The following is a 288,358-nucleotide window of genomic DNA, read 5'->3' on the forward strand; positions in this document are numbered from 1 at the left end:
GTGTCCCAGGTTCTTCTCTTTGTTGTTCATTTCGAGGTCCTGGTGCCATACTGTGTCGCTTAATAAATCTTGGGGGGTACCCATTCATTCGGCATATACGGAACAGGTGTTTTCTTTCTTCTGCCTTAGACTCCCTAGTGCTACAGTGCGATTGCACCCGATTCTGCTTACAGAATCATCAAGAAAGACCCCATGGTGACCTTGAAAAATAAAATCAATAAGCTACTTGACGGTTTTAAACGGTCAAAGAAACTTGATGAAGATACTTTAAGGAGAATACGGCCCAATGACTCGGCGCTCCCAAGGTTTTATGGGCTGCCAAAGATCCATAAGGAGGATATTCCACTTCGCCCTATCGTGTCGTTCAGGGGCACTCCCATTTCGGGGTTGGCGAAGTGGCTTAGTGATCGCATATCCTACCTGGTCGATGGCAGCCCTACTACAGTTAGATCTGCGGAGGAGTTCCTGGAGAGGATCAGGACCCTTAGGGTGGAGGAGGATGAGGTGATGGTCTCTTTTGACGTCACCTCACTCTTCACCTCCATCCCTCAAGACCTGGCCCTGAGAGTCTTAAGGGACAGATTAGAAAAACTAGGAAAAACTGGACACCGAGATTCTCTGCAACCGGGAGATCTAGCGCAACTCATCGAGCTATGCCTTACAACTTACTTCTCCTTTCAAGATAATATATACGAACAAGTCAAGGGCACACCGATGGGCTCCCCAATATCCAGCGTGGTGGCGGAAGCGGTTCTACAACAACTGGAACACGAGGCCATGACCCGTCAACAGCCCAAGTTCTGGGCACGGTATGTTGACGACACGTTTGCTGTCGTCAAACGCTGCCATCTGGCTGGCTTTATGGGAGTATTAAATTCAATATACCCGGACATTAAATTTACGATGGAGGAGGAGATCCGGGGCTCGATAGCCTTTTTGGACGTGTTAGTCCAACGTTCCCTAGATGGAACTCTTAACACCAGGGTCTATCGGAAGCCCACCCACACGGATCGCATCCTCCATTTCTATAGTAACCATCCGGCCTCCCATAAGGCCAGCTGCATTAAGACCCTGTTTAAACGGGTGCAATCGCACTGTAGCACTAGGGAGTCTAAGGCAGAAGAAAGAAAACACCTGTTCCGTATATGCCGAATGAATGGGTACCCCCCAAGATTTATTAAGCGACACAGTATGGCACCAGGACCTCGAAATGAACAACAAAGAGAAGAACCTGGGACACGAACCGTACGAGTGTCACTACCATACATCAACAACGTGTCAGAAGCCACTGCCAGAATCCTAGCACCCTATAACATACAGATAGCTCACAAACCTACCCAGACTCTACGAGCTAAAGTGATGCGCCCAAAGGACCAGCTTCCTACTGTCGAGAGGTCAGCTGTAGTATATAGAATCAACTGCACAGACTGTCAGAGCCATTATATAGGCGAGACCTCGAAAAGACTCAAGACTCGTTTACACGAGCACAAGCTGGCCATTAAACGAGGCGAGCAACATTCGCAGATCTGGGCCCATGTAGCGGAACACGGCCATCGCTTCGATTTTGAGAACGCACAAATTTTGGCCAATGATATGACAAAAAGAGGTCGCCTATTGAAAGAGGCATGGTTCTCAGGAACGGAATCTATCAATCGACGTGTGGATTTGTGCGCAGCGCACCAAGCTCTAAAAATATGGAGTACTGGTAATCGTACTGATATGGGGAGGGGACCCAATCAAAAAGCCGCCCTGACCTCCTCCCTACGTAATTACAGCAATGGAGTTTCCACTGACAGCTCCCCTCTCACGGATCAACAACAGACTGATTCCAGCAAGCAACTGCGGCTGAGTGCGCCACGACCCATAGAGAACGGACCATTGGTGGGACGGAATGGAGATGGAGTAGAGCCCGATGAACTGAAAGAAAAACGGAATACAACCAAGCTCAACCAAGATGACGAGACCGAGGACGAACCCCCCGTTGAGGATATTACCACACGCACCACACACACCATGACAACCCGGTCACAGTCGAGTAGAAGAATGCATCCCCCTCGGATACTCCCAACACCAAGTTGCGAGACAAAACAGCGATTGCAGTTAAAGGGGAGGAGCACTATATGGAGTGGGAACGGAGAATTGGGGATGAACGGCAGTAGTGCTCTCCAACAATGGACGGAACAACGAAGCACTGATAACGGAACAACGGCAAGAAACATCGCGACTGCGCGCAAGAGAGAGAGCGTGGAAATGAACAGCAAACCGCTCAGGAGAACCTACGGGAAAAAGGAGGGGAGGAGGAATAGCATGGGGGGGGACTATGAGCTTGTGTTACAATCCCGGGAGATAGGAAAACAGGATCAAAGCAGCCTTGGGGCATGTAGTGATATTGGAGGCAGTGTGGATAATTGCCTACCCCCGCTCACAAAGGGAAGTGATGTCTGGGATGGTGGAGGGGTTACGAATAGGGAAGGAAAAAGGACTTGGGCTTCCAACCCGTTAACAACTAACGAAGCAACATATGATCGAACTCAAACTAACCATGGAACGGAGATAGATGCTGACGTGGGGCGTATGCTTAGGACTCAGCCCGATCAGCTGGGGCCTATGACGCGCTCCAGGAGCCGGAAACAGGCATTAAACAACGGTATATAAGACTCCCCCGTAGTTTGCCTTTTAACCCTGACGATGTCAAATGTATTTGACGAAAGCTTGGTGGATTAAATTTCTATTTTTATAGATATTCTCTTGGTGATCGTTATTATTTGGACAATATGAATATTCCCAAGAGTCGCATTTTTGTTTTTATTTCTATATATGTATGTATGTATGTATGTAGGTCTTTGGTTGTTCGGGTTTTCTCCCGCGTAAAATTGGAAGTGTCTTGGCGACGTTTCGACGAAGTCCCATTCGTCATCTTCAGGCTGGTGTTTTCAGCTTCGAAGCACGAAGCTGAAAACACCAGCCTGAAGATGACGAATGGGACTTCGTCGAAACGTCGCCAAGACACTTCCAATTTTACGCGGGAGAAAACCCGAACAACCAAAGACCTACATACAAACACCCGCGAAAACCTCAGAAAACATATATATATATATATATATATATAATTAATATATATATTAAATATATATTAATATATATTATATATATATATATATATATATATATATATATATATATATTAAATATATATATTAAAATATATATGTACACACACACACACACACACACCTATAATAAAGATAAAAAAGGATATATGCAGTGTTATCTTCATTTTAGATATGAAAAGGGTTTTGCGGCTCCCGGTGTTTTGTTTTTGGTGGGAAACGGGTCCAAGTGGCTCTTTGAGTGTTTTGGGTTGCCTACCCCTGACCTATACCATCTCAGCCTTGGTCTGATCCAACAGAACTATTCTGGTATTATCACTGGACTTTAATTCTTTCTACAATGAATGTTACCATTTGGTTGGCACTGTTGCAGATCACCTTGATAGAGTGGTCACTTTTATGCAGCCCTATTAAGAGCCAACAGCAGCCACAAATCTTTCCAATAGTAACAGAAGTAGGCCAAGTCAAAAGAAAAATTCTTATTTTTTATAATGTAGTGAAGTCTGAATTACTTAATCAGCTCCTTATTCATTAAATGGATACATAGCCAAAGTAAGTTTATACTAGTTTTACAAATGGGATTCTATAAGATTCAAACAAAAAAGTCTTATTTTTGAGGATAGGAGCCATTTGCAGCTGTTTCAATGTTGCAGTTATTACTAGAGAAACAATTCCGATTTAGCATATATACAAGTGGTACCATACTTGAGGACCTCAAGATTACATTGTGTTCATTGAGACGATGATATCTTTAATAGTGAATTTGATACAAATAATAATGAAATGAAGCAAACAATCTACAGAATAAAAAAAGTTGAAGGTATTTATTTCATGAATTTATACTCTTATCTTAAGGCGACATCTCTAGCACTTTCTCCTCCACTTTTATATCCAAAATAACCCTGCGTTTTGAGTAGGTCAAGAGAATGTGACTGGCCCAAGGTCATTGGGCCAGTCACATTCTCTTGAGCCAATCACACGCGGGGTTATTTGGGATATAATGGGGTGGATTTGAGTCTAATGTCACAGACGACTCTTTTCTTTATGGCAGATGTGTGCAGCACTTTTAACTCTGAAAGATGCACAAGTGGCCAGATCAGAGGCAGTATCTATGCATCCACTTTTAATCCTTTTCTAAGCCAAAATCCATCTCTTGCACCCTCCCATTGCCCTCCTTGCTGGGAATTTGGTGCTCTGAGAAAAGGGGAGGCAGTTAGGATTTTTCCGACTGCCCCACCCGAGATCAATAGTGCAGATGAACCACTAGTTCTCAAGCTCTATATTTATTCCAATGGCAACAGGAAATCAGTAATTACAATTTTCTTCTAGCAGTTGGTTAGCTTGCTGGTAGGAAAAACAAGCAGAGAATCCTGGACTGCATTACCAGCCAGATTGGCTTCTAGCCCAAGATTGCTGACTTTTGCTTAACAGTAACTCCCCCACTCCCTACACTTCTGTATTATGTAAAAGCTAGCACCCCAACAAAAACCACATAAATAGTTTTTAATCTTCTATTAAAATTGAATCCTTTTCCCCTAAAGAAAGCCCATGTTTCTTCTGTGTCACAGTTGTGTCCAGCCATCTCTTATCCAGGTCTTCACCAAACCAGATCCTGTTGCAGCATAGCCTCACCCCTAGGGAAATTAAGGAACAAGCAGGTCTACAAAGACAGGTCTAATAATTAAATACTTTATTATATTGCAGAGAAATAATGAAAGAGTTCTCTCTATTTGATAGTGTTGCTTTCTGATAAAACTAGAGCTAAGCCAGGATTTTAATATTTTTTCAAAGTGGCTTCCAGTGAAAAATAACCAAGAGCCTTAAAAACTTAAAGATTCACACACTGATTGTCCCAACAATTCCTGTAGACAACAGTCCACATTAAAACTGGCAAAGTTTTCCCCATCCTCAGCCAGAGAGTGCCTGAAATAAGTTTGCATCAGTTGTATGAAGCAACAGATACTTCAATTATAGGTATACAGGAAGGGTGTTGTTTTTCTTCCTTTTGTTTTGTTTGGCGGAGGAGTCACTGTTTCCATATCCATCAGGTATGTGTCACTATAACCATCTGAAAAGATTTTGCATTTATAGATATCAGTCTGACTTTCCAGATGCAAATGTTTGATTTATGAGCATTAACAAACTTGAATTATTTCAGCATGCATTGTCCTTTTGCAGAAGGCTTACTCCTCTTCACTCATACGTTCCTCTATAAGGGGGGGGGAGGGAGTTTTGGAACTCCAGGATACCATTATGGCTTCCTACTTCTGTATGAAATGCAACAGCCTGGAGGTGAGATAGAGGAAAATAGTTTTTTAAGAACACAAATGTCAAAGTGCATTTGTACCACTAGCCAGCTCCAGGGTCTTAAAAAGTAAACATGATGTATATTGAAAACATACATCACCCATACATACTGCAGACAGGACATCAAAGTTGCAAATTATATGAAGAACAGGTTTAAAGATTGGAAGTCATATTATGGACACCCTTCTCTACTTAAGTAAAACTGCTTTGAGTTGAGTACAACTCCTCATAACAGTATGAATGCAGCCATGCATTTTTCTTAGCAATATTAGTCACATGACTGCACAATAGGCAGTCACCTGGTCCCAATTGGGGCACATAGCAACTGGCTCACATTTATGATGATTGTAGCATCCTTCAGTTTGCCACTCTGCCTTCTCCAACCCTCCAGGTACTAATACAGTTTCACCTACTGTAGATATAACCATAGATACAAATACAGACATATGCACACATCCTATCTTTCCTCCATATTTACTTGGGAATAAGATACGATGTTAAGCCTAAAGACATATATATTGTTGTACAGGTAGTCCTCGAGTTACCATTCCATTCTATTCCATTCGTAACTCAGAGATTCATACGAGTGAATCTCATACCTTGAATGCGATTCACTCCCAGCTTTCGCCCATGCATTTGCTAATTTAATGAGTGGATGAATGTGAGGCTCATTAAGTGAACATGATGTATCTCAGGGTGGGAAAGGCCATGGGGGGGCTAGTGATGGACCAGGCCACCCGCTTCAGACTACCCAAGCCCCCTCCCCACTGAGATACTTTATGCCTCCTCCCCTGGGGTCCCCATAATTGCTGCCCCACCCAATCCTGTCGCACTGGGTCACTTATCTTGTGAAAATCTGTCTCCAGTCTCTCTGTTTCTTTCTCTGCTCCTGGCAAGAGTAGAGGGACGCCTCTGAGGCCCAGAACGGACCTCTGGAAGCATGTGGCTGCTACCCACACCTTCGTTCTGAGCCTCGGAGGCCTGGAGGAGGCCTCTGAAGCCCAGAACAGACATTTGGAAACATGCAAAAGCCTCTCCTAGCTTCCGTTCTGAGCCTCGGAGGCCTGGAGGAGGCCTCTGACGCTCAGAACAGACCTCTGGAGGCCTGTGGAAGCATCCCCGGCCTCCTTCCCAGGCAACAGCGGCCAGAAAAGGCCTCAGATGCCCAGAATTTCCATTGCTAAGCAAGGTGGCTGATAAATGAGAGTGCTTCAATGGTCGTAAATGTGAAGACCAATTGTAAGTCATTTTTTTCAGTTCTGCTGTAACTTTAAGCAATTGCTAAACAAATGATTGTGAGTTGAGCACCACTTCATTCCTAAAACTAAATGTAACATGGACATCTTTTGACGCTTCCCATACTAATCTAAAGCCCTCTTACCAAAAGTTAAGACCCAGAATTTTTTCAATCTTGAAGCTTAAGTCTAAAGCGAAAGCCAGGATCTTTTGCATAGCTCTCTTATTAAGGATGCCTCAATACTGGAGGTTTTTAAGAACAGATTGGACAACCATTTGCCTGAAATGGTATAGGGTTCCCTGCCTGGGCAGGGGGTTGGACTAGAACAGGTAGGCAAATTCGGCTCTTTTATGACTCATGGACTTCAACTCCCAGAATTTCCAAGTCAGCTATGCTGACTCGGGAATTCTGGGAGTTGAAGTCCATGAGTCATAAAAGAGCCGAGGTTGCCTACCCCTGGACTAGAAGAACTTAAAGGTCCCTTCTAACTTTGTTATTTTGTCATTCAAGGGCTATCATATTTGGCTGCAAAACTCTAGGCAATGGCTAGATGACAATAATAATATATAGAAAAATACCTACTAGTCCCTTAGATTGTACAAATAGTTCTTGACTTACAATCATTTGTTTAATGACAATTCAAAGATACAAAAGCTGTGGCAAAAATGACTATATTTATACTGTACCATCACATCTGTAGTCATATGATCTCAATTCAGGCATGTAGCAACTGGCTCACATTTATGATGGTTGCAGTGTTTTGCAGTCACATGAATGCAATTTGTGGCCTTTTTTGCCAATTTCTGGCAAAGATGGCTAATTGCAGAAGTTAGATTCGCTTAATGGCTTTTCGATTTGCTTAATGACTTTTTAAACATTGATTTGACTCAACTTATAACTGCAGCAACCTATAACCCAATAGTGGCTGTAAGTCAAAGCCTATCTATATTCTAGGTAGAGAAGCCCTATTCCTCATTTTCCTAAACATTTTACTGTATTACAGAACAACAAAAGAGGTTCTAGTCCACCTCCCTCACTCCAGCGTGATTTATTACTACAAATAAATAAATACATTGAGAAATTATCAATATGATTGCAAAATGCAAGAAGAGAAAAGGAAATCACAAACTTTATTCTTGCTCTAATTCTTGCCTAATATGATTCCTTCTAGCTGTGTAGAAATGTCAATTCTCCCAACTTTCAGCCAACACAGATAAAGATCAACAGGTTAGGAAGGCATCAAGTTAGGAAAACAGATACAGATTCCAAGTTAGAATACAAATATAGGCTCTGTAGTCCAAGAAAATAAATCACTCCTGTTTATGAATCTGACCTAGAAGGCCTAATGATTTGACTTAACATAAGATAATTTTGTAGGTACAGACTAAGATTGATGTGTGATTATAGAGCTGAAAAATAGCAGAGTAATATTATGTTCAGTCACTTAAGCAGAATAAATGTTTATGTGTATGTGTGTGTATCTGTGCATGTACATACACACACACACACACACACACACACACTCACACACACACATCTCTCACCACTAATTAAAGCCTTGCTTGGAGAGATGATAAGCAACCTAACCGGCATGTGTTTATATGTTTGCTGGTTTTTTTTTTATAGATACAGAACTTACAGAGTAGCGTAAGAGTTTCATGGACTTTTACCACAGTTAGGTGAACAGGCCTAGATATTCACAGAAGTGAAAACTGCTTAAGAAGCAAGATTTTTTTTTTAAAAAAAGGTTTAAAATATAATGATGAACATGGAATCCTTCAGTAAAAAAAATATTATATCAATCTTATGACCCATGTTAAATCAATATAGCCTAAATTTCATTATTATATTTTTCCTTGAAGGTTCAACTGTGGACAAATTTACCAGGACCAGTAGAACCCTGTTTTTTTACCTGTAGTGAATTCAGGAATTTAAACTGATGAAATGGTTTCTTTGTGAACAGGATTCATATTTTATTGCTGAAAAGATGCAGGATACTTAAATTACACTATAATCAAGTTGTCAGAGAGGCTTAGAAGGCCTGCTAACCTAGATGCAGTCTATCACCTTTCACTGCAAAACAAGGACCTTATAATTCAGTATTTCATTTGATTTGTATGAAAAGACATTTTAGCCAAGTTTAAGGTGAGCTGCAGTAGGAGTATAAATGGTAATTATCTCAAGAAAGGTAAGTGATAATTCTAAGCCAGCACCAAATACAGTAATTCAAAACCAAACTATCAGAGAAATAAACATTTATTTTATTAGTAATTGCAATTACAAGGAAAAGATCTTGGATTTTTAGTGTCAACAGATTAAACAATGACTTTAGACTCAAAATCTAAGCAGTTTGGAGCTTGCTTAATTTTTGGATTGAAGAACCCTGGGAAATTTCAGGCTAGTAATCTAGACAGGAAATTGAAAAGAATCCTAGTGGAAAGCAAGAACAATTCACATGTAAGTACCATGTCCAGAAACTTTCCAAGGATGAGCTTGACTTAAGAGATACTTTATTTTTTCCTCTGCTTTACGAAATACAGGTAGTCCTCAACTTACAACCACAATTGAGCCCAAAATTTATGTTGCTAAGTGAGAAATTTTTTAAGTAAGTTTTGCCTCACTTTATGACTTTTCTTACCACATTTGTTTAGTGAACCACCACAGTTGTTAAATTAGTAACATGGTTGTTAAGTGAATCTGGTTTCCCCATTGGCTTTGCTTGTCGGAAGGTTGCAAAAAATGATCACATGACCCAGGAACATTGCAACCCGTCATAAATATGAATCAGTTATCAAACATCTGAATGTAAATCATGTGAACATGGGACTGCTGCAGTGGTTATAACTGTGAAAAATGGGCATAAGTCGCTTTTTCAGTGCATTGTAACTTCAAACTGTTGTAAATTGGGGATTATTTGTAATATGAATGTGCTACTCTAAGGCAGTATGAGGATTGCTTTAGACCAGCGGTTCTCAACCCGTGGATCGCAACCCCATTTGGGGTCGAACGACCATTTCACAGGGGTCGCCAAACAACGCAATCCGCCATTTTTTCTCCTTTTCTTTAGCTGTGCTACTCCCTCTTATTCTATTGGCTTTTGAAAGCCAATAGAATAGACTCTATTCAAAAGACTCTATTCTATTGGCATTCGAAAGCCAATAGAATCTATTGGTGTTCGAAAGCCAATAGAATAAACTCTCTTGAACAGAGTCTAATTCTATTGGCTTTCAAAAGCCAATAGGAATTGTCCAGGCTGTCTCTGCCCTGCTGAACCCGCCAAAAGTCTAGTCTGCAAACGGTGCTGCAAGTTGTCTGCAGCTAAGGCGAGCTTTCTGGACGTTTCCACCCCTCCCTGCTCAGCAACTACTAAATGTTAAGCAAAAGAGGGCCAGGGGGGGAGGTGGGAGACTGGTGGGTGCAGGGAGGGTTGCTGGCGTGCGTGGGGCCCGGCGGGTGCCTTACCTCCCTTGGGCTGGGCCAGCTGGTGGCCCAGCCGGTGCTCGGCCTGAGCTCTCGCTGCCACTTGCCAGCTATGCCTCTGCAGGTGCAGGGGGCGGCACCATGCATGTGCGGTGCTCCCGGGCTGAGGCGGTTGCTGGGCGACGGCCTGTGTGCACCTTTGGCCTGCCCAGCGTGCACTCCAGACGCAGGAGAGGAGGCGGAGCGTGCGTGCCTCCTCTTGCCCCGCCTGCAGGGAAATACAGGTAGTCCTCGACTTACGACTACATGGTTGGGGGTCATGGCATTAGGAAGATTGAGAACCACTGCTTTAGACAGCTTCCCAAAATTTATATTTTCCAATTTGGCAACTCAAAGAATTCTCATCAATGTCCATGTTGGCTGTGGATTTAAAATCCACATACTACAAATTTGTGACAGTTAGGAAACACCGCTATCGAATCTACTGAATAAGGAAACACAATGACATGGCTTTAAAAATCTATAGGGGAAAGATCTGGACAATTAAGCTAAAGTGAAAAGTCAAATGCTTAGTTTTTGATACAATGATTTACTGTTTATCGAAATATTTTAATTAATTTCATATAATGAGAGAAAGAAGAGAAAGAAATGAAATAAGAAATGTGTACTGCTTCCAAGTACTGAGCAACAATGAAGAGGGGAAATGGCCAAATTATTCAGACGATGCAGTAACACTACTTACTGGGACCAGAATTTCCATTGCTAAGCAAGGTGGCTGATAAATGAGGATGCTTCGGCGGTCATAAATGCAAGGACCACTTGTAAGTCACTTTTTTCAGTTCTGCTGTAACTTTAAGCAGTTGCTAAACAAATGATTGTGAGTTGAGTACCACTTCATTCCTAAAACTAAATGCAACATGGCATCAGAAGTTGAATGGATACCTTCTTTCAGGTATAGTTTTTAACACGTAGTTTCAGGAGATAACCTCCTTGATAAATAAAAAGTTTTGTTATCTTTAAAAGACAAAGACTGAACTTGGAGCAAAAAGTTGTCATATTTGAACTAGGAACTATCATTTTCCTAACAGCTCAGGTAAATAACTGGCAAGCTGTGAAAATTCAGAAGGAAGGAACAGAAGATTTTGCATTAATATTTAGGTTGTTTCTGTAGTAACAGAAAATGATACTGCATTAGACTTTTATTTTTCTTGGTATGCAGATACACCTTCTCCCTATCATGACTGTGTACAAAATAGTGCATAATTATAAATCCATATTTATCACAGATTTTATTAGGTTCATGAATATAACCTTAGAATCATTCAATAATATTTTTTCCTTTATAAGCTTAGAATTCTGTAAGATCCTGAGCTGAATGGCAAAAGAGCAGTTTCTAGAGGACCAACATGATCTTATCATCTTTTGTTCCTTGTTTTAGATTCCCCCCCCCCGTTAATTCATTTAACTAATGAAAACTAATCAAGAAAAGAACCCGCCGAAAATTAAGGAGAAATTGCCTAACAGTTAGAACAATTAACCAGTGGAATGACTTGCCTCCAGAAATTATGGATGTTCCAACACTGGAGGTTTTCAAGAAGAAATCAGACAACCGTTTGTCTGAAATGGTATAGAGTTTCCTACTTAAGCAAGGGGTTGGACTAGAATACCTTGAAGGTCCCTTCCAACTGTGTTATTCTGTTATTTGAAAACAGTTGTTTTATTAAGGAATTCCACCTTTCTTTCCTTTAACAGGGGATTGCTTTATGTTAACAGATGAAGTTCTTTAAAAAAAATCAATAAAATTTCATTTTCTTTATCTCTTATAGCAGACATGTCAAACACAAGGCCCAGGGGCCGGATGTGGCCCGCGAAATGGTTTCAGATGGCCCTAGAAGCCATCCTGGAAACAGTGAGGGAATGGCCCTGCTGCCTTGGCCCTGGCCCAGGCCAGCCGGGAACCAATGTACAATTTTGTGGTGGCCATCTTGGTACTTGTCCCGGTAGACCATGCTTTGGCACTTGCTCCGGTCCCACCCCCTTCTGCCACAGACCCTCAGATCTGTCCCACTCCTGTCCCCCAGGCTTCCATAGGCACTCTTGATGCGAATGATGTAGAACTGGCCACGCCCACCCAGTAGGCTGCACCTACTCCGGGCACACACCCCCAGCCCCCCCAGAGCAACTGCAATGCTGATGTGGCCCTCAGTGAAATTGAGTTTGACACCCCTGTCTTATAGGAATTGTCTATATCATTTCAAAACAGAGATAAAGAAATGCTGAATCTTTGTGTGTGACCACTAGGTGGAGATATGACCATTATTTCATTATTTCCATGTTTACACATTCATCAGTAAAGCAGTACAGACAGTGGGTGCCTTGTTATCTTTCATAGAAATTATGGGAAGGATGCCAGATAAGATGACATAGACAGATAGTGATAAAAAAGCTATACTAAGGCAGAAAGATTGCATCTGTACACCAGGGGAGATTACAGGTAAGATGATTTGAGACCTTTGAACTTTCATTCTATAGGCTTGGCCCTGTTGCTACAATAAGCATTTGTAAATATTAACATTTATATATTTTGCCTGAAGATATTTCCTTTTGTCTAAGACTGCCAAAAATTAATCCTGTGAGCAATGAATTCACCAGCTACATACCCCAAATTCCAAATTCAAGAACTAGAAATGTCTGTCACTCAGGTCTATTTGTATAAGATTATAATACATTTAACGCTTCATGGGAAAGGCACCTCAGTGGTTGCAACTTTGCAAAAGTAATCCCCTTTCTTCTCTCTGAAAATTAAGGTAAGAAAACTCATGCCAAATATCTAGAATCAATTGAATTTAGTTGACAGCCTAAGCGAAGTCAAGAAAATCTACATTGAGATGCTGGAGGTGAAAGCAAGTCTGAACAAAACCTGTTTTTCTTATGATGCTGATGTCCCTAAACAAAATACAGTCAAACATACAATCAAAACACTAAGATTTTAGCCAGATATGAAATTTAATCACATAACTGAGAAACCTATTTTCCTCAATAACACAACTTTCAATGCCTTCTTCTATTTTCAGTATCATCCTCTAAGATCCTATGATATAGTTGCCTTTTTGAAACCTATGTTCTAGTCTAGTGATATAATAATCACAGTAACAGAAAAATCACATTTACCCAGGAAGCAAACTCCACTGGCATTTTTTTCACAAAATTCAAATATAATCTTTATGTGCCTTGCGAAGTGCAAAAACAAGACTCTTGCTATTCACGAGTATACTATCAAAAGTTGTATTGACAATATTCAAAATACTCGTTACTTCTATCAATTGCAGCTTTTTTCAATTGACCCATTAGTCAATTTATTCAATTGAAACATTAGTCAAGGATGATGCATAAACTTATAGTCTTGCATTAAATAAACCAGAACATGCCTTAGGTTTATGCATGTCTGTGATGGCAAGGATGAGACTAAAAGCATCTTTTAACTTCCAAGTAACTACAAGTTTTCACTTACAAACCTGGGCTGCCACAAAGAAGAGGGAGTCAAGCTATTCTCTAAAGCAGTGATGGCGCACCTTTTAGAAACTGAGTGCCCAAACTGGAACCCAAAACCCACTTATGCATCATCGGGTGCCGGGTGGGTGTGGCCAATTGGGTGGGCATGGCTGCGGTGGTAACAGCAGACTGGGTGGGACTAAAAAGTTCAATCAATCCCAACTTTGCAAGATCTTTTTTTTTTCCGCGAGAAGTTGAAATTGACTGATTGATTGAATCTTTTTTTTTTTTTTGTACACGGCAGCAGAGGCCTAAATCGAAAAAGTTTTAGAAAACCTAGCTGAAGGCCTTGGACTAGGGCGATGGCATGCGTGCCCACAGAGAGGACTCTGAGTGCCGCCTCTGGCACCCGTGCCATAGGTTCGCCACCACTGCTCTAAAGCAACTGAAGGCAGGACAAGAAGCAATGGATGGAAACTAACCAAAGAGAGAAGCAACTTAGAACTAAGGAGAAATTTCCTGACAGTTAGAACAATTAATCAGTGGAACAACCTGCCTCCAGAAGCTGTGAATGCTCCAACACTGGAAGTTTTTAAGAAGAGACTGGACAGCCATTTGTCTGAAATGGTATAGGATTGGACTAGATGACCTCCAAGATCCTTTCCAAATTATTATTATTATGGATCATCGCACAGTCAGCCAGATGTTCAGACTGGATTTGGCATTTTGTCTACCTATCGAGTTCTTACCCAGGACCTGGGATAGGCAGATGTGGATGTTTGATGGTATTACAGGTATCGTCGCAGGATGGAAGCAGTTCCTAGTAAGGCCGCCGTTTGCAATTGACTAATAGCGAATTTGTCAATGCCAGTGGTGTTCAAGTGGTGCTCCAGTTGTTTTTGGATTGCACCCAAGGCGCCTATGACTATTGGTACTACCCTTGCTTGCTTTTGCCACAGTCTTTCTATTTCTATTTGTAGGTCTTTGTATTTTGTTATCTTCTCCAGTGCTTTCTCGTCTATTCTGCTGTCTCCAGGCACTGCCACGTCCACTATCCAGACTTTTTTGTCTTTCTTATCGACAATTGTTAAGTCTGGGGTGTTTTGTCGCAGGTGCTTGTCTGTTTGAATTCTGAAGTCCGAGAGCAGTTTAATTTTATCATTTTCTATGACTTTCTCTATTTTATGATCCCACCAGTTTTTGCTTACAGGCAAATGATATTTTTTTGCAGATCTTCCAATGCACCATTGTTGCTACTTTGTCATGCCGCTGCTTGTAGTATGTACAATCTTTTTGCTTACTATTATTATCATCATCATCATCATCATCATCATCATCATCATCATCATCATTATTATTATCTTTCTAAGCTAAGAAAATTCTGGAGATTTTTTTTTAAAAAATCTGATGTGTTAATGGCTCCTTCCAAATTTTTGTATTTATATCCTGACCTTTCTCTGATTCCTGGCTGACTTTGATCAACTATTTTCATTTCTATCTGCTTCAGTGAGGATTTCAGTTCTTTCACTACATATTAATAACTGAAACAGAAGAATCTGCTCTTCATTTAAAAACATCTTTTCCCACTTCTAAGCATGTAAGTACAGTATAGAAAATAAACATCTCAACAGGAAATGATGGCCTCGGTTCTTGAAAAATTCCAAAAGGATTAGGGAAAGGATGAACCAACGGTCTCACAACTTGCTTTAGAGAACTTTCCTCATTAAGTTCAGAAGAACATTCATTTGCTCTTTAATTTTATATTTTTATCATATACCACCACAAAAAGCAGTAAGTATAGATAAAAGGTAGAGCCATCTAGTGTTTCTAGGTGGTTGTATGGCTCATAAATTGATTAAATAAATAATTTATGACTTGAACAGACCATGGAGTAATTTTTTTAAAACATAATATGCAAATTATAAAGAGCAGAAGAACCAACTGTCTTTGTCATGTTCTTGGTGCTTTCTAAGCTTGGTGGTTTTCTTGCAGACATTTCATTACATTAGATTAATATCAATCAGGTGATGTTACCTATTTAGTAATAAATTGTCTGCAAGAAAACCACCAAGCTCAAAGAGCAACAAGGACACCACAGCTCAGTCATGAACTACAAATATTCTCTATTACCAACTGACTTTCTCAAAAAGTTGAAAACCACTGTACACTCAATACCTTCTCTTATGTGGAGGGTAACACAAGAAGAAAAATTCAAGACCAGTTTTAGGCCATATCTCTAAAAATATGAACAATATTTCAGATCTTACTATTGAAAGCTAATATTCAGCCAAGAAATGCATTGATTAGAAGACCAGAACTAGTTAGCAGCAATGGGTGAGTTTCATAAATTTGTTTACTCAGCTGTCAAACATTTTCTACAGAGCACCTTTTTTTTTTGTATTCTGGAAAATCTTTTTCCTGAATTTTATCCAACTCCCTAAATCTTCATTACTACTGAACCTAAACCATGCATGTGTCCCTCAAGGCAGACTGTATTCTTTCAAGTTTAATCAATTAAGAAAGATCAGAAAGCTGGCTTTAGAAAAGTTACATGTTTTCAAGAAATACCAAGTTGATGGATTCCTTTCCATAGAGAAAATTTATCTGAGATTCTTCCATGACCAAATAGGAATAAAGCATGGACAGAGAAAATGGGCAATCTCAAGGAACTTCAAATTAGAATTAAAAAAATGTAAAGAAAAGGAATCAACAAAGCAATAAGAAAAGAAAAGTTTGGCCTGTTAAAACTGGAAGAGAAAATTGAAATACAGGGTAGACCTCAACTTACACTCAAAATTAGGGCCAGAATGTTTACCATGAGTCACTGTGCTCATAAGCAGAGTCAGACCCAATTTTATCACCATTTTTCCCAGGTCATTAAGCACCAACTCATTCTTCCAAATGGGTATATTTTTCTGGAAATTGGCAAAAAAGGTCATAAATCATGATCCCATGACCACAGAACATTGTCAGCGCTCATAAATGTGAGCCAGCTGCCAAACACCCTAACTGTGATCACATGAACATGGGCAGAACAGTTGTATGTGTGAGGACTGGTAATAAGTACAAGGACTGGATTTTTTTCAGTAGTGTTGTAAACTTTGGATGTTAGCTAAACAAATGGCCGTAAACTGAGGATTTCCTGTAGCGCATGATCAGACTGTAATGCAACCAAATCTAGATTTTCAACTGTAAAAATTGTTCCAGGTTCAGAGGGAAGAAATAAATATTCATTTGATAGGCGCATAAATGATGTCTTTTTTGAATTACAGTAAAAGAAATGAAGTGGAGGTATATCTTTTCCCAGGAGGAGATATATCTTTTCTGAGACTTCCTTCAAGACAATATTAACTCTACTATGTCCTAGGAGCATTTAAATGAGTACCATATAGGCAGAAACCTGGGTAATAATTAAAGTATCATGATAATCTCTTTCCAGAATTCAGGTAAGACTAACATTATTAATATGAATTTACTCCATGCACTAGATCTAGTCTTAACATTTTAAACGTTGCCAGAAACACAGCCCTACCATAATTCTGACAGCTGCTGCTGAAATGATTTAGACCCACACAATACTCACCTTATCTGGAAAACAATGGAGATGTTTGTGGGAAAATTAATGTAAGATACAGGAATATTAATCCTCAGGCTATTAAGTCCAATATTATGCAACATAATTCATGAGTAGTCAGATTTCATAAGTTTTAATTTAAAAAGCCAGGCATTTACTCCCAATTTAGTATGTTCTGAATAGCAGGAGACATTTCCCATGTTAGAATTAATGTGGTTTTTCTAAAAGAAAAATAGAATAGTTGGAGAAATTCTGGTTGATCTTTATCATCCTTAAATACTTTCAAGATATGACAACATAGAGCACTCCAAAATTTGAATTACAGCTTCCATAATTGTAGTATGAAAAGCTAACATCCAAAGATTGTGAAACTGGCATTTAAGACATCAGAGTGGGACATCACATCACACAATTCAAACACATGGTTAAAATGAATAAGGACGGAAAGGTCCATCTGGATATAGATTCACCAACAACTTGTGGCTTGAATCACAATTCTTTCTTATTCAATGTACTTCTAGGAAAGTCAAATATCCTCTAATTAATGAGCAGAAAGCAAATAAATAATTCATACAACCTACAGTTCCAATGTATTATTCTTGACAGTCTCTTTTTTCACTAGCAGGATACAGCACTATCCAAGGGTACAATAAGCATTTCACGCAATAGCAAGATGCAGACAGGAGTTGTGACATACTTCAGCAAGACAGCTCAATAGCAATGAACATGGATGCAAATCCACCTTATTTAATGATGCAATTCTACTTATATCATTGGGATTTGGATTCAATAAACAATTGGCCCAATTCACTGAACATTTATTGTTTTCTTTAAAATCTAAAATCTAAATTTTACTTCTAAAATCCATGTTTTAGACTATTTAAATCTTCTAAGAGGGAGTCAAAACGTGAACCACAAACATTTCTAGTCCAGAACTGATTCTGTTCAAAACACAATCAATATCCAAATAAATAAATATAACAAGTCCAGAGTAGGATTTTTGTCTACTGAAGCATATCATCTGCTCAGTTCATAGGTGTAACTAAATACCCATTGAATTCTAAATTTATTTTTTGGGGCTTGTATTTGGTTCTACTTTGCTCAGGGCATTTCTATTTACTATAAATGCCAAAATGTTTACACAAATCTGTGCTATAGATTTTTGATTAACAGAGCTTTGTTTAAAGAAACTGAGGAAATAGGGGAGAAGAGAATAAGCACATATGTGCATGTAAAGAAAAAGCAAATAGAGGAAGAGAAATGCAAGGTAATCAGTGGCATATAACAAAAATACAAAATATAATCAAAGCTGAAAAAGTAGCTTCATACCATTTATCACATGGTTATTCATAAAGTATTGACTATAATTCAATGATAGATCATATTCTTTGAATGCAGATTATTGGATTCAATCTATGGCATATCCAGGTATAATTGGAAAAGATACTGTATCTGGCTCAAATCCAGTAAATAACTGCCAAGTGACAGCAAACAATCTTTCTGACTCTGGCCATTCCCAGAATGCGTCCCCAGAATTCACAATCAACAAGGCTTGATGATGGGTGCATGTTTTCACTCTTACATTCGAGACCAATTGCGAACGATCACAATGCTGGATAATATTAAAATCTATACAGATGCAGTTCTTTACCCCAGTTAAGATCTATCAGGGATGACTGAAGAAAGATGGAAACAGGAGCATTGCATTATGGTCACTGCAGATCATATTGACAAGTGCAAAATAGAGAGATGATACGATTCCTATAGAAAACTAATACTGTATAATTCAAAGTAAGGATCAGTAATGAATAAAATCCTAAACAGCTTAGGACCTATCTATCTATGGAAAGAGGAAGAGGAACTAGAGATCAAATTGCCAACATACGCTGAATCATGGAGAAAGCTAGGGAGTTCCAGAAAAACATCTACTTCTGCTTCATTGACTATGCTAAAGCTTTTGATTGTGTGGATCACAACAAACTATGGCAAGTTCTTAAAGAGATGGGAATACCAGACCATCTTATTTGTCTCTTGAGAAACCTATATGCAGGTCAAGAAGCAACAGTGAGAACTGGACACGGAACCACTGATTGGTTCAAAATTGGAAAAGGAGTCCGGCAAGGCTGTATACTGTCGCCCTGCCTATTTAACTTATATGCAGAGCACATCATGAGAAAGGCAGGCTAGATGAATCAAAAGTTGGAATTAAGATTGCCGGGAGAAATATCAACAACCTAAGATATGCAGATGATACCACTCTAATGGCAGAAAGTGAAGAGGAACTAAGGAGCCTCTTGATGCGGGTGAAGAAAGAGAGTGCAAAAGTTGGCTTGAAACTCAACATTAAGAAAACCAAAATCATGGCATCCGGCCCTCTCAATTCCTGGCAAATAGATGGGGAAGAAATGGAGGTAGTGACAGACTTTATTTTTCTGGGCTCAAAGATCACCTCAGATGGGGACTGCAGCCAAGAAATTAAAAGACGCTTGCTCCTGGGGAGGAAAGCTATGGCAAATCTAGACAGCATACTAAAAAGCAGAGACATCACCCTGCCCACAAAAGTGCATATAGTCCAGGCCATGGTTTTCCCAGGTGCAATGTATGGCTGTGAAAGTTGGACCATAAGAAAGGCTGAACGCAAAAGAATTGAGGCCTTTGAACTATGGTGCTGGAGAAGACTTCTGCGAGTCCCCTGGACTGCAAGGCGTTCAAACCGGTCAGTCCTAGAAGAGATCAACCCTGACTGCTCTTTAGAATGCCAGATCCTGAAGTTGAAACTCAAATACTTTGGCCACCTAATGAGAAGGAAGGACTCACTGGAGAAGGGCCTAATGCTGGGAAAGATTGAGGGCAATAGAAGAAAGGGACGACAGAGAATGAGATGGCTGGATGGAGTCACTGAAGCAGTAGGTGTGAACTTAAATGGACTCCAGAAGATGGTAGAGGACAAGAAGACCTGGAGGAACATTGTCCATGGGGTCGCGATGGGACGGACACGACTTCGCAATTAACAACAACAACATCTATGGAAATGTTTCTCAAGCTCGACAATTTTAAGATGTGTGGATTTCAGTTCTCAGAATTCCCCAGTGAGCATTAATTTGCCTTTTCAGAAGATAGCTCGGCTGCCAGAGATTCAACTATCTGCTATGCAGAATTTAAAATATCCTAGAAAGTTAATATAAACAGATTTCTTTAACAAGCTTTTAATCATAATTACAGTAATAGCAAAATTATTTAAAGCATGTTATTGATCTAAATAGCAATTTTATTAATGCAATAGATTTTTTTTACTAATATAAGCCACACAATCATTGTCAAGCAGATAGATATGAGTATAAATTGAATCAGTGAATCAATCAATGAATGAATCAATGAATCAATCAATGAAACAATTTTACAAATTGTGAAGCATTGCATTTGTATGAGGCTATTTGTGTTCATTTGTTAGGGTTTGTTTTAAAAAAATAAAACTATGTATTTGGAAAGAGTGGCTAGTTACATAGGGCTCACATTATTATTATTTTTAATTAAAGTTTATAATCTGTTAAATACATGGCAATAAATGTATTACTACATATTGACACAAAGACAAGCCCAAAGTGTTCCAAGTAATATGTGAAAATGAAACCTGGATTAATGGAAAGATAGAATGAAGAAAAATAAATGCCTTAGAGCAGTGGTTCTTAACCTTTTTAATGCTGCGACCCCCAACCGGTCGTAAGTCGAGGACTACTCAACCGGTCGTAAGTCGAGGACTACTCAACTGCAGCACCGTTTGCAGAATGGGACTTTTGGCGGGCTCAGCAGGGCAGAGACAGCCTGGACAATTCTATTGGCTTTCAAAAGCCAATAGAATAAAAGGGAGTAGCACAGCTAAGGAAAAGGGGGAAAAATGGCGGACTGCGTTGTTTGGTGACCCCCGTGAAATGGTCATTCGACCCCAAATGGGGTCCTGACCCACAGGTTGAGAACCACTGCCTTACAGTAATGATGCTAGAGAAAATTTGTGGAGAATACTTTGGATGACAAGTCATACAAACAATTCAGTACTAGATAGTGTAAAGCAGGGGTCTACAAACTTGGCCCCTTTATGACTTGTGGACTTCAACTCCCAGAATTCTGAAAGTTGAAGTCCACAAATCATAAAAGGGCCAAGTTTGAAGACCCCTGGTATATGGTAAAACCAAACTGCATTGCAATCATATTTAGAAAACCTAAAGGCAATCCAAAAAGAACTACAAAAGATAAAGGTAAAGGTAGAGTTATGTCCAACTCTAGGGGGCGATGCTTATCTGTTTCCTAGCTAAGGGAGCTAGTGTTCAAAGACACTTTCATGATCATGTGGCTAGCATGACTAGTGAATGGAGCACTGTTATGTTCCCACCAAAATGGTATCTATTTATCTACTTGGCATTTTCATGTTTTTGAACTACTAGATGGGCAGGATCTGAGGCAGGAACGGGAGTTCACCCTGTCGCACAGCACTCAGGTCTCGAACCTGTGCTGTCCAGCTGATAAACTCAGCGTCTTTAACCGTTAAGCCATTGCACCCCCTTCAATAATGAAGTTATTTTGGACCTGAAATGCAAAGACACAAAGACAAGAAGCAGCAGATGGAAACTAACCAAAGAACTAAAGAAAAATTTACTGACAGTTAGAACAATTAACCAGTGGAACAACCTGCCTCCAGAAGTTGTGAATGCTCCAACACTGCAAGTTTTTAAGAAGAGACTGGACAGCCATTTGTCTGAAACGGTACAGGGTTTCCTGCCTGAGCAGGGGGTTGGACTAGATGACCTACAAGGTCCCTTCCATTTTTTTATTATTGTTATTGTTGTTATTGTTATTATTATTATTGATGCTGTGTTGAAAAAGTTAAAGGCAATCAAAAAAGGTAGGTAAATACAGGTAGTCCTCAACATATGACCATAAATGAATTACAGTTAAGTCATGGTTAAGACCTGTTAAGCAGGTCACCATGTGATTACTCTCTATTTTATGACCTTACACAAATGTTATGGTTGTTATATAAGTCCATTTTCCCCAATGGACATGTTTTGCTCAGGACTAGAAGTAAATTCTGGAACACCCTCCCCCCCAAAATGCCCAAAATTGCAGACAGATGACCACAGGATACTGCAAATGACTGTAAATGAGAGCCACTGTGCCCAAAATGCGAATACATGACCATGGAGGGGGAAGCGCGGGCATCATCACTTAAAAACAGATTAAGTACTCTAGGGAGGTCCACTGTAACTTTGAACCATTGTTAAGCAACCGGTCATTAAGTGAGGAGTATCTGCATTATCCTTGGTGATATGAACTGGTGATATAAGCTTACAGGAAGTCAAAGGAACAATATTAACAGATAACCCTAACATCCAGTCACAAAGATTAAAAAATGTCCTGCAGTTAGATATTGAGGAGGATTATTTCTGAATTTTGGTAAAAATGAAAACTCCTACTGTGAATTCATTAATATTTAAAATATAGTTTTTCTGGTACTTTTTCTGAAAGATTTTTTTGAGTTTTACTGTTCTTTATATTAATAATAATAATAATAATAATAATAATAATAATAATAATAATAATAATGATGATGATGATGATGATGATGATGATGGTGTTTGAAGGGACCTTGGAGGTCATCTAGTCCAACCCTCTGCTCAGGCAGGAAACCCTATCTATACCTTTTGGGACAAATGGCTGCCCAGTTTCTTCTTAAAAACTTCCAGTGTTGGCGCATTCACCGCTTCTGGAGGCAGGTTGTTCCACTGGTTAATTGTTCTCACTGTCAAGAAGTTTCTCCTTAGTTCTAGGTTGCTTCTCTCTTTGGTTAGTTTCCACCTATTGCTTCTTGTCCTGCCTTCAGGCGCTTTGAAAAATAGCTTGACTCCCTCTTCTTTGTGGCAGCCCCTGAGATATTGGAACATGCTATCATATCCCCCGTCCTTCTCTTCGTTAAACTAAACATACCCAATTCCAGCAGCCCTTCCTTATATGTTTTAGCCTCCAGTCCCCTAATCATCTTTGTTGCTCTTCTCTGTACTCTTTCTAGAGTCTCAACATCTTTTTTACATTGTGGTGACCAAAACTGAAGGCAATATTCCAAGTGTGGCCTTACCAAGGCATTGTAAAGTGGTAAAATTTCTAAATTTCTTTTATGTTGTTGTAATTTTAGTCATGCTAAGCTTTTGGCATAAATTTTAACCTATTTCCTCTTGTAATTGTTGTAATGCTTTTTATCTCATTTCTTAAATAGTTATATTTGAAGAGTATTCAAACCAATTAGGAAATGCTGAGTGCTAAATGAAAAGTTTGTGCTGTTTCACAATAAAAAGTTTTGTACAACTATTTTCTGAATAAACTGGCTCATAACTATGTTGCCCAATGGACAAATACCAGCTGTTCACAAATGTAGTATCTTTCCCAATAAAATATCGTTGGTGAAATAGTCATGAGTGAGAGATTTCTACAATAGCCAAAGTTCACCCATAAAGTATTTCTTTCCAAAATACTTAGATCAGCGGTTCTCAACCTGTGGGTTGGGACCCCATTTGGGGTCGAACAACCATTTCACGGGGGTCGCCAAACAACGCAGTCTGCCATTTTTTCCCCCTTTTCCTTAGCTGTGCTACTCCCTTTTATTCTATTGGCTTTTGAAAGCCAATAGAATAGACTCTCTTGAATAGAGTTTAATTCTATTGGCTTTCAAAAGCCAATAGGAATTGTCCAGGCTGTCTCTGCCCTGCTGAGCCCGCCAAAAGTCCCATTCTGCAAATGGTGCTGTCTGGAAGTTTCCACCCCTCCCTTCTGAGCAACTACTAAAAGTGTAAGTAAAAGAGGGCCAGGGGTGGGAGGCCAGTGGGCGCAGGGAAGGTTGCTGGCACACGTGGGGCCCAGTGGGTGCCTTACCTCCCTTGGGCTGGGCCAGCTGGTGGCCCAGCTGGTGGTCGGCCTGCTCCGTCTCTGCCGCTTGCCAGCTACGCCTCAGCCGGCGCAGCAGGTGGCACCACGCATGCGCAGCGCTCCCGGGCAGGGAAAGTCCTCGACTTACGACCGTTTGGGTAATCCTCGACTTATGATCGTTTGGGTAGTCCTCGACTTACGACCGGTTGGACATTGCGGCATTAAAAAGGTTGAGAACCACTGACTTAGATAGATAATTCAATCAACATTTCTTGATTGAACAGAGATGTCATTTCACTGCAATAAGTAAATAATTACAATAAATTCCCTGGAGGCAATTTCAGAATATATTTAAAATGAAAAAAATACACAGAAGCTTAGGCCTGTGCTATAGACAGAAGAGGAAACAAGCTTTTGAATTATAAAGTACTACATGTTAAGTTCAGGTTGATGCTAAGTCTTTAGATCTTATTTAGGAGTCATAGGTCAAGACTCCCAAATAAGAAAGGAATAAAACTTAAAAGGCTGTTCCAAGTACAAGATGCATTTCATCCATAATAGGAAGCCAACTTAATTTAGTGGTTAAGGATCAGCTTAGAAACCAGGAGAGTTAAGAGTTCTAGTCCCACCTTGGGGATGAAAATCAGCTGAGCTGTTGTGATGAAAACAGTAGGAGGAAGGAGTATTTTTATGTTCACCATGAAGGGGGGGAGAGAGAGAGGGGGGGAGAGAGGGAGGGAGAGAGGGAGAGAGAGGGAGGGAGAGGGAGAGAGGGAGAGAGAGGGAGGGAGAGGGAGAGAGGGAGAGAGAGAGAGGGAGGGAGAGGGAGAGAGGGAGAGAAGGAGAGGGAGGGAGGGAGGGAGGGAGGGAGAGAGGGAGAGAGAGAGGGAGGGAGGGAGAGGGAGAGAGAGGGAGAGAGGGAGGGAGGGAGGGAGAGAGAGAGAGAGAGAGAGAACTACCAGCTCCAGCATGATTGAGCATATAGGTTAACAGTGCTACACAATCTCTTTTTTTATCAATTAACTGGGAAAGAATGATAGGAAAGATGATGCCAAAATCCTGGGAGTTTTGTTGCCAGACTAAAATGCCTCTCTTCCCCCAATATGAAACACTTCAGAAACTTTAATTCAATTAAGTTCAACTGTGTGTAAAAGAAAAGGCAGAAATATACTGTTCCAATAAAGAATATTTCTGGCTCAGGGTTTAACACTGGAATCCTTTGTGCTCCATAAGCTTGGCTGTTTGCTTGCAGACATTTTATTACCCAACCAAGTTAGCATCACTGATGATATTACCTGGCTGGGTAATAAAATGTCTGCAAGCAAACAACCAAACTCAGAGAATACTAAAGATTGCACATGACTTTACTGTGTCACACTATTTACATAATATGCTTCATCTAGTCAGCCTCCAACCCAGCCAAATTTGTTTACAGATAGTTTAAGCATTTCACAATTCAGAGTGTCTCAATATTTTGAATCTGAGACATGTTGAGGTTGAAATGTCTCATTCTGGAGCCCTTCCAAATTCAAAACAGACTTATTCTGAATTCAGAACTCCAGTTTCAAGCCCCGAAGATTCCAGAAAAGTAGTAACAACTCTTTTCAAACTCAGAATAATTGCTACTTAAAATAATATTAGGAGCATCCCACTTCCTCTGGTATGGTATTTAGCATACCATAAGCCAATGTACTAAGAATTGGCAAAATTTCATTACCTCACCAACCTCTTTTCCACAAGCAGACAGCAGAGATATAGTTCAGATAGTTATAGACAAGAGAAAGTATGTTTTAGACCTCAAACTTTTCATAATGCTTCATTATGAAAATGAAAAGCTTCATTTTCCTGCCACTGTGTATATTCACTCCTTAATTGGAGGACTGATTAAGATGGAATTTTGAAAAACATCCCACTGTTAACTGAGCTTAGCAAGGCAGAAGACTAAAAAGGGCAATTTGACATTTATGAAATCAAACAACTCTATCTAGATATGAATACCTCTCCTGCCTTATGGCTGACTGATTTATGGTTTTCACACAAGGTGCTAACCTCATTATTTACAAATAATTGCAAACAATACTGTATGAGCCAGGTTTTAATTTATGCAAAATTATCTGGCACCCATATGTCTCTCTTTACATCAGGGCTGAGTCTGATATGATTTCCAAGTATTTGTTCCAAGCAACCTCGGTGAAGAGAGTCAACTTTGAACAATATCAGGAGTTGATAGCTCAACATCTAGAACTCTAATCTTTGTCACTGCTGGAATAGAATGGAATGGAATGGAATGGAATGGAATAGAATAGAATAGAATAGAATAGAATAGAATAGAATAGAATAGAATAGAATAGAATAGAATAGAATTCTTTATTGGCCAAGTGTGAATGGACAGATAAGAAAAAGATGAAAAGGATAATAATAAAATAGTCATACTACATGGGTAAATATCCTTAAACGAACAGTAAGACAGTACTGTTATAAATAAGTGTTCAGCAGAGTCACTAAATATTGATTATAAAGATATCTAAGGATTAGCAGTTTCTTCTCAATTTCTCCTTTCTGATGTTTAGAGATTTCTTATTTATTGCATGGGACCAGACTCCATTCTGTTAAGAAATTGTTCGATTGCCTCTCATTGCATGACAATGTTAAAGGCATAATCTGTGCTGCCTGCTTTGTTATATTGAAGGCATGTGTTTGAAAAACAGGTGCTAATCAATTTCTATGAAGCTTTATATACTTCATTTAACTTCTTGTCTGCTTACCATTTCTCTTTAACCAGATGATTAAGTGTATTTTCTAAGTTGTTGGTTTTTGGAGTTTAGTCTGCCACTGTAATCTATTAAACACTATTAAATACTGCAATAGGTACTGCATTATAACATTACTCATTTGACAAATCATTTCTGATTGCCAAATCTTAGTACATACTCATTGTCAAAACTCTTCCAGAATAAGCTGTTTTAAAATTATTCTAGCAATTTATAAGCTTACTCTATCAGGAGCCGAATAAGTAATTAAATTGGTTGAAACAGAAATCAGAGCACCAACATAGCTGAAATTACATATGTGAAAGCAGCTGATGGGGCTACGCAGGAAAAAATTGTGAAACAGCTGGGATATGCAAAACACTTTTGGGCATGCCATAATCCAAAATAATGCTGCATGTTTAGAGGCACACACACCATGAAGCAAGGGTAACAAGCAGCCAACTCAAGCCTGGCGCATGTACTCCAGCTGTTCCTTCCTTCAGCCCATGCGCAAGTAGCTACAACAAGAGATTGTAAAACAAATCACTTAATCCTCCATATCAAAGAAAGCAGTTCAGTTACTAATACATGCAAGATTCCCCTTAAATTCATTTTGCTGAATATTAATTACCGGATACTTACTGATCCGAAATAACTGGACATACTTTAAAAAGACACAAAATAGAAAGTCTACATATCCAGTTTTGCATGTATAGGTATAAGCCTCAGCATTTGAAAAGCAGCAGCTGAATATTGTACCTTATGATGCAATGTGTAATACCTGGATCAGAAAAACCCAGCTTAATCTTCGTTTTGCCTAGAGATTTAAGTAATATATACGTATGATCCTATGAGCTGTCTTGAGGAAGGACAGGATAAAAATGCAATTTTAAAAAAATAGGACAAGGTCTCAGAAGAAGAATAGAGTTGTGAATGGATGGTAAGCGATCACTGGATTCAAGTGTCACATTTGCAAGCCACAGGATGCTATATCAAAAAAAAGGAAGGAAAAAAAATTTCCAACATCCTATTGTGGCGTAAAAGATATGTGAATCCAGCCATTTCATCAATGGAGAAGGATTTCCATTTTTAATTCATATTTGAATTTGAATAATATTTTAAGCATATCTATGTTGTTCCTGATCAGTGTACACACTGATTACTGCAAAATAATTTATAAATGCATGTCGCCCAATGGTGCATGGCATCTGATTTCTATAGGTAAAAACTCTGCATTCCCATCCATGTTTTTCTGGAATATTTCCTTTCCCAAGAACAGTAAAATTCCAAGATATTAAGACAGAAGTTCTCATTTTAATTACAAATAGAATCACTGTATATTCAACTTAAATAATCTATAGAATCTCCAGAATGTGTCTTTATTTCTGCATCTCAAAAAAAGAAATAAACTCAATACATTCTGTTTTGCTGCTAAAAGTTTTAGAAAAGATTGTTTTTCCAAAGAAAGTTTAAACACACTGTGAATTTTTTTCTTCCTGTTTAAATATAAACAGAATAGTCAAACACAATTTTTAAATCCATTCCATTTATAAACAGTAATACCTTTTTGTTAAAAACCAAAAGATTTAAGAATAGCTTTTTAGTAAAGCATCTTGATTGCACTATAGTTGTGACAGGAAAGAACAGAAATACTTGGGAGATTTGAGCGAAAAATGACTCTTGTTTGGAAAATATGTTAAGTTACAATTCCATAAAAGTAAACTCACCTTTTTGACATGAAATTTTAAAACAGTGGATTCTGAATTACTAATTCCATCCAGAATACCCTAGCAGGTATTAGAAGCTGGCATAAACTAAAACTATGTTTACAGAACGCTCTTAACCACTAGCCAATCACTTTTCCGTTTCTACACACTGGCTTAACAACCCATGTAGCTTCAGTTCTTGGTTTAGAATCTCATGGAAACTCACAATTCTATGTAAATTGTATAAACCATTATCAAAGTTACTTAAGTGAACTAGCTCTGCCTTACCTTGATCATACCATGATATTTTTTAGAAAAAATAAGATCTGCAGGAAGAAACTTAAGATTATAAATCAGTTGTTTGCTATCATTTCAAAAGCTGGGATCAGTGCATTAAAATGTATGAAGACCATAAAGTCTTTTTACAGTGCTCTAAGCCGTTCCTCTAGCACAAACTGCTTCATTTGCCCATCTCATTTAAATTTGCCAGACCAGAGTCACCAAATTCTGTTCACTGTATCTAACAGTGAGCTTTTAGAAATACAATGATGACTAGACAACCACCAGAAAACCAATAGCTTTATCTAATCCTTCACAGATTTTAGTTCTTTGCATGTTGCTCAGTAAGACATTTAAGAAATCTTACATCTTAGTCACTTACTTATAAGTACATCTTTCCCAATTACAATTAAATGTGTAGTTAAAACTGCATTTCCATCTATACGTGGGCAGCCAAATTAAGTAAACATTTAGCATGAATAAGATTGAAATGCTGATGATTAAAAACAATTAAGATCTTAGGGTAGATAGACTATTCTTAACTATGACATTTGTCACTTTCAGGCACTGCTTTTGGATGTTATTCAGCTTAGCTAGAACACTTTGCTTACAAAATAGTTTTGAACAATTCAGACTTCTACCCAGTCTATACTTAGCACCACAGTAATTGTAGAAGTTCAAACTGAAGTGATTCAAAACAAACAGGATATTAACATGGGGAAGAACGTAGTAACCTGACACCCAGATCTGTTCTACTCACAGCTAAACAACACCAGTACACACACACACATACACAAATCCCTAAGAAATGTTCACCAGTATCCAGCAGCAAAATATGAAACAAATGAAATATTGTGCACTGCAAATATTCTGCATAACTTATAGCAACATGTGTAAAAATATTTAGAAATATTTCCATTCATTTAACTTTACATGTTTCTCCTTTTCAATGAAGTGATCATGGTTTTCCGACCAAGGAGGATGATATAAATGTTCAGACATTAGTTAACATTATAGCTTGAAGATTAAGTCATGTACAATGAATGACATTAACCATGTGGCTTGCTTTTAGAAGATATTTACCAGAGCAGCAAGTTTTAACTGACAGTGTGATTAGTTATGATAAAAGTTATAGCAATTCACACTGTGAGTTTTTCCAATCCCAAACTTCTCATCAGATTCCAGGAAGATAAGGCTTAACATCTGGTGAATTCCCAAGGGGCTGCAGGCTTCTGTATACATGAGAAAAAATGGAAAGGGCTTTCATTGCAACTACTCTCACTGAAAATTACCTTTTAAGAAAGCCCAATAGATAGAGGGGCCCTTTGAAATGTATAAGAGAGCAAGTTTGATGTAGTGGTTAAGGCACAAGGCTAGAAACCAGGAGACTGTGAGTTCTAGTCCTGCCTTAAGGTATAAAGACAGCCCGATGACCTTGGGCCAGTTATTGTCTCTCAGTCCTAGAAAGGAGGCAATGGCAAAGTACTTCTGAAAAAACCTTGCCAAGAAAACTGCAGGGCCTAGTCCACACAGTTACCAGAAGTCAAAAACTGAAGACAAGTGGGCGTATGCACGCATGCACGTGCACACATACATATACAGTGTAAGATTATGCAGGGGTTTAGCCTCATCAGAAGTAAGAGTATACAGTAACTGTCCTCTGCTTTTGAACAATTTAGCAGGCCAATATACTTTAATCCTAGCAGAGTTTTATAGAGAAAGCCAACTAGTTTCCTAACTATTCTCTTCACCTACCAAGGTTGATTTTCTTCTTCCAAAAGGACTTTGGCCTGAAGATCAGACTGCAATTTCTAGCACGACTGCAGATTTTAATTTAACCCAGTGCTTCCCAAACTTGGCTAAATTACCCCCAATTGGGTAAAAATAGTCTTTGGATAACAACCCACAAGGGCACTGTCCAACTACAAGGAGAACATTTAAACAGACTTACATTGGGTAAAAAAGGGCTTCCTGATAAATGGTTTTGTGTAATATGAAGGAAAAGGTTTGGGAAGCTCTGGTTGCAGTTTTATCATTCCTTCATTTCATTCATCATTTGCACTGAAATCGTTGACGATTCTCAGTCATCCAGGTAAAGTTGTCTGGAAACTTCTTTTCCACTTGTGGTTTGCAGGGTTTCATTGCTTTCATCCAAATAGCTTCTTCAGATTACTTGGATCTATTTGCACTATTTGGATCTGTTTCCACTACTTGATGTATTTGCACTGAATGCTATCAGATCCACAAATGTGACCATATGAAGATCTGCAGCAAGAAAACACCAGTTTAGGTAAATACTTCCTAAGTTTTTTGTTTTTCAATATGTTTCTTTTTTCCTTCCTTCTTGAGTTATAAGGACATTTTAAGTGGATGGCTACGCATTTATGTCATTTGCTGCTCTGCTCACTTTTAAGACATGTCTGTCATGCCATAGGTAAATAAGAATATGGAAAGAGTTTGGAGTCTGCATTTATTGAAGAATTTGCTAATATGTGGACCATACATACAAAAATAACATTTGGATAGGCAACTACAGTAATGTATCAAAAACCCCTTTATTGTTGGCTTCCAGATGAAGATAAAACCCTTTTTTCACAGAATTTTTAACGGGCATTTATTCTTGTCACTATTATAGCTAAAAGAAATGAGAATCAGAAAAACATGTTTCTATATTGATCTGACTAATTCTTAGCCATGGAAAAAAACACAAGATAAGATTCACCTTTCAAAAAACACAGCTTCTTAGTTTGTATGTCTTTTATCAAACCAGCCATATTTTTAATTATAACAAAACAGATACCCTGAGTTTTGCCATATTCACTTCACTTCACTGGCTTTATTCCAAACAGGACAATGGTATTGTTGAACTGCAACTCCCAGCAGCCCCAGCCAACATGGTCAGTGATGAAAGAGGCTAAAAGATAGACTTTGGCCTTATTTGGAAGGCATCTCTGGTTGAGATTAAATCTTTTTATGGGACACCAGACTAAAAGTTATACTTCAAGGTTTTATCTCTGAATTTGGGGATTGTACTGTGCTTCTTTTATTTATGTTGTCTGCTATAAGAAATAGCATGGGCCTTAGGAAAGGCAGAATGAAAAACTTGCAAGTATCAGCCAAAGATATTTTACAGGTTATTTAAGGGAGGAAAGGGGATAAAGAGTGTGAATTTGATCCTTTAAAAAGTTTCTACTTACACCAAAAGAAACATTTCTGAAGTCCAACTGCTGTGCAGAACAGGCAAGCTGAAAATGTGTCAGGCTAAAGATTTTCCAACTCTGGTTTGTGCATTCTGCAGAATCAAAAACTATCTGGATTACATTTCTTTAGCAGCTGGCTGCATTTCTAAAACTTAAATCTGAAATATTCTGTACATCTGCCTATGTATACAATTTAAATAAACTGAATTCTAAAAATTTTAATCTATCCATGGCCAAAAATAACTAATGTTAAGTTAACCAAAGATTTGTTTAACATTTAGTATCCTTTTTCCTGAAAGTTAATCTCTTTCTCTTAACACTGCTATGTTCCTGAACATAAAATCAAATATACCCCTGCAGTTGAATAATAGAAAACATTACTATTATTCAAGACAGCCAGCTTGGAAAGCACTTTAAGTTTAAAACCTACCCAGTTGCAACTAACAGCTTACTTTATAAAAACCATAGTGTGCAAAATTTAAAGAGAGCCTCCTTAGATTCAATGACGGCAATCTCAAAGGACGCCTGGAGAAAAGCAAAAATTGAACAGGACTTAGTTTATATTTAAGATAATTGCTGAAATGAGAAAAACCCATTGAAAACATTCCAAAGCAGCAGATAAAAATATAAATAAACAGACTGAAGCATGTTTAACTTTCATCTGGCCTGTGCACAATGATGCAATGAATCATTTTAGGCTTTGGGTTGAATGGTTTTTATGGGGCCTTAGGCAGCAACATGTATTATTTACTTCAAAATGGAGAAAGGAGACAGCCTTGTTACCCTCACCATTTTCCCTCACCTTCTATTGCGCAGAAGGATGGATTTTTACGCTATTCCCCCCCCCCTTTGGACCCACTGATAAGCCTATTAAAAGGAGCTCGCTCCCTATCAAAACAAACAAAACTTGGCATCCCATGTGAGACTCGACACTGCGCTGTCAGCTGGCTTCCAAGAACATGTTGCTGTTACTTGGTTGACAGAAAGCCTGCAGCAAGACACAACAGAGCATTTAATGGAATTACCAGGGCTACAATCTTGAGCCCGGAGCACCTCTTTAGCCCAAAGCTGCTTCTCTGCAAGTGGGCGGATGTGCACTGTCCCCGGAAGCCAGGCAATTCATGCCCTGGAAACCAGCTTCGCTTCCAGCCTAGGAAGCTTTTCAACGGCAACCGGAGGAGATTCCACCACCTGGCAATGCATAATAGCTCACCGTGCCCCCCCCCCCACCAAGGGTGGGCTTCTCAATGGGCTTCGGTAGCCTCAACTCTGAGCGAACCACCTTCCTTCTTTCCCCAACGGTGCCTTACAAAACCGTCTTGACCTTTACCTTTGCCTCCCCTTCCCCCCAACCTCGCCTCTTGCACACAACCTGGCCTCTTCCTTCTCCTAAGGGGGAGAAGGCGAAGGAAAAAAAAGCGCAAGAAAGTCCGTGAGCCGGAAGAGCCACGTTACCTGTGTGCCCCCGGCTGCCAACCGAGCGCGGACGTCCGCCACCTGTCCTGCTCCAGCTCCCCTTGCGTCCCGATCCCAGCTGGCCAAAGACTGCAAGCGCGCGACTTCCCCAACAAAGGAGAAACTTCTGCGAACCGCGCGCGGCGGCGGAGGCTAAGCAGGCAAGGAGCGCGAGCAGCTGGCGGGGGCGGGAGGCGCGTGGGCGCCCAATGGGAAAGTTCGGCTGATGTAGGAGCCGTTGCTGCTGCCGGTGCTGCCGCCGACCTGGCCTGGCTGGAGGAGAAGCTGCTCCGACCGACCGACTGCCGGCAGCAGCAGCCCCGAACTGTCTGACCCCGAGGAGTGACTTCGCGCTGGGACGGAAGGGGAGGGCTGCCGTCTCCGCCGCACCCTTGTCCGCCACACAGCACAGCACAGAGCGCGGAGAGAGCTGGAAACGCTTCCTCCCGGTGGGGGCGGAGACCAGGGGCGCCCGGTCTCCCCCTTCCCGGGTCTGAATCAGGAAGAGAAAGAAAGGCGAGGCTGATCAGCTGCTACTCCGCCAGAGGGTTAATTTTATTGGGCAGCTCCCAGCTCTCGGGAGCGTCGGGAGAGAACAAAGGGTTGTTTTGGAGCATGTCAAGAGCGCTTTCCCAGTTAGTGAAAGTAGCTTTCTAACGCTGGGAGATTTTTTTTTCCCCCTAAGTCTTCTCAGGTAGATTCACCTCCGAAGCCCTTTGTTTAGGAATTACGCCTCAGGAAAAGAGGTCTTAAAAAGGCTTTAAGTTGGCTTGCTTAGCTGCTTTGAAAAAGTTCAGCAGGATCAGAATGGGTTAATATTTCTAAAGCAGGCATCCAGGAAATCCTAGGATTTCTTAATTTCCAGGAGGCTCTTAGGAATCCCAGAACTTGTGATGGCAAAGATGCTGCTGGACTATGACCAAGAAAATCCAGGATTGAATCTATCTCCAACCATGGAGTTACAGGGTGTGATTTGGAACCAGTCTTTCTGCATCATAGGACCAGATTTCTAGAGTGGTAAATCAACACATACATATTGTGATCAATTGTCAATTAAGGATTACCTGTATAATAATGTTCAACTATGAACAATAGCTGAGTTGAACTACTGTAACTCTTAATCTAACTTTTCCCAGTTCCAACTTTGGAAGAATTTAACTCTTATATGTGTTAAATCTGCATTATTTTGTAAAAACTGTTATTTTGTCCCTTGTATCCAAAGAAGTGTATCAATTCTGTACGTACAGTAAGCATATAACTTGGGGGTGGGGTAACTGGGTGGCCAAAAGACATGCTTAACTATATTTCCCAAACATTTATATACCATTCCAATCATATACTCTGGAATCACAATCCTAAATTTGGGCAGCTGAGGACCATATCTGTTACAGGGAATTGAACTAAAGCAATGTTTCTTGTTTTTGTTTAATTGTACTGTGTCTATTTTAGGATCTATCCTAGCATTCATTTGTTCCATATCTAAGAATAGTGGAAAACTGCAGACATGAGTAGACCCTGTCCCAAAAACAGATTTGATAACCTCAGATCCGTGTTGGGTTGTTAAGATTATTGCGCATAGGATAAACTACATATAAAAATTAAATCTAAGCCAACTCTGATCTTTAAGCCATTTGTTTCCTTTTAAACTGCTACATAAGAAGAGATTCAGCTATTGACCCTGCTCATCCTTTCCCAGCAAAGTTGGGCATCGAGGACAGGGTGTTCAGTTGGTAACCCATCCCACTGGCTACATTCATATGGTAATTGAACTTACTTATTGCACTTATCCACTGCCTTTTCTGAGGCCAGGCAGCACACATGGGAGTTACCATTCATTCAACAATCACCCTGGGTTGGGCTGAGAGTCACAGGCCCTATGGACAGGACCTGAATGAAAACATGAGTATAACTCCCTCCTACCAATCTCAACATCTTAACAATGGGCATATTTCAAATCTCTGCACATGTGATTAGTTTATTGGTTTATGGTCTAACTGAATAAATAATGGATAAGTGTGTCACTCAAGTATAACTGGTATTTCTTTTACTAGGCAATTAAAATATCTACCTTACTCCCAGTCTTTGATACCGTTAAAAATATTTTACTTGAGCATTAAATTACCTGAATTTAGCTATTTTTATTATATTAAACTATGCTGAACTTCCTTTGAGGAAGGAATCATTTTAGTTGCATTTAATATAATTATTATATTATCATGATACTGATTTAAAGGAGATGCAAATACTGTGGTAATCATTTGGTCAGAGGTTGATAGAATTCCAAAATAAGATGACATTCTTCAAGTTGAACATTGGGGCTATGTTCAAATGAACACTTTGATATATGCAAGTAGTAAAAAAATTAGGGTATTCCAGACAGGGTTATGCAATTCCATAAAGACTTCCAGGGAAGACAATTCCTTTGATATTAATACATTCATATACAATGTGTGTGTGTGTGTGTGTGTGTGTGTGTGTGTGTGTGTGTGTGTTTGTAATTGTACACACATAACGTATATATTAAGTATCCTCTTTAGGCTTCTCTGGGAGAGGCATTTTGGAAGGAAGGGGTCCTAGATAGATATGTAGATAGATGCCTTCAAGTCAGGGTTGACTGCCTGCACAAGCTCCTGCAGTTCTCAAGATTTCTTAAGTGGTTTGCCATTGCCCACTTCCTAGGGCTGAGAGAACGACTGAGCCAAGGTCAGCCGATTAGGTTTGTGCGTCAGGAAGGAACTCACACAGTTTCTTGGTTTCTAGCAGGATGCCTTAACCACTACATTAAACTGGCTCTTTCTTGTATATTTCTTTAACTGCTTTTCTCCAACTGTTTGTTTGTACTCTGGAGATCTAGAAGAGTGTGCATAATCAAGGCCCATTGTTAAAGCAATTCCATCTTATGGGATGTCAGAGATAGGCTCCTTCGTGACTTCCCCCTCCTCTGGAACAACACCCCCCACACACACACACAAATATACCCAGAGTCCACATGGCTGCCCCTTGTTGACTTTTAAGAAGGTCTTGGAGATTCTTCATCAGGTCTTGAGTCAATTTGAGACCCCACTTTTGAAATGGATGGGTGGTTAGATAGTGTTTGTAGTTGTTGATTCCCAGCATGGGTTGCCAAGATGTTTTGTTTTATTTTGTTTATGGCGATGTGTGCATTGTTGGGAGATTGAAAAAACAGGTTAGGACTAAATCATCATAGGGAAAGTCTGTCAAGCATGTCTAACCTTTTGGCCTAGGCTTCATATGAAGCATGTAATATAGTTAATATATGTATGTATAATAATGTTTAAAGTTTATGATCTTGTGGGGCTGTGTTACTACCCCTCCGGGGCTACATTGTGGTCCATAGGTTGAACACGCCTGATGTATTTGGTTGCTAGAAGTCAAAAATGACTTTATGGCACGTAATTAAAAAGATGGTATGCTACCTAGAATTGCAGTGGCTATTAAGCCGGTTTATAATTGATTAAATATACTAAATAAAATGGTTTTTTGTGGCAAAACCAAATGGAAAGAGGCCTTTGGTCTGCTGCATTCTATTCTACAAAGATGACCCTTCATTTGAGGGCTTGTCTCCTGCTAGATTGTCCAGGCCAAGCCCCAGAGGAAAGACCCAAAGGAGAACACAGTAGGACTGTGAAGCTGCCTATCCAGAATTAGCAAATGAATAACAGAGGTGTACATTTTATCTTGTCAGTGTGCAGCTAGGGATGAGAGATAGTGTGTTCTATTTAAACGACGTCGTAGAACAGAGGCCCTTTTTTGCATTTCTTATTCTCGGCATAAACATTGACAAATGTTATGCAAATTTACGAAGTACTTTTTCTGTGAGGGGGGAGGAGTTTCCTCCTTTTTACCCCCTTTCCTGCTGAGCATAAATGATCAGACTCGAATTGCATTCGTTTTCGTAAGGAGAGCTTGGAGGGCGAAGAACCACGAAACAAAGCACATTTCAGGCTGTTTCCTGAGAAGGGCGAGTTCCGTGTGAAGGGACGCCCTTGCAACATATTGCGAGTGAAAGCCTGTTGCAAAATCCACGTTCCAAAGTCGCTTTGAAAAGCGCCTCCTGACTCAGCGGCCACTATGCTCGCCCCAGACGCAAATCGCAAACTGACTAGCTAGCTTGTAGTCTAGAGCACGTTCAGATCATTGATTTGATTAAATCAGCCGTAGTGAAGCTACGGACCAGTGTGCCCGATTTCTAAGGGAAGTTTCCCGCCTTTCAAAACTAAAGCAACACGTTTGCAAATCGCAAAGGCGAGCGTTGAGAAAGAGGATCTTCTTTCGGCTTTCCGGAGAAGTAGTTGCTTTTGTTCCACCTCGATTTGGCCACTTACCTCTCCCAACCGGCAGCCCCGCAGAGTTATTAATGGCAAGGCGCGAGCCTCTCTTGGCCCTGCAGCTGCTCTCTGAAAGCGACAGCCTGGCAGCCGACCTGGTTCGCCGGCATCCGTGAAGCTGAGCGGCTGCCCGGCTTTTTCCTGCCCCTTACTCCATTTTAAAGGAACCGCGTCTTATTCTGCCTTTATGGTTCTTTTCCCGCACGGACAATGTGGAAGTTATGGACTGAATTCTACAGTGCTGTACTTTGCAGCGACCAGACCTCGTAAAATGCTAAAAGCTGCTGCAACATACGCTCAGAAGTCTTGCACTGTAAATACAGTATATTTCACAACACCCCCCAACGTCAATGGCTCAGTACAGGCTTGTCTGGGAAACTTCACACAATACATTTCACAACACAGTCTGTTGTTAAAACTCAGCCACGTTTGCTCTGTTCATGATCAGTGCTATGCAAACCCGGAAAATTGGTTTAATAGGGAAACAATAGTTCAGTTAGCCGTGGAGTAGCATCACAGTGAGTCAGTTTAATGTACATTTAAAAACAGCACTAGAAACAGATTGAGTTCTAGTCCTGACTTAAATGTGGATGCCAACTGAGTGACCTTAGGCCACTCCTGGCTCAGCAGGGGAAAGGCAAAGGCAAGGGCAAACCACTCCTTGCTAAGAAACTCTTGCCAACAAAAATGCAGGGACTTGTCCCCGCAGTCACCAGGTTTCAAGATGGAAGGCACCAAACCACAAAAAAGCTTAGGAACACAGTTGTAACCCCAGTCAGAATCTCTGCTATTTGTTTTAAAGCCTAGATATTTTCTGAATCTTTATAGAATATATTCAAATAGTATAAGATGCTGGAAGTTAAAAGCCTAATAGGCATAAGAATTGCTAGCTTAGCCTTCCTATACAGTATTGTCCAAGTTTGGGATTTGAGGACTTCTGAGTATGGATAATCCAGATTGTAGAAATGGCCAAAAACATTGCAAATCACAGTAATGTGCCTATAGGACGCTGACACTGGTCATCAATATGACCCAATTGCCAAGCCCCTGAAATGCAATCACTTAACTGCAGGAAGGGGGTACAAGAATCTTAACTCTGAGGACAGAGGATAAATACCTTTTTTGAACTCATTATTAAGCAGCCAGTCATAAGTTGAGGACTACTTGTATGCTGCCTATTGGTGCAACTCTAAATTTCTTATTCTGTAGACATATTAAAATTATCTCGAGGGAAAAAAAATCCTGAATTTTACCCAAATTGCTGCTGTTGGCTAAATTCTTCTTATCCGAAAGCCCTGTGGAAAAGAACAGGGCATAAGTCAAAAGGGTGGGCCAGTAGGTCCTCAGGCAGCAACTTGTTCTGAAATAAGGTTGATGCTAAAAATATCATTCTCCAGGTCTGCACATCTCTGATCTCTGGAATAGGCTTCTCCAGCATCTTCTCCCAGCTGGATGTCATCTCCTGTATAGATTCTACCTGAACAAGAAGACATTCCCAAAGGTGCCCAAGCCATGTAGGGCTTTCCAGGTCATCACTATTGCTTAATATGAGCTTGGAAGCTTATTGGGAACTAGCGTAGCTCCCACAAGATAGAAGTTATCTTGTTGAATTGGTTGGTGCTGGTCAGCACATGGGCAGTTCCATTTTGGACCAGGTTGCAGCTTCCAAACCATTTTCAGATACATCCCTGTGAAAAGTGAATTGCAATAGTGTCAAGCAGAATTTTTCAATTTTCCACTAGTGTCACTGGGGTTTTGGCAAGAAAGAGTGATTGAAAGCAGTAATGATTTTTGAACTTAGCACACTACACAGTGTTAATGTTTGTAGTTGTGGGAATTTTTATGTGCCATGACCTAACTACCAGACTGAGACTGCTTTGCTCTTTGTAAAACATGGATTGTGTAGGTTAGACGTGAATTATATTGTGAAGCTTTTGTATTTTGGCTTTTTCATTTAGCAGAAATTCCCTGAGATTTGTAAATTATTTCAAGGTTCATCCAGGATAAGGAAGTTGAGAAGGATGGTTTAAAACCTTTCCCCCCATGTTTTTATTAGCCAGAGGTCAACATGGCAAGACAGAAGAAAATGAGAAAAAAAATAAATTTAAATTAAAAATTAAAAGGAAAACTTTCCAAGTTTTTACATCAGTGTTTTTTTATTAAAAAGTTTTATAAAAATTTCAGTATACACCCCAAAACCCACCCACCCTAAAGCCCCCCACCCTAACCCCCCCTCCCTCCCCCAGTTCCCAGAGCTGAGTACAGGGTTACAAATATAATAATCAAATTCTAACTAACATTAACCAACTATATAAATAACCAAGTCCATAATGCGCTTTAACTCCCCTTTAACATAAGTATAAACAAATTAAAAATAAACATAATAATATAAACAAGTCAATATTATTAAACAATACAATATCCAAATTGTTAAACAATACTAATACTAAAAATAATAATAAAACTAATAGAAATTCAACTATAATCTATTATTAATAATAATACTCTAAAATTTACTCATAAACTAAATGGAACTTTTTAGTCCCATATTTATTCTGAATATAATCTATCCATCTTCTCCAAACCGAAATGTATCTTTCTTGTGAATGATCCTTCAAGTAAGCAGAAATTTTTGCTATTTCTGCTAAATTTGACACTTTAAGCGTCCATTCTTCTATAGTAGGCAAGCAATCCTTCTTCCAATATTGCCCTACCAATAACCTTGCAGCTGTTATCAAATTCAACATCAAGTCAATTTCTTTAGCATCACAATCTACAGTAACACCCAATAAAAATAATTGTGGGCTAAACTTTATCTTTCTCCTAAAAATCTTTTGAATGTTCCACCAAATCTTAATCCAAAAAGCTTTTATATTTCTACAAGTCCACCAGATATGAAAATAAGTAGCATCCAAGCTACCACATCTCCAACATTTGGGCTGTAAATTGGGATACATACAAGACAACTTTTTAGGATCTAGATGCCATCTATAAAACATTTTGTAAAAATTTTCTCTTAAATTTTGGGCCTGGGTAAATTTTACATTTCTAACCCAAATTACCTCCCATATATCCAATGGAATCGGTTCTTGAATATTTTGGGACCATACAATCTTTAACTAAATCCATTTCCGAATCCAATTCTATTAAAGCATTATAAATTCTCTTTATATGCGCTCGATTTTGATCTTTAATCTGTTTTACCAAATTTTCATCCATTAAGGTAATACCAACCTTTTGATCTAACTTCCACCTAACCAACAATTGATTATACTGAAACCAAGATTGTACAATATTTTCTTGCTTTAACTCAACTAATTGCCAATCATTCCCTACCAATCTAAGTAATTCTTTATAAGAAATCCTATCCAAATTCACACCCATAGATACCCCCTCTATCACGTGTCCAGGAAAGCCCAAATTGCTTTCTTTTTGCCCTTTCTCAATACTGTATTCCCCCATTTCTCTCTCTCTGTGTGTACACATCACAAAGAGGAATTAATGAAATGCATAAAGCTTAATGAATTCTAACTTTTATAGGTACAGTCATTTTACATGTTACCAGGTGGTGACCATTTATGGCAGAGGTCCATTCCAACAGCAAAAAATTGCCAGAGACATTGATGTTTAGTTGCAAACATAATGTTCAATGTGCATCAGATAAGGACCGATTTAAATCTAACAGCTGCCAATGATAAACATTGTGTTTATCAATGAAAGAACACTATGCCTCATCAGCCTAAACTTTTAAAGCTTATAATTCATGCACTATGCATATATCATATTAGTGAATGGCCCAAGATGAAGTTCCCTAAGGACATTTAATCAAAAGTGGAATCTTCTGACCATCTCCTTATGGCCATTCCAAAAGAGAAAGGGTGTACAAAGAATCCACTACTTTGATGCAGATCCTTAGACTGCAAACCATAGTTTATTGCCAACAGTGCAGTATCTTGCAACTGGAGAATGTTGAGGGCACAGACCTGTCTCCTTGGGAACTGCAACCATGGATTATGCTTAGGCAAACAATCCTCCCTACAGTCTGTTTTCTATTAATGCAAGTGTTTTTACCAATATCAGTGAAAGAGTCTCCTATCTATATGGATAGTCCTTGATTTATGATCAGTGGCTTAGGGACTGTTTGAAGTTATAGTTACCCCCCATACTTATGTGTTTTGAAGTTCTGACATTGAAGTTACATGACCACATTTTGGCATTCAAAAAAGGGCTCACATTAACGTTATTTGCAGCATTCTATGCTCAGGCTAAGCACAATTGAGAGCTCCGCCAGAAACTCTTGTTTACTTCCAATTCCTGGTGAAACCTGCCCCATATCATACTTAATGATTGCTATATTTGTTTAACGACTGCTGCAAAAAAAGGTCATAAAATCAGGTCTAGTCATAGGGTGACGTGCTTATGACCATTAGAACTAACAACTGTAATTTCCAGGCTCAATCACGGTCATACTTCCAGGACTACCTGTATCAATCTCAGCAATTTAAAGATCTTCAGACTCCAAGTTCCAGAATCCTCCAGCCAGGGGAAATCCTGGGAGTTAAAGTTCACACAATCAGAGGTTTTCTATTCAGTTTTTCCACTAATGTACATTGTTATTATTATACAGTTACAGTTACTGGAGGACAATGGACATTGTACTATAGCCAGACTTATCTGGAGAACATTACATTAAAAAATTAAATGTCAAAAATCACTTATTCCTATGGCTGAATTCAAAGTTTAGGGTGGATTCAAGCTGGAATGATAAATTATGCTTTCTTTAAACACAGAATATTAAATAAATTTGGCTGAGTACATACAAAGCATTAAACCATAAACACGCAATATACTAGACAATCACATTATGGCTTAGTGTGTCATATGTACATACCCCTTAACTTTCTTTTGACATTCTATGCCCATTCAAAGCCCATTCGCTTTGTATCCAGCATTTGTAGATGGTAAAAGAAGATATTTTCTTTCACTGAAAAGATTATTTTAGCTTAATATATGTACATTCTGAAATTGTTTAATCATCCTTCTCTCTCTTGAAAATGTCAAGAAGCTAAGTAGCCCGTATGGGCTTTTGTGGAGGTGGGAAAAGCTATAGGACCTATTCACCTTCAGAAGAGCAGATCTGGAAAGAGCAAACATCTGCTAATTAATTTATGAGTACCTGGAACTGGTCCAGGGATCGAACTAAACACCGGATTCACATTATAATTTTCCCCTTGAAAATCTCTACTGCAAAAGTGCATTATCTTGAAAGCCTTGTGTATAGTTTTGAAAGCTCTCTAAAAGTGTTAACAAATTGTAATGTTTGATGTGACAGAAGGAACCAATTTTCACATAGATACAGAGATGGATATGATAATTTTAACACTGAGTTTCTAAATTCTTTTTTAAAAAAAAAACTGGTTTAAAAATAAAACCAGTGGGGAAATATCCATTTTATGAAATTTTAGTCTATTCATAAGTCCTACTTTAAGAAGAAACACTGTTAAAAATCTTAATATGGGACAAAAAAAACCCCTACCATGTTATTACTCCCTCGACTGAATTTGAACTTATTACTCATTTGTAGCTTGCTGAGACTGGAGCATCACAAATATTTTCAAAATAATTCCTATTACAGCTTTTTCTTAACTTGCCTGAAGAAGATGTGGTTTATCAAAGCCCAGCATTCTTAGATTTCAGTTCAAGAGTATCAAATTTCAAGTTATTTGTATCTTCTATTTTTCATAGCAAAAAGGAAAATTCTAGATGTAAGTGTCAAACAGATCTTGTAGAGCAATTCAAACACCACAGTGAACCAATAAAAATAAATAATATACATGAATGGATCTCGATTTTCATAAACAGGAAATATGCGGAAGGGCAGATAAATCTTTATAAATCTGAAAAATGGTAGAATTTTTTGAGGGACCTTTCTGCAATAATATAAGACAGAGAAAACTGAAAAAAGGGTGAAGAATTAGGGAGGATGGAAGGATTTAAAGTGGTTCAGCAACAACCCTGTGCCCCAGGGGACAAGTTGCACAGTTCAGTTATTTAATTGTAAAACAGGAATGAATATCCTGCAGGCTTCAAACAATAGCTGGTCATGAACTTTCCTATGCGTTTTTGAGCCCCTGGCAACCATACCAAAGATTCCAGAGGATGGTTCCATATTCTGCAGTAAAAAATACAAACATGACAGTGTTGTTTTTCTTGTTTTTTTTAAATAAAAGGAGAAAACTTGACAAGAGACAGAAAGAGGGGGAAAAGAGAAATCTTGCCTCTACTAAAAATGTGATAAAAGCTGATAATCTACCTGGTGTCATCTGGTCGTATCATTGCTCCTACTCTCGCCAATAGGTGAACTTCTGACTTTAAGATTGGACTATATCCCAAAGCTTCTTGGATGAAAAGCAAAACTTCTTTAAGGAAAAAACAGAGAAAGTCCAGTTCTTTTTGAAAGACCTGAATGACTGAGAATTCCCATAGACATTTGACAATATCCATATAACCACTGAAGGATCTGTCACCATTATGACAAATAGGATAGACTTTCATACTGCTAGGGAACGAAAACGGGGAGAACATGGGAACCAGGCTGAATTTATTTTCTGAAAATGGAGAAGTTGATGGTGGTGTCCCATCTTCTAAGCAGATTAACTTGCGTCTCTGTGTTCTGTACTGTACACTCGAGAGATGTAGAGGCCATAAGATATCCATGCCTTCAGAATAGTCAAGATTCTTCCCAGCTGATTTGCTAACACATTGACTAAAAACATGTTCAATGTAGGATTGTTATTTGTTCTCAAAATAAAATCAAGATGTAGGGTGGCAAGAAGACCTATACTGAATTATAGGTAAGATTTTTCTAATGGCAGAAGTTAGAGCTGTATGGTATCTTTAAACAAATCTGCTAATATTGGATCACATTTGCTTGGACTGGTTTGTTAATTTTAGTTACTGATAATAATACTCTTGCAATAATTCCATATCCACTAACACGTCCTGGATAAAAATAGGAACACTCTATTCTCATATCAGAGATTATTGCCTCAGCAATGCAACCGAAATTATATACTGTCCTAAGCTAAGCTGTCCTTTGCTAACGTAAAAGATGAAGAGCTGGTTTGCTGTTTCGGCTGAAATGAAGATAATGCTAGAATATCCTCCTTGTTGGGCAAACTGTTATCAAAAGTTATAAATAAACCATTTCAGCATGTGAACTAACAGGCTGCAGACTCAAGACTATGTTAATGTTTGTGCATAAGCACCATATGAAATAATTCATTTATTATTCATATAAAGCATTTTGTGCTGCTTTTGAAGTCTAATGAAATCCTGTGGAACACTTTTCAAAACAAAGACAAAATTTAAGAACAAAGCAATCTCAAACCAGATGCTTTCTAACTGGATCAAACTAACAGAGCAAAATTATCAACATTAAAAAATGGAAAAAGCCTAAAGGAATCGGAAGGTTTTTAATGACTGCTCAAATGCTTTCTTGGTTTAGTTCTCTTCGAGAATTCCATAACAACGATGTAGCCACAAAAGATCTTATTTCTTTTGCTAATAGAACATATGATAGTTCTCCGCAAATGATTTCAAACATAAAATAGATTCATTTCATCTTGCCTATAAGCCTTTTAATACTTGGTTTGAGCTTGGAAACAAATTAGAAACCAGTCTGAGCTACTGGTACTCACTTGTAAGCTCCAAATGGTTTAGGCTAGATATTTAGAAGTCCACTTTCCTTGTATGAATTAGGAGGAAGTAGCAATTCAGTCCCAGTCAAATGTTAATTGCTAGAGAATCTGGAGATCCAAAGTATGACATTTGTATGCAATGGGCAGCACTGCAATATAATATCACCCTAATGCCAAAGTTAAGGACTATAATTCAGCACAATCAGATCCATGACAATAAAGGCATACCCTGTAAAGGGCTGTTGTTGTTGTTGTTGTTAATTGCGAAGTCGTGTCCGACCCATCGCGACCCCATGGACAACGTTCCTCCAGGTCTTCCTGTCCTCTACCATCTTCTGGAGTCCATTTAAGTTCACACCTACTGTTTCAGTGACTCCATCCAGCCACCTCATTCTCTGTCGTCCCCTTCTTCTATTGCCCTCAATCTTTCCCAGCATTAGGCCCTTCTCCAGTGAGTCCTTCCTTCTCATTAGGTGGCCAAAGTATTTGAGTTTCAACTTCAGGATCTGGCCTTCTAAAGAGCAGTCGGGGTTGATCTCTTCTAGGACTGACCGGTTTGAACGCCTTGCAGTCCAAGGGACTCGCAGGAGTCTTCTCCAGCACCATAGTTCAAAGGCCTCAATTCTTTGGCGCTCAGCCTTTCTTATGGTCCAACTTTCACAGCCATACATTGCAACTGGGAAAACCATGGCCTGGACTATACGCACTTTTGTTGGCAGGGTGATGTCTCTGCTTTTTAGTATGCTGTCTAGATTTGCCATAGCTTTCCTCCCCAGGAGCAAGCGTCTTTTAATTTCTTGGCTGCAGTCCCCATCTGAGGTGATAAAATAAAATCTGTCACTACCTCCATTTCTTCCCCATCTATTTGCCAGGAATTGAGATGCCCATGATTTTGGTTTTCTTAATGTTGAGTTTCAAGCCAACTTTTGCACTCTCCTTCTTCACCCGCATCAAGAGGCTCTTTAGTTCCTCTTCACTTTCTGCCATTAGAGTGGTATCATCTGCATATCTTAGGTTGTTGATATTTCTCCCGGCAATCTTAATTCCAACTTTTGATTCATCTAGCCCTGCCTTTCTCATGATGTGCTCTGCATATAAGTTAAATAGGCAGGGCGACAGTATACAGCCTTGCCGGACTCCTTTTCTAATTTTGAACCAATCAGTGGTTCCATGTCCAATTCTCACTGTTGCTTCTTGACCTGTATATAAGTTTCTCAAGAGACAAATGAGATGGTCTGGTACTCCCATCTCTTTAAGAACTTGCCACAATTTGTTGTGATCCACACAATCAAAGGCTTTAGCATAGTCAATGAAGCAGAAGTAGATGTTTTTCTGGAACTCCCTAGCTTTCTCCATGATCCAGCGTATGTTGGCAATTTGATCTCTAGTTCCTCTGCCTCTTCGAAATCCTGCCTGTACTTCTGGTAGTTCTCGATCCACATACTGCTGGAGTCTAGCTTGTAGGATTTTAAGCATAACTTTACTAGCATGTGAAATGAGTGCAATGGTGCGATAGTTTGAACATTCTTTGGCATTGCCTTTCTTTGGAATTGGAATGTAAACTGACCTTTTCCAATCCTGTGGCCACTATTGAGTTTTCCAAATTTGCTGGCAAATTGAGTGTAACACTTTTACTGCATCGTCTTTTAAGATTTTGAATAGCTCAGCTGGAATACTGTCACCTCCACTAGCTTTGTTGTTGCTCAGATTTTCTAAGGCCCATTTCACTTCACATTCTAGGATGTCTGGTTCGAGGTCAATGACCATCTCATTGTGGTTATCTGGGATGTTAAGCTCATTCTTGTATAGTTCTTCTGTGTAGTTTTGCCATCTCTTCTTAATCTCTTCTGCCTCTGTTAGGTCTCTGCCATTTTGGTCCTTTATCATGCCCATCTTTGCATGAAACGTTCCCTTCATATCTCCAATTTTCTTGAAGAGATCTCTGGTCCTCCCTATTCTGTTGTTTTCTTCTATTTCTTTGCACTGTTCATTTAAGAAGGCATTCTTATCTCTTCTAGCTACTCTCTGGAATTCTGCATTCAATTGGGTGTATCTTTTTCTTTCTCCCTGGCCTTTCGCTTCCCTTCTTTCCTCAGCTATTTGCAAAGCTTCCTCAGACAGCCATTTTGCTTTCTTGCATTTCTTTTTCTTTGGGATGGTTTTAGTTGCTACCTCTTGTACAATGTTGCGAACTTCCATCCATAGTTCTTCAGGCACTCTGTCTATCAGATCTAATTCCTTAAATCTATTTGTCACCTCTACTGTATATTCATCAGGAATATGATTTAGTTCATATCTGAGTGGCCTAGTGCTTTTCCCTACTTTTTTCAATTTAAGCCTAAATTTTGCAACGAGAAGCTCATGATCTGAGCCACAGTCAGCTCCTGGTCTTGTTTTTACTGACTGTATACAGCTTCTCCATCTTTGGCTGCAGAGCACATAGTCAATCTGATTTCTATGTTGTAAAGGGCTATCGGGTGCCATTTTCCACTAATATCTGTTGTGAGGAAAACATACCATTTCCAATATCAAATAACATAAACTCAGCACTGTTTTTATGACATGGGAGTAAAGCTATGAAGAATCTATAAATGTGATACAACTCTCAGTGCTGCCTAATATTTTTGGCACCCAAGGATGTACATGCCATCCTATTAAATTCACAGAAACCTGGGTCCTGTGCTGCTTGATCAGTGTTGCAGTAATCCCATATAATGACAGGAATGATAACCAGAGTCTAATCTCTCCTCCAAGAAGGAGAACAAAATCCAGCTCCAGTGACGGAAAGGGCAACCAAACAATCAGCAGTTCAACCATCTCCTCTAGAAAAAATAATGCTAAGTGGATGAGGGAAAGACAGCTTAGTGTGATGGTTAAAATACCAGGTTATAAACAATGAGTCCAGGACTTCTAGTTCTACTTCAGGCATAAAGCCAGTTAGATGATCTTGGGCTACTCATTCTCTCTCAGCCCTAGGAAGGGAGCAATGGCAGTTCCTGAACCTTAACAACTTAATTCTTAACAACTAATTCCTACACCACTGTCAAAATACTAATAAAGCGGTATTACTATGATATTCCCCATCTTTCCTATTACCTATCCTTATCTTCTTATGACTATAACTTGGCTGCTTGTATCTTACAATTTATATTTTTTGTACCCTACTATGATTTATGTTGTTTGCTTAGCTAGTACTCTATGACTATCACTAAGTGTTGCATCCTATGATTTATGATGAAGTGTTGTATTTTCACGATTTATAATGAATGTATTTTCATGTTGTATATGATCATGATTATCACTATTACTTGTATGTATACTGAGAGCTTATGCACCGGAAAAAAAATTCCTTGTGTGTCCAACTACACCTGGCCAATAAAGAATTCTATTCTATTCTATTCTATTCTATTCTATTCTATTCTATTCTATTCTATTCCATTCCATTCCATTCCATTCCATTCCATTCCATTCCATTCCATTCCATTCTACTCTATTTTATTCATTAAAATACCAGGCTATAAACAATGAACCCAGGACTACTGGGTTCTACTTCAGGCATAAGCCATAAGATGATCTTGGGCTACTCATTCTCTCTCAGACTGAGGAAGGGAGCAATGGCAATTCCTGAACCTTGCCAAGGAAACTGCAGGGACTTGGCCAGGCAGTTAACAGGAATGAACAATGACTCAAGGGCATACAAAAAGTTTTCTTCATTCTTTAAGCAGAAACTATTAGGAATTTCTCAATGAGTGTGACCCTCCTTCTCATTTGAGGATTCAACTTCTATAGTGCCAATTTGTGCCTGGAAAAGAAAATGATCCAATCCAATGAAACATCTCTGAGCTATTTATTTGGCTGTTTGCAACTGAAATTAGGTACGTGCATTATGTTAAGCCCTAATGTACTTCTGTGGGGTTGCGTATTATGTGAATCTGCCATGGTTAATCAAACCCTAGCTTAGAACCACATGGGAGAACCTACTCAGAAAGTGTAATAAGAGAAATAAAATGGTTCACATGGCGTATTTTACTTTGGAGCTTTACAGCAGTGGCCCTCACTTAAGTGTGAACTTTCCTCCTTTCAGGACACAAGCAGCTGCAACTTCTCCACCACTCATTTCTTAGATACTGACTTAATCAACTAGATCCAGGAAATGACAAGCTTTCTCTAATCCAAGCATCTGTAATTTATTCTCCCATCTAAGCCTTTCCACTCTTTAATTTAACAAATAGGTTTCCATCTGATGCAAATCCCTTTTCAGAAGATTAAAAGAAGGGACACCCAAAGAGCATATAAAGCCCTCTGTTGTAATGAGATTGATTTTCTCTTACCGTAGATCATGCCATTGCACTTAATCTCTTTTAATTTTGAAAAGTATCTCCATCAGTTTCTACACATTGTTGCCTAGTAACTTTGGGGAAGAATAACAGAAAAGGAGGCACCATAACAAGTAGATTTGCATAAGTCGGAATAAGCTCAGAGGCATGGACAATGATTCTGCAAATAGGCTAAACACAAGAGTATCCAGTTATGTTTTAAATTAATTTCAAAATTAAACAGGCTGCATAATACCTCCAGGTTATCCCTGTTAATAAAAGATAGTTTCTATCTTTTAGTAATGTGTGTGTCCTTGATAAATCACTTGCCTGTATTTGCTGCTTTTATCTTATTATGATATGATGAGCAATATCATTTTTTTTAGAGTTCAGCTCCTGCTGAACTTTAATCTTCTAGAAGTTAAATAGCTGAGTGGGAGATTGTACAATCTTTCACACAGAGCATTGCTTGTAGACACTAAAGTATCAGGAAATGCAATATCTCCTCTTCCTTCTCTTTTTATCTCTAGCATTTCATCTAGATTAATAGAACCCAATAAAATATCTAGATGAAATGTTAAGCTATATTGCTAGTGCATGTATGATATGCAATATTCTAAATAATAATAATGACCAGTATGGTTGGCCTCTTTCTCAAAAAGAAAGGAAAGGCTAAAATCACCACTTAACATTCTCTATGCCATTTGGCCAGGAGGCTGGAATCTAAAAAGTATTTTGACTTTTTTTATATATTCTAATTGCCATAAAGACAGCATAAGGAATAAAAATCTTTTATTTCTCTCACATACTAGGATTAAGAGAAAAAAACCCAGAAGAATGGTGGGGTAACAGCAAGAACTACAAGCTATTATTTCAAAGCAGGAGATAGACAGAGGGTATAAAGTCCCAGATTGCTTCTGGGAGAGGATGTTTGAAACCTTCAACTTTGTATTTTTCAGGCTCAACTATTCCACTGCAACATGTAAGTTAGTTCGGTGGATGAATTGACAGGCTCTTTTTGTATGTGTCAATGGTGCCTTTCATGGTGCTCAAGGCAGTTAACATTCTTTGGCTGAAATGCAACTTATGAATTCAGCAAATCGCTATCATTATTTTCACAAAATTCATAGCCCAAGTATTTGTATTTGTATGTACATTTATATTAGATTTTTATTCCACATTTATTACTTTATAAGTAATTTAAGGTGGTGATTATACATAATATTCTTTCCTCCTCCTATTTTTCCCACAAAAACAACCATGTGAGGTGGGTTGGGCTGAGAGAGAATGGCTGGCCTAAAGTCATCCAACTAGCTATCATATCTAAGATGGGACTAGAACGTACAGTTTCCTAGTTTCTAAACTAGATTTGAACCACTACACTAAATTGGCTTTCCAAGTGCTAAGTATATGTAAATATCTGCAGATTATTTCACATGCCCAAAAGAATTGCACATGTAAAACTGTTCCAATACATAAAACAATGCTGGTAATATGAAATTTCAATATGCATCAGATTCAATGCCAAGATTTGATCTGAGAAATGGAACTCAAGCTATTAGAACTGTCTTGGACAACATATGGGCATTGGTGAAGACAGTGACCTTAAAAGGTCAAGAAGGTAGTTGATCTTTATGCTAGTGTAAAAAATGCATTTCAATTGCTTTCTGAATTAACAATAATGTTTTACCATCCTTGTTTTGTCCATAATACATCAGCCGCTTTCCATTTGGTTTAATTTCAATAGCTTTTCAATTTCATTGCCTCCCTTTTTTTGTATCATTATAAAATTGTTTCAGAATTACCGGTATCTCTCTTTCGGTCTGTGTGGCATTCAGAGGCTGGACAAAGTCTGAATCTGTAAAATCAAGCTCTATTTTCTGCAGCTTGATAGGCTCGAGAGAAAACTCTCTTTAACAGCTTTGAAAATGTAACCAGTTGTTCTGATAATCTGGACAGTAGAATAACAGATTTCTCTATGAAAATTAAGACAAAAATAAACGAGAACTAGCAGCGAAAATAAAATAAAAACTTATGCTAAGAAATTTTACATTTTTACTTATTATTTCATTCAAAGAACAAAAATCAAAGGAAATATCCATATTGATGTTAGCAGTATATGGATTTAAATGAATTAGGGAGATTGCTTTACTTTAAATGCTTTTCAAAACCTCTTAATGAGGTTATTTTCAGTGCTGATAATTGAAGGAGATGTTTGAAAACAATTACAGTATTTTCCCTCCTAATTTCTCCTGCATCCATTTATAAAAGTTTAAGTAACTATGGGAAATAATGAGGTCACTTAAAATATTATTTTAAACTTACATTAAGTTGGTGAGTGACAAAAGTGTCATGGCAAGTCAGGGAAGAAAATTGTTCAGTGCAACATTTATAAAAGTGGAAGTGCGTATTTTCATTTTGAAAACCATTGACATTTTAGCTTCTGAAAGTTTGAAAAATAATAAATTTAAAAACTATGATTTTTTTTTAAAAATGGAAAAATATGAATATATGAAGGGAAATATGGAATCCACTCACTAGGATTCATTCACTTTGTTCTGCCTGCTTCTGTCAGTCCCTCCATTTGTACTTCAAGTGAAAGAAAAGAAGTTCTTTGTAAGGTTTATATGAATCAGAAACCTGGACTGTGGTCTCCTATTACCACAGATTCAATAAATAAATGTTAGTTCTGTAAAGACAATATACCTTGCTTTGTTCTTGGAAACCAAGTGAGAAGAAGAATGTGTTCCTTCTTCGATTCATATTTCATGGAGTTTTTTTTATACAGTGTAACTTGATTCTGCACTTTGTTTGTTTTGTTCAGTCCTTACTACTCCTGTTTCTCTTTTATCGGCTATTTTGCTTTACTTTCTCCTTAAGCCACTTAAGAATCAATAACTCAAGTACGAGAACTATGAATATTCAAAAATTTTAATCATTCCAAATATGGCTTTAAAGCTTTGCTTCCGGGCAATTAAATCAGTTTCCAAATGAATATGCAGCCAATGTCAAGAGGTGTTTTGCTAGGTAGGGTTTACTCAATAGATTTTTAGTTCTATGTTTTTGTTGAATCCAATACATTAGAAATTAACTGGAATTTATATACCATCCCTTTATTCTGAAACTATAAAGTAGTTAACAATTTAGGCTGGTATAGAAAAAGTTGCACTAGTTGTCATTTTTTTTTCTGAGTCCAATTCAAGGTGTTGGTTATGACTTTTAAGCTCTTTATGGCATGGGTTTTTCTACCTGAGGAACCATTTCACCCCAATGGGGTTAATATGCCCTCCTCATTCTGGGAGAAGGGGCATGTTGTAGACCCCATCAGTCAAGGAATTGGAATCCAGGAGAAGGGCCTTTTCTGCCATAGCTCCCATTGTCTGGAACATCATCCCCCCCCCTCCCTGTCGATCTGGCTGCACCTGCCTCGCCCCACTCTTAAAACCTGGATCTGCTGATTGGCCCAAAGGGGGAGGGGTTTCCACCCTGGATGGGTCTATGAAGATTCTCAATCATCCAAGTCACGGTTGTTCCAAACATGCTATTCAAAAGGCAACTGGACTTTCTTGGGTTTTTTCCTTGAAAACAGTTTGCTTCTTATCCAAGAAACTTCTTCAGTTCTGACTGAATTGTGGGAAATGGAAGAGTTTATAATCCTTGCAGTCATCTGGTCATTAGTGTCTGAAAGTTGGTCATTCGTTTTTTGAGAATCATTGAGACCACTGATTCTCAGGGTCACCTGAATCAGACTCCAAATGGGCATGGAACCTTCTTGGGACTTCTGAAAGGACTGTGTTGTAGACAGGGGATAGGTGGTGTCATATCTCTTCTGCTCTGTTGAGGGAGGACTACTCAGCTTTAATATGAATGGCCTGTTTGAACTCTCTTTCAAAGCAGTGGTCTTTTCTGTCCAGAATGTAGACTTTCCTATCTTCAAAAGAATGACTTTGACTTTCAGATGCAGATGGACTGCTAAATCTTGTCCTGAATCTTCTTCTCTTGTGTTATGCCATGTGTTTGTTTGTTTGTTTGTTTTGTTTCACAATGTATAGATCTGCATATGCAATGAGATATGTGGAGATCTGTACATTGGTTAAATGGATGGTCCAATTACCCAAAGTATGTTCAGTTCAATCTCTTTTCCTCCTCAATTAAACCAGCTCCCAAAGCTCTTGCTTCCCAGTGGATAAGCCAGCCTAGTTTTACAATCTAAGATAACATTGATCTGAATTCAAATAATAATGTATTGGGAATCCTGGATTGTACGAGAAATGATACAAGGTCAACAATAGATTGTTCTGTGATTAGAAACTGATAACTTTCCTTCCTTCCTTCCTTCCTTCCTTCCTTCCTTCCTTCCTTCCTTCCTTCCTTCCTTTCTTCCTCCCTCCCTCCCTCCCTCCCTCCCTCCCTCTTGTACGAGGCACATGTAATTTATATATAATGCCAATTAAGTTCACTAACCTTATGGATTATACTATAGAATGGTAACCTTTAACTCATCCTACTATAACATTAGTGTTGCAAATCCTACAAACTGGTTGTCAAGGCAATACTTGTAGACTTAGTTTATTATGTATTATTTTTCCTACATTCCTCTCCATTTATACCCCATTGCTCAAAGAGATACAATACACATCGGAAAAGTAACTTTAACCACAAAATGGATATGGCTTGCTTTTCTGTTGTTCCAGGATGTTTTTCTAATTTTCTCATTTGGAATTTCCATATGAATTCCCATCCATATATTAATTAAGCCTGAACCTACTTAGCTTTTTGAAATCAACCAAGGTCAGATAGATGTCAGCCTCAGCTGGGTGTGACCAAGGCTTGGAAATTCATCATATATTTTACTGATTCTTCAAAATTTAGCTTGACTTCTCAGCTTGATTGGTCAGGAGCCTGAAAGATGCAGCTCAGCTAGATTAGAATAGTGTTAGCAGTTATTAAGACATACAAATAGACTGCCAGGACAAAGCTGTGCATAAAAGATCTTTCTGCCTTCTTCCCTTCTGCATCAAGAGTGGTTTGGTGTGGTTTTTAATGGCCATATAATAGCTGGAAACTTCTGGTTCTTGCTTTACCAGCTTCAGCTCCAATGCCTTTTTGAAAAATAATGAAAATACAGTAGATATTTCTGTTGCTTACTTGTTGAAGTATCTAATGTTCCTTTGTTCTGTCTGCCACTTATCTCAGGACAGCACCTTTAGTCTTTAATATGCTGCCAAGATTTTCTTTTTTTCTGGCATGCTTTTTGCCCCTGCATTTGTCAAGTATTAAGAATCAGTCACATAGCTGTATTTCAAAAGCCACAGAAACACAGCACTTCTGGAAGGCATCAGCTGAGAGATGATGAGCTATAATTTGATTCCTGCCTTCACCCTACTGTTTTTAGGATCATGGCAAGTGAAATATTTATCATCCTTTCAAGTAAAAAATCCTTCATATTTTTCAGGGTATTTTTCCAAACATAAATTGATTATAAGTGCATTTAATTTTTTTTAAAATTAAATGTCTTAGAGGAAAATATATACAAAGTTTATATCATCTGTAGCATTACCCCGTCAGAGGCCGCCAAAGCCCAGCCCCTCCCAGCCCCACTCCCCTCCATCGCGCTCTGCAGCTACTCTCTCAAGGTGTTAATAAAGTGTCTTTTCCAACTGGGAGCTCACGCAAAGCGAGGAGGTGGCAGATTCTTGGTGTCAAGGGGGGGGTGGGTTTCAGGAACAAAGATGACCAGCCCCTAGCCCCAATAGTCAATGCATGGTGGTGTTTAACAGCCCCAGGCAGTTGTAGCAGAAATAGTCAATGATTTTACAGCGACCATTTGGAAACAAGGGGGTGAGGAAAACCCCAACTCCAGGCAGCAATGGAAACACAAATGAAGGCAGTCAGCACTCTGCAGTAATGGCTCGTCCCACAAGGGCAACTCCCCACAATGTCTACAATTTGCACAAGCAACAATAATCAAAGTTCGAATGGCCGCTGGTCTCCAAAGCAATAGCGACCAGCCTCTCCTTCTCTTCTGTCGTCACTCGCAGTCTCAGGTCTCGTCGATGTCAAAACCCCTCTCCCCTTTCCTTTATTGTTAAAATCTGAATTTAGCAACTCCAGCAACTTTCTCTCTCCTCACTCTCTCTCTTGCCTCCACTCAGGATATCCCCGTGCAAAAGAAAACAATAAAATTCCACCTTCTCACTCTCTTTCATTCTCTCCTTCCCCCTCCTTCAAACAAAGGGATCAGCTAAAACTTCAAATCCCTCTTCAGCTTCACCTAGTCTCTCCCCAACAATAGCAACAACAACCCCCCCACCCCCTTTCTTTCCTCTTTTTTCTTTCCTTCTGCCTGATCCACACCCGCCATGCCCAAAACCGGTAGCAGCTGTTTGAGCTTCCCTCTCCTCGGGCATGCTCCCACAAAGCCTTTCAGTCAGCCCCGCTACACATCATTTTAGCCATTGTCAATCCACAGCAGGATGAAGGCCTCTTCAGCATGTTTCCAACCTCTATGGTCTGAGCTTTCTTTCGCCAATTGGACCCTCAATACTTGCTGATGTCGTCACTCAATCTTGTTTTAGGTCTCTTTCGTTGGATCTTTTTTATCAAGTGGGATCCATTCTATTACTGCCTTGGTCCACCTGCTGTCAGTTCTTCTTGCTATGTGACCAGCCCATTTCCATTTCAATTCTTTTATTCTCCTGATGGTATCGTATACTTTTGTTTGTTCTCTAATGATCCATGTGAAGGTCTTTCCATCTTGTCTTGTAATTCTGAGGATGTATCTTTCCATGGCTGTTTGTGCCACTCATAGCTTTTGTATCAGTTGTGAGGTTAGTGTCCATGTTTCATTGGCATATGTTAGAGCAGGTAGCACTGATCAAAAACTTTTCTCTTCAAGTATTGATGGGAGGCTGTTCCTGAAAATTATGCTTAGCTTGCTTAATGCCTGCCAACCACATTTAACACGCCATTCAATTTCCTTAATTGTATCACTTACCACTAAGATCCATTGGCCAAGGTATATGTAGTGGCATACTAGGTCTAATTCCTCTGGATATATCTTTTTCTTTCCTTGGTGAATTTATTAAACATAACCTGAATCTTTTGCAGGTTTATTTTTAAGCCAAGTGATTCTCTTGCTTTGTGCAGCTCTCATATGTGTCTTTGTAGCTCTTCTGGGTCTTGTGAGAAGAGAACAAGATCATCTGAAAATCTTAGTGGTTTAAATAGGCGCAATTGCCTATTTTTTTGACCAGTCTAGTTTATGAAATACTTCTTCAAGGCAGGCTGAGAAAAGGATAGGTGATATTGTATCGTCTTGTCATACACCTCCTTCTAGGCTGATTTCCATTTAAAGTCATTAAGGCAAATTGTCGCCATTGTTTTTTCATTATATTGATTGTAGCAAGATTATGTACACAATGTTGAACAAGGCCTTAGTTATTGCTTGCTAGAATACTGAGTCAAATGCCTTTTGGTAATCAATGAAAACTGTGCACAGAGGCATGGTGTACTCATTTTGCTTTTCAGTGACTTTCTGAACAACCTGAATGTGATCCATTGTGCTGTAGCCACTTCTGAACCCTGCCTGCTCCTTTGGCTGTGCACCATTTAATGTTTTCAATATTCTTTTTTGCTATTATCTTGGTGAATTGTAGATGACTGAAAGAAGGCTTATTGGGCGATAGTTTTTAAATCATCCTGAGCCTCTTTCTTGTGTATAAGAATCACTTCAGCATTTCTCCACAGCATCAAGTATTTTCTCTTCTCTGAGGCATCACAAATATAATTTTGCTAATAGCTTGTGTAACCTGTAATCATCAGTTTTCAGCATTTCAACTATAATGCAGTCATTTCCTGAAGCTTTGTCATTTATAAATAATATTATATGGCTTATATTATAATAAGCATTATAGTCAAGGCCATGGTTTTTCCAGTTGCAATGTATGGCTGTGAAAGTTGGACCATAAGAAAGGCTGAGTGCCAAAAAATTGAGGCCTTTGAACTATGGTGCTGGAGAAGACTCCTGCGAGTCCCCTGGACTGCAAATCGATTAAACTGGTCAGTCCTAGAGGAGATCAACCCTGACTGCTCTTTAGAAGGCCAGATCCTGAAGTTGAAACTCAAATACTTTGGCCACCTAATGGGAAGGAAGGACTCACTGGAGAAGAGCCTAATGCTCTAGGGCAATAGAAAAAGGGGACGATAGAGAATGAGGTGGCTGGATGGAGTCACTGAAGCAGTAGGCATGAGCTTAAATGGACTCCAGAAGATGGTAGAGGACAGGAAGACCTGGAGGAACATTGTCCATGGGGTCGTGATGAGTCGGACACAACTTCACAACTAACAACAACAACAATAATAAGCATGTTTTGCATATTGTATGATTTAAGCCATACAGAGTCCAATGGAGTTGGGTGGCTAATAAATTCAAATAAGTAAAATAAAGCATAAATGTATACAAAAATGTCAGTGGTAGGAAAAATGTATACTTTTCTGCAAAACATTTTAAAATCTCCCAATCAAATTTAAGTATGGAAAGATGCCAAAACAGGAAGACAAATTCATTTATCCCGGCATACATATTCTTTTTATCTTTTTATATAACATGTTTCAGAAAGATAAAAGCCTGTCTAAGACTACATAATTCTATATCTTTGCCTACAACACCTATTTACCTTTATTCCAAAAGGGAAAGAAAAAAAAACAGAATACGTCACATTTCAACTCTTGTGGTTTAATTTCTGCTTGTCTGTTGTCTGGTGGTAAAAGTAACTATCTCTCAAGGGTGCTGAAGCCAAAATCAGCACTCATAACCCTTGGTTTTGGAAATTCCACAAAGATTGCAGAATCAGAATCCAAGGATTAGTTGCAGATTAAACAAATACGATCAAACTAAGCCACTAAGATCTTGAAACACTTCCTTTGTGCTGTTTCCTTTGATTTTGGGAAGATATTACATCAAGATTCCCACCGGTGATCTTTCCTTATTCTTCAGCTAAAGGACTCTCCACCTATCCTTGGTTAGAAGAAAACTTCCCTGACAGGATTTCCTGTATCCATTACTGATCCTAACCAGCCTCTATTTCAAGTGATAGTAGTCTCCTGACTGCCCTTAAGATAATGGGTAGCAAAGCCAGCCAGATTTTTTTACTTTGAAGCTGTCCTTGGATGCTACTGGAACCAGAGGAAAATACTATCTCTTCTATAACTATGAACAGCTCAAAGCTGTCTTGCTCATGGGCTGGCAATGACATGAATGCAAAACTGTGAAGAAACATCCCAAAAAGTCACTGGGGGAACATGGATCAGGATTAAAAGAGATCGTAGAAAAAGCTAATAATATGTAATACCTTTCGCCACCCCTCTCCAGTTTGATGCCTTTGAATTGAAACAGTGTCTCCCATCATTCTAAGCACACTTTGCTAAGTCCCAGAGAAAACTGCCCAGTAGATAGTCAGATCAGATCCAATACTGTGTAATTTCTTAGAGTAAACAAAATGTACTTAGGTTCATAAGCAACCTTGTGTGAAACCTTTTATCCATGATTTGTTATTAGAAAACAGGCTTTTTGGTTCACATTCACATCTCCCTATCTCTGTTCAGCTCAGGTAAGAATGGACAATCTGAGATAAGCGTTATCTCCATTCACGAACAATATATAAGTTTGTTTATTTACTGAAATTATTCACAGTCCAAGTTACTCAATTCTTAAATAAGCAAAAAAATAAGGTAAAACAAAAATTACAACAATGCTGAATCAAACATTTCCAACAATATACAATCTAACAACCTAATCTTCTAAATCTAGATATCCTCACAAAAAGATTAGTCCTTGATCACTTAGGAGAAGAAAATATACACTCCAGCTGAGGGAGACTGTTCCAGAACATAAAGACTTGTAGCTTCTAGAAGGGGGGGGGGGGAAACCACATAAAAGGATTTTGACAGTATGTATTAGATGAATTAAAGTGTTTAAAATGGAAAGCATTAAAGAAAGTTTAGAACACTATTAAAGCAAACTTAATTTATGATTATTTGAATTCAGCATAATTGCAACAGTTTAATTAACTCAGTGGGTATATTGAGTTTAACCTAGAGCAAAAATGCTCATCTTATAGTCCCAGGGCAGCACAGAGCCCTGTGCTGGATTCCACAGTTCTTACAAAAGATGTGGCTGGCATACAATTTCTAATATAAGAGAGAGGCAAACGTTATTAAATACCTAAGGAATAATCATATTACCCATATTTAATTTAGTCTTATGACTGGTTATGTGCCATCAAGTTGATATCAACTCTTAGCTATAACAGAAATATTTAGCTTTTCTCCATGAGAATCTGTCCCTAACTTAGTCCTTCATGTTTTCTAATGGTGTACCCATCACTGATGAAAATGAGTGGATCACCTCACTGCTGGTGGTTCTCTCTCTTTTCTTCCACCCTTCCCAGCCTTACAAAGAGTTAGGTCTTCATATCATGTGTTCATAATAGGATAACTTGAACATAGACATTTTTGCCTCAAATAAGAAATTTGGATTCATTTATTCAATGATCCATTTATTTTCTAAGGTATAATCAGGAGTCTTCTATGACATCAACATTCAAAAATATTAACATTCCTTCCATTCCTCTTCTTCAAATTCCAACTTTCACTCCCATAGTGTCACTGGGATCATTACTGCTTGCACTCTTTTGATCTTTATAGATGTCTGCACATCATGGCATTTGAATATCTTTTCCTAGGTCTTCACAGTTGCTCTATCAAGTATTAGTCTGTGGCATATTTCTTGGCTACTTGCTGCTCTACTGTTGATTGTTGATCCTGAGAGGCAAAAAGTATCCACACTTCAATATTTTCATTGTTCTAAGACGAGTTGTTGTAGTCATTTAAGTTGGTCTTCAAGTTACTGTCCCATTTTTTTTATGTTGCTCCTTAACTTTTATTACTAGTGCTTGAAAATTCTTTGCATTTTCAGCTCTTGGAGTAAGTTTTATCATAGGTACATTTAACTAAATTTAAATTTTGTTTTGTCACTTTCTTTTCCATTATATGCACCACTTATTCTGGACTCTCTTTCACTGGAAGCCCTCAGGCAGAGGATAGATGGACACCTGAAGTTACTGGTAGATACCTATGACACCCTTGACAATCCAATATCTATTTGATTTGTTCTATAGGTCACTTAACTAACTCTGCTTTTGCTTTCCACCTATATTGAAATTCTGGAAAACACAAGAGAATAGATGTCTATGTGAAGCTGAAGAAGCTTCTTGGATAAGTAGTGAAAACTCTTCAAAGAAAAAAAAATCCAGTTGCCTTTTGAAAAAGCACTTTGGGGACAAGAGAATTAAGTGATAACAACCATTTTCTCTTGTTCCCTTCGGAACCTAAGATTATGGATTTAGCACAAAACAGACTCACAAGATCCCAGCTATAACTCTTTTCTCCTGAGATTCCATGGAGAGGTTTATCCAAAATGCTTAAATAACTGAATTATCCCATTTTTGGACTTGCAGTATATTGAAATGTAAACTAACCAGATAGGATAGATATAACACGCTAAGCAATAATAAAAACAAATCAAGATTAAAAATTAGCATGTTGCACAGATCCAGAAGCTAGAATTTTAACTCAGCTAGTGAAGTAGTTGGATAGTTCAGGCCCAGCATAATTCTATCATCATCATCATCATCATTGTAAAGTTGGAAGGGATCTTGAAGGTCATCTAGTCCAACCCCCTGCTCAGGCAGGAAACCCTACACCATTTCGGACCAATACCACTATTGAGTTTGGCAAGAATCACTATCAGATAACTGTAGGTAGAATATTTGCTGCATTGCTCTAGCATGTTAGAAGGCAAAATGAAAGCTCTTATTCAGAAGTTCATACTCTTCATTATGGGTGCTGGAGAAATACCCTCAAATGCTGTTTTCCACTCCACACTTTCCTTGACATAAAATCTGAAGTCAGAAGCACTTGAAAAAACCTTAACAACATATCAGGTGAAAGGATTTTCACCTTTGCTAGGAGAATGCATTTTTATTCTACAATAATTGAGACTTTGTTACAGGCTCTGAATGCTTTTCCAAGTCTTTGTGTTCCGATTATTTTTATTTCTTGAAACAATTATTAATCAGAAATTGTACTTTAGAGCATGATGCAATTTATCTTGTTTTTAAAAGTCTGCTTTCCAGACAAAGAGTTCTAAGTGCTGATAAAATTCCAAGCATGGTCTTCCTTCCTTCCCTAATAAGGTTTTCCTTCTAGGTCAAAGCTGTAGATGAAATCCATATCTTCAGTGAAGGAATGCAATACAAGATGATAGACATTTATATTTATATATTTTGGAGATAAGTGAATTTGCCCACCACTTAATCATTTCCATCAGCTCTTACAAATAAACAAAGCCTTTGGATATTATCCTGAGATGGAAAATTACAGATTTTGTTTTTTAAAAAAAAATGCCAGTAAACCTACAAACAAAAGAAATCCAGTGAAAGTTAATGTGGGTATAAGATTCCTGTTCTTGATTCAGTATGTATTCGGGAGGGGAAGGATATGTTAGTGCTTCACAAACAAATGTGGGATAAGAACTACGGTATGCCTATATTCTCAATTGGATTCAAAATTCAATTAATCTTTATCTAATCTGCATCTTCCAAATATATGCATAACATTCACACTTTTAATAATTTTTAAATATTTGTTACCTAAACCGCACATAGTACAACTATTGTAAAAAAAGAATCAGATGAAATTCACCTGGAGATGCATGCATAATTTTGTCTAGATATCTGGTGTGGTGGATATTAATTGGACAATTTGAAAACTGGTGAAGAAGGACTGGATCTTCATAAAGGCAAAATTAATGGATTCAACCCTACCTCATTCTGAAAGTACAAAATCTCAGATATGGGAAAAATATATAATTATATAGAATAGAGCATCTTCTTTGCTATTTAAGACTTAAGGTAAGACACACACACACACACACACACACACACACACACACACACACACACTAACCATCTAATCTACTGGCACTTCATTTCAAGCAAACTACCACAATTTGATTGTTTTTGTAGATCTTGGAGACGATGCTGTGTTTCACACTGATTTTGGCCAGCCTATAATACCAATAGTGGACCTTTACAGCAGGGCTTTTCAACCTTTTCACCCATTGTACCATTTTTAGGATATGGCAATATCCGAGTACCACCAGTTGCCCAGCAAGGTGTCAAAAACTTGATGACCAAAAAAAAAAAAAAAGGAAAAAAGTGATAAAGTACAAGTAGTCTTCGACTTACAACAGTTCGCTTAGTTACAATGGCACTGAAAAAAGTGCCCTCCAAGCCACAGCCGAGCAAGACACCTGCCTGCCCGCCCGCCCGTGCTCTTCTTCCTGTCCGAGGTTTCCATTGTTGTGAGCATTTCTGTTGAGGATTGGCAGCGGGGGTGGGGTAGGGGGGTTGGTTTTTATTCCCCCCGTCTGCTGGGTGGTTGCAGCAGGTTTTGGTCACTTCACATGACCCTGGGACACTGTGACCATCATAAATATGAATCAGTTGCCAAGCATCTGAATGTAAATCACAAGACCCTGGAGATGCTTATTTATTTATTTATTTATTTATTTACAGATATTTATATGCCGCCCAATCCCAAAGGACTCAGGAATGCTGCAACATTCCAGCTGATCGGTGCTTCTTCAGGGCTCAGCAGAAGCGCTAGGTTCAGCGCTGAGCTTCAGCTGGAGCCTGGCACTGATCCTGGCACTTCCACTGAGCCCTGACAGTCCTGAAGAAGTGTTGATCCTGGCGCTTCTGCTGAGTCCTGACAGCCCTGCAGCTCCAGCCATCTCTTGCTCAGGCTTGTGCAGTGCTGCCACCAGTTCAGCCCATTCCCCTCCCCCGCTACCACTTTTCTAGGATAGTTGCATACCACCTGCCAGGTGCCAATGTACCACAGGTGGTACCCGTACCACTGGTTGGAAAGCCCTGCTTTGCAGAACACTAGATACAGATGGCCTTTGAATTAGGACCACAATTAACCCAAAATTTGTTGTTAAGTCAGTTTTGCCCCATTTTACAAGCTTTTTGCCACAAGTCTTAAGTGAATCACTCCAGTTGTCAAGTTAGTAACCTTGTTATTAATTGATTCTGACTATCTCTTTGATTTTGCTTATTGGAAGGTCACAAAACGTGACCACATGATCCAGGGACACTGCAGCCATCATAAATACATGCCAATGCCAAGCATTTGAACTTTTATCACATGACTATAGGAATGCTACAAACATATGAAAAATGATCATAAGTCACTTTTTTTCTGTGCCATTGTAATTTTGAACGGTTACTAAATGAACAGTTGTAAATTGAGGACTACCTGTATATAATATCCTAACTTTATTGCTATCTTCCAAATCAGCATGATTTGTCTTTATAATATGGGGAGTCTGTTTACCATCTACAGCTTTTCCCAGGGTTTTTGTCATTGACCTTTTCCATATAAGGTCAAGTCCACTTTGGGTCTTTCTAATCTTTGCTTGCCAGCCTATTTTGGCTCATGTATAATTTTGAGTACACATGCACAATTATCCCATCTGATCCAGAATTTAATCCTAAAGTTACTCCTGGTGATTTAATTAACAGCTCTCCCAAATACTAAGATTTGTGATTCCCTCAGTCTTGTGTCTTTCCGGTCCCCTAAAGTCCTCATTAACTATAGGGATGGCAAAGTGAATACAGGTAGATCTTGGTTACAACTGCAATTGGTACCATCAATATCCATCACTAAGCGATGTGGTCATTAAGCAAATCATCACATGTCTGCCAGACTTACAATTCCACTGTAGTTTTAAGCAAATCACCCACAATCATTAAGCATGACCTCACATGACTGCAATTTGCAACTCTTTGCCAGCTTCTTCCATTGATTGTCTGAAGCCAGCTGTGAAGCTCACAAATGGCAACACATAACTAGGATGCTGAAACAATCATAAATGCATGCCAATTGCAAAGTGTTTGAATAGCAACTATGTGACCATAGGGTTGCTATAATGAGCATAAGTTTGAGGACCAGTCATAAAATTACTTTTTCAGTGACATCGAAGTAGAGGTCACTAACAGTAGAGTTTTTAATAAGAGGAAGTAGAAACATCTTTGAAATTCAACAATCAACATTTTTTCAATCTTTAGAGCAATTAAATGACAAAATCATGTCATTTTCTATTCACCAGCTAGGTCAAGGGTAGGCAACCTTGGTTCTTGTGAATTTCAACTCCCAGAATTCCTGAGCCAGCCATGCTGGCTCAGGAATTCTGGGAATTGAAGTCCATGAGTCATAAAAGAGCCAAGGTTGCCTACCCCTGAGCTAGTTAATATATTATACTAGGTCATAATATGGTTTGTTCACTTTTAGATTAGTTTATGTATGCACCCAGGCTTTGTATTTTGAAAAGCAAGATTTATGGCTTAGGGGTTATGTGATCACGACTTTTTGTGGTTTATTCAATGAACCAAATTAAGTGAACTAAGCTTAGTATAATATATAAACCCTTTCTTTTCCCAACTCCTATTCTAAAAGACCACCAACCTGCTCTGACTAGGGCAGACTGGAGAAGTTGCTTCTTAAATCTCTAAAATACTATCAAACCAACTTCCCTGCCAAAGTAAAATTATTGTTGCAAGAATTTAAGGATTGAAATAGTCAACACGGCTTTCTTTTTCAAAAGCAACAATGGAGTCTTCAACTGAAATCAAGCCCATGAGAAATGAAATGGTCTCCTAACCTACTTCATTCTGATCAACTTTGACCTATAATATTGGGTCTAGCTGCTGTAAACCATGGAGAAGAAAACCTAAATGTCCCTTCCTTATTGTTTTTGACAAGAAGATAGTGAAAGCAGATGAGCAGAAGAAGAAAAACAATCTGTTCCCTTTCAGTGATCAAATATATATGTTTCTTCAAGATATATATTTCTTAAAATGTACCTTGGTGCTTCCTGCAACTGAATAATCAGAGATGTAGAAGAGATAGCATATACTTTTGGGTAAAAGCATAAATTTTATTTCTGTAGCTATGCTTGGTTTCAGTTATTTTGTTCCATGATATTTACAGATCCTTCTTTCCTTTGCAAATATTTATTCCTTGTCTTCACATTATATTATACTGTTATGCTATTGCTACTACTACTCCTGTACATATAATACAGCTCTAGAGCTCTGTATTTATTTGCTACCTTCCAACATTTCATTGCAGACCTAATTTTTGTTCATTAAAAATCTTCCACCAATTATTTCAGGGCAGTTTTTCAGGTCTTGGTGGCTGAAGTCAGTGTAGAGTAAAGGTTAAGGTGTTGGAGTAGGATTGGGGAGATATAGATGCAAGTCCACCTTCAGCTTTTGAAGGTCATTTAGCGATTTGAAGTGTGTAATTATCTCTCAGCTCAAGTATCTCATAGTTGATAGTGGTGGCAGAACTGAAGGTGGGAAAGCTTGGATGACCATAGCTAAGCCTCCTGGAGAAAAAGAGGTTATAAGTTAAGAAAGAAAACAAAATTAAGTACTATCCTGTTGTGTCCTGAGCCTGCAAAGGCAGGCTCGGGACGTTGCAATGGTCCTGGGCAGTTGCAAGCTGCCCGGGACCAGACTAGCTGGTGCCGGCACTTGTGCGCATGTGCGAGGCGCGCCGCGCGCCAAAATGTTGTCTTTTGGATCAGGGATTGCTTTTAAGCGAGGCTGAGATGCTTGCGTGCCTCAGAGTCGTAACGGGGCTACAGAACAACAATAAAGAGGCTTCTGAAACCACGAGATGCTCCGTGACTTATTGCCATTAGCTGAGGACTCAACACTGGCAACGAGGATGGGATGCCTTACAATAAATTGAAGAAATTGTAAGCTTACCCTGGAATCCTGAAAGCAGCTAGGAAGACGGTGTTAAACTCAGCAATTGCCTGCCAATACAGCGTCGTTGGAGGTAAGCTGGCTGATAGACCCTTTCCGTACTACTGCAAAAATGGCAAAGATAGGAAGACTTTCTGAGTTTGATGTTACTCATCCAGAAAGATGGGAGTCTTATGTGGCCAGAGTAGAAAACTATTTCAGAATAAATCAAGTGAGAGAAGATGGCTTAAAGGCCGCCACCCTGCTGTGTGTTTGTGGTCAAGATGCATTTGAAATTGCTGAAAATTTAGCAGCCCCTTCACCTCTTGAATCTGTTACCTACACAGATTTAAAGAAATTACTAAAAGAACATTTTCAGCCCAAGTTGTCTGTTATTGCGTGGAGACATACTTTTGAACAGAGGGACCAACGGGCTGGTGAATCAGCTAAAGAGTACATTGCTGCATTGAGAAGAGCAGCTAAGCCTTGTGAATTTAAAGACATAGAAGAAAAGCTGAGAGACAGATTTCTATGTGGGCTGAGAAACAGAGACTTGCAGCAGAGACTTTTTGCTAAAGAAGACATATCGTTCCAAGATGCCTTGAGAGAGGTTACTGCAGAAGAGGCAGCAGGTGGGGCAATCAAGAATATGAGGCCTATCAGAAATACTCCAGAAGCTGTTTCCATGCACCATGAGGGAGTCCAGGAGAGCTCGGAAGAGGACCCTGATGAAGAGGTGGATCATCTCTACCCAACCAAAGAAAGGAAGCAGAAGGAAGGCAAAGAAAGGTCTTCAGCTGTACCCAAGTGCTTCGGGTGTGGTGGTCGCCACAAGAGGACCGACTGCAGGTTCTGTTCTGCAATGTGTAGAGCATGTGGGAAGCAAGGCCACATAGCATCTGTGTGTCTGGGCCGTCAGAAGGTACAACCCTGAGAAGAATTGCGCCTGAAAGGTACCAGGGTCCCCAGCCAAAACAGGATGAGTTTCTGTGCTTCACAAAGAAGCATCTATAGGACAGGCACACACAAGCCACCAAAAAAGAAACTGTCACTTAAGGTGAAGTTGCAAGGAGTTCCATTGGTCATGGAACTAGACATGGGGTCTGCACTTTCAATTATTTCCCTTCACACATTCAGAAAGATTTGTTCTAGTAGTGGGTTCCAGGCCAAGCTTAGGCCTTCTAATATAGTTCTAACAGACTTTCAAAACTCCAAAGTGTGTGTTAAAGGGGAGGCCACCCTTAACGTACAATATAAGGATTTTGAAGGTCCACTAGATGTGTTGGTAGTTGGGGGTTAGTGCACGAGTCTCATAGGACTCGATTGGTTTGAGGCCTTGGGAATACAAGTCACAGGGCTCAATAGCCTGCAAACAGTAGGTTTACAAGAAGTCTGCAAGGAGTTTGCAGATGTCTTCAGCCCATAGTTGGGCACATACAAGGGACCCCCAGTTTCTTTAAAATTAGATCCCACTGTCACTCCTATCAGAGTAAAAGCAAGGAGAGTACCTTTTGCTTTAAAAGGAAAAAATGATGCTGAATTGGACAAATTGATTCAGCAAGGAGTCTTAGAACCTGTTGACTCCAGTCCTTGGGAAACACCCATAGTTACGCCTCTTAAGGCTAATGGGGACATTCACATCTGTGCAGATTACAAATGCACTCTAAACAAGGCATTGCAACAGCATGCATACCCTGTACCTGTAGTCAGTCATATTCTGGCCTCCCTCAAGGGGGGGTGGGTTTTTGCAACGCTAGATTTGGTGCAGGCTTATCAACAGTTACCTGTTGATGAGCTGCTGCTGTAGCACAAACCATTGTGACACACAGAGGGGCATTCAAAATCAAAAGACTACAATTTGGAGTAAATGTGGCTCCTGGAATTTTCCAAAGCGTAATGGAAAATACCTTGAGGGGTATACCAGGGGTTTGCCCCTATTTTGCTGATGTCTTAATAGCTGGAGACTCCACTCAAAATTTAGCTGAGAGATTGAGGGCTGTTCTATTGCGGTTCCGGAAAACAGGCCTCAAGCTAAAAAAAGACAAGTGTAAAATTGGGGTGCCTTCTATAGACTTCCTGGGATTCAAAATAGATGCCAATGGGGTTCACCCTGCTGAGTCCAAATTAAAGGCTATCATGCAAGCACCTAGGCCTAAGTCCAAGGCTGAACTACAAGCTTTTCTGGGCCTCTTGAATTTCTATAATGCATTCATTCCTAACAAGGCTAATGTAGCTGAACCACTTCATAGGCTTCTGGACAAACAGGCAGTGTGGCAGTGGTCACAAGCACATGAAGCAAGCTTCAATGAGGTTAAGGCCTTACTCACATCCAACAATGTGCTTTCACATTTTAATGAAACTCTCCCTGTGTGCATCGCTTGTGATGCTTCTCCGTATGGGGTGGGAGCTGTACTTAGCCATCTGACACCTGATGGAACTCAGGTTCCTGTTGCATACTACTCCAGAACCTTGTCTTCTGCCGAGCGGAACTACGCTCAGATAGACAGGGAAGCCTTGTTGCAGGGATTAAAAAATTCCATGATTTTCTATATGGCAGACATTTCACGGTCTATACTGACCACAAGCCTTTGTTGGGGTTATTTACTACAAATAAGCAAACTCCCCATATCATATCCCCTAGGATGCTAAGATGGTCCATCTTTCTGTCAGCCTATGATTTTTCTTTAATATATAAACCTGGTAAGGAAATGGGCCATGCTGATGGCCTTAGTAGATTACCCTTACAAGAAGTGGAGGCTGACCCAGCCCCTGCCATCCACATTCTTTCCATTCAGACACTGCCTGAGTCACCCTTGAATGCCAGAGATGTGGCTGCTGAATCAGCCACGGATCTCACACTTTCTCGTGTCTTATCCTGGGTTTTGTCTGGATGGCCAGAGAGCTGCCCAGGCACTGAGTTTCAGAGTTTCTGGCTTAAGAAACATGAGTTATCCACATTTCAGGGTTGTCTGCTGTGGGGCAGCAGAGTTGTCATTCCTACATCAATGAGGTCTAGGGTCTTAGGTTCCCTTCACGAGGGTCATCCTGGCATTGTACGAATGAAGGCACTTGCACGCAGTCATTTGTGGTGGCCTGGGTTAGACAAGGAAATTGAGGCTAAGGTGCACACATGCCACCTTTGTTAGCGCTCACGCCCAGAAATGCCCCAGGCTCCTGTGCATAGATGGGAGGAAACACCGTCACCATGATCTAGGGTGCACATCGATTACGCTGGGCCCTTTCAGGGTCAATTCTTCTTGGTCCTGGTTGATAGCTATTCAAAGTGGCTTGAGGTTGTACCTGTCTCTTCAACCACCACTGCAAAGACGATTCAAGTACTGAGGGGGATTTTTGCTGCACAAGGGCTTCCGGATGTTTTGGTGTCTGACAATGGCCCTCAATTCACTTCTTCTGACTTCCAAGCTTTCTTACAGGCCAACATGATTCGTCATGCCACCTCTCTACCTTTCCACCCTTCCACCAACGGTATGGCTGAATGGATGGTCCGCATCACCAAGGATGCTTTAAAGAAACTGACCTATGGGGACTGGCACCACAAGTTGGCTGATTTTCTTCTTGCATACCGCACCATACCTTCAACTTCTACAGGGAAAAGCCCAGCTGAACTTCGCTGGGGGCGCAAACTGATTACTAAACTTGACTGGTTGCACCTGGACAGACTGCCTCCTAAGGTTACACAACCCAGGGCACCAAGGCAATTGCAAGTGGGTGCCCTGGTATGGACCTGTAACTACGGGCCAGGTCACTTGTGGGTTCCTGCTGTAGTATGCAAGGTTACAGGTCCCTTGTCATACAAGGTCTCGTTGGATGACGGTCATATCCTGCGGCGGCATATCGACCAGCTGCGTACAAGATTGGACTTACCCTCAGAGACTCCTGGTTCTTTTCCAGGGGGGAGGGGGACCTCTATGGGCAAAGGGATGGGTGTTGGCAGCAGCTAGGCACCAACAGAGAGGCCACAGATGGCCTATCCCAAGATTCCGAGAGTGTTCCGAACAGGAATTCGTGGGAACTAGCTAGCACACAGGTACCAGTGCCTACTGCAGCCAGGGAGTCACCCAGGGGGCATACTCATCATCCACTAACACCATTCAGCACTCCAGTCAGGGAGAATAACCGGGAGCATCCTAATAACTCAAACATTGCAAGAGAGCTGGCACACAATCAGTCTAGTTGGCCCAGCACTGCTACTGTTTCCAGAAGGAGGCATTCACACAGGGAGGTGGTCAGAGGGGCAAATCCCAATTCTGACATCTCCGGCATAGTTGAGGGGGCAACTGAGTTTTGGGGTAGTACTGAAACTCCAGACAGTCCTACTATGGAACTGGGGAGTGGAGGAAGGCAGCCTCACGATAGGTCCAGTACAGGCCTGGGAGGCTCTACAGAGTTGCCGAACAGTGACAGTCTTCTAGAGGTGCTAGAGAGTCTGCAACTAGGCAGGTCAACCAGGTTATGGAGAGAACAAAGCCCGGTGGGCAAGCAATCAGACCAGGCAAAGGGGCAGGGTCCATGGGGCATATCATATCATCCCCTGGGCAAAATGTAATTGGAGATTATCAGGGCCTAAGGAGATCACAGAGAGTTAAGAGATCTCCTAAGTACATTGAAGATTTTGTAACTCTGCTGGCAAAGCAGAAACAGTGAGAGGGTGCCTCTGTGGGAAATTGGAAATATGGGCACTGGGGAATTAATCTCCAGAACAATAGCCCGGTATCATTGGAGCAGGGGTTGGCACACCACGCTCGTCTTGAAGTCGCATGTAACTATTCATGTAGTTGTAGTCTTAGCCGGGGGGAAGGGGTGTTGTGTCCTGAGCCTGCAAAGGCAGGCTCGGGACGTTGCAACGGTCCCGGGCAGTTGCAAGCTGCCCGGGACCAGACTAGCTGGCGCTGGCACTCACGCACATGCGCGAAGCGCACAGTGCGCCAAAATGTTGCCTTTTGGCCCGGGGATTGCTTTTAAGAAGCTGAGAGGCTTGCGTGCCTCAGAGTTGTAATGGGGCTACAGAACAACAATAAAGAGGCTTCTGAAACCACGAGATGGTCCATGACTTATTGCCATTAGCTGAGGACTTAACACTCCAATTCCATTTTATAAGATCATCAAGCTGAAAGGAACATTTGAGATCAACCCTAGTTTGATAGCATTCTTTTGCTATTACACTGATCCAAACTGATGGCAATCTAGAGTCTCAGATGTAAATAAGAGAATCTGGCTTCCTCCATTGAATTTTCTTGTCAATAGATGGCTAGCAGGGTTGCAAATGGTAATCATGTGATCCTGTCTGACTGTCATACATACATTTTGGTTGCCAAGTGCTCAAAGTCTGATGGTATGACTGTGGGAATAATCATCAGAGCAAGGACCAGTCATGGGTCACTTTTTCAATGCCATTATCACTTTGAACAGTCACTAAACAAATGGTTCTAAATTGAGCACTATCAGTATGATTTATCAATATTTTGCTGTTTTGTTCTCACACTTTCCTCTTTATTAAAACAGCCTGCAGTTTTATGCTGCTGAAAGGTATCATATTTTAGAATGTTGCTGTTATATTTTATTTAAATTGAATTTCTGTTTTCAATATATTTCTAATTTTTATGTTGTATATCATATTGGGAATTCCTTGGAAGGCCAGAAATCAACAAAACTAAAGTACAAAAATTAAATGTGAAGCAGTTTTCACTATTCTATGTCACGTAAATTCTAAGTAACAGCAGGGGTTACTTAGGTCTGCAACTTGAGTATTCCTTTTATAATTACAATGCAAAAGCTGACTATTGGTCTTTTATCCTTGTCTCACCCAAGGGAATGCCCGTAAGACAAGAAAGTACTTGTATCTTTGCTTGGAAACATCTGTTCAAATTCTTTCCAAGTGCAGCCAAGTTTTTCCCCTGTCCAATCCAACTCTAAAAAATATCCAGTATGCTTGCAGTGCACATTTTAAGTTGTGGAAATGTTATTCAAACAGCAATCATAAGGGAGGAAATCACTTCCATGGGGCTTGAAGTACAGTGTCAGCAAAAGAAAACATCCTTTATCACCAGCAGCACAATGGTATAAGCATGTAGCATACATTTAAACTGCTTTATGATGGGACATACTTGCAATGATGAACATTTGTGTTGGTTGGCCATGAAAGACACACATTTTAAAACAGACACATGTTTTGATTTATAGAGAAGAATAGGATCATAAGCTCAGTGCATGTACTGTATTGAAAAGCACACAACCCACTCATTCCAAACCAAACACAAGAAAAATTGGGCAATGAAGGATGTTACTTTAAGACTAGGTTATGAATTCATTGTCCGAACAGCTAAACTTCCTGCTTATGCTAATAGGTTGGGGGGGGGGAGGTTAAACCTCTGGCAGATTTGTGTTTATGCCAGCCCTCTAGTGCCATACAGACTTCAGCTGCCATCAACTCTTATCAGGATAACCAGTGACATCCTATATATCTGAAAGTCACAAATGTCATGCTGAAAATAGACACAGCAGTTGCAACAAATGTTGTTGCCCAGCCTGATGTTAATAGTGATCACCTGAACTTTACTCCAACACAGGTAACTGAAGAGCATCTTCTACCATGATGCCAACCTCACTCAGCAGATGCAAGACAGACTGTTTTTCATTTGCTAGAATCTGCATGCTCAATTTAGTTGTTTCATTTGCTTAATGGTAGGACTGGCCCTGAATACTAGTGAACTCTGATCACAACATGTCATTGTTATGGTCTTTGGGAAAACTTCATAAAATGATGAATCTGAACAGATATTTTGCACAAAAATAACATAGTTTGAACTGATTTAATTTGAATTCTGCATGATTTCCCCCTTCTTTCCTTAATCTCTTTGTATTTCTTTTTAAAAGTTCACTTAATTCCTTTTGAATTTAGAAAATTAGCTTCCATGTTGACTTTGGACAGGCACATCAAAAGTATTATTTTTCTTGGAGCTAGAACAAAAGGAGAAGTCCCTTAGTGGAATGTCTGAGAACTCCCCAGAGACAGACTGGTCTTGTGGTATGTGATAAGGATGGTAGTAGTACTCTCTGTGTGTAAGTTCAGCTTGACTGAGGATTGTCTATCATAATTATCTTTATTAGGAAAACTATATAGAGATATAAATTTTATCACAAGATATATAGTTGTTCCAGAAAACAGTTCGCTTCCCACTCCGCCTGACAGTTCATGGAAATCCATCACCTGATTTTTTTTATGGCTTTCACAGGTGAGCCTTGCACTGCTCCATCCTTTCAGAAAGCTTAATGTTCCTAGGGCTCTCCACGGGAAGTTCTCTCAGAAAAATACAGTATATCCTGCTACGGGATATAGGTAGATTAGAGAAACTGTTTTAGTTGTTTTAGTATGGAAAGGGTTCTAGATCCATTAATGAGGCCAGTTCAGGACTCCTCAAGCTGTACTAATACCACTTTACAATGCCTTGGTAAGGCCACACTTGGAATACTGCATCCAGTTTGGGTCACCACAATGTAAAAAAGATGTTGAGACTCTAGAAAGAGTACAGAGAAGAGCAACAAAGATGATTAGGGGACTGGAGACCAAAGCATATAAAGAAAGGCTGCTAGAATTGGGTATGTCTAGTTTAATGAAGAGAGGGACGAGGGAAGACATGATAGCAGTGTTCCAATATTTCAGGGGCTGACATAAAGAAGAGGGAGTCAAGCTATTTTCCAAAGCGCCTGAAGGCAGGACAAGAAGCAACGGATGGAAACTAATCAAGGAGAGAAGCAGCCTAGAACTAAGGAGAAACTTCCTGACAATTAACCAGTGGAACAACCTGCTTCCAGAAGTGGTGAATGCTCCAACACTGGAAGTTTTTAAGAAGAGACTGGACAGCCATTTGTCCAAAATGGTATAGGGTTTCCTGCCTGAGCAGGGGGTTGGACTAGATGACCTCCAAGGTCCCTTCCAACTTATTATTATTATTATCGATCATCGCACAGTCAGCCAGATGTTCAGACTGGATTTGGCATTTTGTCTACCTATCGAGTCCTTACCCAGGACCTGGGATAGGCAGATGTGGATGTTTGATGGTATTACAGATATCGTCGCAGGATGGAAGCAGTTCCTAATAAGGCCGCCTTTTGCAATTGACTAATAGCGAATTTGTCAATGCCAATGGTGTTCAAGTGGTGCTCCAGTTGTTTTGGGATTGCACCCAAGGAGCCTATGACTATTGGTACTACCCTTGCTTGCTTTTGCCACAGTCTTTCTATTTCTATTTGTAGGTCTTTGTATTTTGTTATCTTCTCCAGTTCTTTCTCTTCTATTCTGCTATCTCCAGGCACTGCCACGTCCACTATCCAGACTTTTTTGTCTTTCTTATCGACAATTGTTAAGTCTGGGGTGTTATGTTGCAGGTGCTTGTCTGTTTGAATTCTGAAGTCCCAGAGCAGTTTAATTTTATCATTTTCTATGACTTTCTCTATTTTATGATCCCACCAGTTTTTGCTTACAGGCAAATGATATTTTTTGCAGATCTTCCAATGCACCATTGTTGCTACTTTGTCATGCCGCTGCTTGTAATCAGTCTGTGCAATCTTCTTGCAACAGCTTACCAAGTGGTCCACTGTTTCTTCAGCTTCTTTGCATAGGCGGCACTTACTGTCTGTTGCTGTCTTCTCAATTTTGACTTTGTATGCATTTGTCCTTAAGGCTTGGTCTTGTGCAGCCAGAATTAGTCCCTCGGTCTCTTTCTTCAATTTTCCTGCTCTTAGCCATTGCCAGGTTTTATTATTATCTGCTTTCCCAGCTATTTTTTTCATGTATTGGCCATGTAGTGCTTTGTCTTCCCATGCCTCTATTCTGTTCTTCATTTGGTCTTTCTTGTAGGCCAGTTTGGTCTCTCCAGTAGTTAGTAAGCCTTCCTGATATACTAATTTCAGTGCATCTTCATCATTGTTCTTCAGATATTCTTCCAAAGCCATTTTTTCTTCTTCAACCATCTGATGTACTTGTAGCATTCCACGCCCACCTATTTGCCTTGGTAGATAAAGTCTATCAATGTCACTGCGTGGATGAAGGGCATGATTCATTGTCATTATTTTTCTGGTCTGCCTATCCATTGCTTTTAGTTCTGCTTGAGTCCAGTCCACTATTCCAGCTGTGTACCTAATGACTGGGATTGCCCAAGTGTTGATTGCCTTTATGGTATTTCCTCCATTGAGTTTGGATTTTAAGATCTTCTTCACTCTCTTCATGTATTCACCTCTAATCTTTTTCTTGACTTCAGTGTGCTTGATGTTGTCAGCTTGAAGGATACCCAAGTATTTGTAGTACTCTTCCTCATCCAGACTCTTAATGTTATTTTCGTGGGGCATCTTGATTCCTTCAGTTTTCACTACTTTTCCTTGTTTGATAGTAAGTGTGGCACATTTGTCCAAGCCAAACTCCATAACAATATCTTGGCTATATATACGGACAGTGTTGAGCAGCGATTCTATTTCAGATGATGTTTTTCCATACAGCTTCAGGTCATCCATATAAAGGAGATGGGATAGTCTGGCAGATGTTTTTGATGTTTGATAGCCATGTCCTGAGTTATTCAGTATTGTTGACAGAGGAAACAGTGCAATAACAAATAGTAATGGTGATAATGAATCTCCTTGAAATATTCCTCTCTTGATATTAACCTCTCCCAGCCTCTCACCATTGATCTGCAACTGTGTCTTCCATTGTGCCATCGATCTTTGCACAAATTTTCTGATGTTTCTACTGACTCCTGTTATTTCTAGGCACTTTTTTTTATTGAAAATTTTTCAAATTTTACAAGACAAATCCCCTCCCCAACCCCCCCCAGCCTCCCGTACCCTCCCCCAACTCCCCAAACCTCCCTAACCCTCCCCTGGACCTCCCAGAGTTGATTACGGGCTTATCCAAAATATTTCAAAAAAAAAAAGAAAAAAAGAAAAAACTTAAAACACATGTAAAACTTAAAACACATATAAATCCTAAACAAATCTTAATATTCTAAATTGAATAGATTATCTCTAAAAAGTAATAATCATTAAACACATTATAATATACTCTGAACATCTTCTAATCATGCTTATAATATTATCCACCATTCTATATAAATTCCTCCCAAAACACAATTTTAAGCACTACTTTCTTTGAACATCTATAACTATAATATAAAATCTAATATAAATCATAAACAAATCTAAATACATTTAGTTAAACGAGTTATACTCCCTCCAAAACACAAATTTAAACATAAACACAAATTTAAACATTACTTAAAACTTTAAACATTAGAATCCCCTTATACACATTTAATCAAATTCCATCTTAAAAATAGTAATAATAATAATTAGAAAAAAAAAATAAACCCAGACACTAAACACATTATAGTATACTCCAAACCTTCTAATATCATGCTAATATTATTATCATTTTTATAAACTCCCCCAAAATACAAATTTAAACATTACTTAAAACTTAAAAAAATCGCTTATACACATTTAAATCTTTATCAATAAGAAATTCCATCCACAATAAACACATTAAACATTTAAATCTTCACCAATAACAAATTCCATCCACAAAAAAAACACAATCCTTATCAGTCTCAATTATCCATTTTCATTCTCCATCCATTATCATACTGATATTATTATTATCAATCTCGATTGTCCATTTTCATTCTCCATCCTTATCATTCTCTAATTTTGAATATTCGTCTTTAACCTTATCAAACTCAAGAGAAGTGCTTTGAGATCTGGCTTTAAAGATTGCTCCAAAATTTCTGGATCTCCCAACACCTCAGAAGCCAATACATGTGGGGATTCCTTAAACTCCTTATTCTGTTGGTCTTTTTCTTTACAATTATATGTTGCACGAATTGTCCTCTGCCCCTTCCTCTCAACTTGTTGAAGCTCCTCAAGCTGAGATTTCCCATTTTTCATTTCAGACAACAAGTCCATCCTTGAAGATTGCTCCAAAGGCTTTATAAGTCTTGCTTCTCCCACAGATTCAGAAACCACTAGATGTGAAACTTCCTTAATCTTCTTCTGTTGTTGCTTTTCTTTACAGTTATGTGCTACACAAGTTATCTTCTGCTCCTCAATCTGAACGTGTTGAGATCTCTCAGGCAAAGGTTCCCCAATTTTAGGGTCTTCAAACTGTAATTCTACATTCTTTTCTTCCAAGGTTTTAAACTTAATAGATGACGATGAACATACCCCCAAGACCGAAGTATAAAAATCTTTTGCTTGAGAAGCAGTATTAAGTCTATAAGATATCCCCAGGTAGCTCACCACCATTCCAATCGGAACATCCCATCTGAACGAAATTCGTCTCTTTTTAAGTTCATTTGCTAAAAAAGCAAACTCCTTTCTTCTTCTTAAAATTTTAGATGGGATCTCCTTTAAAATTATAACATCTTGTGAAGCAATTTGAAATCTCTTCTTATAAAAAGCTTGTATAATTTCATTGCGTAGAGATCTTTTCCCAAAGTAAATTACCACATCTCTTGGCAAATTCTTTTGCACTGCCACCACAGAATTAACTCGAAATAATTTTTCAGTTTCACTAAGTATTTCCTTTTTTTCTTTATTCAAAATCACAGCAAAGTCCTTTGCAACCATCTCTTTCAGATCTCCTTGCAAGGACTCTCCCAAGCCTCTAATTCTTAAGGCATATTCCATTTGTCCATATTGAAGCATAAGAATCTCATTTTCCATTTCTTTTTCCATACTTTCAATTTTTCCCTCCATTAATTCCACTTTTTCAACTACTTCTTCCACACGGGAATTCAACTTTTCAATAACAGAAGCAACTCCTTTTAAAGCCAAAACTATGTCTTGCCTCAAAATATTGTTATTTTCCTCTAAAATCTTTTTCATTTCTGCCCTAATTTGAATTGTAACATTTCCCATCATGTCTTGCAAATCCTTCACAATTGCTGGTTGGACCACAGAAGAGGGTGAAACTATTGATTTAGGAACTGTAAAAGTCCCTGGACGCTTTGGAGCCATCTTAAAAAAAAAAACAAAAAAAAAACTTTACTCCTTCTTGAGAATTACAAAAATTCCTTCAAAAAAATCATAACTCCCTCAAAAGAAAATCTTTATAATGATAAAAAAAGGGAGTTAGAAAAGAAGAAAAAAGAAAAAAGGAATTAAAATATCCGTTCCAATCATTAAAAAGAAAAAAAAAAGGGGGGGGGGAGAAAAACACCAAAAAGCCTGCCTTTTAAAAGTACAAAAGACAAAGCAAAAAAGTCAAACAAAAACAATAATGTTTAAAAAGTTAAACAACAAAAATAATAATGCTTCTAAGATCCATCCAATCATTAAAAAGAAAAGAAAAGAGAAAGTAAAAGAAGCCGATCGCCATTCTAGCTTCCCAGAAAAAAAACGCTAGAAAGTCTGCAATCGCCATTTTACTTTCCCTTTCAGCACAAAGTAAAAAGTAAAAGGAGAGAATATAAACATGAAAATAAACCTTTAAACTTAAAATACATATAAAATCAAAGAAAGGAAAAAGTAAATCCTCTAATCAACTCTGTTCGCTTCTAAAAAAAACTCACCAGGTCCCTTTAAGCGCGGAGGTGATTGCAACGGCTTGTTTTGTCCCTAGGGACAAAAGCAGCTGGGAAGCGGAGACAGTCTGAACTCCGTGGGAGCACTCTGTCACCCCCCAAAAAAAGAAATTGGGGCTACATAAGAGGCTCTACCACTATTCAGACAACCCTCTTCCCCCCCCTTTGCCCGGGAGGGGGATTTTGAACCGCTGAACAGCTGTTGTACGCTGTTCATAGCGATTCATTACACTTACCCAGGAGGACGGCTAGAAAGTAGCCGCCATCGCCGCGCAAATCCACCGGAAGTCCATTTCTAGGCACTTTATTATCCAATCATGTGGCAGAGAGTCAAATGCCTTTTTGTAGTCAATCCATGCCACATTCAGGTTGGTCTTCCTTCTCTTGCAGTTTTCCAAGATCATTTTGTCTCTTAGGAGTTGATCTTTTGTTCCTCTGCTATTGGGGCGGTTTCCTTTCTGCTCAGGTGGAAAGAGATTGTTTTCAACTAGATGCTGTTGTACTGCATCAGCTACCACACCAGTTAGTAATGTGAAAGTTGTTGGTAAGCAGGTAATTGGCCTGTAGTTGCCTGGTGTTGCCCCTTTTGCTGGATTTTTTCATTATTAGGTAGGTTTTCCCAGTTGTTAGCCACTTTTCAATTTCTCCTCCTTGTAGTATATTGTTGAATTGCTTGGCAATGAGTGGGTGTATAACAGTTAGATGTTTCAACCAAAACCCATGCAGTTCATCTTCACCTTGTGCTGACCAATTTTTGATTTTCCTTGCTCTTTTTTCTACCATTTTTGTTGTTATTACTAGTTCTTTCATTTCAACTTCTGTTTTATTTGCATCCACCTCTTTTAACCAAGCCGCATCCTTGTTGTATTTATTTGGGTTATCCCATATCTGCTTCAAGAACTGCACTGTTTCTTCCTTGTCAGGTACTGACTGATTCCTTGCAGTTTCTCCATTGATGGATTGGTAGAAATGTTTCTGATTGGATTGAAATTGGAGGTTCTGCCTATAGTTTGCAATTCGAGCTTCATATCTACTGATTTTTCTGGCTATAGCTGTTATTTGTTGCTTTATTATTTCCAGTGCTTCCTTGATCTTCCTTGTTTCTAAGTGGTATTTCTTGATTAGGTATTCTTTGGTCTTCTTGTTCTTCAGCTTCTTTTCTTTCATCTGTTCGAGCTTGCTTGCATGTGATCTTAACTTGCTGATCTTATTTTCTAGTCTAACTTTCCATTTTTCTGGTGCACTGTTTGTTTGTTTTTCTTCTTTGTTGATTTTGCATCCCAGGTATTCTGTTATAACTGCAGCTGTGCTGTACATTAGTTGGTTTGTTTCTTGCAGTGAATTTGTGCTTATACTTGATATTGCAATATTTGCATCTTTTAATGCTTGTGCTAGCTGTTTCTTTGGAACAAGCTTCAATGCAGGTAGCCTTATTCTGTTGTTTTTGTGTTGTTCTAGATGCTCAGTTATTCTTTGTTTCAATTCTTTTATTTCTTTAGTTAGAGGGTTTTGTTCTTCCTGAGATAGAGGTGCCTGGTTTCCAAATGAGAACAGTTGTATATCTCTATTGGATTCCTTCACTGCCAACTCCCCCTGGTTTGCCTTTACGTTCTGAATTACTTCTGGTAAGGCTTTGATTTCTTTGCCCTGGGTAAACCTTTGCAGTTCGTCCAATTCTGTTTCTGTGAATACTTTATTTCGTGTTATAAATCGGCGTTGATCTGCTAGTCTCTGTTCTGTTATTTCTGATTCTGGATGTTGTTCTTTCCAGTACTGGTGCATTCGTTTTAGATATCCTCGTCTTGTTGGACTTGATCTGTAGTAACAGATCATTATTTCTTTGTTTTCCATCACTGTGTATCTGCGACGGGTAAACATCTTTTCTTCCAGTAGTTCTGCAGCTGCTGGCCCGGGTTGCTCAGCCAACAGTCCTGAGTCCTGTAACCCATTTTTCACCAGATATCCAGGAACTCCAATATCTAGCACGGACCTTGTTAACCCGGGCGACATCCAAGCTGGTATGGCATTCTGCAATTTACATCTCACCATATTTTTTATGGGAGAGACATTCTTTGTCTGACTCCTCTGATGAGACCTGTCCAGTATGGTTGAACCTCTGGCATAGCTCTCATCTTCCTCAGAGTACACAAGTTATTATTATTATTATTATTATTATTATTATTATTATTATTATTATTATTATTATTACTTTCTAGCTGAGAATTGAGAATTTAACAACTTATACTTCAATATATCTGAAGGGTGCCAGGTTGAATAAGTTTGGGGTAACTCACAAGCAGGATCAGTTGGGTTGACCTCCAAGAAAAGCCCAATTTGAAAACACTCCAAATGAGAAGACAGCAGAACGAGGAAGAAACAGAGAGTTTGAATTTGTGATAGTACCTTTGGGTGGTAAATCACCTTAAGCCCAGCATCACATTGTACTTGCAGTAAAGAGCCAAGAGGTGGAATTCTTGCTGATCATGTGCTCCAGCTTTTCAGCCTGCCAAAAGAAACAACAAACTTTTCTTACATAAATGGTGCAGCTTTCTGCATAATTTGAGTCCATGCCATTGGAATAATTATTTATTTTTTTACATGGATGCTCCTCAGTCTGAATGGTTAGTGATTTTCACAGCTGGGAAGCCATAAATGGTTAGCTTGCTTTACCTAGTTTGTTTAGTTTGCATCTACAAGAAATATGTTTCCAGGTAGGCCATAATATAGACTTGTTTTACCCCAGAGATCTGTTTGGCAATCAGGGACAATTTTAAGATTTACCAAAGCTGATATTAAGAGCAGTAGAACCACCCCCCCAAAAGCATTCATTTTGCACATATTTACTAATATATTTATTTCCAATTATGTGTTCAAGTAAAGGCATCAGATTGTAAACAAGACATGGCATTTATGTTGGCTGCATAATGTTGTGTTTGGTTGATATAATTTTACACATGTCCTTGACTATAAATTTGGGAAGAATTAAATAAGCAGTCTGCAATTTTGTTCAGGGAGGGCTAATTCTACTACAACATTTAAACTATAAATTAGCCTGCAGGACAGTATCTAGACAATATCTAGACCAACGGTTCTCAACCTGTGGGTCGCGACCCCATTTGGGGTTGAACGACCATTTAACGGGGGTCGCCAAACAACGCAGTCCGCCATTTTTTTCCCTTTTTCCTTAGCTGTGCTACTCCCTTTTATTCTATTGGCTTTTGAAAGCCAATAGAATCGACTCTCTTGAATAGAGTCTAATTCTATTGGCTTTCCAAAGCCAATAGGAATTGTCCAGGCTGTCTCTGCCCTGCTGAGCCCGCCAAAAGTCCCATTCTGCAAACGGCGCTGCAAGTTGTCTGCAGCGAAGGCGAGCTGTCTGGAAGTTTCCACCCCTCCCTGCTGAGCAACTACTAAAAATGTAAGTAAAAGAGGGCCAGGGGTGGGAGGTGGGAGGCCGGCGGGCGCAGGGAGGGTTGCTGGCATGTGTGGGGCCCAGCGGGTGCCTTACCTCCCTTGGGCTGGGCCAGCTGGTGGCCCTTGCCAGCTACGCCTCGGCCGGCGCAGGGGGCGGCACCACGCATGTGCGGTGCTCCCAGGCAGGGAAAGTCCTTGACTTATGACCGGTTGGGTAGTCCTCGACTTACGACCGGTTGGGTAGTCCTCGATTTACGACCGGTTGGGGGGTCGCGGCATTAAAAAGGTTGAGAACCACTGATCTAGACACAGAAAGGAGTTCACATACCGTAATGCAAATGCTCCTTTGATTTTGCTCTATGTAGTTGGTACCAGCACAACAATTAGATGGAGATTCATAATCACCTCATTTACAAGATTCAGTCTTGTTGTGTGCTCTATTTTGTGGCATACCTTATTTCAAAAGATAAAACTCAGTCCATAGAAATGAGATGGGAAGAATGGACTAAAGAAAGTGGCTTTGTAAGTTTAGAAATAAGTCATTTCAGCTTTCTTCCAAACTTTTTCTACATAGTAAATTATAAGGAATAAAATATCCTTATACAAAAAAGAATCAAGATGGGTCAGTTCTGAATTTCTTTCTCATTCCCTCTTCCCTTTTAGCCTAAAGGTGTTGAATACCTTCTTCAAGGCCATTTTCATAATTGTCTCAATACTGGACATAGCCAGCTTCATAGTGGTATAATTTTCTATTCAAGGATGATAAGGTAGGCATCTTTCCAGGCCTTTGAAATGCCTGTACATGTTAAGATTGCTCAATTGCAGCCTTCCTTTTTGAAGCTGCATTATATTCCTGGACAAAGGTGGCATGATGTTCAAACATGGGACCAACAATTACACAATGCATTCTTTTAACTTCTACATTTTTTTCTTTTTTTCCTGGTCCCCACATGGTGTCAAATCTTATCATACCTGGGAAGTAGTTGATCACTTTATAAATCCTTATAAATGAATGTGTAATAAATGCCTGTTTCTCCTAATGCAGTAACTCAGAATATTGACATCTTCTTTGTATGCTTGATATTACCAGACATATTGATCCTAATTATGTCCCCATTAGAATTCTCCAACAAAAGACAAAATGCCATTCTGTGGACCATAGAACCATAGACCAGATTGGCATTACTTGAGTCTAACCAACAGTGGCCCACATTGAGGGAGAGATATTGAGTGCTACTGTACCTTAAGAGAAACTACAGATCTTTCTGTTCCTCTCTCCCACCACCATCCATACTTTTCAGCTCCTCCTCTGAACTTGCATATTAAAGGTTTCCATATACTAAATCAGTGGTGAACCTATGGTATGTGTGCCAGAGGCGGCACTCAGAGCCCTCTCTGTGGGCATGCTGTCGCCCAGCAGAGTTTGCCAAAGTTTGGAAGTGACAGGGCAGGAAGTGAGTGAGCAAGCGGTGTTGGCCCCCCAGGATGCCCTGGAGATGGCGAGGAACTGGCCCCTGCCACCCTGACCCTGGTCCCGCCCAACCCACACGCACAGGAGATGGTGAGTGCACAGGGCCCAACAGGATCCGGCAGCAGGGCTGCATAGCCCACTGTGAATACCGGGCCAGCCCTCCAGCAGCAGCATACATGGAGTTGGGGGAACACAGGATGTGGACTGCTAGACACGCCTACTCCCTTTCCATCACTTTTTGGTTGGAGAGCTGGTCACCACTGATCATCTCGTCAGCCCCCTTGAGGGTCTTGCCCTTGGCCTGCAGGTAGAGCGCATTCCCCTCACACACTTTGGTATCTACAATGGCTCCCAGTTGCTTGCACAGGTCCATTAGGCCACTGCCCAGAGCTGCAGGCTTGCCCAGCATGAAGGAGGCAAAGCGGTCAGCTAGGAAGCCCTATGTAGAGATGGTAGAGCTCGCCCAGCAGGCAAAAGGCTATTCTGAGCGGGGAAAGCCAGATCCCCAGCATCATGGCTGCCCAGGCCCAGCAGAGATGGGGAGGAGGCATGCAATCCTGGCTTAGTCTGGGTGTCCATGGCGCCGATTGAGAGTTGGATTTTCCCACTTGGGGTGGCCTTTGGCTTGCTGACCATGGGCGTGCTCTACCACCTCTACTTAAGCTTGCTAGCCAGCCATTTTGCCTACTTTGTGCTGGGCAGGCCAGGCACTCCAGGCGGTGGTGGCAGTTTAATGGACCTGTGCAAGCTGCTGGCAGTGCAGCCCGAGGTGGGCCAAGGTGCGTTGGGTGCATGAGGGGAACAGGCTCCATGGGCGGGCCAAGGACAAGATCTGCGAGAAGGCCAAGGAGATGACCAACTACAAGCAAAAACAGATGGGATGGAGTAGGTGCTTCCGGTGGTCTGCATCATGCACCTCCCCCTCCTCTACTCCTCCTGATGCTGGAGGGCTGTCCTGGTTTTGGCAGCACGCTGCAAAACCCCAGAGTGCACCGGTCAAGGGGCCGGCAGGCTGTGGCTGCTGATGGACACAGTCACCCCCCATGCGCTCGCTAGTCTCTATGTGTGGGAGCCGATGGTATCAGGCAGAAGACATCCTGGTCCCTGCATCACTTTGCCTTGCCCTGCCTCACCTCACCTTGCCCCCTGCCTCACCTCACCTCACCCCACAGGCGAGCCTCATGCCCACCGCCCCACCCACCAGAGACTCTCTGAATCTCTCCCAACCCTGCCAGGCCCCCAGAGGTGTCCACTCCATGAGCAACATTGAGGTGGCCACACCCACCCCGACCATGCTCACCTAGTCTGCCGTGACCACCACAGCCACGCCCACCCAGTGGGCCACCCCCCCCCACTCCCTCTAATGCAGCCTTGGCACTTTGCGATAAAAAGTGGGTTTTGGACTGCAGTTTGGGCACTCGGTCTCTAAAAGATTCGCCATCACTATTCTAAATTATTAGCATACCACTTGGTCTTGGTTGAGCATGCATGTAAATGCACATTGATTTAATGAAAAGATGCCATAGAAAGTACAATTTGAATAAATCTACAGAATCTAGTAGTTTACCCAAGATGGTGAGAGCAATGATATTAGTGAGTTGCGCAGCAAGTGTCCACGTGAAGTCAGAGATACTGACATGAACTTGTAGTTTTATATAAATAAATATATTTTATATTTGTAATTACATCAAAAAGATAGTCAGGCAAAAAGGAGCATCATGAGGTTAAAACACAGCACACAGGGCACAGAAAAGAAAAAAAGGGGGGGGAGGAAAACTCCCTCTCCACAGACACAGCAACCAATCACAGATCAGATTACCTCACACACTCTCCAACCAATCAACTACAATTGTGTGTTCTGGCTCATTATACAACCCCATTGTTCCAGCTAATAAATTTAAATATCTAAACAAATGATGTGCTGTCACACTACAAACCTAGGTCCTTTTGTGCATGTATCATTTTAGACATAAAAAGAGGAGGAGCTTGTGAAATAACTCTAATCACTTATGTATGGTGCAGTGGTTAGAATGCAGTATTGCAGGCTACTTCTCCTGACTGCCAATTTCCAGCAGTTCAGCTGTTCGATTCTGACCGGCTCAAGGTTGACTCAGCCTTCCACCTGTCTGAGGTTGGTAAAATGAAGATCCAGATTGTTGGAGCAATATGCTGACTCTGTAAAATACTTAAGAGAGCTATAAAGCACTGTGAAGTGGTATATAAGTCTAAGTGCTATTGCTATTGCTACTGAGGATGCATCTAATTTGAATAATAAATAATATGGGACAAATGATTTAGTATAGAGTATATTGGTACCAAAACAATGATGAGGCAGGTTTTAAAAACATCCGTACAGTTACATGTCATACATATATAACCTTATATAGCTTATAACAATTCTCCAATAATCTCATGTTCCAAGACCAGCCAGAGCCATATCAGAGCTTTACCAGCTATGATAATATAACACAACTTTCTATAAGGTTTTATATTGCTTGTGATTGTCATGCTTAAAATCCTATAAATAGGGTTTCTATATTGGAAACTATAGTTCACTTGCTTCTGGAGGGCTACCCATTCCCCACATTTGTCCTCTCCATCATATTCAGTTTCTGAAAATGTCTGAAGACATGGCAGGATGTTATTTGTGGAAGTGTCCAACTACTCAAAAAATAAGTGCAAACATGAACTAATCTGGAGAAATCTGCTCATAATATATTTAGCAAAGGAGCATGGTGCTCTAATTTTGTTCTGAGTTAAGCATAAATCCAAAATATATTAGAAGTGGAAAGATTAACTAGTAACAATTTAGAAAAATCAAAGCCTCTGTGAAATTCTAAAACATTAAAAATCAGATTGGGGGATATTCAGCTTGAAGCTCTACTCATATATAGTCAGTTCAAAAATCAAGGGAAAAGACATAGTTATTTGATGAAAACAACCATGTATTACTTTCAGGGAAATTAGCTTATAAATAATTATTTTAATCTGTTTCAAGTACTCACCTACTCTTCATGTTTTGTTACTCAGCTTTCACCCAAACATTGTTTAAAAGATGAGGGGGTACAGATAGTTCTTGATCAGGATATAATTTACAGGATAAGGTTTCTAATCCTGTTACTTTTTATTACAGGCTCTGACAAGTTAGTTGTAAGGGAATGTTGGCAAACAAAATGTCATCCAGTGAGTTTCTTCTGATTATGATGAATGGGCTGATCACATTGATTCTCCTTAAATATCTTTATGCAGAATATGTTAGAAATTTCACAACAAAAGTTTACTCTTTGTTAATAGCAGGGAATCCCTCTCTGTTCCCGGAATGCAGTATCCACCAGGTGACTCTTTCCAATCCAGAGGATGCTGAGTCAGTTCCTCTGTGGGAGGAAACCTGATTCTTCCTAACACAGCTTGGAACTTCCTTTGCAAAATTCATGCCCGGTCAAGAGAACTGTTGATTCCTGAAGGGCAATGTTCACATGACATGTTTAATTGGTGGGGTTAGACTAGTGCAAATATAAAAAGCAATCAAAACTGAGAAGAAAGAGGTCACCTTTAGCCAAAATCAAGTCAGGGATTGCTTAAGGTTAATCCATTCTTCCATGGTCTGAACAAGGGCACTTCTTACAGAATAAAGGGTTAACTTTGGCTTCCTTCTAGCTACTAGACCAGTGGTTCTCAACCTTTTTAATGCCGCGACCCCCAACTGGTCGTAAGTCGAGGACTACTCAACTAGTGCAGCACCGTTTGCAGAATGGGACTTTTGGTGGGCTCAGCAGGGCAGAGACAGCCTGGACAATTCCTATTGGCTTTTGAAAGCCAATAGAATTAGACTCTATTCAAGAGAGCTATTCTATTGGTTTTCAAAAGCCAATAGAATAAAAGGGAGTAGCACAGCTAAGGAAAAGGAAGAAAAAAATGGCGGACTGCGTTGTTTGGCAACCCCCGTGAAATGGTCGCTCGACCCCAAATGGGGTCCCGACTCACAGGTTGAGAACCACTGTACTAGACAGACTACTGAGAGCTAAATAAAGTAATGGTCTTCCTAGCTCTATCTCTTCAGCCCTTACTTACTTTATGAGTTTCTGTCATAATGCCTGGTTTCTGATTCCCATTTAATAGCTTCATCTGACTCAGTTATGGGTCCTGAATACAAGCAGTCCATATTAGACCTCTAGGCTAACTTCCCATTTGAGTATGGAAAACTGTAGTGGGTCACTAGGAAAAAGGAGCTTATTCTTTCATTCTTCTTTCTGTCTAGAAAGAAAACACAGGGTAGAGACACGGTGGCACAGCAGCTTAGTGACCCTGAAACTGCCAGCCAGGAATTGTCTGCACTCCAGCAGTTGGAACCTGGCTCCATGAGAAGCATGGGCTCCGTCATTTGTTCCCTAGCTCCTGCCCATCCAGCAGTTAGAAAGCAAGCAACATGCAAGTAGATAAATGGGTAGTTTCTAGCTGAGTTCGTGTATGTGCAGAGAGCAGAAGCTGGCGCTGGACCTGGTCAGATGTGAGGCAATGTAACATATGGTGAGGTTAGGCGAGGCAAGATGGCAGAGGAGCCTGAAAAGCCAGTACCGCTAGTCAGCTGATGTAAACTATTTGCCCCCCTGTGGTGACCAACGATAAGGATTCAAGCATCAAACAGAATGAACTAGTAATTAAGGTTGTCAGTAATGCATTATGTCTAGCATTTGTAGATTTCCCTGCCATATATTAAATAAATAAGAAAACATAGATGAGTGCTGTATTTTGAGTATGTGCACATGTATGAAAGACGAGGGATACATGGGCATATTTAGTTCTTGACTTCCACTTTAGTAGCCCTTTGGCCCCAAATTTGCTCATTCACACTATGCCAGTTTGTCACAATCATAATCCACTGTACCTTCATGTGGTTTTCTCCTTTTCATTCTTGCAAATACCAGATGGCTGAACATAATTTATATCTGGAGAGAGAGTAGCACCATATTTTTCCAATTGGTTCTAATAATTATTCAAACTTAAGTATTTTATACAAAATGACTTACTTTGCAAACTCCATTAACATTATGACCTGTGAGCTACTCAAGTGGAGAACCCTTGCTGCAGAAAGAAAATTCCACTAACAGTTGGTGCCCATCGATGTTGACATGGAAAAAGAACTAAGCCTTCAGTGACCCTGAGAGATGTCAAAGAAGATTAGAATTCATATGTCCTTTCCCAACTATTTCCTGTAGTTTCATGGAATTTATGGCACCATTCATAAATACACCAAGGCAATCAGTTCCCAAGTCCAACTTTTGTAAAGGTCAGAGCACCCTGCAGTGTGAAACAAGAGACCCAAGGAAAAGCCCTGGTGCCTTCAAAATAAGGCAGATTATGTATAAGTAAACCATAATTTCAACACAGTAATCCAAGCCTCACCACTCCTAATGTTCCCCCTTTCCCTGCCAAGTGCTTTGTTAGCTCGGATAAGCTTTAGAATAACTACATAAAATATAAATTAAAGTGTTATGAGAGACCAGTAGCCCTAACTGGATATATATATATATAGATCAATTCATATCCCGTCTGTATAAATGTTAATATAAAGTGCTGTTACTCAGCCCAGCATAATTTTGCCTTTTTAATGTTTCCATTTTTCCCTATCATGTACAGATAATCCTCAATTTACAACCACAATTGAGCCCAAAATTTCTGTTGCTAATTTAGACAGTTGTCAGGGGAGTTTTGCCCAATTTTATGATCTTTCTTGCTACGGTTATTAACCACTGCAGTTGTTAAGTTAGTAACACAGTTGTAAAATGAATCTGGTTTCCCCATTGACTTTGCATGTCAGAGATCACAAAAGTTGATCACATGATCCCAGGGCACTGCAACCAACATAAATATGAGCCAATTGCCTAGAGTCTGAATTCTGATCATGTGATCAGAGGATGCTGCAATGGTTGTGTGAAAAATGGTCATAAATCACCATTTTCAGGGATGTTATAATTTCAAACAATCACTAAATAAACAGTTGTAAGTTGAAGACTATCTATATTTTACATGTAAAATGTAACTTTCCTAAATATAGATGATATTGTGTGAGCATTACAAAATACATGTATTTTGACATAGTTTTTTTTCTAAGAAAGATTTGTTTATTTGTTTATTTATTTAGTTTACATGCTGTCCTTTTCATTGATAAAGTGAATATTCTAAAATGGACACTAATGTATTCAATGAACTCAGTCATTCCACTGGAGATTTTGTTTTGGTGGTCTCACTTATTTTGCTTAAAAATAAATAACAAATCCCTGATAGGTTTATTTGATGTCCCTATTCCAAGCACTATATTACTATTAATCTGCTGGACTGAAAATCTACAAGGGAAGTGTTACTCATGCTTCGCGGACTTTAGAAAGAGGCAAATTAATGGAGGTTGGAGGAGATGCAAGTGTTGGCATTTGCTTCCTGTAGGTCTCAAGGTAGTATGTAGGTGAATTATAGTTCTAGGGAAAGAACTGGAGGAGGAGAGGTTTGACTTTTCAGAGAATCTGGTTGACTGTTGTAGAAAGAGAAAATAAACCAAGTAAGGCTTCAGTGTGTTCAGACTAGTTTTCTTATGAATAAGAAGAAAAGCTAAGTGAAGCAAGAAATGAGTTTCTAGGTGGTTGAGATCAAAGAATTCAGCAAGACCTAAAGGCACATTTTCTATGCTTTACTACTGCAAAATAAGATCTGCATATTTTCTGTCCTCTTAACCATTCTTTGATGGCTCTCCTAGATTCACTTATGTAACTACGGCATTTTGTAGGATGGACATGATTATCACATGACATACTTGGCACACAAGATGTCAGTAAAGTTCAGAATAGGGATGGAAGGAAAAACAAACTTGCAACAATCATTTCACTAGTGAGAGAAAGGTATTTTATGTGCTTGTTTAATGTTAATATTTTTGTCTTTTTCAAATCATAGCCTTATGCTGAAAGGGATTGTAGATCTGAGCTCCACCCAACTAAAGCATACCATAAAAAGAATGATTTAAAATCTGCTTCTACATTTGTTTACATTGGGATGATGTCACCATTCTTAATTTTGCATTTTCAACATTTATTGCATTTGCAATCCAATTTCTAAGCAGAAAGCACCTAAGATTTGTTTATTTAGTTATCAAATTTATATAACCATCACCTCACAAAAACAAGTGATTCCAGGCAACATACAACAAAGCTGAAAACAGTTATAGACAAGCATTTTCATATGCTCCTCAAGCTGCATCAGAATTCTTTTGATCTGTTGGATGCAATTGCATCTGATGGGAGAAAAAATTATAATGTGATCTTGAGTTGCACATATGCTGAGAATCACAGATTTTACAACCACCTTGAGTGGGCTTGCAGTTTTCCCCAACTTTTCATTAATGAATTTTGACACTTGAACAGATGTTATCTTGCAGATTTTCTCCCTATTATTTTTGTCCCCCAGCTATATTGCTGCCGATTTTGATTCATTCGGCAAGAGAAGTGGGGAACCTCAGAAATGCTGACACTTCTGTCATCCCTTTCATCTTCTCCTGGCAATTGCCAAGTCAACACAAAACCTGCTTTACATCAAGCAAATGATTTAAGAACAACTACCTCTCCTTTTCCTTTGAAAATACTTTAAAACCCCTTGTTTCAGCAAAGCAATTTTATTGCCAAATGCACAGTGGGGAGTTATAGGAACAATGTTAGGGAAATGTAACCAAGTTCATAAGAGCTCATGGATGGGAAATCACTTTGAATGTCAGCCATGAGCTAGCATCATAAGTTCCCAGGTCATTAAAGAGGTCCATGATGTTTTAATCTAAGAATAGGAATGTATAGATCCTATGCAGGATGAGGACACCTTTATCATCTAATGAACTTTTAATAAGAAGCTTTGATCATTAATTGAACAAGGAAGAACTTTGCAAAAAAGGCCCAGAAAATTAATAGAACCAGAGCTTAGGCTTGGTTCAAAGGAAATTTAAGGAGAGGGAGGCAGGATGTAAACTGTACAAATGAGCATGGCTGAAGCCATGTTTCTCTACTCATTGTTGGTTGTCACATAGAACGAAGGTGCTTTGCTAGTCAAAATAATCTTTTGTCCCATGGGAACCAAGGTCATCGGTTGCTCCTGACACTGCAGGCTGGGCATTGTGAAAAAAGCCTGCCGACAAGCTGTGTTGGGGAACATAGTTGCTAGCATAATTTTAGGGGTGGGATTTTTTAACTTTGTATTGGGGAATTGTTACGTGTGTCTCCAGACTTGGTTTCACTTTTGATGTGCCAATACTTTATAACTATAAACATATTCTTTGAGGAATTTGCAAGCCTTGGAGTTCTGCTTTATTCCTCTCTGTCTGTCGAAACCATGACAGAGATGTGAAATGTACAAAGGAAGCTCCCCCTAGTCCAGTGGGCTACAGTTTAGTTAGTTTGGAGTCCTGGTGGTACAGTGGTCAGAATGCAGTATTGCAAGCCAACTCTGCCATAGCCTGAAGCTCAATCTTGATGGGACTCAAGGTTGATTCAGACTTCCATTCTTCCGAGGTCAGTAAAGTGAGTACCCAAGTTGCTGGGGGTAATATGCTGACATTGTAAACTGCCTGGAGAGTGCTATAAATGCTGTGGGGAAGCATAATAAGTCTAAATGCTATTGCTTTTGCTAGTTGGGCACATGGTCCAAATGATAACCAAATTATTGACTTTTAAAAATAATTTGAGAAACTCCTATTCGCCCTTTTGGCTACAATAAAATAAAATAGGATTATTTTCAATTATACCATTCTTGGGTTTTTATATTACAAGATAAACTAAATCATTAAGCCTTGATTTTGAGCAGACCTGCTTTTCTTTTAAGCCATGCCTTCAGACCCATGCCTTCAAAAACAAGATAAATCTGAGCGAATAATATCTGCTGCAGAGGTCCCCAACCTTTTGGGCACCAGGGACTGGTTCCGTGGAGAGAGGTTTTTCTGCAGACCGGAGAGTGCGTGGTTTTGTGTGCTGCCTGCATCTCGTGGATGGGGCTTTGCTTGTTTGTGCGGACCAGTTGTTGGCATGCAGTGGACCAGTACTGGTCCATGGACCAGGGGTTGGGGATTCCTGATCTACTGTACCAATAGAAGAGAATATTTGTAGGTCAGAGTTGAGCTGTGAGGTCCTTGGTACTCTCTGAGCTTGGTGGTTTACTTGCAGACATTTCATTACTCAACTAGGTAACATCAATACTACCCAACTGTGCAAAATCATCAGCGTCTACTGTCTAAAGAATACATTGTGCTTCCAGGACAGTGTATCAGGGTACCATGGCAGCTAGCCTCAAAGAAGCCCACAATGAGTACACTGAAATTTAAATAGATTTTTTAATTCCAGACTAAAGCTTGCAAGTGTTTTGGGCTATTGCTGAATAAAATACTGGAAAAGAATCAGAAATAATTTTTATTGATTATAGATATATATAGATATAGTTATATGTTTTCTGAGGTTTTCGCGGGTGTTTGTATGTAGGTCTTTGGTTGTTCGGGTTTTCTCCCGCGTAAAATTGGAAGTGTCTTGGCGATGTTTCGACGAAGTCCCATTCGTCATCTTCAGGCTGGTGCAGAAGAAAACACACACAAACCGCTATCTGCACGCTCTCTCACACCACCACCCAGCACAGATCAACTCCGTAGCCAAGACACTCATCTCCAGAACAAAACGCTTAGCTGACAAACAACACCTAAAAACCGAACTACACACTCTCACCAATGTACTAACATCCAATGGATTCCAAAGAAATAAGATTACAAACCTAATCCAAAAAGAAACCTCCACTAAAATCCAAGACAAAGAACAAGAAAACGGCAAAGCCCTCCTCCCATACATAAAAGGCACCACAGACAGAATCAGTAAGATCCTCCATAAACACAACATCAAAACAGCATTCTGCACAAACAGAAAAATATCCACCATCCTTAGAAACCCCAAAGATAAAATTGAATTAGAAAATCAAGGAGTATATGAAATCCCATGCACTGCTTGTCCCAACACATACATCGGACAAACCAACAGAAGAATAAGTGCACGCATTGAAGAACATAAGAACTCAGTCAGAAAAGAGGAACCAACATCTTCCCTGGTCCAACACCTTAAAGCCACAGGACATGAAATTGACTTTAAAAATACCAGAACCATTGCCAAAAGTGAACATTTTAATAACAGAATAATCAGAGAAGCCATCGAGATAGAAAAACGCCCACACAGCATGAACAAGCGAGATGATACCTCCCGCCTACCAGCCATTTGGAAACCCGCCCTTATTGACAAACGACTCCCTAACACAAAAAATGATACCAGACCCACACTCACAAAAACCACACAGGATGTCACCACCACACATCCACGCAAAAAACAAACCCAAAGCCACACCGATGACAAGGCACGACCACAAACCAGAAGCCAGACCACAGCTGCATCATTAGCCACTTTAAACCCCTCCAATCCATACATGAAGCAAACTGACACCCTCCATGAAGATGAGGCACGACCACGAACGCGAAGCCAAAAAATAGCAAGGCAGCCCAAAATCTTAAACCCCCCTGCAACTCAGACTAACCTGAGCACAACCAAACAGAACACTCCCCCAGCCAATCAGAGCACAGCCAACCCCCCAGCCAATCAGAGCACAGCCAACTCCCCAGCCAATCAGAGCATAGCCACGCCCCTAACCAATCAGAACACACCTCCACCCAATCAGAACACAGCCAAGCTCCCACCCAATCAGTTCATACCCCCACTGGCAGTTAAAAGGAAGAAACAGCTAAGACCACACATTGCTCCTCGAAGCACGAAGCTGAAAGCACCAGCGTGAAGATGACGAATGGGACTTCGTCGAAACATCGCCAAGACACTTCCAATTTTACGTGGGAGAAAACCCGAACAACCAAAGACCTACATATAGTTATATATATATATATATATATATATATATATATATATATATATATATATATGTTTATATATATATATATATATATATATATATATATAGTTATAGTTATATATATAGATATATATAGTTTTATAGATATAGATATATATTGATATATATAATCAACTGTTGAGGTTTAATTCTATGTAATTTCCTTTTTTTTTTTTTTAGGAAAAGAGATTTGCCTGTAGAGATTTCAGGAAAGCAATGCCAGCATCAAATTTACTACATTTTAGATATGCTTTTTATTCAAATATTTCAACTTGTATGGCCACATTAGTCTGCTTGCACAGTTGAAAAAGCAATTGACCACCACTTAAGTATGATTCAGCAATGGGCTACAGTCCTAGGCTACATCAACAGAGGGATATTGTTTATACTTTATATTGTACTAATGAGGCCACATTTGAAATACTGCACCCGGTTCTGGTCAACACAATACAAAAAAGATACTGAAACCCTAGAAAGAGTGCACCAAATAAAAAAAAGCAACAAGATTCTAAGACATTGTATGACTAAATCATACAATGAATAGTTAAGAGAACTAGGTATGTCTAGCCTAACAAAGAGAGGAATTGGGATGACATGATAGCTGTTTTCCAGTACTTGAGGTGCAATCCCAGAGATGAGGGAGTTGACTTATTTTCCAAAGTACCCGATGGTAAAACAAGAAGCAGCAGGTAGAAGATCATTAAAGAGACATCCTGCCTGGAACTAAGGAGAAATTCCTGACAGTGAGAGCAATTAACCAATGGAACAGCTTGTCTCCCAGAATTGTCCCATTGCTGGAGATTTTCAAGAAAAGTTTGAACAACTATTTGTCCGGGATGATATAGTGGTGGCGAACCTATGGGATGTGTGCCAGAGGTGGCACGCGGAGGCCTCTCTGTGGGCACGCGTCATCGCCCCAGCACACGTGGTCTCTAAAAGTTCGCCATCACTGGCCTAAGGCCAGCCGCCATTGGGCAGCCCACCATCCCACTCACCAGAGACACTGATCTCTCCCAACCCTAACTGGCTCCCACAGGGTCCCTCCCCATAAGCAACATCAAGGTGGCCACACCCACCCCAGCCATGCTCACCCAATCTGCCATGACTACTGCAGCCATACCCATCCAGTGGCCACGCCCACCCAGTCTGTCAAGCCCACTGTAGCTGCGCCTGAGTGGGCCACACCCACCCGGCACCCGGCAATACATAAGTGGGTTTTGGGTTGCAGTTTGGGCACTCGGTCTCTAAAAGGTTTGCCATCACTGATATAGGATCTCGAGCACTGTGCCAAGTATGCTGCAGTAATCTATTTGCAAAAAGTATGTCTGTGGGCCTCACAATCTAAATCTTCAACTTCAATCTACAATGAATATTTCTGCTAAATGAAACTGAGAATGATTAGCCTTCCTTTTCCTGCAGTGTATATAGCTAAGCATTAACACTTTTCTATGCTAGCATATGCTCAGATATGGCTATTTAATTATTTAATTATTATATTTGACCTGACCTGAAAACTAAAGGATTCTAGTCAGCTGACAGATCTTACAAATACAACACCACAAAAAAATATCAATTTCATGCTTAATTAAAATAATGAAATCTAAAGATTTTAGGTTCTGTTTCTGCAAATTAGGTCTTAAAATGAATGTGCTAACATTTTTGATATGGCATTGTTGGAAATAATTCATGGTAAAAGATTTTCCATAAGGGCCAGGTTTCTATTTGTTTCTGGAGGGACATGAAGTTGGGGACTATATGTGCAAATTATTTGAAATGAAGGAGTTGTTATGCAGAACATCCATCATTTGGCTCTCTCATGCTATTCCTCCTACTAGATCAGGGGTTCTCAACCTTGGCAACTTTAAGACTTGTGGACTTCAACTCCCAGAATTCCTCAGCCAGCAAAGCTGGCTGAGGAATTCTGGGAGTTGAAATCCACAAGTCTTAAAGTTGCCAAGGTTGAGAACCCCTGTACTAGATGGTGACTCTTAGTTGTTCAGGTAGGACAGAGGTAGCAACCTTGGCTCTTTTATGACTCGTGGACTTCAATTCCCAGCACAGCTGGCTCAGGAATTCTGGGAGTTGAAGTCCATGAATCGTAAAAGAGCCATGGTTGCCTACCCCTGAAGTAGGATAACGAGAAACTAATGGGAAAAACAGCCTCTAAAGCAGTGTTTCTCAATCTTGGCAGGTTGAAAATGGTTAGATTTCAACTTTCAAAATTCCCTAGGCAGGATTGCTGGCTGTGGAATTCTGGGAGTTGAAGTGCACCCATTTTCAACCCACCAAGGTTGAGAAACACTGCGCTAAGGTATCCAGGCTCCCAAAATTAATTCTTTTACTTTCCAAGAAAAAGAAAAACATCTTATTTTTCATGGCTTCTTTCTTCTTAAAACAACTTGGCTTTCTCGTTAATCTATGCCAAGGTTACAATAAATTCAAAAGTTCTGCTTGACTATAGCTACTCCCTTCATTTTGTTTGATTATAATAAACAAAGCATATTTGAAAAACCCAATAAGGATATATTGTGATGTGTTAGATCATCATTCATGGCTTTGGAAAGCTATACAATATTTATATACTTTGCCTTTGGTTACAACATCCCTAGATACTCAAAGGAGCTTCAGATAGTCAAACAGAGAATTTTAACATGGATTTATAATGCTGGATTCATAATCTGGCAAACAAACGATTGTTTCTTGTAGAAGGAAGTGCACCAAGTATCAATAAAAGTGGATAGTTAGAACTATTAGTCATTTTTCAGATACCTGTACTGATTGTCTAACATTTTTTTTTAACAAATTGAAAGTTGGTGGATAAAAGTGTTCCTATCTTTTTCTTCTATGAACCAACAAGCATCAGAACATTTTATTCTAGTTTTTGTTTGCATCATATATAGGGCTAATAATAGAACTTGGCAAAATAGACTTAATTACATACAGGAAAGACAAACAATAGATTTGCAAGTTTCCTAATACAAACATTAATTCATTTTAATAAACCAAGCTCTGAACAAAACTGGTGTTGTCTCTTTTAAGTCTCTCTTACATTGTACTTTTCCATTTCCAGATTCTGAATTAAGACACATTTAGATTTCCTATATAGAAAAATGCAGATCAGTTGACACAAGAAACCATGATAGTCCTTATAAGTTTTTTAAAACCCCTTTTAGATACTCCAATCAACTTTTGAATTAGAGAAAATCCTTGTTCAACTTTTGTTTGTCTGAGTTAGTATATCTTCCTCTTTTACCAATTGGTTTCTGTTCTGTTCCCAAAGAAGAGGCATGGAGATGAAGCGGAGTAACAAAGAACAGTCTTCTTTTATTCAATTGCCCAACAGAACAAGAACAAAAATGGTGCAAGCCCAACAGAACAAGAACAAAAATGGTGCAAGCCCTTTTATAGTCCCCTGGTAGGGACAGCATCAGCCAATCATTCCACGGCATTCTCCCACCTTGCGCATGTGTGAAAGGCTGGAGATAGCCTGTCTGGTCCCAGGCAACCATGTGGTCTGCCCGGGCATCTCTGCAGCTTTCCTGAGCCTGCTGAGCAATTCAGCAGGCCCAGGACATAACAGTTTCCATTTTAGGAACTTCCTAACTCTGTTAGGAAGATGCATTTGGTTACTATCGTAACACATATGGATCACACAGTATAGAGACCTCTGCACAATAACTATAGAAGTACATTTTAAACACTGAAGTCTTTAAGCCAAAGATTTACCCATGCGTGCAAGGTTGGAGACAGCCTGTCTGGTCCCGGGCAACCATGTGGTTTGCCCAGGCCTCTCTGCAGCTTTCAGCAGGCCCAGGACATAACACCCCGCCCCCCTTGGATAAAACAATAAGTACATACTTATTATTTCTTTTAAATCAATACACATATACACGTGTTCTTATGAGCATGTTGTTATTTGTAAATATACTTATACCTGCCCCTTAGCAGACCACCCTTACATTTCTTGTATTTACAACAATATAATTCTAACACCCATTCTTTTGAGTGTGTTCTGATTGATAGGGAACTACTAGGCTTCCCCCATACTTGAAAGGAACTTCACATAGTTCTTTAAGTGTTTGGGTGGACCCTTGGCCCGCTCTGACATTCTTGGAGCCAGTGTGTGTGCTTGCCTGTCAGGCTAGGTAGACCAGGACTTTGATGTCCCATAGAACCAGGCGACCCCCCATGCTGCTGACTGGCTGGATCCTCTGAACCCAAACCAGAGTACTTTGGTGGGTGGTGTTGAGTCCTCGAGTCAACGGCAAAAGAAGAGCACACATTCTGTTAATTCCAATAGCCTTTTATTCATAGTAACTTTCTCCGACACAACCCTGAGGCTTGCAGGCCTCTCTGTCTCCTTTAATAGAATCCCCAGGCAAAAGGTAACAATCTGGTGCGTTTCTGGCACCAGTCTGGTCCCGGGCAGCTTGCAACAGCCCGGGACCATTGCAATGTCCCGAGCCTGCCTTTGCAGGCTCAGGACACAACACCCCAGCCTTTCCCCCCTGGATGAAACTTATTAAACTATATGAGTAGTTATACGTGACTTCAACACGAGCGTAGTGTGCCAACCCATGGAACCTGCACATCTGTTGCAGCTACTCACTAGCCACACTATAGCATGGTACCAGGCTATTGTTTTGGAATTAAGTGCCCAACACTCAGACTTCCAAGTTCCCCCAACAACAGCAGGCACCCTCTTCACCTCCCCTGCTTTGACAGTAATGTTACAAAATCTTCAAGGTATTTGGGAGATCTTTTTTCTCTCTGTGACTCAGATTTTCTCTCCTCAGATTTTGAGAGCTCCCTAATTCCTCTTGTGCAGAGATTGTAGTGGAGTTGCCCCCTCTTTTAAACCCTGGTGGTTCCCATGAACTGGGTCCTGTTGCCTGGTCTGCTTGCTTGCCCACCGGGCTCGTCAGACCAGGACTTTACTCCCCACTGTACCTGGTTGACCTGCCTAACTGCAGGCTCTCAGGCCCCTCTAAGTGCCCACCAGTATTTGGCATTTCTATGGTATTCTCCAAGTACACAATGGACCTATCAAGGGAATGCGTCCCTTCACTCCCAAGCCTCGTAACGGGATTGTCTGGGGTTTCTGCAGTGCCCCAATACTTGGTTTCCCCCCATTCTATGCCAGAGGTACCAGAATCAGGATTTGCCTCTCTGTGTGTAGACTTCCTTTTGGAAGAAGTAGCAGCTTATTTGTTTGTGTGCCAGTTTTCTTGTATTGTTTGGGTTGTTTGGATGCTCCCGGTTATTCTCCCTGGTTGGAGTGCTGAATTGGGGTTGTGAATAATGAGTATGCCCCCTGGGTGACTCCCTGGCTGGAGTAAACACTGGTGCCTGTATTGTTTCTTGTTCCCCTGAATTCCTGTTAGGGACACTTGCGGAACCTTGGAACAGGCCTTCTTCAGCCTCTCCGTTTGGTCCCGGTTGCTGCCAACACCCTTCCCTTTGCCCACAGTGGTCCCCCTCCCCCCTGGAGAAAACCCAGGAGTTGCAGAGGGTGAGTCCAGTCTCGTACGCAGCTGATCGATATGCTGCTGAAGGACACAACCGTCATCCAGGGAAACTTCGTAGGACAATGGACCAGTGACCTTGCATACTACTGCCGGAACCCATAGGTGATCGAGCCCATAGTTCCGGGTCCATACTGGGGCACCCACTTGCAGACACCGAGGTGCCCTGGGTTGGGTGACCCTAGGAGCCAGTCTGTCCGGATGCAACCTGTCAAGTTTGGTGATCAGTTTGCGCCCTCAGCGAAGTTCAGCCAGGCTCTTCCCAGTGGAAGTGGAAGGTGTGGTGCGGTAAGCAAGAAGAAAGTCTGCCAACCTGTGGTGCCAGTCCCCTAGGTCAGTTTCTTTAAAGCATCCTTGGTGATGCGAACCATCTGCTCAGCCATACCGTTGGTGGAAGGGTGGAAGGGGGCCGAAGTTGCATGACGAATCATGTTGGCCTGCTAGAAAGCCTGAAACTCAAAAGAAGTGAATTGAGGACCATTGTCATAAACCAGAACATCTGGAAGGCCATGTGCAGCAAAAAATCCCTCTCAGTACTTGAATGGTCTTGGCAGTAGTGGTGGAAGAGACAGGAACAACCTCAAGCCACTTGGAATGGCTGTCAACAAGGACCAAGAAGAATTGTTCCTGAAAGGGCCCAGCGTAATCTACATGCACCCTGGACCAAGGTGACTGTGTCTCCTCCCATCTATGCACAGGAGCCTGAGGCATTTCAGGGTGTGAACACTGGCACAAGTGGCATCCATGCACTTGGGCCTCTATTTCCCTGTCTAATCCTGGCCACCATAAATGGCTATGCGCAAGCACTTTCATCCTGACAATGCCAGGATGACCCTCATAGAGGGAAGCTAAGACTCTAGGTCTCAATGAGGTAGGAATAACTACTCTGCTGCCCCACAACAGGCAACCCTGGAAAGTGGATAATTCATGCTTCTTGAGCCAGAAACTCTGGAACTCAGTACCTGGACAACTGTCAGGCCATCCAGAAAAACCCATGACAGTACACGAGTGTGTGTGAGATCTGTGGCTGATTCACTAGCCACATCCCTGGCATTTAGGGGAGACTCTAAAGAATGTTGATGGCAGGGGCAGGGTCCGCCTCTACCATTTCTAAAGGTAATCTACTTAGGCCATCAGCGTGGCCCATTTCCTTGCCAGGTTTGTGAACCAATGAAAAATCATAGGCTGACAAAAAGATAGACCATCTCAGCATTCTAGGGGAAATGATATGGGGGGTTTGTTTGTTTGTGGTAAACAACCCCAACAGAGGCTTATGGTCAGTATAGACTGTGAAATGTCTGCCATATAGAAAATCATGGAATTTTTTAATTCCAGAAACAATGGCCAAGGCTTCTCTATCTATCTGGGCATAGTTTCACTCAACAGAGGACAAGGTTCTAGAGTAATATGCAACAGGGACCTGAGTCCCATCAGCTCTTAAGTGGCTAAGTACCACCCCATAAGGGAAACATCACAAGTGATGCAAACAGGAAGAGTTTCATTAAAATGTGCAAGTACATCATTTGATGTAAGTAAGGCCTTGACCTCATTGAAACTTTTTTCATGTGCTTGGGACCACTGCCACACTGCCTGCTTGTCTAAAAATCTATGAAGTGGCTCTGCTACATTAGCTTTGTTAGGTATGAAAGCATTGTAAAAATTCAAGATCTGTTTTACCAAATTCATATCCTCTAAAGTAATACCAACCTTTTGATCTAAACTCCACCTCGCTAACAATTGATTATAATGAAACCAAGAGTGTACAATATTTTCTTGCTTCAATTCAATCAGAGACTTTAATTGCCAATCTTGCCCAACCAAACTAAGTAATTCTTTATAAGAAACCTTATCCAAATTCACTCCCCTAGATACTCCCTCTATCACGTGTCCAGGAATCCCCCAAACTGGGATTTTATAATTTAACCTATAATAATATTTCTTCCAGACACGCAACAAGGCACTTCTCCAAATATGGGTTTTAAAAACCTGATCAACTTTTTTTATCATAAATTAAATAAGCGTGCCATCCATATAATAAATCCCATCCCTCAAGAGAAAGGATATTTTTATTTGTTAAGTTGAGCCAATCACTAATCAAGGTTAAGGCCACCGCATCATAGTACCCCAAGCGGATCTTCACATGCTTCAGCACATGTTCCAGAAGAGGGTTTTGCCATGGAGGCGGCTCCTGACTCTGGCATAGGCACCGGCTCACTGGGACATTGCTATCAATTGGCTACTCAGGCCACCCCATCTTCTGGTCTTGGGCTCGAGGGGCAGTGCTCCCAAGAGGGGTCCATTGTGGACTTGGGGAATTCCACCCCACCACTGGACTTGGGGAATTCCCACCTGTTGTGTCCTGAGCCTGCAAAGGCAGGCTTGGGACGTTGCAATGGTCCCGGGCTGTTGCAAGCTGCCCGGGACCAGACTGAGTGGCGCCGGCCTTGCATGTATGCACGAGGTGCAGAAGCACGCCAGATTGTTACCTTTTGCCCGGGGATTCTATTAAAGGAGACAGAGAGGCCTGCGAGCCTCAGAGTTGTGTCGGAGAGAGTTACTGTGAATAAAAGGCTGTTGGAATTAACAGAATGTGTGCTCTTCTTTCGCCGTTGACTCGAGGACCCAACACTGGCAACGAAGGTGGGATCGCTTGCAAGATCAAGAAAGATTTGTAAGCTTACCCCAAGAGTCCTGGAGAGAGGAAGACGGCGTTAAACTCAGCATCTGGCCTGCCAGTACAGCGTCGCTGGAGGTAAGCTGGCTGATAGACCCCTTCCTAGAGTAAGAAGCAAGGATGGCGAAGATAGGGAGATTGTCTGAATTCGATGTTACTCACCCAGAAAGATGGAAGTCTTATGTTGTTAGAGTAGAAAATTACTTTAGAGTGAATCAAGTTAGAGAAGATGGCTTGAAGGCCGCTACTTTGCTGTGGTGTCTGTGGTCAAGATGCATTTGAAATTGCAGAAAATTTGGCAGCCCCTGCTCCTCTTGAATCTGTCACTTACACAGATTTAAAGAAGTTATTGAAGGAACATTTCCAGCCCAAGTTGTCTGTTATTGCCTGGAGACACACATTTGAACAGAAGGATCAAAGAACTTGTGAATCAGCCAAAGAATACATTGCAGCCTTGAGAAGAGCAGCTAAGCCTTGTGACTTTAAAGATTTAGAAGAAAGGCTGAGAGACCGATTTGTATGCGGGCTTAGGAACAAAGACTTTCAACAGAGACTCTTTGCAAAAGAAGACATTTCCTTCCAAGATGCCTTGAGAGAGGTCACTGCAGAAGAGGCAGCAGGTGGGGCAGTCAAGAATATGAGGCCTATCAGGAACAACCCAGAAGCAGTTTCCATGCACCATGAGGGAGTCCAGGAGAGCTTGGAGGAAGATCCTGAAGATGAGGTGGATCATCTCTACCCATCCAGAGAAAAGAAGCAGAAGGAAGGCAAAGAAAAGTCTTCAGCTGTGTCCAAGTGCTTCGGGTGTGGAGGTCGCCACAAGAGAACCGACTGCAGGTTCCATTCTGCAATCTGTAGAGCATGTGTCAAGCAAGGCCACATAGCAGCTGTTGTCTGGGCAGTCAGAAGGTACAACCTCGAGAAGAATTGCGCCTGAAGGGTACCAGGGTCCCCAGCCAAAACAGGGTGGGTTTCTGTGCATCACGTAGAAATATCTATAGAACAGGCACACACAGGCCACTTAAAAAGAAACTGTCACTTAAGGTGAGGTTGCAAGGAGTTCCATTGGTTATGGAACTGGAACTGGGTCTGCCCTTTCAATCATTTCTATCCACACTTTCAGAAAGATTTGCTCTAGCAGTGGGTTCTAGGCCAAGATCAAGGACGAGCTCATATAAAAAGAATTTATAATGCTTTAATAGAATTGGATTCTGAAACAGAATTAGTTAAAGACTGTATGATCAAATGGGCGCAAAATATTCAAGAGCTGATTTTATTGGATACATGGGAGAAAATTGGGGTTAGAAATATAAAATTCACTCAAGCGCAAAATTTAAGAGAAAACTTTTATAAAATGTTCTATAGATGGCATTTGGATCCCCAAAAGTTGTCCCGCATGTATCCGAATTTACAGCCCAAATGTTGGAGATGTGGAAATTTAGATGCAACTTATTTTCATATTTGGTGGACTTGTAGAGATATTAAAGTTTTTTGGATTAAGATTTGGTGGAATATTCAAAAGATTTTTAAGAGAAAGATAAAGTTTACTCTGCAATTATTTTTGTTGGGTATTATTGTAGATTTTGATGTTAAAGAAACTAATTTGATGCTGAACCTTATAACAGCTGCAAGATTATAGGTGGGGAAATATTGGAAGAAAAACTTATTGCCTACTCTGGAAGAATGGATACTTAAAGTCTCTAATTCAGCAGAAATGGCAAAAATCTCTGCCTATTTGAAGGATCATTCACAAGAAAAATATATTATGATTTGGAGAAGATGGATTGATTACATTCAGAAGAAATATGAGATTGAAAAGTATTATCTTGCTTTTGAGTAGATCTTAGATAATTATTATTAGTTTTAATTATCTTATTATTTTTGACTTAATTTGTTAATATTTGTTTTGAGAAGGTTAAAGTGTGTTATGGTTTTGATTGATAGTATAGTTGGTTTATGTTAGTTAGATTATGTTTGTTTATTTTATTTTTTACCCTGTAGTCAGCTCTGGGAAGTGGGGGAGGGGGGAAGGGATGGGGGGGTTTATATTGTAATAAATTTATAAAACTTTTAAATAAAAAAAAAGATCCATTTGGGTGGAGAGACTGTGGTCCACAATTGTAATTGTGGTCCTCCTCCCCCTGCGAGAGCAGAGCCAGGAGCAGAAGAGAAGCCTCCAGCGCAGTTGGTCAATGTAACGTTGGATCACATGACCATCATCCAAGGCCACTTCATATGACAGCAGCCCAGAGACCTTGCATACCACTGGTGTCACCCAGAGATGTCCAGGTCCATAGTTTCGTACCCAGACCGGATTGCCCACTTGTAGTCTCCTAGGTGCCCGCTGCTGTGACACCTGTTGGGTGCAACCTGTCCAATTTAGTGATGAGGCGGTGACCCAGCAGAGTTCAGCTGGGCTCTTCCCAGTGGCTGTGCAAGGTGTGGTGCATTGGCAAATAAGAAAGTCAGCTAACCTGTGATGCCAGCTGCCATGAATGAGTCTTTTGAGAGCATCTTTGGTAGTGCGCACCATCCTCTCAGCCTGGCCGTTGTAAGCTGGATGAAACAGTGCTGAAGTGGCGTGCCAGATCATGTTGGCCTGTAGAAAAGCCTGAAACTCAGAAGAAGTGAATTGGGGTCCATTGTCGAAGACAAGGACGTCTGGAAGCCCATGGGAGGCAAAGATCCCTCTCAGCACCTGAGATGGTCCTAGCAGTAGTAGTGTAGGAGACAGAAACGACCTCTAGCCACTTGGAATTGCTGTCCACGAGAAGGAAGAATTGCCCCTGAAAGGGCCCAGCATAGTCGATATGAACCCTCAACCAAGGGGCAAGTGTCTCCTCCCACCTATGTACAGGGACCTGGGGCGTTTCAGGCCTTGATTGTTGGCACACTTGACACCCATGAACCTGGGTCTCGATCTCTTTATCGAGCCCAGGCCACCAGAGATGGCTGCACATGAGCGCCTTCGTCCGGACAATTCCGGGATGTCCCTCATGTAGAGAGAGAAAGACTCTAGTCCTCAATGAGACTGGGATGATAACCCTGTTTCCTCATAGGCCACACCCTTGAAGGTGGATAACTTGGACTTCCTCTTCCAGAAACTCTGGAACTCTGTCCTGGGACAAGTGTCAGGCCATCCTAACAGCACCCATGTCAGCACGCATGTTAGCGTGTGATCAGTGGCAATTTCAGCAGCCACGTCTCTAGCATTGAGGGGAGACTCAGGTAATTCCTGAATGGAAAATATGTGGTAAGCTGGAGCAGGATCTGGCTCTACCAGCTGTAGAGGTAATCTGCTGAGGCCATCTGCATGGCCCATTTCTTTGCCTGGTTTGTGAATCAATGTATAGTCATATGCTGACAGGAAGACTGACCATCACAGCATTCTAGGAGAGATTATGTGTGGGGTTTGTTTGTTTGTTGTAAACAAACCCAGCAGAGGCTTATGGTCTGTGTAGACCGTGAAGTGGCGGCCATATAAGAAGTCATGGACCTTCTTAATGCCAGCCACTATGGCCAAGGCTTCTCTGTCAATCTGTGCATAATTATGCTCAGCAGATGAAAGAGTCCTGGAATAGTAGGCCACAGGGACTTGTGTCCCATCAACCTTCAGGTGACTAAGCACAACTCCAACACCATAAGGGGATGCATCACATGCTATGCACACAGGCAATTGCTCATTGAAATGTATAAAACCACATTTGAAGATAGCAAGGCCTTGACCTCTGCAAAACTCCTTTCATGGACCTTTGTCCACTGCCAAGGAGCCTGTTTGTCCAAGAGCTGGTGTAACGGCTCAGCCACTGCAGCCTTGTGGGGAAGGAAGAAATGGTAAAAGTTTAACAGTCCCAAGAAGGCCTGGAGCTTGCTCCTTGACTTGGGACTTGGGGCCTGCTGAATTCAGCTTGGATTCAGCAGGATGGATGCCTTCAGCATCAATACTGAACCCCAGATACTCAGTGGATGTGACTCCAATTTTACACTTGCCTTGCTTAAGCTTCAGCCCCGCTTGGCAGAAATGCAGCAAGACAGCCCTCAGCCTTTCAGACAGATTCTCAGATGCCTCCCCAGCAATGAGGACATCATCAAAGTAGGAATGCCACGGAGAGTATGCTCCATCACACTTTGAAAAATGCCAGGGGCTACATTAATGCCAAACTGCAGCCTTTTTACTTTAAAAGTTCCCCGGTGCGATACAATTGTTTGGGCCTCAGCCCTTGCCTCATCAACTGGTAACTGTTGATAGGCCTGAGCCAAATCAAGTTTTGCAAAGATACAGCCTCCTCTGAGGGAGGCCATAATGTGGATCACCACCGGCACCAGGTAGGCGGGCTGCTGCAAAGCTTTGTTAGATGTGGTGCACTTGTAATCCGCACAAATTCGGATTTCTCCATTTGCCTTTAACGTGACTATGGGGGTTTCCCATGGACTACTGTCCACAGGCTCTAAGATTCCCTGATGGAGCAGCTTGTCCAGCTCTGCATCAATTTTGTTTTTTAAAGCAAAGGGCGCCCTTCATGGCTTGATCCTAATGGGTGTGATGGCTGGGTTCATACGTAAAGCAATGGGAGGCCTCTTGTACGAGCCAAGCTCTGAACTGAACACATCAACAAATTCCTTGCAAACTCCGGCAAGACTTGACATTTGCAGACTGTGAAGTCCAGTCACTTGAATCCCAAGGGCCTCGAACCAATTGAGTCCAATAAGACTCAAGCGATCACCCTCAACTACCACCACATCTAGCAATCCTTCAAAACTCCTATGCTGCACCTTGAGCGTGGCCTCCCCCCTTCACGCTGACTCTGGAATTCTGGAAGTCAGTAGGGATTAAATTGGAGGGTCTGAGTTTAACTCGTAGGCCACTCCTGCTGCAAATCTTTTTAAAAGTGTCTTGAGAAATGATTGATAAAGCGGACCCTGTGTCCAACACTCCTCTATCCTGGTGCTTCTTGATCTCTCAGTGGCTTTCGATACCATCGACCATGGTATCCTTCTGCGTCGTTTCGGAGAGGTGGGGGTGGGCGGCACTGTATTGCGGTGGTTCTCCTCCTACCTCTCTGACAGGTCGCAGTCGGTGCTGGCGGGCGGACAGAGATCGACCCCTAGGTGCCTCGATCATGGGGTGCCTCAGGGCTCGGTCCTGTCCCCCCTCCTTTTTAACATCTACATGAAACCGCTGGGTGAGATCATTCGGCGACACGGGGTGAGGTATCATCAGTACGCGGATGATACCCAATTATATATCTCCACCCCATGTCCTTTCAGTGAAGCAGTCGACGTGATGTGCCGGTGCCTGGAAGATGTGAGGGTCTGGATGGGGGTGAACAGGCTTAGACTCAACCCTGACAAGACCGAGTGGCTCTGGGTCTTGCCTCCCAAAGGTCAACTGGATGGTCCATCATTAGTCCTGGGGGGGGGGCAAACTTACCTCCCTCAGTGCAGGCATGCAACTTGGGTGTCCTCCTGGACTCACAGCTAAATTTGGAACAACATCTATCGGCTGTGGCCAGGGGGACCTTTGCCCAGGTTCGCCTGGTGCACCAGTTGCGGCCTTATCTGGACCGAGAGGCTTTACTCACAGTCACTCATGCCCTCATCACCTCAAGACTGGATTACTGTAATGCGCTCTACATGGGGCTACCCTTGAAGAACGTTCTGAGGCTGCAGTTCGTTCAGAATGCAGCCGCGAGAGCGATTGTGGGCGTGCCAAGGTACGCCCACGTGTCACCTATCCTCCGCGAGCTGCATTGGCTTCCTGTGGGTCTCCGGACGCAATTCAAGGTGTTGGTTATCACCTTTAAAGCCCTTCACGTCATAGGGCCAGGTTACTTACAGGACTGCATACTGCCGCACAGTTCCCAGAGACTGGTGAGGTCCCATAGATTGGGCCTCATTCAGGTCCCGTCGGCCAGACAATGTCGGCTGGTGGGCCCTCGGGGAAGGGCCTTTTCTGTGGTGGCTCCGACCTGGTGGAATCAACTTCCCCTCGAGGTTCAAACAATTCCCACCCTGCCGGCCTTTAAGAAAGCCATTAAAACTCTCCTGTTCCGGCAGGCCTGGGGCTGATGTCCCGGGGGGGGGCTGGGACATGATCGGACTTGCGGTATGATTGAATTATTTTATTGTCTTATTCTCGATGATTGTTTTAATTTTGTATGCTGCCCTGAGTCCTTTGGGATTGGGCGGCATATAAATAAATTAAATAAATAAATAAATAAATAAACTCCATCGACAAGGGAACCCCTTGCAACTTCACATCAATGTGAAGCTTCTTCTTAAGTGGCCTATAGGCCCCTGTTTTGAAAATGTTCCTGCACGATGCTCAGAAGCCCACCCTATGCTGGCTGGGGACCCTGTTACCTTCCTTAAGCAATTCCTCCAAAGACCGGTCCTTCTGGTGACTCAAACAGATGGAGGCAATGTGGCCTTGCCTGCCACATGCCCGGCAAATGGCGGAGCAGAAGCAGCAGTCGGAGCGCTTACGGCATCCTCCACATCTGAAACACTGAGGGAATGAAGTTGCCTTTCCTTTGTGCTCTTGAGGCCTTTTCTCCACTGCCATCTGAAGTCTGTCCACCTCCTCTTCTGGATCCTGTTTGGACTCTTCCTGAGCGACCTCTTGATGGATGGAGACCGCTGCTGGAGGGTTCCTGGTGAGCTGCAAGGTCTTCACAGCTCTGCCCGCTGCTTCTTTGACTGCAATTTCTCTTAAAGCATCTTGGAAAGAGACATCTTCGTTTGCAAAGATCCTCTGTTGCAGCTCCCGGCTTCTCAGGCCACAAACTAAACGATCCTGCAGGTTCTCTTCCAGGTCCTTGAATTCGCATGATCTAGCTGCTTGTCCGAATGCAGCAATAAAGTCCGCAGCAGACTCACTAGGCCTCTGGTCCCTCTGCTCAAATGCGTGTTGCCATGCAATTACTGAGAGCTTGGGTTCAAAGTGTTGTCGCAGCATCTTCTTCAATTCAGCATAAGCAATTGATTCAAGTGGCGCTGGGGTTACCAGATTCTCAGCTATATCAAAAGTCTCTTGCCCACAGACACACAGTAAAGTAGCAGCTTTGAGGCTGTCTTCCCTCACTTGGTTTACTCGGAAGTAATTCTCCACCTGAGCCATGTAGGAACTCCAGCGTTCGGGATGTGCTGTATCAAATTCTGAGAGATGGCCGATTTTGGACATTGTTGCTGCCCTGGAGCTTCGTCAACGCCTCTAGCTGCAAGGTTTGAGAAGGGGTCCCTCTTGCCGAGCTCACGTTCAGCATTCTCGTACTGGCAGGCAGAGTCGCAATCTCCGGATGCCGAACATCCCAGCACTTCAGGCCTCCCTTTGTAAGTCAGCCTGGCTTTTTCTTTGTTGTTTTCCTTGCAGCTATCCCACCTTCGTCGCCAATCTTCTGTTCCCAAAGAAGAGGCATGGAGATGAAGCGGAGTAACAAAGAACAGTCTTCCTTTATTCAATTGACCAACAGAACAAGAACAAAAATGGTGCAAGCCCTTTTACAGTCCCCTGGTAGGGACAGCATCAGCCAATCATTCCACAGCATTCTCCCATCTTGCGCATGCGTGCAAGGCTGGAGATAGCCTGTATGGTCCTGGGCAACCATGTGGTCTGCCCGGGCATCTCTGCAGCTTTCCTGAGCCTGCTGAGCAATTCAGCAGGCCCAGGACATAACAGTTTCCATTTTAGGAACTTCCTAACTCAGTTAGGAAAATGCATTTGGTTACTATCGTAACACACATGGATCACACAGTATAGAGACCTCTGCACAATAACTATAGAAGTACATTTTAAACACTGAAGTCTTTAAGCCAAAGATTTACCCTCTGGGCTTTTACAGTAATGGAAACTATGGCTATTCAGGCTGAGTGAACTTGCCAATCTTAAATTCATCTCATCATTTTTATTTCCACATCAGTTTGCAATTTTAGAAAGCATATAAAATTTGATCTAATTTCTTGTTTGTTTCTCACATAAGCTCTTTCCCTTTACACATGTATTTTTGTACATCACAGAGTTGCAAACTGAACCACAAGATTTTAGAAAACTATAGACCAACATCCAAAACAGTATACAGTACTAATTTCAGATCTGCGTGCTTAACAAACACTCGTTTTGTTTCTTTAGAGAGCCCATCTATTAAAAAGGCCATTCCCACATACCATTATACCATTACATTGGCTCACAATAACGAAGCAAAAAAAATTATAATAAAATTAATAAAATGTTAAAAATAAAGGAAAAAGAGGACAAGCATAATGAAGTGAGGGGGCTTATTCTCCCTCACAGCAGGCCTGGGGAAAGAGTTAGGTCTTCATGGCTGCAACAGCTGACTCATTGCATGAGAATCTCATTCCAGAGGGCAGCCAATGCTATAGAAAAGAAGTTGTAAGAGATGACATTGTTTGATCAAAGGAACCTGGAGTGTGCCAATCCAGCAGGATTACATCGACTGGAGAGATGATATAGGAGAAACACAGTTCTTCAAGTAACCAGGCCTTATGCCATATAGATGTCAAGAACCAGGGAAATCAGAAGATCCAGACAGTTCAAATGGGTATAAAGATTTCTTCCAAGCTTAAGGTCTCTACAAGAATCTGAAGTACTAATGGTTCAGTGCTAGGCTGCATTAACAGAAGGATAGAATCAAGATAACATGAAGTGATACCACTTTATAACACCTTGGTAAGGCCACACTTGGAATACTGCATCCAGTTTTGGTCACCACAAAGTAAAACAGATGTTGAGACTCTAGAAAGAATACAGAGATGACCAACAAAGATGATTAGGGGACTGGAGGCTAAAACATACGACGAGCAATTGCAGGAATTGGGTATGTCTAGTTTAATGAAGAGAAGGACTAGGGATGACATGATAGCAGTGTTCCAATATCTCAGGGGTTGCCACAAAGAAGAGGGAGTCAAGCTATTCTCCAAAGGCAGGATAAGAAGCAATGGATGGAAAATAATCAAAGAGAGAATCAACCTAGAACTAAGGAGAAATTTCCTGACAGTTAGAACACTTAACCAGTGGAACAACCTGCCTCTAGAAGTTGTGAATGCTCCAACAGTGGAAGTTTTTAAGAAGAAACTGGACAGCCATTTTTGTCTGAAATGGTATAGGGTTTCCTGCCTGAGCAGGGGGTTGGATTAGAAGACCTCAAAGGTCCTTTCCAACTCTGTTGTTGTTGTTGTTGTTGTTGTTGATGTTCAGACTGGATTTGCCTGTAAGCAAAAACTGGTGGGATCATAAAATAGAGAAAGTCATAGAAAATGATAAAATTAAACTGCTCTGGGACTTCAGAATTCAAACAGACAAGCACCTGCAACATAACACCCCGGACTTAACAATTGTCAATAAGAAAGACAAAAAAGTCTGGATAGTGGACGTGACAGTGCCTGGAGACAGCTGAATAGAAGAGAAAGAACTGGAGAAGATAACAAAATACAAAGACCTACAAATAGAAATAGAAAGACTGTGGCAAAAGCAAGCAAGGGTAGTACCAATAGTGATAGGCTCCTTGGGTGCAATCCCAAAACAACTGGAGCACCACTTGAACACCATTGGCATTGACAAATTCGCTATTAGTCAATTGCAAAAAGCGGCCTTACTAGGAACTGCTTCCATCCTGCGACAATATTATTATTATTATTATTATTATTATTATTATCGATCATCGCACAGTCAGCCAGATGTTCAGACTGGATTTCGCATTTTGTCTACCTATCGAGTCCTTACCCAGGACCTGGGATAGGCAGATGTGGATGTTTGATGGTATTACAGATATCGTCGCAGGATGGAAGCAGTTCCTAATAAGGCCGCCAATTTACGTCTCACCATATTTTTTATGGGAGAGACACTCTTTGTCTGACTCCTCTGATGAGACCTGTCCAGTATGGTTGAATCTCTGGCATAGCTCTCATCTTCCTCAGAGTACACAAGCCCCACAACCATGTCAAGGTAGTGCCTCATTGGGGGGTTATTATTATTATTATATTGGCAGGTAGATAGTCAATAGAGTTCAAGGTGAGTAGATCTCTTGTGGGTGTAAAGAGACTCGTGACAAATGACATATTTGATTCCTCCCTTGGGCTCATCTCCTACAATAGAGTTCTTATAGGTCCTTTATGCCATAGAGAGCCCATCTTTTAAAAAGTGCCATTTCTGTAAGGGCACTGGGTCTGTGGAACATTGTTCCCCTGGATAGTAAATAAAAATCCTGATGACCTTTCATACACTTGTGAAGACCTGGTTCTGCCACCAAGCAAGGAACCAGAATATGTGATAGAGGCCGTGGGATGATTGTATTACTTTTTTATTTTGATTGCAGTTTATTTATTTGGATATTATTTTTATGTTTCTTAACTGTTGATCGCTGCCCAGAGTCATGAAATTGAGGTGGGTGACTATAAAAATTGAAACAAACAGATGGCTTCTCAATAAAAAGTTCAAGATATTACAGATATTAAAATATTACATACATTTGGGCAGAGCAAGTAGCTGGATGTGAGATTCCCTTGAAATATTAAGGAATGACAGTAATATCTCTGCTGAAGATGGAAGGAGATCCTCAAATGTGGTTCTTTAAACTTTTTGTTATGTTGTCCAAAAATATACAAATATGTTCAATCACCCAAAATGGGTATTTGTCTATCTGAATCTTTAATGTTCCTCAGTGTTACCTGGCTTTAAAATTAAGAAGAAATCCTTAGATTCCCAAAAATGAGGAAGTATGAGAAACATTTGGCCTTCCAGATGTTACAACTCCTGCCATTCTGTACCCTTGGCAATAATGCCAGTGCTAAGCAAAATCAAGAGTTCCCACAAAAATTCCCCAGAATAAAATCTGCTTCCCTCAAACCCCTCTGGAGGCTAGATTAGCCCTAGCCAGTTTTTGAATTCAGATTGCTAAAAAAATTCCTTGATGGAGGAACCAAGCAGTTCTATCAGTATATAGAGGTGGGGGAGTGAGAGACAGGAAGAGGGAAAGGGAAGGAGAGAGAGAGAGAGAGAGAGAGAGAGAGACAGACAGACAGACAGACAGACAGAGAGAAGACTGACAGACAGACAGACAGACAGAATATAAATGTCAGTCAGTCAGTGTTAGAATCTATGCCAATACATAATCTAGCATTATCTAGAGTTTAGAACATATCCAAAAAGCTTCAAAAATTTACAGACTCATTTTGCAAGGCTCCCTTTACAATGCTTTCATCACTTCCATAGGAGTAAAGCCCAATTGGATTCAAGGAGGCTTATTTCTTGACTAGGATACATATGATACACTATTGGTGGCTTGGAAAATGGCCATTTCCTTATAAAGGCATCCAAACAACAGGACTGTTCTTGTATCTGTGTATGTAATGAACAGCGGGGTCTAAACAAATGGATGAATATTTTCAGATAATATGGATGACAACAAGCAAGAAAAGCAGAACATGTTACTCATTTACCCTGATTGGATGAGAATATAAGAAAAAGTTTCTGCCTGATAACTTGAGATTCCTAAGAGAAAAAACTTTGCCAATAATATGTACTTTGGTTATGATTATGCGTTCTCTGCTATACACATCTGTATGAAGCAACTCCAAACCTAATTCTAAGGCAACATCAATCATTCAACCCACCCAAGAAACTTTAATAAAACAAAAAAGGAATGCATTTCATGAACAATTAATATTTTAAAGATGATACTGGTTATGAGGCATATATGATCCATTACTTAATATGCATTCATAGAAAAAACCATCGTTTAAACACTCCAAAGTATTAAAAAAAGATTAGGGTGATTTAAAACAGCAGGGTTTGAAAATGTATGGAGAAATTGATTGTTCTGAGCTTTCCGTTCACAATATATATATAAGAGTAATGTTTGCTATTCGTCTTTGCTTTCTCTGATCTGGATTAGAGTTTGATGTCATAATTCAATATTTCAGCCTGGAAAAACCGCAAATAAGCAAATGCAAATGTATGAACTAAGTGTTGATATGGACTCTGATGTGAAACCAATATTTATAGCTTATTTGCAGACAGAGTATGGCTGGGCAGATAATGTCTGGATATTCTAGATATTTTTTTAATTATAGGAATACATAATGAATATGTAAGTTACTCAATGTAGGGATGGCTCTACAGAAAGGGAACTTTCTTTTATGTGAATGTTGAGTGACTTGACTTGTTGCTAGGATCAGGCACCAACAATTCTTTGGACATCAAAAATCTCATAAGCATCAGATACTTCATAATTCAGTGAAACAATAATTATTTGCAAAAAGAACACACTCAGGTTCGCCACCTTAAATTAACAAACTTCAAAAATAGTTTGCTTAAGCTACACGCATTTAAGAGAAAACAACATTGGGGATTCAAGTTGCATTCAGTCAGTGAGCAAAGAGTATTTGGACGCAATCAGTTCAGTAATGCTTCACTGGGTCTGTATGGTGTTTAGTTCCATTTTGACCAGGAACTCTTTGTATATATTCCATGACAGATAAAACCATGAAATGATCCCTCAAAAGCAAAGACATATTTAAGTTCCTAGCAATCCATTTTTTTTACCTCCTTCTGAGCACCCATGATACTATATTTTATATTTATATTTGATTAGATTTGGAGGCTGGTTTACATACAGTCCAACTATCCATTTGATATTTAATAAGGGAACTTATTTTCCTTCCTTCCTTCCTTCCTTCCTTCCTTCCTTCCTTCCTTCCTTCCTTCCTTCCTTCCTTCCTTCCTTCCTTCCTTCCTTCCTTCCTTTCTCCTGAAAATAATAGCTGCAGTGTTATAATGTTGGATACCCAGATTATCTTAGGGATTGTTTAAATCATATAGTGCCCCCGGGGTTTTTTGAATCTCAACTCCCATTCACCCTAGGCAATGAAGAAGAATGATGAGAACTGCAGGCCAACTTCTATAATCTCTGGCCAAGCTTTTACTCATTGACCCATAAATATAGTGTACAATCCCATAAGTAAACAATGGGGATTATTCATTTTTCATATTTGTTGAAGGGCAGAAGTTCTACTTTTCCCCTAATAAAGCCAATGGAAGCCCAAATGTTTTGATCTGAGTAAAAGGCTTCATCTTCCATGGTTCTTGGGACCAGCATTCTCCTTCTACCCTTCTTTGTGCTCTGATTATTGTACTGACATTAGGCCCAGTCAGCACTTTGACTGTGACTGATTAAACAAGGCTGCAATACATTTGAGAAGGCTGCCAGAGCAACTTATGATTAATATACAAAAAAAACTCAAAAATGTAGAGAATCCAAGCACTGTAGAATTTCACTCTGCTTTTAATCCCTCAGTGAGTTGAACAGATGACTGAACTCTGACCTTGGGATTTACGAAGTCAAGAGTCAAACTCAACTCTGGGTTTGCCCTAACCATTTCCAAATCATTGCCCTGACCTTGGCTGATCTCCCAAGGTTGAAGAAGCAAGCTGAAGGATGTTCAGGCCTCTTACACCAGCCAGAGGAATAAAAAGATCCCAGCTGCTTTTTTCTATGGGAGGCTGTATAGCATTATATTAGCCTGCTTCCAGAAAGGAGAGGGAAAAACCCAGTTAGAAGGCACTTGTTTTTGCCTTTCTGGCAAAAAAATAAAATAAAATAAAAAATCCTATACATCATAATACAGGCATGCCAAAGGTCTTATAATCAAGTCACATGTTTTCTTCATGTGAAACAAAATGGAAAGACTCTGGATAGCTGGTTGATATACAGCTAGCCCCTAATTTACAACCAGTTGTTTAATGACCATTTGAAGTTAAATAGCACTGATAGATATGGCTTACGACCGGTCCTTGACATTGCAGCATCTCAACAGTCTTGTGATCAAAATGTAGGTGCTTGGCAACCACGTTGTTTTCCAACATTTGCAGCATCCCAGCATCTTGTGATTACCATTTGCAGCAGTTTCCAACAAGCAAAGTCAATAGGCAAAGTTGGGTTTGCTTAATGGCTGCAGTGATTTGCGTAACTGTGGCAAAAAAAGGTAATAAAATTGTGCGTGATTCACCTAATAATTGCCTTGCTTACACTTGAAATTCTGGGCCCAGTTGTGGTTGTAAATCGAGGACAACCTGCAATAACAATACTGAGCTCATGGGCTGTTCATTTTTCTTAATTTAAGGCAGTTCTCAACATTACTCCAGTCACTTCTTGTCCAGAAATACAATGATGGATGTTGCAGCCTTTGCCACCAACTACAATTTTCAAGTCATCAAGTATGTTGTTGCATCAAGTATGTCTTTGTGTTCTTGTCCAAATATCAGTAAGGGAAGTTTAGTTTGACCCAAATCAAAATCAGAGCCTTTTACCACTTCGTTACATAATTGAGAAAAGAATTCTGGGTTTTTTTCCTGGTATTTTTTCCTATATATTACTATTTTTGCATGTACATTTCAGAATTGAACTTGTACTCAATTTCCACTTAAAAAGAGATCCCCGCTTTTGATCTAAATTGAATAAAAAATTATTTGGCCAAGTGTGATTTCACACAAGGAATTTGTCTCCAATACAGAAACATTCAATGTACATGCAAAGCAACAGAATCATTATCATCATCATTATCATCATCATCCCAATAAAATTAATAAAACCAATAAAATGTATTGGTATTATTACTAATAACTAATAGCAAATAATAATTATATTTATCTATCTGTGTGCGTGTATACATATAAAATAATAAATTTATTGATAATAAATAATTAATAATTCCCTCTTTGGGAAATAAATTTAGATCTAAGCAACAGGATAAAAGTATAATAGAATGTTTTAAAGGTCCATAGTTGACTGCAAGGATATAAGTGGGCAGGGCTTGTTCCCAAGTAAGGCATCTGAGATATAGTTCAGAGTTTAGGGAAGATAACAAAAGATGTGGGAGTTTTCCAGTGGCCCAGGATGATACAGAAGTCAGGCCCAAGGCAATGTGACAATCTTATATTTACCATATTAAAACCAGTGCTTTTTTTCTAAAAAAAAAAAAGAACACACACACACAAAAAATAGGTGCCGGAACTCACACATGTCATACAACTCGCCTTGCCTACCCTACAAGGTTCCATCCAAAAAAGGTGCCGGAACTCTGTTCTGGGCGTTCTATGACAAAAAAAGCCCTGATTAAAACATCCATGTAATTGCAGAAGTATGATAGTAAAGTCTGCATCATATGTTTTCTGCAAAAAGTAAAGAAAAGTAATGAAATTTGACTGTTGAAAGATTCCAGATTGAGCTCCCAACAATTTTTGGAAAAACTATACCCTTATACTCAGACTGCTAATCAGTAACTGGCTTCTTCATGTGATTTTCTTGGATTGTTTAGTATATTGTGACAATCTAGACAATACAGTTCCTAAATCAGTATTTATTATTTAGCTTGAACTCAGCTTGTGATGCTTTTCTCAATAGCTTGGGAACAGACAGACTTTGAGGTTAGCACAATGAATCTACAATGCATGTAGACAGTATTAGAACAAACTATCTAGATCAGAGATTTGTTTATTTATTTATGAAATAAATACAGCACCTCAGTTCAATTAGATTCTGTGTCAGTATAGGTTAGCTTCTTAGGTTTCCTTGTGAGTAAGTACTACTAGAAATGATTGGGCTGCTAATTAGATCCACAGCTGCTGCTGCTTCTGTAAGAAGAGCTAGCATCACACCTAATTCACTATTCGCAATCTCGTTTGGTACCTTAAAGTTCCACTGAAAATATTTCTGAAATCCTAACGACATTACCAGACTTCATAGTAATGCCTCATAGAATTTCTCTTCCTCTGTGGATTTGAGTATGGACTGAATCTGGAATATTAGCATCTCTTTAGGCTATCTGTTTTTTTTCCTGTCTACAAAGTTCCACATGTATCTCTTTGTCTTGTCTCTGCCAACTACTTAGGAGAATCTTAAAATAATAGATAAATGAAGCTATGGCTTATTTTTTCCCACAAAACTTTGTCTTTACTTGAGGCCTAATGAGGATTGTTAAACATCTGGATAGGGTGATAGTGGAGCCCTCAAAAGCAGCTGGAAAAACAGTCCAAATTCCAGCTGTCAGCACAGGCAAAGGAAGTTCCTAAGCTCAGAGGTCTATTCCAGCTTCTTTCTGCCCACAGCTTGACTAATTCAGCAGCCTTTTGTGGAGCACATCTTCTAATATGTGCAATCTGCCCCCTCCCTCCCCTCCCCAGATAGATCTGCCAAGTGAAATTCAAAGGAGAAACAGTTTTACTTCTATAAAATGATACGGTGTGTGTGTGTGTATATCGGGGTGGGTTACCTAAGATTTGAAAAAGGAAGGTCTACAGTAATCCTTATGACCACAGTTGAGACAAAAACTTCCATTGCTAGATAATCAAATTATTAAGTAAGTCATACCCAATTTTACAACCTTTTAGCTGCAGTCATTAAGTGAATTACTATGGTTGTTAAGAAAATCCAGCTTCCAGCATTGTTGTAAGATTGCAAATGGAGATCATGTGATATTGATCACATGGCTGTGGGGGGGGGCTTGGTCATAAGTGTCTGTATCTGAGAACCAGTTCATCCCAATGGGATTACCCCACCCGGCCTGTGCCAGCAGAAGAGGCATGCTGTCAGTCAAGGAATTTCAGCTGGCAGGATCCAGAAGAGCTTTTTCTGCTGTGGTTCCCACCCTCTGGAATATTATGCCCCCCCCCAGGTGAGATTCACACCCATCTTCTGGCCTTCTGAAGACCTGGGGTGTGACATCTTGGAGTTGGTTAATGGATTAGTGGGGGTGTGACATCTTGGAGTTGGTTAATGGATTAGTCAGACTCCAGTACTGATGATGTTACCTAGTTTGGATAAGGAAACATCTGCAAGAAAACAACTAAGCTTGGAGAACATCAAGGACCCTGAGCTACAAATATGCTCCTTTATTGAGATCCCACTTCGTCCCCATGTGCACTTTGCTCCCTTTCTCCCATCTTGCTTAATTTAAATTTAATTGAATTTTAGATGTCTAGTTATTTATTGTTTTAAGGTTTTGTATTGTATTTTAATTTTATGACTGTAAGCTCCCTAGAGTCACCTCAGCAAGATCAGCAGCATAGACATTTTTTTAAAAAAGAAGTGTGTGGACTGGTCATACGTCACTTTTTCCAGTACTGTCATAATTTCCACTGTCATAAGATAAGATAATCTTTATTGTCATTTTTTTTTACTGTGGGCACAATGGCACACATCAAAAATGAAATTTAGTTGCCCATTCTCAAAGTGAAACACATGCATGACACACACCTAAAACATACTATATACAACATATGTATAGACCCACACCCCTACATATACATAACAAATAAAATTAAATATTGTCCATCTTGAATATATAATGGAAGGAGGAGGTTTGAGAGTTCACAAGGTTAATGCTGTATGGAATGAAACTATGGCTGAATCTGGATGTTCTGTTGCGGATACCACGAAGCCTCCTCCCAGAATGTAACAAGGAAAATAGGTCATGAAGAGGATGTGTAGTGTCCCAGATAATCTTACGGATCCTGCTAAAGCAGCGCTTCTGTGCTATGACTTGGATGGGAGGGAGGGAACTGCCAATGAACTTTTTGGCCATTCTCTCTGCACCGCCTTCCTGTCTGAAGCAGTGATGCTTCCAAACCAGACTATGATGCTGTATGACAGGATGCTGTCGATCGTCCCCCTGTAGAAAGTGGTCAGGACAAGGGAAGGAAGATGTGCTTTTCTCATGCAATACAGAAAATGCAGGCGCTGCTGTGCCCACTTCACCAGTGTCTCACTGTTGAGCGACCAAGCCAGCCTACTCATTACCTGGACACCCAGGAATTTGATGCTGGTAACCATCTCCACAGGTGAATCATTGATGCACAGAGATGTGTGGCTGTGCCTGCCTTTTCTGAAATTGACAATGATCTCTTTGGTTTTTCCGGTATTTTAAATTAGGCTGTTTTCCTTACACTAGTTCACCAACCCCTCAACCTCCTTACGGTAAGCTTCCTCCTTGTCATCATGAATAAGGCCCACTACTGTTGTATCATCTGTGAACTTCACAATATGATTGGTGGCAAACCTAGCACAACAGTCATGGATCAACAGGGTGAATAGCAGTGGACTTAAGATGCAGCCCTGAGGAGAACCTGTGCGTAAGGAAATGATATTAGAAGTATTTGTTCCAACTCGCACATATTGGGGCCTGTTGATAAGAAAATCAAGAATCCAGTTGCACAAAGGAGTATTTAAGCCTAAGAGGCCCAGTTTATCTACTAGATGCTGGGGAATGATTATGTTAAACGCCGAACTGAAGTTGATAAACAACAAATGCACGTGAGCATTTCTTTCCTCTAAGAGCTTCAAGAACGGAATAAATAGCATCCTCCTAGAACGATTTGGTCGGTAGGTAAACTGAAGCAGGTCAAATGCTGTTGGGAGGCTAGATACAATAATGTCCTTTATCAGCTTCTCAAAACATTTCATAATGGTGGATGACAGTGCAACTGGACAGTAATCATTGAGGCTTGTAATTGTGGACTTTTTTGGCACTGGCACTTAAAACACGATGGGGCCACTGCCTAACTTCGACTTAACACAGTTGTTGAATAAGTGGTCGCAATTTGTTTACTTGTAACTATCTGTATTTTAAGAAAGCTAAGTCTGAACCAGTATCTCAGCCTCAGGAATTTTAAAATGTGGAATTTCAACTCTTTTTAACTGGTTGGGTATTCTGGCCCTTATAGCTCTATGGACCATATAGCTCTATGGACCATAGCTTTATGTTGGAGTGTCTGGCAGTTATTGGGTTAAATGCTACGTATGTGGATGGGTGAGTGGGAGGAGTTCCAAAGGTCATTGGGAGACTTCCTGGACACAAGCCACATGGGAATCTCTTTGTCTGTAAGAAGCATGGGCCATGGAAGGTCACACTATAAGCATAAAGAGGGTATGAAGAGCAACACTTTCTTACCTAAAGGGATGATCTAAAAGATGAACAAAGATGTATTTCCAGCAGCACCAATCACAACGTGAACGCAAGTAATCTTTCTCATTAAAATATATTTTGTTTATTATAAGATCGTTTCTTTTGAGTTAACTATCTGACTGGATTTAAAAGAGAACACTTTATGTTTGTGTCAGAATAGTAAGAAAGTGTACTCATAATTTGTGCCATCTTTTGAAAGCAAATAGTAAATTGGCAAAGTAAAGATTCTCTTGATGCCTTTAAAAGCCTGCAAAGCAAAGCCAGCGTGTCTGTGTTAAAGACAGCTTTCAAGGAGTGATTCAGAAGTTTTGTTATGCTAATTCGCTTGCTAGCCAACGCTTCAAAGTAAAAAGTGCCTTGTATCTGATTCAAAATTACCTTTGGTTCTGTTCAGAAGTTAATGTTTATAGCGAGGAGAAAGAAAAAAAAAATCTACACTTTTGTTCCTTGCATGAAAAGTTTGAATTTTAACACCAAAAAGAGCTTGGGCCTTATTCCTCTCCTCTCTTTGCCAGTGAAACAAAGAACTGTTTAATGACTGCCTCTAAAGTTCAGACAAAAGCAAGGAAGGCTGATTGCCTTTCAATAAATTCATTCGTTGCCATAGTGACACAGCCCCTAGGAATGCTCGGAATTTCAGCCAATGTTATAAGGAGGAATCATCGCAAAAGCACCCCCTGATGGTCATGCAATTTTTTTTTCTAGCTGAGTTACAACAGCCACAATTAATTCAGCACACAACAGAGCAAATCTGTTAGTTAAAGTGCAAGCTACTTAAAGTTATCCCAAGCTACCAACACCCCCCTAGAGGGCACAGAGTGAACTTACCAGAAGCATTCACTCACTCACTCAAGCTGAGCACTAAGCTGTTCCAGCTTGAGGGAACTTAGGCAGAAGAAATCAAAGCCAAGTCTCTTTGCTTATTATCACAGCTGATGACCCAGGATCACAGCCTGCACTCAAAGGTAGTCAGATGAGAGTGTGTATCTCTACATTCTCTCAGTGGCCACTAGCAGTACAGTGCCAGGTGGGAGTTTGTACCTCTACATTCTCTCAGTGGCCACTAGCAGTAACGTGGTAATAGGAAGAATTTGACTGGCCTTTCTTTGGATGCCCCCTAGTGGTTAAAGCAGGCACTACACGCAAGCCTTTAACGGCACCCAGAGAAGCCCCGCTAGTGGACAAAGGGTGAACTTCGAAGCCAGAGCACCCTGGTAGCTGACCCACAGCAAGTGACCCCTAGTGATGAAGAGGTGAACTGCACTGAAGTACCCACAAACGCAGGAGAACGCACCCAGTGGCATCTCCACCCACAGACAGCACCTCAGAAGCTAATCTACAAGTAGCGATCCCTAGTGGTCAAAGAGAAAAGTTCTTCAAATTCTCTTCAAAATAGCTGGGAAGAACACTGAACCTATCCTAGCCATAGCAGAGCGTCCTACTGGTCTAGCCGAAGGGGTTCAACCAACCAGCCTAGTTGAGATACACCAACCAGCCCACAGCAGCCATGCACTCACATCTGATGGAAAGATGGGAGTCAATCTACCAGCGCCATGAAAGACATTGGAGGAAACTACTCCAACTCTACCAAGAGCCTCAGAAGGAGCTTTCCCCTGTACAGGCGAGTGAATTGGAAGAAGATAAAGAAGATGCCCTTGAGCAATGGATGGACTCTGAATGGCAACTCAAGGACATTCAGGAACAATTAAGAGACCCAAGAGTTGATGGCGAGATGCAAAGCCTCAAGCTACTAAACAAGGAACGCAAAAAGTTTCTAGAGAGCTCACAGGGTTCCCCACAGCCCGAGCCTCGCCAGAGAGGTAGACTGGTCGACAGGGCCGAGTCCAAAGTTTCCCGCTCCTCACATGCATCTTCCCAATGGTCGCATGCGGCTCCATCCCACATGTCTGGAACAGCCCCATCTTTCCACCACGTATCCAAGGCACATTCCAGTGTGTCCCAACAACCGCATGTCATAGGCACCTCCCGCCTTTCGAAGGAATCTTCCCGTCATAGCCGAACCTCCCAAATCTCACAAACCGAACAAATGATCATCGATGCTAAAGCTGCTGAAGCTGTCTTTCGCATAGCACAAGAGGAGAGGCAGAGAAAGAAGGAGTTGGCAGCCATAGAACTTGAGGAAGCTGAAATAGAGGCCAAGCTAGAAGCCGAAGCAATCAAAATGAAGAACGACCGAAAAACTGAAGCCGCCAGAATGAAGGCCAAAAGAAAAGATGCCCAAGAAGAACTTGAACTTGTTCAAAGCCAAAGAGATATGGCAGACAAAATGGCTAGAGCAGAAGGCCTTCAGAGAATACTCCAGAACACCACTTTCTTGCATAATAGGGAACAACTGGAAAAGGAAGAGCGTCGTAGCCGCACACAGGTTTACATGGACAACCAAAGGGCATTCCAGAATGCACAGGTGAGACCGCCACAGCCAGCCACAAGTCCCCCAAGACCGAGTAGGCGAACAGAGGAATCTCAACAACCAGATACGGCAATCAGCCACAGAGTTGATATTGTGATACCTAGGTCACGAGATCTCCCCACCGTTGCCGCCCCATTGAACCCCATAAAACCACACCTACAACACTGCATGCTTGTGACAACCAAACCTGTTTTGGTAGCAACAGTGTTCCAACCACACCTAGAGCATCGCACGCTTGTAATAACCAAACTGTTTTGGAAGCAACCGTGTTCCAGACAAGCAAGAGTTACTCCAATTTAGCTTTGTCCATAAAGGACAAACAAGACAAACAACGCCCCCAAGACTGGGAGTCATGGAGTGTACTCCCAAAATGTCTCCAAAGCATGCAAGTGCAGCGCACGTATGTCTCCAGCTCACCTGCCCCAGTGCAGAAGAAAGAGTTGTACGCTTCCTTAGATGTGTCTACGAAGGTGTCTGCAGCCTTAAGATATGTCTCACTCTACAGCGGGGAGAGCCACACTTATGTTATCTTGTTTGCAACTATAAGATGCATCAGAGTCTACAGCGGGGAGTGCTGCAGTCTCAGTGTCTTCTTAGGGAAAGCAAGACTAACAATACAAGAAGGCCACACCGTACCAAGGTTATAGCTATGTGGCACTACTTTGGCTGTAAAGCTGACCAACTTGACAGCAAAGACATTGTGCCTTGAACTACAGTCCACCTTCTACGCAGACAGCAAGGTGATGTCAAGCTACATCTGCAAACAAAGTGGACACTTCTACGTCCATGTAAGCAACAGAGAGAAAAGGATTGAAACATCCTTAAGCCCTGAACAATGGCAACACATGCCAACAAATAAGAACTTTGTTAACCAAGTGAAGTGGCCCAATCTTGCCACACAGATAACAGAACTGATCTGGCTAGAAAGTCTTCAGATCTTGGCCTGTCCAAATAGACAGAAGCCACATAGACCAAAATGTTATGCACTTCCAGCTTCAGATCAAAGTGCCAACCTTCAACCTCATACACCAGGTAAACATCAACCAATCCGCTTCAAAACCCTGTCTAAGCGGAGACAACTGAAATTAGGCATAGTTTTGATCGTCTTGATCACTTGTCTCAGCACCCCAAGAATTAGCCTTGTAGAAGCCTGCAAGGACTTACTGCCTTTCATGGACTCCATGTCATTAAATACACTGACACCCACACATGAAGTCCTCACCCTGACGACAACAGTAGCAGCCCTCTTCAGTACTCCACCGGTGGTTCCAGATCCTTCGGTTCTTGAGTACCTGAGTCTTCTGCTCAAGCTGTTGTTCCTGATTCTTCACTTCCAGCTGCTGTTCCTGATTCTTCAGCTCCGGCTGTTCCTGAGTTTCCAGATGTTCCTGATCCTGAGTTTCCAGCTGTTGTTCCTGATTCTTCAGCTCCGGCTGTTCCTGAGTTTCCAGATGTTCCTGATCCTGAGTTTCCAGCTCCAGCTGTTCCTGAGTTTCCTGATGTTCCTGATCTTGATTCTTCAGCCCCAGCTGTTCCTGTGTTTCCAGATCCAGCTGTTTATGTCTTTTCAGGTTTTTCAGTTCCTGAGTATCTTGTGAATCCAGTTCCCCTCGTTCCCAAGAAGCTTGGGTTCCAGTTTTTTCTGTTCCAGATTTGGTTCCAGTTTCCTTCACAGGAAGAAGAAGACCTTGTCTCACTGGGAGACAAGACTGAATACCAGAACTATTGGCCCAGGGGACTTGCGCACTGGGCCCACCCACTTGATGAACTAGTTTACCCAGCTGAGATCCAGATCGTGAAGCCACGTGAGTCAGGTCGTGACTCAAAGACACTTGTACCAGGCTGATCACCGATTTGGTCTGTTGCTGATGAAGACTGAACCAGAAGATTAAACCTCAAATTATGTATTGTCTTATGCATTGTTTGATGTAACACTTGCCTTTTTTCATAATTGTGCATTTTTTATGTTTACCTTATAGTTATGCATGTTTGATACCAAGTTTTTACCTATTTAGTCACAAGTTAGCCACAATGAGTATTGCATGCCTTGATGCTGTTTTTACTATTTTAGTAGTGGAAATATAAATTTCCAAGCAGGGAGTATTTTGGCCCATATAGTTCTATGGCCCATATAGCTCTATGGAGCATAGTTCTATGTTGGAGTGTCTGGCAGTTATTGGGTTAAATGCTATGTATGTGGATGGGTGAGTGGGAGGAGTTCCAAAGGTCATTGGGAGACTTCCTGGACACAAGCCACATGGGAATCTCTTTGTCTGTAAGAAGCATGGGCCATGGAAGGTCACACTATAAGCATAAAGAGGGTATGAAGAGCAACACTTTCTTACCTAAAGGGATGATCTAAAAGATGAACAAAGATATATTTCCAGCAGTACCAATCACAACGTGAACGCAAGTAATCTTTCTCATTAAAATATATTTTGTTTATTATAAGATCGTTTCTTTTGAGTTAACTATCTGACTGGATTTAAAAGAGAACACTTTAAGTTTGTGTCAGAATACTGGGGAATTCTGGGAGTTGAAGTCCTGTTGGAGTTACTGAGGTTGAGAAACAGTGGTCTAAACTGATTAGTAATCATGCTGCAGGTAAAAGGCACATGTCCCCCCAAAATACATGTATTTCAGCAGAAGAGTTGTTTGACATGGTCTCAAATATACAAGGATGGAATAGAGAGGAACCGGAATGGAGAGATCACTGATAATTCCTTACTGTATATATTTAGATTCTTTTTCATTTATGACACACTGTTTCCATTACTGCTCCTCTTGCTAGCCTACATTTCCTCTTCAAAATCCATGCAGAAAAATAGAATAAATAAATTGTGCTAAATGAAATCCATTTCCACTTTTTGTTTGTTTGCTGAAGCCTTTCTAATCTACTTGACAGGAAAGAAGTGCACTGCTGGTAATTGACAGGATGGAGAATGTAAACTTTTATTTCTCCACAGGAATAAGCTCATCTTCCTAACAATGACTGGGATATTTTGCAGTCCGTGGATGTTTCGGTCCTATTGGACCATCACAAAGATGCCCCCCTTGAAGTTGCAGGATGTCATGTGACTTCTAAAGACCTGCCAACTTATAAACAAATTGTAATTTGTAAAACACCAATAAGAAGATTTTGTTGAATACATGCACTAAAGAGAAATATTAATGCTATTTAATTTTTGTTAAACTGAATCGAATAAAAAATGGACAGAGATAATCTAATGTGAAAAGCTATTATCTGGTAGCTTCTTGTTTAGATTACTGCAATGTATTATGCATGGTTCTCTCCTTGAATACGTTTTGAAAAGTTCAGTTAATTCAAAATACTGGAGTAGTACTACTGATTAGAACTGAAATATAACACTCCAGTTATTTTTATTTTCACTGGTTCCTTGTGAATTTCTATCCCAACCTCAGAGGGCTGGTTTTACAGTGTTCCTACCTGTGTCCTAAGGTGGTCTCTGTACCAAACCATTTATAGATTAAAACCAGCATTTTACATGGAAATGAAAACCTATGATAGCCAATGGAGGGCATGCTGCACAACTGTAATATGTTCATGGTCTCCTAGTGCCACTTAACATGTGAGCTGTTACATTTTGTACCAACTGTTGTTTCTGAAGAGTGCATAAAAATAGTTCAACTGGGTGGGGATTGATTATTGTTCCCAGGTTTTCTTGCTCAATAACTAGGTACAGTTGGGCAAGTCTCCCTGTCTAAGGCTCTATCTGACCATCCAATAGTAGCTATGAGCCCCAAAGGTCCGCCAAATTATAGATCTGCTATTTCAGAGGAAGTGCCAACCTTTTGACATCAGAGCCAACAGAGAACTTTTATATAGAAACAAAAATTCAATCTTACTTGGAGCCTATTACTTTCAATCTAGACTTTAAAAGGCTCCAGACACTGGGACATGATTTTGACCACATTTTCAGTGTGGCCTAGAATAGTGATGTATATTTAATAATTGAGAAAGAGATAGAACCCCTAAAACTCAGAACCTTAATCTCCATCTCTTGTAAGTGGTCCAGAAGGATGCTATGGTTTATGGTACAAAAGGTCTAGTAAGAGCAAAGGGGATACACTATCCCTTTCTAAATATCAACAAAGTAAATTATTAATGCAGCCAATGTTTTACCCTCCCCTATCAAGGTTATATCACCATCCTATCAAGGCCTGAATCCAGATAAGATCTGGATCCAGATAATCCACTTCCTTTGAAGCAATGTTTCTCAACCTTGACAACTTTAAGACATATGGACTTTAACTCCCCAAATTCCTTATGCTGGCTGAGGAATTCTGGGAGTTGAAATCCACATATCTCAAAGTTACCAAGTTTGTGAAACACTGCTTTGGAGTGACCAGTGGTTGTCTTCTCTCCACCCTCTCAAGAATCTTCCCTAAAAAAGGAAGGTTGGAGACCAAAAGAATAACTGTTTAACCTAATGAGACCCAGAATTTATGTTAGTTTTATAACTTATTTTATTTTATATGTTGTATACAGTCTTTTAATGTACATTTTTACCAACTGTTTTAATTTACTACTTTAAATGTATCTAATTGCAAATTGCTTATTAGTGAGAAGCAGCATTAAATGTTTAAATAAACAAACACAACGATATTCTGTATTTATCCTAGCCCAACCTTCTACTTTTTGGAATGCAGCTCAGTCCCCATAGAAGTCTCCAGTTGCAAATAATCTATTCATGAATATTTAACACACGTGTAGTTTGTTCTTTTATTGCAAAAACCTTTTGCACCTAGTTTGGTACTCTTAAAGTGCCTTAAAATCACAGCTTCCAGAATTCATATCCAAAATAAATCTCGAGGAGTTGTAGGGCTCATCCTCACTTCATTCAAACTGCAGTGCAACATTGTCTAATAGCCTTCTTCATTTGACTGAGGCAACTTAATATGTTCTATTAAAATGATGTTTTCTATCTTCACTTTTGACATAATTGCAGCTTTGGACACCGAACAGTATGCTTCTTCAATTATATGGTTAATGGGTCAAGATCTTCCCAGCTCTTTTGAGCCCATTTTGGCTTCTGTAGCTGCAGTCTTCCATGCCCACAATGCTCCATGCCCACGGGCATTTTGAACTGAATTACAGGAGAGCTTGGATATTTTGTATCTGAAGAGGCATCTTCCTAAGCAGTGACTGACCAGCTCTTCCAAAAATGCCTTTTAGATCTTATTTATCACCTAAGGTCAATTTAAACAGCTATTTCTACTAACTGTGGGTTTCTGAATCTTGTCATCATAGGATTTTCTATGCTGGCTGGGGAATTCTGGGAGTTGAAGTACAGACATTCTAAGACTGCCATGTTGAGAAACAGCGCTCTTGACCCATCTTCAGAAAGAGACTCATTAACACATAACAGGTATGGAGCAACAATCTGTTATTTGGACAATTGGGCAGATACATAAACCAGCCACTCTGAGCAGGCACCTAGATGACTGCATTTTGTAAGAATATGCACGTATGTTTCAAAATGTCAAATGTGTGGTGTATCCAAGCAATATAGGAATGAATACCAGAATGCCAAGGACCAGGCAACATAGCACATTCAATTTTTATAGCCCAATACCCAGTACAATAGCTACAATGCAGCTGTTTGGCAGGGTAATTTGGTATTTGGCTGAGGGTTATGGCATGGAAAACAGTTCATAAACATCACTGCCATAGGTAGTCCTGGCTGGACTAAGTCAGGTCAAACATAAACATTCTTCTAAACAACTAATTGCTATGGGTGTGCCCAGCCACATGTTGCTAAACACCAACTTTTATGCAAGCGCTCTGTTGCACAAGCAGTGTTGTGCTTTCAGTCAAGTATGATGTTTTTCTATTCTTTTGGTTCTAATTACAGTCTCCCTGCTTACATCTGATCAAAATCCAAAATTGCACCACAGAAATATATATCCAAACAAACATTCCTTTCCTCTCTTAAATTCAAGCCAGGGTAAAAAAAACACTCTTGTGCTGGGAACCTGCATTTCAGAACACTGTTTACAACTGCAGGAGACCATCATCAATTTTCTGCAATAAGAACAGAGTTTTTGTTATATTGTTGTTGTTCTTACGGTCCTTCAGGTTATTCTTGACTTCAAGTGGCTACATACAACCTTATTAACAACTTTCAATAAATTTCATTTTGGATGAAGGCAGCAAGATCCTCTGAATTAAATGTATTTTTGATTTGAGGTTGTTTACATAACCATTTAAATTATCAATAGCTTTTGTATGTTTGTATATTCGTTTTTAATCTGTCTTTATTGGATTGTTTTTTCACCAGTTGTACACCAGCCAGAATTGCTTTGATGAAATGTATGGTCTTACAAACTGAGTGAATGAATGAGTGAGTGAGTGAGTGAGTGAGTGAGTGAGTGAGCGGATGGATGGATGGATGGATGGATAAACAAACAAACAAACAAACAAACAAACAAATAAATAAATGTTCTTCTATGGTACTATCAAGCATTAAGGGCATTTTACTAGGACCACAAATATTATTAGGTATGATTCCAAAGAATATAAATGAAAGCATCACAACTTATTATGCAATATGCTGACAACAGCAAGAATCAATAGGGTTCTTTAAGAAAAACTAAAATTGTTTAACAATAATTATTCATATTTTCATTTCAGTCTTTGGTCTAGTGTGAATTTGGTTTTACGTAGGTATACATATTTCTTTCCCATTTCAATATTTTTGCTTTTTTTTCGTTGTTTACTTTACCTAATTAATGAAAAATGAAATCTTGGGCAGAAGAGAGCATTAAATACAACAGGCATTAAATCACAACAATCCTGCACAGTAATTATTATCGTCTCTATTCTAGTGGTGGGATTCAAATATGTGAACAACCGGTTCTCTGTGTGGATGCCATTTCCAGAAGTCCATTCTGGGCCTGGGCAACAAAAAATTAGCTATCGGTTCTGCAGAAGTGGTGCAAACTGGCTGAATCCCACCACTGTTCTATTCTAATAACTGTGGACTAAGGTTGCAGTTGTTCAAGTTCACTTTGGTAACTGCAGCAGCATTTAAATCTTGGACTTCAAAACCTTACATGTGCAAGTGCACACAAAAAATGAATTGTGCTGATTAAGTTAACTTTCATTAGAAAAAAACAAAAGGGCTAGAACTTGATATTTTAGGCAAGCCCCATTTTAAATAGCTGCCAGGTTTGTTCCCCGAGGGCCTCACTGCTTGTTCTCCCCTCTCATCATTTATTTTCATGATAGGACAAGTCAGAAACAAAAACAAAGCAAGAGCCGTTGAGAAAGCAGCCTTTACAAGCCCTGGAAAGCAACAGGAGAAGAGCAAAAGGTCTCTTGCTTGGGGGAGGGGGCTTCAAGCAGGGGGAATTGTATAAGATGAGACTTCTTCCTATGAAACTCCCTCTCCCCCACTCCACAGCTCCAGAGAAAACTGTTTCTCAACCTCTCGCATTGCTGGCTGGAGAATTCTGGCAGTTGAAATCACACATCTAAAAGTTGCGAGGTTGAGAAACAGAGATCTAGGACAGGGGTCTTCAAACCTGGCCCTTTTATAACTTGTGGACTTCAACTCCCAGAATTCTTCAGCCAGCATGCCTGGCTGAGGAATTCTGGGAGTTGAAGTCCACAAGTCATAAAAGGGCCACGTTTGAAGACCCCTGATGTAGGAGCTGAGCCAAGCCCATTACAGCCATTCCTTGACTTACAGCCATTTGTAACAAGGCACTGAAAAAAGTAACTTACAATTAGTCCTCATACAACTGTTGCAGTGTCTCCCACCACCCCCAGACCCACCCCCATCAAAATTTGGGCACTCAGTAGCTGATATGTATTTTTATCAATTGCAATGTTCCAGTGTGATGTGACTGCCATTTGCTACTTTTCCAGCTGGCTTCCAACAAGTAAAGGCAAGGAGAGAAGCCAAATTTGCTTAATGACCACATGATTCACTTAAGAATGGCTAAGAACCATGCCCCCCCCCAAAATGTCATAAAATTGGATGTGGCTCACTTAACAATCACCTCGCTTAGCAACCAAAGTTCTAGTCTCAATTGTGGTCATAAGCCAAGAACGTCTTGTGCATTCAAAAGTCCATCTGCTCATGTTTGCTAAAAGCCTTTCAGAGACATTCATGGTGGTGCCAATCCTGAAATGATGCTGGCTTTGCCTGAGGCAAGGCTCTGAATTATATATCCCATTCATGAGGTAATGCCTCTATAAAGGGGGTGGGCCATCAATCACTGAGTCACGAACATAGCTGATGACGGGTTTTCGAATTCTGCTTCCTATAATTTGCATTGTGTTGCGACAGCTAAGGTTTCAGATAGCACACAAGCAATTACTCGCATTCATACCTTTGTTAGCCCTTTTTTGACCTAGGTGCCCAAAGAAAAGTAGGCAGGTAAAAAGAATCTGCCAACCCACACAAAGGAAACATTAAAAATAATCCCAGCAAAAACAACGTATCAACCCAAGCTGCACTAAAATAATAAAAGAAACAAAAAGTCAGTATCTCACAACTTTCTTATTTTCCTTTGAGTCCTATAGAACTATGTATAATGAGTCACTCTCTGCTCAACTCAACTTGCAGGGTTGTTGTTGTTGTTGTGGGGAAAATAGGAGAGGCAAGGAGTGCTAGGTATGTTCGCTGCCTTGCGTTATTTATAAAAGTAATAAAGGCAAGATTAAAAAAAACAAAGGAATAAAGAACAAGTTGCAGTTGAGAAAGGACTCTTCCAGATAGATCCTCTCTTCTGCAAGAGTGTATGAGGAAAGGAAGTAGTCATTTTTATTTAGGCTGCACTTGAAGACCTTAAGTCAACATGGGGAAAAACAGAACTAGAATTACCTAAAGTGTACAGGTAGCTCGCAACTTAAAATCGTTCATTTAGTGATTGTTTGAAGTTATGATAGCGTTGAAAAAAGTGACTTATCACTGGTCCTTGTACTTATGATGGTGGCAGCATCTCCACGATCACATGATCAAAATTTGGGCCCATGGCAACTGGCGTGTATTTCTGACTGTTGCAGCATCCTGGGCTTATGGGGTCACCAGTTTTGACCCCTCCCAGCTAACTTCTGACAAGCAAAGTCAGTGGGAGAAACCAGATTTGCTTAATGACCACATGATTCTCTTAACAACTGTAGTGATTCATTTAACCACCGTGGCAAAAAAAGGTTGTAAAACAAAGCGTGACTCACTTAACAACTGCCTTGCTGAGCAACAGAAATTCTGGTCCCATCTGTGGTCGTCTCAATCCAGTCAACATCCTAAGAAGAATCCTGAACAGTGTTTCACAACCTTAGAAATGTTAAGATGTGTGGACTTCAACTCCTAGAATTCCTCAGCTGGATTTCTGGGAATCGAAGCCCATACATCTTATATTTGCTAAGATTGAAAAACATTAGCCTTGAAAATATCTGTCAACACTTCTCACTCAGACAACAGTTTGAGCAATTATGACAATGTATATGGATTAGCAGGTGGTGCTCTTCTCCCTGTTTGCAGCACCCAAATAATATTCAAGTATTCTGGAATAATTGCACATTGCTGGCAGAGAGTTAGCTCTGTGCATTTGATTTTGATGGGGAGTTTATGAGAATCATAAGCTAAGACTTTTCTCCAGGCCCTGAGGGTACAAGAACTAATTTTAAATGGGGTGGGTGGGTTATTGTTGTTTACGTGCAAATTCAGAGTTTGAGCTTTTAGCAACATCAGATCATTTTGAGTAAATAAAAGTTTTCAATGTTTGGCTGAGCTGTGGAACAATTAATCAGTACCACAGCCTTCCCCAAATGGATGTCTTCCAGTTTTATGGGAACAATAAATCTCAGAACTGAATTTTAGAAGTTGCAGAACCCACATTATAGAGTGCTTGCCTGGGAATGAAGTCACAAAACATAAAATAGTGGCTGCAATTGCGGCTATCATGTCAAGGGTGCAATGTTGGGAATAGATGCTATGTGGGATTTCAGTTTTGGGGAGGTGCTTTAAAAATATGGTTCATTCAGAAATCTACCAAGCTGACATGCATGTTAGCGATCTTTTGTGAGGATGTACACAGTGTGGAGGACTTCTAAGAAGAGGAGATACTATGAATCAGGCATTGTAAGGCCTATCTTCATAGACTGTCTATTCTATTTGCCTTTATTATTATTAATAATAATTTTTAAAAAATTGCAACCTTTGTACTTTAGGGATTATTTATTTTATTGTTCATGTTTGTATTAAAAGCTATTTTCATTCTTCTGTTATAAATAGCTTGGGGGTCCTTCCAGAAAGAAAAACAGTAAGCAGATAAAATAAAAGCTATTCAATGCAAAGGAAAGGAGGACCATTTACTTCTGCCTCCTTTGCAAAATCAGATTCCCAGGCCAGAAAATATATGAAGTACGTTCCTTTTGCCTTATTAAAGTTCTGTGGCAACAAATGTGAGAATCCAATAAATCGAAGAGCCCAGCTATTATTGCAGGATATTCTTCCATCAGACTGGAGGGGGGGGGGGAAGGGAGCAACCCATATGGAAGAATTCTATTATACTTCAAATCCTTTAGCCATAATGAAGGAAGCCTGTTTCTTTTTGAGAACAAATTGAACTGGTGGCATTTAATTATAAGCTTACATTCTTGGAGAATGTTTGAGGTTTAACAGCTCCATTATAAGAGAGACCCCAGGCCTACAGCCTTTTCACTCATTGGTCAGAATTGCTATGGCCGTTCTTCAGAGTTATGCTTGCTTCATGTTCCTGCTGAATATAGCTCCCAGTGTTGACTGCTGTTACTAATAACAAATATCCTCTGTTGCTTTTCAGGCACAGGTCTTCAGTCAGGCATTCTGGCTGTCCAATTAGGCAGCCAGCAACGGGAAGTGTCTGCAAGCACATTGGCTGATGCGTGGACCCCCTGCCCCTCCGCCCACATGATACCCACCCATCCCAAGGGAGCTGGTCATTCAATATGTGGCAGGTGTTCTCAGGCACTGGAGTCTAAGCCAAGGCTGGCCAAAGAACAAAGTAAACCTGTCACTGGCCAGGATATAAATGTTCCCTCGGGAAGTTAAATGCTGTGTTTTAGCATTGATGGTATATGGTGGGCTAATCACAGAGGAAAATATTTTTCCATAAAGGAATGGTGTTGGCAACTTGCAAGCCCTTATCACTTCTGCCAAATGAGCCTAACTGCAGAAGCTTCTCCCACACTCAAAGGGGTGGAGGGAGGGGGTGCATGGCTGTACCAAGAAAGCAGGGGGGTCCCAGTATCCTTATGGAGCAAAAACGGCATTGGTGGCCAGAAAGCCATGCATACTGAAAATATCTCTTGTGATTTTGAAGGCAGGAAAAAGAATAGCAATATAGGATGACACTGGTATAAAAAAAGATTAATGGACTTCTTAGCCCAAAGGTGCTAGAATGGTAAACCTTTCTTAATAAGTTGCTCTCCAAGAGTTTTGAACTATAACCTTAATAATTCCTGATGGCTGAACATGCAGACTGGAACTAAGAGTTGTGTTCCAAAAAATCTGGAGAGCACTTTGTTTGAAAAGGCTGGGATAAACAATGAAAGGAAAATCATCCTTAAGATTTCATTTCAGCAAACTATTTTTCATTCAGAATTAGCTCTTTTGAAGGCCCATTATAAGAAGGAACACAATGGCTGCATTAATGCAAAAGCTGAGCCAAGATATTTTAATCATGGCTTGTTTAACAAGCCATACCCCTGATTTGTACATAACACACTCATTGTATATATTTGTGCACCAAAACCCAAGTGGTTTAGAAATATACGCAAAGAATTGAAGGCATTACGTGTACTGCAGGGAGAACTATGACACCATGCTCAAGGAAGAAACATGCTCAGAGTAGCATGAGTATAGCTCCCCCTGCTGGTCTGTGATCTATATTAATCAAGTAGGCCAAACTTCTCCAACCCAGAAGCCATCTGTTTCCCATGAAGATGTATGTGTTGGAAACTGTGGGAGTTATAGTTCCAGCACAGTTAGTGATCACCTAGTTGAGAAAGGCTGGATGTCACTTGCCAAAATTAAACAGTCATTAATCAAATTAAAGAATAAATGGTAGCACAGACGCATTCCATTTGGAACCAAATTAGGACAGACACAACAGAAGCATGATAGGGATCAATAGTGGAGATAGTCAATTTATTGCTAAGGGGGTTTGCTATCTAGTCAAAGTTGGTCCATTTGAAGCATTGTGAAAAGGCCCAAAAGAATGATGAGAAGCGAATCAATGTCCTCATGTCTTTTTTTTTTTTAAAAAAAGATGTCACATAGCCTGCTTTGAGTTTTTCTTTTCTAAACAAACACAAAAAAACCCCAAAACCCTTTCCACCCCCAGCAGCATCATTTTTTATAAAATAGCATGAATATAGAAGAAAAAGAGAAACAAGGGGATAGTCTGGAAAGTTTTCAGGGGTGTCGCCATGAAGAAATTTAACAGATCCCAGAATGTCTGAATAGAAATTTGCTTCCAAGCCAGAGAGTAGCTCATGTCAATACCTTTGCAAACATCCCAAGCATTTGTTCCCCTTTTCTCAGCCTCCCATTGCTCAGACTGAGGCAGACATGAATGCTCTTTTATTGTTTAAGCAAAGCCATATGAGGGAATATTGAAACAAGTACAGTAGGACCCAGAACCTCAACCCAGAGATGGAAATGAAAAATGGCTCTGGAATTAAAGAGAAAATGGTAAGGATCAGACAGGATTCCTAGGCGGACCCCTTTTTTTAAAATACTTTGAGGGTTTTTTATGCACTGGGAAAATTGTTCTTTGGACTCTAAGGGAGCAGTGGAAGTTGTGTCTCTTTTTCTTCAGGCAAAGACTGAACAATCTTTCACAATTAATCCCATAAAAGGTTTATTACTTCAAGCACTCTCTCTGTATTACACGCTGTTGAAGTCTTTTCTTTACAGGAGTTTTTGTGTAAATGTGACATATATGCAATTTTTAAATCCTGCAGCTTTCTTCAGAATCCTTCAGGTGTATTGGATTACAACTTCCATCATTTTTATATAAGTCAAGTTAGTCCAGTTTCTTATCATATATATTATGTCTATTTCTACCATGAAACACTCATGCACACACACAAATGCATAGTGAAGTACTTTTTTTGCTGATAAAAGAATACATCTTTCTAAGAAATAATCTAATTTTAAAAAATGGGAGTGGAATATTATGCATTGAAAGTGAGTAGACAAAAATTGCTTTAAAATGAAGCTCAGGAATATGGAATGTATTTATATTAATTTTTGTTCCCTACAGTATGTGCTTCTAATTTCAATTCAACATGCATTTAGATGTTTGTGGTTCACAAACAATCATGTGTCTGATTATTTTCTGCACTTTATTAGCAAGTACAAGTTATCATTATTTTTATTATCAAATTTATTTGCTGCCCATCTCACAATCCAAAATGACTCTGAGCAAGTTCAACAAAGGTAATCAAGGTTCTTTACTACTTGCCATCTAATGGACTTCTGTTCACCCACCAATTCCAGATAATTAACAGTAATTGGTAAAAGTAGCCCAAAACCATTTCATGTGTATTCAAGTAGATCTTTGTAGCAATAAGCTAATTCATAGGACAGATATTTTTCTGTGAAATGAGAACATAAATTCTCATTTAAGGGTTTAAATTATCCTGGAATGCATTTTATCCTTTGCCAGTCCTTGCACTTAATCCCTAGCTAGATGTTAAAGATATTTTACACACACCTTATTACTATTTCATGTTTACAATATTTAGAGCCTACAGTCTTGAAAAGAGCATTTAATTATCTGTATTTAAGTCTCAAAGAAATAAACAAAATGAAAGTTGCCATCCTATTAGGTGATCGTGCATTAAGAAGAACCAATCATGGAAAATGGGGAGAATATCCATGAGGTAAAAATCCTTAAATCTAATCTTGGCAAAAGATGGAGGATGGTAGAAAAAACTATATATGATCTTCTTCAAGGATGGTGCATGTTTGAGGATGTGTTGGTCATTCCAGATATCTCACAGGGGAATGTGATGAATTTAGACTCAAAAGATTCAAATCCTTCCTGATTCACCCATGGCTTCTGTACTTTTTTGCTCTTTTCTCTGAGAGTAAGCAACAGACAATTTTATGGCTCATGAAAAGAGTTTCCACAGACTAACCTTCTCCAGCACTGCCTGAGGAAAAGGCCCAAAGAAGTTGCCATCTTTGCCATCAAGCTTTTTGACTGGCTGTTTCAAATCACTCTTCAAATAAGTTGGGAGATTCATTCAGTTAAGAGCAGGGGATAGGGCAGTGATGACATTATATCATCTGGAGAGTTTATGGGCTTTTTCCTTGAACCTTTTTCAATAATCTTCTAAGGCAGTGTTTCTTAACCTTGACAATTTTAAGGCATGTGGACTTCAACTCCCAGAATTCCACAGCCAGCAATGCTGGCTGTGGAATTCTGGGAGTTGAAGTCCACATGCCTTAAAATTGTCAAGGTTGAGAAACACTGTTCTAAGGGCTTCTTCTTAGAAGAAGTCCCCCCCCTATTTTTGCTTGGAGAAAAAATAATAATGACCGTTTGTTGGTTTTCTACTAAATTTCAATAGCGTGAACTTCATTAAAAAGAGTGGGAGTCACATATCATTTGCAATCCTGTAATGTCAACAAGAATATAAACTACAGTTATATAAAAACAAGCTCCTCGTGACCTAGTCTTCAAACTATAAGCATTTGCAGGCACTCAACTCAGATACTTGTTTGACAGAATACACTAACCAAGGACTGGTAGCAGAATTATTTTTTGAAGCTGCTTTTTCAAATTCCAGAGGAAGAAAGGAATATTTTCTCACTAAATAAGGAAAATCTCTCTATATATATGAGAGAAAAAGTCACTAGCTTCTTTTTTTATTCACTCAGTATAATTTTGTGTAGACTGTGAGTGTATGCATGTGTACAGGGAGAGATTATGTCTGCCTCACTCAGTATTGGGATCTCTTTGTGCAAAAGGAAGCAGTCTGAGTGTAGGAAAAATGTCATTAGTTGTCTCTCATGTATGTAGACTAGATCAATAGCCAGAACGCCTTAAAGACTGTTCATGCAATGCCAGTTTTGTCATACTTCCACATTTTATATTTAATGGACTGGATTTCTTGACAATTCTGAATGCTAGCTTGCTTTTCATACAACTCCATTTGTAACATTTTTTTTAACCTCTAGATACATTGCACACAAGACAGAGGCCCTTTGTATGGTACTCAGAAGCTGCCAAAGTTGGAAAAATAATACTCTGGTTTTGCAGACATAACTTATAACTGCTGAACATTTGGGGAAGGAAAACCCACTTCAAGTAGTTGAACACATTTCTATCAATTTGATGAGACTCTTGGTCAAGAAACAGTGTAATGTCAACTGGGAGAAGAAATTCTAAATCTCTTTAAGTAATTTTTAATGAAAAAAAGATTGAGTTACTCCAAGGGATATCTTTTCTGGGTGCTTGGTTTTCAGTTTTGGAAACCAGCCCTTAAAGGGAAGTTTTAAGAGCTATAATAGTCTCCAGATGTGCTTATAATAACTGATGAAAGTTTTAGTATTGGTTACTGTTAATATTTGGTATGTGCCTGTGAGTTCATAATGAAGTTGCAGTCATAGTTTCTCATCAAGTGTAATTGTTCTAACTCACACAACAGATTTCTGTATGGATTGATAAACATTGGAGATCCCATCTTGTTTCACTTAATAAATAATTTTTACAAAAAAAATAACTTATCCTCTAAAGCTCTTCATGGTTCATGTGCCACATCAGGGCTTCTACATAGCAAAGACTACTTGCTGACAGCAGAATTAGATCCCACATGTGCTCTCCCCCACATTTCTATTTTCCCCATAATTACAATTATTATTTATTTATTGTAATTATCCTTTGTTATTATACTATTAGTCTACAAAATGGATTATAGATTAACATATCTAAAAAATCAATCAGAATAGAGCTGGAAGGAACCTTGGAGGTCTTCTAGTCCAGCCCCTTAGTCAAGCAGGAGACCCTATATCATTTCAGACAAGTGGCTGTCCCGTCTCTTCTTAAAAACCTCCAGTAGGTATGCTGTTCCACTGGTTAATTGTCCTTGCAGTTAAGAAGTTTCTCCTTAATTCCAGGTTACTCCTCTCCTTGATTAGTTTCTAGCCATTGTTTCTTGTCTTGCCTTCTGGTACTTTGGAAAATAAATTGACCCTCTTCTGTTTGTGGCAGCCCCTCAAATACTGGAATACTGCTACCATGTCCCCCCCTAGTCCTTCTTTTCTCTAGACTGGCCATTCCCAAATCTTGCAACCGTTCTTCATATGTTTTAGTCTCCAGGCCTTTAATCATCTTCTTTGCACTTTTTCCAAAATCTGTACATATTTTTTTGTGATGACCAAAACTGAATGCAGTATTCCAGATGTGGACTTACTTTATAAGTCACTTTATAAAGTAATACTAATACTTCATGTGATTTTGATTCTATACCTCTGTTTACACAATCAAGGATTGTATTAGCCTTTTTGACTGCTGCTGCACACTGCTGGCTCATGTTTAAGTGATGGTCCACTAGGACTCCAAGGTTCCTCTCACAGTTACTGTTTTTGAGTCAGGTTTCACCTAATCTGTACTTATACCTTTGGTTTTTCCTGCCCAGGTATAAAACCTTGCTTTTCTCCACATTAAATATTTCGCTGAATAGGGCCATCCAAAATCAGTTGGATAGGACTAATCAAAATTATCCAGAAACAAAGGCCATCCAAAATCAAGCCATCAAACCTGTTGGGATTCGAGGTGCTTATCATTTAAATATTCATTTTGAAAATTGTCCAGTGAGAACAGGAGGAAGAGAATTGCCTCCTAAGGAGGTACATCTGGTAGGACCCAGAATAAGAGTCTTCTCCATGGAGGCTCCCTCCCTTTGGAACATCATCCCTGTGGAAATTAGACTGGCTTTCCCTTTTGACATTCTTTTGTAAGGCCCTGGAGGCCTTACACAAAGTAGTATGCAGCCCATCAAGTGGCTCATTTGACTGTGTATTGTAGCTTGGGAGGGGGGGTTGGTGTTGGGGTGGTTGTTTTTTATTCTTTTATTGTGTTTTTATTGTTTGTAAGCCATGCAGAGTTACTGAAAGTGAGTGGGCAGACATATAAATCTTCTAAATAAATAAACAAAAACAGCACAAAATGAGAAAAAAATTAAGCCAGGAGAGCATGAATGTAGGCAAACAGAGTTACACTATAAGGATTTTATATAATTATAGTGTAACTCAGTGCGTTTTTTGTAAAAAAAAAAAAAAAAAAAAAGGTGCCCGAACTCACATACGCCATATAACCCGCCTTGCCTACCCTACAAGGTTCCATCCAAAAAAGATGCGAGAACTCTGTTCTGGGCCTTCTATGAGAAAAAACTAACTAACTATAGAGTCTTTTATAGGTGTAACTAACTATAAAGTCCGTTATAATGTGAAAGAAGAAATTGGAATGGAGCAACAGTTGAGGTCAATCCCAAAGGTGCTTTTTCAAAAGGCAGCTGGGTTTATTTTTCCTTGAAGACATTTTACTTCTCATCCCAAAAGCTTCTTTAGCTCTGACTGTCAGAACTGAAGAAGCTTCTTGGATTAGAAGTGAAACATCTTCAAGAAAAAACAAAAAAAAGCTAGTTGCCTTTTAAAAAAGCACCGTTGGGACAACCATGACCTGGATGGCTGAGAATTTGCACAAGCAGCTGAGACCAAACCTTCATCAAAAAGATGGTTTCTGGGTAAACCATCTTTTTGGGTTGTGATATTTAAAAAAGAAACTATCACCTTCATTAAAGGGAACATCCAAAGCAGAAAAGAAAATGCATCAAGGCCAAATCCTTCTGTTTATTGTACAAGTAGTCCTCGATGCACAATCATTCATTTAGCAACCATTTGAAATTTATTTTATTTCTATAGCTGACATAACCAAGTGACTTACAATTCTAAAATGATAAAACAATTGAAACAATTTAAAAAAAACATACACAAAATCAATAAATGCAAATAGCATCCAAGATGATTAATTAATTAATAATAAAGCCAAGTAACGGTACTTAACACATTCTGAGTCGCAGGCAATGGCACTGAAAAAGCCAAATCCTCACACTCACAACTGTCACAGAATCCACATAGTTATGTGATCAAAATTTGGATGCTTGGCAATTGATGTGTATTTGGGATGGTTTCTGTATCCTGGGGTTTGCAATCTTCCCAACTGGCTTCCGAAAAGCAAAGTCATTGGGGGGTAGCAATCTGGATTCACTTAACAACCATTCAACTCTCTTAACAATTGTTGTGATTCAATTAACAACTATGGCAAATGTTCATAAAATGTTCATAAAATCAGGCACGACTCACTTAACAACCATCTTGCTTAGCAATGGAAATTCTCATCCCAATCATTGTAAATTGAGGACTACCTATAATGGGAATATGAGACGACTTTGCCATCACAATTCGCCACCAATGTGACAAAGGAAAAATCATAAAAAACAAAGTTCTGAAGATATTCCATCCTTTTGGGATGGAAGAACACTACAAAGCTGATGATGTCCCTAGGAGAATGGAATAAAAAGTATCCATCACAGCAGTGGCAAACTGCCAGCACTCCACTTTGGAAAAGGCAAGCATTAATGTAACACCAACTAAGCAATAGTTAAGTTTGAACCCTGCACTACTGGGTCTACCTCCAGCGTGACTCTAGGTAGTAAATCCAGATCAAGTGCTTGGCTGAATACCCTCTTTGATTTAGGGATTACGTGCCTCTCCTTATTCTCAGGAACTTGATTACCAATAATTCCTTTATAAAGATTTATTTTTTTTAAAAAAAAAAGCCTGTTCTGGAGTAGCCAATGGGATTGTGTGTTTGTGAATGTGTGTGTGTGTGTGTGCTTGTGCATCTGTATGAGTAAGATATGATATGATATGAAAATTCAGAATTGAACATCAGTGCCCACTGCTACAAACAATGAGAACTACTTAGCAATGAAAACCCAACATCACAACAAAGCATCATTGTGGACAACATAGTTAATAGATGTTTTACTTGATTTATTTCCTGCTCTTTACAAAAACAGCTTTCATAGGTGAATTCACAGATTATACTGTTCCTGATATATTTCATATGGGAATTCACAGATCTGATTACCAACCAAAAAGAATTATATGTACAGATTTGTATTTATAGCTCAGCATAATGAGGTTTCTGAGAACTTGTTTCAAAAAAAAAAATGCAAGAAAAGGCTGGAATGACATTTGACATAAACCTTAAAGTGCAATTCTCTATCATTTAAATCCTAATCTAAACTCTTCAAAAGAGAGTTCTAATGCACAATACAATGCATGCAAGCAATTTTTTCAAGAATGAACAGATGTATATGTTCAAACATGATTTGGGGTAGCTATGCCCATTCATATCCAATCCCAACAAGGAAAGCTGTCAGATACTATTTGCCCAACTACTCCTTTATAATTTACTATAATGGAGACCAGATCCACTCTTTCATGAATTATACCACCTGATATTTTAACAGGGATTGCCAGAAATCAAACAAGGCCTTTTGCATGCAAGGTATGTACTTCGCCAATGAGGTATGGTTTCTTGCCAGCTTGTGCACCTGCTTACATGCAAAATGTAATGCGGAGTTAAGGTCTCTTGAAGTGTGGGAGGCCAATTAAAGGTCCCATGAAAGGTTTAGAATAAAAATCTGCATCCACTGTCCTGCCCAAACAATTTGGCTGCTTGGGTAGAATCTTGTCTTTCCTTGTAGGTCATGAACTTCTGCACAGACTCTAGGCAATCTTTTAGAGCAGTTTTTTGTGGCTTGTGCACCTTTCTCTGTTTCATAAATATTGCATTGTTTAAATAGTATTCTCCTTCACACAAGAAGCAGGATTTCCATTAACAGAATAACACAGTTGGACGGGAATTTGGAGGTCTTCTAGTACACCCCACTGCTCAAACAAGAGACTGTATACCATTTCAGCAAATGGCTATCCCGTCTCTTCTTAAAAGGCTCCTACAACTTTTTTTTTAAAAAGTTTTTATTTTTTTTTCCATTTGTACATCATACAAAATACAATTTTGGAATAAAATAAATTCATAACCATTGGTACCGCCTGCCCATTCCCCCCAGGCTGCGTCCACCCTCTCTAAAACCTTCCCTACTTCCCTCCTCTTTCTCTCCTCCCCTCCTACTCTCTTCCCCTCCACCTCACCTCTTACCGTCCTACTTCCTCCCTACACCTTCTTCTCCTCTCATCCCTCTCAAACACATGAACACAGCATAGGGGAAATGCCCAGGCCGCACCTTTCTTATAAACTACCATATCTATATGATCCTTACCCACCCACTCTTGCACCCACCCACCCCCAATCCCCCTCCCCTCACTTCCCAAAGCAGAATACAGGGTTATTAATGACAAAGTTGACAATAAAAAAGAAAAAGAAAAAGAAAAAAAGAGAAAAAAATATCATACTTAACCTTTAACTTCAATAACATCATAAACAAATCTCTATAACATTTACTATAAAATTCACTCGTAAAGTAAATGAAACTTTATAGTTCCATACTTTTTCTGAATATAATCCATCCATCTTCTCCATACGATAATATATTTTTCTTGTGTATGATCCTTCAAATAAGCAGAAATTTTTGCCATTTCTGCAAAACTAGAAACTTTAAATATCCATTCTTCTAAGGTAGGCACGGAATCTTTCTTCCAATATGAACCTACTAGTAACCTTGCCGCGGTTAATAAATTCAACATTAAAGTAGTTTCTTTGTCATTTAGATCCACAAAAATACCCAATAAAAATAATTGAGGAGTAAACTTTATCTTCCTTCTAAAAATCTTTTGAATGTTCCACCAAATCATAATCCAAAAAGCCTTTACCTCCTACAACTTCTGAAGGCAAACTGTTCCACTAGTTAGTTAATCCTTCTCACTGTCAGGAAATGTATCATCAATTCTATGTTGGTTCTCTCCATGATTAGTGTTCTATTCTCGGAAAATAGGCATTGAGATGAAGTAATGAGTTCCAAAACAGTCCTTCTTTACTGCAACACCAACAGAACAGATTACACAATGGTGTGGTTCCCTTTTATAGTCCCCTTCATCGAACCTTGCTGGCCAATCGCTGCAAGGGATTTTCTCGCCTTGCGCATGCGCACAAGGCTGGAAACAGTCTTTCTGGTCCTGGGCATCCATGTGGTCTGTCCGGGCCAATCGCTGCAGCCTGCACCTGCCAGCCCAGAACATAACACCTCTCCCCCCTTGGATAAAATAATAAGGCAAACATATTATTTTAAATACTCCTATTACTCCATTACATTGCTTACATTGCATATATACACAACAAGCTACAATCTTGCTACAGCCATACTCCTCACTCCTCTTAAGCTCCATTTACTTACTCAGACCACTAGGCCTGCACAAGAACTGATAAGGACTGTACATAGTCCTGTAAGTATTTGGGAGGACCTCTGGCACACCTGATCTGGCACGGCCTGATCTCCTCATGGCCGGTGTGTGTGCCTGGCCTGCCGGCTCGCCTGCCAGGCTTGGCAGACCAGTACTTTGTGGCCCCTGAGACCCAGGTGACCCACCTAGCTGCTGACTGGCTGGGTCCGCTAAATCCAAACCAGAGTTCCTTAGGGGGTGGAATTCCCCAAGTCCAATGGGGGGGGTTGAAATTCCCCAAGTCCATACTAGACGCCTCGAGCCCAAGACCAGCACCTGGAGTGGTCTGAGTAGCCAATCTACCCCAATGGTCCATTGCTAGACCATTGGGGTAGATTGGGTCCATATTAGACCCCTCGAGCCCAAGACCAGCAGCTGGAGTGGCCTGAATAGCCAATCTACCCCAATGGTCCATTGCCCCAGTGTCTGTACCGCAGTTGCCAGAGTCAGGATCCGCCTCCATGGCAAACCCCCTTTCTGGAGCAATAGCTGGAGCCCGCGAATGTCGGAGAGACTCCCTTTCTGGGGCAATAACTTAAGCCTGTGGATGTCTGAGAGACTGTGGTCCACAATCGTAATTATGGTCCTCCTCCCCCCGAGAGCAGAGCCTGGAGTGGAAGTGTTGCTGGGAAGCCTCCAGTGTAATTGGTCAATGTGACATCAGATCACCCGACCATCCTCCAAGGCCACTTCGTATAACAGTGGCCCAGAGAACTTGCATACTACTGCTGTGACCCAGAGATGTCCTGGTCCATAGTTCCTTGCCCAGACCGGATCGCCCACCTGTAGACTCCTAGGTGCCCACAGATGTGACACCTGTGAAGCCACCCAGTCTGGGTGCAACCTGTCCAGTTTTGTGGTGAGGTGGCGACCCCAGCAGAGTTCAGCTGGGCTCTTTCCAGTAGCTGTGCATGGTGTGGTGCTAACCTGTGATGCCAGTTTCCGTGAGTGATCCGCTTTAAGGCATCCTTGGTTGTGTGCACCAACCGTTCAGCCTGGCAGTTGGAAGCTGGATGGAATGGTGCAGATGTGGCATGCCAGATCATGTTGGCCTGGAGGAAAGCCTTAAACTCAAACAAAGTGAATTGGGGCCCGTTGTCGGAGACCAGGACATCTGGAAGTCCATGTGAGGTGAAGATCCCTCGCAGCACCTGGATGGTCCTGACAGTAGTAGTGGAGGAGACAGACATGACCTCTAGCCACTTGGAATGGCTGTCCACGAGGAGTAAGAAGAATTGCCCCTGAAAGGGCCCAGCATAGTTGATATGGACCCTCGACCATGGGGTATGAGTCTCCTTCCACCTATGAACTGGGGCCTGGGGCATCTCTGGCCTCGACTGTTGTCAAATAGTGCACCCATGGACCTGGGCCTCAATGTCTTTATCGATCCCAGGCCACCAAAGATGGTTGCGTGCTAACGCCTTCATCTGGACTATTCCCTAATGTCCCTCATGCAGAGACTGCAGGACTCTTGTCCTCAATGAGGTTGGGATTACCACCCGGCTACCCCGTAGGACACACCCCTTGAAGGTGGAAAACTCATGCTTCCTCTACCAGAAGCTCTGGAATTCTGAGCCTGGACATGTGTCAGGCCATCCAGACAACACCCAGGTCAGCACACGTGTTAGTGTGTGATCTGTGGCTGTTTCTGCAGCCAAGCCCTGAATAGACAGGATGCAGTTGGCAGGTGCATCCTCTACCTGCTGTAATGGTGCTGAGGCCATCTGCATGGCCCAGTCTTTGCCTGGCTTGTAAACCAGTGTATGGTCATATAAAGACAGGAAGATAGACCATCTCAACATTCTTGGGGATATTATGTGTGGGGTTTGTTTGTTCATTGTGAACAACCCCAGCAGTGGCTTATGGTCTGTAAAGACCGTGAAATGGCAGCCATTAAGTCATGGAACTTCTTTATGCCAGCCATTATGGCTAAGGCTTCCCTATCTATCTGTGCGTAGTTGTGTTCAAGTTGAGGATAGGGTCCTAGAGTAGTATGCTATTGGGACTTGTGTCCCATCAGCCTTCAAGTGACTTAACACAGCTCCAATCTCATAAGGGGACGCATCACAGGTGATGCACACCGGCAATTGCTCAGTAAAATGCGCTAGGACTTTATTTGAAGAGAGCAAGGCCTTGACCTCCTTGAAACTCTTTTTGTGTACTTGTGTCCACTGCCAAGGAGCCTGTTTGTCCAAGAGCCAGTGTAACGGCTCAGCTATTGCAGCCTTGTGGGAAAGGAATGAGTGGTAAAAATTTAACAGTCCCTGAAGTTCGCCTGAAGTTTGCCTTTGGATATGGGACTTGGGGCCTGAATTGCTTGCAGCTTGGATTCAACAGGGTGGATGCCCTGAGCATCAATGCAGAATCCTAGAATCCTAGTTGAGTTAACCCCCATCTTACACTTGTATTGCTTCAGCTTCAGCCCCGCTTGGCGGAAATGTAGCAAAATGGCTCTCAGTCTTTTGGCTAAATTGTCAGCTGAGTCCCCAGCGATGAGGACATCATCAAAGTACAGGCAAACTCCAGGAATATTATGGAGCGTTCGCTCCATTGCAATCTGGAAAATGCCAGGGGCCACATTTACTCCAAACTGCAGTCTTCTTACTTTGAATGCCCCCCTGTGAGTTACTATAGTTTGGGCCTCTGCCATTGCCTTGTCCACTGGCAATTGTTGATAGGCCTGAGCCAGGTCAAGCTTAGCAAAGATCTGCCCCCCTTTGAGGGAAGCTAGAATATGGCTGACCACAGGTACTGGGTACGAATGCTGCTGCAGCGCTTTGTTAAGCGTGCACTTGTAGTCTGCACAGATTCGGACTTCACCATTGGCCTTCAGTGGCATCTATCGGGGTTTCCTATGGACTGCTGTCCACAAGCTCTAAGATACCTTGCTGAATCAGCTTATCCAGCTCTGCATCTATTTTACCCTTTAAGGCAAAGGGCACCCTGCGTGGCTTGATTCTAATGGGGGCTATGGCTGGATCTAGCCTCAGAGAAATTGGGGGCCCTTTGTATGAGCCAAGTTCTGGGCTAAATACATCTGCAAATTCCTTGCAGACCCCAGCCAGGCCTGTTGTTTGCACTCTGTTTATTCCAGTCACCTGAATCCCAAGGGACTCAAACCAGTTGAGTCCAATGAGGCTTGTGCGGTCTCCCCAACCACTGCATCTAGCAGTGCCACAAAATTCCTACGCTGCACCTTGAGCATGGCTTCCCCCCTTATGTTGACTCTGGAATTCTGGAAATCTGTGAGGATGAGATTCGATGGCCTGAGTTTAACCCGTAGACCGCTTCTGCTGCAAACCTTGTTAAAGGTTTCTAGGGAAATGATCAATAGAGCGGACCCTGTGTCCAGCTCCATTGACAAGGGGACCCCTTGCAACTTCATGTTGATGTGAGAGCTTTTTCCTAAGTGGCCTATGGACCCCCATTCTAAAAATGCTCCTACGTGATGCGCAGAAACCCACCCTGTTCTGGCTGGGGACCTTGGTACCTTTCTGAGGCAATTCTTCTGGGTAATGTTCCCTCTGGTGACCCAAACAGACAGAGGCAATGTGGCCTTGCCTACCACATGCCTTGCAGATGGTGGTATGGAAACAGCAGTCTGCGCAGTGATGGCGGCCTCCATACCCAAAGACCGAGGGGATAATGCTGGCTGGGCCTTCCCTCCATGAGGCCTTCTCCCCAGAGCCTGATGCAGCTGGTCCACTTCCGATTCTGGATCCTGTTCGGATTTCTCGTGAGCAACCTCTTGATGGATGGTGGCTGGAGCTTGAGGGGGCTTGGTGAGCTGCAAGGCCTTCACAGCTCCACCTGCTGCTTCTTCGGAGGCAACTTCCCTTAAGGCATCTTGGAATGTGAGGCCTTCCTTCGCGAAGAGCTTCTGCTGCAGGCCACAGACCAGCCAATCTCTCAGCCTCTCTTCCAAGTCCTTGAATTCACAGGGCCTAGCTGCTTGTCACAAGGCTGCAACAAATTCCGCAGCAGACTCACCAGGCCTCTGGTCCTGCTGCTCAAATGCGTGTTGCCAGGCAATCACTGAGAGCTTGGGTTCAAAATGCTCTCAAAGCATCCTCTTCAAGTCTGTGTAGGCTATTGATTCCAGTGGTGCTGGGGCGACCAGATTCTCCGCAATATCAAAGGTCTCTTGCTCACAAATACACAGCAACGTGGCAGCTTTGAGGCCATCTTTGTGAATTTGATTCACCTGGAGGTAGTTCTCAACCCGGGCCAAGTACGAGCTCCAGCTTTCTGGATGAGCTGTGTCAAACTCCGACAGCCTGCCTATCTTTGCCATCGTTGCAGTCCAGGAACTTTGTCCATGCTTCCTGCTGCAAGGTTTGGTAAGGGGCTCCCCTCGCTGAGCTCACCTCCAGCGTTTCCGTACTGGCAGGCTGAGTCGCGATCTACGGAAGCCGCACTTCTCTGAGCTGCAAGCCTCCTGTGGTGAGTTAGCTTGGCTTCTTACTTCGTTTTCCTTGCAGGAATCCCACCTTCGTCGCCAATGTTCTGTTCTCAGAAAAGAGGCATTGAGAAGAAATAACAAGTTCCAAAACAGTCCTTCTTTATTGCAACACCAACATAACAGATTACACAATGGTGCGGTTCTCTTTTATAGTCCCCTGCACCGAACCTTGCTGGCCAATCATTGCAAGGGATTTTCCAACCTTGCGCATGCGCGCAAGTTTGGGAACAGCTTTTCTGATCCTGAGCATCCACATGGTCTGCCCGGGCCAAACTCCACAGCCTGTGCCTGCCGGTCCAGGACATAACAATTAGTTTCCATCCATTGCTTCTTGTCTTGCCTTCTGGTGCTTTGGAAAATAAGTTTACCCACCTCTTCTTTGTGACAGCCACGTAGATATTGGAACATGCTATCATGTTGCCCTGATTCTTCTTTTCACTAGATTAGACATGCCCAATTCCTGCAACCATTCTTCATGTTTTAGTCCCCATCCCCCTAATCATCTTTATTGCTCTTCTATGCATTGTTTCTAGAGTGTCAACATCTTTTTTATATTGTAGTGATTAAGACTGGAGGCATTATTCTAGGTGTGGTCTTACTAGGGCATTATAAAGTGGTACTAATACTTCTTATGATCTTGATTCTGTCCCTCTGTTAATGCAGCCTAGGATTGCATTGGGTTTTTTTTGGGGTGACTGCAGCACACTACTGGCTCATATTTAAGTGACTGTCCACTACGACTCTAAGATCCCTCTCATAGTTACTGCCAATGAGCCAGGTTTCACCTAATCTGTATCTGTATATTTGGTTTTTCTTACCTAGGTATAAAACCTTAGTTATTTCTCCATTGAATTTCATTTTGTTACATAGGGCCCAGTGTTTAAGTCTGTCAAGAGCCATCTGGATCTTAAGCCTATCTTCTGGGGTGTTGGATATTCCTGCCAGTTTGGTATCCTCTGCAAATTTGATGAATTCCCCTTCTATCCTCTCATCTAAATTGTTCATGAAGATATCAAAGAGTACTGGGCCTAAAACAGAACCTTGGGGTACCCCACTACCTACTTCCCTCCATGTAAATGTAGTTCCATTAAAGATCTCACACTGAGTCTGATTTGTCAGCCATTATGAATCCATCTGTTGGTGATGCTGTCTATCCCATATTTTTATATCTTACCAAAAAATAGTTCGTGGTCTACTTTGTCCAATGCCTTATTGATGTCCAAGTCCACAGCATCTTGCTTGTCCATTAATTTAGGTATTTTGTCAAAGAATAAAATAAGATTTGTTTGGCATGATCTGTTTTTGACAAACCCATGTTGGATTCTAGTTATAACTTTAATGGCTTCTAGATGTTCGCAGATCTGTTACTTGATAATCTTTTCCAGAATTTTCCCAGATATTGCTATCAGGCTGATAGGTCTGTAGTTTCCTGGATCTGTTTTTTCTCCCTTTTTTGAAGATGGGAACCATATCCCTGTTATCTGCGATTTCCTTATCATCTTCTCCCATTAGTGGACCCCATAGTGTTTCCTTGATTTTTCTTTTTTATATATTGAAAGAAACTTCTTTTATTATTTTTGACATTTGTTGCTAGTCTTAATTTATTCTAAGTCTTAGCTTTCCTGACTTCATCTTTGCTAGTATTCTGTCTTAGTTATGTGTACCTCTTTCCATTTTTTATACTTATCCAGTCTTTATGGCTGATCCTAGATGTGCTACCTACATCTCTTGCTTTAAATATGAGTTTTTCTTCCTTCCCATCACTCCCTTTCTTGTTTGATGGATTATTCAGGCTTTTATGCTTAGGTTTAGGTCCTAAATATCCTAAAAATACCCTTCCTTCTCAGCATCATTAAGATGATGCTTGGCATCTATGATCAGTTTTTTTTTACAAAAACATATTAAAATAAGCCTTTAAAATGATCTAATTCTTTTAAATTAACTTTTTAATGGAGTGAAGAGTTTTAAGTGATTGATCTGATTATAAGACTGTACTCTTGTACCTGCAGACCTGAGAATAAACCCACAGAGCAAAATCATATTTACTTTTGATACTTTTGATAGATATATACAGTTGTGCTATAAATATTTCAGTCCAGTTACAAAAGGCCTTAATGCTCATGTGATCCCAAAATCCCATCAGCAAAAAAGTCCCACTTTTTTAGAGAACACGTGGGCTCACACATTGATTTGATTTCAGATTTTCTGCTGGTATGAAAATAAATGTTCATAGAAATTATGATTAATTCTATATCACCATCTTTTAATAGAATCCAGGTAACTGCAGGTAGTAACTATAGCTAAAGGACTAAAGTATGAGAGCCGCTGGTTCATTTTAGGCCAGTCTTACATTCTCAGCTAGATCTTCTTCAGATCAGTTGAAACCATATTTTTCAGCATCCCTAGCCCACCGGCCTATCAGAAAAGGATCAGGTTAAGAAGGCTGTTTTAGGTCCTGACTGATTTTTCATGTCTATCCATTTTCCCCTTTTCTGTTTCCCCAGGCTGCCTGTTATGATAATCTGAGAACATCTGAGAATAAGTGATGTGAAAAATCTGTTACTGGCAAAATAGGTGACAGCCTTTTAGATGTCCTGCCACATCTTAGTAACCACATCAATCTCAGTCATGAAAGTTCTAGGCCTTGCCTTCCTTCTCATTTGATAAACTGAGCTGCAGGATGCGTCTGAAGCTTACTAGAACATGGAGTCAATAGGTCTGGTGTGAAAAGATGTTAATGGGACTTTGGCTCGTTCAAGAGTCTTTTTTTAAATTAAGGCCATAAAAGAGATATTGGAAAGGTTAATAAAAGATTAAGTTTATACCTCTTAGATTTGTAGTAGCCACTGCAAGGGAAGGATGGTTAATCACTATTCTGACTCTGATATAAAAACGCTTTCTTTTAAATCAAGTCAGATAGATAACTCAAAAGAAACAATCTCATAATAAACAAAAAATATATTTTAATAGAAAGATTACTTGCATTCACGCTGTGGTTGATACTCCTGGAAAATACATTCTTTGTCTATTTCTTTAGACCATTTCTTTAGGTAAAAGTATGATGCTCTCTTCCATACCATCTTTATAACGGCTCAGGCTCATTGTGTGACCTTCCATGGCCCATGCTTCTTACAGACAAAGAGATTCCCATCTGGCTTGTGTCCAGGAAGTCTCCCAATGACCGTTTTAGACTCCTCCCACTGACCCATCAACATACCTAGCATTTAACCCAATAACTGCCAGATATTCTAACATACTGATACTTGCTCTCTAGTTAAGCTTTTGTACGTTCCAGAATAATCACATATAAAAAGATAGAAATAGGCATGGTGGCTCAATATTTACAGGCATCCACTGGGAGTCAAAGTGGGGGACATGTGGTAAAATGTGTGTGACAATATAATGACAAAGGAAATTGGCTTGTGTACTTCCTCAGACATCATAACATCATTATATAAGCTCTCAATTTGCATAATGATGAAATTACACAGTCATCATTTCAGCCTCATTGCAACTTGTTATATATGCCACTGCTTGCTGTTCAGTTTATATGATTGCTTTCTTAATAATTAACATCCATATTTTTCAACAGTCTTTCACCCAGTTTTAAGTAGATAACACTTTTTTATTTACTTAAATGTTTTTTCCTTTTGTAATTTGTGTCACAACATCCCAGGAAAGAATGTGCATCACACAGTAGAATGTGGCGGCAAAACATTCATGTGTCATATGCATGTGTATAAAATGCATTGTGATGTTAGGTGCAGACTGCGATGTCACATGTGTTTTATACCTTGTGCAAAGATCACAACGGGTGAATTCTGACAAAACCATCTGATTTTGTGGATCCTTCTTTATTTATCTGCTGTTAAAGATGCAAGGCTTGATCAAGAGCAGTGAGTCTTTGGAAAACCAAGTTAAGAAGAAAACAGGACAGATTCACATGAAATGGAAATAGCAAATCAAAACTAATTTTAGAAAGTGAAGTAATAGTTGGAAGAATCACACAGAGATCAAGAAGAGAGTGTGCCATGTGTACAGCACAAAAATCCAGAACTTGCTCAGTTCTGCCTAAGTATATATTGCAGTGTTTCTCAGCAATGCTGGCTGTGGAATTCTGGGAGTTGACGTCCACATGCCTTAAAATTGTCAAGGTTGAGAAACACTATATTCTCATCCCTACCCAATTTTACTTGCTCCATGTGAAATAGGTGCCAAATTATTTTATTATTCCTGGTTAATCCCATCCTCTGAAATATGACTAATTTCCTTTCTCCATTTCCAGGAAATTTGATTTAACCAATTTCACCGAAAGAAGCATTAAATACATTTAAAGATATATTTCCAGCTTGCCTGCCTCCTTTTCTGTCTCCTGCTCCTTTCCTCATTCTTCATTCCAAGGCCAGACCAGACAAAAGCAAAAAAAAAAAAAAAAAAAACGTGACAGACCAACTGTCCCTTTAAAAGGAGTGTAACCAAAATAACAACAATAAAAGAGTATCTGATTCTGTCATTCTCTTGTGTAGATAACTGCATTGTGGGCTTTGTTGCGTTGCACAGAGAACAATGCAAGGTGACACACTTTCTAGTAACATTTGCTAAACAAAGACATGGATTTGAAACATCTCAGGCATATTTGACTCATATACTTTCAATCCAAACTGGCTGCGTTGAACGAATCTTCTGTTATAAACCAATTGCTCTCAAAATGCTACATTTATAAGCAATTTAACTTTCAGATCTTTTAAACAAAAATGGCATGAGTTCTCTGTTCCTAACCAATTGCTTCACGTGTGAGGCAGGTTTTTGGCTTGCCGTTTACGTATTTCTAGTGAATTTTACATGCTTCAGCTGAAATAGTGATTTTTTTTTTTTCAGAACAAAACTTCTTTTGCTGCATTCATTTTGAGTTCCAGTTTTTTGAGGGAACTCCTCTTTAATCAGAGATTGAAGGAGAAAGACGGTGATTCTCGATTCTTGTCCAGCTTCTCTCTCTCTCTAGGGGTTTCCCTGATTGAACCATGCTTTGTTCCTTATTTTATAGCAAAAGAAAAGGCTGGAGCCTCATTCTGCCTGTCAAAGAAAGTACCTCATAGTGGATTTTTATTGGGATTGTCTAAATACCTGTGAAGATCTGAGCCTTCTGAATAGAAAGCAGGCAGCTGAATAATGCGAGGCAAGAGCTTTTTTTCTGGCAGATCCTCATTTGTAGATTTGCCGTCAAAAGATGAAACTAGCAATAAGATTAAGCTGAACAAACATTTTTATTCTGCTTTGCTTTTGGTAATTTGTATCTGAATGTCTCTTCTGTTTTTAAATAAGTTCTTGATTTTAATGATTATTATTAATCTTTGAAAAAATATGTTAAATTTCAGAGCCTTTATTGAAGGTAAAAACACTCCAAATATTAAATAGTCTAAATAGATAACTCAGCTAGCAGCTATCATATCTTGCAGCAATAAAGTACATAAAATGTATTTCATGTTATGTGAAGAAGAAAATATTAAGTAGCTACTTAAGGCTCAAGAATAGGAAAGAGGTTTTAGTTCCTTGCTAATTTACACATTCCACTTGGTATATTTGAACAAAAACCAAACAAACCTGTGGACACTGTGACTGTAAATTGCTGGACTTCAGTTGGTCTCATCCTAATAAATTACTGTATGTGGTTCACAACAATGGCCCTCTTTATGAAATTGCCTGCTTGTGAGAGGCCAAGAAATCTGCTATGCATACAAGAAATGGCTCTTAGCATGTTTGAAGAGCAGGGAAATAGGAGAAGAAAGTACACACAACAGTATCAGACAAAATTAAAAAGCCATTGAGATTTTAAAAAAAAATGCCAGTGCAGAATAACACTGAAAGCTGGGGGGGGAGGGATCAGATAAAACTGTTCATCTCCTATGAGATGAGCAGAAATTTTGTTCATATTATTTTGTATGTTGTTTCTTTAGGCATTCTGACAAAACAGCAAGAAAAATGGATATTTTTTGTCACTTAATCTTTTCCCCTAACTCTCTTTCTTTGATATCTCACCTTACTCTTCTCCAAGCCATGTCTTTCAGAAGTGTCAACACTGGATGAAGAAAATGGGAATTGAAGCTCAGAATAAAGTGAAAACTTAAACCATTGTATGGTGTTGAACTAGGGAGCCATGGTTTATTCAACAAATTAAAATCTACTCCAATAGTAATATCTCACAGTGGGAAAATGGGAATAAAATTAAATACAAAGAATACTAACAACCACTCTTAGAACTAACAACAAAGATACTGAACAGGTAGATCGTTTCTGCCTTTTAAGTTCTACCATCAACAATAAAGGAACAAGCAGTCAAAAATTATGCCATAGACTTGCTGATGAAAGGTTGGAAAAGATATATATTGATGTTTTTCCACATACAAGATCTGAATTATGCAATATTATTTCTTGTGACATTCTATGGAAGTGAAATTTGAATTTTAAAGAAGCAGGATAGAAGAGTATTGACACTTTTGATGTCGGAGAAGACATCTGAGAATAAAACAAACAAATGGATCATCAGCCTAATCCAATGGAACCTAAGTGTCAGTGAGATAGACAGTCTTTAAACTTGATAAATAATTATAAATCAGCCCAGAATGTTCACACAAGATGAAAATAACCAAGTTCAAATTATCACATTTCAACCATATTATTCAAGGACCCAACTTGCTGGGGAAGACTCTAATGCTAGGTGGAAAGAGAGAGAAGAGGATGACCAGCAGCAAGGTGAATAGTCTCTGTCATAGCCTTATAGTGTTTATATAATTGCACTGTTGGAAGATCTGAAGAATCAAGTTAGGGGTAGATTGTCCTGGAGAATATCTGTAAGGTCAATAACAGTTGACATCAACTGGATGATGTATAATCAATCAATAGTAATGTTATATCGCAGACCTGAGCTGCAATATAAGGATATCTGTAAGAGGGACCTAAAGGCCTTTGGAATGGACATTAACAGCTGGGAATCCTTGACTTCTGATCGTTCAGCCTGGAGGCTAAAGACGCAGCATGGCCTTTTCCAATTTTGAAGAGACACTTGTGGGGCAGGCTGAGGCAAAGAGGCAGTCCCAGAACCAGTGAAATCTGGGGGCTGGACAGGGGACAAATTGTATCTGCCCTCAGTGTGGAAGGGACTGCCATTCTTGAATTGGCCTTTTTAGCTACACCAGATGCTACCTTAGGACCTCTTTCCAGAGCACGATACCATAGTCTCTCAAGACTGAAGAATGCCAATGGAGTAATGTATAATTTTTCTTAAAACTGCTCATGATATTTATATATACTTACCTTTGTTTTAGGATTATCTATAATGAGAAGCAGTCTTGAAATAGTGAAACAAATGAGTTCATTAATGCAAGCTTATCTTTCAAACATCTTTTTGGATAGAGGTAAGAGTTGCCCATTACAACTTGATTTCTTTTTCTGTGATACATGCCCAGAATCTTTGAGAAAATAGTTAAATAAAACAAGGATGTTCAACTAAGCATATCAGCGCAAAGCCCTCATTCTAAAACACTGAGGAACACAAACCAAATGGGCTTCAGAAGTCCAACATAAACAAAGCTTCTCATGTTTATGGTCTGCAGAATTTCTTGGGCTTGTCATTTCTTTCCTGCCAAAGAATAAGCTAGAAACCTGCCAACAGGGAATCTGAGGTAGAAATATGCCTCTGCTGTAAACACAATTTCACTTTTACGTAAGGAAATTTCTGAGGATTCTGGTTTCCTCGTAAGAAAAACAAGAGGCATAAGACCGTGTGGTTCATGCTTAGAAACCATCAAATTCATGGTTAGGTCACCTAGCCTGCAATGTGATTCTTTGAAGTCCTTTTCTGAAAAATGGAGAAGGAATCCTATCTCTCCATATTCAACAGATGCCAATTGGTTTTAAGTTTTCTAAGCATATGGACATATCCAGATTTCTTTTTCCATTTAGAACATTCCACAAAAATCCCCATTGCTGTTACAATCAATGTTTTTGACATAATATAGATGCACAGGGTTTCAAAGGTTTCACTGAAAGAGTGTAAGACAAACCTTTCATATATTTAATCTCTTTTCTGGGTAGCTTAATTATATGCATAAAGAGCAAATCAGTGCTTGCTGTTGCATTGGACTACACTTCCTCCCAGACTTGACATATGCATTATCTATCCTCTGCTGAAACAGAAAAAGTAAAGGAAAATGCCAATCTGATGATCTCATATTAAATTTCAAATAATTCTAGATGATTATGAATTAGAAAAGGGGGTGAGAACTCAAACCCACTCCTAGCAACAAGGCTTAAAAATGATCATATGCTTGTGATTCTTTTTTAGCAGAACCCATCTCAAAAGATCACCTGCAGAGCTACATTAATATTCTAACTCCGAGATACTGTGGTGCATTCATGTCACATGAATAAAAAGCACATTTTATTTTCCTGCTTAATTCTGTATATTCCTTATATTTAATAGGACAAAAATCTTATTTGGCAACTTCATAATTAATATAATGTACAAATAGCTGAATAGGAAGATGAGAGATACAGAGATTTTAGCTCTATATTAAGCCATAAGTTTGTTTAGCTACTTGAACAAACCACAATTAACTGAGTTTATGCAAGCTTTCCAAGGCTACATTTCAGGACCAAAAGGTATAGGCAGTATCACAGTGATGCTATCAAATTTTTTGACCATTTTGCAGTGGGAACCTCCATTTTCTTTTAATGAAAATGAAGAAATTTGCAGTTTTTTTCCTATTCTTGCCCCCATAAAGCTGTTGAAAATCAGGAATTTGCCACAAAGTTTTGATAGCATGATTTTGAGTGATCTAGGGGTTACAATAATTGGATTGGGCAGGACTTATTACCCAGTGCTCACTTTTGACATAAATCATTGCTTATAAACCACAGCAGCTGAATTTGCCTAACTGATTAAACTTAACCAACAAGCTATGTTAGACTCGAATCAGATCACAGAGTATACTACATGAAATCTGAGAATAAAAGGAAATTCTGACTAATAATGGAATGAATAGCAGAATAGGACAAATGTCAAAATATATTCTTGTAATCAAATTGATTAAAAACACTCAGCATACTTCTGTCTTTCTCTTGCAGAGAAATGGACATATTTTTTTCAGCAAGTATTTGATTTCCCATATGCTTGAGTGACATAAGACTAAGGGAGTTTTGATATAAATAGGAGAATTCTGTTTCCTGTCCAGACATTGTCTCCATCTATCAACTACTGTAGACATCATTTTAATTTGCAACATAGAGGTACTGACATCCACTCTTACACAAATAAATCAGGTGGCGAGAGGTGCAGATTATTAACTAACTCCAAAGCATAGCGGTCCATTCAGGTTATGAAATGACTGCACAATGTTAAGGTGGTTAACCATTTGCTTTTCTAATGATAAAGCATATATAGCAAAACAAATAAATATTTAAATTAAAAAGCATACCAAGTTGTGTGTCTTTTTTTGAAAGATAGACAGATAGATAGACAGACAGACAGACAGATAGATAGATAGACAGACAGATTGATAGATTGATAAATAGACAGGCAGGCAGGCAGACAGACAGATAGAATTTTGTCCCACGTTCCTGGAGTTTTTATTGGCAAGATTTCAGAAGTGGTTTGCCTACTAGGAAATGAAAGAATCAATTTAATTTAGAAAATAGAAAACAAGGCCCTCTGCATTTCTGAAGAGAATATACAAACCAAAATTGATAAGACAGAAAAATGGCAGAAGAGATACAAGCATTGGATGAAGAACAATTCTTTCTGCTACTGGGAGCTCAGAAGTCTATAAAAAAATTAGGAAGGTGTTGACTTGGCAGGATCCTTAATCTTTCAAGCTTCTGCAATGCCAATGATACAGAGAAAATTTAGACCACTGTTTTCAAACTTGGCAACTTTAAGATATGTGGACTTCATCCTGGCTGGGGAGTTTTGGGAATTGAAGTTCATGCATCTCCAACTTGCCAGATTAGAAAAAACATTGTTTTAAACTATTTGCAGTAAGACAAAGGTGGGCAAATATAATTGCTTCTTCAGTTTTGCCCTAACTCTCTGATAGCATTAGTCATCAGTGTTCCAGCATAGAAGCATTTAGAGAAATAGGATGGTTCAGCTAGGTTATTAGTAATAATAATAAAAAATACAAAATAATGTGAAAAACACTATATGAGTTTGATAAAAGAAACTAAAAGGGACAGAGAAAACAAAAACTGTCTAAATTAGGGTAGAGATTTGAAAAGTGGGCAACTAATCAGAATCTGTAATGGAGAATTAACAGAAAAAAGGTGCATAAATAATTAAATATAATTACAGAGGGGATAGAGGAAACATAGACAACCTTTTTAAAAATTCAACTCTGAGAAAATGATTGCTTTAGGAAATTATTTGGAGAGCATAGAAAAAAATTCCCTAAAAGCTGAAGCTAATTATTTTATTTGCAAGCACATAAAACTCATATCCATAATGCCAAGGGAGGCAGAAAGAAAGAAGTTTAAGAGGATGGTTGTGAGTTTATGCCATGCTGAGATTTGAACTTTTCCCTGTTGATATGCATTTTGGTCAAGTTGTATAGTTGTCATTATACAATCTGTAGCTGATACAACAGAGTCTTCCTGAGATTGTTGCTTTGGAAAACATACAAAAGCAGAGGAAATCATTATAATTTTATTGGCCCAACTAGGGTTGAAAAGACTAACAGCAAGTCTTCAAATTACACAGAACTCCTTAGAAGTTCGAATTCTGAAACAACAACAAAAAAGAACTGTATTTTATGTCCAACCATTAATGTTGGTTCTACAAGGAGCAGGAAATTATTTTAATAAGCTTTTTATTGAATCATGATAGAATAAGTGCTTTCTAAAAGCAGACAAAGCATTATCCAGGATACTATATCTGGTTGCAAAATTCTGGACAACCGGTAAGGCTAAAACATCAACAAAAGAAGTATTTCCTATAACAGGGGTCCCCAACCTTTGGGTTAGGGCCCGCTACTGGACCATGGCCTCTTGGCCACCGGGTCGCATGAATGGCTGGCCAGTGCACACAAGTGTGTGTGCGTGCACTCCCCCCACACATCTTAATGCTGCCCTGAGCATTACATGGGTGCTAGGCCTGCCCCTAGTGTTGCATGGGTGCTACCCTCACTCGCAGCAACAGATGGGCACTAGCCCCGCCCCCAGCATTGCGTTAGCACTTGTACCACCCCTGTTTGCATTGCACACATGCATGCCTGTCCCTTCCTTTCCCTCCGGGCCACCAACCTAGAAAAGTTGGAGAGCTCTGTCCTATAACTCTGGGCTGCCACCTAAGGGTTATCAGGATTTTTTTTTACCACTCTGACCCCATGTGGTGCAATGTAACAATGGTAGTATTTTCTGGAACAATGTCATTTCAAAAAAGGATTTTGCAAGGAAGAATACAGTGCCTTCAGAGAAAAATAGGATAGACATATTTTAGTCTGGAGCATGAACAGATTTTCCATACTGACATAATGAAGAGGTCCAAAAATCCTGAATTACTTAAAAAAAAAAACACACACCTCTCATTAGTTTCTGATAAAACTTCCTAATTCAATGAGATCTGGCCAACTGCTTGGGAAATATAAAAACCTTTTTGCCCATCAACGTCTTTAGCTCAGCTAAAGGTGGTGCAGCAGTTAGAGTGCAGTACTGCAGGCCACTTTAGCTGACTGTGTTCAGCAGGTCAGCGGTTCAAATCTCACCGGCTCAAGGTTGACTCAGCCTTCCATCCTTCCGAGGTAGGTAAAATGAGGACCCAGATTGTTGGGAGCAATGTAAATATATATATATACATTGTTTACTGGTGTACACCGCTTAGAGAGTGCTTGCACTTAAAGCGGTATATAAGTCTCATAAATAAATAAATAAATAAAATAAACAGTGCTTTGAAAAGAATTATTGACATTAATGGAATATTCCATGTGTGAGTTTTTGGAGCCTGTCAGTTCTACACAGATCCCATATATAAAGAAAGAACTTATTTAAGGATGAATAAGAGAAGTCACTATGTTAATCTAATATGCTGTATTAACTATTTTTTTTGTATTTTAACAATACATTGCACCAAAACAAATGAATAAAATGATCTTGGTTTAAACTAATCTACCAAAAGGTGTAAAACTTTAAAGGTTAACAAGATTAAAAGTTAGCCAAGGTTAAAAACTAGCCAAGCAATTTTGTTGTGCTGTGCAATTGTCACTGTTTTAAAGTATATCTCTGTCATATGAGGAACAGAGAAAAGAAACCAAGGAAAATAACCATTTTTCTCCTGGTTATTATTTTCCAAAATTGTTAATTTTACATTGGTATCACCTCAAGTCACAGATCATTTTGATAACTCTTCAGCAGAGAAGGAGAGAGAGAAATTCAGGAAACATCAAATTCTTATCAGAGAACAAATCACACACACATACGTACACACACGCACACACACACATGCACACACACAAACATTCCATCTTTGTTGCACACACACATAAGCTTAGTCTTATCTCCAGGAAGGTTCTGCTTCCTCTCATCAACTATCAGAGAAGATCTCAAAACAACATCCCTTTTTGGCATTACACTTTTCTCAAGGGACTGTGTTCTCAGAAATGTTGGGCAGGCAAAACCCAGCAAGTGGTGGTCCTAAATCTAGAAAAGAAGTTACAAATTATATAAAAGTTATATGTTATTATTATTATTCTAGGTCTCTGCTGCACTCTTTCTTGGCAAACTCTATTGGCCTATGTTTGGATGATGGCACAGTCTTGGTTATAGCAACTGTTCTATGAATCAGGAATTTTCACCTTGTTTATTATGGTTCTTTCCAGACTGAGGATAGGCAGATGTTGTTTGATGGTGTTGAAGGAATTACAGCAGGATGTAAACTGTTCAGAGTTAATCTACTTTTTGCAATTGACTCATGGTGATTTTGTCAATGCCAATGGCGTTCAAATGGTGCTCCATTTGTTTTGGGATTCTACGCAAGATGCCTATTACAATTGGTACTCCCTCTGCTTTCGTTTGCCACAGTTGTTCTATTTCTATACTATTTGTAGAAGTTGAACAAGAGTGGCTTTCTTAGTCAGTCTCTGATTAAAGTGGAGTTTCCTCAGAAAACTTTATACAATTTGCCTGAGATATTTATAGCACGATTCTATAGTCTATAAGTGTCAAAAGTAAATATGATTTTGTTCAGGTTTGTAAGTGCAAGTTGTTAGTTGTCACTTTGAAAGCCCTATGTGGTATGAGACAAAGTTATCTAAGGGTATCTGCCCATCTTACCAGAGTGAGTAGAATAGGCATATACCAGGTCCCTTCTCTTAAACAATGTCTCTTGTGGGTCATCAAAAGCATGCCTTTTCTATTGCAGTCCTTTTTCTATTTTTGATATTACTATTTTTGTTTTAGCGTATATTATTTTCATTGTTAGTCTATAAGCTACACAGAATTTGGTTTTAAAATGTTTATTTATGTTGTAAATAAAGACATAATTTTATCTAGGGATATCAGAAGTGATTGTAGGAAGTGGTGGATAGAGTGTGCACATACAATACAGATTTGGTTCACTAAAGGCCAAAGCTAGTGAGATGTCTGTAGGTCAGGATTTCCATGGGAAGTATTAGGGAAAAGGGATCATTGTAAGATGATGGGGGCCTAATTGAGGAGTTTAATTGTGACTGTAATGGGCAAAGTATAGCAAGAACTACAGGTCACTTTTTTCATGCCATTGCCCCTAGGTTGCCAAACTGTGGGATATCTTTATCTCCAGCTATAGCTGGACATCATAAGACCCCATTCATCTCTTGGTGGTAGATGAGCATAAATATTTGATGTATATGCTGAGATCTGGCTAGATAAGAAAAGGGATATAGCTCTGTCACAAATCTTACCATTCAAGTTTCAGATCTTGAAGAGTTTTTGGGAAACATTACCGTGCTGCTCTACAAAGGAGTGGTTGCCATTTATGTTGCTATGGTGGGCAGCAGAGATAAATTTAGTACTTCTGTTGGTATACTGTTGGCATGACAATGTCACTTCATATCCTCTTGAACCTCATCTCAAGATTCAAGGCTTACGGATTTGAGTATGTTCAAACTTCATCTTTTAGAAAGAGATTTCAGAGCCTGCAGGATATCTTGACCTTAAAGGCGGTCATGGTTTTGTCATAAATTGTGTAGGTTATATAGAGCAGATCCTCCCTTGTTCTGGACTTAACTTCTGAGTGAATGAGATGTGATCTGGACAGAGAAGACATTAATATCTGTGCCCTGATGTGATCAGATCTCTTTCTGATTAAGATCTAGATCCTAGCTCACCTGGGCCTCTGAAAATTAGAACTGTATGAATGGCCTGCATCAAGCAACTGTTGGGTTAGGAAGGCTTTTATACTCTAATTGTGGATCTTTCTGACAATTTGGTAGGCAATTCTGACTCACACTTGGTCAAACTCTGGAATACGGAGGTGCTCAGGATGCTGGCAGATTGTCAATCACCAGTTTCCAACTGCTCTTTGGCCCAGAGCAACAAAGATGTAAAGCTAAAAGCAAGTGTGATTGAACACGGGTATAAGCTGTAAAGTCGTTTCTTTAAGCTATACTTCTGCTGATGTCATTCAAGAAAGATGTGATAGATGAAGTGATGCAATGACTGGATTTATATATCATGCGTATTTATAATGGGGTCTCTTATGTTTTGGCATAGCATATTGCAGTTTGTAAATCATGGGTTTAATATGATGTGTGAACACAGCCTGTTGTGGATTATTTTTTTAAAAAACATAATGAAATAAATCATGATTTAGCTGCTGTACATCCATAACCTAACTGGCAATCTTAATTTTGAAGCAAAATTTAAAAGCTGTAAAAGAAGATAAAGAAAGCAAAGGGATTTCACATTAAGGAGTTTAGATCCATTTATACTGAAGACTCAGAAAATAAATTAATGGTTTCTTGTCTGATAAAGTAAATACACTCAAGAACACTGCTGATTTTAGCAAAATCGTTTGGATGGGCTCTTAATCCAACACAGATGTGAGAGCACAAGAAAAAGCCCAGCCTTTGCTAAAACTCCCCCAATATTCTCATGACAACTTTTAGCCCCAGTATTATTGTTGGCCTGTTCCTGACAGCAGTTAGCCTTGCTCAGCTTCAGATTGAAGAAACCAAAACAGAGGCCTATTGCATTCAAAGGAGATTTAGTGACCTTAAAGGGTTTCCTCACAGATCTGGTTTTCAAGAGACAAGCTCTATACAGTCCTCATTCTTCTAACGTACATAGTAGCAGAGACACCAGGGCAGTGACACTGAATACTATATTCAGGTAATTCTCAACTTACAACCATTCATTTAGCAGTGGTTACACTGAATAATGTGACTTACGCCGGTCCTTGTGCTTATGACCCTCGAAGCATCCCTACGGTCACATGAACAAAATTCAGCTGCTGCTTGGCAACCGGGATGTATTTATGACAGTTGCAGTGTCCCAGGATCATGTGATCATCATTTGCAACATTCTCAGCTGGCTTCTAATAAGCAAAGTCAGTGGGAGAAAGATGATTCACTTAATGGCTGCATCATTCACTTAAGAACCATGGCAAAAGTTATCAAATTGGGCACAATTCTCTTAGCAGTAGAAATTCTGGTCCTAGAGTTGACCTCTAAACAAGGAGTGGTATTTTATAATAAATGCATACATTGCTTGCAAATATACAGCTGAGAGATAGCTTTTTACAAAGTATTTTATGTTAAAAACACCCTGGTACCATGAGGAGCATAATTATGTATCTGTTGCTTCTGCCACTTTTCTTCTAAACTCTGATTATGAAGACCTCAGATAGAAAATTGGCATGCTGCCAAACAAAGCACTCCCCCCCCCAACTTAAGAGGTTTTGTTTTTTTTACTAAGCATCACATCTGGGATGCAAAAATCCATATGAAAACCTTGCTTTTTTGCATTTAGATTTTTCCAGCACAAATTTCACAGGCCTACTTTTTCTTAATAATTTCCAAATGTGAAAGTATTTTATTTTATTTATTAAATTTATATGCTGTCCATCTAACCATCAAGCCACTCTGGGCAGCTTACAATACCATAAGTAATATAAAACAAGTAGAAGGCTAAGAACACCAAAATATGTTCATTGAGAGTAAAACATTAAAATTAACAACCAAGTGGATAAAAGAACCAATTTGTAGAGAAAATGCAGGTGGGATATTCATCTAATTTACTAGCCACTTCCAAAATGGGATGCCCCCATCGAGGTCCCAAGCCAGTTGACAGAGCCAGGTTTTCAGGCTCTTTCAGAAGACCAAGAGGTAAGCACATATAAAACTTTTAAAAGATGACAAGTTGAAGGCTCACATGTTTTATATTCTGCAAACCTATCCACCAACTTAGAAGGCTCATCTAGAACAATGTAACACTAGTAGCAATAGCACTTAGATTTATATTCCGCTTCACAAGGCTTTACAGCCCTCTCTAAGCAATTTACAGAGCCAGCATGTTGCCCCCAACAATCTGAGTCCTCATTTTACTGACCTCGGAAGGATGGAAGGCTGAGTCAATCTTGAGCCAGTGAGAATCGAACTGCTGAACTGCAGTCACTAGCCTGCAGTACTGCATTCTAACCATTGCGCTATCATTTTTCTTCAATACCTAAGCCAGTGTTTCTCAACCTTGACAATTTTAAGGCATGTGGACTTCAACTCCCAGAATTCCACAGCCAGCATTGCTGCCTTAAAATTGTCAAGGTTGAGAAACACTGACCTAAGCTGTCTGTCTATCATACTGTCTGTCTATCATACTGTTCCTGACTGTTTCCTACCAACCAGGAAGAATATCAAAGGAAATTTAGCTGGGCAAGATCAGTATCCAACTTCTTGTGGAAACTACAGGCCAAATAAATCCTTTGCAGCACAGAGCTTTATGGATAAAGTATTAGTGAGAGGTATACTTTAATGCAGAACTCTACTTTTTATGTCTGTGAAGATGATGTAGTTTGCCCAGCCCATGTATGGAAAACAGCAGGAAGAACGGAGATTAAGATCTACAAGAAAACACAGCATAGAGCTGCCCACAAAGTAGTTTGTGCTTCAAGAGTGTTCTTCTTTTTCTTGTATTGGATATTTCTTCTCTTCCATAGCTGAACACCATTATACCTTGAACATTTCCTTTGTCAAAAACAAATGTGTAAATATAATGTAAAACGTGTCCCAGAATCGCCAGGCAATTGTATCTATGGCACACAATAGATCTTACAGTAAATTCTGTACATATTGACAACTCATAAATATTAGTGCTATTCCTGGCTTGGCCTGGGATTTTCTTTTTTAACAATTCAATGCATTTTTAAACAAAGTTGGAACATTTGAGATATATCCAGCTGTTTTTAATTGTTATCTTGGCAGCACGTTAGAGGACAAAATCATAGGGCAAGGAACAAAGAAGCTTTTGTTTGTTCACCACAACATTTGTAGGATGTGGATTTATTCCAGCTTGTTAGTCCATCAAGTTTATTGGTACAAGCATTATCTGAGAGTAAGAGATAACAGATAAAGACAGATTGTTGAGAAGCTACTTTTTATTACATCATGTGGGAAAACAATTCACTCGTGTCTTTTAGAAGAGAGTAGAGTAAAGCTCATATAAAGAAGATAGTCATAAAAGGTAACAGATTTTGAGAAAAATAATTTGAATTTACGCTTCCTGAATTTGGGATAATATTCTTGAGTATTTCTGTCAACCCCCCAGTAGGTGATGCTATTGGAAAACATTTAGTAAGTTGGAATACAGCATTGTAATACTTTCTATATTTGACAGGCAAAACATTAATTCTGCCAGGAACCAAAGAAATAAAAAAAATGAACATGTGTTCTGTTCTATGTTTTGTCAGATACTGTATTGGATCATGCATAATGCTAATCACCACTTTGTGTTTCATCATTAATAATGCACATCCTTTGAGCTATGATCCATGCCTGTCCTAATAAAGCTAGAGTAAGTTATCAGAAACATTTTTTTAAATTAATTTTTTATTTTAACCTATTGGGCCTGAACCAAGAACTATGGATTAAGGAAACAAATCAGGATTATTGGCTATGGTTTGAATATGGCTTATAAATTATAGTAAATACTGAGCACCATTTTCCAGTTCAGATATAAGAAAAAAAGCAGTTGGCTAAACATGGAATTAAAAGTTCAACAATGTGCTCCTTGTGATTAGTGGAAAACACATACATTCAACAAATAGGGTTGTTTAGCATGTAATATTTGCTGTGATTTAGGAATAAACTGAAATGCGATTACCATATTGCAATATGGCAGCAATTTTATAATGGCTTCTTTTGTAACTCTAAGACAGGGTTTTACTCCTAGCTTGGTCTGATTCAACACAACAAACACTAATTCATACTATTACTGGTAGGTCAAACAAAATAAAACCCACAAGGCTATTGCTTTTCTAAAAAATGTGGAAAACAGAATAATGAATGTATATTACTCCATTCTTTCCAATCTGCTGTTTGTAGACTTTTTATACCTTGCTATGTAAAAATATATGATATTAATAGGACTGCTTGGATCATATTTATGTATCCAGTTCCCCCATCAACTGAATTTAGGAACTGACTTTAACAGCTGATAAATGGTTCTATTAAATCAAACCATATAGGCTATGGTTTGATTTAATAGAATGACACCTAATGAAGAGGTGCTTATGTTAGAGATTCGTCTGGAAGTGACTAAAACATGAAACATGCATCACAATAGCATCAAAGAAATCCCACCATTTATATACCATAAATATCACTTGTGTCACATGTTGCATCATCTTGGCATTACCCTGGTTAGTAACGGCAGCCTATGTTCTGATATTAAGGAAAAATGGTATTGAAAGAAATGCTATTAGCATCCAAATGCTAATTTGTTTACAAGGAAATCATTAATACTGTAAGAATGGTGAAAAATGGCAAAACTGAAGGTATAGATGAAATAAAAAAAATATAGATTTACTTATGTAGTAGGGTGCAACTTAATATGGATGTGAAAACGGCATTTGCATCTAACAACTAGAATAACATTTTGTATAACTAGAACTATTATAGTTCTGTTATTGGAAAAGTAACAAAGGTAAATGCAGAAATTACAAGCCATTAGTTATTATAGTCTACTGTATTATTTCTATTGAGATAAGCCTGTTGCAAATAAAGAAAACTTGCTGTATATTAAGACTATGCTTTTATCATACCTTATGAAAAACAAAAAATAAACTAATCAGGGATTTAAGAAATATGTTTAATAACAAAAGAAGCAATCAGGTAAAATGTGAATGAAAATAGAGACTGAATGCAAAAAGAAATATGTTAGCATGTTTGATCACGCAGAGAAGTGCAGAGCAAATATAATCAATATATATGAAGAACTATATGAATTACAAAACAGGCATATGAAGGAATGAGTTAGTCTTGTCTGGATGGAGTTAATGAGAGCCCCAAAAGGAGAAAAACGTGTAAACAAAAAAAAAAAAAAGCAGTGTATGGTGAAAGCAAATATGGTATGGAGAGATATAGCAAATAATAGAGATTTCTTGTTTATGCACTTCATTTCTTTGGCTTAGCATTCTTACTCCTTTTCTGCATTGCACAAGTCAGCCCCAAAGGAAATAACATAATAAGCATGTATTTGTATACTTAGCATAATAAGTATCCATTTGTAATGCATAAGGGCAAGGAGTTGTATTATTTGGTAATTGTCTGTGGTTTTCTTCCCAATTAACTTTGATTAATCAAGGAATTATTTTCAAGCCCACATAAAGTGAACTTAGACCCAGTTCTTCTGTTGTTGGAGTATGGCTTTAAAGAGGAAAAATGCAATAAAATAATCATGTATAGAAGCTGTAAGGTAGGCCCCTACCTTGTGCTAAGCCAGCGTGTGGCTTGTTTGCTTTTGGCTTAACATGCTGCAGAGTGAATTTGAACGGGTGTTTGTGGGATTACAAAGAATAAAATCAAAACCAGATCAAAATGACTTGCGTGATATTTCTACTGCATGTTGTTATCAATAAGAACTATGCTGTTACCAGTTTTTAAGTTACCATTGGCATTCACAATCCAGTTATTTGTTCGCTTGTCTTATCTATCCCAGAACCATGTGTTTTATAAAACTCCTGAACAACCTACTTGCTACAACCAATCTTATCTAGTCAGTGAGCCTGGCACCAGGTTACAGTGTTTATGTTCATCTTAATCTTCTTTAGGCAGAGTTTATCCACATAGGATTTAAATCAAATCATCTGTGCTGAAAAGACACACCTGTTTAGGATGCATCCTCCCAAAAACATTACTATGTTTGATCTGGGCAAATATGAAAATCCATATTTGCACAGGAAAGAAAATAATGATTGCTTTGCATAATAAACATTTTAGCTGATCATGGTATGGCAGAGTGCCTATGGGAGTTGTTATGTCCTGAGCCTGTGAGATCAGGCTCGGGGCATTGCAACGGTCCTGGGCAGGTGCAAGCTGCCCGGGACCAGACTGGCTGTCGCCAGCACTCGCGCGCATGCGCGGGTGCGAGCACACCAAATGTTGCAGTTTGGCCCGGGAATCGCCTATAAAAGGAGCAAGGAGATTTGGGCGTTGTCGGCTTCTTGTAACCAGTATGCTGAACAGAAATACGAAGGTGGGATTGCCTTACATCGACTGAAGACAGGTGTAAGCTTACCCTAGAGTCCTGAGCAGTAGGAACGGCGTTGACTCGGCAGCTGCCCACCAATCCAGCGAGCATCGGGGGTAGCCTGGCTGATAGACCCTTCCTTTTCTACAAAAATGGCAAAAGTTGGAAGACTTTCAGAATTCAACGTCTTGCATCCGGAAAGATGGGAGTCCTATGTAGCCAGGGTGGAAAACTATCTTAAAGTCAACCAAGTAAGAGAAGATAGTTTAAAAGCCGCCACCTTGCTGTACGTTTGCGATCAAGACGCATTTGAAATCGCTGAAAACATAGCAGCACCTGCACCTCTAGAATCTATTAACTACACAGATCTCAAAAAACTACTAAAGGAACACTTCCAGCCAAAGTTGTCCGTCATTGCATGGCGCCACACCTTCGAACAGAGGGATCAGCGACCCGGAGAATCAGCCAAAGAATACATTGCTGCGCTAAGAAAAGCTGCTAAACACTGCGAGTTCAAGGATCTAGAAGAACGGCTGAGAGACAGATTTGCATGCGGACTGAGGCATAGAGAATTGCAGCAGAGACTTTTCGCTAAAGAAGACTTATCATTTCAAGATACCTTGAGAGAGGTTACCGCAGAAGAGGCAGCGGGCGGCGCCATCAAGAACATGAGGCCGATCAGAAGCACTCCAGAAGCTGTGTCCGTGCACCAGGAAGGAGTCCAAAGGAACCCAGAGGAGGATCCTGACGATGAAGTAGACCGTCTCTACCCCACGAAGGAAGGAAAACAGAAGGTAAGCTCTTCAGCTCTCCCCAAGTGCCTCGGTGGAGGTCGCCACAAGAGGACCGACTGTAGATTCCGCTCCGCTATCTGCAGGGCATGCGGAAAACAGGGACACATTGCAGCTGTGTGTCTGGGCTGTCAAAAGGTACACTCTCGGGAAGAATTGCGCCTGAAAGGTACCAGGGTCCCCAGCCAAAACAGGGTGGGTTTCTGCGCTTCGGGAAGAAGCATCTATAGGACAGGCACATACAAGCCCATCAAGAAAAAGCTGTCACTTAAAGTGAAGCTACAAGGGGTTCCATTGGCTATGGAACTGGATACGGGGTCTGTACTTTCAATCATTTCCATGCACACATTTAGGAAGATTTGTTCTGGCAGTGGATTTCAGGCCAAGCTGAGGCCTTCCGACATTGTGTTAACAGACTTTCAAAACTCCAGAGTGTGTGTTAAGGGGGAGGCCACCCTTAACGTACAGTATAAGGATTTTGAAGGTCCACTAGATGTAATAGTAGTAGGGGGTGAACGAATGAGTCTCATAGGACTCAATTGGTTTGAGGCCTTGGGAATACACGTTACAGGGCTCAATAGCTTGCAAACAATAGACCTACAAGAAGTCTGCAAAGAATTTGCAGATGTTTTCAGCCCACAGCTGGGCACGTACAAAGGACCCCCTGTGTCACTGAAGTTAGACCCCTCTGTCAACCCTATTAGAATTAAAGCAAGAAGGGTCCCTTTTGCTTTGAAAGGTAAAATTGACACTGAATTGGACAAATTGATTCAGCAAGGAGTTTTAGAACCTGTCGACTCCAGTCCATGGGAGATCCCCATTGTCACGCCTCTTAAGGCAAATGGGGACATTTGCATCTGTGCAGATTACAAATGCACTCTGAATAAGGCATTGCAGCATCCTGTTCCCATTGTCAGTCATATTCTGGCCTCCCTCAAGGGGGGGGGCGTGTCTTTGCAAAGGTTGACCTAGCTCAGGCGTATCAACAGCTGCCTGTTGATGCTGCTGCTGCTGTAGCACAAACCATTGTGACCCACAGGGGAGCATTCAAGGTAAAGACGTTACAATGTGGAGTAAATGTGGCTCCTGGAATTTTCCAAAGCATAATGGAAAACACATTACGGGGTATACCAGGGGTTTGCCCCTATTTTGATGATGTCTTAATTGCTGGAGACTCTACACACAAATTAGCTGAGAGATTAAGGAAAACTGAGGTTTAGGAAAACGGGCCTCAAACTTAAGAAGGACAAATGTAAAATTGGGGTGCCTTCTACAGATTTTCTGGGATTCAAAATTGATGCTACCGGGATTCACCCTGCTGAATCCAAATTGAAAGCCATTATGCATGCTCCTAGGCCAAAGTCCAAGGCTGAACTACAGGCCTTTCTGGGCCTTCTGAACTTTTACAACTCCTTCCTTCCAAACAAGGCGAGTGTAGCCGAGCCTCTTCATAGGCTCCTGGACAAACAGGCAGTGTGGCAGTGGTCACAAAAACACGAAGCAAGTTTCAATGAGGTTAAGGCCTTACTCACTTCTAACAGTGTGCTTGCACATTTCAATGAATCCCTTCCTGTGTGCATCGCTTGTGATGCTTCTCCTTATGGGGTGGGAGCCGTACTAAGCCACCTCAGAACAGATGGAACTCAGGTTCCTGTTGCATATTACTCCAGAACCTTGTCTTCTGTGGAGCGAAATTATGCTCAAATTGACAGGGAGGCTTTAGATGTTGTTGCTGGAATCAAAAAGTTCCATGATTTCCTATATGGCAGGCATTTCACGGTCTTCACTGACCATAAGCCTTTGTTGGGGCTGTTTACCACACATAAACAAACTCCCCAAATCATCTCCCCCAGAATGCTGAGATGGTCTATCTTTCTGTCTGCCTATGATTTTTCCTTATTTCACAAACCTGGGAAAGAAATGGGCCTGCCAGTAATAGAAGATGACCCTGCCAGTAATAGAAGATGACCCTGCACCAACAATCAATATCCTCTCCATTCAGGCCTTGCCTGAGTCCCCTTTAGATGCCAGGGATGTGGCTGCTGAATCAGCCACAGATCTCACACTTTCGCGTGTCCTTTCTTGGGTTTTATCTGGATGGCCAGAGAGCTGTCCAGGCACTGAGTTTCAGAGTTTCTGGTCCAAAAGGAACGAGTTATCCACCTTCCAGGGTTGTCTGCTTTGGGGGAGCAGAGTTGTCATTCCTGCCTCAATGAGGACTAGGGTGTTAAGTTCCCTCCACGAGGGTCATCCTGGCATTGTACGTATGAAGGTGCTTGCGCGCAGCCATTTGTGGTGGCCTGGGTTAGACAGAGACATTGATGCTAAGGTGCATGCATGCCACCTTTGTCAGCACTCATGCCCTGAAATGCCCCAAGCTCCTGTACATAGATGGGAGGAAACACAGTCTCCATGGTCTAGGGTGCACATTGACTACGCTGGGCCTTTTCAGGGTCAATTCTTCTTGGTCCTAGTTGACAGCCATTCAAAATGGCTTGAGGTTGTACCTGTCTCTTCCACCACCACTGCAAAGACTATTCAAGTACTGAGGGGGATTTTTGCTGCACACGGGCTTCCTGATGTCCTCGTATCTGACAACGGCCCTCAATTCACTTCTTCCGAATTCCAAGCTTTCTTACAGGCCAACATGATTCGTCACGCCACCTCTGCGCCTTTCCACCCGTCCACCAATGGTATGGCTGAACGCATGGTTCGCATCACCAAGAAACTTACCTATGAAGACTGGCATCACAGGTTGGATGACTTCCTCCTTTCTTATCGCACTACACCTTCCACTTCTACCGGGAGGAGCCCAGCTGGGGGCGCAAACTGACTACCAAGCTTGACCGGTTGCACCCGGACAGACTACCTTCCACAATCACACACTCCAGGGCACCTAGACAACTGCTTGTGGGTGCCCCGGTTTGGACTCGTAACTACGGGTCTGGCCATTCATGGGTCCCTGCCACTGTGTCCAGGGTCACAGGTCCTTTGTCCTATGAGGTTTCCCTGGACGATGGTCGTGTCCTCAACGACACATCGACCAGCTCCGCACTAGACGGGACCTTCCCACTGAGACTCCTGGGTCTTTTCCAGGGGGGAGGGGGACCCCTTTGGGCAAGGGGAAGAGTGCGGGCTGCCGCCTATCATTAACGAAGGAGCTACAGAGAGCTCATTCCGAGATTCCGTGAGTGCTCCAAATAGGAATTCATGGAGCCCAACTAGAACTCAGGCACCAGTGCCTACTCCAGCCAGGGAGTCATCCCGGGGGCATAATCACTACTCACCCGCATCACTCAGTACTCCAGTCAGGGAGGATATCCGGGAGCGTCCAAACAACCCACACCCTGCAAGAGAGCTGGCACACATTCTGTCTAGTTGGCCCAACACTACCCCTGTCCCTAGAAGGGGGCAATCACACAGGGAAGTGGTCGAGGAACAAAATCCCGACTACAACACCTCTGGCATCACTCAGGGGACAACTGAGTTTTGGGACAGCACTGAAACCCCAGCAAGCCCAGGTACAGAATGGGAACACGGGGAAAGACAACCTCTTGACAGATCTAGGACAGACCTAGGAGGTTCTACAGAATTGCCCAACAAATTGCCCCTTAAGAGGGCCAAAGAGCCTGCAGCCAGGCAGGACAACCAGGTCAAACAGAGGAAGAAGCCCTGGCCTGACGACCCGGTGGGCAAGCAAGCAGGCCAGGCATTGGAGCACAGTCCTTGGGAATCACCAGGGCCTAGCAAGGGGGACAAGTATACATCACCCCTCAGTCAAGGGGTACTTGGAAGGTACCCAGAACTCAGGAGGTCACAGAGAGCTAGAAGATCTCCTAAGTATTTAGAAGATTTTGTAACCCTACTGGCAAAACAGAGTTAACAGAGAGTATTCCTGTACACATAGGAAATAAAACACTGGGGAACAATAGAAGCAAAGGGATAACTGGTACAAAGCTAGTATGGGTACCACACTCATATTGGGTTGTATATTATTATTGTATGATCATAGTCTTAGCCAGGGGGGAAGGGGTGTTATGTCCTGAGCCTGTGAGAGCAGGCTTGGGGCATTGCAACGGTCCTGGGCAGGTGCAAGCTGCCCGGGACCAGACTGGTTGTCGCCAGCACTCGCGCACCAAATGTTGCAGTTTGGCCCGGGAATCGCCTATAAAAGGAGCAAGGAGATTTGGGCATTGTTGGCGTCTTGTAACCAGTATGCTGAACAGAAATAAAGAGTTCTTGAGAACTACAACTGCTTCTCGTGTCATTGCCATTTCGCGAAGGACTTAACAGGAGTAACTTTAAAGAGGATAATTTTTTTTTAGTATTTCTCAACCTTGGCAGCTTTCCAATGGCTGGACTCCCAGAATTCTCCAGCCAGATGAATCTTCATACCAGTTGTGTTTGCAAAATTGTGGTTGCTGCACATTTCTATGGTTAGCTATGGTCACATGACAGTGATTTCCAAAGGTTCACAAGTGAAGTCAAAGGGGAAGCCAGCAGGAAGTTGAAAGTCTCTCCCACTCTGACTTTTTGTTCACTCTTGGCTGTTCTGTTTCTCTGTTTAGATAAAGGAATCTCTGTAAAACGATAACACAATGAATCACGTACTGTCTAGTTATTATGACTCCTTGTGCAGTCAGAGCCAGATGTTCAAACTAGATTTGATATTTTTATCCATCTATCAAGTTTTTCCAAAGGACCCAGGATAAGCAGATGTTGATGTTTGATGGTATTAAAGGTATCATCACAGGAGGGAAGATGTTCCAAGTAAAGCTGACTTTTGCAATTAACGGATGTTGATTTTGTCAATGCCAATGGTGCTCCATTTGTTTTGGGACTGTACCCAAGGCACCTATTACTATTTGTACTAACTTTACTTATTTTTGCAGGTTTCTGTATTTTGTTATCTTCTCCAGTTCTTTCTCTTCTCTTCTGCCATCTCCAAATAATACCACACTCACTATCCAGACTTTTTTTTTTTTTTTGCTTTCTTGTCAACAGTTGTTAAGTTTTGGATATCTGTTTGAATTCTAAAATCTCAGAGCACTTTTACTTCATTTTCTATGACTTTCTCTATTTTAAGGTCCCACTATTGTTATTATTCTTTTGTGCTTTCAAATCAACCTCAGCTGACACAGTTTTCTTGGCAAAATTTTTAGAAGTGGTTTTCCTTTATCATGTTCTTAGGTTTGAGAAAGAGTGATTGGCTCAGAGTCACTCAGATGTCTTAAAATGGAAGTAGATAAACATTTATATATATTTTTTAAGTTTTAAAGAAAAGGCAGCTTGCTGAATCATGATAGAGTGCAGGGGAGGCATTTGTCTCTGTTATTTAGAACAGTAAACTCTATCTAGAATCTCTCAACAGCTCTTATAAAAAGCTAACTAGGGTCAGAGTTGTAACAGGAGACCACCAGGGCTGAATGAAATTAAAAATGTATACAGGAAGATGGTAGCATCATTTGGAAAATAGCATCCCCTTTAGACCGCAACTGAAGGAATGCCTTGGCGTCTAGGATAAAAACATATTGCATGCAATGGTATTATTGAAATAATGTTTATTATAGTTAAACCACTTCCAAATACTCAGCCACATGGATTCCTATCTTGGCTTCTTTGCAGTAAATCTGAAGTCTCTTTTAGGCCTCTTTGCAACAGTGTATAATTTTTGGTCTGCTTGTTTGGGAGGCTGAATTCCATTCTGAGGGAAGGAATTGTGTACCACTAAAAGATAGAAGTGTGGGTTTTGAAGGCTTTGGAAGACATAAAAATGGTTGTTTGGAATGATGACTTAATTTGGAGTATTAGGACTTACTTGATGTAAGTTTTCTTCCAGCTGATACAGATAATATATCCTTTGTGATCAGTAGGAGGCAGACTGTATCCATGGCTGCATTTGGGACTTGAGGGATTTTCCTGCAATATCTCATATTACACTGCAGAGCTTGGAATATTAATAATAAAAAAAACTATTCTTGAGAAACAGTCTGTGGTATTGTTTCTCCTGAAATAGGAACGGTCCTTTCTGTATTGCTTTGAGAAACTGTGGTGAGACACAGGTTATCCATTACTAGGTTGAATAAGAAAATAAAAATCAGGTCTGATTATTACTTAGGTGGGAGATATCATGACATCTCAGAGCTAAACGTCCCCATAACATCCAGAAATATTGGGAAATATTTTGCATATTGTTCCAAGAAACCACCATAGAGGGTTCCATGAATCTTGACTTAAAAAGGACATTTTTTTTCTGGCCACAACGTTCCACTTGGATCATTTCATGCAACCCGTTTTCCAGGGTTTGAGGGGGAAAATTTTGGCCTTGCTCCTGTACCCACAACAACATTGACACAGCCTTTCTGTGAGGGTTTTCCAAATCAATCTCTGTGCTTTCCTACTTGTTATGATAGGCCTGTGGGTCATAATGCATCTGAACCTGGACTCTCAGGCCCCCCAAAATGCTTTTTTATAATTTGATATATTTTTCATAGTCTGATCTGCTGAGAGTATCAGCCCCAATGGTAGACACCAGACCAGGAAATCAATTCCATAGGAAGGCTGAAACTATTTTTTTTTGAAACTGGCTGTAAACTTGCAAGTTTGATTGTACTATATCTCCAATAGAAGAGAATACTGTATTCTTAGCTTAGCATTAAACTGTGGAGTTTAATGAGAACCACAGTTCCTAAACAATCTGAGCCAAAAATTATATACTGTAGGCAAAGACCCAAAGGGTGGGTGTAGATTTATTGAACTTGGTGCAAGATTGAACTGAATGCTCTCTGACCTTGAGTGTTTGCTTGCAGATGTATCATTATCTGATTAGGTAATATCATCAGATTCTTCAACTGATAATACTTCCATTGGTAATGCACTGAGCAGTGCACTGATAATATTACCTAGTCAGGTAATGAAACATCTGCAAGTAAACAATTATACTCAGAGAACACAAAATATTCCACTGCACCTCTTCCCACTTCTTATATTGTATTGAACTAGGAAGGCATCTTTTGTTTGATATCTTGATCTGTCTTTAAACAATGCTTAAAATCCTTTGGCCAACGCAACAGAAACTGCATATTTCATTTTCCTTATTCTATACACGAGCCGCAGAACAGTGAAATATGGAACAGAGGATAGTAATAAAACACAGGAGTATAACAACATGCGCAATTGTCCTCCTTTTCTGCTTGCCCATTCTGGCCTTATTTATTTGTTTAAAATTCCCGTAATAATCTAAAATAAAGAGAAATCTGATATTTTGGAAAGCAAGGCCCCATTTTGCAGAATCATCTTAATTTCCAGAGCACCATGGGACATCTCCTTAATTCTGTAGCCATTCTTTAAATTTAAACAGGATATTTTCCTAGGGGAAAAAAATAGGAAAATCAAAGATCAGTTGGAACAAAAAGAGCTTTGAGGGAGGATAAAAGAACAAGAGTGATACAGCCACAGTGGAAGGCTGCAAGAGCATCCTTGAAATGGCAAACAAAGTCCTTTGCCTTCTCTTGGTTTACAATTCCTGGGATTTGGATGAGCATTGGAAGGTCAGATCCAACACAAAGACTCTGGAAGGAGATGAGAATAGCAATAGCAATAGCACTTAGACTTATATAGTGCTTCACAGTGCTTTATGGCCTTCTCTAAGTGGTTTACAGAGTCAGCATATTGCCCCCAACAATCTGAGTCCTCATTTTACCAACCTCAGAAGGATGGAAGGCTGAGTCAACCTTGAGCGCCATTAGGATGAAACTCCTAGCTATAGACAGAGTCAGGCTGCAATACTACATTCTAACCACTGCATCACCAGGGCTTTTTGTTTCTGAAAGTGATTGAAGATAGAGAAAGGAATCTATTTCCAGCTGGGAAAAGGAAGTCTCTCTTGTTATGCATGGAAGTAAGCTGTGTATGAGGGCAAGCAGAGTTGGTACTGCTTAGCTTAATCCTGTCCTAAAGTGGCCCTTTCATCCTTCTGTTTCTCCCTGGCCACCTGGGAGGGATTGGACAGACTCCTTTGCCTTCCTAACAAAAATACCGTGAAGATGTTACAGAAAGGAGAGAGATCTTCTGGTTAGTGCAGTGGTTCTCAACCTGTGGGTTGGGACCCCATTTGGGGTCGAACGACCATTTCACAATGCAGTCCGCCATTTTTTCCCCTTTTCCTTAGCTGTGCTACTCCCTTTTATTCTATTGGCTTTTGAAAGCCAATAGAATAGACTCTCTTGAATAAAGTCTAATTCTATTGGCTTTCAAAAGCCAATAGGAATTATCCAGGCTGTCTCTGCCCTACTGAGCCCACCAAAAGTCCCATTCTGCAAAAGGTGCTGCACCAGTTGAGTAGTCCTCGACTTATGACTGGTTGAGTAGTCCTCGACTTACGACTGGTTGGGGGTCGTGGCATTAAAAAGGTTGAGAACCACTGGGTTAGTGGAAGAAGAGAGGGGAAGGATGATGAACACATTATATGTCTTCCTTCTCCCCTGTTTCAACACATCTGTCTCTTCACCGGCTTCTGCCCTCAAATGCCTCTACGCTTTCCTCTTCATTGTGACTGAAAGTTCAAATCCCCAATTTACAACCGGTTTCTTAGTGGCTGTTTGAAAGTGCAGCCTGTCTGAAAAGATAAAACTTACAACCTGATTCTCAAGTTTTGACAGTCGCTCCCTCCCCCCAGACAGTCACATATCCACATTTTAGGCTCTTGGCAACACAGCCACATTTATAGCTACTTATAAGTGTCCCATGGTCATGAGACCACATTTTACAATATTTTTGCCAAAACATGGAAGTTAAATTGTTGGCAAAACCATGTCATAGCAATGGGTGTGCTTAACAACTGTCACATTAATGATCATCACATTCACTTTAATGACTGTTGCAAAAAAGGTAGTAAAATCTAGTTGCCATGTGACCAACCTGATTTACAATTATCATGACACATGTTGTAATAGGCCAGGCTTTATTATGGTCATATATCAAGGGATACCTGTATCTCTCACACCTGGCAGTTGTGCTTCAGAATTCATAGCATACCTTTTGTTCCCTCAGATCCCTCTTCAAAACATATTATTTTTCTGAGAAACATTATTTTCACAACTATAATAGAGTTGGAAGGTACCTTGGAGGTCATCTAGTCCAACCCTTTGCTCAAGCAGGAAACCCTATAACATTTCAGAGAAATGGTTGTTCATTCTCTTTTTAAAAACTTCCGGTGTTGGAGCATTCACAGCTTCTGGAGGCAGGTTGTTCCACTGATTAATTGTTCTAACTGTCAAGAAATTTCTCCTTAGTTCCAGGTTGCTTCTCTCCTTGATTAGTTTCCACCCGTTGCTTCTTGTCCTGCCTTCAAGCGCTTTGGAAAATAGCTTGACTCCCTCTTCTTTGTGGCAGCCCCTGAGATATTGGAACACTGCTATCATGTCCCCCCTCGTCCTTGTCCTTCTCTTCATTAAACTAGACATACCCAATTCCAGCAACCGTTCCTTATGTTTTAGCCTCCAGTTCCCTGATCATCTTTGTTGTACATTTCTCATACACCACCCACTACTTCCAAGACTAGTAATGGCAAACCTATGTCATGTGTCAAACGGGACACCCTGTGGCATTTTGGGTAGTGTGCCAGCATTTACCAACACCCAACAATGATTCTCGAAAGCTTCTCCTGCTCATATTGCTTGAGTCTGTGAAAATTGTGTGAGAATGGTGGCACTAGGGCTGAAGTGGCACTAGGCTTCTGCTTCAAGCCCAGTCTTGGTGTTGCAACCAAGTGCTTCTGCTCAGGGTAGACTAGATGTGAGGAAGCAGAAAATTGTTTCTCTTTTATTGTGTCATACTAGTAGAGTCAATGTAAGCAGTTTCTGGATTTTTGTGACAGGTTAAGCCCAAAATATTTGCCATTATTGCCCTAGATCAAGGGTAGGCAACCTTGGCTCTTTTATGACTCATGAACTTCAACTTCCAGAATTCCTGAGCCAGCCCTGCTGGCTCAGGAATTCTGGGAGTTGAAGTTCATGAGTCATAAAAGAGCCAAGGTTGCCTACCCCTGCCCTAGATCCTTCTATGGGGGAGAGAGGGGCATTCTTTGGTACCCTCCTCCCTTCTTTTTTCCCTTCTTTTTTTCTTAAAAAAATAGGAAGCAGACACACTGAAAAGCAAAGGCTCCGTCATATTTATTTGCAATTGCTTTGGGCCACTACATGGAAAAAAGAAAATGCCGAGATCAATTTACCTTCTTTTAGAAATTTTTGACCCGTCAAAAATCTGTCCAGAGTTGACATTCTGCCAACCTCTGTTCTAATCTAAGCCTCAGTATCTATACATACATACATACATACATACATACATACATACATACATACATACATACATACTCTCCTATTTAGTTACCTTCTTTCCTTTCCTTGCTGCTGTCATTTGTCAAGGCCAGGCTATAAAACTCTAAGGCAGATCACTTTTTACAGATGGTAACAGATTCTGGTAATTAAGTTTTAAAAAAAAAGTCTTGCTATCTCGTCTCTAGTTTGGGGACAAGAGACTCTCTTTTTAAGTTTGCTTCTACTAGCAGCTTCTTTGATAGCTGCCTGTAAATAGGTGAGCAAAAATGCCTTCCAGCTTTTCATGAGTAATCCTAGTTGGCTATATTTCGATTGCAGAAGAAAACAAAGAGGCATGAAATAATTCCTTTTATATTGTTATTCCAATGTCTGTGTGATTGTGTGGCTTCTTTTTTCCTTCCTCCTAACCTTACAAAATCATCCAGTGAATGGCCTGCCTTTCATTGGTACCCCCAGCCATTATTTTTGACAATGAAAAAACAGTGCCACCTATGTAAAGATTCTCCCTTGTGAAAGAAAAATAGCTTTTGCTTCAAGATATAAGAACAGAGGCTGCCATCCACGTTATTGTATTTCTATAGTCTTTCGACATTTCAGTCAATGATCTAGTTATTATTACCAATATGTTTTGAGATTTTTGGGGGTTGGGTTTGTTTGCTGCCCAGGATGGAAAATTCCTAATTGGTTTCATAAGCATAACCTTATTGTGATTTTCTTGGCTGTAGGATGCTATGTTTATTCCTAATTTCTGCCATATAATTCTCTTAAAAATATGGTGTTTGCTTAATTGTTCCCCAGCCCTTTGTTCTGACTGTTCTAACAATGTTGCCAACATGTTGCACAAATCACAGAACAGGACTTTTCTTATGATCTGGAAACCAAAGATTATGGAATTTAGCATTTGTTCCACTCCCTTATAGAGAGGGCTAGCAGATAATTGAACACATAAAAGCAATTAGCAATAAGCTACATCTGTTTTTCTTTAGTGGCTGAAGACATTTCACCACTATTTATGGATACCTCCACTTAGATACCAGAAATTTGAGTTCAGTTCCTTTATCTTTGAATACTAAGCATAACAGTCAGTCTTTCTATTCCCAATATATAATTGTTTTGCCAAATATGAATCAGAATCTTTTCTTTGCAGGAACATGAGAGGGAAGAATTATACTCAATAGGGTCCTTGTGTCATTTTGTCCCATTTCTCTAAATCAGGGGTGTCAAACTGCCGGCCCGCGGGCTGACGTCGCGGGTTTGACATGTCTACTCTAAATAGTAGAAATTAAGTGGTGATGCTGAAAGACTGGGGTTTTTTTCTAGAAAAATGGATGTTAAAATACTTTATCTTGCGTTATAAATATTACTTGCTCTATGTGCATTGTTGGACTAACAGTCATGACTTTATTAACTCTCAACAAATAACAAACAAAATCCTATCAAGAAAACATTAAACTTTATGGCAGGGGTCTTCAAACATGGCCCTTTTATGACTTGTGGACTTCAACTCCCAGAATTTCTCAGCCAGCGTGCATTGTTTTTAGCACATTCTGCAAATCCCAAGAGCCAAAATTATGAGATTAAACAGTGAGTTGTATGCATCTAGAAAAGTGATCTTATCCCAATGTCTGGGGAAAATCCTAGTATCTAATCAAAACACAGCCTTCTCAGATCCTTTCCAGAATTTGCTTTTATTCTCCTGTGCAAAGCATTAAGGAAAATACAAGCTGGCCTCATCCTGTTGTCATTATAGGACTACTCAACAGGTCCTACTGACATAATACAAAGCCTGTTTAGATGCAAAAAAGATGCTTTTCATGGGGGATAAATACCAGAAAAAAAGAACTATATGCTTTTTCTTTCACTTAAATGATATGGACTGTAAAGTATTCTCCTTCTCTGGGTGAAATGGGCAATTAATATGAATATAAATAAACAAATAATGTTTTAAATGGATAAATAATGTCAATTAAAGTCAGTGAAGGACATTTAGAACAAGTCCTTGGCAGCCAAGCAAAGAATACTTTCTTCCTGAAATTATGTCTGATGTTTCCATTGGAGAGAGGAGCCATCAGACATAATTAGAGGACTATGGGGGACACGATAGCAGTGCTCCAGTATTTGAGAGGTTACCACAAAGAGTAGCAGGCAACTTGTTTTCCGAAGCAGCAGAGGGCAGGACAAGAAACAATGGTTGGAAAAGTTTTTAAGAAGAGACTGGACAGTCACTTGTTTGAAATGATATAGAGTCTCCTGCTTGAGCAGGGGGCTTGACTAGATGACCTCCAAGGTCCCTTCCAACATTATTATTATTATTATCCTTGAAGGTCCCTTCCAGCTCTATTCTGACTGACTCCTTTAATTGTTCCACATCACAGTATGTCACAAGTGCAAATATTTTCAGTGGACTTTAGGGACAGAGCCTTAGCAGTAACATAGTTGTGAATTGCTCCCTGATTAGAATTGGTTGATTTTCTGGTCAACTGACTGTTCAAAAGGTTTATTTTGCAACTTACTTTCAGTAACTTGATTTACTTGGTTCTGAGCTACTTTTATTAGCAAAATGAACAAGGAGACTTATTTGTGTCTACTGCTACCCTTGTACATATAGTTCTCAACTTATGATTTTGATTAAGCTCAGAAGTAATCTCTAATTGTTGTAGTCATAAATCAAGATACACTTGTTGATGGGAAGTAATTATTCAGCTTTTTCACAGTGTGATAAGTGTGTCATTAAGTGAACCCATTTATTTAAAAGGCTGGGTTTTTTTCTGTAGGGAACTAGTCGAAGACGTCGTAAATCACAATCATGTGACTGCCACCAGTTGTAAAACTGCCCCATCTGTAATGGGGCACCACAACTATTTTCAATAGCCAGGGGTGCTTTGTAGGCCCAAAAGCACCCATTCTGTGGCCTTTATAACTTTGAACAGTTATAAAGTGACCAGTCATTATATGAGGAATAACTTTCTTGGGAATTTTCTATACCCAATGAAATAATTAGATCAGTGTTTCCCAACATCAACAACATTAAGATATGTGGACTTCTGCTCCCAGAATTCTCTAGCCAGCATGCTAAAAAACAGCACATTGGATCCAACCTAAATAATGTTGTAAATATACCTTGTGTACACACTTAACAGTACCTGAATGACAATGGGTAATGTATTCATTATTTTTATTCAGGAATTCCTCCAGGGAACTAAACTTTTATGTTAATGATGATGGAAATTGTTTCCAAAGGATCAAAAAAGAGAAAAATATCTAGGATCCTTTTAGTGAACCATTGTCTTTTTAAATAGGTAAAAACTGGTTAGAAGCAAAAAAAAAAAAAAAAAAAAAACCCACTATCTTTTAAGTGCTATAGAAAAATAAAATAAAATTGGGAAGAAACCTATGTAAAAAAATATACATTATTTTGCTTAATGTATAATAAATTTTAATTATTGGAAAAAATTCAAATAGCTGGGGTTATAGATAAGGGATTATAGGTGCTGCAAAAAAAAAGGAGGCTATTTTGCCAAATAACAGAAAATGTTCTTTCTAGGTGAATGTGTGTATGTGTGTATCTATCTCTGTGTGTGCCTATTAATTTGAAATACTTAATAAGTAACATGATTTTGATAGAACAAAAGACACAAAACAAACAGAAGTATTATTTCCAGAAGTATATTAGCAAATAAAAAGAATAACAAATTAGGTACATAAATTTTGAGTAAATTAAACTGCTATTACTCCTGGAGAAATGAATAAGATTTGCCCTAAATTCAACTGAAAATCTTTTTTAAGTGACAAAATAACTCTTTGTGTGCTTACAAGTATGAATCCTATATGGATTGCCATTAAACAAAACAGATATAAATACAACATTCAAACATAAAGGCAGGGCAATTCTTTGAATTTCTGTACCAAGTCAGGTGCTTACAAAATCTGGCTCAAGAGTTTCAAATATAGGCACAAATCACAACACCATTAAAATGGCACTGAGCTTCAATGACTGAAATTACATATTTTTGTTGCCATAAAGGGAAGTGAAAACAAGTGTCATCCCTTGTTATTACATATGGATGGTCACAGATTTTTCTCCAAGAATTAAATGGAGGCAAAGGACTCCTATTAATGGGTAGTACAAGGCTTGTAGTACAAGGCTTCAGTATTTGCATCAATACAAAATTTACATACTTAAGGATGTAACATATTAAACGGCTGTTTTTAAATTTTTGCCAACTAACTTGGTAGAAAGTAATCAGTTGAACCACCATTGGCACCATCCTTATTTAAAAGAACCAATCCAAGCAGTAAGAAAATTAAGCCTGTCTAGGTTTAGGTACCTCCTTTATATTTATATACACAAAAACAAATATTATAATACACAGCATGGCAGCTGTAGAGAGACAGGCTAATGTGGAATGTGTAGAAGATGCACAAATAAAGTTCTTAGCTGGTTTCTTTGAAAAACTCACCTAGACAATTAGGAGGAAAGAAAAAAAGATCTTACCAATGAAAAAAACTGGCAAACTGCCTATGTTATAGAAAAATACATCACATTTTGCAAAAAAGTTGCTTGGATTAGAAAAGGATGTGCTATAATAGACAAGCAAATTGGTGGCATATAGAATGTTAAGCCCAAACTACAAAGAGGAAAAGGAAACAGAATTAACTACATAACAGTGAGGGCAGAACAGCAGCCAGAGCGGAGATGATCCTGGTTTGATTCGATTAGAGGTCAGAGGCGGCAAAATGATCTGCCATATTTTGGGTTCACCTCCTCCAAGGGTGCATTTGTCTACATTGTCTTGGCATGTAAGAAGGAAGAAATTCCACTCAAAGCCGTTTCAGACCAAGTCCAAATCAATTTCACAGTTGGTCAGTCGGCATTCAGTCCTGTTGTCTGGCATCCCCTTGAACTGAAAAGGCAACAGTGGTTCTCTTGAAGGCCATTTTATGGCCAATGCTCAACAAGGTTTGAGAGTTCAGAACTTTGGATATTTAACTTAGAAATTCACATTCTTTCTTCAAAAATAATTTTCTTAATCTCTCCTGTTTACATTTTCTACAGAGAAAAAAGCAACCCTTTCCCTGAGCCCCTCCCATCTTCCTTCTGTTTACCATCCTGACTGAACACTGTTCAGTTCAGTTTTAAAATGGCCACTCTATGCCAAGTAGAGGCATTAAGTCTTAATGCTTTGAAAAACAGATGGTTCCAGATTAAGAAATCTTTGCATGCGTGCATATACACACGTTCTTTCATGCAAGTTCCAGAAAGCATACATTCTCTATAAAGACTTGTTTTCCTCCTCTAGCAGATAAGATGTTCTACCAATATACTCTAAACACTGAGGCTTAAGGATATTTCCACATGGTGCCACTGGGAAAATGCCTCACAAAGATTTGAAATCTCTTGAAAGCCAGTTCTTTTTGTATCACACCCTTTCAACCCGGCTGGGATCATAGACTTCTGTAAAATAGGAAGCGAGCATGATTATTAGTACTAACAATTCATAACAATTATATCTATATAGGATTTTGATTATGAAAGACTCAACATATTCAGGAGTCATTCTTACAACTAGCATTCATTAAAATCTTATCTGACTGATACTTACCATGATCTAAAATGATCTAAGAAAGGTAAATACTGCAACTATGGATTTTTCACACCACAGATTTTTCAGACCCCACTAGTTTTTCATGATTCATTAGGATATTCAGTATGTAATTTTTAGTATCGGTTCTATTTTACATGAAAGCTGGGACATGACCGTTGAAGTAAAGACAAGGATAGAAAAAGCCCGAACACCATTCTTCAAAATGAAAAAGGTCTTCTGCAGTCATGACATAAGCCTAAGACTGAAAATCAGGCTTGTCAGATGCTATATTTTTTCTATCTTGCTCTATGGAATAGAGAGTTGGTCTCTGACAGAAGGCCATCTGAAGAGACTAGAAGCATTTGAAATGTGGATTTACAGGTGGCTGTTACGTATAAGCAGGGTTGACAAGATCAGAAATGAGGTGGTGATAAGCCACTTGGGAAAGCCAAGGGAAATCATCAAAACAATTAAAAAACAAAAATTAGAATATTTTGGACATGTGATGCGACACCCAGAAAAATACGGCATACTCCATTTAATCCTCCAGGGAAAGATTGAAGGCAAACAAGGTCCAGGCAGAAGAAGAACATCGTGGCTTCAAAATCTAAGAGATTGGTTTGGACAAAACTCAGCAGCACTTTTTCGTGCAGCTGCTGATAAAAACAGGATCACCAACATCTGATAACGGATATGGCATGAAGAATTTTTAGTAGGCCTGTTCTCAGGATTGCAAAGAAACACTATTAGTGGCACTATCCTAGAGAAATGAAGACTCACACTAATTCTTTATTGTATGTATGGAGGAGGCTTCTACTATATTTGTGGTTTTCAATTATGCTATTACTATCAATTGCACAAAAAGAGAAGGAGGGTGATTGATTTCTGTGAATCAATCCTTAGCTCATAAGGGGTCATTGCTTTCAGCTTGACTTCTGATGACAACACAGTAGAGTTCTCAATATTTACTCTATTTAAAGAAATGTTGTGCTTTCTTAATAATAGCTAATTTCTATCAAGTTGTCTTATCAGGTGGCACTGAAATGCAGCTGAATGTACAGCAAGATGTTTTGTGTGTATATGTGGCCAATTTCTTCTTAGTAAATAAGAGTTTTACAAAGAGAAAGCTTGCGTATCAATATGTTTGCAGTATTTACCTTTCCTAGACAGATCTAGTGGATTTATAATAAAAGCAACAGGTGTGCCAAATGACCCAATGAGACCTCTGGCCATTTCAGGTTTTAAGTTAGGGATGCTAATTCTTCAATGTTATTAGAAAAATAGCCAATTTCCAAGAGTGATATAGCTAATAATATACGCATCTATATCATTGGATGGACTCAAATTCTTATAATTTATAATATCCATCCCTTTTATGCTATATTCTATTTGTATTAGAGAGCTATTGTGAGCATGAAAAAAATTAAAACCACAAAAACTTATACTAAAGTATTTTGTTGACTCAAAGTAAATAGATATTTTTATTTTACCACTAAGAAATGTCAACAAGGAAGTATTAATTAAAGTTTGCCGGCTGATAAGATAGCAGAATGGAAAAGCACCTAAAGGATCCAGAGAATTCTTAAAAACACAATACACTGTGCAAATAGGCACGCTCTCCGCATTGTGGCTTTTCTGGAAGCCAACTGTCTCATTCTAAAATTATAGCTACTTTTTATAGTTACCTTAGAAGTCATTCCTTAAAAATACAAATCTCTTTGAAACAGGATCACCATGGGGGGAGGGAGAAAAATACACCCCATATTTTAGATCATATATGATTATTCTTTACCTAACAGACTATAAAGAGGCAAGAAAATTAATTAAAGCACATGTCATTAAAACATTCTGTTTGGAGCACACCTTTGAATCTTATTCTCAATCTTGCCTCCCTCTTGTTACTGGAATCCCTCATCTTTGTTCAAACCCCAAATAGAATATCTGTCTAATATATAACAAAGTTTCTAAGGCATCCTCCCCAATTTGTTGTCTGCCAGGAATGTTAAGATTCCACCTCCCATCTTCTCTATGATGTTTAGTCATCTCACTAGGAATGATGGAAGATCAGATTAAAGCAATTCTTATACACTAAATAAATAAAAGAACTAAAATTAAAACTGTTACCTCTGCTCAAAAGTAATATGGAACCACTGTTGGAAAAACCAATATGAAATAAGCAATAAGAAGAAACAAAATTATACTGAACTGTTTGGAAGAATGGTTCTGAAAGGACTTTCAGCTTTCAGACCATCTGTACATTTACACAAAGAGAGTCTGAAGGCAGCTAATAACTCTACAAAAATATAAAAGTGGAGAACCTGGTTTTTATGAGATCTCACATTCAGCAAGTGGGGCAACTGTTTTTACTTTAAACATCAGATTTTTTTTATTTTTTCTCTATTCATTTCTGGAAAGCATAATGTGAACACTGCAGGCAAAACTAGGAAGTTACTTTTAATGCATATTTGAGTTTAAAAACATAAGACCGAGCATGTGGAAAGGAAGATAGCAAATTCCTTCAGCATTACAGCATCTTCCACTCTAGGGTATTTATAATGGTGTATACCTGTTAAAGAAAAAAGAAAAAAGCCCAAACCCAAAACAGCTGGTTCATCTGGTAGGGTTACCTGTCTCAGCTATTGACTATCTCCTATTTGCTTGCCAAAAATGAAATCTCAGCTGCAGAATTCAGACCTTAGACTGAAACAGGAAATTACATTTTCTTTTTAAAACCCTCCTGGGAAAATATGTATGCATCTCCCAATAACGCGCTCACCATACAAATCCTGGAGAAATTTGTATCTTACCTGAGCTAAGTAAATCTCTTCCATTTTGGGGGGGTTTTCTATTGTCTAAACATTCATTTTTATTCAGTGAGATTATACGCTTGGAAACGCAACTGCCTTGCAATTGTTTGCGGGGAAATTCAGTGCGGCCAACGTTGACATCATTTCCTTTCTCTTCTGGTTCCTCATCTCTATCCTCACCTGATCTGGCATTCTTTACGCTGAGACGTCTCATACGAGAAACTGAATCAACTTCTTTCATCCGTGCCAAACGATCCATGGCTGCTCGGCTTGCAGCAGAGGCAACTTTGCCTTGCCTGGGCACAGTCACTCTGGAAGGGCTTTTAGCTTTCTTTTCTACGTTTGAGGGGAGTGCCTTTCTATCAGCAAATGGAAGCACAGCAGATTTAGCAGAATGAGCATGGTCTTTGTGGTGTTTGCTAAGACCAGGACGCTGCTGACAACACTGTTCCCATGTTTCTTCATCAGAATTCTGATTTTTCATTGATCCCAAGATGCTTTCTCCAATGAAAGTTTTCTTTAGCCAGCCGCTTCTTTGCTTTTCTTTGGAAACCACATCTGTTTTCATTTCAGCCCTCAGTATCATTTCATTTGACAATTCATTGCTCTCTGCCATGTCATCAGAGTCAGAGTCTTCATTGGGAAGAGTTTTGTTATCAGCTGTTAGGGATTCCACAGCTACCTCTATGCCCAGGATCCTGACTGCTCTTGCCTGAAGCGATTCATTTGATGGGATCTTTTTTGTAGAAGGATCAAGAATGCATGTGCCTTCACTGACATTCATCCCAACAGATCTTAAATTTGGCTCAGAGCGTCCTTGGTTCCTTTTTGTTAAAGATAGTGGTGCTATAGGTGCTGTTTCTGAAGCAGGGATATTCCTGCCTGCTGCCTTTTTCATCTTATCAGAATCCTTGTTCTTACGGTTTTCGACACTTGCTTCCATAGAATGAATGTTCTTGAACGGATTAAAGCAATTTTTACTGTCCGAGCAACCTGAAACATTCGATTTCATTGGATGCAAACCAATAGCCCGTTTAATAATCTTTCTCGCATTTTCCTGTTTTTGTTTTAGACCAACATTTCCCTTTTTTTCCTTAATCGGTTTATCCATTTCTCTTTCCTCTGATCTAACATTCCTAAGGTCACTGAATGCAACTCTTGCATCTGAACTTTTAGAAGCATTTTCACTTTCAGGTTTACTTTTATCAGCCCCCCTTTTGAACACAGGAATGGATGATTTTATATTTTGTGACTGTGTACCATATCTGTGGTTCAGGCTTACTTTATCAGCTCTACAAGATTTTTCTTCTGTCTTTCCTTTCTCCTCCTCCTCCTCGTTTCTCTCTTGCTTTTTTTCATTTTCTTTATCACCTTCATTCTTTTCTTCTTGTTTCTGAATCTCTTTATTAAAACTTTCTAGTTCACTTATTGCATCCCAAGGACGTCGGCTAACAGGCTTTAAGAGAAACTGCCCAAAGGCTTCTTTGACACTACAAGGCGATTTCCTTTCTTCCTTGTGGGCAAAACTGGGTTCGCTTCTCCGCCCAGGAAGCCCTGTGGATGAAGTATGGCACACACTCTGGCCTGCTTTGGGATTAAGGACTATAGCCCTAGAAGACTCAGTTTTGCTGGGCTGGTAGAGATGCCCCAGAGATTTCCTAGGGGGAGGAATTGGTCTACTTTTCCTATTATCAGTAGGTAAACTTGGGGCTGATTCTGTAGTAGATGACCCGTACTTTAACAAGTGGCCATTGGTCAGTGTGTTTAATTTCCTAGATTGTGGACTGTGGGCAGGCTGCTGAATGTTGGGTTCTTCTTTAAAGCTAGTTTGAGTTTCCTTGTCTTTATACCTATCGCATGGCCATGAGCCAGAATGCTGAATCTCTTTGTGCTTTGTAGGCTCCTTGCTCTTGAAATCATGAATTTGTTTGAACTCTGTTCTCTGGAACGCTTGTTTCTGTAGCTCATTTGTATTGGTCATGTTTCCTGTAAGGGCTTGGAGCTCCAGATCAGTAGAAGATGTACTGAGCAAACTCTGTTCTTTCAGATCTCGATTCAGATCCTCAGATCCATCCTTCTCACAGGCACCCTGTGTTACACTGTTATTCCTATCGGAATCAGGCATGTTCAGTTCAGATTGAACTGGGACAGATACCAAGCAAAATATAGTTTCGTTTGTTTTTTTCTTTAAATGGTTTTTGCCTTGAACCTCAGTTCCAGGTTCAAAGGTTTTCACTTTAGTCAGAGTCTCAGAGGACAGTTCTGTTGCATCTGGGCTTTCAGCAGTTGGTTGGCCTTTTGGGTATTCACAGTACAGATCGTTGCCTGTGTCATAACGGCCTCTTTGGGTAGACAAGGTGCCACTATCCTGATCTACACTGGATTCCACAAACCATGTGCTGCTACCAGAGACCTGGTTGCATTTTATAGCAATATTTATTGAGTCCGGTACATCGAAAGCTGAATTATAGAACTCCTGTTCCACAGAATTCTTATTATAGACATTTGAATCAGTATTATTTGCATTTCCCGTTTGGTTGTCCATTTGATGGTCAGCTGGATGTATTACTTTAATATGCCGTATTCGAGGGTCATCAAAAGGAATATATTGAACAGAAGACAGGTGTCTCTCCCGATTCCTCACATGTGTTTTGCTGCTACACAAAATCTGCTCTTCCTCTTCCATTTGTAGCTGATTAACTGAAGACTCAGAACTAATACTCTGCTCTAACAACTGCATTTCCTTAATAAAGCATGTATCGTAGTCAGGCACTTCTTCGGAGACATGTTGATTCTTACTTTGCTGACCAGGAGATTTGTAACATGGGGGAGGTATGTACAAAGGGGGTTCTAAGGTAGGATCTTGATCTGGTTCATTAACTTTAGTCACATAGAAAGTGGTTTTGCATTTTTGCTGATCATCCTGTGGTAGATTGGTTTCTAGGATTCCCCTTGTCTGTTGATGAAATTCATATGAAGGTGGCTTCAGGGGTCTGCCATACTTGGGCTTAGTTGCTGGTTCAGAGTGTTTCAAAGTTTCCAACTCAGGATTTACTTTATGATGTTTACTGCTAACTAAAGAAGGAATTTCAGCAGAGTTAGATTTTTCTGGGGGAAAAACTCTTGGGAAAGACTGTGCTTTATTCTTAATATGAGAAGTTGCAATGTCTTGTCTTCCTGAATACACAACCTGAAGCAGCCTTTCTTTATTATCTGTATTAAATTCATGTCGTCCAAATGCAGTTGGTTGGTTCCGGGTTTCTCTGTTTAAACTTTGCCATCTGTAGTCACCAGGTTTCATGGTCTCCCGTGTGTTCATTCTCATATTATATAATCCTTCTTCAATCTCCCACTGAGATTCATTCTCATTTTCAAACAAGGCACAAGCTGCAGCCATCCCCTTTGTTTCAGAGTCTGCTCTGTCAGGATAGCCATGCACACTAAAATCTTGGCCTTGTCTTCTCTGGTAGGCAAGATCTTTATCTCTCTTGGAGTGCGAAGACCTACTTAGCTGTGATTGATCATAAAGCCTGCAAATGAAAGGAAGTACCAGTGAAGAGATTTTTGTACATGTTTTCTTTTCTCTGGATCTAAGTTAGTAAAGAATCTGAACCAGCTACAATCATAAGACACTCAACTTATTTTCCTCACATTTCTGAATTGCAGAACTTTTCACAACAAACCACAGAAGAACTCAGATTGTACCTATGTTTGTAATCAATATGCCTCTTTTTCTTCAGCATAATGTATACTTGAAACTGTATGTTACAGTCTGCCACATAGACAAAATATTTTTTTTTCAGATCTGACATCTTAAAATGAATAAGTATTACAATTGTAAACCTGGAACAGATTTTAAAACATAAATTATTTTTAACTGTACAAATTCTTCTTTTCAGGACAGCCTGTCACCCACTTCTTTTGCATTCCTATAAGCTGTCAATTGGGGACATACAACCATGCCCAATTTTAAAGTTGTGGCAAAGACTGCTCCCCAACTGAAGGTGCACATTAAAAAAAAGAGGTCAAAATACTTTAGCAAAACAAAAATGGAGGTGCTTGAAAAGGTATACATCTGTGGGATGTCAAAATGGGGCTGGAACCTGTATTTGTGTCAGTATTTTTCAGTGTGTGCAGTTAAATACTTAGTCTTTGTTCATTAGCTTGACCTTCAAATGACCCCTGGAAAAAAAATTCTCTCAGTTTATAGATATCTGTAACAGGAATTTGAGGCAATGCAGGAAATCAACAGAACCAAAATCTCAGATAGCGTGAAAGAAATTTTGTATAAACTAGAAGAGAATTCTTTCCCTCACTTTGGAGCATATGCTGACAAGCAAGATAATATTATATTTACCTAGAAGGAAGATGTTAATTTAAAATCTTAAAGACAGTTTCACTTCCAGAAACAAAAATAAGCAACAAAGAAACAATCAATCTAAACCCAGCCTTCTTTTCCCCATGTTGTCTTTCTAGCATTGCCAACTCTTGATAAAATCAATATTGAAGGTATTGTGTGTGGATGCGTATGTCTGTCTATCACAAGCCATACTTTACAAAAGATGAAGAAAATGTGAAACAGAGCCAGGAAAAAGTGTGTGTACCTGAATATATAATTAATACAAATACTGGTCCCACATAGTCCATGCATCAAATTCCTTTTTTTTTTTTTTTTTACATACAACATAAACATTCCCTTTCTTCTTTCAGGCAGAAACAAACAAACAAACGGTTAAATTTACCAAGTAAACAGCTAATTTTTTAAGTTAGCCAAACATTTCAGCAGTGTGGCTGCAGTCATTTTATACTTCCATCCATTTTCAACAGCAGTCCTTGCAATCTACTGCTTTCTTCAGTCATTCAATAATTATCTCAGCCATAATATATATTACACATTAAGTAGGTTCTCTGCAAATGTTTATAACAGTTTTGAAATTAGCTTTTCCTCATTGTGAGTCAGTTTTGCATGAACTATTTTTCACATTAAAGAAAAAACAACAACAACACAAAAACTGCAGTGAAAGCAAGGAGAGAGAGAGAGACCAGGGCTAATCTTTCTAGCTCTGAGAGCAATTTTTGCCATGAGTCTTTTAAAACAAAAATGAGCCACAACTTTATTAGTTGATAAGCAGCTGCAGCAGAACCACATAATATTTCTCCAAATGGGCAATCTTTTGTGTTTAGTTTGTTTCAGCTCAAAAGTGCATTTGTAACTAGCTGCAGGCAACATATTTCATAAAGTGATGGCAAGGCCACTGATTTAAACAGGATCTCCAGGAGTGGCTCATATTTGCTTTGGTGAAATTCAGTTTGAGACTTCCCGTTTTTAATCACATCATGTGGATTTTTATATTAATATGCCTTTGGGGCATTTTTTGTTTTCTTCTCTTATGTCAACTTTATTTTTTTACATTTCCAAAACAATCCCCCCCAATAAACCTACTAAGTTTAAATTATAAGTCACACAGATTACAAATATTATAAATTGATGGGTTAAATGATTTGGAAATCAGCTGCAATATTTTATTGCACTATTAATTATCTTCATTTGTGGTACCACAATTCTCCCAGTCATTTGATCAAATTAGGAAAAGATTTGGCCAGATTTTCTATCATGTAACAAAACGGCTGAAGTTTAACTGGTGTTTGTTTTTTTAAATAAATCTAATTATATTTAACCTCTCTTTGTGAAGTTACATTGTATTTCTCTTTTTTTATGATGTATCCTATCTAGTCATCAAAAGCATAAATCTATTTTTTCCATTTTTTACATAAAAGTCATAAAGAGTTTTCAGTTAAAAGTAAATGCAGATATTGTCCTTTCTCTAATCAAAGAAGATCAGAGTTCAATTTCTGATATTATAGGAATAAGGCGTTTTTCTATAAAAGGATTTTGGCATCAAGTATGGTATATTGATCTTACTATCTTTTATTGATTGATTGATGCTCAAGGTAAATGATTAAAAAATAGAGAGTCTAAAATTTAGACTTAAAAGCAGATTAGAGCTTCTTTAACACCTCAATTTAGCAACCAGTCACAACTTGATTTTACATTATTTATTTTACACATAAACATTTCTTTCTGTAAATTTAACCCATCCTAATTCACAAAGAAATCTTAATTCACAAAGAAAAGATTATTTCCTTGACTTCATGGAGGAGTTATTGTCCTGTAAATCCTAAATTTAAAAGTCCTTATAATTGGGGTAGTGCTTGTTTAGCAACCACAATTGGGACCAATCGCTAAGTGGGAAATGGCCATGACTGTGCTTTCCTTTTCCATACCCTTTGGAATGCCCATCACATGTTGCAATAATTAACAAGAAATGAATTAATGTTTCACAATACTAAACAAACAGCCCAGTATATTCCCCATTGTGTGCCTGCTTACTCTCTTGTAATCCCTTCCTCTGCAACTGCTCCATTCTGAGGTAAGGTAGAGAAAAACAGAGCAGGCACAGGAGAAATTGTTTAAAGAGATTATCTGTTTGGACAATCTCTAAATAGGGAAAAAATATGGGTCAGGCACAGAACACGTAACTGACATTAATGTCAAACATGTGACTCAGACAGATGCTGTGAGACATAAATGCATGTCTTGGCTGCAAATTTATTTTTTTCAGCACCATTATAACTTTGAACAGTCACAAGGCAATTCATAAGTGACGTCCATCTGTACTTTTTTCTGATTACAGAATCAGAAGAAAGTATAGGTAGACCTCGTTTACCAAGTTCCTTCTGCAGAGACCATTCAAAGTTTTCACAGTGCTGAAAAAATAATTTTGCCATGGAGGCAAGAACGCTCACCAATTCTGAGAAGCTATTTAGGAAATTCTTGAAGCCTTTTTCACATTTTTTTTCTTTTTCATATTTTGATTAAATAGTTTGGCTATAAGAAAAAAATGGAGGGGACATACTGCATTTTTTGCAAAGGTTGCAAACTGTGATCCAAATAGGATTACAAACAGAACAGTTAAAATGCTTGCAAAAAGCTGGCTGTGTTTTTTCTTCAGTAGTTTGAGGGTATCTGGAGAAGGGTATTTCTCCAGGTCCAAATAGATGCAAAAACATAACAGTAAAAGTAATTTAGGTTGCCTATTAACCTCACCTAAATTATTAATATTAAAGAGTTAGGGACATAGATCATCTGGCTACACTTTTTCTCACTGTGATAAATGTAGTGCATTCAACCTGTTGAAGTACATGTTACTTCCTCTTATGATGCTTTCGACAAAGTTATGTCTGCGGGTCTCTGAGCTTCAATATTGACAAACAGCTGAGCAAATTGAAAAAATATTCACCCTCCTTGCGCATTGCCTGGACCTGAGAAATCTTCATGGTAGACATTCCTTTGCCTCGGTTGGATGACAGGTTTATTCTCATTGTCATTTTGATAACTCCTTGGTTTGTTGGTCTTTGGTATGGCTCCGGGATGGGTTGGTAATCCATTCCGAGTTGCCTGACCAGACCGCCTACCAACATCTTCATGCTGAATTCCGTCATTTTGATTTTCAGATGAATTGGTAGGATTTTTAGATTGCTTGTATCCATGAGAAACCAGAAGGTCTTCTACGCTGAACATACTGCAGTAGTTTTATTTACCTCAGTATCTCAGTTCGTCACTGAAAAAGAAGGCAAAGAACTTCATCAGTAAATAGTACAGTATCCTTGAGTTACAGCCAGTCACTTATCAGCTGTTTGAAGTTATGCTCACCCCAAAACCCTGATTCAAATTTATGACAACTGCAGTACCCCTGAAGTCATTTGCCCTTACAACCACAGAGCCACTGTAGCAACCCCCACTTCTCTATCCTATCCTGCCCCTTGAGACCCCACAGTGTTCCCCATGCCTCCTGAATGCAGCCACCATTTTCAGTACTCCTTGCAGAAATGGTGGCTGTTTTCAGAGTTTTCTGCCCCAATCACCTGGCCATTGAGAGAATGCAAACCTTTCCAATGGTCTCGAAGCTTTTTGCTGTTTGCCTGGCTGCCTTTAGGACCCAGTTTTGGCATGGCCATTGGGTGCACGATTTTAATGCTTTTTCTTTAGAGCCAAGTTTTCCATCAGCTCCTCAAGGCAAACAAGCTGCAGAAAAGTTTTCTTTGTTTCCTTCCTTCCTTCCCTCTCTCTGTTTTTCATCCTGGCAGTCACTCATCAAGGTAAGTAACTTACAGATTTTTGTCACCCTCTTTCTAGGCATGTAGTAAATTTAGCAATTAAACGGCTGAAAAGAATCAGGATTGGAAGCAGAGATGGAGAGTTTAATTTGGAGGTGGGTGGGATGGGGGAAAGAATCAACAGGTCTGTCTTTTTCAGATTTTTTTTTGTTTTCTTTATTGAAGAAATGGGGGTTTCTGTTGGAAGGAGGAAAGGGGAAAATCAAGCAAGAAAAAAAGATTTTGGGAAGAACATTCTGAAGTTGCCACCTTTACATGCAGATGGCTGTCATCCCTAAAGCCTAGGAAGAGCCAGGAGACATTTGCAGTCTCCAGCTGATTGGGGCAGAGGTCCAGCCCACAAGCATGGCTTCATCATTGACCAAGCAGAGGGGACTTGTTTGGAAGCCTCTCTGGCATTGGAACATAGCACTAGGCCAGGGGTAGTCAACCTTGGCTCTTTTATGACTCATGGATTTCAATTCCCAGAATTCCTGAGCCAGCTTAACTGGCTCAGGAATTCTGGGAGTTGAAGTCCACAAGTCATAAAAGAGCCAAGGTTGACTACCCTTGCACTAGGCCCTACGCTAGCTGGCCTCTTCCTCCCTGCTCGGCTGCTTTTGGCTTTGCAACTTTTTTTTGCTGCTTGTCCGCCTCCTTTATGGTCCCAGCTGGGTGACAGGCCTCAGAGAGCTCCCTTCACCCATAAGGCACTCCATGCTCCTCTTGTTCAATTTAACAGGGGCATCTGGGAGAAAAAGGTTTGTGTGCTACGCACGTCTGTTTCATTTCATGATTGTCACCATTTGCAACCATAATAGGCAGGCTCCATTACAGTCATAAGTCAAAGATTACCTGTATTCAGCTCAACATAAAGAGAGAAAATTAAACCTAAAAAACGTGTTTAGAAGTCTAATTGGATTGTTTCAACATGCACATGAATAGGCTTTTTGTAATATATATATAATGAATTTAGGCTGAAAACCAATAATTTGTCAAATAAAACCAAGATGGAATTTTAAGTCAACTGAGTGTTGAAGAGATATATAGGAGTAAAAAGATATAGTTCTCTTCAAAAGTCTTAGACTTGAATAAAGCTGGGATACAGTTTACTGTAGCAGCAATTCCTCCTAAATAAAGCAGGAAACCTAAAGTACACTTGAAAGGCTAAAAGCTGGCAATGGTTCACATGTATCGCCCAACGTCATCCATAATCAACACCTTTCCTATCATAACCACTTTTAAAGCTCATACATCTGTTGTGTACCTTCTGTCATCAAATATTTACTTGTATGTCACTGCTTCTTTTCACTTTCTCCCATCTCAAGCCACCATACAGTAGTGGCTAAAATTGTGGAAACCATTTGGGAAATGTGTACATTTGAGGTTTGATGGCTAATAACACCACTTTGTACCATAAAATTATATGCCAATGGAAAAATAATTTAATCAAAACTGTAATGCAGCCAAGTTTGTTCCATACTGTATTCTATGAAAAGTTATAGCCAAATAACCAGAAAAAGGAAGCACAACTTGCTTAGGTTGATATCAGGTAGCTTTCCTTCATCTGATTGTATCCAATGTACATGAGTGTTTAAAGAGCCAATCAAGGGTCGTCTTGTTTTGGCAATGAGCCAATCAGATCACACTAGGATTCAGTTACTGATGTCATGTATTGAAGCTGAGAGGAGGACATTTGTCAGTGTGTTGTGTGATCGCTATCAAGTTGGTTTTTTTTTCCTTCCATTTAATAAGCTTGTAAAACGTAATAAAATTAAAGTAATGGTGCAAAGAGTTGACTGGTTGCCCAGAAAGCAATGTAAAATAGTATTATTAATTGAACAAAGCTACAGTTATAAAGAAATTAGAAGAAAAATTGGTGGAAACTTAACTAAAAATGGCATTTCTACTGTACACTTTTCCCAAAAGGTTTCCACAATTTTGACCACTATTGTACTAACATAAAACAATCAGGATGGTAGACATAAGAGAAACTATTGATCTCAAACCTAGTATTCTATTCTTTAATATGATTTGTCTGATATTTATTTATTGCAATATGGTTTATTGACATGATAATCTTAGGTTTGAAAAGATTTGCTCTAATCATGACATCCATTTAGATCCTTAAAGTAGATGAGCTAGGCTTAAGTTCCCAAACAGACCCAGAACCAACAGAGAAGATAGAGTCAATTTCAAATAATAGGAAAAAAAAGAAATGGTTACATTTTATATTACCTTAAAATATACAGGAAAAGTCCAGGATGGAAATTATTTTTCCACCCTGAATTATTTTTCAACCCTGAACACCTGGAATTGGACAACGACTATGCACAAAGAGAATGTGGGACAGCTGGTTACTAGAACAATTCAATTTCAAAATAGAGGATCCATATGGCAAACGTAAAACAGCCATATAGCTGATGGGTCACAGGTGCAAGGAAGAACTGTGCTTTTCCTGGTGCTACATAAACTCCAGGTACTAGTGGAGTATACAGCTTCCATTTCCTGGCTAACAACACACCCATTTCTGAGCAAAAATAGTACACAAAGCTGTCTTTACTGTTTCCTTTTTTAAAGTGGATTTGGCTGTGGAAGTGAATAGACAAAAGTGCAAAGCAAGCAAAATAGTGCCCAGCTTTTTCTTCAAGAAACATAGCCTTCCTTTCCCTAGCCAAGAAATGTGTAAAGCATCCTTAGTTGACTTGGGTACCACAAAATCAAATGGATTTGCTGGCTGGAGATGATGGATATGTGTTAATTCAATCCAGAAGCTGGGAAAGGCTGATAAATGCAAAAAATGTTGGAAGGACAAAAGTTCTGAGGAAATTTGCATATTATAACAACAGCAAGGAGCAACCTACATTTCAAAGCTATCATATACTTCTTATAAAATAAGGCTTTGGGGAAAAATGGTTACAATATATGAGAGGATAAAACACACGCCAATATTGCAGTATGACCCAAACTAATCATAGGGCTAGCATAGTGTAGCTGCTCACTTAACTTCCTGCATTTATATACTGCTCAATAGCCCAAATTCTTTCTCCACTGCATAAGAGTCAAAATTAGAAAAATACAATAAAGCAATGCAAAATAGGTATTTATTTTGCTCGCTCCCCTATTCAGTCTATATATTTAAAAAATGCTTTTACAAAAAAATTATTTGTACTTCTCAGAAGAGGACATTTTCCTAGAACTTTGTATAGCCTAGGAAAAAATGGGGAATAACAGTTGGTTACAGATAGTTGTAAATAGTTGGTTATAGATAGACATTTCCCTCTGCGTATAAAAGACAGACCAGACACTGCATAATTTTCAAAACACCTACATTAGAAGAACAGAGTTTGAGTGTTCAGACTCCTAATTTGATGCAACCGTTAAAAAAAAAAAAAGAATGGAAAATTGTGTGTTTTCCTGGTGTAGCTTTGTTTTGTTTGCCAATGAGGTCACAGATTTCAGAGACTGCACTTCCTCAGGATGCTGGCTATCTTCCCAAAGTTTCTGATTTGTGAAGGTTCGGCTACAGCAGTTATGAAAAACTAAGCTAAACTCTTTTCAGTCACCTGTATCTGCCCTGTCCATAATCTCCTAAGGATGCTTGTTCCATGCAGTAGAGAGAAAAAGCAGTGAGACCTCTCTTTCTTAACCGATCTTTTATCTTCAGTCTTTCTCAGGACATACCTACTAGTCTGAATGTTTGCTAGAGTGTTTAAAACAGGGCTTAAAATTGAATAATGAAACAACCTCCAAGATGGGTTGATTTAAAAGATCTGCAATTGTTGTAAGGATCAAACATGTATCTATCCACCCTTCCCAACACAGAGTAGGAGATGGAGCAGCAATCGGCATCAAGTTCTGCACAACAATAACAGATTCACTGAACTGACAATGACACTAACTTAGATATTTCTTCAGAGAAGCCAAACATAGAACATCTTAAGCAGTAAGCCACTCTGATTTTTCAGCTCATATTTCATTCCCCTACCACTCCCATATGTGAACTATTATCTTCACAACCCTTTTGGTTCAAGGATGATCCTGCTCAGAATAATTACCAGTTCCTGGCCACCTCTCTGTGTGCTCTAAAACCCTCTCCCATGCTTCCACTTCTTCCCTCCCAGTAGGGCTGCAATTGGCTTGGAAGCACATCCCTCCTTGCCCCTTCCTGCTTATCTTCTTAAAAATCTCAGCATCCTGTTTAAAAAAGAAGTCTGACAAGCACGGAACAGATACTTTTCATCTCCCTTCCAGATGCAATTAAATTTTTTTTTAAAGAAAACTATCTAGTCCAACTACACCAGACATAAAAGTTCAAAAAACAAAAAAGTTATCATCATCAATATATATACAGATATTTTCATTTTTAATGACGCCGATTGTTGGAGGACGGCATTCCAAATAAGGCAAGAAGCCAACAAGTTTGTTCTCGTATAAAATGAGGAAAGGGGGAAAGGAAGAAATCCTAGCGCGGTATTATTCACTGGCATTCCCTACAGGAGTTGTTACAGACTTCTCAGAGTATTTGGTATGGCAGGGTGTGAGTTTCCTCAAAGCACATTCCTCTTTTCATAGGTTTTTCACTGCCCATAAAAACAAATGTTAATCAGGATCCCTCAATATGAATGCACTAAAGCAGCTACACTGTTCTTTCATATCAATCAATTACCTATTTTCTCTTAACATTAACAGGTTTGGAGGAAACACAGGGATTGAAGTGAAAGCGTAAATTATTTGGTAAAGAAAGCAATTAAAACAAAAACCCCAAAGCAACCAATGGTAGAATCTATCTTGATCCAATGGTGTAATTTAATTACTTCTGCTGTTATTTATTTATAACCTATTAATAGCAGATAGAGTAGGAAACTCTTAGCAGAATCTACTAAACAAGAACAGCGTCAAATTCAGTGCTTGAGATGGCCTGTTTTAAAAATAAGTACAAATTAGTACCTAATTTGTCAGGGAGGTATTTGATTGCAGAATGTGAGACATAATTAGTTTAACTGATTTGGGGCTCACTTTTTAGATTCAGATCACCAAAATAACTACTTCTGAAAAGCTATCTTCTAAAATCTTCCCAGTTGTGTTGGAGTTAAACCCCCATAACTCCCCATCTGTTGCTGACTAGACTGGCTGTTGTGTTAAGCTTATATCTGACTTGTATCTCAAAACTATTAATTAGGAATTCAAACTGCAAAGTTATCTCTAGCTAATACCAGTCACAAACAAGATTTGGGGGGCTTGGAAAATAAGTTCCAAGGATAAAAGAACACATGCTTTGGCAAAATAAAATGACTGGCCACTCTAATTATTATTTGATTGATCAACTATTTGGTTTGAGTTTAAGAAGAAAGAAATACTAGTCTGGTGTCTTTCAAAATCATGGCATTTGGCCATAGACTGGGCTGAAATGTACTGTCTGCTGGGCAGAGATTAGATGGTGGACACTGGTGGGACTGAATTCTGAGTACAGCCTCTGCCCCTGTGCTCACTTTCCCAGTTCATTACAGCCAAGTTCATATATGTTATTTGCAAGGTGGGAGGGGAGGGCATCATTTTTGTCACTTGTGGCACCCCCAGCATTTGAATACTTGCTCTGCACCCCAATCAGTTGCCCAAATTCAGAGGTGAAAGAGGAGGTTATTACAGTATGCATTCATTACATCTCAAGGCCACATGATTGCCTTCATTGCCTACAGGAGCAATTGTTGTTGTTAATTGCGAAGTCATGTCCGACCCATCGCGACCCCATGGACAATGTTCCTCCAGGTCTTCCTGTCCTCTACCATCTTCTGGAGTCCATTTAAGTTCACACCTACTGCTTCAGTGACTCCATCCAGCCATCTCATTCTCTGTCGTCCCCTTCTTCTATTGCCCTCAATCTTTCCCAGCATTAGGCCCTTCTCCAGTGAGTCCTTCCTTCTCATTAGGTGGCCAAAGTATTTGAGTTTCAACTTCAGGATCTGGCCTTCTAAAGAGCAGTCGGGGTTAATCTCTTCTAGGACTGACTGGTTTGAACGCCTTGCAGTCCAAGGGACTCGCAGGAGTCTTCTCCAGCACCATAGTTCAAAGGCCTCAATTCTTTTGCGCTCAGCCTTTCTTATGGTCCAACTTTCACAGGAGCAATAGTAAAGCCTTTTCTCTTTTAATGATAATGCAGTGAGGTCTTTTGCAAGATTATGTGGTGATTGCAACAGCTTTTCCAAACTGTCTTCACAGGTACATGAACACTGACTTTATTCTACTCAAAGTCCCCCAACGTGCAAACAAACAGATTTCAAAGCAGCAACTGTTTTAATCCCATGGAAAGAAGTACTTTATCTGACTCCCTACTAACACTCATGATAATACTCTACTTCGGTAAGACACATTAAGAAAGAAATCAAGGCTAGAGATCACCAGTACCCCCCCCTCCCAATAAACAATATCCCAATCAAGGAACTACCAATCCAGACAAACAAGCTAACAGTAAACCACAGCATAATCAAGGAACCATCAAAACCATTACCACCAATAGACAGAGCAAGCCATTAGAGTCTGCAGGGAAAGCAACCAAGCTCAGAGAGCAGAAATAACCCCACAGTGAAAAATATGCCAATCAAGGAACTACCAATGCAGACAAAGGAACAGGAAACCACAGCCTAATCAATGGACCACCAGAACCACTCCCACCAAAACAATGTATAAAAATAAGAACAAACCCTAATCCCTATTAGCACTGATGCTGTTAGCTAGTTTGATTATGAAATGTCTGCAAGAAACAAACCAAGATCAGAGCATACCAATGACTACCAATGCAGACAAACAAGACAACAATAAACCATAGGCCAGTCGAGGATCTATCAGGACAATTCCCAGCAAGACACTGGCAGGGCAAGCCACTAGTATATAAAAATAAGAACAAACCTTAATCTCTACTAGCAATGATGATGTTATCTAGTTCAGTAATGAAATGACTGCAAGAAAACAACCAAAGACTCAGATCACCAAGGACCCCAAAGTAAACAATTAAGGAACTATCAATGCAGACAAACAAGCCACAGAAACTGCTGCTAACAACAGCTTGACAAAGCAAGCTACTAGAACATAAAACAAGACCAAACCCAATCCCTATTAGCACTAATGATGTTAGCTAAGTTTGGTAATTGATTCTAAGAAAACAACCAAGTTTAGAAAGCACAAAGGACCCCACAGGAAACAATATACCAATAAGGAACTACCAGTGCAGACAATCTAACAATAAACCAGTCTAATTAAGGAACCATAAGACCACTGCTATCAACACTGATATAGCAAGCCATTAAAGACTAAGAGCAAACTTAAGCCCTACTAGCACTGATGTTACTTAGTTTTGTTCTGAAATGTCTGCAAGAAAGCAGCTAAGCTCAGAGAACACCAAGGACCCCAGTAAACAAAATCCCAATCAAGGAACTACCATTGCAGACAAGCAAGCTAACAATAAACCAAATAGACTAATCAAGGAACCAACAAGACCACTGCTACCAACACTGACAGAGCATTAGAAAATAAAATGAGAGCAAACCCCTCTTTCTACTGGCATTGATGATGTTACTTGAAGCATCTGCAAGAAAGCAACCAAGCTCAGAGAGGACCAAGGGCTGCCAGTGCAGACAAACAAGCTAACAATAAACCACAGCCTAATCAAGGAACCATTAGGACCACTCCCATCAAAACACTGGCAGGCCAAGCCACAAGTATGCTATAAACTAGGATACCCAAATCCCTACTAGCAGTGATAATGGTAGCTAGTTTGGTAATGACATGTCTGCAAGAAAACTAAGCACACAGAGCACCAAGGCCTCCAAAGTAAATAATATCTCAATCAAGAAATGATCAATTCAGACAAACAAGCTAATAATAAACCACAGAAACTGCTACTAACACTGACAGAGCAAGCCACTGGAATATAAAATAAGACCAAACCCCAATCCCTAGCTCTGATGATGTTATCAGGTTTAGTAATTAAATGTCTCTAAGAAAATAACCAAGTCCAGAGAGCAAAAGGACCCCAAATTACACAATATACCAACCAAGGAACTACTAATGCAGACAAACAAGCTAATAGTAAACTTCAACCTAAGCAAGAAACCATCGGAACCACTCTCACCAAAACACTGGCAGAGTAAGCCACACGTGTATAAAAATAAGAGCAAATTCCAATCCCTACTAGCCCTGATGATGTTAACTAGTTGGTTATGAAATGTCTGCAAGAAAGCAAACAAGTTAAGAGAATATCAAGGTCTACTGAACTGCCAAAGAAGCTAACAGTAAATCACAGCCCAATCAAGGAGGCATCAACTTCTACCAACACTGAGAGGGCAAGCCACTAGTATGTAACATAAAAGCAAAACCTAATCCCTGCTAGGACTGATGAGGTCACCTAATGTGGTAATGTCTGCAAGAAAGCAACCAGGTTCAGAGTGCACCAAGGAACCCACAATAAACAGTATCCCAATCAAGGAATTACCAATGAAGACAAACAAGCTAACAAACCACAGAGCCTAATCAAGGAACCATCAAGATCACTGCTATCAACACTGATAAAGCAAGCCATTAGAACATACAAGAGAAACTCCAATCCCTACCATCACTGCTTCTATTAGCTAGTTTGGTTATGAAATGTCTGCAAGAAAGCAACCAGGCTCAGAGAGCACCACCAAGAACCCCAGTAAACAATATCCCTATCAATGCAGGGATGCAGGCAAAAAAGCTAACTGTTATGTCCTGAGCCTGTGGAAGCAGGCTCGGGGCATTGCAATGGTCCTGGGCAGGTGCAAGCTGCCCGGGACCAGACTGGCTGTCGCCAGCGCTGCCCGGGACCAGACTGGCTGTCGCCAGCACGTGCGCGCATGCGCGGATGCTGGCGCGCCAAATGTTGCAGATTGGCCCGGGAATGGCCTATAAAAGAGGCCGGGAGATTCGGGCGTTGTCGGCGTCTTGTAACCAGTATGCTGAACAGAAATAAAGAAGTTCCTGAGAACTACAACTGCTTCTCATGTCATTGCCATTTCGCGAAGGACATAACACTGGCGACGAAGGTGGGATTGCCTTACATTGACCGAAGAGAGGTGTAAGCTTACCCGAGAGAGTCCTGAGCGGTAGGAACGGCGTTGACTCGGCAGCTACCCGCCAATCCAGCGAGCATCGGGGGTAGGCTGGCTGATAGACCCTTCCTTTTCTACAAAAATGGCAAAAGTAGGAAGACTTTCAGAATTCGACGTCTCACATCCGGAAAGATGGGAGTCTTACGTAGCCAGGGTGGAAAACTATCTTAAAGTCAACCAAGTAAGAGAAGATAGTTTGAAAGCCGCCACCCTGCTGTGCGTTTGCGGTCAAGACGCATTCGAAATCGCTGAAAACATAACAGCACCCATACCGCTAGAATCTGTTAACTACACAGATCTCAAAAAACTACTCAAGGAACACTTCCAGCCCAAGCTGTCCGTCATCGCTTGGCGCCACACCTTCGAACAGAGGGATCAGCGACCCGGAGAATCAGCCAAAGAATACATTGCTGCGCTGAGAAAAGCCGCTAAACACTGCGAATTCAAGGATCTAGAAGAACGGCTGAGAGACAGATTTGTATGCGGACTGAGGCAGAGAGAATTACAGCAGAGACTTTTTGCTAAAGAAGACTTATCATTCCAAGATGCCTTGAGAGAGGTTACTGCAGAAGAGGCAGCGGGCGGCGCCATCAAGAACATGAGGCCGATCAGAAGCACTCCAGAGGCTGCGTCCGTGCACCAGGAAGGAGCCCAAAGGAACCCAGAGAAGGATCCTGACGATGAAGTAGATCGTCTTTACCCCACGAAAGAAGGGAAACAGAAAGGAAGCTCTTCAGCTCTCCCCAAGTGCCTTGGTTGTGGAGGTCGCCACAAGAGGACCGACTGTAGATTCCGCTCCGCTATCTTTAGGGCATGCGGAAAACAGGGACACATTGCAGCTGTGTGTCTGGGCCATCAGAAGGTACAACCTCGGGAAGAATTGAGCCTGAAAGGTACCAGGGTCCCCAGCCAAAACAGGGTGGGTTTCTGCGCTTCGCGAAGAAGCATTTATAGGACAGGCACACACAAGCCCATCAAGAAAAAGCTGTCACTTAAAGTGAAGCTACAAGGGGTTCCATTGGCTATGGAACTGGATACGGGGTCTGCATTTTCAATCATTTCCATGCACACGTTTAGGAAGATTTGTTCTGGCAGCGGATTTCAGGCCAAGCTGAGGCCTTCTGACATTGTGTTAACAGACTTTCAAAACTCCAGAGTGTGTGTTAAGGGGGAGGCCACCCTTAACGTACAGTATAAGGATTTTGAAGGTCCACTAGATGTAATAGTAGTAGGGGGGGGGGAATGAACGAGTCTCATAGGATTCGATTGGTTTGAGGCCTTGGGATTACACGTCACAGGGCTCAATAGTTTGCAAACACTTGACCTACAAGAAGTCTGCAAAGAATTTGCAGATGTTTTCAGCCCCCAGCTGGGCACGTACAAAGGACCCCCTGTGTCACTGAAATTAGACCCCACTGTCACCCCTATTAGAATCAAAGCAAGAAGGGTTCCTTTTGCTTTAAAGGGTAAAATTGACACTGAATTAGACAAATTGATTCAGCAAGGAGTTTTAGAACCTGTCGACTCCAGTCCTTGGGAGACCCCCATTGTCACGCCTCTTAAGGCAAACGGGGACATTCGCATCTGTGCAGATTACAAATGCACTCTGAATAATGCATTGCAGCAACATGCCTATCCTGTTCCTGTGGTCAGTCATATCCTGGCCTCCCTCAAGGGGGGGGGGCGCGTTTTTGCAAAGCTTGACCTAGCTCAAGCTTATCAACAGCTGCCTGTTGATGATGCTGCTGCTGTAGCTCAAACCATTTTGACCCACAGGGGGGCATTCAAGGTAAAGAGGTTACAATTTGGAGTAAATGTCGCTCCTGGAATTTTCCAAAGCATAATGGAAAACACACTACGGGGTATACCAGGGGTTTGCCCCTATTTTGATGATGTCTTAATTGCAGGAGACTCTACACACAACTTAGCTGAGGGATTAAGGGCTGTCCTGCTGAAGTTCAGGAAAACGGGCCTCAAACTTAAGAAGGACAAATATAAAATTGGGGTGCCTTCTACAGATTTTCTAGGATTCAAAATTGATGCTACCAGAATTCACCCTGCTGAATCCAAATTGAAAGCTATTATGCATGCTACTAGGCCAAAGTCCAAGGCCGAACTACAGGCTTTTCTGGGCCTTCTGAACTTCTACAACTCCTTCCTTCCAAACAAGGCTAGTGTAGCCGAGCCTCTTCATAGGCTCTTGGACAAACAGGCAGTGTGGCAGTGGTCACAAAAACATGAAGCAAGTTTCAATGAGGTTAAGGCCTTACTCACTTCTAACAGTGTGCTTGCACATTTCAATGAATCCCTTCCTGTGTGCATCGTTTGTGATGCTTCTCATTATGGGGTGGGAGCCGTACTAAGCCACCTCAGATCAGATGGAACTCAGGTTCCTGTTGCATATTACTCCAGAACCTTGTCTTCTGCAGAGCGAAATTATGCTCAAATTGACAGGGAGGCTTTAGCTGTTGTTGCTGGAATCAAAAAATTCCATGATTTCCTATATGGCAGGCATTTCACGGTCTTCACTGACCATAAGCCTTTGTTGGGGCTGTTTACTACACATAAACAAACTCCCCAAATCATCTCCCCCAGAATGCTGAGATGGTCTATCTTTCTGTCTGCCTACGATTTTTCCTTACTTCACAAACCTGGGAAAGAAATGGGCCATGCTGACGGCCTCAGTAGATTACCCCTGCCGGTAATAGAAGCTGACCCTGCACCAACTATCAATATCCTCTCCATTCAGGCCTTGCCTGAGTCTCCTTTAGATGCCAGGGATGTGGCCGCTGAATCAGCCACAGATCTCACACTTTCACATGTCCTTTCTTGGGTTTTATCTGGATGGCCAGAGAGCTGTCCTGGGACTGAGTTTCAGAGTTTCTGGTCCAAAAGGAACGGATTGTCCACCTTCCAGGGTTGTCTGCTTTGGGGGAGCAGAGTTGTCATTCCTGCCTCAATGATGACTAGGGTCTTAGGTTCCCTCCACGAAGGTCATCCTGGCATTGTACGCATGAAGGTGCTTGCGCGCAGCCATTTGTGGTGGCCTGGGTTAGATAGAGACATTGAAGCTAAGGTGCATGCATGCCACCTTTGTCAGCGCTCGCGCCCTGAAATGCCCCAAGCTCCTGTACATAGATGGGAGGAAACACAGTCTCCATGGTCTAGGGTACACATTGACTATGCTGGGCCTTTTCAGGGTCAATTCTTCTTGGTCCTAGTTGATAGCCATTCAAAATGGCTTGAGGCTGTACCTGTCCAACATGATTCGTCATGCCACCTCTGCACCTTTCCACCCGTCGACCAACGGTATGGCTGAACGCATGGTTTGCATCACCAAGGACGCCTTGAAGAAAATTACCTATGGAAACTGGCATCACAGGTTGGCTGACTTCCTCCTTTCTTATCGCACTACACCATCCACTTCTACTGGGAGGAGCCCAGCTGAACTTCGTTGGGGGCGCAAACTGACTACCAAGCTTGACCGGTTGCATCCAGACAGACTTCCTTCCACACTCACACGCCCCAGGGCACCTAGGCAACTGCTTGTGGGTGCCCCGGTTTGGATTCGTAACTATGGGCCTGGCCATTCATGGATCCCCGCCACTGTATCCGGAGTCACAGGTCCTCTGTCTTACGAGGTGTCTCTGGACAACGGTCGTGTCCTGCGTCGACACATCGACCAGCTCCGCACTAGACGGGACCTTCCCACTGAGACTCCTTGGTCTTTTCCAGGGGGGAGGGGGACCCTTTAGGGCAAAGGGAAGAGTACGGGCTGCTGCCCATCATTAACGAGGAGGCTACAGACAGCCCATTCCAAAGTTCCGCGAGTGCTCCAAACAGGAATTCACGGAGCCCAACTAGAACTCAGGCACCAGTGCCTACTCCAGCCAGGGAGTCACCCCGGGGGAACAATCACTACTCACCCGCATCACTCAGTACTCCAGTCAGGGAGGATATCCGGGAGCGTCCAAACAAATCACACCCTGCAAGAGAGCTGGCACACATTCCCTCTAGTTGGCCCGACACTACTCCTGTCCCTAGAAGGGGGCAAGCACACAGGGAGGTGGTCGAGGAACCAAATCCCGACTACAACACCTCTGACATCACTCAGGGGACAACTGAGTTTTGGGACAGCACTGAAACCCCAAGAAGCCCGGGTACAGAACAGGAACGAGGGGAAAGACAACCTCTTGACAGGTCTAGGACAGACCTGGGAGGTTCTACAGAATTGCCCAACAGTGACAGTCACTTAAGAGGGCCAGAGAGCCTGCAGCCAGGCAGGACAACCAGGTCAAACAGAGAAAGAAGCCCTGGCCTGATGAGCCCTGTGGGCAAGCAAGCAGGCCAGGCATTGGAGCACAGTCCTTGGGAATCACCAGGGTGTAGCAAGGGGGACAAGCATACATCACCCCTCAGTCAAGGGGTACTTGGTAGGTACCCAGAAGTCAGGAGGTCACAGAGAGCCAGAAGATCTCCTAAGTATTTAGAAGATTTTGTAACTCTACTGGCAAAACAGAGTTAACAGAGAATATTCCTGTACACATGGGAAACTAGAACACTGGGAATGATAGAAGCAGAGGAAATAACTGGCACTAGGTAGTATGGGCACTATGCTCACATTAGGTTGTATGTTATTATTGTATGATCATAGTCTTAGCCAGGGGGGAAGGGGTGTTATGTCCTGAGCCTGTGGAAGCAGGCTCGGGGCATTGCAACGGTCCTGGGCAGGTGCAAGCTGCCCGGGACCAGACTGGCTGTCGCCAGCATGTGCGCACATGCGCGGGTGCTGGCACGCCAAATGTTGCAGATTGGCCCGGGAATGGCCTATAAAAGAGGCCGGGAGATTCGGGCGTTGTCGGCGTCTTGTAACCAGTATGCTGAACAGAAATAAAGAAGTTTCTGAGAACTACAACTGCTTCTCGTGTCATTGCCATTTCGCGAAGGACGCAACACTAACAATAAACCACATAGACCAGGGGTCTTCAAACTTGGTCATTTTATGACCTGTGGACTTCAACTCCCAGAATTCCTCAGCCAGCATACCTTGCTGAGGAATTCTGGGAGTTGAAGTCCACAAGTCATAAAAGAGGTGAGTTTGAAGACCCCTGACATAGACTAATCAAGGAACCACCAAGACAACTGCTACCAACACTTACAGAGCAAGCCACTAGAACAGGAATCTTCAAACTTGGTCCTTTTATGACCTGTGGACTTCAACTGCCAGAATTCCTCAGCCAGCATGCTGAGGAATTCTGGGAGTTGAAGTCCACAAGTCATAAAGAGCCAAGTTTGAAGACCTCTGCACCAGAAATAAAATAAGACCGAACCCCAATCCCTACTAGGTCTGATGATGTTATCAAGTTTGGTAATTAAACGTCTCTAAGAAAGCAACCAAGTTCAGAAAGCAAAAGGGCCCCACAGTAAAGAATATACTAATGCAGACAAACAAGCTAACAGTAAACTACAGTCTAAGCAAGGAACCATCAGAAACACTGTCACCAAAACACTGGCAGAGCAAGCCACAAGTGTATTAAAACAAGAGCAATTACCAATCCTTTCTAGCCCTGATGATATCACTTAGTTTTGTTTGAAATGTCTGCAAGAAAGCAACCAAACTCAGAGTGCACCAATGTATTAGCAATCCTGACAAGCAACCTAACAATAAACTACAGCCTAATTAAAGAATCATTTAGACACTGCTACTGCACTAGAACATAAGAGCAAAGCCCAATCTTTACTAGCCTAATTATGTTAGCTAGTTTGGTTATGAAAGCAACCAGGATCAGATAACATCAGGAACCCCACAGAGAACTATATTCCAATCAAGGAATTACCAATTCAGAGAAACAAGCTAACTGTAAGCCAACAGTAAACCATGGCATAATCAATGTACCACCAGGACCACTCCAACCAAAACACTGACAGGGCAAGGCACTAGTATGTAAAAATAAATACAAACCCTAATCCCTACTAACATTGATGTTAGCTAGTTTGATAATTAAATGTGTCTAACAAAGCAACCAAGCTCAGAAACCACAAGGGACTACTATCTGCAAATCAAAGAACTATCAGTGCAAGCAAACAAGCTATCAAGTTAACATCCTGATGATGTTAGCTAGTTTCATTATGAAATGTCTGCTAGAAAGCAACCTAGATCAGAGAACACCAAGGGAGCTGAACTGCCAAGGAAGCTAACAGTAAATCACAGCCCAATCAAGGAGGCACCAAGTGCACTTCTACCAATACTGAGAGGGCAAGCCACTAGTATGTAAACATAAGAGTAAAACCTAATCCCTGCTAGCATTGATGGGGTCACCTAGTTTGGTAGTGAAATGTCTGCAAGAAAGCAACCAATGCAGGCAGACACAAGCTAACAATAAACCACATAAGCTAATTAAGGAAACACCAAGACCACTACTACCAACACTGACAGAGCAAGCCACTAAAGCATAAGAGCAATACCTAATCCCTGTGAGCACTGGTGCTACTTAGTTTTGTTATGAAATTCTGCAAAAAAGCAACCAAGCTCAGAATGCAAAGTGCTACCAATGCAGACAAACAAGCTAACAATAAACCACAGCCTAATTAAGGAACCATTAAGACCATTGCTACCAACACTTACAGAACAAGCCACTAGTATAACATCAAAGACCAAACCCTAATATCACCGATGTCACCTAGTTGGGTAATGAAACATCTGCAAGAAAGCTATCAAGTTCAGAGTGCACCAAGAAATCCACAGTAAACAATATCCCAATCAAAGAATTACTAATGCAGACCAACAATCTAACAATAAACCACTCTAATTAAGCAACCATAAGACCACTGCTATCAACACTGATAGAGCAAGCCACTAAAGACTAAGAGCAAACCCGAATCCCTAATAGCCCTGATGATGTTAGCTACTTTCATTTATGAAATTTCTGCAAGAAAGCAACCAAGCTCAGAATGCACCAAAGAATCCACAATAAACAATCAAGGGACTATCAATACAAACAAACAAGTTAATAAACCACTTAGCCTAATCAAGGAACCCATCAAGAGCACTGCTGCCAACATGGCAAAGCAAGCCATTAGAACATAAAATAAGAGCAAACCCCTCTCCTTACTGGCATTGATGGTATGATCTAGTTGGGATAATGAAACATCTGCAAGAAAGCAACCAAACTCAGAAAGCACCAGGACCCAATAAGCAATATCCCAATCAAGGAACTACCAATGTAGGCAAACTAGCAAACCACAGCCTAATCAAGGAACCACCCACCATAACACTGGCAGGGCAAATCACATAACAACACAAATCTTAATCTCTACTAGCACTGATGTTAGCTAGTTTGATGATGAATGTCTGCAAGAAAGCAATCAAGCTCAGAGAGCATCAAGGATCCTAAGTTGTCAAAGAATCTAACAGTAAACCACTGCAAAATCAAGGAGCCAGCCAGTCCACTTCTACCAACATTGAGAGGACAAACCTTTAGTAGATAAAAATAAGAATAAAATCCTATCTCTGCTAGCACTGATGATGTCACCTGGTTTGGTGATGAAATACCTGCAAGCCACCAAGCTCAGGGAGCACAGAGGGCCTCTGAACAGCCAAACAAACTAACAATAAACCACAACTCAATCAAGGAGCCACCAAACCCAGTGCTTCCAACAGTGACAGACCAAGCCATTAGTAGATAAAAATAAGAGCAAAATCTACTCCTTACTAGCACTGAAGATATTATCTAGTTTGAATAAAGAAATATCTGCAAGAAAACCACCAAGCTCAGAGAGCACTAAGAACCCCACAATAAACAATGTGAAAATCAGGGGATTACCAGTACAGACAAACAAGCTAACTACAAACCATAGCTTAATCAAGGAACTACCAGTTCCATGCACGTTCACCAGGAACCATACATGGACATTGCCACATCAAATTGGCTGCAACAGAATAGCTCAGTTTTAACAGCAAAGCATGGGAGCTCACTTCAGATCACAGATTGCTGATGTAATACTTGTAAGTCAAGATAAAACACAAGAACAAAAGCAAATATTCCTTGATATCCTCTTGAACATTTAGCCACCATTTCCAATAAGAACATTAGGAATTGTTTTGAAATAGAGAACCATTGGAACCAGGGGTTCCAAACCAGGTGGGGGGTCTTCAAACTTGGCCCTTTTATGACTTGTGGACTTCAACTCCCAGAATTCCTCAGCCAGGCATGCTGGCTGAGGAATTCTGGGAGTTAAAGTTCACAAGTCATAAAAGGGCTAAGTTTGAAGACCCCTGCATTAAACCAATTCAAGGTATTAAGGATGAATGTGAAGAGAGACTGTCAAAGAACAAGAAACAAATGTAAGCAAAGCAGATATCTCAATAAACATTGGAAATTTCTAAGAAGAGAAGCCAAAACCAAGAACGACAAAGATTTCAAGTAGGAAATTAAGAATTTCAGAAAGCTATAGAAGAGCCTCTGTAAAGGCACAGCATCTGTAAAGGCACAGAGGATGGAAAAAGACATAGGAAAACCAGAAAAGTTATACAAAGATTCTGAGCTCAGAAGGTGCTCCATATTTGAATTAGTATGCTTAAAGACACCTGTGGACTGAGAACAACTAATTCAGACATCAAAGATGGAGGCATATATTGAAATTCTCCTGAATAATAGGTCTCTTAATATTCAAAATACTTTAGAAGATATTACAAGAACCTATAATACTAGAAGAGGAAGTTAGATCAACACTCCATTACCAAATTGAAATTGTAATATTGTTACAAATAAAGCAATTAGCAGCAGAGAAAATTAAAAATTGTAATCAAGCAATACCAGCAAATCTAGAGAGTGACACAGTGATCACTAGATAGAAAGAGGTTAGTCTAAATACCAATACTAAAGAATGGAGACTTAAAAAGTGAACAAACTATTACACAATATCCTTAATTTTACATGCTAGCAAATTAATGTTTAGGATTATCCAATGCAGATTAGAGTTGTACATAAAAAGGGAGATGCCAGATGTTAAAATAGTTTTACAAAAAGCTGAGGAACAAAAGATAATTGAGAAAGTCAAAGAATACCAAAAAAGAAAGCAATACTTGCTTCATTCAAGCAAAGCAGCCTGAAGCAGCTAGAAAGACTTTTTCTCTAGGTGAAAAAGGTGCTTTTTAAAAGGCAGCTGAATTTTCTTGGGTTTTTTTTCCTTGAAAACTTGCAAACCAAGAAAGTCCAGTTGTCTTTTGAAAAGCACCTTTGGGACAACCATGACCTGGAAGACTCAAAATATCCAGACACAATTTTCCCTAGCAATACTAAGGGTAGTAGAACTCACGAGGAGTAGTAGCTGGAGTAGCAGTAGTAGTGGTAGAAAAGCCTTTGAATCAACCATGTCAAGTTATTGTATGTTCTTAGAAAAGTGGGAATCCCATAACATTTCATTTTTCTTATATAAAGCTTTTTACATAGCATAGGAATGTACAGTCCATTAGATTGATTTGTTGTCACAGAAATGGCTAGTTTTTGCTATTGTGAAAAAGTAAAAAGTTGGGGCTCAACATTAATAATCTATTCTACTCCAACAGGGGAAGTTGGAAGTCAATCTCTTTTTTTTTACTCCCTTCTCCCTTTTTCCTCCCAATTGTGTCCTTTTATTTGCTTTGTAGTTTGTATTTTACTATACATCTTAATAAAATGTTATTAAAAATAAAAAAGGAATGTACAGTCCAGACAGAACATGATAAAACATGCTGGCTCCATAATGGCAAAGCAGCAAGACAAGGCTGCTATCACAGGTTGTTTTAACTAAACCTAGTTTAGTTGGCTCCAAGCACAAAAAAAAAAAAAGCCAACCCAGGTCCCTAGACAACACACAAACAAGGATTCATAATTATTACTCATTACCCATTACTACAACACTCTTCCCCACTGCTACTAGTCCTGCTACTCCAACTACTATTCCTTAGTAAGCATTGCTAGAGAAATGGTGCTTTTCAAAAGAAAACTGGACTTTCTTGATTTTCAAATTTTCAAGGGAAAAAAAAACACCTTTGGGATAGAGAAAATTCTTCTTTTAGCTGCTTCAGGCTGCTTTGCTTCCACATACAAACATACCTCCTTTTTTCTCCATATCACTCTCCTTCTCACCCATCAACATGACCACACCCAGCACAGTTTTTATAGGTTGCTGTATTGGCTGGAGAGAAGGCTTAAAACGGCAGGACAACAGAAATCACAGGTATTGGCTATTTGCTAGGCAGCCTGCCCTCTCACAGCTGTATAGAATCTCCTTACTCAACCACTGTGCAGAAAATTAGTGAAAGGAATCTGGATTGTAAGAATAGGAATATGGCTTTAAAACTGGAGGAGGAAATAGCAATAGTGATGACTCTACTCTTATAACTGAAAATGCATTTTCCTCTAGTGAGGAACATCAAGGGTCACAATTTAAAAAAAAAAATGGGAATAACCAAACTAATGACAAAAGGTGCAACAGCCGCCCTTGAAACTGACATGAAGATACTGAAGTCACGCATAGCTTCTGCCTTTTAGAGTCCATTATCCATCCCAAAGGAACCAGCAGTCAAGAAATACAGCCCATACTTGTAGAAGCAAGGAAGATCTTGGAAAAGATATTCAGAGGCCACACCATATCTATATCTTTAAAGATCAGAATTTTTAAGCAGACAATAGTTTTTATTGTACTACTCTAAAAAAAGTTGTATCTTGAAGAAGGAGGTTAGAAAGAGTAAGACTCCTGAGAATATTATGGACAGCCCCCCCCCCAAAAAACCCTTCCCCAAACGAATTACTGAACAAATCAATCCATGTTCTCACTTGAGGCACAAATGACTATGGTCAAATCTTCTTTGTATACATTATGCAAAGAGTTGGCTATTTTGAGAAGTCCATAATGCTGGGAAAGGTAGCAACAAAGAGCAACTGGCACCAAATAGTTGGACACAATTACATAATGATGGATACACGACTAGCACTGATGATATTACCTAGTTTGGGTAATGAAATGCCTTCAGGGAAACAACCAAGCTCAGAGAGCACCAAGCACTCCCCATTTCAACCCTGAGCTTCAGATATTTTCCTTTATTGATGGATACATTATTAGAATACCTGAAGTCCAGGTTGGGGACAGATATGTATACGATCACTAAAAGACAACACTTATTTGATGACACATAATAAATCAATCAACTTTAAAAACCTATGCCTTGCTTCTAACCACTTCCTTCCTTTTTTTCTATATGTCATGCTGGCTGGGGAATTCTGGGAACTGAAGTCCACAACTCTTAAGGTTGCCAAGGTTGGACACCACAATTTTTAGATTATAACTCAGAGAGTATGCTGTGATAGATAGATGCTTATAAGCTGATGTATGCTTTTTTTAAGTGAGGAAATGTTACATGACTCAATCCACATACAATCTTAGGTTTCAAAGGGACATTTAAAATCTTCTAAATCAACCCTGTTTAGTCCATAGCATTTACCTCTTTATGATGTAAGTCCAGTAAGACTGCAAGAGCTGACGAACCACTGCTTGAAAGGGCACTGATAAAGTTTCATAACCTGAAAATGGCCTGACACAAATATTTTGGCTAGATGGTTTCCGAAGGAGTAAAAAAATAAAAATTCACAATGATGAGGATGATCTGGAGGTATTCTTATGGAGAGGGGTGGGGTGTTGTGTACTTCAGCCAGCACTGCATGATGTGTCATAATATTCCCCTCCATCAAGCAGAAAGAGACAGACATTCTGGATAGAGTGTCAGAACTGTTAACCCTTGGGCAACATTTCATACTGACCCGCTCAACTTCAGAAACTGTCAACCTAGGGAAAAAATAATACTCCGAACTAAAATGGAGTCCACATTTATACAGGTGGCTATTTTAACCAGCCAGAAATATTATTTCTACTGTGAACTCATCTTAATTAAGCTTTTTGCAGAGATTAGATTTTTTTTCCTTTAGAGAACAAAAAAAAAAAGTTCTTGTTTATTTCCCCTCCCTCTGCAATCAGAAGAGCAGGGCCTGATTATTAATCTACAGAACAATACATCATTGTAATTCATCAGAACGGAAAAAAATACAATTCTACTTATTGCTTCCTCGTCCCACGCACACTTCTGGCAGTGGCTGCATGCCACAGGACAACTGTGTGCAAATCAAGAAGTTAAGAGGCTCACACATGCAATCTCCATCCACTCTAGGCAACACAGAACAGACCACCCCATAAGGAAAACATGGATGATCTCATCAGAAAATAAAAGAGCTTTGAACCTCATTGCTTTGTGGTTGACATGTGCTTTGCAGATTACAGGTTCAGTCTCAGGATTTACAATCAAAGATTTGGGAGGCACTTTGGGGCCAGGTGAAGTGGGAGTAGTAATACACTGCTGGGAAGAGAAGACAACTTGGTTTAGAATAGCAATCCAACTAAGTATAATGGCAGACTTGTGAAAAGCGTTACCATACAAACTATTTTACCACAGTTCTAACATATAATACTAGCAGATTGTGGGCAAAAAACAAAACATAGGGATTAGTAATTATAATAAATCATCATGTTTCCTCACTAGCATCTTCTACTGTCATCCGACTATCCTCATGTGGCTTTAGATGCCAGCCTTTCATGGTTATCCAAATCAGGAAACAATCTCCGTAATAAGACTAGAATCTACTTTATTGAATTAGGCTATAGTAAACAATCTTGCAAGTCTCTATTTTTCTTTCCCTCTTATAACCCAGTGAGACAGGGAGGAGTTGGTCTTAGTCTTTACTAATACCGTCTCTTTTCCCAGGGCTGAAGGCACATTTCTGCCCATTTTGCTCTTTTTTTAAGATTGTTTTTATTCCACTTGTATTATTTTTATAAATAACTCAGGGCAGCGAGTATATCTTATACTCTTTTCTCTTCGTAGTTTTCCCACAACACCCTAGTGAGGTGAGTTGGACTGAGAGGAGGTGATTAGCCCATACAACTATGCCTAAAGCAGGAGTAGAATGTCACAACGTCCTGGTTTCTAGTCTCATGCCTTAAACCTCTAGACTCTTTTGTAACCATTTCTAAATATTTTCACCAAGATTCTCTCCATGGCTCTCCATACCGGGAACAATGAAGGCAGGTTTATACTTCTATAGCTGAGTGGTCCCCAGAAATTGAATAAAATGTATGGGGAGAAAGGATCTCTTTTTTCTCACTACAACTCAAGGGTTGGCTGTGATGATATCTGTTTTCCAATTTTCTGAAAGATTTATACTTGTGCAAAAAAAGATTGGCTTTGCTACCAAATTCTCAGGATCCTTTAGGACAGAGTTCGTCAACCTTTCTGGCTTTGAGGACCGGTGGGGAGGGAGAGCAAAGATGGGATGGTTCTGCAAGAGCAGCTGGCAAGCATGTGTGCAGTTCCATTTGCACAAGCAGCATGCATGGGTACCTGTCTCTCACGCAAATTGACCAGGCATGCACATGCTTGCTCCCTGCTTGTGCAAGTGGGGATGAGCATGCATGCGCGCTTGCCCATTTTGCAAATTGCTCAGTGCCCACTAGTGGGCCCCATCCCAGAGGTTGGGGACCCCTGCTTTTATGATTTTCTGGGGTGTTATTTTTGCATGCAACTTTGTGAAGTGATGGACAATTTTAGAAATGCCTTTTCCATTATAGATAGTTCTCGACTTACACCATCCGTTTGGTGACCATTTGAAGTTACAACAGCACTGAAAAAAGTGACTTATGACTGGTTCTCACATTTATGAGTATTGCAGTGGTCTTGTGATCAAAATGCAGGCACTTGGCAATGATATTTATGTATTTATGATGATTGCCTTGTCCCGGGATTAAGTGATCACCATTTGTGACCTTCTCAGCCAGCTTCTGATAAGCAAACTCAATGGGGGAAGCTTAACAATAACATGATTCAGTTAACAACTGCAGTGATTTGCTTAAGAACCATGGCAAAAATGGTTGTAAAATGGAATATGACTCACTTAACAACTGCTTTGTTTAGCAATGGAAATGTTGGGCTCAATTGTGATCCTAGGTTGAGGACTACCTTTATAGATCTCTTGTTCGTTTTGCATTCTTCTCCATGGCAGATTATGCTTTCTGATCTGGGAAAGGTCACCAATCTTATCTTCCATTGGGATTTAACTGAAAGGGCAGAGGGGAGTTAGAAAGACTGCAGACAGAAACAACTGTACAATAAAAACTATAGTAACATAGGCATTTACCCCACAACCTAGTAAGTACTTCACGAGTAAGATTTATTATTTTATTATTTACATGTAGGAACCCCCGTATCAGAGTCATGATAGCTTCATTTACTGAACGTTTTCAGGCACTGCATGAGAACTTCATCAGAATTATTTCCTTTTAAAAATAATAATAATAATAATAATCAAACACCATTTGGTTCCCATCAGATTGAATAAGAATGGCTGAAAGAAAAGAGATGAAATTTCTGCCACTTCAATAAGGCTCATCATGGCAAGCATCCATGATTAGACTCTCTTAATTAGATACATTAGTATAAATGATCAGTGGCACACATAGTTTATTGCACAAGGGACATTGTAACTTCCATTGTTAAATTAAAAGCATATTACAAATTAATGGAAATATAATAAAAATAGTCATTCTGTCACTGTCTGTATCAATTAATATTGTTTACATCTTCAAACATTGTTACATGCAAATTCAATGGATATCGGACCCTCCATAACATGGCTAAACAAAGGAAAGAGTATCTTGACAACTGATCACAACATACTGATATACTTTCTCTGGCTATACAGGTACTCCTCATCTTATGACCACAGTTGAGCCCAATATTTCCATTGCTAAGTGAACAATTGTTAAGTGAGTTTTGCCCCATTTTATGACCTTTCTTGCCACAGTTGTTAATTGAGTTGTTAGTAAAGTGATTGTTGAATGAATCTCGCTTCCTCATGCCAGGGACATGAAAGGAGCCCCCAACTGGGTGTACCTGGGCAACCATGATATTGCCAGCTAATCCTCTCAACCCTGAAGCATCTTGATGCTTCTGACACAAGTGAGATGTGATCAGTTTTGCTTATCAGAAGGTCGCAAAAGGTGATCACATGACCCTGGGACACTGCAACCATCATAAACCTATGAAAGTTGCCAAAGACCTGAATTTGGGAATGCTGCAATGGTCATAAATGTCAAAAACAGTCACTTTTTCAATGCCATTGTAACTTTGAAAGATTATTAAATGAATGGTTATAAAAGTCGAGGTCTACCTGTAGTACAGAAATAACTTGCATTCTTCAGAGGTATTTTCATGTCTTCCTAGTCTTGCCACAGCCCTTTTCAAGATCAGCTAGGTCACTTTTAAGATTGATAAATGCAAGGCATAAGTGACCAGCCAGCTGTTGTTCCCAGAAATGTACAAATAACATTTAGTAATGTTCTAAAACACATTCACTGGATGCTAGTGACAGCTGTATTTAATTCTAAAAATGCATTTTAATGGCAGTCCTGGAATGAAAGTTTGCAAGTTCATCTATGTGCTGTATTAAATAAAAGAATGTGGTACAGTCCTGCAGGGATAATGCCATCCAGAATTGCGCAAAAGTTGGCTTGAAACTCAACATTAAGAAAACCAAGATCATGGCATCTGTCCCTCTCAATTCTTGGCAAATAGATGGGGAAGAAATGGAGGTAGTGACAGATTTTATCTTCCTGGGCTCCAAGATCACCACAGATGGGGACTGCAGCCAAGAAATTAAAAGACATTTGCTCCTGGGGAGGAAAGCTATGGCAAATCTAGACGGCATACTAAAAAGCAGAGACATCACCCTGCCAACAAAAAGTACATATAGTCAAGGCCATGGTTTTCCCTGTTGCAATGTATGGCTGTGAAAGTTGGACCATAAGAAGGGCTGAGCGCAAAAGAATTGAGGCCTCTGAACTATGATGCTGGAGAAGACACCTGCGAGTCCCCTGGATTGCAAGGCCATCAAACAGGTCAGTCCTAGAGGAGATCAACCCTGACTGCTCTTTAGAAGGCCAGATCCTGAAGTTGAAACTCAAGTACTTTGGCCACCTAATGAGAAGGAAGGACTCACTGGAGAAGGGATTAATGCTGGGAAAGTTTGAGGGCAATAGAAGAAGGGAATGAGGTGGCTGGATGGAGTCACTGAAGCAGTAGGTGTGAGCTTAAATGGACTCCAGAAGATGGTAGAGGACACGAAGGCCTGGGGTCACGATGGGTCGGACACAACTTCGCAACAAATTGTTCATCTTGAGTAAGAATCTTACCATGGTTTAAGGAAATACAGGGAAATAAGACATAAGGAACTTAAATCAGATCATTCCCTGATATCTAGATTTAAAACAATCATTATTCCAAAACAGAATAGTCAAAATTGTACTACATCATCTTAGCACTTAGCAGATATACCAAGATCCCATTACCTTAAAAAGATTATATCCTTGTTTTTCCTGTTCATATGAAAACTGAGCAGTTGCCTTTTTTTTAAGGCTGCAATAGATTCTGCTGCATGGTAATTAGTGGGAAGTGTGTCTTATTTTGATTTTTCTGAACGAATTTATCTTGGGCTGGCCTTGGCCTGAATGCAAACTTATGATGGGTTGTTAAAGAGTAGTGCAAAACAAGATTTGTTTCTGCTTTTGACTATCCACCCAGATCTACTGACCGCATATGCTGATCAAAGGAATCAAATCTTTCATTAAATTCTTTGATCTTAGGATTATGAACTTTTAAAACTTGGCCAACGTTTGCTTGAATCTGTAGTTTTATCTGATTTTTTTTTTAGTTGACTGCCTTCACATTTCCTTCATATCCATTATAAGGGTTATCTAAAATAGCAGACAGTTTTATGCTCAGAAATCCAGAGAATGGTAGACCAAAAATACAACCATGTAATTCAACAGAGTTACAACTCCTATCTTAGGACAAAGCTTTAACTTAGACAGCCAAGCTATGGTTTGGGGCATTGGATACACTGATTATCTCTTTATGTTTGAGCTGTAATTTCCATTTACAAAATACCAGGAGTATTGCCTAACTGTAATTAACAACATTTTGAAAATACGATAAAATCAAAAAAATTCAAAGCATAGATGATGCAGGGTATCAATATGCTAAATTCAAAATGAGCAATGAAATCAGCACAAGGTGAGGGAAGGGGCAGCCTGTACCCCTACTTTGGAGTAGTCTTCCCAGATGGATGAACTTCAAGAAGGAGTATGCCCAACTTGAGTAGTTATGCTTCAGAGGCTTGAGAAACCATAATATACAGTTTTTGGCAACAAAGGAGTGATATCAGCATTCCAAATTATTTGAAAGTTATGTTCCCTTAGTTACCTGCTGCATAAGGACTGGCTATGATCATTCACCAATCATTCACCACTCTTCTTGATTTTGATTTTGATTGTTTAGTCCAAGTCTTAGTATTCAGTGGGGGTCTAGTGGTTTATTTTCAGTCCAAACTTTATTTAATCTCCTCACCCCATATAGAATATAATTACCTCAGTATAATTATTCATAAACCAAACATTTATATTTCTATAAGGGGAAGAGGACCAGAAAGAAAAATAACCACCAGAACTATCCATATCTTTCTTTGGAATGTGCAGGAGTATGTGTATATTGGTTCCTCTTTCTGAACTACTAAAACAGTTGTGTCTATTGCCAGACTCACAGCTGCTCTAATCAGCCAGAAAAAGATGAGTTACATCTGTCTCCACATGTTCCAAAACTCCACTATTGAAAGTTGTGTGCTGCTCTATTAAGTATTCCTTTTCCTTCAGAGAAGTAGAAACAGGGATCCATATTTACTTTTCACAGTTAGTGAAAAGGACCCAAGTATGTTACAAGCACCTTGAAGCCACAGAACTGACAACATTGCAGTTGCATGATGGCAGCATTTGATGTGCATTCATCACCACTACACTCCAAAGCTTACATAAGATTTCGTTTTATCAGGTACATTTTAAGGAGTTTGTTTTGATCTTTAACTCTCCTGTTAGGATCCTATCCATCCAGGAAGCTCTATAGGAGAGCCTCTTTTGATGATGCTCCTGTCCTTGGAGGCTCAGTTTTTGTGGAAAATGGGAAGTTCCTCCTCCTGTGTTACTTAGGAAACACATTCCTTAGAAGCTGCAATAATTTCCCAATCTCAACCTTTAGAAAAATCCAAGAAGAGACAGCTCATCTGTCATATTTTTAATTAATAAATTAAATGCTTACTACAACGTTAATTTAAAACTCTTTTTTAACTGTTTAGATTTATGTAAAATGTTATTTCTGTTAGCTACTTTGAGTGGAAAGGTGGAATATACATAAATACAATGTACGTAGGTCAAATAAATACTTTCAAAAATGTATTTATAATAGAAAAGCCATTTGATCTCTTCTATTAGCCCACTTGCCAACAAAAGATTGGCAGAACTAGGAAAAAAAGACCTTTAGTGGATGATGGTTCATACTATCCTTCTCAAGAAGGGTACAAGCTAATATAATACTGAAATCAACTTTCTAACGGAGAACCAATGACAAATCTAGATCAACTCGTCCCAGGTGAAAAGCATCCTCAGTCCTTCTATATTCAAGTTAAAATTGCATATCAGCATTTCCAAAGGTGCTTTTTTTAGAAGGCAACATCTTTTGAAGATGTTTCACTTCCTCAGCTTTGACTAGATGGTGAGGAGTGGAAGGATTTCTATACTGCTTGCAGACAGATGGTCATTATATTGCAAGCAATATAAATCCTTTCATTCCCCACCATCTGGTCAGAATTGAAGAAGCTTCTTGGATGAGAAGCGAAACGTCTTCCAAAGAAACACAAGAAAGTCCAGTTGCCTACTGAAAAAAGTATCTATACCTGGATGACTGAGAATCTCCATAGACACACATGAGCATTATTTTCTTGGCAACAGTACATAAATGTACTGTATCATGCCTCTGCCTTTTGCATGGGATTTTTTTTTTTTTCACTTTTCAGCTTAGCCTAGAACCTGGAGCTTTCTGGATTCTGAACACTGATCGTTTTCTTGCATTAACTTTAGGCTTCACAGCTCTGATGAGTTCAAGATTATCTGTTGTGTACCATGCCACATATGGAGAAGAGACTCGGGATCTATAAAGACACATTACCTTGGCATTATATATCAGTGTCAGTAACAAGTACCACTTGGAAAATTGGCACCCCAAGTTGTCCTGGGCCTAGATTCTTAGGAATTCCGTAGCAATCCATTTAGGAATTCCGTAGCAACAGGAACCTGCTAAAGATTTGAACCTGATACTATCCATTGTTATAGACTAACAATAGATAGTATCAGGTTCAAATCACCAGCAACTACTGTTGCTATTTCTTACTATTATTTGTCAAAGTGAAAATTTTCAGGAATAAAAGCATAGTTCAACATCCCCCAAATCTTCCAAATTTCTTTTTTTAAAAAAGCACAGAAAACATTTACCAAATAATGGGCAGAGTTAAAAGTACAACCCAAGAAACAAAATATCAAGCAGTCAATATTAACTTCTCTTTAAGAGAAGAAAGCCATAAGCCCCTTTTTAAAAAAGATCCTGGGAGATTTTTCTGCCTTAATTCTCCCTGCCTAGCAGGGCTGCTCTGAAGATAAAACCAAGCAGTACATATACAGCAGCCAGTTCTGTGAGGAATCAGTGTAGGAGATTTAAAAAAATCCAAGATTTACACTCATGCCTTCTCCTCAAACACACACCAGGCACTCCACAGCTGTGTTCACATCGCACAAGTAACTTAACTTGGCATATCAAGTAACAAGTTTCCTGGTATGATCCTGCCTAAGCTCCCTAACTCCAGGGATTAATTTTAGTGCCTGCATCCCGTTGACCCAAACTTTGGTTGATTAGTTAATGGCCAGGCCAAGCCTGGAAATATAACTAGTTCTGAATACTTCAGAAAGTTTCAGTCCTTCCAACATACCCCTTGGCTCATCCAACGCCAGACAGCTGGAAAAGGCGCTGCTTCGAGTGGAGGAAACACCCTCTCCAAATCAGGCTGCTCTTTCCAGACCTGCGAGGTACTAGAAAAACCCAGTGCCGTCAGCCCAGCTCCTTCGATTCCCCTACAAGCAAGACGTCTCCAGAAGAGAAAGGCTGGCACAAAAGTTACATCTTCTCCCCTTCCCTCAAACAACTTCCCCCCAGCAGGTCAACAGTCTCAGCTAGGCGGTTGAGTCGGGCAATCTGGCGCTCAAATTTGTAAATTTAGGAACGAGGAGGCGACAGGGAAGAAGATCCCCCCCCCCTACAGTAACAACAAGCCTAAATCTGGACGCATGTGCGATTAGTAACCGCACCCTCTCCTGGATCTCAGAAAGAGAGAAGGAAGAATCAGAAAGGAGGCAGGCAATCCATTTCGCTCCAGAAGCGCGGCCGAAAACTTAGGAAGAGGCCACACTCGAATCGTTGGCAGTTGCGCAACAGTGAGGCTAGTTTGCAAACCGGGCGGTGGTGGGATGGTGGAGAGAGAGAGAGAGAAGTGTCCCCCGTCTCCACACACCCCGGGAGTTTACTGCCTAGCAAATCGCAAGAAGCGTCAGGAGCCTCCCGCGAGCCTGGCCACTTACGTGCTGGACTGCTGGACTGCTGCGGCGGCGTTGGCGGCCGCCTGCCATCGTCATCCCGAGCTCGGGAATCTGGCGAGGAAGCATCGCCGCCAAGCACGCCCGGTGGAGGGCGAGAGTCCGAGATGCCTACGCGTCGCTCTTCTCTCGAGCGCTGCACCGACTTTGAAGTGAGAAAGCGACTCGCACGCCGGGCAAGGTTTCAAAGGCTCCACGTCCCTCCCTCCCTCTCTCCGTCCCTCCCTGAGCACCTGGTTGGGCTCCTTTGCCAGCTTCTTAAGAGACAGTGCAGGAGGCTGGTCGGCCTAAATAGACTTTGGGACAGAAGCCAAAAATAGGGTACCCCAGGTTAACCCTGGGCAAGCATGTTGAGGAAATTTCCAGTGTAATGCCCCCAACTTATTATTTCTTCCTCAAAATATTTCTTTTAAGATTTTATCCTAAGCCACCCAAGGCTACGCCACCTGGGCAAAGAGCCTGCTTTAGTGGAAGACAACTTTGGGGGTATGATGGCTTCATTCCTTAAGAAAGCAGTCCCTACTCTCCATCTCAAATCTAGATTTGTATTTGGGTGAGTCCTTGGGACGTGGCTCTGGTCAAGATCCAGTGAAGAAGTACTTGACAGAAAGTTTAAATTGTATTAAGAGGCCGATAACAATTCTCCATGCCGTGGCTCTAAACGACATAAACCTATGAACTGTTTAATTTCAGTACTGATCTCTGGAAGCAGACAGATAAGGGGGAAAAAAATCACTGGCAATCAAGACAGGTCTACTTAAAGAAGTGTCATTTATCTATCATCAACAAAGAAAAGAAGACAGATCAAGCCTCTCAGTCACTAATTGCAACCACCCAAAGTCTGTAGGCTGCTTATCCTTCCAAATGTCTGGAAGATGTCTCAGAGAAGATACAGAGTCCTTAAGCATTCTGGAGGAAATCAAAACTGTGTAACTCAAGTTGTGTAGAGACAGCATATCAAGTGAGAATAGAGATAAAACATTTATAACATTAAAACCTAAAATAATAGATTGGGGATGATAAAACACAGTAAAAAAGTGTTCTGTTTTCGGAGCCATGATGCCAAAAGAAAGTAATCTGCAAGAGATGTTGTCTTCTCACATCAATTTAGTGCAGTGGTTTTCAACCTGTGGGTCAGAACCCCATTTGGGGTTGAACGACCATTTCATGGGGGTCGCCAAACAATGCAGTCCGCCATTTTTCCCCCTTTTCCTTAGCTGTGCTACTCCCTTTTATTCTATTGGCTTTTGAAAGCCAATAGAATAGACTCTCTTGAATAGAGTCTAATTCTATTGGCTTTCAAAAGCCAAAAGGAATCGTCCAGGCTGTCTCTGCCCTGCTGAGCCCGCCAAAAGTCCCATTCTGCAAATGATGCTGCACCAGTTGAGTAGTCCTTGACTTACGACCGGTTGAGTAGTCTCAACTTATGACCGGTTGGGGGTCGCTGCATTAAAAAGGTTGAGAACCACTAATTTAGTGTCATTTGTTTATGTTGTAGAGCAGGGGTCTTCAAATTTGGCCCTTTTATGACTTATGGATGCTGGCTGATGAATTCTGGGAGTTGAAGTCCACAAGTCATAAAAGGGCCAAGTTTGAAGACCCCTGCTATAGAGGCATCTCTCCCTCTCTGCCATGAAGCCCTTGGATGTAGGATTTGCTACCATACATACAAGCTCTTCTCATTTGCCTTTAACAACAACAACAACAAAAAGTAATTTTGCTCAGCATGCCTGATAAACTTTCTTTCTTTTCTAATTGCTACTAAGAGGCTGTGCCAGTGAAACACATTGTGACCCTACATTATGACACCAGACACATTTTAACCAAATTCTACAAACTCAGTCTTGGCATATGATTTGTTGTGCCTGCGAATCCAGAAAATTGGTTTGAATGAATCATGGATTGGTTAAAGGTGAGGAGCATGTCACTTGAAAGCACCCAGAGTAAAAGGAGTAAATTAAGATAAGAAGAAATGGAAGGGAAAGAAATACCCAGCATTCAAAGCAAGCCAATAGAGAAATGGTTTTTGTTTACATTGTATTGATGAATGCTTGTTGAAACTCTATGAAGCTACCTTGTAAATAAATGCTTCGGAACTAACCTCTAGGAAATGTTGCTTGGCCTATGAAAGAGTTGCTGCATGGTTTCTGATCTCTGTGTTGAGTCAAAAACATAGTGTCCTCTTATTAAACATGATCTTTTATGAGATATCTCTCTCTGCCAAATGAAACATTGGGTCTATTATTTCTTTCTTGTAAGAGCCATACCATGTGTCTTCAAGAGGGTCAAGGCTTGTAACTGTTCTCTATGGGCATCTAAATTTGCAGCTGTTTCTCCACCTTCAATTATTTCCTTCCTCTTGAAGTACAGTAGGATTTGAAATTCTCTATTTCTTTTTTTTGTGGGGCTGTCATTTAGCAATCCTTCTCTACCTAGAGAAACCCTTCTCTCCAGAGAAACAAACCTCAAATCCCAACATTCTCCAGCCTGATCTACAGTACACATCTGGAGAAGGGTCTATGACAATTTGCCATTGGCCAACTCAACACAGCCAACTTGTCACGGCCAACTCATCACGGGACAATTCGTCATGGGACAAAAATTACACTGATATCCAAGAAATGGTGAAATAGAATCATTAAAGAAATGATGCAAAAAGAGGGACAGAATGAAATATGGATGACAAAAAATTAAAATATTTTTTAATTTATTTTAAATAATTAAATTGAAGGGTTAAATTGTCCTGCAGGGAGTTGTTCCATGGCGAGTTGGCCATGATGAATTGTCTCATTTGATCTGGAGAATGCCCAGTTTAGGGAAGGACTTTAGAAACTGTCAAGCTTTGTATAGATTCACTTTCCAAAATATAATGCCCAACAATATATTAATAGCTTATATAATATTGAAGGTTGTAGCTAAGCTCCTAATTAACTTGCATCTCACTTTTAAAAATGATGTTGCATTTCAATTACTGTCTGGAAATATTGGAATGGGGCCATGATTAGAAGCACAGCCTTCTACATGCCATAGACTTGTACTTTTAAGTATATTTATTTGTCATTGAGATATTTTTACAGTCTTTTCTACAACAATTGATGCCTGTTTTGCATTTCAGATATATAACCACCAACAACTGAAGGCCACCATAACTAAGTCTTCACTTATATAGATTAATTAATGCAGCTATTTCCACACCCATCAACATTCTGTGCAGTCTTTATTTTGCAGTGCAGATATTCTGGAGCTGTTGATACTATATACTAAATCATTTGTGTGTGGGGGGGGGGAACCTGTTTAAAAATATGTGTGCTTTATTTTTTTCAGATGTACTAAATTTTACTGCATCATTCTGATGAGAAAATACAAGTAAGCGTTGGGTTATAACCATTCATTTAGTGACCGTTTGAAATTACAATAGCACTGGGAAAAGTGACACGTCCAGTTTTCATACCTATGACCATCCACATGGTTAAGTGATCAAAATTTAAGCAGTTGGCAACATGCTTGTATTTATTTTGCATGTACTTGGCTTCGACAAGCAAAGTCACTGGGAGAAGTCAGCTTTGCTTAGCAACTGCATGATTCACGTAACAACTGTAGTGATTCACTTAACAATTGCAGCAAAAAAGATCATAAATTGGACTGCAACTCATTTTATAATTGTCTTGCTTAGTAGTGGAAATTGTGGCCTCAGTTGTGGTTGTAAGTCATAAAGTGTCATTAAAAAGAGAGTCATCATTCTTGGTAATTCTTTTTTTTTTTTCCTTTAAAGAAAGATTTTCTATATAGTTAGGGTAATGATCATGGCTTAAAACTTCTCTAAATATTCTTTCACACTTACAACTTTTAAGTTTGTAGAGGGCAAGAAAACCAAACCAATTCTTTTTCTCCTTCTTGTACTACATAGGGCATAAGCTTATTCCCTATTCGTCATTAGATGAAACTTTGCAAAGCTTACATAATTTACTCAAAAACAGCTTAATTTGAATATAAGTAATTGTTAAAGGATATTGGTATGAACTTCTGGTTAAAATATAATATACAGATTTTTTTATGTTACATTATTTATAAAAGACATATATAATCTTTCTTTCACAAGTGTAAGCTGATAACAAAGCAGCAAAGACATAGAACAAAAAAAGCTATAAGGACAGTTTACAAAATACAAAACAAGGCATATATTTTAAATTGATCGATAAAATACTTTGAAAATTTCCATAGGTTGTTCATACTTCTAGATTTTTCTCTCACTTATGACTGCCACGCAATAATTCTTTTATGATTTCTAGCTCAATTATGGTATTACATTTTGACTTTTATTTCTTTGAGGAATTTAAATGATTGATTTCAAAATAATATAGGCATAATAAGACAGTTATCATTTTATCCCATTGATATTCTGGCAGGGATTTAATTCTTCATTTCATTTTTAATTGTTGTGGCATTAACAATTTATGGATGATGTTAGGGGAATAATTTAAATTTGTTCCTAAATCTTATGAGAAACTGATATGCATGTAATGGTTTATAAGCTACGTCTGAAGCTCTTGGGCAAAAAATGATAGTGTACTTTGGATCAGCTTATTGTTAACCTTTTGGCCATTAGATATGCTTAAAAAGGAATGGGTGGATATAATCATTTAAAATAAATTTCAATTTATGGTTTGAGCCCAATGCGTTAAAAGTATCTGAAAGTCCTAAATAATTAATAATATAACAGAATTCTGGAGGTTCACAAATCTACAGTTAAATGTTATGTACAGTTGAAAAATATTACTTAGAAATAGGAAATCCCATACCTAGAATAAAAGTCTGGAACTGTTCTAAGAAATAAATCAGCTAATTTGATTAATGTTTGTAGGATACCCAAAAGTATAGGTAACAAGGACTGATTTATACTTTATAGTCTTATACAGATGTACTATTTTGGTTTAACAGTCATCAGGTTTTTAACAAGACGTTATTGTGTTACTGAATTTTACTGTATACTAAAAATTTGGAATGCTTTGACCGTGGACTACTAACAATTCTGTTTTACTCTAGTGGAAAGTTTCTGTTACATCAAATTTTAAACCCTTGATTGAATTATCCTTTTACTGTCTATATAGTAACTAGCTTCCTGACAGTGTTTTGGAAAGTTTGATCAATATCACTCTGCATATTAATATGCTATATGAGAAGAGGGTGTTTTATTGTTTTGTATTGTCTGTTTTCTGTTTTTTCTATATCAGAATTTGCCATCTCTTCAGACATCTCCATGTACTAAAATGGACTGTTCAAGAAAAAAACTTCTGATATTCCTGAATACTTTTCAGGAGAAACCAGCGATTTTCCTTCTAAATAAATACAAATTTACTTCAGGATTGAAGTTATATTAAATGCATTCAGTCTCCCCTTTAATAATAAATTAGGGATTTTAGGCCAGAATTACACAGACTTATATAATAAAAATATTTAAAACTTTAAATCTAAGAGAAATCAATAGAAATAGAACTTAATTTTACACTTTAGTCTTAGTCTTACAGTGAGATAAGCACCATATAAATTTGATCAATAAAACAAATACAATTACTTCTCTCAATTGTACTAGAATGATAATAACTGAAGATGGTGCCCAAGTTAATAATACATTAAACTATTAACAATCAGAAGATAAGAAAGATGGCTCAGTTATTTTTCTGACTACTTGTGTTAGACCATTCACTGTTGTTTCATCTAAATTATAAAATGATCCCTAGATCTTTTAAATAATATGGGAGAGTTTAAATAGCATTTGCAAATAAAACCAGTTTCACAAAAGCTCATATGATGTATGCTAGAATGGCATTCTTAAATTCAGTGGTACTTCCCTTAAGGAAGGGAAGGAGATAACAGGAGATAATTTAACAAGAGGCCAGCTGCATGTTACAATCAAAAATTTATTTTCCAGTCAGAAAGTAGAGAATTCCTTGTGTTCAAAACCATTCTCATAATAAATCAACAAATGTTCATAAAAAGCTTGCCAATCAGAATATATATATCTATGTCATTCTATGTCATTCTCCAAGTCCGAAGTTCTTTGAAGATGATCTCTGATGGTCCACAAAAGAAAGCAAGCAAAAGTCCTGCGCTGCAGTAACCAATATCACCTCAACATCAATTCTTATTACTAAGAAATAACATATGTTTGTTGCCCAGTTCACCCATATTTTTCGCATTGTGTGCATTTATTTGATGAAATGCAAATCCCCCCCCATAAACCTGGTTACTGTGAGGGAAAGCTGAAAAGCTTTCAAACTATCTAGAAATATATGAAGTCCAATATCCAGGAGTTGGGATTGGGGAGAGGAGTTTCCCTTCAATATCCAGATATTGGGATGGAGGGGAGAGGAGTTCTTCCCTGAGGAGCCATATTGTTTACAGAATGATAGCATTAAAAACAAAGCAGTGTTATGGTTTCAAATATTTATCAGCTTAATCAGACATGAATTGGCTCAGCAGTTGGCAGCTGGAAAAGGGAACATATGGAATGGCTATTGAGGGTGCCGCTCTGCGGCACAGTGGTGCCCCCAGCATCCACCACAAGCTCAACTCCTGGCGGCACCAGCTCATGCATTGTGGTGTGGCACTACAAGCCCTTCAGAATATAATGAAAATGGCAAAGTATGATTCCCACATTTTGGGCACAATAGAGGAAGACCATGGCTGGAATATTATGATAGATCAGCGGTTCTCAACCTATGGGTCGCAACCCCATTTGGGGTCGATCGACCTCTTTTGTGGGGTCTCCAAACGCGGCGATCCGCCATTTTGTCCCCTCTGGGGGCGCGCCGCGCCTCCGGGGGGGCGGTGCCGCGCACGCGCGCCGCACGTGGGGGCGGCGGCGCGCCTCCGGGGGTGCCACCGTGCATGCGCGCCGCGCATGGGGGTGGCGGCGCACCTCCGGGGGCGCCACCGTGCATGCACGCCGCGCATGGGGGTGGCGGCGTGCCTCCGGGGGTGGTGCCGCGCATGCGCGCTGCGCGCGGGGCCCCCGCCCCCATGCGCACCACGCCCGCATGCGCAGAACGTTTGTGTGACGGGGGCCGCCGTCACACAAACATTGAGAACCGCTGTGATAGATGCTAAGGAGCAGTACAAAGACTTTGGTTTTCTAGGGAGAGCAATACCCAACTTGCTCTCCCTAGAAAAATGTACACCGGACTCCTTTCCGGGGAGATTGATTCTATACTTGTTTCATTTTTTTTTTAATCAAAGGACACATTATGCTGCATTTCCAAATGCCGTGGTGGTGCAGTGGTTAGAATACAGCATCGCAGGCTAATTCTGCTGACTGCCAATTGCGAGCAATTCGGCAGTTCGATTCTGAACAGCTCAAGGTTGACACAGCCTTCCATCCTTCCAAGGTTGGTAAAATGAAGACCTAGATTGTTGGGGGCAATATGCTGACTCTGTAAACTGCTTAGAGAGGGCTGTAAAGCACTCTGAAGTGGTATATAAGTCTACATCAGATATGTCAAACACAAGGTGTGGGGGCCGGATGAGGCCCGCAAAATGGTTTCATGTGGCCAATGAAGCCATCCTGGAACGGATAAGGGAACGGCCCCCGCTGCCTTGGCCCTGGCCTAGGCCAGCCGGGAGCCAATATACAATTTTGTGTGGCCATCTTGGCACTTGCCCCAGTGGACCATGCCTTGGCACTTGCCCCGGTCCCACCCCCTTCTGCCAGAGACCCTAAATCTGTCCCACTCCTGTCCAGGCCCCCCATAGGCACCCTTGACACGAATGATGTAGAACTGGCCACACCCACCCAGTAGGCCACACCCACTCCATCCACACCCACCCATTAGGCTGCACCCACTCTGGCCACACCCATCCGGGCCCCCCCAGGGCAACCACAATGCTGATGCGGTCCTCAGTTAAGTGCTATTGCTATTTTTTGCAGAGAGGAGTGAGTCATTGCTGCCCTTGTTGCTTCTTTTGTTGCTATTGTCTTAGGACTGGAGCACCATAGCTGCTTTTCCTTTCTTTCATTTCGATTCTTGTTTCAGTTACCATTATGGATAATTTAATGGATTCAGAAATACCATAGCAATATACAGAAAATAGTACTCTTGTTGAGGTATCATCCTCTGTAGAAAACATCACTGAAACACTCATGCACTTGTCCTGTGATGTCACACACACTGATATCTTTTATGAAGCAGAACCATGAGTGCTTGAAGTCTCAGTCTGGTACTATTTTAGATGAGTTGTATGCCAGGTTCTGTAAAGAAATATCTGGAAAGGAGGAGGCCATCATATGCTTGATTGTTTTTGGAGGATTTGGCCCTTTCAAGCAGAAAGATTGGGAGAACATGTTACTTCTGTTTTTTGAGGATACCATCTTCTAGATCAGTAATGAACTCTGGGTTAATGACTTTGTTCAAAGTTTGATTCTCCAGTTATCAAATTGCTCACTGTGTGAGAATTTCCTTTACAAATTTTGGGGAGCAACAATGAAAGCATCCTGTGGTAGCTTAATTCAGCCCAGCCTATGAAGAATGATCCAGAAGATCAGGTTTTTTGAGAGTGAAGAAAGAGAGAGCTGTCACTCCATTGCTTGTGATGCAATTTATGAAATCATCAGGAACCTTCTTGAGTGTGTGGCAGTACAAGCCCTTCAAAACGTAATGAAAATGGCAAAGTGTAACTCTCTCATGCTGCCCTTGTTGCATCTTTCATTGGTTATGTCTTGAGGACTGGACAAGAAGCAATGGATGGAAACTAATCAAGGAGAGAACCAGCCTAGAACTAAGGAGAAATTTCCTGACAGTTAGAACAATTAATTAGTGGAATGACTTGCCTCCATAAATTGTGGGTGCTCCCATATTAGAGGTTTTTAAGAAGAGATCGGACAATTTTTAATAAATTATATAGGGTTTGTGCTTGAGTAGAGGGTTGGACTACAAGATGTCCAAGGTCATTTCCCACTCTGTTTTTCTGGAGCTTTCAAAGATAGATGACCTCACTGGATCATAGAACTGCTTTTGAACTAGCTTGGAGCTATTATATTACTGACTATGTTAGCTCAGAATATATTACTGACCATGTTAGCCTCTTCAGCCTAGTGTGTTGTGCAAATTCCGGCAAAGGGAAAATATTTTGGTTCATTGTGTCATGCAGACTCATAACCCTTCATGAATTGAGTTAATCTCATCATGCGGTATGAGTACAGGTTTTTGAAAAAGAAAACATTGAAAATTTGTTGGGCTTCCAATTCCTTAATCCAAATCACTGTATTTACATTTAATCTACATCTCCTTTCCTTAGATCCTTAAATGCTGGATTAGGGATGCTAGTATTTAGAAATATAAACTGAATTTACAAGAATAACAACAGTTCTGGCTACTTGTGGGATTCGATAAAGCAGGATTCCCTTTGGAGTTGCGAGATTCAATTGAGCCTTGTGAACATTTTGATGCCTAGAAGACGGGGAAAGGCAAAAATGTAAATCAAGGATTTAGGATTGCAGGTAATGGGCTAGATCAAGGCCTATTCCAATCATAATGCTCTGAGATGTTGCATTGTATACGTGGTGAGTGATACAACATAATTTAGTTGTTTTACAGAACCCAGTTTTCTGGATTTGTATGATACCTGAACAATATTGTCTGGATTTGCCCTACATAGTAGACCTAAATTTGTTTAGCTAGAGTTGGGTATATCATATAAACTATTGTTTTGCTATTTCCTGCTTTTTAATAAAAGTCAAGCCTCCATTTGATGCCTGGTATTTAAGTCAGTTTTAAATTAAGCCACCCCATTTACCCTTCTATGTTGCAGGTTTGTTAGCAACCCATGTTTTCTGTTTTGTAAAATTTGCTAATTGAAGAATAAATATGATAAATAACTATTTCAGTATAATAAATGAAATGTAGCTTTTCTTATCCCAAATCTATAAAACTTCACCCTGCACAACCCTTCCTTTGCCTAGCTTTCTAAGCTTTAGTAGGCTTTATTCCTGCAGAAGAAAGCAACTATTCATGTAAAGGCATTTTATTAATTTATTTTATTTATTGTGGCAAAAAAGTAGTAAGCCTTTTTTGTTTTTATTCAAATCAGCATTTAAAAAGAGCCTTGCTACAAAGCCCAGGCACTGAATTAGACAGCTGTTTCCCTCTTGGGATTATTTTCTGTGCTTGTTATGTTGCTTGTGATGGCTAATAGGAGGCAAAGAACATTAATTTTCTTAATTTAATTTTAAATTTGGGACTTGAATCAAATCAGGCAGTTTTGGAGTCAATCCAAGTTCATGCCAACTGTTCTTGGATTTATAAATTGGGACCAGAATTGAGTATTTGGATCTGTAAGCTTTCAAAACTTTCTAAAAAGATCCTTGTTCCAAAGTGAATACACTATCAATGTTCAAATATAGAGATAAATTGCAATTTGCTCACACTTGGAAATGCATTATTTTATTTTTATAAATAAATATGCCAAATGTCTTCAATACACAGTATCCCATTTCAACTGATTGGCTTTTGAAAATTATACCTGTGTTATTCTAATGATTGTCTATGAACATATACAACTTGTTTCTTTATGTTAGGATGCCCACTTGTGCAAAGAGAGCAGAAAAGCTGACTTACTTAGCAGTTATCTTAACAGGATTCTCAGCAAAATTAACATGCTTTATTGGCTTTCATAAATGTCTGTATAGCATAAATATTACCACAGGACTTTTGGCCATTCATTACTATGACAAATGCTGCTGCTTTGGTTGGTCAAAACAGACACATTTCAACTATTGTCCCCTTAGGGAAAATAATGTGATTCAGATTCATGCAAAGAGCTATTATGTACTATCACTCTAATACAATTTACCTGCTTCTGTATTCAGTGTTCAGCTATTGATTTTGAGCTACCATAATGTAAAGTGACATTCTGGGGATGGGAGAAACAGTTGCCAATGTTACTCAAACATCAGCACTTCCTTTACTTTCTGAATATACTAAGATGGAAGCACTGATTTCCCTTTATATGAGCCTCACAAAGGAATGAATGGCTGAGAAATTGGTGCAAGGAACTGCTTTGATCCCCTAGCCATGCCTCTTCACTGGAATTTAACTATCTGGTTGGGTGATCTGATGCAAACATTTTAAATGAGTTCATATAGACTGCTGGATTTTGCTGTCCATATGAAAAAAACCAGGAATCTGTGGAACAGCAATTGTGGCACTTTTCAAAGAACAGTATGTTTTATTAATTAAGTTATTCAATCTGTAGATCTTTCATTACTGTCTCTCTCAAATGCTCTCTGTTTGGGATTAGCAGTTCCTGAGCCTTGCTTTTGCAGGCCCCAAATCCCTCCCCATGAAGACAGTACCAACATAGGACAATTTCTCTGTTTTAGGCAAAAACATGTATTATAAATATGTCAGTCATAGTTTTATAAAAACACCAAAGAGAACACCCCAAATATGTTACTGCCCAGCTTCAGTTGCAAAGAGTTGCCTTACCAGCATTTGAAATAATTAGCATTATTTCAATAAATTGGTCATTGTGTAATTTTATTCAGCCTTTCAACCTGCTTATATATATGCAAACAATGGTACAGTTACTGCGACTTTGGCAGTTTGCTAGCCGTAGAGCCCAGCATGATGGCAATGATGGAGGCAGGAGGTGTGAAAATAGGAAGCTTCTGGCCACTGCCACCCACCCCACTGCGCTCTGCCCATCCACTTGCTTGCCCTCCTGGCTCTCCCTCTGGCTGCCCACGGTGAGTTGACCATGTGGAGTTGTCCTGCGGCAAGCTGGCGGTGGAGATCTGGCTGGAGCAAGTTGTACTGAGCCACCATGCACTGTTCTTTCATATCAGGAAACAAAGAAAACTTGTTGGCTTCAAAATATCCCACATGATAAGGAACATAGTGATATGGCATTGTATAAATTTGATAAATAAATCTGATAGATAGATAGATAGATAGATAGATAGATAGATAGATAGATAGATAGATAGATAGATAGATAGATAGATAGTAGTGATGACAATGGGTAGTTGCAGCTGGCAGCACCTAGAAGTGTCCCATGGAGTACACAAGTGTTCTTCTCCAAACACTTTTTCGCTTGCTCATCAGCTGTCCCAATATTTTTTGCATCTTCGGCTCTCTAGGACTCAATCATAGTTCATACTGTACTTCATAGACACAGATGGAACTCTATGCATTATGACAGGATGAATGCAAGAACAGGCTTATTTTATGTTCCAATTTGACTAGAATTGCCCGTTTTGCATTCCAATCTTGAAATCCCACCTGCTTAAAATGGGCAGATCCCACCTGGAAAATTGAACCAAAGAAACCTCATTTAACTATTTATCATCACTTTCCAAATTTCCTGACAGTTAGAACAATTAACCAGTGGAACAATGTACCCCCAGAAGCTGTGAATGCTCTAACACTGGAAGTTTTTAAGAAGAGACTGGACAGCCATTTGTCTGAAATGGTGTAGGGTTTCCTGCCTGAGCAGGGGGTTGGACTAGATCAACTTCCAACTATTATTATTATTGTTGTTGTTGTTGTTATTTGCTCCATCTTTGTTTGCTCAAGTCAACAACTAGACATGGGCAAATTGGGAATGACTTCAAATAGCTGAATTCATCTTTTCTATTTGTGAAGATTCTTAGTCATCAGGTCTTAAGTGTCTCAAAGGTGCTTTTTTCAAAAGACAATTGGAGTGTTTTTGTCCTTGAGGAAGAAGAGCAAACATTTTCATTTCTCATCCAAGAAATTTCATCAGTTGTGATGTGGGGGGGGGGAGGAATGGAACTGACAGTTGAGGCTGGATGGTGGGGGGATGGTAGAGTAGGTTCTGACCAGGTGGTGGTGGTGGTGGTGGGGAAATGGAAGAATTTATTTCCTCTGGTCTTTAGCATTCTCTGAGAGCTGTTGAGGACATTTGGGGGTTTATCTGTGTCCTTAGGGTCACCTGAATCAGGGTGCACTTGGTTGTGGAATTTTCTGGGAACTGCTGCAAGGGCAGCATTATAGACTGGAGATAGGTGGCATCTTATTCCTCCCCTTCTGTTGAGGGAGGGGTGTTCAATTCTAATATACAAGGATTTTTTTTTACCCCTTTCAAACCAATGGTCTTCTCTATCCAAAATGTCGACTTTGCTATCTTCAAAACAGTGAGCTTTGTCTTTCAAATGCAGATGGACCACTGAATCTGGTCTTGATGGGTTAGATCTCCTATGTTGTGCCATGTGCTTGTGAAGTGGTTGTTTTGTTTCATCAATGTTCAGATCTGCCCATGTCCCACTGCATTTTATTGCATATATTACATTGCTCAGTTTGTGTCTGGATGTTTTATCCTTGAGGAGGACAAGCTTCCTCCTTAGTGTATTCTTGGGTTTAAATCGTACAAGTATGTTGTGTTGGTTGAAAATCCTCCCGAGTTTTTCAGATATTCCTGCAAGGTATGGAATAACAACATTGCTGCGTTTGTTGTTTTCTTCTTTGTCTGTAATGTAGGGGCTCCTGCTAGATCTTTTTCTAGATTTGATAAAGGTCCAGTTAGGGTGATCATGTTCTGATGGATATCTTGCTGTGTTATAGTTCTTTTTCTTTTTCCTCTTTATTGGTTTTACTTTACTATGTTACTTTACTATCCTTCCATCCACCCTCCACCATCCGGCCTTCACTGTCAGTACCTATCCTTCCATTTACCCCCCCCCCATGACAACTGATGAAGTTTCTTGGATAAGAAATAAATGTTTTGTTGTTCTTTTTCAAGGAAAAAAAAATAGTTCAGTTGCCTTTGAAAAAGCACCTTTGAGACAACTCATGCTATCACCGAAATGGTGTAGGGTTTCCTGCCTGAGCAGGGGATTGGACTTGATGATCTCCAAGGTCCCTTCCAACATTATTATTATTATTATTATTATTATTATTATTATTATTATTATTATTATTATTATTATTATTATTATTATTATTATTTTGCAAGATTGAACCAAGTTTTGAAAGAGCATTGTAGCCCATTCTCCTTGCCTTTGCAAAGATGCTTATTTATGACCTTTTCTCCTTTTATGTGCCTGACATATTATGCTTATCCAGGAATTACATTTCAGAAGGATCACTTTTATTTAAAATCAGACTATTTAAATGTATGTGCAGTTGAGGCTTGATGAAAAATATATGTATGGAAAATGGAGCTAGAATGGAAAAATCAACTTTGCCAGCAGGAATATAAAAATATCCTGCTTAGCATAATACGGGAAACAGTATAGAAGAGAAAAATATCACATAATGTTATACAACTTATGTCCTATACCTGATAATTATTGTTTTATTGTGGTATTATGACCTCTTCTTATAAGAGGCCACAAGTTCCTCCTAAAATTACTAGGAATCATGATACTAGCAAATACACTGCGGAATAAATGTATATTTAGGTCAATGTAGCAATTTTCTTTGTGATCTAAGGGTAGAGATCTTACATCAGTTGGAACTAAGAAAGCAAGTTGTATTGTTGAAAAAAATCTATGGTGCATTTAAAAGAATCTGTTGTTTGACATAACTATAACAGTATGTGTTGAGTCCTCAGCTAATGGTAATAACTCACGAGGCATCTTGTAGTTTCAGGAGCCTCTTTATTGTTGTTCTGAAGCCCCGTTACAACGCCGAGGCACACAAGCCTCTCAGTCACTCTTAAAGACAATCCCCGGGCCAAAAGGTAACATTTAGCGCCGGCGCCAGCCAGTCTGGTCCCGGGCAGCTTGCAACGGGACCATTGCAACGTCCCGAGCCTGCCTTTGCAGGTTCAGGACACAACACCCCTTCCCCCCTGGCTAAGACTACAACTACATGAATAGTTACACACGACCTCAACACGAGCGTGGTGTGCCACCCCTTGCTCCAATGGTGCCGGGCTATTGTTCTGGAGATTAATTCCCCAGTGCCCATATTTCCAATTTTCCACAGAAACACTCTCTTACTGTTTCTGCTTTGCCAGCAGAGTTACAAAATCTTCAAGGTACTTAGGAGATCTCTTAACTCTCTGTGATCTCCTTAGGCCTTGATAATCTCCAATTACATTTGCCCAGGGGATGATATGGATTGGCCCTCTTTCTCGGACCCTGGTGGTCCCCATGGACCATGCCCCATTGCCTGGTCTGCTTGCTTGCCCACCGGGCTCGTCAGACCAGGACTTTGTTCTCTCCATAACCTGGTTGACCTGCCTAGTTGCAGGCTCTCTGGCCCCTCTAGAAGACTGCCACTGTTGGGCAACTCTGTAGAGCCTCCCTGGCCCATACTGGACCTATCGTGAGGCTGCCTTCCACCACTCCCCAGTTCCATAGTAGGACTGTCTGGGGTTTCAGTACTGCCCCAAAACTCAGTTGCCCCCTCAACTATGCCGGAGATGTCAGAATTGGGATTTGCCCCTCCGACCACCTCCCTGTGTGAATGCCTCCTTCTGGATGCAGTAGCAGTGCTGGGCCAACTAGACTGATTGTGTGCCAGCTCTCTTGCAATGTGTGAGTTATTAGGATGCTCCCAGTTATTCTCCCTGACTGGAGTGCTGAATGGTGTTAGTGGATAATGATTATGCCCCCGGGGTGACTCCCTGGCTGGAATAGGCACTGGTGCCTGTGTGCTAGCTGGTTCCCACGAATTCCTGTTCGGAACATTCACGGAATCTTGTGATAGGCCATCTGTGGCCTCTCTGTTGGTACCTAGCTGCTGCCAACACCCCTCCCTTTGCCTGTAGAGATCCCCCTCCCCCCCAGAAAAGAACCAGGAGTCTCTGAAGGTAAGTACAATCTTGTACGCAGCTGGTCGATATGCCGTCGCAGGATACGACCGTCATCCAAGGAGACCTCATATGACAAAGGATCTGTAACCTTGCATACTACAGCAGGAACCCACAAGTGACCTGGCCCGTAGTTGCAGGTCCATACCGGGGCACCCATTAGCAATTGCCTCAGTGCCCTGGGTTGTGTAAATTTAGGAGGCAGTCTGTCCGGATGCAACCGGTCAAGTTTAGTAGCCAGTTTTCGCCCCCAGCAAAGTTCAGCTGGGCTTCTCCCCGTAGAAGTTGAAGGTGTGGTGTGGTAAGCAAGAAGAAAATCAGCCAACCTGTGGTGCCAGTCTCCATATGTTAGTTTCTTTAAAGCATCCTTGGTGATGCGGACCATCCATTCAGCCATACCGTTAGTGGAAGTGTGGAAAGGCGCAGAGGTGGCATGACGAATCATGTTGGCCTGTAAGAAAGCTTGGAATTCAGAAGAAGTGAATTGAGGGCTATTGTCAGACACCAAAACATCCGGAAGCCCATGTGCAGCAAAAATCCCCCTCAGTATTTGAATGGTCTTTGCAGTGGTGGTAGAAGAGACAGGTACAACCTCAAGCCATTTTGAATAGCTATCAACCAGGACCAAGAAGAATTGACCCTGAAAGGGCCCAGCGTAATCGATGTGCACTCTAGACCATGCTGACTGTGTTTCCTCCCATCTATGCACAGGAGCCTGGGGCATTTCTGGGCGTGAGCGCTGACAAAGGTGGCATGCGTGCACCTTAGCCTCAATTTCCTTGTCTAACCCAGGCCACCACAAATGGCTGCGCGCAAGCACCTTCATTTGTACAATGCCAGGATGACCCTCGTGAAGGGAACCTAAGACCCTAGACCTCATCGAGGTAGGAACGACAACTCTGCTGCCCCACAGCAGACAACCCTGAAAAGTGGATAACTTGTTCCTCTTAAGCCAGAAACTCTGAAACTCAGCACCTGGATAACTCTCTGGCCATCCAGACAAGACCCAGGATAAGACACGAGAGAGTGTGAGATCTGTGTCTGATTCAGCAGCCACATCCCTGGCATTTAAAGGTGATTCAGGCAGCGCCTGAATGGAAAGAATGTTGATGGCAGAGGCAGGATCAGCCTCTACTACTTGCAAGGATAATCTACTGAGGCCATCAGCATGGCCCATTTCTTTGCCAGGTTTGTGAATTAAAGAAAAGTCATAGGCTGACAGAAAGATTGACCATCTCAGCATCCTGGGGGAGATGATATGGGGAGTTTGTTTGTTTGTGGTAAACAACAGACAGTGTAGACCGTGAAATGTCTGGCATATAAAAAATCATGGAATTTTTTAATTCCAGCAACAACAGCTAAGGCCCCCCTGTCTATCTGGGTGTAGTTTCGTTCAGCAGAAGACAAGGTTCTGAGTTCCATCCGGTCTAAGGTGGCTGAGAACTGCTCCCACCCATAAGGGGAAGCATCACAAGCGATGCACACAGGGAGAGTTTCATTAAAATGTGAAAGCACATTGTTGGATGTGAGTAAGGCCTTAACCTCATTGAAGCTTGCTTCATGTGCTTGTGACCACTGCCACGCTGTCTGTTTGTCCAGAAGCCTATGAAGTGGTTCAGCTACATTAGCCTTGTTAGGAATGAATGAATTATAGAAATTCAAGAGGCCCAGAAAAGCTTGTAGTTCAGCTTTGGACTTAGGCCTAGGAGCTTGCATGATAGCTTTTAATTTGGACTCGGCAGGATGAATCCCATTGGCATCAATTTTGAACCCCAGAAAATCTGTAGAAGGCACCCCAATTTTACATTTGTCCTTTTTGAGTTTGAGGCCCGTTTTCCGGAACCGCAGCAAGACAGCCCTCAATCTCTCAGCTAAATTTTGAGTGGAATCTCCAGCAATTAAGACATCATCCAAATAGGGGCAAACCCCTGGTATACCCCTTAATGTATTTTCCATTACGCTTTGGAAAATTCCAGGAGCCACATTTACTCCAAACTGTAGCCTTTTGACTTTGAATGCCCCTCTGTGTGTTACAATGGTTTGTGCTACAGCAGCAGCTTCATCAACAGGCAACTGTTGATAAGCCTGTGCTAAGTCAAGCTTTGCAAAAACCTGCCCCTCTTTGAGGGAAGCCAGAATATGGCTGACTACAGATACAGGATAGGCATGTTGTTGCAATGCCTTATTTAGAGTGCATTTGTAATCTGCACAGATGTGAATGTCCCCATTAGCCTTAAGAGGCGTGACTATGGGAGTTTCCCAAGGACTGGAGTTAACAGGTTCTAAGACTCCTTGCTGAATCAATTTGTCCAATTCAGTATCAATTTTCCCTTTTAAAGCAAAAGGTACTCTCCTTGCTTTTACTCTGATAGGAGTGACAGTGAGGTCCAATTTTAAGGAAACTGGGAGCCCTTTGTATGTACCCAGCTGTGGGCTGAAGACATCTGCAAATTCTTTGCAGACTTCTTGTAGACCTACTGTTTGCAAACTATTGAGCCCTGTAACTTGTATTCCCAAGGCCTCAAACCAATCGAGTCCTATGAGACTCGTGCGCTCACCCCCCACTATCAATACATCTAATGGACCTTCAAAATCCTTATACTGTACGTTAAGGGTGGCCTCCCCCTTAACACACACTTTGAAGTTTTGGAAGTCTGTTAGCACTATATTAGAAGGCCTAAGCTTGGCCTGGAACCCACTACCAGAACAAATCTTTCTGAATGTGTGAATGGAAATGATTGAAAGTGCAGACCCAGTGTCTAGTTCCATGACCAATGGAACTACTTGCAACTTCACTTTAAGTGACAGTTTCTTCTTTTTTTTTTATTAAAAAGTTTTATAAGTTTTACAAAAAGAACAAAACAATACAAAAACAAAAAACAACATATACAAAGAAAAAACTAAACATTACACAACAAAACCCCCCTTCCCCAACCCCCACCCAAACACCCCCCCCTTCCACCCCCCCAGAGCTTCCCAGAGCAGAATATAGGCTTAATTAAAAAACAATTAAAAAATTATGTTTATAAAAAAAGAAAATATAACATTAAAACATATATGTATATATATAAAAATAAAGATTATGAAAAGGCTATATAATATTTTTTTATATCCAGTTTAAATTGTATAAATTTTATCCACTTGTCCCAAACAGCAAGAAATTTCTCTTGCGTTTGTTCCTTTAAAAAAGCCGAAATCTTTGCCATTTCCACCAAATAAGACACTTTAAGAAACCATTCCTGCAATGTAGGCAAAGATTCCTTCTTCCAATATTGTCCTACTAACAGCCTCGCGGCTGTAATCAAATTTAACATCAATATAACCTCCTTTGTATCACAATCAGTAACTATACCCAACAAAAATAATTGCGGAGTAAATTTTACCCTCCTTCTAAAAATTCTCTGGATATTCCACCATATCTTAATCCAAAATGCTTTTATCTCTCTGCACGACCACCAAATATGATAATAAGTAGCGTCCATACAACCACATCTCCAACATTTAGGTTGTAAGTCAGGGTACATAAGAGACATTTGTTGTGGATCAAGGTGCCATCTATAAAACATTTTATAAAAATTCTCCCTTAAATTCTGTGCTTGTGTAAATTTGACATTTCTCACCCAAATGGTTTCCCAGGTGTCCAATGGAACTGGCTCACCAAAGTTCTGCGCCCATCTGATCATACAATCTTTAATTAGTTCCGTTTCTGAATCCAATTCAACTAAAACCCCATAAATCCTCTTAATATGGGTTTGTCTTTGATCCTTCACTTGCTTAATAAAATTTTCATCTTCTCTAAGAAAACCCACCTTACAATCCACCTTCCATCTATCTACTAATTGCCTATATTGGAACCAAGAATAAATAATATTTTCTTGTGCTAACTCTTCCCGTGATTTTAACTGCCAGTTTTGTCCATCCCATCTAAGTAACTGTCTATAAGACACCATATCCATTTTAGCACCTCTTTTTATTCCTTCTATCGCATGCCAAGGTATAGCCCATAATGGTACTTTAAAATCACTTTTATAATATTTTCTCCAAGTCCTAAGTAAAGAAATTCTTAAAATATGAGCTTTAAAGACCCAATCCATTTTTTTATTAAATATTAAATAGGCATGCCACCCAAAAAGTAAATCCCACGTGACAGTTTCTTCTTGAGTGGCTTGTGTGTGCCTGTCCTATAAATGCTTCTTTGTGAAGCACAGAAACCCACCCTGTTTTGGCTGGGGACCCTGGTACCTTTCAGGCGCAATTCTTCTCAGGATTGTACCTTCTGACGGCCCAGACACACAGCTGCTATGTGGCCTTGCTTTCCACATGCTCTACAGATTGCAGAACGAAACCTGCAGTCGGTCCTCTTGTGGCGACCTCCACACCCGAAGCACTTGGGAACAGCTGAAGACCTTTCTTTGCCTTCCTTCTGCTTCCTTTCTTTGGTTGGGTAGAGATGATCTACTACTTCATCAGGGTCCTCTTCCGAGCTCCCTTGGACTCCCTCATGGTGACGGAAACAGCTTCTGAAGTACTTCTGATAGGCCTCATATTCTTGATTGCCCCACCTGCTGCCTCTTCTGCAGTAACCTCTCTCAAGGCATCTTGGAACGATAAGTCTTTTTTAGCAAAAAGTCTCTGTTGCAAGTCTCTGGTTCTCAGCACACATACAAATCTGTCTCTCAGTCTTTCTTCTAAGTCTTTAAACTCATAAGGCTTAGCTGCTCTTCTCAATGCAGCAATGTACTCTTTAGCTGATTCACCAACCCGTTGATCCTTCTGTTCAAAAGTATGTCTCCATGCAATAACAGACAACTTGGGCTGAAAGTGTTCTTTTAGTAATTTCAGGACACAACAGGACACAACAGTATGTTATTTTCTTCCTTTTTGAAAGTTCGAAGTCTTCAAGTTTAGAATAGTCACACATGTGGATTAATAATATAGAACTTGCAGTCATTGAAGGGCACCAAAATTAGCAGCTGGCTTGCAATGGCCTAATTTTGCAAATCTATAGGAGAGGTATCCCAGGACCCCTCCTTGGCTAAAATTACAGGTCCAGTAAACCACCAGCAGCAACATATCGGAACTAGCAGTAATATTATCTAGCTCAGGGGTGTCAAACTGCCGGTCCACGGGCCGGATGCATCACAAGGAAAACATGCCCACCCCATTGCTGGCAATGGGGAAAAAGTTCTGATATGTCACGCGACATCGTGAGTTTGACATGTCTGATCTAGGTAGGAGGATTCAGTTTTGTGCTGTGACTTTTTCTTTAACGAGAAAAGGGAAGAGGCTAACTTGTCTGTTAGCTGGAAATATCAAACTGTTACAATTAACGCATTTTTGCAATGATATATTTTTTGCTGCATGCTGAAAGCAGTATGAATATCTTTTCACCTATTGTTTCCCAAAGGATCTTGCAAATCATTGTTTATTGTTCCACAATTCATATGTTTTTAGGGCACATTGGCTAAGAGACCAGCCTATAAATCAGAAAGAACTCAGTCAAATCTCTTATTTCCTATGAATAATAATAATTAGTACTACTATTACTATGCATTCAATAGTAACTAGAGCCACATATCATGCTGTTGTTGTTTGTGGTGTGATGCTGGGAGGAATGGCTTGTTAGCTAAGATTCTGGAAAGTTATGTTGGCGCTAGCTCTGGTAGCAGGAATACCTTTGCTGCAGATGTTTCCACCCACAGGATGGGGATAGGATAGGATTGCTCTATTAGTCCTGGAGCACAATAATTTTTAGTTTTCTTGATAGTTTATTATTTCTTGAAGCTGTAACTGGCAGTTGGTTTTCAAGTTTATGGCTTTGATTAATTTTCTTTTCTCTCCAACAAATTCTTAAATAGTAGATGTCAAGTCAGTACTAATTGATAACTTGCTTATTGGGGACTGCTTATATATCAAATTGATTTATTTACTGTTTACTTAGTAATAGAATTTTGAACTTTTCCAGCAATGTGATGTGTCAATACTATAGCAAAATAGATCCCATGTGAGATCCTGAAATAGGGAGCAAAGCTTATTTTTAATCTGCATTCAAGAAATGATAGCCGAGAAGTAAAGCAATGTTTTTCTCTCAGATCTTTCCCAGCAGGAAGCAATTATGGGTAATACCAATTTCCTGCAGAATTTCACAAATCCTTCCTGGTAGAGATTTCACCTTTCAGTGGTCCTAGAATATAAAACACAGCTTCTAATTAGAACTTTAGTTGTCAAAGATTATTGCTGTTCTTGCTATCATTAAAATTAGTTTTTGAAAACTGGGATAAATATACCTCTGTCAAGATTGAATCAATTTGATGGACTGGGCAGAGAGGACACTGGACCAGACATTGCTGCAGTGGTTGGCACCCATGTGCTTGCACACCACTTGATCAACTATCAAAAGGATCTCTTTCAAAATACACTCAGTTCACTGAACTATAAAAAGCTGCTTCCTTGCCAGCAATTGCTGCTGCAGTTTATCTTAACACCATCCTTGGCACATTAATTGCTTCCAAGATCCAGATCCAGAACTGTTTTTTTCCCCCACCCCCAATAGATCGGTTTGAAACAGCAATGAATTAAGTCTGTAACCCACAAGCCACCATGCCTTGCTCAATTCCCCACCCCACCCCCTACTCGAACACAAAGAAGCTGAGTGTTACTTACTTTTCTGATTCTTTTCCAGCTGGAATGAAAAATATATAGAAATAACTCTAGACATGCAGTCAGGACCACTGAAGACAAAATTGGTGGGGATGGGGAAGGGGCTAAGCAGGGATTTATACATCTCATCAACTTCTACCCAAAGTCTACCTCCAGGCCGCTAGTGTTGAGAAGTGACCATAAAAATTGAATGCCTAGAAAGTCTGTTTTCCAGAACTTTCTATTCATCACACACGGAGGAAGAAAAAAAATTGGAATGCATGGAGGGGGATTTGTAGACTGGAGTCATGGTGTTTTCTAACCCTCAGCAACCCTATCTTTATTTTGGATTAAATTGTGTGTGTGTGTTTGTGTGTTGCCTTCAAGTTAGTCTTGACTCCTGAGCTTCCTTGGCAAGAATTCAAAGTGATTTGCCATTGCTTTTTTCCTAAGTCTGAGACATGACTGGCTTAGGGTCACCTAGCTGGCTTTGTGTCTCAGGCAGGATTAAAATCCTAGTTTATAGCTTGGTACCTTAACTAATATAGTAAACTGGCTCTCGAATTTAATTTCTTTGGAGCGTTGCCTGGGTTTTCCTGTTTAAAGTGTGAAGAGGAGCTTCTCTAATGAAACTGCAAAAGCTACTGGAAAAAGCATATAGGAGCTAAGGAACTGCTGGGAGAGAAATTAAGTCCTTTGAAATACATTCTCTTATCTCTTCTAGTAACAAAACTGACTGGAATGAGGCTGCTGGAAATTCTGACTTAAAGATTTCCCTGCATTTCCAGATGGCCTTTTAGATCAGCGTTTCTTAATCTTTAGTTGCTCCAAAATGTGTGGATTTCAACACCTAGAATTCCTATGGCTGAGTAGGGAATTCTGGGAACGAAAATCCATGTAACTTGGCATTATTGAGAAGCACTGCTCAAGGACAGCAGCCTCCAACTTTTTGGTACCAGGGACCAGTTTCAGGGGAAACAATTTTTTTTCACGTATCAGCAATGGTGGTGGCAGCAGGGGCACAAGGGGGGGGGGGAATGGTTTTCCCCTCTATCTACATTTCATGCATGCAGAGATGACGCTTCACTCCATTGCGCAGACCGATTCCTAAGAGGCAGCAGACCAGGAGCTGGGATGGTGGGGAATGAACACTTTGAAAATGTAAACCAAGCACTTCTCTTCTGCTTATTAAATCAGCCTGTTGTTTTTCAGGATACACACAAGCACGCTTAAAACTATAGGTATAGTACAGACAAATATAAATATTTAAATACTTTAAAAGTTGAGATGCCTGAAAACAGATACATGTAATGTAACTGGAATCTGAGATAAACAGGTTATGATTTTTACCTGAAACATCTGTTCTGTAAGTTTCTCTCATAGCTTGATATAGGAGATGTTGAGTAATTATTATTTATGTCAGCATAAACTGGTGGTACCAGTCATACTTGTTCAATAGGGAACTGTAAACCAAGCATTTTTTCTCCACAGCATATGTATGTGATGAGATAATACACATCTGTTAGAGACCAGCCATTGGAGCTCTGTAAACATTGGTTACACAGCTGTTAGCAGACCAATGGTCTTCACTGCTATAAATTATATATTTTAGAAATAATCAATTTCATGGTTAGATAACATGGATTAAAACTGAACTTTAGCCCAAGCAATGTAATCTGCATGAGTGAGATTATCCGGAATTTGAGGAAAAGATTTTTATCTAAAACTCTGTACCCTAAGAATTATTTTACATGCTACATATATAGTATATGCCTCAAATATTTATTTATTTGATTTATACGACCACCCAGTTATAAACTGCAATTAACACAGTATTAAAATCAAAACCATGCATCAACAAGATAAAACAGCAGAAGAGAAATCAAAATATAGTTGAGATCAACTCACAGTCATTAAGTTTGCAGCCATTACAGGCAAGTCACCCAATTATAAACTGCAATTAATGTATTGTTATTCATCCATTGATTTTGATGAAGACCTTGACATCTTGTGGGTTATGGGCCATCAACGATGTGTCCATAGGTGGCTAATAAGACCAATGTTAGCACGGAATATTCTGCCACATACTGAACAAAGAAATGTAGACACTGTTACTTCAGCATTTCCAGCTCTGGCTTTGCGGAGTGCTCGCTTTTCTTGTGCCAAGATTGTCCTTCTGGGTTCATATGTCTGGCAACCCTGGTACACCAAGGTGCGCCATGTCGGTCGATCATGCGCCAGAAGTTCCCAAGAGATGGTGTTAATATCCAGGGACTTAAGAGAAGCTTTCAACGTGTCTTTGTATCGCTTCTTTTGTCCCCCGTGCAATCGCTTTCCTTGAGACAGCTCACCATAGAAGAGCTGTTTAGGGATGCGATGATCTGGCATCCTTACAACATGGCCTGCCCAGCACATCTGGGCTTTCATCAACAGAGTGTAAACTGATGATAGGCCTGCTCTGGAGAGGACATCTGTGTCTGATATCTTATCCTGCCACCGGATCCTCAGAATTCTATGAAGGCAAGTCATGTGGAAGTAGTTCAGTTGCCTAAAATGTCTCCTGTACACTGTCCAGGTCTCACTAGCATACAATAGGGTAGTTAGCACTGCTGCCTGGTAAACTTTAAGCTTGGTAGCAAGACTTATTCCATGGCGGTCCCACACGTTAGTCTGCAATCTGCCAAATGCAGAACTTGCCTTGGCAATTCTACAGTTGACCTCAATGTCAACTGTCACTGCACAGGAGAGGGTACTACCAAGGTACATAAATTGGTCCACTGCTTGCAGCTTTTGTCCCTTTACTGTGATGGTAGGCTCTTGATATTGGGCTTTTGGAGCTGGCTAGTACATCACTTCAGTTTTCTTCATGTTGATGAAGAGACCAAAGTTGTCACAAGCGGCTGTGAATTTGTCCATGCTGGCTTGCATTTCCTGCTCCGATCCTGCATTAAGGGCACAGTCATCAGCAAAGAGGAGATCTCATAGCACAGTCTCCTTTACCTTGGTGACAGCCTGAAGTCTTCGCAGGTTGAACAGTTTCCCATCGGTTCTATACTTCAGATTAACTCCCACTGAGCTGTTCTGAAAGGCGTCTGATAGCATGGCTGAGAACATCATGCTGAACAGGGTTGGTGCCAGCACGCAGCCTTGCTTAATGCCATTAGTAACAGGGAAGGCCTCTGAGGCTCCATCGTTACTCAGAACACAAGCCGCCATGCCATCATGGAACTGTCGTACCATCAGAATAAACCTGTCAGGGCACCCAAACTTCGACATAATGCGCCATAGTCCTTCACGACTAACTGTGTCAGAAGCCTTGGTGAGATCCACGAAGGTGGTGTATAGTTCATGATTCTGCTCCTGACATTTCTCCTGGAGCTGTCGAGCTGCAAATATCATGTCCACTGTGCCACGCTCTTTGCGGAAATCACACTGTGACTCAGGTAGTATACCCTGTTCCAGATGGTCAATCAGGCGATTTAGCAACACTCGTGCAAAGATCTTGCCTGCAACAGAGAGAAGTGATATTCCTCTATAATTATCGCAGACTTGTCGATTTCCTTTCCTCTTGTAGAAGTGCACAATGGACGCGTCTTTCAGTTCCTGAGGAATGGAACCTTGTTTCCAGAAAGATCAAAACAACTGGGTAAGTTTTTCAACAAGCACAGCACCGCCAGCCTTATAGACTTCTTCTGGGATTGCGTCAGATCCTGGCGCCTTACCACTGGAACATTGACTGATGGCCTGTGAGGTTTCAGCCTCTGATGGTAGGGCATCTAGGCTATAGTTCATATCTATCTGGGGTATCCTGTCAATCGCCTCATTATTGATGGTGGATGGGCGGTTCAGCAAAGAGTGGAAATGCTCGGCCCAATGCTGTAAAATCAGGATCTTCTTAGTGATAAGAGTTGCACCACTCGAATCCAGTAAAGGAGAGCTTCCTAAGGGCTGAGGTCCATACAGGGATCTAAGGGCTTCATAGAATCATTTGGCATCGTTTCTATCAGCAAACTTCTGGATTTCATCTGCTTTGGCACTCAGCCAGGAGTCCTGCATCTTGCAGAGCTTGCTCTGTACAATCCTGCGAGTGTTTATAAAAGCTGTTGCCCGGGGTGTGGCCACTGCACATGTTACAGTGACTAGGAGCCACAGATGAGAGCTGAATGTCAGGTGGGGACCAAAGGTGTACGAGCTGCCCTAAAAGGCACGACATGCCCTACACCAGAGGTACTACCCCTCCCTGAACACCCCATACACCCCGCAATTAACGTAGGATTAAAATCAAAATCATACACCAACAAAGTAAAACAGCAGAAGAGAAATCAAAATATAGTTGAGATCAACTCACAGTAATTAAATTTGCAACCATTTCATGCAAGTTCATGTAGCATTTTAGTGCAATGCTTAAGTTAGAAGCCAGGCCTTCTAGCCTTACAAAAGACTAACAGGCTTAAGGAAGTTCAGATCCTAGGGATGCTGACAGGGACTTCAATAGAGAATAAAATTTTCTGAGTCACTCCAGATGATAATAACAGAATAGAGTTGGAAGGACTTTGGAGGTCTTCTAGTCCAAACTCCTTCTCAAACAGGAGACCCTATATCTTTTTAGACAGGTGTTTTTTAGGCCTTCTTAAAAGCTTCCAGCATTGGAGCATCCATAACTTCTAAAGGCAAGTTGTTCCACTGGTTGATTTTTCTTACTGTCAGGAAATTTCTCCTTAGTTCTAGGTTGCTTCTCTCTTTGTTTAGTTTCCATCCATTGCTTCTTGTTCTGCCTTTAGGTGCTTTGGAGAATAGGTTGACCCTCCTCTTTATGGTAGCCCTTCATATATTGGAACACTGATATCATGTCACCTCTAATTCTTCTTTTCACTAGACTGGACATATCTGATTCCTGCAGCTATTCTTTATATATTTTAGCCTTTAGGCCCCCAATCATCTATGCCGCTTTTCACTCTATTCTTTCCAGAGTCTTAACATCTTTTTATATTGTGGTGACCAAAACTGGATGCAGTATTCCAAGTATGGATCTTATCAAGGCATTATAAAGCAGTAGTATCACTTCTCATGATCATGATTCTATCCCTCTGTGAATGCAGCCTAGCATTGTGTTGGCTTATTTGGCAACTGCAGCTCATTGCTGGCTCATAGTTAAGTGATTGTCCACAAGATTCCTCTCGCAGTTACTGCTGTTGAGCCAAGTTTTACCTAGTCTGTACCTGTACATTTGGTTTTTCTTGTCTAAGTGTAAAACCTTACTTTTTTCTACACTGAATCTTATTTTGTTAGACAGAGCCCAGCGTTCAAATCTATCAGGATCTATCTGGATCTTGAGCCTATCTTCTGGGGTATTGACTATGCCTGTTAGTTTGGTGTCATCTGCAAATTTGATGAGCTTTCCTTCTATTCCCTCATCTAAATAGTTTATAAAGAAATTAAAAAGTACTGGGTCTAGAGCAGAACCTTGGGGCACTCCACTGCTTACTTTACTTCCATTCTGTTAAATTTTGCTGGAAAGACAAAATCAAATAGAGGTATGCAGTCCTGCAAATAATTCACCTCTATGCCACGAAGGACTAAGAAGACTACAGTTGGATGCCTTTTCTCCTGGGGAAGTGCTACTATATCCAGAACTATATTTGAAAAGTTTCTAGGTCCAGGAAGCCACACCACCAACAACCATTTAGTCTTGTTAGGGATAAGTTACAATTTCCCATCCAAAACCTCACTACCACCACCACTGGGAAAGAACCTTGACACCACCATTTGATCACTTGGGGTAGAAATAAATACTCAGCATACCAATGGATTACCTCACCAACATCTTTATGTATGATGTCACCCAGTTTTACTTTATAGGGGAGATGGGTTGTCTAAAAATTAATAACAATAATTTAATTTAAGGTTAAATAAGAATATAAGGCATCTCATTCCACTAGGTCAGGCCACCCTACACATGCTGGCAGAGAGGGCCTATTGCATATCCTGACAATAAAAAAACTCCAGCTGCTGGGATCCAAATTCTGCCATGGAATCTACCCATTGGAATATCCTACCCTCAAGGTGAGCTCTGTCACTACCCTCCTGTCCTTCTGTAAGAGTCCAAAGACCTGGCTCTGCCAATTGACTGGGGACCCAATGGGGGAATATCACACTGGAGGAAGCTACTAGATTCATAGCAAATCCCACCTCCCCCCCACTGAATTCCCTGCTTCTTCCCCCTCTCCGCCCATCTTTTAATTTCATATTACTGTATTTTCCTTGTTTATTTCCTTTTTTCACTATTTTGCTACTGTTGTGTTTACACTTCTTTTCATTTCTCTGTATTTACTGTTGTAAGCTGCCTAGGGTAACTCCACAGCAAGAAAGGCAGCAAATAAATTTAACAAAGTAAAAATAAAATACAGTGAAGCCCAGAGGACATATAAAGAGTAGGGACCTAGTGATAAATCCCTCCCTCCAAATAGACTCATCCACAGAGTAAGGGGGGAAAGTACCAGAAGGACATGAAGATGAGACAAACACAGATGAATCTGGCCATGGTTTCTTGAGAAAAGGATGGACCATTCCATCCCTTTCTCTTATTCTGAATAATAGGTTAAAATATCCAGTGATCTGTAGTGGTTATCTATGAGTTGCTGAGATGGAATGCAACACTAGAAATCAATTTCCTATGTAATTCTGTAACAAGAAGCAATATATATCAAAAGAATGGACCTATTTTATCTATTATAAAGTTCTAAATGATGGGAACTATTTCTACTTTTAATTTAACCATTTCCAATAGCTCTGATTCTCTGTTGTATCAAGACTCAAGAGTTAGTATGTATGAGATGAAATTATGGCAAATGGATAGAAAATGAATCAGGAACGGGTTATATTCTATTAGAACTGAATACGCTTCTTTGATGAGAAGCAAAATATCTTCAAAGGAAAAAACCCAAGAAAGTCCAGTTGCCTTTTGCAAAAGCAACTTTGAGACAACTATGACTTGGATGATTGAGAATCTCCATAGACTTTCTATTCTGTGTGTTGTATAATATCACTTCATATGTTGTCTTTTGTTTCTTAGCCCTCTTTTTTTTTTCAACATATCATTTACCGTATATTCTGGCGTATAGGGCGACCCGGCGTATAAGTTCGACGCCGGGTCGCAAGATGATCAACGCCGAGTCGCATGCCTAGAAAGTTGTCTTATATGCTGGAAACTACCAGTATTTCCGGCGTATAAGAAGATCGACACCGAGTCACATGCCTAAAAAGTCGTTTTATACGCCAGAAATTATGTTATTTCCGATGTATAAGACGATCGACGCTGAGTCGCATGCCTAGAAAGTCGTCTTATATGACAGAAACTACCTTATTTCCAGCATATAAGACGACTTGGCATATAAGATGACCCCCGAGTTCGGAGGCTGTTTCAACGCTCTCAAAAGTCGTTTTATACGCCGGAATATATGATACTCCATCTGACCACAACTTCTTGGGTCTTTCCATCCTGTCAGCACACTCACTGTTCATATATATGTATTTGTATATATGAATGAATGCATATACACACACAAACTCACCCACCCACCCACACATACACACACACAAACACACACACACAGAGAGAGAGAGAGAGAGAGAGAGAGAGAGAGAGAGAGAGAGAGAGAGAGAGAGAGAGATTTAACCCAAATGTATCCTTCATTCTGTACTTTTAAGCAGCAAATGGAAACATTTTATAGGAACAAACTTATCCTTGTTTAATGTTGTGTTTATTTGGATTATATTTGTAGAGATACACATAGAGAGAGATTTACATTGACTTTTGCTTCCTATAAACATCTTTGAATATAAATGTTTATCTAAGTGAATTTTGGAAACAATATAAATACAACCATAAAGAGTTTTGTGTGTGTGTGTGTGTGTGTGTGAGAGAGAGAGAGAGAGAGAGAGAGAGAGAGAAAGAGAGAGAGAGAGAGAGAGAGTAAAATTACCAATTTCAATTTCAAAAATTTACCTATCCCAATTAAATAGACTTTGACTATGCTTAAAGTAAGGCAATTCCATTATTCTCATTGTAGAAGAGCCTTGTTAGTCTATGGTGGCAAAAACATTAGGAGTCTGAAATCACCTTTTCCAACTAACAAGCATTATTAAAAGGCATACATTTTTGTGAGGTACCGCTTACTTTCTTAGATGTATCTGATGAAGTGAGCTGCAGTTCATGAAAACTCATGCCTTTTAATAAAATTTGTGAGTCCAGAAAGATTCTACCAGGCTCCAGGTTCTTTCCAATGAAACTTGAAAGTAAAAAAAAGGAAAATAATTGTAAGCAGAGTCACTCACTGCTGAGAGAAATAAGACAGAAACAAATAAAAGTAAGAGTCAAAATAGTAAGAGTCAAAACACTCAGTGATACAAGAAGATCACCAAGGCTAAGATTTCTCAGGGAGCCCTTGTACAAAGCAGAGGGCTTGTCAAGGGAGAAAAATAATAGGGTTCACAGTTGGATTCATTTGGCACTTTGTGACCTATGACTTTCTTCCTCCATAGTGATAGCAAACAGCCACAGAACTAGAGTCCTGCTGTGCAGGGCAACCAACAGTCCTGCCAGATCCGCTGCCCAACGCTTTTTGTCTTCTGTCTGAATTGCACTTCTGTCTGAGCGCATTTGGGAGTATTTCTCTCTGTCATGCACACATTTGGGAAGAAAGGAAGAAGAGAATCATCGTGTGTGGGTTTAAGTGGGTGAGTGTGGGAGTGGAGGTGTTGTGTCCACCCATTTTATCATTCTAGAAATGAAAAGCAAATGAATAAGTAAATTAATTGTAACGGCACTGGCTAGGTTATTGAGACAGTGGCCCAATAAATAATCCTCCAAGGATCTGTCTGTCTATCTGCCGTATTAGTCTGCAGACATTCTTTAGTGGAAATTAGCTCCCTTTTTTTTTCTCCTTTGGTGTTGATTGTAGTGATTTAGAACTGAGAAAGGGCATCTGACACAGATTATTTAAAGTTCAAGCTGATAAAAACAACTGGGGCACCAGGCAAGCTGGTCTTGAGATAACAGCTCCTGGAGCAATAGATAAGCAACTCCTGTGCAAGGAATGCTCTGATGGTGGCTCAACCAGGAAGTGAGGTGGAAGTTAGAGGAGAAAGTGAAGGATTCAAATTAGAGTGCAAAAAGCACAAATGTATTTGCAGATATAGAATTCCTCCCCAAGTTTGTCCGTATGGACATAAATATAAACTGATAATACCTAGTTATTCCATCAGAATAATTTACATTAATTCTTAACTGTATTGCTTGTGAATACCAAGTTACAGATAGTATTACCATGTCTGGTGTTTGTCTGATGTTTAGTCTGACATACCTGGAGGGCATCAAATTGGGGAAGACTGACCTATATGTGTCCATGTCCATCCACTGTACAATGTCCACATATATAACTTATATAATTACATTGCCTATATGAATGGAAAACTTTAGGAGGAATTCTGTCTTATTTCAATAAAATGTGACACTTCGTTGTCCTTTGTTTTGAGGATATAAAAATCCTTTGGTCTATAACATACTGAGTCATTGGAATTTGACTGGGAATTGCTCTTATTGTTTGCTTGCTGCCTCTGAAAAACTTTTGTCTTTTCTTTTTTAAAAAAAGCCCTTTGCCCTTCTTGACTTTATAACACTCTACTTTATTAGAAGAGCTGTAAATATACATCCTCATGATGCCATTTTATAAGTTAGCTAGTTTCACATTAAATTAGGCAGCTAAAATGGCAAGCCTTTTCTGGAAAGACATCAAATTCTGAAAAAAAAAATCTGCCTTGGTTGAAAGAGGAGAACTGATAGTGTCACACTTCATAGAATGTATGAAGCTCTTTGCCCAGTTATTTTTATTTCTGCAGAGTAGGATCAATTTTGCTTACTAAGAATTTTAATGATATAAATAGTGCAAACCATTCTCTAAAAAAAGATTCATTTCCTCATTCCTTTGGGATTTGCTCAAGATCATAACTTAATGAGCCTTGTCCATAGAAATTTACTGGGAATATATTGGATTTTTTTATATCAATTTTTTTCCTGGCAGACACTGGAAGAGGTAACTAGGGAGACAGCAAGAAAGAATCATTCAGTGAAAAATTGCCCACATCATAGAAATGCAAGAGAACCAAGAAGGGTAATGTAGGCATTATCAAAGGATTCAGACCCTCTGAACATCAAGTAGTATCTGAATTATACATTCAATGCTCCCTTTCTAACTGTGTCATTTCAAACAATTGTTCTGGTGGTGTGGGACTCGGGAAATCAGAATCAGTTGTGTAGGATTCCTGGATTGAGATTGCTGGTACTTAAGTATTAAATAAATCCTGAGAATGTCTTCAAGTATTCTTTTGCATAGATGGAAGAAGAGTAGAGTCACAAATGCACTAAGCCTGAAGAATTTTGCCCATGACATTCCCTCTCTTTAATTACATTATTCTGAATTCACAGGTTATCTAGTGCAAATTACAAATGGGGAAATAAAAAGCTACAATGGTGAACACTGACACAATTATGTGATGCTTCGTTGAACATGAGAGATGATGAAGACTGGTTGCAAGCTTTCCTATTAGCATGTGCTTATAGAGTTGATTCAGAATTCTACAACAGAAGTTAAATAGTGCAGACATGTTTAATAATCTAGTATGCAATATTCTAATTGTCAGAGTATTTAGATTATTAAGTGGGAGGTAATCTCTACAGATAGAAATTCATTTTAAATTATTTGCAAATATCAGTATTACTAGTTATTCCATAGCGAAAGTACTTTAAGAGGAAACTACATTAAAATTTTACCTAGGACTAAAGTAGAAGAGACATTTGAAATACTGAGTTAGACTTAGGGAATTGCCAATGATAGCCTATAGAAACAAAACTTGGACTTTGAATAAGCAGGATGGAATAAATGATGCTTTTGAACTTTGATTTCAGAGAAGATTCCCAGGAATACCATGGATAGCCATAAAAAAAAATCCTGGTGGGAAAGCTTGTAACCTATGTTTTATCATTTTTCATGTTCCACATGGGAGCAAGAGAAAAAAGCACAGAAAAAGAATTGGACAAAATGACTGCTGATTGCTGATGAGGATCTACTTTTAGATTTATTTTGAGTGCATAGCTTAACCATAAATCTATTCAAAAAGAGGAAGGAAGGAAGGAAGAAATGAAGGAAGAAATGAAGGAAGGAAGGAAGGAAGGAAGGAAGGAAGGAAGGAAGGAAGGAAGGAAGGAAGGAAGGAAGGAAACAACATACATTATGTTGCATAAAAAATAAAACAAGTTAGCTTAAATTTGGACGATAAAATAATGTTCATCTACTTTTACATAGATCTTTTAAGGGTATGCATGAATACATTTAAATCTATAAACCTGACTAATTTTATTATTTTTGATGAAATATTAAAAGAATAAGGGAAGGATGCAAAGGTGTACATACCATTTTTTTCAAGAATAGACTTTTGGGGGAAATGGACATGTAGTAAAAGAAACAAAGTAAAAAAAAGAATGATTACAGGTAAGAAAAATAAAAGCCAAGTGCTCTATGAAAAAGTGTTAGAAGACAGTTTAATTTCCAAACAGAAAGCATGGAACATAAATATAAGGAAAGAAGGTATGGAAGCTGCTTGGAAGAGAGTGAAAAAAATTACATGGCAAAAGGCCACCCAAGTGTGTCAAGTTACACTAATAAGTTTGAAAAAGTTACATTGAATAAAGCAGAGCAATTTTGACGGAAGTAAAAAAAGGTTTTGGTATGTGAAAAGGGCTAAATATGGAACTTCTATTGAAACAGACTGAATTCAAAATAGAAGCATTATAATGAAATAAGATGAAGAGAACTGAAAAAATAACTGAAATAATGGAAGGGGAGAAATCTAAAGAACAAAAAAACGGTCTTTAAGGAATGGTAAATGCAGGGATGATTTTGCAAGAAGAGAAAGTGAATAGTGATTGAACAGAACAGAATAGAATATTCTTTATTGGCCATATATGATTGGACACCCAAGGAATTTGTCTCCAGTGTAGAAACTCTCACTGTACATATAAACAATAAAGTGATAAATCATAAATCATAAGATACATTCATAAATCATAAGATACAAACAATAAAGCAGTGGTTCTCAACCTATGGGTCGTGACCCCATTTGGGGTCGATCAACCATTTCTCGGGGGTTGCCAAACAAGGCGATCCGCCATTTTTCCCCCTCGCGGCACGTTTGTGTGATGGGGGTCGCCGTCACACAAACGTTGAGAAGCACTGCAATAAAGGGATAAATAATAATATACCAATAGGAGAAGGCAATAGGAAAGATGAGAAGGATAATAACAACTCAGCCCTACTATATGGGTATATATCCTTAGGCATAAGATAGTGTTGTGAGAATTAGGTATTTAGCAGAGTGATGGCATAGGGAAAAAAAGCTGTCTTTGTGTAGTTGTTTTGGTGTGCAATATCCTATAGTGATAATAATCTAGATTTAGTTAGATTTCCTTTTCTCATACCTCCTGCAATTTCCCTTTTTTCCTATGCTTTGCATAATGCTTAGCAATTTATATATGTAATTAGTAATGGCACATGGGACATACGAGGATAGAAATGTTTAAAAAATGATTTTTATGTATCTTTGAAGGATTGGACTTCTCCCAAGCAATGATTACAATTCCCCTGTTCAAACTTCTAAACACATGCAAAATCTAACATCAGTAGTCAGTAGAAGTAGCAAAACTGCAGATATAGCACATACCCCTAGAATTCTATAGGGCATTTTCAGAATTCTATCTCTAAAGGATACATTAGAACCTGCTAACAAGGACTTGAATGCAACTTGGTTTCTATCCTGGGTTGACTGATGCCCTACAGTCTTTTTAAAAAAGATATTTTTTCAAGATCTTTCAGTAGTCAAAGATAATACTTCACTATAATGTTGCTGAAAACCAGTAAAAACTAAAGCCACTGAAGCTGTTAATATGACCTCCAGAGAACTTTGATTGTTAGTTGGTATTTAATAAGTCAAGGATAATGTCTTTTAAACTAATAAAAAATAAAATATGCAAAGGATAGGAAATCTAGTTTTGCTTTTACCAGAAAGTCCACAATAAGCTGCTTGATAAATGGTAGACAAAAACACTATTCCCTGGCATTCTTCAAATACAACATTAAGTTTGAAGTTTTGCATGTAACTCTCATTCTGTTTCAGTTATTAAACTGGAGTCTTGTTCCTTTGGCAGAAACTCAGTTTGGCTTTGGATGGGAATCCTTGGTTTCAAGAAACCATTCTATAATTCCTATCAGAAGAAGGAATGAAAGGAAGAAACTCTAATGTATTATTTTCTTCAAAAGTTATAATTAAAGTTATAAGAACTCTTGCAAAACCTGAAGAAGAAGAAGAAGAAGAAGAAGAAGAAGAAGAAGGAGGAGGAGGAGGAGGAGGAGGAGGAGGAGGAGGAGGAGGAGGAGGAGGAGGAGGAGGAGGAGGAGGAGGGAAGGAGGGAGGGAGAGAAACACACACACACAGAGAGAAATATTATACTTCAAGCTCATTCTTGATATGGAATTTAGAAAATTATTGGCTAAGTAATATAGTGTAGCATTCAGATGACATCAACTTGACTTGAAATTATTTGCTCTGAACCTCTTAGCTTTGGATTGCAACTTCTTACCATTTGAGGATAGTGGTATGAAATAACCCCCTATTTTCAGAATAATGTTGATTTCCATGATACAAAACTGGGAAATACTAAAACAGCATTTCTCAGTGCAACTAAGATTTACTGTGTCAGCATCAAGGATGAGTTTATGTTTCCCAGCTCATTGGCTTCCAAGCAATGTTGCTTTTCTTTCTAGCACAAGAATCACTTATATTGTTACCATAATTCTCATCTGAATGGTGAGAGAACAAAGAAGTTGGTGGCACCTCAAAGGCCAAAAAATGTGCACTGTTGTAATTTTTATAGTCTTTTATCCACTTCACTGGATGAAAGAGGTATTATGTTATTTTGCAGATAGTTTCTAGGAGACCAGAAATGAAATTCTTTATTAATACTGCTTATTCACGCAATACAATAGTGGCAAAGTTATTGAATGGACAAGAAAGAAGAGGGGAATGCTAGTGAAGGAATGAATAGACAAATAGAATGAATAGACAAATGAATTGGCTTGACTATCAAATTAATTTTTAAAACACACAAAAACAGAGTTGGTAGAGAGAAAATGAAGCTACCCATTTCTGAAGCCATAGATAATCCTATTGCAGCACTGTTGTAAAGCTAAATGTGAACCTCAAGAATATATTATGAGACCCTCATTGCCTTAATCCAAGCACCCGATTGTCCAATAATATTTTTCACAAATGAAGGAGAATATACGCATCCCAGGATAATGTTGTAGGATCCAATCTGGGTTGGTCACCATCCACAGCAATGAACAACATCATACATTCACTTTTGCAGCTAATAAGATTGTTGGATGAGCAGGCATAAAAACATCCAGGAAGTGATTGAAGCTTGGGAATTAGGTGTGCTGATTTACCACCAACTTACCAACTACTCTGGAGGCAAGTGCTTGACAGCTCAAAGAAACAACAGCCAATGATTTAATAGCCAGCCATCAACATCCCAATCAATATCTAAAAAGCTACATACAACAGGCACCATATAAATACCACACACAGAATGGCTCAAAGCACACACTCTGGTAGAGAGACATTCCCTGAGGATGGGCTCCAACAAGAGTCTGAAACACACATGACTGACCCAGATTATATCCTGCAGTAATATTTTTCCAGGAATGGCAAGGCTTCCATTAAGAAAATAACTCAAAAACACCATCTCGTGTCTCTTATTTATCCTTGGAACAGTGTTGGAAGTTCATTGCCTCTATCCCTGGAACTAAAATTAGGAGGGGATATAGCCGTCACACTGACAAATGTTGATGAAAGAAAAACTATAAACATTTTCATTTCTGTTGAAACATGACTCTCACAGAAGCTGGTGTAGAATACACAGACAATACAGCAATGTATTTCAAACTTGTTAATTTCTAAGATGTATGGATTTCATCTCCCAGAATTCCCCAGCCAGCATGTGTTACCAGTGTCAAAACAGAAATACTGTATTTTTTCTTTGGGAACTAGGGGTAGAAGGGAAAATAATAGCCATATAATTATAATAAATATTGGACGCCATTTAGCAAGCAGATTTGAAGGTGCATGAAGATATGGCAGTTAACAGTAGCCTCCTTCAAACATTACAAGAGAATCCTTTTGTTTTCCCACACATATTTTTCAACTGCAGTAACTGATTTCTAGGCTTTAATCAGAAACTGTGGAAGATTTTCCTCTCATTATCTACATAGTAAGAGAAAAATAGGAAGTCCATTCTGTTTGCATCTGAAGCTCTATGGATAGAGTTCTTTTTAATGCCATGATAACATTGTATTTTATTTGCATTTCAGTATAAAAGAGACTTTTATCAGAAGTAAACTCTCACATAATCTTTGAAAACAACCCAATGGATAGGGAGGTATAAGCCTGAATTAAGAAAACAAATATCCAGAATATAGAGCTGTCTTATTACTATAACAGCATTAACTGTAAACATAGTATGATCTGATCATGCACAGGATTTTAGTCACTGGTGTAGGCAGACCTAGAAATTGGCTTCATATTCAGATAGTACAATGTTACAACAACTTCTTTCTAATATCACCCATTTTTATCATTGTCTTGGGAACACACTTATCTAATGTACACCTGTTCTCTACATCAAGAACCAAATAGTGAGCTTGTGCACCAGAAAACCTGCATTCAGATTATATGTACAGAAATAATAACAAGATTAACTGAACTATCCAAAGTCATAAAGAGTTTTTCACATATGATCACCATATTAATAAAAATGTTCAAACCTTATTCATGAACCTATACACACAAATGCATAAATATAGAGTTTCTGGGACATCATTACCTTGAATGCCAACAAGAAGTACTTTGCTTTCTTCTCATGGTTCAAAACTAGCAAGATGAATGAGGAACTCACTATCATAATTTGTCTGCTGAAAGTTCTTTCAGTTCTACTTTAGCTATTGGCTCTAACTTTGTGCTCTGAATAAAGACTGTTATTTTAACTGCTGGATTTCTAGTCATGGGGAGGAGGGATGGATTAGAAAAATTTGCAATCTAATGCTTCATATTCACTGAATATCCTAAACTGAGTGGAAGGAAGAACTTTGAATCAACAGATAGATTTCAAGAGATCTTGCAAGCCAATTACATCTAAACTAACATGCTCAAAATCTGTAACATTCCAAAGGAGTAAGTTAATATATCCATGTGTTCTTTCCTAAATAAAAGGCATGCATGAGATTTCTTGCCAGAGGCTGAGCAGATGTATTCCAGGTCAACCTGTAAATACATATCTGAGTGTTTCTAAAGGAAGAGCATCTGTAGCACCTGCTAAAGTAGTTGAGCAGCATCTTGAAGTGTTATACTATCCATATGTCCACCTAAAAGCTTTATAGACTCTCAGCTTAGCATGGAAATACAGTCTGAAAATCCAGCAATTAATTCAACTACGTCTGTGCTTTGTAGGCAACAATCAAAAATACTTGGGGAACTAAAATTAGAAATGTCTTGGTCTTGAAGCAAAGACCCAGCACTAACAGGTAAGTTTTTGAATAGATCTTTCTAAACAGATAAGTTTAACATTCAATGGGAACCCAATGTTATCTGAAATGCCAATATGTGGAAAGACCTCCCCCCAATCAAAAAGAAGATGACTTAGAAGAAAGCAATGATACTGCCTTTTGATTTGAGCCTTCCCCCCCCCCCAAAAAAAATTGACAAAAAATATATTCATGAAATAACCATGAGATTGACCAAGGGAAGACTTTATCTCTGAGTGAGCAGAACAGGAAAAAAAAAAAAAGACCAAAAATAATTTCTGGTCAGAAAGAAGCCAGCTTACAATTCTAATAATAAGCTATCACAGAACATTCATACAGAAAATTGAAAGTTCTAGCCCAATATTTCTCAAACTTGGCAACTTTAGGACATGTAGACTTCAGCTCCCAGAATTATTTATTCCTTAATTTTTATTTAATTTTTATTAGTTATTTAGGGTCGAAACTGTCTTTAAGGTCTACTAAAAAAGGAGTAGGGCATGTAGCCTTAAAACTCTAGACATCCTATCTTAGAATGATCCCAATTGTACATTTGCAATGAAATTATCAATACTAATGACCTGATGTATGATTTCAGTAACATTTACTATAATATCCTTCCAAACTGCTGAACATACAAAGATGCAGTATTGTCTGGCAGTGGCCCCCAACTCTTTTGGTACAAGGAGCCAGTTTAATGGAAGATAATTTTTCCACAGATGCGGGGGAGGAAATGGGATTTTGGTTTCACTTGCTCACTGCCATTCTCTTCCAGCTGTGTGGCCCAGTTCCTAAGAGGCCAGTACCAGTCCATGGCCCAAAGTTTGGGAACCCCTAATCTAAGGCACTGCTTCTCAATCTCTACAGTGTTAAGAGGTGTGGATTTCTATTTTGGATGGGAAATTCTGGAAATTGAAGTTCAACATTTTTAAAGTTGCTGAGTTAAGAAACACTATAAGATACTCATTAAAGACAGCTCAGTGACTTCTGCCAGTACAAGAGCTTGTACTGGTTATGAATTTCTGCTCATTTTGCTAGATTTTTATGTTGAACAGTTGTACTGCCCAAAATTCTGGGTTACAAACTGGAAAATCCATTCAGAGCCAGCAGGCTGGCCTATTTGTCTGTTGTCTGGTTCTTTGCCTGCCTCTCCACAGGTCTAGGCCAATTTGGCCCAGTCAACTCACCACAGGACAATTTGCCACAGTCAAGTTGCCACAGGACAATTTGCTGAAGAACAAGAGTTACACTAACATTGAAGAAATGGTGGAATAGAATCATTTAGAAAAAAAAAGATGTAGAAGGGGGGGTAAAATGAAATGTGAAGGCAAAAATTATTATTTTTTTATTATTTTAAATAATTAATTTTAATTGTTAAATTGACCTATGGTGAGTTGTCCTATGGCAAGTTGACTGTAGCGATTTCCCCATGGCAAATTGGCCATGGCAAGTTGTCCCATTCTGCTCTCTGCTGCCTCCCTGCCTCAGCTCAAGGAAATATTTTGGACTGAGAAATCATGTCTGCCACAATGCTTCTCAGCGGAATACATCAGCAATCCCCAAGCTTTCTGGCTTGGTGGCCTGGTGCGAGGAGAGGAGAGAAGATGGTTCTGTTCTGCGCACAGCTCCATTTGTGCAAGTAGCACCCACCACTCACATAAATGGAGCCTTATTCACGAACACAAGCACCTGCCACTTGGGTGCCCTGATTCTGAACAGCCCGGTAGTGGGCCACAGCTGAGGGGTTGGGGACCTTCAATAGATGAGTGAAGTCCTGAACATTATTTTCCTCAGTTCTCCTCCCTGTCATACTGATTCTTATTGTTCATATATGACAGTGGTGGGATTCAGCCAGTTTGCACCACTTTGGCAGAACCGGTAGCTAATTTTTTGTTGCCCAGGCCCAGTACGGACTTCCGGAAATGGCATCCACACAGAGAATTCATATATTTGAATCCCACCACTAATATATGGGTGTCTCTGCATGATTGTTGTCCCATTTATGTGGACTAATTACTCTATATTTGGGTTTTTGGCAACTCTGATGATAAGATGTAAAGGTATTTTAGAAAGACAGTGTCTTGCTTTTCTTCTGCTGGCTCAGTTTCTTTATTGCTGCTATTAAAAAGAGAGTGAAATTTTAGAAATGTATTGAGTTATCTTGGAACCAGTTTGATTTTGAATTGCTTCAGGAAGGTTACATCTTGTAAGTCAAGACAAAAATAAAACCTGAGAGATTTTTATGGAAAACATAAGTATGCTGTTCAGTATATCAATATATCAGTCATTATTTCAGCTGAAGTACATACATGGAAAATAAAACACATGAAAACCTCAGTATTCTGGACACATTGCCATTTGTGTTTATGTTTACCATTCAGATGAATCTATGCACAGTATTTGCTATTTATCCCAAGGATGGTAAGTAAAAAAAAAAAATCAAGATGGCAGCCAGGATTGTATGATGAAAGTCCCATCCCTTGCAATTCACAAAACAAGTTTTCACCATATGGTTGTGATTTTCATCATGCTTTTTTTGACCTTCCCTCTCCTGAGATATCCATGACTTAGCCTCAGGCCATGGGCTAGAGCAAGGATGGGGAATGATGGCCCTTTTATGACTTGAGGACTTCAATTCCCAGAATTGTTCCCCACCTCTGGCCTAGAGCTAGCTCTGCTAAGGGTCAGAACTAGCCAATCACTTATATCTGCTTAAGGCCCCAATTGAAAAGGAATTTTTTTTTCTTCAAATCAAGATAAATTTTCTTTAGAACAACATGGATATAATTTACCATTCACTGCTCTTGGGACGTCTTTAACTTCCCAGTCTACCTACAGGTAATCCTTCATTTATGACATTCATTTAATGACCAGTTGAAGATATGATGGTGCTGGTCTTCACAGTCATGGCCATCACAGCATCTCTGAGATCATGTGATCAAACTTTGGGCACTTGCAACTGTCCCAGGTTCATGTGATCACCATTTGTGATCTTCCAAGGCAGGGGTAGACAACTCGTGGGCTTCAGCTCCCAGAATTCCTGAGCCAGCCAAGCAAAGTCAGCGGGGAAGCTGGATCACTTAATAATTATATGATTCACTTAAAGCCAATGCGATTTGCTTAACAACACAACAAAAAAGCTTGTAAAGTCAGGCATATTCACAAATGACTGCATCAATTAGTGACAGAATTTCTCATCCCAGTTATTGTTGTGGCCTGAGGACCACCTGTACGGTCATGGCAATTCCTAGTGGTTTCCCATCCAAGTATTAATTAGGAATCAACTTGCTACCTTTTTCAGGACCAGCTGTGCATTATATTTTCTCACATCCCTGCAAGTTAGTCAAAACTGATTATTAGCAATAACCTTCTTAAAAAAAGAAAAGAGAAAGAAAGAACTTGGCACCAAAGGGAATTGGTGAGGCAGACAAGACAACAGGAGCTAAGTAGAGATTTAAAACCAATCTCTAGCACATCCAGGACTTCTGAATACAATACTAAGTGAACTATTTCTTTGGGGAGTTATTACATTTCATTTCCTATAGCTAATGATGAAGCTAATGCTAAATCAGGATCAGTAACTCTGGCCAAGAAATTTGATTCCAATATTGCTTCCGAAAAATTGCCCCTAAAATACATCAAAATTAAAAGTAACACCACGTGTATTTGATGCTACACCAGACTTTTGGTTTCTAATACTAAGTAATTAATCTGCAGTAACACAAGGATTTTGGCAAGAAATAATTACAGATACACTATAATTAAAAGGAGGAGATTGTACTGCAATTGGTTAAAACCATATGTCCTCAATCCCATGGTTTGCATTATTTGACCTGATAATACTGTATTTCATAAACATGTATATAGCTTTAGACTTCCTCCCCTCAGAAACAATAATCTTAAGCCACTATTATAAATGGCTACCATCTTGCTAAGATTAATGCCACTTTGCAAAAGTAGAATATTCCTATGAAACTGAGACAGAAGAGAGGAGAAATGAAACCACAGCAAAAATAAGAATCAACTTTAATCCTTCCTTTGAAACAAAAGTATCTGGGTTTAGCCAAACCCAGGTCAATAAATAAGCATGTAATATAAAAACCATTCATATGCATAATTTACCCAAACATCCCAAGTGTCAAGCCCTGTGCAGATGTAAGATTACTCCACCTTCAGCTAAAAAGAAAGGAATAGAACAGCTGAAACCTCAAGAGGAATTAAGTAAGGCTGAATGGACTGTAATTACCTTCCCTGGAACCAGGCCAGTATGTCAGTTCTAATACCCTTACTCTTGAGAAAATGGTATGCTGGAGAAGAGCCAGTCCCTAACCAGCACCAGAAAAATGCATGTTGTTCTCTTATAGTTCTAAACAAATTACTCCAATTAAGGTCAGAATCCAGAGATGCTTTATTATCTTCACAAACTGCATACATTAGTTGCAGGAACCTGGTGACATCTTGAGCAAAATGGCATAACTGTTTTATCACTGGTTGAATTTGAAAGTTAACAATATACCATGTTTATCCATGGGATTTTAAGCAGGGTTTTTTAATTCAAAACCAAAGCTGAAAAGCATTAATACTCGTTTTATCCTGCTTCTTTGAAGACCATCTTCTACATCTATGCATGATCCTGATCTTTGTAAAAAAACAAACATTGTGACATGGGAGTATTTTTTTTAAGACTTTCATTGCTGTGCTATACAGTGCTGATTTCTTGACTTTTGGTTTCTTAACTGTTGATAATGAATCCTAAAAGGCAGAATCTATCTACAACTTCAGTATCTTCGGTGTCAATATAATGCTGCATCTTTTGTCATTAGTTAGGTTTTCTTCATGTTTAATTATAGTTTCATTTTTTCCCACTGTGATCCACCTGCAATGATTGTAGATCATTTTCATTTCAGCTCTCCGAATAGTATCATTAGCATAATGCTGCTTGTCTCTTCCTCCAGTTTTAAAATCATAAGAATACAGCAGCTATTTGGTTCCACCACTCTAGGGGAAGCCAATAGGTACCTGAATTTTTTTGAACCTAAGCGTCTAATACAATTACTACAGAGTATATAAATCAAATAAATAATATATAGATTCTTACAAAGAGTGAGGTATAGGATCTTGGTTAGGTAACGGGGGGGGGGGGGAAAGCAAGCAATGTATTTTTTTTTTTAAAAAAAACCATCTCTTGTGAAACAGACTAATCTAAGTTTTGCAGATAAAGTTGCCTGTGAAATGCACTAGAAAGAATTCAGAATTCAACAGCAAGAGATAGTGTAAGGAAAAAAAATCTTAAAATGGATAAATAGTAGTCTCCAAGCTCTAACATTGACTGTAATTTAGCAATTGCAATATGGAAGGCATCCCAGGTCATCCAACATGTTAAAACTCATGGAGAAATTACCTTATGGTTTAGTACAATCTGTAAAACAATTCCGCCATATGTGGTTCCAAAATTTTAGCTTTCTTCTCTTCCTTTGTTTCCAGTATGTTATATGCTGGTATATGCAATACTTAGAAGAATGAAAAATCAAAGATTTGGAAGCTTTAGCACATGGGTGTCAAACTCGATAGTGTCACGTGACATATTGTGATGTATTGCGACGTTTTTTACCTTTGTGGAGTTGGGGTGGGCGTGACCTGGCCTTGACACATCCAGCCGTGGGCTGCCAATTTGACACCCCTGCTTTAGTAGGAATCAATGTAATGTTTCATTTGTTTGGCTATTTTAATGTGAAGGGCTAAAGAGTTTGAATGGACCCTTATGGCTGTTTTACAATCATGATGGGAATGGTTTCTGGACATGGTAGAGTTTTATGAGCCCATCAAGATCTATGGATCACACTCTATATTTCTGAACTTCTAATGTGACTTTCTAATGTGTGGCAATCTTCTACTCTTTAAGCCAACTTAATTTACCCACAGAGCTCATTCTATGAAATATAGCTTCATGTCAAATATTTAACAAGAAAGTAGGAAGAAAAACATGAGAAGAAATGAATACCAAACAAAAACATTCTGTTTTCTTTTTTTCCTAACCCGTACTTTTAGAATTTAAAAAAAAACCACCCAGTGGTGTTTTGATTAATTAAGGTCTAAAGGCTCAGGTATCTATTTTGATAGTTTCACTATTAAATGTCTCCCTTCCTCCACAAAAGGAAAATATTTTTATTTTATGTGAGGCTTTTTGGAAAGAATGTTGGTCCCTACCATATGTTCCTTTTAAAACTAGGAAATTATTGGGGGGGGGAATTGGAGTGGGTGGGGGGAAGTTAGTGGCTGCCATTTTCCATGCCAATGGGCAAATATGCTTTAAATATGATTTTCATTCATTACAATGATATATATTTTCCCCGAAAGATTGTATTTGATCTGCAGTGTGTAACACATCATCAGAGGATTTCTACTAATAATTTAGCAGGCTAGAGATTCTCTTTGAAGAAACATTTTTCTGAAACATATATGGAATACTTATAATCCTGTCAGATGAAGCCACTTGTGCTACTATGTCCATTATGTTCTGAAAAACATTTATTCCAAAAACTGTTTGAAAATGCTTCACTTCTTAAAAGAAACACACAATATCTAACTCACAGGTTGTGACTGAAACACAGATTCAGTTATTTTTTCTTCTTCTGTCATTTCCTATAATATCATTTCATTTATTTAACAAACTAATCATGGCAACCGGCCAAGTCCTGGACTTGGGAAAAAAAAGTACTGCTTCCTTCAGAAAGTTCTTGGTTCTCTCCAATAGTTTCTATTTCCTAAATTGAAAGTACTGCATTATGAAATGTGCATAACTCTTACGTTTGGAGGAAATGCATCTTTTATGAAAAGTTACCAAATGCAAATGCAGCACAAGATAAAGTCAAATTCCAATACACATGGAATTTGGGGAATCACCTGATTCTACCAATCAGCAAAGTGAAGACAACTCTGTCAGTCAATGTACTTTGTTATCTTCATCCACTTTTTTAGGAAACCACCAAGTTTATTAAAATTGATGACTTTGCTGAAGTTCGTGCCCAGTCCACCTTTGGATTAATTTGAGAGAAGGTTGTTTCTTTGCTTAAACTATTTATATATCTGCCTTGAAAGACGGATGTCCTGGGGACATTAAGATGGAGGTGAAATGGTCAAACATCATTCAGGTTTTATTTGGCAGAACAGCGTTAAGGCCTTGACATTGTAAAGAGTACCAGATTCCTGACAGAAAAAAGAAAACCTATATACACCCAATCTCTTATTTCATCTGAATAAAATAATACTGCATTCATGAGCCTGTGAACATTCAAAGGAAAGGAAAATATAAAACAAATGTGAATACACACACTCCCTTCAAAACATTAAAAAACAGACTGGATCTGAAGGTTCGGAGAAGGAAAGTGCTAGAGATAACAAACAAAAGATACAGCAATTGAAGAAAGAGTCCATCTGATTCACAACTCTTAAACCACAGTTTGTTTGTTTTGTTTTGCTTTAATATGAAATATGACCTCATCCATTATGTTTTGTAAACCATTATGTTTATTGGCAGGGGAAGGACAACCTGTGGCCACATCCTTTGGGGTTCCTCAGAGCCACTCTGATTGTAGTTATAGAAACATGAACACTTGCAATATAAATCCAAAAATAGTTATAAACCAGGTAAAACAAAGAAATGTTTCATCTTTGGAACTTTCTAGAACCTGGAAAATATCAATAGCAATAGCATTTAGACTTATATACTGCTTATATAGCAATAACACTTAGACTTATATACTTACATTGCTCTCTGGGTGGTTTACAAATGTCAACATATTGCCCCCAACAATCTGGGTCCTCATTTACTGACCTCCAAAGAATGGAAGGTTGAGTCAACTCTGAGCCCTATCAGAATCGAACTCCTGGCTATGGGCAAAGTTAGCATACAATACTGCATTTTAACCACTGCATCACCAGGGCTTCTGGTGGCAGTAGTTAAAATGAAAAAAAAAAGAAAAAGAAACTCCTCTTTTCTTGAATCTTAAATAGCCCCACACATTTCTCTTCTTAATCTTTTCCATTGAAATCTTGGCTTCTCAAAAACTTTTAAGTGTAACCTCAGCCATCAAAAAGTTGCCCATCTCTAGTTACTATGGCATGAACCCAACCATCGGATTGTTATTTTATTTAGTCAAAGTGAGGAAAAGAGCCAGTTAGGTGTAAGGGTGAAGGCATTCAACTGGAAACAATCTTAGGCAATCTTAGGCATGAAGATAGCCTAAGATAGCAATCTTAGGCATGAAGCCAGCTGAGTAACCACTCACACTGTCTCAGTCCTAAGAAGACAGACAATATCAAGTCACTTCCAACATTTCTGCCAAGGAAACTGCATGATCCAGTGCAGGCAGTCGCCAGGGCTCAGTCATGACTCAAAGATACACACACAGAGAGACAAAAGTTAAGGAATATCGGGAATACCATGGATGTGACCCAGACTGACAGCTATTTCATCAGCTTATGATGCCTTCCTGCTGAGTATTTATTCCCCTCAGTTCCCTATTGCGAGAATATGATCTCCTTCAAAGCATTCCATTGGGTTCTGTTCCTCTTCTTACCAAGGCTTTGCTGCAACCCTTTTGCATTCTTCACTGTCTTTGAGAAGCCTTTGGATGTTTTCTGCCATGGCAAGTTAGTTTAACAGAAGTGATTTATAGTACCTAAAGCATCATTCAGTCATTGCAAGGGCAATACATTAGGAAGGAAGCAGGCTTTGTATCATCACAGCAATAGCTAAGTGACATTATAAGCTGCTATTAATCAATAGTGGAGAAACCACCAATATCTCCCACTCAATTAGAGCTACATATTTTCCTTCTTAGTCTCAATCATCTGTAGCAACTAGTACTACTGGGAATACTTGAATATGTTTTTTTCTAAGTAGATACAAGATTAATGTTTTAAATTTTATTTGGAGTAGGGAAGCCAAATCATATTCACAGTACCCTAGATCAGCAGTTCCCCAACCTTTCTGGATCTGCAGACCAGCATGATGGTGGCAGAGGGGATGGTTTCACACGCTTGCCTGCCGCTTGCACAAATGGAGTTTCGCATGCTCACATGCCGCCTGTGCAGCCAGATTCCCAATGGGCCACGGATCGGTCCGTGGACTGGGAGTAGGGGAACTTGAGGATGTATGGATTTTGACTCCCAGAATCCCATAAACATGGTGGGGAATTCTGAGAGTTGAAATCCACACATGTTAAAGTTGCTGAGATTGAGAACTGCTCCTCCAGATGACCAGCTATTTGCCAGATAAGAATGCAAATCTACATTTCATGCAGAATCCCTTGGATTTTGGCACATATTTCCAAACCCTTCTTTCTTCTGAAGAGGAAAAGGTTTTGTCTCCTTTTAAACAGGAACAAGAATTTGGGTAGTGAGACTAGGTAAAAGAGAGAAGCAACATTGCTTTCCTGAGATTTAAGTTTGTAATCTACAAGTGTCCAGAACATCTACGGGAAGCAAACAAGAAATGTATGATCAGTTTGCCTCCAAGGAATAGGGATCAAATTTGACTAGAAATACTGCATAAGATTATGGAGTAAAATTAGTGCTATTTAAGTTATATTGTCTTAGTTATCTATGGTTTCTATTCAGGGTTAGTCCTAGTATAAATTTATGCAGTTTGGAACCCGTTGCCTCTTAATTAGGACCAAACCAGCATTATCTAGTTCAGCGATTCTCAATCTTCGTGTGACGGCGACCCCGTCACATGGACGCGCCGCGCATGCGTGCCACGGCGACCCCATGGGTGGCGCGCATGCGTGGCGGCGCCCCCATGGGCGGTGCGCATGTGCAGCGGCGCCCCCTGGGGGGGAAATGGCAGATCGCGTTGTTTCGCAACCCCCGCAAAATGATCGATCGACCCCAAATGGGGTCGCGACCCATAGGTTGAGAACCGCTGATCTAGTTTATCAGAACATTGTATTTTCCTGTATGTTTTTTCTAATGGGGGTTCTTCTATAAAGCTGTTGGTATTAATATTTGAATTTCCACACTGTGTTTTGCAGACTTCTTGAGAAGACTATAATGCTAGGAAAAGTGGAAGGAAAGAGTAGAAGAAATTGACCACCAGCAAGATGGATGGGTTCAGTTATAGAGGTGATAGGTGAACCATGGGAAAATCTGAAGAGTCAAGCTGGGGACAAATTAATTACATAGAATAGAAAATCTATCTAAGTGGCTGCTAAGTGTGATCTGATGGCACTATAATCCATGTATCAGTCAATCAGCTAAATTTTGTTTTCACTTTTTAATTTAAGCTAGACTGAATAAAATCTTGTATAGAGTCCTTCTTGCATACATTACATTAGTCTCTAATAAATAAATAGATTATCAATACCTGCATAATGACTAAATAATTACACTTCAACAGACAACATAAGACACATAGAATACTGCCATGGTTGATTTATTGTATTTAATTTGTTTATTTATAATCTCATTATATTATTTGTGTAAATAACTCAAGACGTTGACATACCTAATACTCCTTCCTTTTCCTATTTTCCCCACCACAACAACCCTGTGAGGTGGTTGGGTTGAAAGAGAGTAACCAGCCCAAGATGGCCCAGTGACTTTCATGCCTAAGGTGGTACCAGATCTCACAATCTCCTGGTTTCTAGACGAGCACCTTCAGTGTTGTGTCCTGAGACTGCAAAAGCAGGCTTGGGATGTTGCATTGGTCCCGGGCATTCCAAAAACTGCCTGGAACCAGACTGAGTGGCTCCAGCCTTGTGCGCATGCGCAAGGTGCGAAAACGCCTGCTACTTTGTTCTGTTATTGTCCGGGTCTTTAGTCGCTTAAAGAGGCCTGCACGCCTGTTGCTCGTTGTTGGAGTATTGACTAAAGGAGAAATAAAGAACTGTTGAATTTGCCATGTTTCCTCATCATTCGCAAGCGAACGGAGTATTTTACATTCACCACTAGACCAAACTGCCCAATGCGAACAATCATTTTGCAACACTATTAATCTAGACATGTTCTCTTTCCCTGTATTTTTACAAATCTTTTTTATTAGCATTATTTTCTTTTTTTGTGGCCAAATGAAATGTTATATATTTATGCTGTCTTCAGAAAAGCATAACTGAGCAATCATGCAACATGTCTAAAAATTACTCCATGCCAGAATCTCTAATACCATCTGCTATTTTTGAAATCAAGATTCTAATGTGCATATTGTAGCAATAACAAGAAACACTAGGGCTGGTTTGACAGAAATAATTATTGCTTTACCAATAGCTGATTTGTAGTTTGAATGCCTTCCCAGAGGAAAATGTGTCCTGGTTTAAAGAAGGGAAATGGCAATCAGCAATATATATTTCTTCTATAGAAATGGAAGCAGGGGTATCTGCAGAGAAAGGAGGGAGCTAATGAAGTCAAGATGCCAATAAAGGAAAATATTTACAGTTCTGAGTTGAAATGAGGGGTCCTTGTATTACCTGAGCTTGGTTGTTTTCTTGCAGACATTTCATTTCCCAACTAGATAACCTCACAGTGCTCACTGGTGATGTTATCTAGTTGGGATAATAAAACATCTGCAAGAAAACAATCAAGCATAGACCCAGACCCAGCACCCAAAAGAACCAAGGAACCCTCAAAGTTAAGATAACGTGTATAAAAGAAAGGCAGGGCTTTGATTGCATGATTGCATGATTGTGGTCTCCATCTTGCCTTTTTGATTGCAGGATTGTGGTCTCCATCTTGCCTTTTTGGACACCCATGAGGAAAACAATCTGAAAGCACCTCCTCTATTGGTGTAAGGGAGAAATGAAACTTGTGGATCTCAAGCCTATTTGTGGATCAGCAACATTTTCAGTGCAATAGATTTCCTCCATTCCAAACCATATAGTTTTACTGACTTAAATTTAGCAGGGAAATGTTCTTCGAGAGATTCACATGTCAACAAAAAATGCAAACCAGGAGAATATCAAACATTTATGCTATTCTATGCACTAACTTCCTTTCCTTAACCACTCCTGTAGTGGTGGATCTATTAGAATCTCCTAATTTTAGATAAATAACATATCTGTTGGTGGTCTGTTTTTGTGATGGTTAAAAAAAAGGATTTAATTTCCTCTGTTTTAGTTTGTGGTGATAGCATCATTCTTAGAGCTATATGTCTCTTTTAAGGGGTGTCTCAGAAAGCCTGGGTGAAGTAACTATCCATGCACACACATGTGAAGACAATCAGGCTCCAATCATTATTTCCTCCAAGGCAACTCTAAAATATATCAGATATGAAGGTGGAGACCTTGGATGATTCAATTCCTACAATTTTGAGCCCTGAATTTTAAAGAGTGACCTTGGGAAACTCCCTCACACAAGGCCTTCCAAAGCTTAAAAACATTGTAGAAGGGACATTTTAATCTCTAGTAGCCACACATCAGAAAGAGTCTATAGTTTTTTTTTAAAAATTAACAATTTTATTTTAAGGGATAAGTTTTCATAAACTGGAGTTGGCTTGATCAGAGGGATAGAGTGGCTTAACTGGTATAAAATTTAAATTGGGATTAGGTGGGCAGGGGAAGATGGGATCCTGCATCCACACAATAATCCCGTCTTCTTCTCTCTTTTGTCCTGTGCCTTATACCAGTAGCAATATACTTAAATCCCACTTCTGTTAAACAACTCTACAAGTTAGAAGAAGTCAGCTGCAGATCACCAAATCTCATGCCTTGGCTTTAAATAATAACAAAAAACTCTCATTTTACAAGGTGCTACCGGAGACTCCTTTTGAGTCTTAAAAGATGAATGTAATTTTAAACTTCATTGGCAAATGTAAAGTGAAAATAGATGTAACATTTGTACAATATACTGTACATAATTACTGTACATAATATACTGTACATAATGTTTATAATTATATAAAAGATATAAAACGATCATGCAGTAGAAGGGATGATTCAGCACTAGTCACAGCTTTCTGCAGTATTGTTTTCAGTTGTTTATGACACGTTTTCGGAAGGGTGTAAACCAGCCTTCCCAGTTTGGTCTCCTCCAGATATGTTGGGACACGTAGGCTCGCATTTAGGGGTGCTTTAATCCTGACTCGTTTTACAGGTGCCAGATTAAAAAGAGTGATATAGAGAAACTGGAATATGTCCAAAGAAGATAAGCCAAATTAATTAAGGAGCCTGGAAACCACTGTTTATGAGTGAAGCTTGAGAGACTGAAAGAAAAAAGCATTAATGCAAGACATGGCATCCACCATCATGGGTTGTATTCAAGGTGGAAATTTCCTTTTAGAGCTTTAGAAAGCAGGAGTAGAATAAACAGGGAAGAATGCAAGGAAGATGGTTTTAGTAAAATGTTAGAATAAAACTCTTTATATTAATGATGGTAGATGGGTGGATCTGCATTTGTTGGATGCAAGTAAACATAGGTTGGAGAGTTAAATGTCTTGGCATTTTCTAGTGGCTATTATAACCATCCCCACCATCCACCACTATTTACTGTCAAAAGATTCAAATAGAAAACTATAAAATAATCCGAACACCAGGGTAATACTAAAAACAAAACTGTTTAATTTTTAATATTATCCTGGTGTTCGGATTATTTTATAGTATGGATTTACCCAGGATTCGTATTTTTAGCATAATTAGAGACCAAATAGAAAACTGCAAATATAATCAGAAGCTGACAGTAGATAAAACAGTTTAGCAAATACAATAAATAGATAAGTATTGAACAAAACATGTAAAACTCATACTTATATTTGTCTTTATACTTGTCTTTATAACCACAGTTAAAAGTATGGCTCTCATCACTGTAATTTTGAGATTTTTATCTGAAAATGAAATGTTAACATATTCCAAAATATCTTTTATTGGCCTTGATTTTAAAATAGGCCAGATAATATCCTACCAAAAAACTCTTGTAAAATTTACAAGCAATAAAATATGATTCACCCTTTCAAGGCCAATGCAGTTATAAAGGCAGCATCTTTGAATTGTACCTTATAGCATATTTGCTGGCAGCACATTGAATCTGGCTTTTCAAAAAGTGCAATATACTTTTTAATTTTGTAAATATTTCCATAGTCCTTGTTTATTTCTGATCTAAAAGAACACATCTGCACCAAAATTTGATTCTTGTGAAAATAATACCCATAACCTTATGCAATAATGAGACTCAACTCAGAAATATATGTATGGTAGCAGAAAATCTAAACCTTACAATATTTAATTTTGATTAGTACATACATGATGCTTCCTTACTCTATTGCACCTGCTAATTTCTGCATAGAAAAGACATTAGTTTTGACATTATTGCATAATAAACACCAGAAATATTTATTTTTATTATTTTAGTTTGTTGCATAGTCAGTCAGATATTCAGATGGGATTTGGCATTTTTATCCACCTATCAAGTCCTTCCCAAGAACCCAGGATAGGCAGATGTTGATGTTTTGTGGTATTAGAGGTATTGTCACAATATGTAAGCTATTCTGAATAAAGCTGCCTTTTGCAATTGACTGATGGTGAATTTGTCAGTGCCAATGGTTTTGAAGTGATTCTCCAGTTGTTTGAGATCGCACCCAAGGCATCTATGACTATTAGTACTATCTTTGCTTTCTTTTGCCACAATTGTTCTATTTCTATTTGCAGGTCTTTGTACTTAGTTATATTCTCCAATTCCTTCTCTTCTATTCGGCTGTCTCCAGTTACTGCCATGTCCACTATCAAGACTCTTTTTGTCTTTCTTGTTGTCATTTGTTAAGTCTGGGGTGTATTGTAGCTGGGTGGCTATCTGTTTGAATTCTAAAGTCCCAGAGCATTTTAGCTTCTTTGTTTTTCTTTTACTTTCTCTATTTTATGGCTCCACCAGTTATTGCTTGCAGGCAAAGGGTATTTCTTGCAGATCTTCCAATGCACCATTGTTGCAGTCAGTCTGTGAAATCTTCTTGCAGCAGCTAACCAGGTGGCCCACCATTTCTTCAGTTTCTTTGCAGTGATGTCACTTGCTATCTGTTGCTGTCTTCTCAGTTGTAAGCATTTATTCTTAAAGTTTGGTTCTTGTGCAGTCAGAATTAGCCCCTTGGTTTCTTCCTTCAACTTTCTTGCTGCTAGCCATTGCCAGGTCTTGTTATTATTTGCTTTACCTGTTATTATTATTTTTTTAATGTAGTGGCCATGTAATACTTTATCTTTCCATATCTTGTTTTTGTTCTTCATTTGATCCTTCTTGTAGGCCATTTTGCTCTCTCCAATATTCAGTAAGCCTTCTTGGTATGCTGGCTTCAGTGCAGTTTCTTTACTGTCCTTCAAATATTCTTCCAATGCTCATTTTTCTTTTTTAACCATCTGACATACTTGCAACATTCCATGTTCACCCATTTTCCTTGCTAAAAAGAGTCTGTCAACATCCTTCCACAGATGAAGGACATGGTTCATTGTTATTATTTTTCTAGTCTTTGTATCCAGAGTTTTTAGTTCTGCTTGAATCCAATCTACTATTCAAGCTGAGTATCTAATGCCTGGAATTATCAGGTGCTAATTGCCTTAATAATATTTTCTCCACTGAGTTTGGACTTTAAGATCTTCACTCTCTTGATGTATTCACTTCTAACCTTTTTCTTGACTTCAATGTACTTGATATTGTCAGCTTGAAGGATACCAAGATATTTGCAGTGATAATCTTCATCCAACTCTTGATGTTATAATATAGGGCATCTTAATTCCTTAAATTTTCATTAATTTTTTTTTTGTTTCATGGCAAGCATGGCATATTTGTCCAGTCCAAATTCCATTGCAATATCTTGGTTGTCTATAGGATCAGTGTTGAGCAGCAATTCTGTTTAAGATAGTGTTTTTCCATACAGCTTCATATCATCCATGTAGGGGAGGTGGGATAGTCTGGCAGATGTTTTTAATGTTTGATAGCTAGGCCTGAATAAATCAGGATCGTTGACAAAGAAATCAGGGCAATGACAAACAGTAGTGGTGAAAGACAGCCTCCTTGAAAGATTCCTGCCTTAATATTCATTTCTCCCAATCTATCTCCATTGACTAGCAACTGTGTTTTCCATTATACCATCAATCTCTGCACAAAGCTTCTGATGTTTCTACTGACTCCTGTTATTTCTATGTACTTAATTATCCAATCATGTGGCAAGGAGTTGGATGCCTTCTTGTAATCAAGTTGTGATTACAACATTGTTGTAATCAGGTTGGTCTTCCTTCTCTTGCAGTTTTCCAGAATCATCTTGTCAACCAGGAGTTGATCTTGTTCCTTTGTTGTTTGGGTAGTTTCCTTTCTGCTTGGGTTAAAAGAGCTCTTTTCAGGTAAAAAGAGCTGTTGTTGGACAGTATCAGCTACCACAGCAGTTAGCAATTTGAAAGTTGTTGGTAACTAGGTAATTAGCCTATAGTTTCCTGATACTGCCCCTTTTGCTGGATTTTCAATTGTCAGGTAGTTTTTGGCAAGTGTTAGCCACTCTTCAGTTTCACTTCTCTGCAGTATATTTTTAAACTGCTTGGCAATAAGTGGGGGTAACTAGTCAGATGTTTCAACCAAAATCCATGCAATTCATCTTCCCCTGGTGCTGACTTATTCTTGATCTCACTTGCCCTTTTCTCCACCATTTCTGCTGTTACTACTAGTTCTTTCAGCTTCTTTTTTATTGTTATCTACCTCCATCAACCAGCTGCATTCTTGTTATATTTCTTTGGGTTATCCCATATTTTCACTGTACAATTTCTTCCTTGTCAGGTGCTGACTGATTCATTGCAATCTGGATCAGTAGAAATGGATTAAAATGGGAGATTCTGCCTATAATTTGCAATTTGAACTTTGTATTTGCTGATTTTTGCGGGGGGAGGGGGCTATAACTGCTGTTTGCTGCTTTATTATTTCAAGTGCTTCCTTGATCTTCCTTGTTTCAAGTGGTATCAAGGTTGATCTGCTAGCCTCTATTCTGTTATTTCTGATCCTGGATGTTGTTCTTTTTGAGAACTGATACACTCAATTTAAATATCCTCTTCTTGTTAGATTTGATCTGTAATAACAGAACATTTCTTTGTTTTCAATCACTATGTATTTGTGAAGAGTAAACATCTTTCCTTCTGCAGTTGCTGGCCCTGGTTGCTCAGCAAACAGTCCTGAAGCCTATTTTTCACCAGATGTCCAGGAACTCCAACATCTAGCAGAGCCTTTGTTGATCCAAGCTATGACCATGTGACCATGCTGGTATGTGTTTCTGTAATTTATGTCTCATCATATTTTGTCTGACTCATCTGATGAGACCCACAACCACATCAGGGCAGTGCCTCACTGGGGGTTTATTATTTTTATTATTATGCAGTTTATATTCTGCAAAAATGCAATGTAAATATTTTTATTTGTTTATTGCTCAGATATAACATAATAGCTCATCAACAAGATACCTAAAATGAGGGATTCAGACAAGTCCACTCAGAACATATTGGACCATGTAAAATGGTCACCAGGACCAGATGGATTACACCTCAAGGTTCTCAAGGAACTGGCAGATGTGATCTCAGAACCACTGAACTATATTTTTCAAAGATCCTGGAGCACTGGGGAATTACCAGAGGACTGGAAAAGAGCTGATGTAGTTCCCATCATCAAAAAAAAGGGGGGGGGGAAGGACCCAGGAAATTACAGACCTATCAGTCTAACCTCAATACCTGGGAAGATTCTGGAAAAGATAGTCAAACAACGAATCAGCGAACACCTACAGGCAAACAAAGTCATTACTAAAAGCCAACACAGGTTTGTCGAAAACAGATCATGCCAGACAAATCTTATTGCATTCTTTGACCAAGTGACAAAATTAGTGGACCAGAGGAATGCTGTGGATATAATTTACATGGACTTCAATAAGGCATTTGACAAAATAGATCACAACCTACTACTTGATAAGATAGAAAAATGCGGGTTAGACAGCATCACCACCAGATGGATCCGTAGCTGGCTGACCAGCCATACTCAGTGTGTGGTCCTCAATGGAACCACATCTACATAGAGGGAAGTGTGTAGTGTTGAAGAGCACTGGGCCCAGTGCTCTTCAACATCTTTATCAACGATCTGGATGAGGGGATAGATGGGGAACTCATCAAATTTGCAGACAACACCAAGCTGGCAGGAATAGCCAACACTCCAGAAGACAGGCTTAGGATACAGGAGGATCTGGACAGACTTGAACACTGGACGCTATCTAACAAAATGAAATTCAATGGTGAAAAAAGTAAGGTTCTACATTCAGGCAAGAAAAAAACAAATGTACAGGTATAGTATAGGGGGTACCTTTCTCAATAGTAGTAACTGTGAGAGGGATCTCAGAGTCCTAGTGGACAATCATTTAAATATGAGCCAGCAGTGTGCTGCAATTGCCAAAAAAGCCAACACAATGTTAGGCTGCATTAACAGAGGGATAGAATCAAGATCATGTGAAGTATTAATACTACTTTACAATGCCTGGTAAGGCCACACTTGGAATACTGCATCCAGTTTTGGTCACCACCATGTAAAAAAGATGTTGAGACTCTAGAAAGAGTACAGAGAAGAGTAACAAAGATGATTAGGGGACTGGAGGCTAAAACATACAAGGAACGGTTGCTGGAATTGGGTATGTCTAGTTTAACGAAGAGAAGGACGAGGGGGGACATGATAGCAGTGTTCCAATATCTCAGGGGCTGCCACAAAGAGGAGAGAGTCAAGCTATTTTCCAAAGTGCCTGAAGGCAGGACAAGAAGCAATGGGTGGAAACTAAGCAAGGAGAGAAGCAGCCTAGAACTAAGGAGAAACTTCCTGACAGTTAGAACAATTAACCAGTGGAACAACCTGCCTTCAGAAGCAGTGAATGCTCCAACACTGGAAGTTTTTAAGAAGAAACTAGACAGCCATTTGTCCGAAATGGTATAGGGTTTCCTGCCTGAGCAGGGGGTTGACTAGATGACCTCCAAGATCCCTTCCAACTTTATCATCATTATTATTATTAATGTGCTACACAGATGTCCTGTTTCAATACTGGAACTAAGGAAGACCACAACTCGTTTTAATCTTAGGCTGTTCATTGATTTATTCTCAGTAACTGCTTCATTTTTCTCCACAGTAAACACTGAGTAAACTTATTTCTCATTTTTCATTTATTTCATGATTTTCAGCATTAACAGTTTTAATTTGGAACTATGGATATGTTAGGAAAGAAAGTGCAAAATCAAATGTAAACTCTCCTTTGGCTCATTTAAACCTTTAGCAAACTAACAATTCTTTATGTTGATAATAAAATTATCTTCAGTTTGAATTTTCTTCTTGAAGTACATGCAATTATTATTTCTTTCTGCAATCTTCAAGAATTTTGTTTCCTTACATAAGCAAAAAGTCTTATTTTTATTTATTCAACACATATAGTACAGTGCAGTGTGTATTCCTATAACCACAATAGTTGAATTCACACAACAAATCAAACCAAAACGAAACAAATCACATTAGTGTGAATCCAGTTATAGAGGTTTGTTCATCAAAAGTCTAATTCTGATGATGAATAATTCTGATGTATAGCATCTACTTTGATTGGGGGTTTTTTCAGACAAATTTCAACAATCTGGAATAATATAGAAATATGGGATAATTTTTAAAGATAATTTTTTGAGAATCAGAAATGAACTCGCAGATTCACATAATCCACTCCTAGTTTGCCTCAGAGATGAGCTTTTTGTGACTGTTGTTATTGAGAGTGAAGAACTCTTGGTTATGCATCTACTGCAAACACCCCAAGATGCAATGGCAATTCCTAACCTAAATTTTCTCCATCCCTTGTCTATCTTAGTATCCCTTGTCTACCTATTAAATCTGGCCAGATTACCAGAAAAACTCAGGACTTTACCTCTTTTGATTCCAATTCTGGGACTGCTTGGAAAGTTTTTAAAATGACGGAATTCTGCCTGATTGCAATATTGAAATGCCTGCAGATTTTTTTGGTCAGGCCAGGCAGTGTTTTGTGATAGAAGGCAATGATGGAATTGCTGCAGAATGTTTTGGTGAACAAGAGAAATCAGCAGAAAGCGATTTTCCCAGCTGCAAGAGAGTCCTAGAGGAAGCATGACTCACTGGCTAGGTGACTCATACAATACATGCTGAACAATTGGAGGAACTCTGTCCAGGAAGTAACCAAAATAGCTGCATAGGCCCTGGCTTGAGTTGTTTAAATAAATAAGAGATTATTAAAAGGCCAGGGTCCAGAAAGGAAGGGGACAAGGCACACACACACACAGGTCTGAAGTTCTTTATACAAGGGATCTGGTCAGGACCCACTTGAAACAGCAAGCCTACTTCTTCTATATCTGAAGGTGCATCCATTGCATGCGCATGGCTCAACATGAGATGCACTGAATCATCTCACACAGTATCTTAAATTGCAGCAATACAATGATGGTTTCAAAGGGTAGGAGGGAAAAAGAA

The 288,358-nt window shown here is 39.9% G+C and overlaps 1 protein-coding gene across 5 annotated transcripts; it reads right to left on the reverse strand.

The window, feature by feature from the left end:
• Window positions 1–81,756: 81,756 nt before the first annotated feature.
• On the reverse strand, window positions 81,757–229,003 carry JCAD (junctional cadherin 5 associated). Of its 5 annotated transcripts, none has more exons than XM_039363780.1 (4): window positions 228,792–229,003; window positions 198,213–198,533; window positions 191,092–194,441; window positions 81,757–81,783 (listed from the first exon to the last, which is right to left on the reverse strand). In XM_039363780.1, the coding sequence occupies exons 2-4, from the start codon at window positions 198,491–198,493 to the stop codon at window positions 81,779–81,781; spliced, it is 3,636 nt and encodes a 1,211-aa protein (XP_039219714.1). In that variant the 5' UTR covers window positions 198,494–198,533; window positions 228,792–229,003; the 3' UTR covers window positions 81,757–81,778. The 5 variants fall into 5 exon arrangements, with proteins under 5 accessions (XP_039219714.1, XP_039219706.1, XP_039219680.1 ...); XM_039363772.1 differs by lacking the exon at window positions 81,757–81,783 and adding an exon at window positions 186,028–187,974; XM_039363746.1 differs by lacking the exon at window positions 81,757–81,783 and adding an exon at window positions 186,029–187,974 and having other exon boundaries at window positions 190,912–194,441; window positions 228,792–229,002.
• Between the last annotated feature and the right edge of the window lie 59,355 nt (window positions 229,004–288,358).

This window comes from Crotalus tigris, unplaced genomic scaffold (genome assembly GCF_016545835.1).
Source record: "Crotalus tigris isolate CLP2741 ecotype Arizona unplaced genomic scaffold, ASM1654583v1 scf7180000017591.2836849, whole genome shotgun sequence".
NCBI lineage: Eukaryota > Metazoa > Chordata > Lepidosauria > Squamata > Viperidae > Crotalus > Crotalus tigris.

Coding starts and splice junctions, on each gene's coding strand:
- JCAD (XM_039363746.1), bottom strand. CDS start 198,493: ATGTTCAGCGTAGAAGACCTTCTGGTTTCTCATGGATACAAGCAATCT. Junction 194,442..198,212: donor CCAGGCAATGCGCAAGGAGG/GTGAATATTTTT, acceptor TTTCATTTGCAG/GCTTTATGATCAATCACAGC. Junction 187,975..190,911: donor AAGAGATTTACTTAGCTCAG/GTAAGATACAAA, acceptor CCTATTTTACAG/AAGTCTATGATCCCAGCCGG.